The sequence below is a fragment of the Cynocephalus volans genome, chromosome X, assembly GCF_027409185.1.
Source record: "Cynocephalus volans isolate mCynVol1 chromosome X, mCynVol1.pri, whole genome shotgun sequence".
NCBI lineage: Eukaryota > Metazoa > Chordata > Mammalia > Dermoptera > Cynocephalidae > Cynocephalus > Cynocephalus volans.
Window position 1 is genome coordinate 155,409,517 of NC_084478.1, and position 288,358 is coordinate 155,697,874.

Consider the following 288,358-nt stretch of genomic DNA (forward strand, 5'->3'; position numbering starts at 1 on the left):
TGTATAGAGAAGAATCAAATGTGCCATATGGACTATATAAATATACTGGTACAGAATGAATCCAATACTTTTCCAAATCAGGTACAATAAAAACATTAATAGTACAGGAATGCCAGAAAGACAGACAAAAATGAAAACTGACAAAAAATATATTTTTAAAGACCATTTCAAACTAGCAGTCAAATGTGGTCATTTTAATCCAAAAAAGTGTGTTTAACCATGAATAAAGACATTTCACATTTATTTCTATGTTTTAAGTGAACTCACTAGGAGGCTAAAACCTCCTTTTAGTCCAGCAAACCAAGGACTTTAACAAGGTCAATCTCATGGTTTGGAGTTAGACCACTGCCCTGGACAAGTTAGCTACAAGTTACAACACTCATGTTTATAGAGTCATGGCTCTACAGGTTGAACCACCATCTTGGGATGGATCCCTCCCCTTCCCAAATTGGCAAGCTTAAAAAAAAAAGTGCTACACATTTGCACAAATGCAACCTCTTTCAAATAAAAACAGTTAGCAGTTTAAAATAAACTATTCTTCCTTCCTCTGCACATAAAATTATAAAAGGCTGATGATGCTCAGAATGGCCTTTATTTTTGTATAACTACAGTTCTACCCACCTTACCTCATATCCCAGTGAAATTAATACTTTCACATAAGTGTTCAAGGTATTTTTTGGCAAGAATATTCTACCAAGACACATTTAGCATGTGGGTGAACAGAAAGGATTCACTATTCTGTCTGATGCATTGATACCATTTAGTCCTCCTGTATTTTCAAGTACTCCTTTCATGTGTTTGAAAAAAAATAAATAACTTAAGATGATCATTCAGCAGGAATGAGAAATGTGATCCAGCCTATTTCTTCTGCCAGGCAAAGAAAATAACGTTAGCAAAATATATTCATTCCCATTGCATGACTTCTGCTTTATACTATTATATTTATATCCATTCACAAAGTTCATAGGTTAGAAGAGCATCCATTTGGTAGTTATATAATTCTATCTAAAGCCAGAATTCTAAGTACTCTTGCTTTCAACTTTCATATAATTCTTAACTTAGCACTTTGGCCATAACGGCTACTTATAATAACTGTAAATGCTTAAGAGAGTCATTTGGTATTTTAATGGATATTTATTCTGAATCCTAGACATAAAAGAGTGGTTTAGTTTGTTGCATATCGAGTATCCTGAGATGATAACTTTTTGTAGTTGTTTCTTCATGCTTCCTTTTTTAGCTGTAACCACTGTCAGTATGCTTGTAGGACAATAACAAAGGCAGTTCAAAATTCGGATTCTGCAAAATTTAAAATACAGAGAGTTAAAAGGTTTATTTTAATAATAATGTGAAGCCAACTGGTTAGCATTTTCAAAAATAAATCAAGTAGTAAAGCAACCACCTTAGCAAAGTGCCAAGTTTTATTCACATGCAGGGGGAAAAGAAGAGTGACACAATAACCAGATTTTAATCCTTTCTTCATTTGTCACCTGAATAGATTCAGGCTTGCTTTGCTTTTGGATTGCTCCAGGGTTCTCCTAATACTTTTTACCTCTGTGATAATCTAACACAGCAGAGGTTTAGCTCACTATGATCCCTTCTGCTAGGCTGGGAGCTCCTTGAAAACAGGGACATTTTATTTATCTTTTAGTGCAGTGTCTGGCACATAGCAGATGTTCAGGAAATGTTGAATGAATGAGTGGATGACTTTTTTGAATATGTTAATTTTGACAGAGGAAATCTGAAGATATATTCAGTTTTGAAAGATTATTGTGATAATATTCTTCCTTTACTTTTATTCTTCCTTCCTTTTGGCAGGTCATGTATCAATAAGTTGATTGACTCTTCCATTTTTCTTATGCATCACCTTTTCAGAAAAGGGATCACAGAAATTTCCCTAACAAATCTACAGATTCTTCTCTGTCCTCTAAACAGCATCAAATGGTATGATCAGGATGGAGCATGACAGACAAACTGATCACTAAGTATAATTCATGTAATCTTGAGAAATGGAAGTCGTTATGTCAAGGGACGGAGCCTAACTTTGATTCTCCACTCTAAAATTCAACTTTAAAAAAAAAAAAATCAACTTTTTTGAACGTGAGTAATGGGAAGGCCTAAAAATGTGTGCTATTTTCTTCCCATTCTAGGATACCTTCCTTGCCATGTTTGGACTATAAGTCCATTAGAATACCTTCCATTTCTATTTATGTTCCACATTCTCCAGAACCATTGTTAGCTCTTCAGGTAGCTCTGCAGGGTTGTGGAGACTCTAACCAAAATAAAGCTGTCATTCACACTGAGAACTTATAAAAGGAATCAGATAGTTCCCTCACCAACCAAGGAACAAACTCAGTGGCTAAACTAATTGCCAAATATTTTCCTGGAGGAGAAATGATGCCACATGAAAATCTATTCCTGAAAAAAATAACTACATTAAATATATCACAATTGTTTTTAAAAATAACTTCTTCAGTTCTATGTTAGACATTGTAGGAGTTAAGACCCTGGAGAGGCCAAAAGCAGTAGCAGTATCTGCTACCCAACCCAGTCCCCAAACCACAGACAAAGCTGAAGAAAGCAATCCAGGGGGATACAAAATTAACTGGAAACAATATAGCTAAAATGCATCACACGGTTTAGGACAAAGCAATCTGGGACAAATGGGTCAAAGACTTTGAAGGCTACTGTGAAGAAGATTCATTATTGAGGGGAAACATATACAGGTGAGTCATTCAAAAATGAGTAAAGAGATACTGACTGCAGCAAAATGAGTCTGCTTCCAAAATAACACTGTAGATGCAGACTGTGATCAACTGCAGAAGATATAAGAACCAAAGGATTCAATCCATTAGTTTAATTTTTATTCTTTGTCAGAGGGTGGGGGAGTTGATAGCTAATGAAAAAATGAGCCTATGAAGTGGACTCACAATTGTTAGCTTCAAAGTGAACTGACCCACAATTTTGTTCATGATCATTAATTTTTATGTGTGCATGAAAGATAGCCCTGCCCTAAGCTGTATATATAGTTGTTTCCAAGCTGACAAGCTTATAAACCTTGTTCATGAATTACTCTAAATTCCTACAGATGAATAAAATATCTCTAAAAGTCTGGGATGCCAGAGGCCCCTGCAGTGAATAATACAGGGTGCACATAAAGGAGTCATTCTGAGTTCATGGGTTCCTCCCACGGTATTATCAATTCCTTCAAAATATTTTTGCGGTGTAAATGAAATATGTCATAATGTGAATATACTCATTTTTGAAACATTAACTATGAAGTATTTTATATCATTAGGCAAGCATCCCCCTGAATGGCTAGAGAAGATTTTACCTCTGAAAATTAAAACATTTAGCTTGAATAAAACTTGACATTAAAAACAGTTATGATTAGAGTAGACTGGTTCATTAACACATATTTGGGGATCATACATTTACAAGGACATTAAGTGTATACCTGCAAACACACAGACACTGCACATGAAAGTACAAACACATTTAATTATTTTCACATTAATTCCCAAAAGAACATGCAATGCTAAACTGACTTGATATTATACAGATGCAATTTTGGAATACTTATTTTCAATTTTTCAAATGATCTTTAAGTCAAAATTATATTTCTTGATCAATATTAATGAATATTTTCACATCATGGCCCTGCCATGACAACTTGCCCCTTACAAATTAAATATACTGCATTACCATTCAGCTCTGAAAAATGTCTAAAATTTTATTTGGGGGCTTATCAAATTTAAAATATGTATTTCCCCGTACTCCAAGTAATGCATCTTTATATTTTTGCAAAGAATACTATAAAGCTCACCACACCAACAGCAGAGAAAATTTAGAGAGTGATATTTTCATTATTTTCCTTATAATGCTGTTAATCTGTTTCTTTAAAGCCAGCCCACTTATTTAACACTAGGTACCTGTTACAACATATTAGATTCATCTGAGAATGTTCGTAAAAGAAGAGGTCTGACTGAAGGTCTGGCGGATAATGAGTCAGATGCCCTTCTACAGCTCAGATTTCTCTGTAATAGTGAGGCAAAGATACTTAAAGCATTTGAAGATTGGTTAACCTACCTGGTGATAAAAAATGTAAAAGAAAAAATAATTTCCCATAGACCATTCTTCTGGCCAAAGTACAAATCATTACACTATATAGAAAATGCATAACATTCAAACGAATACATTTAAAGGCCTAAGAAAGTTTCCAACTGGAATTGAATTAATTTTGTGGTAGAAGTAAATAGACATTTGTAGTATGTGGCAAACTTGGGTTTTTGAAATGGCACTGGTAGGTTATATGGTAAGATGAGTCAATATGGTTTGATTAGTAAACCTTACCATCCTTTTGGTGAACACCTCTGAGAGTTGTGCCAGTTCTGTGAGTGTATCAAACAGAAATTGGTGCAAAACATTCCTGTCCTGGTAAACAGACTAGCTCTAACACACCATGGCTACTACGGTATACCGTGGATCATTATTTAGAGACTTATAGTCCAAGCCTTTGAAAATTACTTCCTCTCCAGTGTGACATTTGCAAGGTGAACAAATGATTAAAAGAAAATGACAAAATAATCTTAAGTATCAATAGAAGATATAAAAATGAGTCATGGGAAGTAATTTTTCCCAATAAAGAATCAGAAAATGGTGTCAGGCAAATGAGAATGCAAGCAAGTTGGAACATTAAGAAAGGAAATCACCTTATTCACTCCAAGAGAAACTGTGATTGCTGGAAGTTTGAGAAAGCATGAAGATAGTAGATGTTCCTGAGGAAGGGAGGCGTTTCGTTACCTTGTTCACAATTGCACAAAAGGTGGAAAATTGCAGTAGAAAAAAGAGAAATGCAGAAACCAAAAAAAAAAAGTAAATATTCTCTCAAATGTTAAGACATTTAAAAAGAAACCTTGAGAACACGAAGTTGAAATGACATGTTAGTTCTGACGACATTACTTCCTGAAGTAAAAGTAGAGTTAGAGTTAGTCTATTTTTTATATGCCAGCTACTATTTCTCTGGATATCAATTAAAATTATTTTGTTAATGGGAAAATGGACTACTTAAAATAATTTTAAAATATCTTCATTAAAATAAGGCTTATCTCTAACCATTAATTCAGTAACCTACATTTGTTCAAAATCCATTGGTCAGTTAGCTATTCCAGGATCCACCATCAATTTATCTTGAAGTAACTCTCTCCCCTATTCAATTGCACAGGTACATTATGAAGGGACTCACCTCCCTTGAGCAGTTGCAGGTCAAAAACCCAATCAAAATGAATATAATGGGAAAACATTTGATGCCACCACACTTCAGTACCATTTGCCTCTTGACCAGTACTTAACTTCCTTTCTTCTAACTTAATTTGATTAGTTTTCCTGTTTTTCCTATAGAGACCTCTTTAGACAGGTGGTCTAAATTTTTTCTAAGTAAGGTACAAATTTTTCCTTTAAAACACTCAGAAAAAGTCAAAATTGATTAAGTTTAACTAGCAAACCTAAGAGGTTATTTTTTTTCTCTTCTTGTTCTGTGCATGAAATTATAAGGCAATTTACAGATGTGGTTTTGGCATTGCCCAAGCAAAACAGAAGATGAGTAGTCAACTATGGGGATGAGTTGAACAACTTTGCTAAACAACATTACCCATATTATCTACTTAGCAACTAATGAAAATAGGCTTAGAGAAAGAGAACTAAAGTAATATATGTATCCAGCAGAGTTTAATAAACAAACTTTTAAAAACAAATACTTTGATTTATTCATATGTTGGATATAAATAAATAGTGACAGGACTATATTTTTTCCTGTTCATATTTTACCTTCAATGAAGAAAGTTGGTGTCATGTTGATAATATACAAACTACCAATTGATAAAACTGGAGAAATAAACATTTAGTTTTTGAGAAAAAAAATTTAATTACTTCTATCTTCTACTTTGTGGGCAAAAACCCTACAACATGATTAACATGATACCAAGTCCCCCAATACCATATTTAATGTACAGCCTATCTATTTAAGCCTGCAACTGTAAGCACATTTTGGTGTGCTCAAAAATTTGTATCTAATTGTCAGAGATAAATGTTTCTCCACGAAGCAGAAATCTTAGGAATTAACAGATTAGTGTTAAAACTACTTTATGAAGGGGAAAAAAAAGGAAATATGAAAGTACAGAAAGCATGGAAAGAGTATCTAAAGCAGTAAAAAAACTGATATAGCTAGCAATCAGTAGTTGGGGGGTGAGGAGGACAGGAGATAATGAGCTAAAATAGTATGAAATTTCCACACTCCTTTGCAGTCATCTAAAGAGCTTTGACACCAACCAGCTCAATTAGCAGTATGTCAAAGAGACTGATGGATAAAGGCCCCTCTCAACAGCCATGCCATTAGGATTCAACTTTACTTTTGTCTAATCCGGTTCTCAGAACTATTGGTTGTATATGACACTATAAGAATCACAATAGTAATCATCATTATTACCACTACAATGATAAATTGTATTCCCCAAAATTTCCAAAGTGCTTTCTCTGGGTATTTTGCTCAGACATCTGACATTCTTCCTTTCATTCCCTGCCTTCCACCCTGAAAGAGCCCCCTATATATAACGGAAAATTTCTTTCCTGTTTGTGCAGACATCCAATGCTAGGTAGGCATGGCCATGTTGCTGGGTCCATTTCCGTTAGATTATAGTCTTCCCATGTCTAGCAAAAAAAGCCAAGCCTCCCTTTTCATTGTGGTTTACATGAGAAAACTTTACATAAGGACAAGTGGACAATTCCCCCATTGGAAATGTGAAGTGGTATATACTACTTGGCCAGAGGGTCCAGGTGTATTTCATTGATTTACACACGTCCACCAACTGTGCTTAGAGGGGGTACAGCTTTTTGCAATGCCAAACATCCTAAACTTTAAACTTCCTTTGAAGTGTTATCCTGTTGTTCTGCTGTTCAGTGCTCAATGGTAGTTTCATCAGACACCGTTAGCAGCATGGCTATACAGGTTATCACTGTATGAGCTAACGAAAAGCCCTATGATCCTTGATAATAGGACTTTAGCAAAAAAACCAACCATATTGCTGAAAATGCAGCTGAGGGATACATCGCTTAACTACAACCCTTGAGTTAAATGACTGAGAGAATGTATTTTGAAAGACAGAATTCTGCTAGCATCATGACAACTCAGCTGTGGTGAAGGCTACCATACTAGCCTTTTTACTAGAGGCTTTGGGAGACAGTGACTCAGACCTTGAAATAGCTGAGTTGTGTTATAACAAGCCAAATCATTGATTCTACTGTTCTGTTTTACGGCTGCTTACAGAAGTGTTCCATACAAATGTCCTTTATAATTTAATTGAGTGAGAGCTCTTTGTGAGCTGGGGCCATGTCCGATTCATCTCCGAACTACCAACACTTAGTATAGTAGCTAAGTCATAATGGGTCCTCAGGCAATGTGTACTGAATTAATGGAATTCAACATAAGGCTGCTTCAAAAATTATTAAATATATACGGCTTAGCTTCTTTCTCAAATGCCATAGAGACATATTCATTACACTGCTGTGTCCCCTTCTCAAAGCAGCTGCCAAGACCCACATGAGGATATCACCAGCAGCCTACAAACCACAGGCATTTCTGACAGTGTGTATAAAGTGTCCAAGATGTTTACTGGTTGAAGTCAGGAGATATTCTACTCTAGGTAGAAACATACACTGTACTGCATTAGAGAGCCTGTCAGTGTATGAGGCAGACCCAGGGTAAAAAAATCTTTTGCATTGCTTTAAAATGAGGCCAACGCTGTAGCAAGGAATACTGAACAAAGTAGGAAGTCACCTGGGATATCAGACTGTTGGTCACTAAGCATAAAGACCAATATATTTGGGGGAAAGTAAGATACTCTTTTTCCTTTACCTTAGAAATTGGCCTCTGCCTCTCTGATATGACCAAATAGGGACTTATTTAAACAGATGTGACTGATCAGAATAGCTGTGGCTGCCATATTTCAGTCGGTCTTTATGCATTCATATGCACTACTTTGCTCTCGCATTTTCTCACAAGAAAAAAAACAAAAAAAGGCAGCGCCCTTCAGTGTCCCCAACGTTTTGCCTCTTTTACAACTCTCAAAATCCCACAGAGTCTGAAAAACCACTGAGCCTTTCAGACATTGGATGTAAAGAGAGATGTTCATCAGTAGGCGGTTCAACAAATATTTATTGGTTGAATGAGGGTAGAATAAATGAATAAATGATTGAATGAATGCAAATGATTATGGAAACTCTCCTGGTTGTTCCAGCACATCAGCATGCCAAGCTACAGCACAGACACTAGAATTCCTTCTACCATGGATATAACCTATGACAAACAAATTTCATGCTGAACCCCTGGTAACATTCTATGCTGCTAAGTAAAAAGGGCTGCAGTCCCAGAACTCCATACTTTGAACAGAAGTTCGGAATCTGCTGTTTGCATGAAAAGAAAATGTTCTAAATCCCTCCATTTAATGGCCTATATGAAAGTCATCTCCAGCCAGTGTCCAATTTTTTAAAGAAGGGACTAAGGAAGAAAATAAAATATGTTTGAAGGTTTTGATTTCTGACATTTTTATATCATCTTCAGAGCATGAAGCTGGGTGTGAGCCATTATTAAACATGAGCTCCAGTACCCTAATAAGAAAAACATTTAGGAGCACACCAAAGTGTACTCCCAAATAAGAACAATGGAAGAACAACTTGAAGATCCTCCCCTGACAAATTCTCTACTATAAAAAGGCACCAAACCATTTCTTACTGTAACATTTTTTATTTGACCTCATGCAAATTGCCACTTGAGTCATTATGGGAGAATCCTATTGCATCAAACTGTTTTACTCCCATTCAGTTGAAACTAAGGTATAATAAGGTAATTAAATGCCACTTTTCCATCCTAAAACTAAATACCAGGGTGGAGGGAGTTAGTTGAAGATCTACTGGATGAATTTAAGAGTGGACTAAGGCAGTCTTAGCTATGCTAACATTATTATGTCCAGTTCCAGCCCATAAGACATGCAGAAGCAGGGAGTTCAGGGCAATTCTGACCACCTAACTATAGATTGATTGGCCTTGTATACCAAGAATCAATGTAGCTTATGCCCCTGACAGTTCTGTTGCTTTTTTTTTTGCCGGGGGGAGAGGAGGGGAGCTGGCCAGTAAGGGGAACCAAACCCCTGAACTTGGTGTTTACAAGGCCATGCTCTAACCAACTGAGCTAACAGGCCAGCCCTGTTCTTTGTTTTTGATTGGGGCTGACAGTGACTTGTAACACAAAGCTCCTCTTTTACACTTCTCATCACTGAAGATTTTCCTACTATAATCATTTCAGATCCCCATGTCTGCAAAATATCAACTACTGGATTCTATCAATTCAATAGGAAAAAAAAAAAAATCATGACATACCAATTTTGTAGCTAAACTAGTTAGTCACAGCTTAGACTATTTCCTGAAAATACTGTCTTGGAGGGGCTACAAGATGTAGTTGGTGTCAATATGGTACAAACAGGTTTTGCTTAGCAAAATGAGCTAGTGTTGGCAGGAATATGACATACTTAATTAACCTGTTGGTCAAAATCTGCCAGAAGTTCCACTTTCCAGGCTAATGAACCCCTTGTACTTTAAAGGATTTTTTAGAAATTTTCAAAAGATATCAGACAATGTGATATAGGAAAATAACTTCTCATTCCCACAGGAAATTTACAATTTAAAAGCAAAAATAAAAACACACTCATAAAACAATCTTGAATTTTTACACGTGTGTTCTGGAGGGTAAGGATATAGAAACCACATCCAGAGAATTATCTTTGGTTCAAATATACTGCTGGACAGACAGGGCTAGAAGCAACACAGAGATTAAGCAGCACTATAATTAAAGGAAGGGGAAAGGTTTGAAAGAGGCAAATTGGGATTATGAACAGAAAAAAAATCTGCAAACAGCCCATAGGGAAATTTCTAAGGTTAAAGCTGAAATGTTGGTGTGGAAATTCCTGGTGTGAAAATTCTACGCTAAATACAAAATAAAATCATTTGTTTCTTTTTAAAATTCCATATGGAGTATATGAGATACTCCATATGGATTGCTAAAGGTCACACAGAACACTATTCAGGGATCTACTTACCACCTGCATTGGATAACGAAGTTTTTATTATACTTTTTATGCAGAAGAGGAAATTAAGTGATGAACCTGTAAGGAGGGGTTTAACATGCTGTAACTAGTGCAATTCTCTAAATAAGGTTTTTAGTTCATGGCAGATATCGAAGCCCCTTCCAAAAACTAGGCTATAATATAAACTTAGTTCTTACCCTGGCACTTCTTCTTCTTACATTCTTTAATACTATCCGCAGAATCTCAGGGAAAAGGCTGATAAATATTAGAAGAATTATGGCCAACCACATGGATACAGAAGATAGCATTTGAGCAAATATAAAATACATTCTCTGTTGTTTGAGAAAAGGCCTGGAGTGGAAAGAAAACACATAAAGAAAAAACAAATCAGTTCCTGTTACGTGAAAAGAAGTTTAATAGAAACTGTCTTTTGTGTTTAAAAGGAATCTTCCTTACACGTGTTAATAAAAAATAATTTTCTCTAGAATGTCCCAATAGTAGTAAACAAATTCCATTTACCAAATGTTTGAAAAAAAAAAATAAAGGAGAAAAAAGATAATACAGTGCATTTGACTTGCAAACAATCAGGCAATCAACTCTTAGCTGCCAACTTGTGAATATTTATGTGCATTAGAAAACGCTAGAGCTTCAAAGATATTCAAGAGAAATGATGGTTCATCTTTATCCTAACAAGTATTTTTTTTCTCAGCTGTTTTATTAATGAGGATGAATTCGTGCTCTACATTCAGAAACTTAAGACATTTTAATAATTCTCTCCCCACTCCAAAAATTCCTATGTAAATATAAAAAAGGACTGTAGAGCTTATCTCTCTCAAATAGGAGAAACCTACCATATGCATCCACAAATATATATTGAGTAGCAGTGTGTATCAAGTAGGTGGCTAGAGAGCAGACTATTGCTAATAGGATATTAAGCCCTGTAATCCAGAAATCTAGGAAGACACCTCATTCTGAAGTTAGATTTCATTTCAAGTCATGCACGGAACTGTTAAGTGGCCATTGAGAAGCACAGGTAGTTTCCCTTCCCCTGTCTGAGATGGACTACACAGAGCCTCACTAGACAAACTTATTGTTGTTCTGAGCTGAGGAGGAAGAAGTGGCTGCTCAAGGCCAGGATGCACATCAGACTATCCTAGGCTTAAGAGCTCTAGGGAGACAACTAGTCAGTACCATTTATTAGACCATACATCATGCTTGGTATAGATAAACTGGTTTATTATTTAAAAATTAACTTTTGTGTACCGTTATGCAACATGATAAAATCAAGCTTGTGGCTCTACATATGTGAGGATTAGACTGTGGAATAAAAGTGAGCAGAACAGTGAAGTGCAGAAACCCATGAGGCCTGGGCTAAACAGGCTTTCTAGGAAAAGTCTACCACACAGAAAAGACTTTTGCAGAGGTCTACTCCAATCTATTCCGAAGATGACCTTGAATAATTTTCTAGGCAGTTGAGTGAGCCATAGTAAGGGTCTAGCAGACAACTGACAGCTAGTCACGAAGTGTTTTTTCACACTGTACCCACAATACTCTCTGATTAATACCTCTAGATTTTTTTTTTTTAAACCTCAATGGTATCTATGGAGCTTTGCAGAAGGACAGTAAAAAACAAAAGCTATTATTCCTAGATTGTGTTTGGGGTTTAGAAATCATTCTCACTGCCAAACCTGAAAGAGGGCTATGTCTCAATGCTTCGGGGTAGAACATGTTCACAGACATTAGCTGTGACAAGAAATCAGCTGAAGTTTCACACAGTTTCTAGTCACATTTTGCTGGTTGCTTTATGACAAGTTTATTCATGTAGTAGCTCATCGCAGACAGCTCTACTTAAGGACAGTACTTCAGGCAATAAAAAATAGATTTATTAATATTTCCTTTTTAGTAAGTATCACCAATGAATAGAAACAAATGTGACAATGTCTTAATCATTTAAGGGATTTACTTTAATAAGAAATAGTCTGTGGAAGGGGTTAGAACTTATTTAGTTTGCTAGAAATTTTATTCTTGTGGAAATTTTGCATAATTAGTTCAGATGCTGATTACACAGATTTATACACAGAATTACGGTACTCCAGGCAGACATACAATTGTATATTGCATTTGGTTAATCAACATTGATTCATTTGTATATCATTAAAGAAAAGAGAGACTTCCTTCAGCTTCATTGCTCTCAATCATTACCTACAGAGGTGCCAAATATATGCTATAATTATACTTGGTACCTCTTTAAGTGATTAGATTTTTCATATTTTTATTTCTTAAAGCTTTTATTTAAAAAGCTTTTCAAAACGGTAAGAGTTTCTTCTAATTAAATCTTAAAGAACATAAATATCTCTGATAAAACAAAATGTCTTGTACATAAGATTTTGCTCATAGCAGTGAAAATATGCACTCCTGGAATCTCATTCCATGGCTTATTCTAGCCACATTCTCTGCGGCTGGCATCCCTAGCAGGGGAAGCCAGTGATTAATGGAAACAAATTCGACATTTAAAAATAAAATATAGGCTTTGAGGAGTAAGAAAAGGAGATACAAATCTAACTTATTTTCATTCGTGATAGCTCCTCCAATCACAGCTTATGTGTCCCTTACTGGTCTCTTCATCTCCTAAGGCACGGTACAGTCTATTCATCTCTGTATCCCATAGAGTACCAATCACAAAATGTATTCTGAATAAATACCTATGAAAGCAAGATAACTGAATGAACTTTAAGGTCAAGCTGTAGAGTCTGCTTTCCAGCACCTCAAAACAGTGAGATGGTGATTTCAAGACAGAACCCTATGAGTATTAAGGGGTGTATATCCTATACCTTGAGCACACATGTAATGACATGAATGATAGTTACATACTGTAAAGAGAGAGAATAGGGTCCAAATGGATAATAATGTATCTATTAGGCCACTATATCACGGTAGAAACATCACAGGATGAATATTTCCACTGGAAATCACATGGGAGGTCATGTTAGAAATTAGTTTCACTTCACAGAGAGAAGTTTACACACCTTCAAATTGAAAATTTTGGATAGAGGTACCAAAGGGAGATCTTTTGAGTAATTTGTGCAGTCGATACACTTGTATTCGAAATCTTATCTGAAATTAGCAGCATTATTGGCTATAAGTAACCTGCAGTCCATTAATATTAAAGACCTACCATCTTATATAATCAAAACTTTAAAGGTATAATGAATGTTTACATATACAATGTACATATACATGTATCTATTTTTAATTTGCATATTGCTTACAGAGGTACAACTGCTTACCAAATAATTCCTCCCCAGAAGAATGAGAAAAATACATAAAAGGCTAAAGAACCCCAAATCACAAAGTGATTTATCCATGTCCAGAATCGAGTATCCAAGGCGAGCTGAAAAGATACAACATGAGAGATTTCATGACGGGAACAAATTGCACCAGGCAATACACTATGGTATCTGATAACTTACACACAATATCATAACTGTGGGAAGATCTAGCACGGGCCAGGAATCTAGAGGAGAGTGGAACTAAAAAGAACAGAATCCAGGCTTTAAAAAGAGCTAGAGTGGGAAAGCTAAGCTCTGTCCTAAGGTCTCTAAACTCTAGAGCACAAGCATAAGAAATGTGGTCAAGCCACATAGCTGGTAGGTGTGGGGCTGCAGATGCCTCAGTACGGGGGATGGGCAAGTAATGGAGATATTCAGGAGGCTGGAGCCCCAAGTCTTCAGGTAGCGTCAGCCATGGAGATGATGGCAAAAGGAGAAGGCCTAATTGGCAGAGGGAGGTATGCTGAAAAGCAGTAGGAGAGGAAAGGAATAGCTAAGAAGGGTAGACAAAACTATACAAAGGAGTCATGAAAGCTCAAATGCAACAGACAGGAGTCACTAAAAACGTAAAGGCAACCAGCTCTACACAGCTAACACAGTGTAGCAATAGATCATGGGTCTCAGTTTTGTTACTTGCTGTGACACCAAGGTCCTCAACTCTCTGTTACAGTTTGTCATTGTTGACACAGCCCAGGGCTGGCCAGTTAGCTCAGTTGTTTAGAGCGCAGCCTTATTAACAACCAAGGTGACTGGTTTGGATCCCTGTACTGGCCAGCTGCCAGAAGAAAAAAAAAATGCAGCTCAGTCTTGAATGCCGACCCTCCAGGTTGTTAGGGAAAATGTCACACTAATACTCATCCAGAGAGGCAGGAGTTGATGTCTTTTGAGGTACCCCTGAAACATGCTGTGGTAAGGCTGAATTTAATTGTGAAGGGCATTTGGAAGCCGTGGGGCCATATGCAAAGCCAGGAGGAAAAAGGCTGGTAGGATGGGGTGGGGTGGCGTGGGGAGGTGGGGAGGCAGCTTCCATTTCAAATCATGATCCTGAGAAACATAATAAATAATAACAACTTGTATTTGTTGTAATGAGCACATTCTATGTGCCAGACACCATTCTAAGTGCTTTATATGTATTTCACTAATTGACTCTTCTTAAAAACCCAAAGAGAGATAGGTGCTACTTTTATCTCTATTTTATAGAAGAGGAGACAGAGGCAGAGAAAAATGAACTCATTTGCTCAAGGACACACAGGTAGTAAATGGCTAAACTGACATGAACCATAACATGTCCTTTTAAAGTCCTAAAATATTCCTGAAATAGTAGATGAATAATGCAAACATATATTAGCTCTATTTGGTATGAGAAATGAACCAGGAACAAAAATTTAGAAGAAAAATGATTAGAGAGGTCCTTTGACAATTATACTTCTGAATTCTGGTTCTGATCATTGGACCTATTGGAATTCATTTAAAGGTACTCATTCTTGGATCCCATGTGAGGTGTTTATTACTAAAATGATCAAAAGATATTGATTACGCTTTCAACTATAAAAAAGTGCCAACTCATAGGCCTCAAAGGTAACATTCAGAGAGGCTTCACATCATTATTACATGGCTGCATGTCAATGCCAATTATTTTGCCAAAATTACCCTTCTTGTAAGTTTTTTTTTTTTTTTGGCGCTCCCCCACCCTTCCTGTAAGTTTTACCTGCTGTATATCTTCATGCATTTCATCACTAATATGGGTAAATTTCAGTGATGAATACATTTTATAAAATTTCATTACTACCAAGTTCCTTTGCATACATATTTGGCTCATGGATATCTATTTAACTGTCTTAAGTACCTAAATTTCTTTTAAGCCTGGGTTCTGAAACAGATGTATAATTTTTAAAAAGATTCAAGTACTTAACATAGAAACATACACACACACACACACACACACACACACACACACAGCCTGTTTATATACCACTTACAATGCCTTAAAATAGCAGAAAAAAGGAACAGATTTCCAACATAAGTACAGTGTTTAAATTATTTTAAAGTAAAACAAAATAGAGATGATAGAGAGTATATTGAAAAAAAATGGATCCCAAATAGTATATGAATGTCCAAATCCCTAGTATCCTACACATTTTAGTAAGCCTTTAGACAAAGGCTTGAATGACAACCCATAACAAAAATAAAAATTAGGAGACAAAAGTGATATATTAGGATAAGACCAGAAAATATTACACAAATAGTGTTAGATATTTGAATAAATAAAAATCTAACCTTCAGAGTTACAGTGAATACTAAGACTGTAAAAACAATGGTTCCAAAAGTCCAGTTTCCGTATACCTGAAAAACATTTAACAATTACATGTACCATGAATACACAAACCTGCTTAAAAAAAAAAAAAAAAAAAGCCAAGTTTAAAAGTTTAATCCTGCATGTAAATGCCAAAGATTTTTTTTTTATGAATTGTTTATGGAAATAGCTAGTCAATAAGATCAGGCCACAGTGCTGGATTTTCCTGTGACCCTAAATTTCATGGACAGGTACACCACACCTGTGGTTGGTGGGTTTATTTCCATTATTCCATGCAGCATCGAAAAGGGAACTCACTGGTGTGATAAAGGTAGGGAAAAAAAACAAAACAAAAACCATTCCAGTAACAGCAATGTTCATCAAACCAAGTCTTTAAATGTTTCATGTCTCTAAAGAGGTTGATATGGGATTTTCCTATAATATCAAACTAAAGCTCTCAAATAAGCAATAACTTGCAGACAGATGGACTCACATTTTTTTAAATGAATCAAATTTTTTGGCTGTAAATACTAGAGTGTCAGCATGTGCACATCAAAAAAAGCAGATACCACGTATATATCCAAACGATGGCAATGAATGGCACATATGCTTACCAAACGCTGTCAAGATCTGAATGCATAACATTAAAACAGAAAATGAGATGTAAAAGGTTTTTAAAGAATAAAAACAAAAAATTAAGGTTAACAGAAGCAAAAAAAGGATTCACTCAAATCATACACGGATGTTACATTTAGTTGCTGATAGCAGTTCTCACACTTACTGTAATTTTAGCAAACATTTAGAAGCATGGTGACATATACAGTAAAACCTCATTAATTTGGACTTCAATAACTCAAAATGGGTAAGGAATTTTACAGAGGCTAGGCTGATGCTCCTCATGCACCACCTGGAAAGTCTGCTGAGCAAATGATTCATGTCAACAGGATTGCAGAAGAGTATCAGCCCATTTTGGAGCAAATTCTTTTTAAGCAGTAGCCAGCTATATACAATTTTTGTGCCAAATAAAAACTGAAAGTCATGGAATAAGTCATAAAGCTGAAGGGACCCAAGGAATCATAAAATCAAATCTATTCTTCTTACTGATGGGCAAAGTTGACTTGGAGAGCTGAGGTGACTTTCCCAAGGACACACAGGATTTAGGAGAACACTCTCCTCGGCAAGTGCTACATGTGTCTACTCTAAAGCAGATCTGTATTTCCTCAACAATTATTTTGTAATTAGTAATTTTCATGGATTCATACTAAACTGATTTCTGTTAGTCCAAATTAGAGAGGTCTTGACTGTAGTACCTAATTTCAAAGAATCATTCAAATTCACTGAGCCTATCACTTCTATAACAGGTGTTAATTGTCTGTGTTCCAGACACAGTCATTGTACTCAGTAAATTCTTTTTGAACCTTCGTTTTGCTTCACATTATGATTATAAAGAATGAATGACCATAAAGAGGAATCCCAGAAATGGCAAAGGAGCACACAGTGAAAGCAGCATGCAAGGCACTGTGTTGGGTTTCCCATTGTGTGACTGCAGGATGAAGGCCTCACTTGTTCCCTGTCAGTAATTCTCTCCAAGAGTACAGCCAGGGCAAAATCATCCCAATGCAGCTGCTGACTGATATAGTGACTTGCTGGGAAGGCACTGGCAGGACCAGTGCAGCCTCTCTGGAGAAAATCATGCTCCCATTTGGAAGAGGAAAAGGAAGAGAAGAGAATTCCCTCTCTTCACCTTTTGGGCAAACACTCCAAAGATACAGCAACTATTCCCCTCCTCCCCACTTTAACTCCAAGCATAGAAGGCCACTATGAATAAGAACCAAGCAGGGCCAGACTTTGCTTTAAAAGAGACAAAGTCTTTCTCAGATGAAGTCTTTCTCACATTAAAGTGCAGGGGTCTAAAGTCTGAAGGTCCAGAACTCTCATTCATGTAGTAAAAATTACAGCCAAGTTAACCTTACAGAAGGTTTGCACATAAGCTCTCTAGTTAGCCATGCACATAGGAAGTGATTTCTTACTTCAACATTTCTATCGCTGTAAAGAAGTTGTGAGAACTAAATACTGTATCTTAAGAAAAATAGCTTGCAAAATGATTACAGCTAGTATATGTGTATGAAAGATCCAGTTCCTATGTTAAAGAGATAAGCCATGCTTACAATACCAAAATATGTAATGACATGTTCCTTTTACCTTTCCATTTTCTTCTAGGGATGTAGTCTGGAAAAGAAAATAAGTCCCAAAGAAGAACACTGTCCCTTCAAAGGCCGCCAGAAATGTCCAATACAAGAAGGGGCCCAACTGTAGCATGGCATTGCCAGAAATTTTCCTATTGAGAAACGGAGGGGTGGGGAGAGAAACAGGTTAATAAATCTCTGTAGACTGATCACTTACAGATACAGAGAAATGCCAAAGATAGGCATGAGATCTGACCCTGTTGTAATGAAGGGGGCTACCCTTATGGACTGATAGGTTTTAGGTAAAGGGCCAGGCTGAGCTGAAAGTTCCTTCATGCAATCATGCATAGATTAAACTGTGAAAAGCTTCTATAATTCTGGTCACTGACAACAATAACATCATCAGTAGCAGAGCTCATTTAATGAGTACTCATTATATGCCAAAAACTGGGTTAAGCATTTTATATATATTAACTAATTTTATCCACTTAAAAACTACATGAGATAGGTGTTATTATCACTCCTACTTACCTCAGAAAGGTGTAGCATAATGGTTCCCAAACTTCGATGCACATCGGGATCACCTGAGGATCTTTTAAAAATACTGATGCCTGTCTCCCATCCTCATTCTGATATAACTGGCATGAAGTGTAACCTGGGTATCAACGTATTTTTAAACTCCCCAAGTGATTTTAATGTGCAGTATAGTTTGGGAACCACTAGTGCAGTAGCACGCCAAAGTTCACTCAGTAAGAGAAATATGCTTGCAACCAAGCTACCAAGTTTTCCAACTACAACTGTTAAAATAATTTTAATCAAGATTTCTTCCTAGGGGGAAAAAATTTCTTCCTAGAAATTTATTTTAGGTCTTAGGGTGTCCTTTATATTTTTTTCCATCGAGTCCAAATAACATGTTTGAAATTGTGCAATGATGCTTTGATAAATGGCAAGTGGACAGATTAAAAGTTTAAATTTGTCAAAAATAGTACAATCTTAGCATAAGTCAAAATGTTAAATAAGGCTACCAATTCTAATGGAGCAGAAGTGCAAAAAAGAAGATGGGTTTATGCATGTATTTCTTTTGGCTTCTATTTCCAATTGCTCTTAGCATTTATCAAGCAGTATCTATCACTCAAATAGCACACCTGTTGCTAATACTACCGAATGTCACTGGGCTGTATCGAATAAGAAACACCTTTGTAATGTAAATTTAATTGATTCTTGTTCAGCTCTTATTGAGTACTGTGGGGTTTCCTGAGAACATGGCAATTATGCAACTTTTACCTAGGATTTCCAGGTGTATGCAAGAATCTGAAATTCAGGAGATGATGTTTATCCTAGAAAAATGGCAGAAGGAGGTAGTTGCCTCCCAGAAACAAGTTCTCCCCTCAGCCACTAAGTCATGCAGGGAAGGCATCTCCCTAAAGATCCTTGCAGGGAATGCCCATCAACTGCCAACTAATGTGGCTTTTGTCATTGATTTGGGCTGAGGCAGAGAGGGCAAAAACAAAAGTGGTTCCTGTTTTTACAGATCACCTGTGGGAGTTACATTATATACAGTGGGAAGAAAGGCAACGGTACCATGGTATGTTTGTTGGATTATAGGTCAGGCTTTCTAGCTGCACTCGGATGAGTAAAGAAGCCCTTGGAAACTCAGAATAAGACAAACACCATGAAGGAGAGCATGAGAGTGAATGAAGATCTGGGGCTGACCAGCAGCACAGGCCTGAGCACCTACATATGATGGCAGGGAGCACTATACCAGAACTCTTCCTTTCACCTTTTAAAGCTGTCAAAGAAACAAACTGTACCTGTTTTCTCTATAGAACTACAGTTTACTTTTTAAATTTCTCTTAAAAATATGAAAATATCCAATTACATCTTGTTTCACATCAAAGCATTTGGAAATGCCCAAGTCACTAAATCCCCGAAGGTGAAATCTATAATATGCTACACAATGCCCCGGCTTATGTTAAGTGGGACACTGCAGAGAGAGCCACTACACATGAAGACGAGGGCTTCATGTTTACAAAGAACAGTCAGACTCACAGAGCAATCTATAATCCAGTGACAGTCTGAGAGCAGTGTCTGATCAGAGTAAGCAATCACTACTTTAAGAGTACAAGATTAAGAAGGAAAGGTGCACATCAGGCTGTACAATAGCCATGCCCTGGCCTTTACTTTTGCACTAGATGTGGCAAGTATACCCTCTATATAAAATTGTTAATAATTCATGACCTGCACCTGCAGTGCAGTAACTAAAACTTCATGGAAATCCTTACAATATTTGGTACTCAACAGCTTTTTTCAGATTTTCAACATTCTTAATTTATAAAACTGTTCAGCACATCTCTGAAGGTATGTGGAGGAGGGCATGAGAATAATATTAATAGCTACCATCTATTAAAAACTTACTATGTGTCAGGCAGTTTTTTAAAGAACTTTTAAGTGGAGTGACTCAATACTCACAAAACCATTGTCATTAGGTGCTATTATTTGTCTATACTGAAGATGAAATTGAGGCTCATCTCCGTCAAGTAACCTGCACAAGGTCACACAGTGAGCAAGTGGCAAAGGCAGGATTTGAGCCCATGAGGTTAGCCTGAGCTCTTGGTGGGACTGAATGGAAGGAATCTCTACTCACTGCTCCTCAACCCCATTTTAACCAGAGCAGCTGCACCACTGGGCTTTACTTTAGTGGTTGTCTGACGACAACTGCTGTTCAGTGTTTGAAAACCGCCAACCTGCTGGAAAGAGCGCAGGGCTGGTCATCAGGAAGACGAGATTCTTATCTTTGTTTTTATCTCTGGTTAAACCTGTGTCCTTAGGTAAGTCCTTTCTGGGCCCTGGTTCCTCATTTTCAAAAAGAGGGTATAGGAGCTGATGCTCTGTGAGATTTCTACCAAGGTTTCTATAATTTCCCTCTAGAGCTAATTATCCCCTTACAACAAATACAGGAATCAGTGAAACATTCTAAACAATGTCATGAGGATGGAATTAGCAAACTAGACTGGGGAAAACTTTACAACATAAACAATCTGGTTTTGTCAACAAACAGATTGCAAAGTTAACCTACAGATTAAAAGAGACTCAAGAAGCATATTAACCAGTTGCAATGTATGGACCTTATCTGGATCCTGATGCAAACAAACAGCCATTAAAAAAAAAAAAAAAATCAGTTGAAATATGAACATTGAGTGGATGCCTGATATTAAGGACTTGTTAAGTGATAGGGTACAGTTATTTTTTTAAGTCCTTATCCTTAAGAGACACAAACTGAAATAACTGTTTTATATATTTGAGATTTACTTCAAAGTAAGTTGATGATAGAGCAGACAGGTTTATTAATGGAACAAGATTGTCAATAAATTGATATTTGCTGAAGATAAGTGAAGACACAGAAGTTCGTTATATAAATAATATTCTTTCTGCTTTTGCATATGTTTGAAATTTCCCTTAATAAATACTTTAAAATGATTATATACTTTATAAATCTGTAAAATTCTAATAATTACTAAATGTAAATTTTATGAGTCATGCTGGTTAAAGGAATCCCTTAAATTTTTGAATCTTTGTTTCATACCAATAGATCACCTGAGCTTCTATACTGCACTTGCTATCCACTGTTTAGCGATGTTTATAACCTGCTGTAAATTAATATCTTTATCTTAGCTGTAGGCTTAACTTCTAAAAACACAATTAAATCATAAGTTAAACAACTGGGGCTAGTGCCAAGTCCCCCATCCATAAAGAAAGGGATCCATTTCCAAGTGACACAAAATGAATACAGTGGCTTAACAGGTTAATTATTTTCTTCAACAAAAATAGTTTTAGAATAGGGCTAACAAAGAGGGGTGGCTAATGCCTCAGGTGCAGTTTATAAGAGAAAGGGTAACAATCTCATCAGTTCAATCAGTACAGGCAGGAATCAATATTCAAAACTACCAAAGATCTTTGTGTTTGTTTTTCTTTTTGTAGTTAAAATTTTGTCTTCCTGTAAGATGCTGGAACACTATAACAACGTAGGTTCAAGTTTTAGGAATTAGTGATTCTGAACTAAACATGTCACACACATTCAAGTACAGGACCCACACCTAGAAAATATAGCCTTTTCTGGTGAACGGTCTGGCTTCAGTAGCTAAAAGTTCCAAACAGAACCAGGTAATCAAACAGGTAGGCAGTTCCGTGTCCTTCCCACATGCAGATGAAATAAAACCCACAACTTTGAAAGTCTAATGGGGTTTTAACTATATGTTCAACTTACATATACAATCGGGGGTCTGAGGTCAGAGTGTCAATGTTGATGTGCTGTTCCAGTAGACTGTAGGCCAGGATTGGCAGGGATGTGAAGCAGATATTGTACATTGTAAGGTAAGAGGCATCATACAATGGCTGAAATGACAAACAACAGAGGGAATAAAGAACTGTACTGTAATAATCATCTACAAGATGATATTACGTATTTGGAAAAATCACTAGCTAAAATAAGACAGTTAGGCCGGCCCGTGGCTCACTCGGTAGAGTGCGGTGCTGATAACACCAAGGCCACAGGTTCGGATCCTATATAGGGATGGCCGGTTTGCTCACTGGCTGAGCGTGGTGCTGACAACACCAAGCCAAGGGTTGAGATCCCCTTACCGGTCATCTTTTTTTAAAAAAAAAAAAAAAAAAAAAAAAAAAAGACAGTTACCCTTCATGCTCTTTGTGACAGCAAAAGAAACATTGTAAATAAGGTCACTCTACCTGATAACTATTAAAATAACTGATTTTGTGATGTGTCACATTAATATTCCTTTCCTTTGATAGGATCTTATTCAGAATATTTACATGCTATAAGTTGTATTTCTAATAGACATTAACTAATAACTTTTCAAAAGATTTTTCAGTAGCTAAAAATTCAGCTATTCGGTAGCTATTTCAACAAAGACCAAATAAGTATAAGTCAGGAATCCTTAGAGAAACTAAATATAGGCAGTAGCAGCCTATGTCACAGTTTTCTTGGTTAATATTGTCCAAGTCCAAATCCCATAATAAGTCTTTTCTAACTCCCTCTTCCTGAGAGCCTCATAGTTCCCCATGGTGCGTGTTCTCCCTCCCAGCACTAAGTAAATAAACCTATTTGATCAACTACAAGTGTGTTCCTGGTGGTCTTTGACAATTTTGAGCTCCTAGAGCAGAACTTGGCATACAAAAAGAATTCAGTAAATACTGAATGAATGAATGAGTACAGATTGGAAGCTACAAAACATTTGTAAAAAACATCTGATAACTATAAATCTTCCTTTATTGAAAATACTTAAGGTATTCTATGAAGCTCATTCTGATGAAAGTACTTATTGGGTTTAGTATTCATCTACACATGCTAAATACTGTCATACACCCATTTTTTGTGGCCTGAATAATAATGCCTCATACTCATATGTATTTTTCACAAATATAAGTGTTCCTTGATTAATAAAATGTATTTAAATGTGACACAAGTTAACACAATTATGTATTTTCGATCAATAGCTCCTAAAGACAACTAATATCATAATGGAGATCAACACAAAAAGGTTGGGAACTTGAATGGAGCATTAGTTCATTCCTTAGTTGGCTTCAGAACATTTATTAAGTACCCACTAAGTGCCAAGTACTGGGGACCGAGAAGATTCATCCCCTGTCCACCAAGAAGCTCAAATTCTAGTTGGGAAGGGGGATGCACAAGGAACTGGAGGAACCCAGAGGAGGGAGCCACAAGTCTGGCCTGCAGTAGAGATGAAGAAAGAGATAATGTGTGCAACATTCTCAATGAAGCTAAAAGGATGGCTCTATGTAGAACATGGAGGTACTTCCCACATACTTTCCATAAACAAAGATTTAAACTCAGCAAAAATATGCCACTGAATTAAAAAGTATGAAAAGAAAAAAAGGTGTTGCATTCTTTTTAATTCTCAAGACACACAAGTCCATGGCACACAACACTACGTTTTCTTTGGAAACTACCCATTTTCATTAACGAGTAAATTAAAAAAAAGAAAAAAGAACCTCACATTGACTGGTGTGCAATTTAGTCTTGAATTGTATTCAAACAAAAGAAGCATCAATCTACCTTTGTTTCACTATGGTACTTTAAGGTCACATGAGAGGTGACTGTAATTCTTAGATGCATAAACAAAGAAGACAGAATATCCTTTAAACAAACAACAGGTTTAGTTGATAACATTATATATTGTTTAACCTGTTACAAATGTTTTCTTTTCATGGAGAAAAGAAAGACAAGTACTACCCTAGCTTTGCTAAAGAAAGAGTTGCTTTATGCTTAAAGAATCTGAATCCTGGTTGCATTTCTACATTCTTTACAGCCCACTTTCCAAACTCCAAAGACCCTACCTAATGTGGTCCCGGACTGAAAAAGGCTGACTAGCCATATGTACACTACAGATATTTGCAATAAAGGTTGCTACATTCAGCACTAGCACAAGGCCAAAGTCAAACTAAAGATTTCACACACCATGTCACCTCCTCAGAGAGACCTTTTTCCAAGCTATACTTTTCCTCTAAGATGTCTACAAAGCTCCTTCCTTCCCTCAACTCCTTTATGTCTTTGTCTAAATGTAGCCTAATCAGAGAAACCTTTTTAGATCACCTCTAAAACAGCAGCCCCCAGTGACATTCTATCCTTTTATTATGCTTTTTATCTGTTTATTTTCCATAAGAGCACATCAGTATCCAATATAATATATTTGATGGTTGTCTGTCTCTCCCCCTATCTACTACACCGCAAGTTCCAAGAGGGTAACAGTTTGTTTTGATCACTGCTATATCCTCAGCACTTAACGTGACACAAGGTAGGCACTCAAGAAACACTTGTCAAATGAATGAACCCACCAGTTGAGCAACTGAGGAAACCAAACACCAACTCCTAAGGAAACCTAAGCAGTTCCCAGTAACCTAAGCAGAGCAAGGACAGTCCAGGGTCTGAATCTCAGCTGGCTTTATAAGAAATAAGCCCTTTCTTGCTTCATACAACTTGTGCTTGGTAAAATGTTTTAAAAGCATAACAAAGCAACAGATTCCTTTCAAAATAAAATCAATGTTTCAACAGATCAAGCCAATTTCCCTTCAGCACTTTACTACAAAACTAGTTAAGTAAAAAAAAAAAAAAAAAGAAAAAAGAAATATTTTTTAATATTTGCATTCATTCAAGGAAGTGAGGAATTAGCGACACTTTGATCAACAGTAATTTGAGTGTTCAAGAAAAGCAGATTGATCAGAATTTACAAAACTCTCCATAACTTATACTATCAGTTTTAATACAAGAAGGCTGATGGTACTTCCTACAACTGGAAGATGCTTAATTTATAACGTGATCTGCTTAACTGGCACTACCGGGCTAATAACATGGCACTGATAGACAGAATACCAAATGGCAAAGAGGCAAGTTCAAGAGAAAGAGAGCAGTCATTTCCCATTGAGAAGAATGCATTCTCTTGATAACACTGCCAAGGAATTAGAAAAAAATCACTTCCTACCATGAGGAACCAAGAATAATAAAGCTTGCCTTTGAAATTTAGAAACTCAGTCTCTAATAACTGTGGCGATGTGGTAGCTCAGCTTGGCAAAAATCACTGAACTACTCATAGACTAACTACCAAAATTCTGAGTCACTGGGCTCCTGTATTTAGCTATATTTCCACTAGAAGCAATGTAAAATCCATTTCAGTTTTAAACAAACATGCCTGCCCATCCCACCACTTATGTATGAAGTTAATATATAGCATATTCTTTATGTAAATGTTCAGAAAACAATAGAAGGCAAAACATTTAGAGTTGCTTTAAGTAATCCAAGGCTTTACCTAGGAATCACAGCTTCTGGGTTAGCTTAATGATCAATGTGTTTCTATAAAACCAACCTGAGAAACTGCAATGGTATGAGATTTTATTTGATGAAATAAATATTAAACTAGAATATTTTAGGACTATTGGAACACATTTCATACACTGATATAAAGAAAGAAAAACCAAAATACTCATTTCAATGTTATCCAATTACAACAGGATGTACCAAAAGCCTTTCAAAAAGAAAGTAAGAAAAAAATTAGTAAAGCAAAGACAAACATTTGCTATTGTCAAAAACCAGTCCAAGAAGATCAACTGTTGAACAAAAAAAGAAATCCTTTTACTTTGGACAAACCTCTGTAATTCCCATAATCTAATACATAAAAAGCAATTTATTAACAGCAAATGTAAAGTACATTATAATGAATAACTTGGGAAACAAACCTGTTGTGAGAATCCACAGAAGAACTGGAACAAAAACTGTGGCAAAATGAAACAAAGGTTCTGGAAAAAAAATTAAAACAAGGGTTAATATTTTCACTTGATAAACTTTCTAAACTAAACAGGAAAACTATACTCCGAATAGTCTACAGTAAATCCTAAATCCTTCTGATGTCAGAATGCAATAAATTTCTACTCCAGAGATTAAGAAAACAACTCAAAAACAAAGGATTAATTCATATTAAGACTGACTTTTGCCCTACCAAGGCAGAAGAGGACCTCACTTACTTTATGAGAACCTCTTGCTATTCTTCTTCCAGGGAAGAAATGAGCTCATCCAATATGAACACCTAATGATACTATACCTTAAATACCAATTAGGTCTGCAAAATCATCATAAACTAGACAGACATAATGCTGCAAGTGTATATTTTAAAGTCAATTAATGCCAATATATAGGAAATTACTAGGCTGGCTGGTTAGCTCAGTTGGTTAGAGCACAGTGTTTGGATCCCCTTACTGGCCAGCCGCCAAAACAAAACAATACAAAAAGGAAATTATTATAGATTATGTTGACACTAACAGTATCAAGTAATGCCTTTATTACTGCCTCATCAACAATCAACATATCATTATTGATCACCAGCTATATGCAAAGATGGCACTGTGAGTAATACCAAAAAAGCCAACTTTTCTTTCTTTTAAGGGACTTATTGTTTAATTGTGGGAATACTAAAAACAAGCAGATAACAAAATACAAGCTGGGAATTCATAAGGCAGTAAAGGTGACTATAAAACACTGAAATTAATGCCTTCAAGGCAAACTACCAGAACTAGTACTTTCAAATGAGTACTGTCCTTCAAAGTAGGCTGTGAGTTTATTCAAGAGCTGCTGCCACTGTTCGTGATGTCTCTGGAATTCTCTTTGGGAAGCATCTTCAAAAGCCCCTTTTTTAGCCATGTCAGAAAACCAGTCTCCTTCCTTCTGTCACACATTCTCACTTAGCTAATTCACCAGACTCAACTCTGAGAGTCTTGAGACTGCTTTTAAAAATCAAATGCATCCTCCACAGATGAACATCTGCCTTGGCTGAGTATATTTAGATGACTATACTACAGGCTCTGGAGGACATTCCTAAAGAAACGTACTCTATATGTTTTGAATTACCCCGGCAGCATGAGAATGAATGTCAGAGCTCCCAAGGTCATCACCTGGAAGAGCAACACTCATTTGTAAATATCAGTTCTGGTACGATGCAAAATATCACCAGCAGCTTTTGAAAAAGTAAGTGTTCTGAGGTTGGAGTAGGCAGAACTAAGTGAAGATAATGAGGGTACTAATAAGAAGAGGGGAGTCCACCTCCCCCACTAGAATGGAAGTTCCATGAAAATAGGGACATTACCTGTCTTGTGCCATGGTGAATCCTCAGTGCCTAAAACAGTGCCTGGCACATGGGGTAACACATTCAAAACATATTTATCGACTAGACTGAACAAAGAAGTTAGAACTTGAACTAGATTTTAAAGATAAATAGGATATGTTAAAAGCAGGAACCAAGGTAAAGAAGTATGTATTTTAAAATGTATATGGCAAGACAGGGTTGGACCGTAGGGTGACTTAAAAGCCAGACTAATCTTTAGACAATGGAGAGGAAAGTTTCTAAAGAACAAGTTGAAAAGTGGTGTTTTCTAAACATTAACCTGGATGACTTATGCAAGGAGGATTGAATGCAGAAACAGAAGGCAGGAAGACCTGTCAATGAAGTAATTCAGGAGTGCAGCAATAACAATTTGAAGATGCAATGACACGAAAAGAGGAAGGAAAGACTTCTTAGCTCAGCCAAAGAGGACTGAAAATATTAGAAATCCTCTCGGGACAAAAGATAGCAATAAAAAAGGAATACTGCTAAGTCAGCAACCAAAATGATAATTTTGATAGAGATACTAATGAAGACAGAGGGCATCATCTTCATAAATAATCTTCTATGTTGAAAAGAGAAGACAAGTCAATTTCTGACCACTGGTCAACATTTGCCATTTTAATGCTTGTTTTGCTCTCCTTAGCAAAGCATCCCTTCCATCTGGTGGCAGTTGCTTCAATTGCAGGCCAAATTCCTAGAGAGGCAAACCAAGCCTCTGAAATAGAGTCAGATTGCTAGGCAGATCTGTATGGCAAATCTTCATGGAATCTCCTACTAGAGAAAGGTTAAGAGAGAATAATCATTCAGTGTAGCTCTGTCACCTCCTAGCTGGGGAGCCAAAGGCAAATTACATCAATCTCTGAGCTCTACTTTTCACATTATTTTAAATGGAGATAATACTACTTGCCTCCTAGAGGATTATGAGGATTAAATAAAAAAAAATAAAGTGCTCTGTCAACCAGCAAAGTACCTCCTATATACTGGGTTAATCATCATGATCACCATAACCCCCCTCCTACTCATCATCAGTGCTTAGCCTGGCTACCAGTTCCAGTTGATACTGGCTGGCAGGATCTTTGCAAATCTGTGAACTGTGGGTTCTCAGTTGTGTGTGTGTGTGTACTTTTTTTTTTTTTTAACAAAATATAAAGTTAATAAGAACAGGGTTGATCACAGACAACGGACCTACAAAAGAAGTCGCTGAGCTTTCCTTCCTGTGAAATATAGGGTATGAAATTCAAATATCATAACTGTTTAAATCACTTAAAACTGGCACACATACGTGATACTATACCTATAAACTAGAATCTAAATAAGAAATTTGGTAAACTGTATTCCCTGGTAGACAAAAACGGGTATCCAAACTCAGTCTAACATGTACCCTAGTGCTTGGTGGTATAAGAAAACCAAGGTACTGAAGAAATAATCTTGGTATCCAATAATAAGGGCTTGAAATATTATATAATTACTGTATTTTAGAAGAATATTAAACTGGGTGAGAAAAATGCTCACCATATATTATTAAGTGAAAAAGGCAAAGTGTAAAACAATATGTATTGTACCAATAGGTACTGAGTTTCTTTTTGGAGTGATGGAAATGTTTTGGAATTAGATAGTGGTGATGGTTGGCCATCACAGTGAATATGCTCAAATTCACTGAATTGTACACTTTAAAATGGTAAATTTTATGTGAATTATCTCAAAAAAATTTTTAAAAACCCTGTACTGTAGTGTATAAAAATAACATATACATACATTAATATGTACAGACAGAAAAATCATAATCACATAACAATGTTGCCACTGGTTTTCTAGGTTGGTATGTTTACAGAAAATGACAGATAACTGCAAGAATTTCATTTTAGAAAAGAAACAATGTATAAATTTAACAGAGGGATTTGAGAAAAGTCACCTTTTCATAATTCCCATCTCACTTAGAGCATTAGCTCACTAAGTAGCATCCTCAGAAAACTTCACTTTGGTACAGGTCTTTTAGAACCACACCAATGTTTCACACACTCGAAAAACAAATCAGAATTAGAGGGGGAGGACCCAAATAAAATACAAATAAAAACATAACTATATTACAAATAAATAATCCAACCACACTGGAGTGGTGGAAAAGAAAAAAAAGCAACTTGAGAAGACAGTATTTTGACTATATACTCTAAAGCTAAAGATAAAAAAAAGAACTGCATACAACACTGTGACAACATGGATGAACCTGGAAGACACTATGTTAAATAAAATGAGCCAGGCACAGAAAGACAAATGTCAAATGACCTCACTTGCATGTAGAATCTGAAAGAGTCACACTCATAGAAACAGAGAGTAGAATGGTGGTTACCAGGGAGGGTGGATTGGGGAGATATTGGTCAAAGTGTACAAAATTTCAATTAGATATGAGGAATGAGTTCAAGAGGTCTATTGTACATCTCGGTGACTATAGTTAAAAACAATATATTATATGCTTGAAAACTGTTGAGAAGTAGATTTTAAGTGCTCTTACCACAAAAAAAAAAAATCGCCAAATATGTGAGGTAATACACACGTTAGTTTGATTTAGCCATTCCACAATGTATACATATATCAAAACATAATGTTGTACACCATAAATATATACAATTTTTGTCAATTAAAAGAAAAGAACTGAACACAAATACCGTACTTAAGTTAGTTTGTTTCTCACAGGAGTATGAGTTAGCAACTCTGAAACTACTTTAAATATCTTCTAGGATTGAGCAAATAAGTACACATACTCTGCATAATGAGAACCAGGTTTCTCACCACTGGACAAAAGGAGTTACAAATAAAGAAGAGCTGGCTGGTAAGCTCGCTTGGTTAGAACATGGTGTTATAACACCAAAGTCAAGGGTTTGGATCGCTGTACCAGCCACCCCCCCACCCCCCCACCCCCCACCCCCGGCAAAAGGAAAAGGTTAAAGCTAGAATAAACTCTTCGGTGTTGGACTGGAATCAAAGGTATCAGTACAAACAGAGTTCACATACTGAATTCATAGTGATACCTTTGATTCTGGCCCAACATAAGTATGTGTTACACATACATTTATACACAGATATAAATAGATTTTTGGTGTATATCCATATATATTTCCTAGCTCTGTCCACTGAGAAGGCCTAGAACCAACTTCAGCTCAGCAGCAATGAGCACAACTTGCATCCAGATTTTGATTTCTAAATACTATTTGCAAACAAAATAAACCAGTGTTTCCTGGAGAAATGTCTGAATCCAGGGCTGAGGCAGGAAATATACAAGATGAGCCTAGAACACCATGTGGTACAGAAAATAAAGAAGTCTTTGAAAAATGATGGGCTCCCAATGGCCAAATATAAGACAATTTGAGTATCAAAATAGATAGTGATAGCAATGGATTTTAACTCACAGAATAAAATATCTGTTTTAGTAGCAGAATTCTTTTCAAATGAAATTATACAAAGCAAAGATGAGGGGTCTTGAGACCCCCAAAACACCATTTGTATCAAGTTATCAAAGTTAACATTATCACTGAGACCTACTGACAATACATGCCTCCTGATATGATGCACTAAAAAGGTTACAATAATACTTCTGTGGTGTTTGTGCTAAAAAATGCATAACCAGAATCTAATAATAAGCAAACATTAGATAAGCCGAAGTAGAGAGACATTCTAAAACTAATCAGTACTCTTAAAAAATGTTAAGACCATGAAGACTAAAGAGACAGGAACTGCCCCAGGTTGAAGACATCCTTAGAAACGTGACAGCTTAAAAGTAAGAGTAATCCTGAAAAGAAATAGCCCACAAAAAGAACATTGTTGAGATCACTGGCAAAATTTGAATGCACTACACAGAGTAGTTAATATTAATGTGCTAATTAATATCAATGTGCTGATCCTGATAACTATGTTGTGGATTATCTAAGGCATTAACAGTTGACAAAGCTGAGCAAAGAGTATACAAAAATTATTGTACTGATTTTGCAACTTCTTTAAAGTCTGAAATTATTTCAAAATCAAAAGCCAAAAAAAATTTTTAAAACACTATCAAACAAAAACACAGGAGAGAAGATCCAAGTTCTGGCCCGTATCAGCTTAAAATTATCTACAAACTTCAGACCAATTATTTCACCTTCATGTATGCCAGTTCAACATGCGTATAAAATTAGTGGCCTAAACTATATTCATGGATTCCAAATTGTGCTCTGAGGAACTTCTGGGGCAGGACAGGTTCCATCACCTTTCTTTCAGTTAATGCAATCCTGCTTTTACCTATGCAATTTCATTTGAACAGAGGATTCTGCTACTAAAAAAAGTAGTTTGAAACACTGTTCAGCATAGAAAGGGAACCAACTATTGATACATGTATGAAGATCAAAAACATTATACTAAGTGAAATAGGCCATACACAAAACAGTACATATGATTCTATTTATATGAAGTTCTGGAACAGGCAAAACTAATGTGTATTTTACATATATTACACTTATATCTATATATTCTACATCATATATATTACTATGTATGGTACAGTAATAGAAATCCGATTAGTTGTTGTTTGGGGGAGGAATAGAGGACAATGACTGGGAAAGAACACGTGAGAATTTTCTGCAGTGATGGAAATAGTTTTTTTTTTTTGATTGGAGTGGTGATTACATGGATGTATATACATTTGTCAAAATTCATGAAACTGTACATTTTTTTAAAAAATATATATTTATTTTATTTTATTTTATTTTTTGTCTTTTTCATGACCGGCACTCAGCCAGTGAGTGCACCAGCCAGTCCTATATAGGATCCGAACCCGCGATGGGAGCGTCGCCGCGCTCCCAGCGCCGCACTCTCCCGAATGCGCCACGGGCTCGGCCCGAAACTGTACATTTTTAACGGATATCGGTTATTGCATTTAATTTATACTTCAATAAAGTTGACTTAAACTCATCTCAAATTTCTGGCACCAAGAGGAATTTCTGGCTTCTGATTCATTAAACAGACCACCTCTGCTTTGTTGACTGAAAATTTCAGTAAAAAGACAGCAAAAGAATCACGGAAAAAAGGAAAACAAAACCATGACCAAGCTGAGCCAATGCTGGATTAAACAGAACTTAAATTACAAATATCTTATCACATACCTTATAGAAGAAATACTGTACAAGGTGTGCTATTCTCACGTAATATAGATGTCCGTGAGCCAACAACAGTTTCTTTAAATGTTTAAACTTTGGAACAGAATAATCGCTATTCCTAGCTGCTTGGCGACCTTCTTTGCCTTTAATACCTAAAAAGAGAATATCTCTAAAGGGTGAGTATTTTATAGAATAAGCAACCCCTTGATTTATTTCTATATTTTCAACTTGCTTAAACATCATAGTTCAATTGTAGTTTAGCTTTGCTTTTTTTTTTTAACCAAAAAGGACTTTCTTTAACAGTGACACTGAGACTTACCAAATAAAAGTAAAACTAAGTTTAATTGGTAACTACCTATTTCTAACACAATATAAAACAATTAAATAAAATCAGAATTTCAATCATTACAAGGCAAAATTATCTGGATAAAAAAACTTGACTTGAAAATTAGTTTTAAGGCACTCGAAAAGTACTTAATTGTGTATGACACTAAACTAGGTGCTATATTAAGGCAACTCAGAGACCTGGGGTTTGTGGTCTAGGAGCTCAATGAAAAGATGATGAATTCCTTTTACTGAAGGAAACACTGACTAGCAGCCCAAGGATTCCATGAGCTCATGCAGCTTTAGGCTATTTTCACATTGGATAATCAATGAGTAGAACTTAAGAGTTCCACATGAAATAGGGCTACTTCCAAATGGAAAGAATAATTCAGGAATCTAAACTATTGTACAATTCCCGAGATACTAATTCCATATCTGCTCCTAACCCCCTACCCAAAAAAACCTTGCTGGGGTGTTAGGTTTGTTGCCTAACAGCAGCCTGACAGGTGAAAAAATGGCACAGAGGTAGTAGAAAAGCTGTTGCATGTCAACATATAAATTCATAACTATACTCCAAGCTACCCATAAATACTGCCATGTGAAAAACCAGCTAACTAATGATCACTTCTTAGCTCCAAACAGTAAAGAATCTGAAAAGACAAACTGCAGCAACATAGCAGGCAGTTTGGCCAGGGGAGGAAAATCAATAAAATTTCATGCATGCTGTCTAAGGGAGAGCTACACAATCAATTGTGCTGCCAGATTCACTTTACTTGGCTAATATAAAAATATCCGCTAACTCTGTATTGCTACATTCCCACCAGGAATAGGGCCTTGGGATAGACATGTTCCACGATCACTTGAGGACCTTCATTAGATTAAAAATTATCATTCCCAAATTCAAATTCAAGATAAGCAACCAAAACAATCTATAATATAAGACCACTCTACCTAAAAGCAACACGGATATCTTACAGCTGCCATCTCATTAGATGTTTCTTACCTATTCCCACATGGGATTCCAGGATCATACTAACATCATTGGCACCATCACCTATCGACAGTGTTATTGGGCTGCCTTTTAAATTCTTCACCATTCTGACAATCTAAACATTAAATACAAAAGAGGTATAAAAAAGGTCAAAGCAGAAAGTGAGATTTAACTACATAAGGGGATTTTGCATCATTTACACTTATAAATGGTGGCCTTGCAAATAAAAAGGTACTTTGTGCATATATGTACAATAGTCTTGAATTCTTAGAGGCAGAACATAGCCATTCAAAATGTAACAGCAGCACCCATTTGTTTCTGGTTCTGTGTATATATAAACTATCAAAAACCTTGCCTCCCACACATATTAGAGGTCAGCATGTTTCCCTCTTCCGTCATTGTTTCATATGTCCTTTGTGGAAAGCCAATTTGGGGTAACCTGTACAAGGCCACCAGAACAAATGTCAAAAAACAATGTTTTTGGTTACCTCTCTCTCCTCTTTGCTGATACTCCTACCCACTCTAGGAGCACCCCAACCCTTATTCCCAGGAAATTATCTGATGTTAAATTCTTGTACCCATCTAGCTGCCAACTAAGCTTTACTAAATCTCCCACTGCCCAATATGATTTGACCTTTCCTACAGGTAGCTGCATTTTAAAAAGGGCATCATAAGGGGGGTGTGATTTGCAGAAAGATGCCCAAGATATGTATACAAAGCCTGTCACTATTCCCTGAGTGTTTCTTTAAGATATGTAAATGATACTGTGTAGCTCAGAGCTGTGTTCATGACAGATACTGAATAAAATGTTCATTCCTGGTGTTGAAACACTTCTGCTTTGGGGTTCTCCAAAACGTTCTCCTGGCAGTTAATTGTGGGAAAGGTATTGGGTGAGCAGCTGGCCTCCCACCCTATGTTTTAAATAATCACTGCTTGATGTATCAACTCTCAAAACTCCTTGGAATTTAGCAACTTTAGCAAAGCTTAAGTAGGGCTGGCTGGTTAGCTCAGCTGGTTAGAGCGTGATGCTGATAATACCAAGGTCCAGGGTTCAAGATCCCTGTACCAGCCAGATTAAAAAAAAAAAAAGCTTAATAATTCAGTAGCTCAATAATGCAAAAATTCTGTTCTCAAGATTGCTCTGACCAGTTAACATAAATGGAATCCATTCTCAACATAACTGAAGTGATTAAAATAATCCACACGAGGCTAAGGCACCTCGCAGTTTTCTCTTTAAACAAAATTCAGTCAGGTTTTAGTTGTATTAAATAGTACACACAAACAAAAAAACCCACATCCAATTCCATTTAACACAAAAATGATGTGACTGTGAAATGCCAGCTTTCCCCCAGTCCCACCCTTCAACTTTGGTTCTTCTTAACAATTTTATAAAAGACTGTCAGAAATAACCTGTAAATGAAAGAGTCAAAAGCAAAATTACAGAACCCAAACTAAATTTGTTTTTGGTGGGCTACAATACTGGTTAACTAACTACACCTGTTATACTGTGTGCAGTAATGATTTGCACCTCAAGGAAAAAAAACTGCAGCCAGGGAAGGTCTAGGGAAGGTAATAAAATTACCATGGGTGACAGCTTCTGCATGAAAATATAAATTAAAAAGACTGAAACTCATCCTCGGGGAAAGATAAAAGAATATATAGTCATGGACTGTAAAATTATGAAGGATTTTAAATAGATAAACATGGAGTTTTTCACTGAGTCCCAAGTCACCTGAGTTAACAGCTTCTCTTCAATCTCTAGGATAGCTTTCATGAAAAAAAAATAATTTTACCAAAACTATTTATTCATCAACTATAACTGCACATAATACACTGTGCAAAGCAATGTGCTAAGATCCAAAAAAGATAAAAGCTTGGTCACACACTGTAAGAAGCATATACCATAATGAAGTAGTAGAGAATAGGTCATGAATACAATAATATTAGATAACCAGATTAACAACACAAGATAACAAAACGTAGTAAATGTGTGAGAACATATGACATTGTTGTCCATCTGAGAAGGCCTATGATGTCAGAGAAGGGAGAGAACACTACATGCCAGAGTATTCAGAAATGATTTTACAGAAAAAAGAGTAATTTGATCTAAATCATAAAATATTAGTAAGATTTACATGGATGGAGAAGAGGGGAGTATTCCAGAGAAAGGGAATGGCACATTCAATGATACACAGCCAAGTAAGTACAGTACGTGCTCAGAAAATAGATCTGGCTTGATCAGATCAATGAATTTTCACATAGGGGGCATAGACAGATATATGTGGAACCAGATCAGCAGGAAGTGGTACTATGAAAGTGGCAGCAGGATGCAAGAGGAACTGAATAAAAGCAAGACTGCAGGCAAAGAAAGAAGTTATGTGGCTATTTAAAGGTGAAGTTCAACAAGCTACTGAAAGGCTTGGCCCTGGAAGGTAATAAGGAGAAAGGAATAGATGGAAAAGACAATGTACTCAAAAATGAACAGAATTTAGTGACTGAGGCTACATGGAACAATAAAGCATGAGGGAAGTCAACACAGAATTCAAGGTTTTGAATCTAGAAACCTAGAAGTACAGTGAGCTCAGTCACAGAAATAGAAGACACAAAGGAAAATGATGGCTGGGCTCTAGAGAAGGCAGCTCTAGAGAGGTGGGTTGATAATGAAACACCCAAGAAGATGTGTTTGGTAAGCAGTGGAAGAATAAAGTAGAACCCCAAAGATATGGACTAGAGATAGTGACTGAACATCACTCATATGGACATGACAGATGAGGAGGTGATATCCTGGAAGAAGTGACTACAAGGAGAGAAGTAAAACAGACTAAGGACTGAACCACAAGGGCGCCATATTCCAGTTGGGAAAAGCAGCATGGGGTAGGAATTTACATACTTTCCTGGGCAGTGAAGTAATCAGAACCCAGGTGAGCAATTTGAACAGTAGTCACTATACGTAAGAAAATTAAATTTAAAAAAAAGAGAGGGAGGGAGAAAGATCACTTTCAGAGGCAAGCCTCCGACTAAGGGGACAAATTCCTTTGGATACTGTTCTGGTTGGATCTGATGCCCCAGCTGGGGCTAAGTGAGGTTCTGAAGGTTGAAGAAAAGAAAGAAGAGCCTCTGATTGCAGTGGGGACTATGAGCTAAATAAAAGGTAGACATTTCCCCAACTAGGATGGTGGGTGGGTGGGTGTGTGTGTAAGGGGAGGGGGTTGGGGGAGTATAAAGGAAAAGCTACAGACACAGCCATCCCCCGGTCTAGAGCAAGGAGCTAAAACATCTGAAGAAGCAAGACTAACACATACGAAAGGATATCCTACAGTTTACATGGAAATGAAAAAGTATATAACTGAGAGTCTATGTTCCTTGTACCCAGTGAGTACAAAGAAGCAAGGTGAAGCAGATCAATTTGGGCTGACGGAGCTGGAAAAGATAGCATACAGGAGGTAGCTCTTGAGCTGGGTTTTATCATGAGTAAAATTTTTGTGAGGCCAGGGGAATTCAGAGCGTTCCGGATGAGGAAAGGATATGAGAATGTTTTGGAAGTTTTCCTGATCATGGCACACAGAAAGGATGTGAACGGGAACAACCAAGAGGAGTGGAGAATTTATGCTGGATAAGGAAATGTTAGTGGACACAAAGTACATAGAGACACTTTAAGGGACAACAGCGGGGAGCCCCAGGTGCCACATTCAGTCATCTGTCCTTCATTGTAAGGGACTATGAAGTCACTGAAAGCATCTAAGAAAGACTATATGATGGTTTGGAAAGAGACTGAAGGGGGAAGGAGGAAAGGAAGATCAATGAGGAGACTAAATCAAATAGTCTGTGTAAAGTCATAAGGGTTTACACTAAGCTGGTGGTAAAAGGTTTCAAAAGACAGCACCAAAATAAGAGCTATGACAAAAGGTAGGATTAACAGGACATGGTGACCACATATAGAGGAAGAGAAGGATCTAAGGTAGTTTAGAGACTTAGGAAGCAAAAGAAAAATGGCACCAGTAACAGGAATAATATAAGACAAGGGAAAAAACAAACTGCTCTGAAGAAGAAAATTATAAGATCTGTCTTGCACACTAAAATTTAATGTGACAGCAGTGGGGAATCCACATGGAGCTGTCTAGCAAAGAGCTAGAAATAAGAGATTTACATCAAGAAAAAGTCAGGGTTACATACACATCAATGGGCATAAGAGAAATGGATGTGCTTATCCAGAGAGAGAGTCATAAAATAAAAGGCAGAGGGAAGACTTTGCCCTAGAAAAAACTGATAATCAGGGAGAAGACAGAGGATAAAATAAAGAAAAAAGACACTGGGTTGCTAAAGGGGGTGGGGTGGGGGGGGATGTCAGGACCGTGGACCATCACAGAAAACAAGGAAGGAGAGTTTTAAGGAAGATGTAATTGACAGTGTCAGCTGCCGTGGAGAAATGAGGAAGCGACTGGAAGACAGCACAAGGGATTGGGCCAGGCTTGCCCGCAGGCAAGCCAACAGAATAAGAAGAACAGAAAGAAGGCATGAAGCTAATGTCATAGGGGAGCCAGGGGCCATGGAATGGAGGCAGGAGATACCAAGCACTCATTAGAGAAGTCTGGAAAGTGAGGAACTGGACAGCCAGCTTGAGGGGACACCAAGGTGCAGCATAGGTTTAATTTTAAATGGAGGAAGACTCCTGAGTTTGATCACAAAGAGGAAGAAGCCAGGGGAAAAAAAATTAGAAGGTAATAATGGCTCTTTGAAGAAGAAACAAATTAAAAGAAAACCAAACATTTGCATATATGTGTACAGAAGTACCCAAATTGGAATATTAACTAATACCCACACAGTTACCTGGGCTTTCTGTAATGGTGCCATCCGGCAGCAGAGCACTGCAGTGCACTTCATACAAATTTGTAGGAAAATGCTTTTGTAATTGTTTGAACTAGAATCTTGACTAGAATTTAGTATGAGTGACAATGTGGAGCCATCAACGATTAATCCAAATTCCTGATGTTCTGTCCATGCTCTGAAAAAGAAAAACAATGCTGTGTTTCAATCTATTGTACATTTCTATTTAGGATCCTGGGTTTTTGGGTTTTTTTAACCACAAAGGGGAGGGTCCCAGATAAGACAAGTCATCCATCTGGTTCTTTGACCCGTTCATTCTAAAGAAGCAACTACCTGAATAATGGCACAACAGTGACTTTCAGTTTATCTTTGAAACCAAGTTGCCCCAAATGGTATAAAAATAAAGGAGGTTGAGCAGCCTGATGCTGACATATATTGATATATACAATACTGATACATATTCCTTAAGTAGTATATTCCACTTTACACTAGCTCAGTGGTTCTGAACCCTAGCCTTCCCTAGAATCATCTGGGCAGCTTTAAAAAAAAACCTGCCCATACCCAGGGTCCATCCCCAGGCCAATGAAATCAGAGCATCTTGAGCTGGTCTTGGTTATATGAGGGTACTTCAAAAAGGTTCATGGAAAAATAGAATTGAAAGATAATATGAATCTTTCCATAAACTTTTTGAAGTACTCTCATGTATAGGTACATATAACTTAGGTGGCTCTCAAGTGTAGCCAAGGCTAAGAGGTACTAAGTGCCAGGAAAGACAAATGTAACAGATGCCAAGTAGGTCTAATATACCTCATTATTCCTTTATTCCATATTTCTTCAGTGTATACTGCTAACAACATAATATTTTGTACTTATCTATATTTTTTTCATAATTTTATGAGCACATTTTATTTACTAATAAAAGCGACATCAATCACGTGTTCTCCTTCTTTGCTTCCCTACTCATACAGCTGACTTACTGGACAGAAAACATCCACTCAATACTCAATCAAACAGTATTTGTAAACATCAACGATAAGCAGGACATATAGAAGATTTATTGACTAATTTTTCCTTGGAGAATAGAAAATCTCCTTGGGGTAAGAGAACTCATACCTAACCAAACAAGAACAATAAATGATTAATGCTCAATTACTGGGACAATAAATCCACACAGAAAAGAAAAGTGGATTCTTTGTGAGGTGTGATATCTAAAGTGGGACTCGAAAGACAGGGAAGAAAGAGGTTAAGGGAGAGAATGTATGTTGTGTGTTGTGGTGCTCTAGGAAAGCAAGTTGAAAAGGTCATTTGAGGCCTTTGGCGTGACCTGAATCTGTTGGTAATTGGATAACCACTAAAAGTTTCAGAGCAGAGTTGTGATATAAACAGTGCTTTACGTAAAGACCACTCATCTGAGGGCTGACCGGTTATCTCACTTGGAAGAGTTCAGTGCTGATAACACCACAGTCAAGGGTTTGGATCCCTGTACCCACCAGCTGTTTTTTAAAAAAATAAAATAAACAAATAAAGACCACTCATCTGGTAGAGGGGTTAGGGATTTGATGTGTGAGGTGCTAGGCCTCTAATGTGGAGCACTAGTGGTAAGAATGGGAGCATGGATACGGCTTGCAGGCTGGTTTGAAGGGGAAGGGGCAAAGGTGATTCTGGGTTTGAAGCCTGTCTAACTGGGGGAAAGACTGTGCCCAACTCCAAACAGATAACTAGGAAGAGGGGATGATCTCAGATAGTGATGATATGTTAAGTTTTCCATAAACCCCGGCTTTTACAAGTGTTCCAGAGGTGTTGAATGGCACTATGGACTGAATTGTGTCCCCCCAGAATTCTTATGTTGAAGCCCAACCCCCAGTGTGATGGTATCTGAAGATGGGACTTTAGGATATGATTAGATTTAGATAAAGTCATGAGGGTGGGGCTTTCATGATGGGATTAGTGCCTGTTATAGAATGAATTGTGCCCCCCCCCTAAATTCATATGTTGAAGACTTAACCCCCAATATGATGACATTAGGAGATGGAGTCTTTCAGAGATAATTGGGTTTAGATGAGGTTAGGATGGTGGAATTATAGGATTACTGCCCTTATAAGAGAGACACCAGAGCTCTCTCTGCCCTGTGAAGACACAGGGAGAAGGTGGTATCTGAAAGCCAGGGAGAGGGCCCTCATCAGAACCTAACCATGCTGGCACTCTGATCACAGACTTTAAGCTTGCACAACTGTAAGATACAAATCTCTGTTATTTACGCCATCCAGTCTTTGGTATTTTGTTATGGCAGCCCAAGCAGATTAAGACAAATGGACAACTAAAATGCATGCAATTTGGACTGTCTTTATAAATGCCATTTGTCTAAAGAAAGGAAACATTTCTCATAGGCAATTAATAATTCTCTCTTGATGCCCAAGTAGCAGAATAACAGCTGTTTTAGAATTGGCATAGCCTCATGAATATGGGCTATTCATTTTTAAAGCTTGCTTAAACATTACAGATGAGGCTACAGATATGGCATAGTTGTTAAAAGCATGGGCTGTATAACTGGATAGACATGTTCAACCCTGTGTGATCTTGAACAAGTCATTTCATCTCAGTGAGCCTCAGTTTCTCTATTTGTTAAATAAGAAAAATAACATTGCCTAACTGGGTTGTTAATGAAGATTAAATGAGAATAATCATACGAAGCACTTAACATTGTTCCTGGAACATAAAGTACGCTCAAGAAATGGAAAATAATATTGCTTAGGGTTCTCTGGAGTTAGTGTAGGCATATCTGGTGGCATTCCAGAAAGGAAATCGATTTGCTTATCACCAAGGCAAATCCAAGTAATTGGTTTAGACAAGGCTAAGCCTTGGTCGATGGGAAGTACAAAAGATACCTCTGGGCAACAAATTGTTTTGGATCAGTGGCTTCCCTTGAGACCCTTCGGTTCTACAAGTTCTTCCTAAACAGCTAGTTGAGAGCAGTCAAAGTGGTCATGTTAACAAGTATTTGGGTCCCTTTGAAGCTCTGGGGCACAAGAAACAACACAGAAAATGGCTCCAGGACCTCAAAATGAATGGAAACTGGTTATATTACATTCAATGTTTTTTCTTAACATGGATGAGGCCAGAATATTGATATTAAATACTCAGACTCTAAACATTTAGAAATGGAGTTATTTTTCTAAACCTTGAGAAATGCAGAGTTTTCTTTTAAGTTAAAAGAGAGGTGGAATGTGCCAAGTAATCTCAAATGGGCCATTGGCCAAGTCCTCAGAGAAGGTTTTAACTTATAAAGATAAAACATATGCAAATAGAAAATGATAAATTACAGAAAATGGAGATTTTTGCATAAGCAGCTGTGATTTACATATATACCAATGTCTAAATGTAAGAAACTTATTATGGACTTTCTTACTTTTTAAGGCTTCTAGTGCTTTTAGGAAATTCATGCAGCAACTTCTTACGATATTCCGTCAACAATTCATGTAATCGATCTTCTTTCCTTTCACTTTCTTCAACAGTTTTTGTGGTTAATTCCAAGAGCTCGGTGCTGGTTTGGAAAAGGCGGCAGGCATAGCACGTGGATTTGGCTGTCTCCATCTTGTCCCCAGTTAGCACCCAGACTTTCAGGCCTGCTGCATGCAGAGCTTCAATGGTCTCCGCAGCTTGATCTTGTAGCCTAGGAACACAAAAGAAACCTTGATATCCTCTAAAATTCCTGACAGAGATTCTCCAAGATGGCTGGTTAAAGAGGATATTTTTACAATTCACAGCAATTTTAGAGTCCTGACACCTTATCAAAGTTGGTTTTCTTATATATCCCCTACTCTTTCTGAGAGTACTGTCTCTGGCATAGTTTTACTTATTAAAGTGAATTTCAAATAATGAAGTTCAGAAAAGTTCATGATATCTCTTGAGATAACTGGTATCCAACAGCAGAACTGAAAATCGTTACTCTAAGCTAAAATGTTCAGAAACTCAACAAACGTTTGTATTCACTGTCATTTTAGCAGATTTCATAAAAATAGAAAGAGCCAAATACATTCTAATCAGACACTGAGGGGAGTTAGTGAATCCGCATCCCCAAGGAGCTTTAAAAATAGGAAAGCCAACCATCCTGAATGAGAATTTAAGTATAATTGTGAAAGGCAAGAACAGAAGAATTATACTTTCTTCGGGTTCCTTTTGGCCATAGAATAACAATGAAAGTAGACTAAATGAATTTCATTAGAATTTCAATACCTTCCAATGTGACTGAACATGTGTTTGTCACTTTTTGTTTGGTTAAGTCTCATAATTTGCAATTACAGTTTTTAGAGAACTCTTATAATATTAAGAATCTAAAACTTATTGTTTCCCGCAGATCAATGCTGGAGTCCTGCAATCAGGTCTGGCAGCTCAGCCTGAATTACATAAATTGAATAAAATTGAATTGAAATAATAAATAAAAATAATAAAATTAAATTCTGAATAAAATTGAAAAAAATGAATTGAATAAAAACATATTGTTTTAAAGTATTTAAAAACATACTCGGTCTTTCAAACCAGTTTAGATTAAGTTCTCATGTGGTTCGCTCTACCTTGAAGTTCCTCTCTGCTCATCTGTCTGCAAAATCTTACCCATTCTTCCAGGCACCAGCTTAAATAATGACTCTAGCATCCCTTCCTATACATGGCAAGACTATTTCATAAATATCTGCACAAATAAATGGATGGCTTAGTAAATATTCAAAAGACCTTAGTGATGACTTATTCATTCTTCTAAGTTACATGTATTTAACTTAAAAATCATTCCCACAAATAGCTCAAAATCTGATGTAATTTTTCATACTTGTTACAGTAAATTAATCTTTAAGCCCATTTTGACAACAAAAGCTAAATCAAAGACTTCAAAACTTGAGAATAAATTACTAATCTGGGATAGGTCCCATCTTAAATGACTGATCATTAAAATAACAAGAGTATCATTTTCGAGTTACTTGTCTTCCACTGCAGTGGCTCCAATTAAATTCATGTTTGTTTCAATATCATCAAAAACCTTTTCCATTTTTTCTTCTCTGTCTTGTAGGGCCATTTTTGCCTCTATGAGCTGTCTGTTAATTCTTTCATAATCATCTGGAACAATTTCTTTGAAGGCTACACAAAGTGTCCGATACCCATCCTAGAAGCAAAGTAGGAGATCAGTAGTTATCCTAATAATAACTAGGGGGAAAAAAAACAACAAAAAAAACCCATACTCTTTTTAAATACTCTTTCTTTACCCATATGTAAAACAAAGAAATGCTGACACATTTTTAGTTTTACAAAAAATAAACAGATTGCACTAAAAAGGTAACCTTTAATTAGGTTCAGAATAATAAAATATTTGCTCTTTTAACAAAGATTCTTGAAAAGTCTTCAAGCCTTCAAATTCTGACCAGAAACTTGCTCCAGGATGTTTTATATTAAAATAAGAAAAATAATATTTTTAAATCTCCAAATATAAAAAATAGACCATAAAAATAAACTAAAATTCATTTAAACATCCACTTAAAAGGAAATCCCATAAACATGATCATCGCCAGCATTTCTCCATTTACTTATTGGGAGAAGGAGTGTAGGCTCACCATTGCATTACGTTCCACATGGGCTTTAGTTAACTCAATTTCATGATTTTGCACCCTGGGAAAAACTGCTGAGTCTGCTCCTTTACAAAAGAGAAGTATGTCTCCTAAAATAAAGAACCGAAATGCTCAACTTAGAATTTTAAGACTGGTATTGGGATTTTAATAACAGATAATTATTAAGGTAGCCTCTTCCACCCAGCTGCTGTGTATTCTCAGCCTGCCATGAAACGCTCACCCAAATGGAACCAGACATCTTGATCTTTAGTCTGTAGAACAGTCACCACCTCTCTAGACCACTGTGGACACAACTAATAAGCCAGAGTTTACAACATACACTTTCATTAAAATATACTTCCTCCCAGTAAATCTTGGAGAATTGGGCTTGTGTCAAGGAGCTGCATCTGAATTCTCTTTGAAAATGTGGTCAGCCATGACCTAGAGTACACAAATGGCATCTGCAGATGTCAAGAACCAAACTCAAGCTTGAACAAGCTGAAATCATTTAAAATAAACTATTACAAGTTGGCTTTTAAAACCCTAGCTTGATAGTTTTTGCTGGAAACTTGAAAATAGCTTTGTAGAAGGCTGTTACAAGGGCAGCTTTAGATCAGTTCATGCACCCAGGACATATATACAGTTGAGCGATAAGGAAGACATTTCATCCTTATAAGGCAAAGAGCTGAGTTTGACAAATTAAAAAAGTGGACCTCTGAGGTCAATTACCTTTGCAGACCACTTTCCCAGACATCTCACCATTTGTAGTAGAATGCATATGTGGATGTGTACATATAAGAACAGCAAGTATTTCGAATGTTAAGCCCTTTTTCATCTTCTCCCACACATTCAAAGTGTGTTTAAAAGCCACAAAACAAATTCCATGGTCACATACTAAAATCGATTTCATCACTTTGCAGTCATATCATAAAGTGTGAGTAAAGTAGAATATGTTCCCCAAAGAGTTTTTGTCTGTATCCTCCCATTCTCACATTAAGGAATTTGGAACTGATTTAATACTAAAAAGTAAGTTACTGGGAAATAAATCAAGGATATTCTGAAAACAAACCACCTGGGCATGCACACACATATGCATCTGAGAGCCTGCAAACGAAGCAGGAGTGCTCTCCCACAGGTCTTGCACAATCTAAGCAGAAGGCAAACCACCACAGTGCCTCCCAAAGACCTGGGGGAGCCTGGGAGGATGGTGCTGATTCCTCTGCAAAGGACAAGATTTACTCTGTCAAACACAGAGCCCTGAGCTCTGTAGGGAAATCTCAGTGCCCATTCCCAGAAGCCTGGCCCTTAGTTATCTCTACCTCACTTGTTTCCATGCAGTAAGGGAACTAGGAAGGTTGGGGAGACATAACCAGCAACTCTCTATACTCAAGGCTTCTGATGCTAGTAATCCCCAGACCATCCAATTATATCAGACTGCTACATGTAAACATTACTGGTGACTGGTCAGTACCCTGAACCATATAAAAGTCACCCTTTCAGGTCCTGTTTTGACACCCGGGGCAAAGGAATACACTTCGGTTTCCAAGAAAATGCATGTAATGTCATACCAGGGATTCTGTCACTGACAATTTAGCAAACTGGGTATATTTGTTTAAATAAATACATAAAGGCATACACAAAAGTTACTGCTTTGCATTACTTTAACTAATCCTTCACTACTACATGAAATTTTTCTCTTTCCTGAAATAGTTGATCAACATCTAAACCTACTAATGGAAAAAGAGAAAAAGTCAAGTTTTTAAGACATGTACCTCCTTGAGTCTTCACAATTACACTCATACGTCGGCGGATGGCATCAAAGTTTAAGGTGTGAAGAAGTTCATACCTTTAAGGGAAGAGAAATGAAAAAGGTAAAATATCTTGACCAAACTGAGAAAAACAAAACACAACAGAAACATCTTAAGGTATTTAAACATCTTAAATGAACAGATAACTCTCCTCTTTGGGTAAGGGCTGCTGGTTGTGTGCATAACTGGAATTTTCTCTTGTCTTTGTAAATTCTCTGCATGTAGAACATGCTGGCAGAGGACACCAGTGTTGGTTAAGGGGTATTTATATCCTCTCACTACATTACTTAAAACAGTAGAATGACTACATAGGAATGGAGGACAAAGAGCTGCCCCACCAAGCCATAGCTGGAAGAGTCTAGAAATAGTTCCACTCTATCAATTACTTTATTTCCATCTATGCAGTGCCTACTATGTGCCAGAAACAATGCTAGATGCTGGTAAATAGACATGAATTTGCCTGAGTCCTTTCCCTCAAGGAACTCACCATATGATAAGGGAGACAGAGGGTAATGAGATAACGACCCTCCCAGTCTGTCAAATACTGTAATATAGGCACTCACAGGGGAGATATGAGAGGCCGTGCCTGAGCTGGGTTCTGCAAGAGCGATATGATGAAGAAAGGAGGCCAGATATTCTGAGTAGAGGGAAGAGCACATACATGCAAAGGCCCAGCAGTACGAGAGCATATGGCCCATGGGGCACTTAAGTAGTTCACCAATGCCTGAAAACGTCATTAACAGGAGAAAAGCTAGAGATAAAGCAAGGAAGGTAAGCAGGGGCTGGAAACTGAGAACTTTGTGGGCCACTTCAGAAACTTGGGATTGGCAACAGGAAGCCAATGAAGGGTTTAAACAGTGGAATAACATAATAAGATTGATCAGATCTGTGTGTGGATTGCTGAACTATTGATTGGATGAAAGGATACAGAAGAGTTAAAATAAGCATTAACAGAAAAAGTGATGGAATATTTTCTTGAAAATAAACAACTTGGATTACATGTATTTAACATAAAAATATTTACTATATAGCTTGTTTTTGGTGAGAGTGAGTAGGTCAGTGGTGTTTGGGGGCAGCGGAGCAGTGGTATTGTTTAAGACATCTACATGTAACTTCTTGTTTGGTGTTGGTCAAATGGAGGCACTGTTGTGGACTGGCTAGAGACTGGACTGTTACAATGACTCTGGGTCCCCAGCAGTCCGACCAAAAAGCCTTCCTCTGAGCTTCTGAGCATGCCTCCTCAAGGGGGCACATTACCCAAGCACCTCTACATGTATTATAGGTTTCTGAGATCAGTCTCATGAGATCCTAGGGGCCAGAATGGAAGTCAGACACGATAACCGCATTTCAAGTTCAGATGAAGAAATTTAAATTAATCACAGAGCCTAATTAAAATCCGCCATTGGCTTTGTTCGTTGGAGTCTTTGCAGCATAAGAGGGATTGTGGAGACACTGCTACATCAGAGTGCTTGCTCTGAGGCTCACACATGAACATCTAGAATAAGACAAAGCTTCTGATTAATACCAGAGATGCCATTATTGGGTGGGCCGTCAATTACAGAGTGACTGCTTGGGTTTTGGACAGAAGGTTTCATGTACGCTCATGATTTTTCTTCCAACATGTGTTTGGGACCTGAAATGGCATCTAAATTTCAGAATCAGTCCATGCAGACTCTCATTCCGGCTACTGGACCCATATGTGAACCAAACTGGAATTTCCACCGCAAACCCCAGTTTCTGCCATTCTATGAAAAATAGCTTCTCCTACTACAAGTACATTTATATGAAACTCTGAACTGGGAGAGCAGAGTCCTATTTTATAGGTGTATTCATTTCCTTTGCTGCCCTTCCTGAGTCCATTAAAGTTGACTGTGGGGTTAGGAAGAGACAAACATCAAACACAGATCTACTTACTCTTCTATTTCTTTTCTTTGGTTCTCTAGTCTCATCTGTCCATTCCGATTTCCTAAAAATGTGAACCCGTACCTATCAAAAACAATAAAAGACCTTTGTGTATCTCTAAAGAATGATTAATTTTCCCTTGCACTGGGACTACTCATGCTTGTTTATTCTTTTCTTTTCTTTCATATGATCTCATCTTATAACTACACTTCCCTCTCCTGGATGAGTTGATATCACAGAACAAATCAATGTCTAGTCACAATTATGATAACCAAGGAAGAGGTAATTTATAATTCCAGTTCTGCAGCTAACACACTGGGTGACCTGTTAGCCACTTAATCATCTTGGACTTCATGTGTAAAACTGGACTGTCAGTTATCAAATGATATCAAAATTGCTGGGAGCACTTCAGAAATAACATGAGTTATACAAAAAGTGTCCACTGTTTTGTGATTAGCAAAACATAATATGAACATCTGGACTTCTGGCTGGCACGCACAAATAGTAAAGCAAGTTACATCTATGCACTGCCATTTTCCTTTTGGTCTTAATTAGTTTGGTTTGAGAATTTTTCACAAACTTTCAATAAAGTGGTCTGGCTTTTAATTAAATAACAGATGTACTCAGTAAGGTTATTGAAGCAAAGAGAGAAGAACCAAAATAACTCCTGTCCTCCTGTGATTTCACTTTCTCAGAAGAAGTACAAGAAGTGCTTACTTTTTAGCTCCTTTCACCAAAGCAATTTCATCTGGTGAAGAGGAGATATAGGTTAATTCAGCTGATTCTGTAGCTCCATCAACAGCATCATTTGTTTTAATTTCTACAGTATGACATAAACACAAGGCACGCAGAAAGAGCTCTTCTCGATTCTGTAGAACAGAAAAATGACTTATTTTTACTATGATCACATAGTAACTAGGTAGTGAACAGAGACAAAGTATTAATGTGAGAGAATATTATAACCTCTAGTAACAGAAATTTATAAATCCCTAATATTCAAATGAGGTATATATACTCCTAGTACCCAAGAGAGTTCCTGGCTCTCAGCTAGCACAACCTAGAGGATGCATTAACTCATTCAGGTTATTGTAGTGCCACCTAAACCAAAATAGTGACTTCCACATGGCATAAGAGAGTTCATTCAGTATCTAATTCACAGTCCAGCAACAGTCCACGTGTACAGAGACTCTGGTTCATTTAATGTCTAAACACTTCTGGGCTTTAATAATTTGAACAGACATCACTCTTACAGGAGCTTATGTTTTTAAAAACGAAGCGTAAAAAAATTATGACCACACAGGCAAGCAAGGGAAAGTTTTACCCAAATGCCATTTCCCACACTTCTCTCTACTGGTAAATTCTACTTGATCACAAATTCCAAAGGCGTAATAAAATGAGAAAGGTGAAGCCAAAAGAACAAATGGTTATTCAAAAGTCTATATTATGCACGTACTGGAAAATTCTTCATTTCTATTATAGAGGGTTAACACAGGCATACATAGATAGATTTCTCGGTAAAATGGTAATACAGAAAATGCTACCTTATCTGCTCTGTCATAATATGTTAAAGGCCCATCAGTCTGAGATAATCCAACCTCCTGAGTTACACCTTTATACTTGTGTCCATCTATGCAGCATTCAATGAATTCCATGCTGTTTTCAGTAAGTGTGCCAGTCTTATCTGTAAATACATAATCTACCTAAAAAAAAGAACACAAACATACATATTTTCAGTTTCTTCAGTGAGATTAATTTTTAGTTAGCTGCAAGGCAGGGCTTTTTTCATATTTGTAGAAAATCACCTCTTCTAAGACTTCTTGTCAAATGTCAGGGAATTACAGAGGCAATATTATATAAAATAAATGAGAAATGAATATTTTTAAAGACACTGAAATAGCATCACATCTAAGGTAGACATACTCAAATGTAGAAAATTAATATGAAGAAAAATGTGGCCATTTTATCAAACTAAGAGTCCTTCAATTAAGTCCTTTAATTTAAATTAACTTGCTTTGATATTAAGAAGTTACATAAGAAAAGTCAATTTTCGGGCCGAGCCCGTGGCGCACTTGGTAGAGTGCTGCGCTGGGAGCGCGGCGACTCTCCCGCCGCGGGTTCGGATCCCATATAGGAATGACCAGTGCGCTCACTGGCTGAGTGCTGGTCACGAAAAGACAAAAAAAAAAAGAAAAGTCAATTTTCCAAGTGTAAAACAAGAATATACTGACCATTTATTTCACATACACATACACATACAAACACTCACACACACACACACACACTCTCTCTCTCTCTTTCTCTCTCTCTGTCTCTGGGCTACTATGTACCATTACCTATTAGAAAAATATTTAATACGAACTTAAATTAACTGAAATATAACAAAATAAAATAAAAACTGATGGGAGGTTTTTTTCCCTCTTGAAAAGTACAATTTTCTAGTAGAATATTGGACGGAAGTAAAATATATTACATCTTATAAGGTACGTAAGAATTACAGAATATAAATGGACCAAGGAAACAATAATGTTAACAGTCACCTAATTAGGAGACACAAGAGGTCAATAGTGATCAAAAATGTAATTGAAATTTCTTTCCACATACTATTCATATTTTTCAGATAATCCTCAAAAAAGTTTCCAAATTAAAAAAAAAACGCAGTTTATGATAGGCTAAAGTATAATTATAAGCATATTTTCATAAATAACGGAAAAAATAAGCTATGAAATTTTCCTTTAAAATAAACCATTTTGAGTATTTCCATTTTATCTCAGTTTTTATCTCTTCTATTTATAACATCTGGCTTTTGGAAACCCACAATTTTATCCTCCTTTTTGGCAATTTATTGTTAAATAGTTAAAATTATGGGCTGACAAGAACAAGCATAAGCACAAGATTAAGGTTTTTATTATGTAAGGAAGAAAGAGATGAACTCCAGCAGTAGTTGCTTTCTAATTATTTTTCAAAGCTTTTCACGGTAGCAGCAGTGGTACAAATATAGCATTCCAATCTTTCTTTTTTTCCTGTTAGCCAGCCAAGTTTGAATTCTCTCTTTAAATTAATCCAAGTGGCATTATTCCTGTTTCATTTAGATTTTTCCAGTTAAAATGAAATTTTGGGTGGCTTTTTTCCTGATCAAAATTATTAACCTTCACTTCTCCCCTGAAGGTTGTCCTGGGTTGTTTCACCTTAGCACCTGGATGAGCATTAAACCCATTCAGAATCTCTTTTATTTAGCGTCAAAGGTGGTAGCTTTAAAAATAAAGTACAATTTATTTGCCTGTATGTAACAGTTTGGGCAGTATGGATCTGTATATGTTGCATCTCACAGGTACAGGCCAGCAATCTATAGCCAAATACAGTAATTATCAATCTGTAGCATGCATCACATGCAGTTGGAGGGCTTGTTAAAGCTCAAATTGCTGGGCTCTATCACCAGAGTTTCTGCTTCAGTAGGTTTGAGTTGGGCCAGATAATTTATTTACACTTCTAAGTTCCCAGGTGATCTTGATGCTGCTGGTCCCAGGATCACCACTGCCCTAAAATATACTATATACGCAGGAAAGGGGGAGGAGGGGATCAGCTGTGATTCATACTAAAATGTATTCTTACATTTAAAGGAGAGAGAGGGATAAAGGCAGAGGCTGCTGCTTGACTCTGATTCTCAAGCAGACTCTTCCTCTTTATCTTTTTTCTACCTTTTTTCTTTGGTCACTGGTTGGTACAGAAATGGTATAAGGATTGAACCCTGGACCTTGGTATTATCAGCACCACACTCCAACCAACTGAACTAAACTGCCAGCCTGTCTCTTCCTACAGTGAGTGTGATATTGTAAAATATATATTTGATCTTCCTCCCTGTTTCCTGACATACAGTTCCTAAAACCCTTGGAATTTCCCAAGTGATAAGAATGCCTTCTGTATGCTAGCTTCAGGATGGGGGCTGGTCACCAGAAATACCAAGGCTTGATTAGAGGATTGAGACATTCAGCCTCACCCTCAACCTGGGGGGAAGAGGGTGGAGAGAGGGGCTGAAGGATGAGTTGATCACCAATGGCTAATGATTTAATCATGGTTACATAATAAAGCTTCTATAAAATCCCAAAAGGACGGAGTTCAGAGTTTCTAGATAGCTGAACATATGGTGGTTCCTGGAGGGTGGAAGCTCCATGCCCCTTCTCACATACTTTGCCCTATGCATGTCTTGCTGTTCATCTGTATCATTTGTCAGTCATATACTTTTATAATAAACCAGTAAACATAAGTAAGTGTCTCCCTAAGTTCTGTGAGTCGCTTTGGCAAATTAATCAAATCCAAGGAGGGGGTCATGGAAACTCCAATTTATAGCTGTAGGTCAGAAGGACAAGTCACAACCTGTGCTTGCGATTGGCACCTGAAGTGGGGGGCAGTCTTGTGGGACTGAGTCTTCCACCTGCAAGATCTCTGATGCTGTAGGAAGACAGCATCAGAACTGAACTAAATTAGAGTACGCCCAGTTGGTGCCTGTTGAAGAATTGATTGCTTAGTGTATGGGGAAACCCCCCACATATCTTTTGTCTGAAGTGTTGTATTGAGTGACTGTGTGAGAATAGTGAAGGAAAAAAACACTTTGTTTTTTATTTTTTTTCTCCCTATCTCTTAGTGAGATAGCTGCTGTGGAGTAGAAAGAACTCTGAACTATAGGTTGAACATATGAAATTTCCTATTTTGTAGGTCAAAATTGATAAAAAATTTTCATAAAGTTTAACCTAAAGGAACACATGTACTGGAGCATTGGCTCCACCACCTAATTTTGTGACCTTGGGAAAACCTCTATCTCTCTAAACTTTAAATATTAACCTTAAATAATAATACCCACTGTACAAGACAGATTTTAAAAATCCTCAATAATAAATATGATCTGTAAACTATAAGTTGCTATATAGATGTTGATTGTCATTTCTGTTGACTTGACCAAAACCACACAGTACTAGACTCTTTCCATTGCCATACAGTCCCTGATTTTTCTGATCAATTGTGGTTGTATGTGTTTCCTACAACCATAGAGAGTAAACAATCTGAGGATTTCTTGATTTCTTCCTAATAGCAACCTCAGTACCTAGAACATATCCCAGGTACACAGTAAAAGCTGAATAAATAACCAGTGGGTTGAATTATTGGAATCAGAGTATACACTTAGACTGTAAGTTTACACCATAGGCATAGCAGCAAGACCAAGAGGGGATAGGAGTGAGGAGGCTGGCCCCAGAATTTTCTCAAGAGGGACTGAAACCATTTGGTTGTCTAAAAGATTGATGTCTGATCATAAAAGACCCCATTACTTTCCAACTGAGCTGAGAATATACTTCCTTCTGTTTCTCACATTAAACACTGTCCTAAACATATTTTTCTCTTTCTTTAATACCAATGTGGGTCACTTTTACAGAGGTTAAGCAAATGTTTGCAATGGTATTGATGGGAACAAATCCACATTTTCTTTAGTAACATAAAAAGCCCTATAGATCTTAAATTATGACTCATCAAAGAAGAAATTGGTTACACTTAATGATGTGTGTACCAGTCCAATGAATGCTAAATGGCCTCAGAAACTATTTCATTGCATTCTCATTCTACACATACAAGCTGATAATGATGACAAGTATTTTATATACTGTATTAACTGAAGTAGTGGTCTGGCTATTAACTTAGTGATTTGACTAAGTACAGTGTTTGGTTGGGGAAGAGAATGGTGGCTGAAACAAAAACTGTAACTCTTTTTCACTGATCAAATTTACCAGATCATTACCCAAAGCTCTACTTTATTTTCTGCAGTGTTAATACAGTCTAGGTGATAAGAACAAGATTGCATTCCCATACGTAATATGGAACCAGCTGAGGTGGAGATCTGAAAGAAAGAGATAAGAGTCTCATATCAAGTGAAACCTTGCCTGGGCATCCTGTCTGTCTCTGATAAGTGTCAAATATGAAATGAAGGCTATTCTATTAGTAGTAGTAGTTGAGGCCTAGCCCCAGGCTAGCCATGACCATCTTTGAGTAGGTTAACCCACATAGCCAGGCACTGAATCTAGAACAGGCAGGTTTACTTAACATTCAGAGTGAACTACTAAATCAGTTGTTAGGGAAAGGTTCGCCAGAAGTGGCTTGTATACTCAAAAATTTTTCATGCAAAAACTCCGCAGATTGATGCCTTTTATTGGAATTAGATTACTTTCACTCAGTTCTGCTCTGTCTTTGGATAAAAACTTCTGGTTTAAAAACACTAGGGTCAGATGTGCCAACTCTAGTCACCAACAAAAGAATCTTTGAGGAACAATATCTAAGGGAAAAGCCATTCATTCATTTCTTGTCCTATTCTTAGTGCCTCAGTATCTACATGGGATGCAGACTCCATGGTCTGAGATACTGGTGTCCTGAAGTCAGGTCTTAAAATGTTATCTGGAGAATGCTTTCAACCTTCCACAACTGCAGCTGTCAAGAGGGTACTTCGGTTTAGGAAAAGGCTATGTCAAAAGCAGAAATGGGGGGTTGGGGGGGCGTGGCTAAATTCAGCAAGAGAGAACTTTGAGATGTAGATGCAAATCAGCACCATTTAAAACTAGTGTGAGGTCCTGTTCCATTAACTGAATTTGCATCTCCCAATGACAGAAATGATGTTTCCACAGCCATGACATTCTAAATGTTATGAGAATTAAATGCAAGCGAAAAAATTCCCTCAGCTTGTGAAGATGATTACGACACAGTAAATGCAGACAAAGGGAAAACTTTCTCAATACTAATAAGAAAAACACCTAAGAAGTCATCACTTGAAGAATTATGGCTAGACTGCATTGCACCGGAAAATAAATGCACCTGGGTTAGAAATGAGGTCACCGTCTGGGTTACAGTAGTACTTGAAGCAAAAAGCATTTTGAGGAGTGCACGCCCTCTCATTTTCCCTTCATTTAAGTTCTTGTACTAGAATAAACAACTCTGCTTACTAAGTCTATATTACATCTGACTAGAAACGTACCAAGCAAGTGTCAAAAGGACAACTCTAGTCAATTTTGTTTAAGAAACAAAATGCACTTACAAAATAGCTATATTTACTATCCCATATTCTATCCACAATTGGTTATAGATGGTGATGAAGACAACATGTTCCTGTTCCAAAGTAATAAGTCCTAATCTAACAAAATCACCTGGTGAATTTTAAAAAGAATTTCTGTAACATTCAAATTTAATACATAAATAGCATCTTTCTCATCAATGCCAGCAAAAAACTGATGAGACAGCTACGAAAACATTGCTTGCCTTCATTACATGCCTGCTTAAAAAATTGTCTTTGAATCACATTTCCAAATGAAATGGTCACATATATTGGTAATCCAGACTACAAAAAAAAAAAAAAAAAAAAGTTTATTTTCATATACTAACTTATTTTAAGTAAAGATATGTTCTAACCTGACCAAGTTCTTCATTAAGGTCTGAGGTGTTAACCAGGGCTCCTTCGTTAATTTCTTCATCATAAAAGTCCTTATCCCAGGAGATGAAGAAGGAGCCCAAGAATTTTTGCATTTCTACTGTGACATACATGGAGACAGGAATGATAAAGTTGAACAGAACCATAAATGACAGGAAGTCGGTGAACATTTTCAAAGCCTAAAATAAAACAGATAGTTCACACTAATTAGATGCACAGTTCTGTGAAATGAGTTAACTTTCATTGATTTATTTCAGTGCTGAAAGCATTGCTTTTGCTATAAAGAAATTTCCCAGTAACACTATATCATTCTAGTCAAAATTATCATAATATATGAGAACAACATTTAAGAACACCCTCAATTTTATCATTACTATTCAGTCTACACACCTTTTGTCTTTACACTTTTAACTTCATTAAGTTCTCTGCTCCCTCTGCCCCTAGATATGTGAGATCAAAATTTATATGCAGACATCCCTTATGCTCCTATCATGATACCTCACAAACTCATATTATACTAAAATACCAGAGCTTCTTGCCAAATTCAAATTCTTAACTAAAGGGCTAAAAACAAGCACAGATGCCTAAAGTAAAAGGGAAAAAAACTCTAAAACTATTAAATATTTAACGGCTTAGGGCCACCATAAAACCAAGAGAAAACCCAAAAGCTAACAAAAGGTATCATTTATCTGAGTGGCATTTCAATAAAGGGGGGCTTGGTCACAAAGTTCTAGTTACCATTTTCAACGGAAAACAAATTACCTTCAAAGTCTCCCGCTCTTTCTGAGTCTTTTGGTTATACCAAGGTTCATCATTGTGTGGGGTACTTTGCCAAACATATTTTAGAGTAGTGCATACTGCAGCTTTGGTCAGTAAGATAAATAAATATACAATCAGGAAGGCATTAATGGATCTGTAAAAATAAGATGGTATGGATTTTAAAACCACCTAAACACTTAAGACATCAACCAGATATAAATTAAATTGCTATCTAAAGCTTCTCCTGTGTATAATATGTAACCACAGTACAAGCCTTTAAGAATGAACCTCAGCTATCACAGCTGCAGCATCACTCTCAAGTTGCAAAACGGGAAAGCTAGCCCTGAACTATTTATTGATCACCAATACTCCTCAAAGTGCAATCAATGGCTGACTAGCTTAACACAGTAAGCTAGACTTCAGTAAGGCTGTTGGAAAGTGACAGGAGACACACACACCATTACCCACTCAACCCTTATAGAAGGAGTAGCTTGTCTCTATTTCCCTGAATACTAAATGTGCAGGGTAGAGGGCAGAGTAGCAAATGTGAAATCCTCACGCTCAGTGTAGATTCTTTCAGTTTGAAAGTGGAGCTACGGAGAGGGTGCCACTGATATCCTGGACATCCATGTCAGTAATAGACAGAGGTCTGTGCTATGGTTACCTGGCTTGAAGGTCTACTAGGTACAGCTTCAATAATTGCCAGGAGGCTATTATCTATGTTGTAGAACCAACTGGCATACAGTAACTAAAGGACCTCAAACAATCAACTCCAGTATCAAAAGGGAATGAATTTATAGTTCAAGTGAACTCTGCCCTTTTACACCTACGTAAGCTTAGACAAGTAACTTATCTTCTTGGAGACCATTTCCTCATCTGTAAAGTTGAGAGGCTAACACAAACAAATTACTTCATAGAGTTGTTCAGAGTACTAAGCCAAATCAAACATACAAATCATTAAGGATAGTTTCTGGAACATAAACAAGTGCTCAAAATGGTAGCTCCTATTACAACTGACATTGTTTTTTGTTATGTTTGTTACTTGGAATTACTGAGGAAGTAACTATTTCAATCAAAAAAGACTAAAGAAATTGTGGTGCACACTAACTTTTCGACAGCAGAACGTTTCTGAGATTTCCCTTGGTAGTTCAAAGCCATTTTGGTTTCCATCCCAGTGTAAACAGCAACTCCTGAGGAATAACAAAATATAATGAAAATTATGTTACAACTGAACTTGTCAACCAAGTCCCCACCCAGTTGGCTCTGTGAAATTTAAGTCTATAAAGGTGGGAATTCTACGCCCTCTTCTACTCACTAGTTGATAGATCATTTATAGTATAATTTTAATTCTATATAGTATTTGTCATATTTCATGTTAGTGTACCATCTTGTATATGCCCAACACCCAAATATAGGTTTAGATTAAATGGTGATACTAGCCATGACCACTTTAACATGCACTATTTATTCACAGGCTTTACAATGAGTATTTCTAATAAGTATATCTTAAAAACAGTTCACCATATATCTTCTTGGTATTTTTTAGTGTAGCTCCTTTCAGCAAGAGATTTTCGGGTCCCAAAGACCTAAATAAAAAATGAACATAGCTTATCCAAACTACCCAATAGTATTATCGACTTTGGGGATGTTTGCCCTAACACACATCTATCTCCAAGGGGTTGAGAATGGATCTGTCGACTTTCACCATATGCCTACTCTCCAGGACAAGCTGAAACAGCCCTCCCTCTGAAGTTACTTGAGGGTACAGCACAGATGGAGGCACAGTACAGGAGTAGCCAGCAACACACAGTGGTAAAGAAATGCACAGAAGGGTAAAGGATTATGAGTCACAGACAGCAAGACAAAACAGGACAGAGCAGCAGACGGCAAGAAACAGAAATAGAGAGTCACAGGTAAAAGACGGAAAAGCAAACACCAAGGTGGGAAAAACACACTGACATATTTTTAGAGAGTGAACCCGCCTTTTGGGGGATCACTGGGCACCCCATGTTTCTTTAACTTCTTTTCTAGTGTGGCTATGAAAACCAAGTGGAAAAGTTAAGGTAATTAACTGGATAATAGAGGAGGAAAGAAAGCATCCCTTTTGGTGTGAATTGCCTGATTATAAATGATCAGCCTTACATTTTACTTAAGTCCAAGTAATTCTTCCAGCATTTTACCCACTGCCTGTTCCTCAATTACTCACTCTTAAACCACTGTTCCTCCAGGTTTATTTCAATGTTGTTAGGCACCGCACACCCAGGGATAATAAATACAGTGGACAAAACAGGTTTGAAAATATCAAAGTGTCTGGAGCTCTGTTACTTTGGAATCCCTAAGCATTACTTCCAACAACTCCCTTCCCCCAACACGCAGAGACCCTACCACCACAAGATTAATCACAAGGCTAGTTACTTATTCACCTTTATATCCCTTTCGATAAAGAAAGGTATTTGTCTATTTTTCTGGGTTCCAAAGAGAATATACCTACCCCCCAAAAAAGATTAGAAAAATAACAAACTAACCTGGCAACAGCCTCAAGACTATCACTATAGATATCGATTCGCCCAACAAACCTGTAAAAAGAACATAATAGTAAATATGTTTTCTACATCCAGGTGAAATCCAAATACCACAAATATGAAAATGAAACCAAATACAAATAATGACAAAAAGATAGATAAGACTGAATGAACTACAAAAGCTTATTATAAGAGGGTACTTCAAAAGGTTCATGGAAAAATGGAATTAAAAGATAACATGAATCTTTCCATGAACTTTCTGAGGAGCCCTTGTATTTCTTGGGAAAAAAAAAAAGTTATGTTGAACCAATAAGGTATATAACATTTTCATGTAATATTTAAAATAATATTTTGAGGGGAAGATGGCTGACTAGAGAAACCTAGGATGCATTTCTCCCACAGAACCCCACCAGAACAGGCCCACCACTACCAGCACTGCACTCGCCGGTGACACTGTCAGGACCCAGGACCACTGCCCACCATCCTACTGTGAGTTTCACCCCATCCCATGCTGCTGTCGCCTGCAGCACGGCTCCAGCCGCTGTTATTACTGGTAGCCATCCAAACCAGTGCTACAGCACCAACCAAGCCAACAGTGCACAGGATTCCTGCCCACACTGCTGCACCAGTCAGCCTGTCCATGTGTGGGATGCCTGCCACAGCAGCCTGCAATGCAGTGGACCTTTGCTAGTGGCTGTCTACACCGATGCACCAGCCTGAACAACTATGCATGGGACCCCCACCCAAGTAGCTTCCATACCTACCTCAGCTGCTTGTGAGTTCCCCTGCCATAGTTGTGTTCTGTGTGGCCTTCACCACCATAGCCATCATACCAGCAGGACAGGCTGGGTGTGGGATCCCCTGCTAATACTTAAGCAGTAACCCCCACATCTGGAGGTGGAACTCCCTGCCGCCGCCCCCTGCAGTGTGGTGGCCATTGCCAGGGACCTTCCATACTGCCACACCAGCCAGACCAGCCACACCCAGGACCCTTGCCCAAGCCACCTCACCAGCCAGACCAGCTACACTCGGGACCCCTGCCCGAGCCGCCTCATCAGCCTGCCCTGCTATGTGTGGAACTCCCACCATAGTCACATGCAGTGTGGCTGCTGCCACCATAGCCATCGCACCAGCGGGATCAACTGGGCATGGAACCCCCACCCATGCCAACACATCAGCCAGACCAGCAGCTGGCACGATGCCCTACCAATGCTGAAGCAGTAGCTAGAATAACTGTGTATGGGACCTCTGCTGCTTCTGCCTGCACCACTGCTTCCGCCACTGCTGCTGTCAGCAGCCACATACACCACTACTGCCGCTGCTGCACCAATCAGACTAGCCAAGGGCAGGACCCACCAATGCCACCATGCACTGACACAAGAAGGGTCACAAACGGAGAAGCCAGAAAGAGGTAAGCCAGTGCAGACTCACACCCCAGTGACACAATTCAAACGGAGAATTTCTCCCTGTGTGCAGTGAACACCACTGCCTTCACCCAGGGAGAGTCACACATAGAGAACCTGGAGAATACAGAAACCCAGGATAGCCAAGTAGTGTACAGAAGAAAATTCCAGCCACCACCAACCTATACCCAAACCAAGGGAAGCAAGAACCCAAGAGGAGCCTTGGCCCATAGGACCAAGGAAAGAAACTTTGCCCAGGGTCACTCATTCAAGCTGAGGAGATCCAGTATACCCCAGTGCACATATCAGGGTCAGAGGACACTAGCCTGGGAACCAACAAGTCCACCCAGGGTCACGCACCCCAGCCAAAGAGTGAAAAGGAACCCAGGCACTTCGCCCAAGATCTCAAGAGCTGTCCCACATCCTCAACATCCCGAATAATTTCAACAAGAAATCACTAAGTGCCCCAGTGACTATGCCACAGAGGTACTCACACACAAGTCCAACATTGAATATGGCAGAAGTACCCATTCAGAGACTACACTATTGAGTCTACCCAGAACCAATACTAATATACCCTACTCAACAATCAATATAAAACACATCTACAGGAGGAAAACTCTCTCCTCAAAGCCCACTTCAGAGTAATAGAAGCAGCAGCTGCTCAACTGGATGACCAGACATCAATGTAGAGAGAGTAGAAATATGAAAAAACAAGGAAATATGACATGACCAAAGGAATACAATAATTCTCAAATACCAGACCCCATAGAGCGGGAAACCCTCAAAGTGTCTGAAAAGGAATTTTGAGTAACAATCTTAAACAAATCAGTGAGATACAGAAAGACTTAGTTAAACAACACGATGAAAAAAGAAAAACAATTCAGGACTTGAAGATATAAATTCCATAAAAAAGATGTAGCAGAACTCTTAGAATGAAAGACTTATTCAATGAAATGAAAAACAACTGAGAGTGTAAGCAGAAGGATAGAGCAAGTGGAAGAAAGAATTTCTGATCTCAAGGACAATCTTTTTGAAATAACCCAAGCAGACAAAAATAAGAAAAAAGAATTTTAAAAAATGAAGAGAATCTAAGAACTAGCAGACCACCTTAAGCACACAAACATTTGAAACATGGGTGTTCCAGATGGGGAGGCAAAAGGAAAAAAACATTAAAAACATAATCAATGTAGTAATAGCAGAAAACTTCCCAGGTATTGGTACAGATATGAACTTCCAGATTCAGGAGACTCAAAGGTCCCCAGACAAATTCAACACAAAAAGGTTCTCTCCAAGACATATTGTAGTCAAACTGTCAAAAGTCAAAGACAAAGAGAGAATCCTAAAAATAGCAAGAGAAGAGCATCAAGTCAGCTATAAGGGAACCCCCATCAGACTAACTGCAGACTTCTCAACAGAAACTCTACAGGCCAGAAGAGATTGGGATGATATATTCAAAGTACTAAAAGAAAAAATGAAAACCAAGAACACTTGATGCAGCAAGGCTATCCTTCAGAAATGAAGAAATAGTGTATTTCCCAGACAAACAAAAGCTGCAGGAGTTCACCATCAAAGGACCAGCTCTACAAGAAATCCTTAAGGGAGTATTGCACCTGGAACAAAAAAACCCAGTAATCACCACCATGAATAAACTAGAAAGAACAAACACCATTGGTAGAGCAGATATGCAAACGAGAAAGAAAAAGAAACTATATCATACCACCTTAAAAAATCAACAAAAACTGAAAACAATAACAGGGAAAAAGAAATGAAAAATGTTTAAATCAACCATAGAAAAAGCAATTACAGGGACCTGGGGCATGGAGCTGAGAAATGGACCCCCCACCCATAACCAGGCACATTGCCAGTGCCAAGGAGCATGCCAAAAACATCACCTCCATGTGGGTGGCCAACCACAGCTACCACAGTAACCACGGCTGCCGCAAAAGTGGCTAGACATCACAACCACCACAGAGATGGTCCACCAGCAATGGGAGTGCATTGATACAAGGACAGTCACCAGGAGAGACCAAAGAAAAGAAGAGATCACAAAGCCTATTCCAGAGTGACAGAAGAAGCATCTGCTCTACGATAATATTGGGGGACCTTGGACACACCTTTCAGCATTGACAGATCATCTAGGCAACAAATCAACAGAGTAATCATTACTCTTTCAGAGGGAGAGATGAAATCTAGGATTATCAGTGGTGGGAGTGGGGAGGGAGAGGGTTATAGGGAGAGTTTGGACATGGGGCATAAAGAATAAGTACAATTTGCAACAATATACATACTGGTAATATTGATTTGATCAACACATGTCAACACTGAATCCCAAAAATATGTATAATCAATTATGATTCAAAAAAAAAAAAAGAAAGAAAGAAAAGAAAAGAAAAGAAAAAGAAAAGAAAAGAAAGAAAAAGCAATTAAATGACAGGAGTAACACAGTACCTTTCAATAACAACCCTAAATGTAAATGGATTAAATTCCCAGCTCAAAAAGACACAGACTGACTGATTGGATTAAAAAGCTAGATGCAACTATATGCTGTCATCAACAGACTCATCTCACCAGTAAAGATGCATACAGACTACCAACAAAGGGATGGAAAAAGACATATCACACAAATGGAAACCAAAAATGAGTAGGATTAAATATTCTTATGTCAGATAAAATAGACTTTAAACCAAAAACCATAAAGAGAGACAAAGAAGGCCATTATATATTGATAAAGGGATCTATACAGCAAGAAGACATAACAGTCATAAACATATATATGTACCCAACACTGGAGCACCTGGATATATAAAGCAAACACTATTAGACCTAAAGAAAGAGAGAGACCCCAATATGATAATAGTTGGGGACCTAAACACACCTCTCTCAGCATTGGATAGATCATCAAGGCAACAAATCAACAGAGAAACACAGGATTTAAACTACACTTCAGACCAACTGAACTTGGCAGACATCTACAGAACATTTCATCCAACAACTACTGAATATACATTCTTCTCATCAGTAGATGGAATATTCTCCAGAATAGACCACACGTTAGGTCACAAATCAAGTCTCAACAAATGTTTAAAAAACTGAAATCATGTCAAATATTTTTCAGATCACAATGGATTAAAAATAGAAATCAATAACAAATGAAACTCTGGAAACTATACAAACACATGGAAATAAAACAACATGGGTCTCACAAACGAAACTCTGGAAACTATACAAACACATGGAAATAAAACAACATGGGTCTCACAAACGAAACTCTGGAAACTATACAACACATGGAAATAAAACAACATGGGTCTCACAAACGAAACTCTGGAAACTATACAACACATGGAAATAAAACAACATGCTCCTGAATGACCCGTGGGTCCAAGAAGAAACTAAAGAGGAAATCAAAAAATTTCTTGACACTAATGAAAATAAAGACACATTATACCAAACCCTGTGGGATACAGCAAAAGCAGTAGTAAGAGGAAGTTTATTGCAATAAATACTTAAGTCAAAAGAATAGAAAGTTTTCAAATAAACAACCTCCAAGAACTAGAAAAACATGAATGATCCAACTCCAAAATTAATAGACGGGAAGACATAATTAAGATCAGAGAAGAATTAAATGGAGACCCAAAAACTGATTAAAAAAAAAAAAATCAGTGAAACGAAAAGTTGTTTTTTTGAGAAGATAAACAGAAGAGATGAACCATAAGCAAGACTAACTAAAAAAAGAAGACCCAAATAACAACCATCAGAAATGAAAGAGGAGACATTACAACTGATACCACAGACAAACATAGAATCATTAGAGACTAAAACAAACAACTACATGCCAGCAAATTTGAAAACCTGGAGGAAATGGATACATTTCTCAACATATACAAATTACCAAGACTGAACCAAGAGGACATAGAAAACTTCAACAGACCAATAACAAGCAATGAGACTGAAGCAGTAATCAGCAGTCTCCCAACAAAGAAAAGAGCCCAGGACCGGATGGCTTTACTGCTGAAGTCTACCAAACCTTTAAAGACGAATTAATACTAATCGTCTTCAAACTATTCCCCAAAATTGAAATAAGCCATTCTCCCAAACTCATTCTATGAGGTCAGCATCACCCTGATACCAAAACCCGACAAAGATACAACAAAAAAAGAAAACTACAGGCCAATATCTTTGATGAACATAGATGTAAAAATCCTCAACAAAATATTAGCAATCAGAATACAGCATCAAAAAAATTATACACCATGATCAAGTGGGATTCATCCCAGAGATGCAACAATGGTTCAACATACGAAAGTCAATAAATGTGATACACTGCATCAACCAAATCAAGGTCAAAAATCATATGATTATCTCAAGAGATGCTGGAAAAACATTTGACAAAATTCAACATCCCTTCATGATAAAGAATCTTAGCAAATTAAGCATAGAAGGAAAGTATCTCAACACAATAAAAGCCATATATGACAAACCCACTGCCAATATCATCCTGAATGGGTAAAACCTGAAAGCTTTTTCCTTAAGGACAGGAACAAGACAAGGATGCCTGCTATCACCACTCCTATTTAACACAGTATTGGAAGTACTAGCCAGTGCAATCAGGCAAGAGAAAGAAAGAAAGGGCATCCAGATAAGAAAAGACAAAGTCAAACTGTCCCTGTTTGCAGATAATACGATCCTGCATATAGAAAAACCTAAAGACTCTACCAAAAAATTCTTAGAGCTAATTAATAATTTCAGCAAAGATGCAAGATACAAAATCTATACCCAAAAATCAGTAGCATTTTTATACTCCAATAATGAACTAGCAGAAAAAGAAATCAAGCAGGCCCATTTACAATAGTCACCAAAAAATAAAATACCTCGGAATCAATTTAACCAAGGAGGTGAAAGATCTCTAAAACAAGAACTACAAATCACTGCTGAAAAAAATTAAAGAGGAAACAAAAAGGTGGAAAGACATTCTGTGCTCTTGGATTGGAAGAATTAACATTGTGAAAATGTCCATACTGCACAAAGCTATCAACAGATTCAATGCAATTCCCATCGAAATACCAATGACATTCTTCACAGAAATAGATAAACAATTCTAACATTTATATGGAACAACAAAAGACCACAAATAGCAAAGCAATCCTGAGCAAACAAAGTAAAGATGGAGGCATAACACTACTCGACTCCAAATTATACTACAAAGCTACTGTAAACAAAACAGCATGGTACTGGCATGAAAATAGATACTCGGTCCAATGGAATATAATAGCAAACCCAGAAATCAACCCACATACTGACAGCCTCTTTAATAAATGGTGCCAGGAAAACTGGAAATCCATATGTAGAAAAATGAAACTAGACCCGTACCTCTCACCATATACCAAAATTAACTCAAAATGGATTAAAGACTTAAAGACCTGAAACTATAAAACTCCTAAAAGAAAACATAGGAGAAAACTTAATGAAGTAGGACTGGGCAAATACTTTATGAATATGACCCCAAAAGCATAGGCAACAAAATAAAAAACAAATGGGATTATATCAAACTAAAACCTTCTACACAGCAAAAGAAATAAGTAACAGAGCGAAAAGACCACCTACAGAATGGGAGAAAATATTTGCAAACTATGCATTCAACAAGGGATTAATATCCAGAATATACAAAGTACTCAAACAACTCAACAGTAAGAAAACAAGTAACCCAATTAAAAAATGGGCAAAGGAACTGAAAAGACATTTCTCATATGAAGATATACAAATGGCCAAAAGACACATGAAAAAATGGCCAACATCACTCAGTACCCGGGAAATGCAAACCAAAACCCCACTGAGATATCATCTCACCCCAGTTAAATTGGCTATTATCAAAAAGACAGAGAATAACAAATGCTGGGGAGGATGTGGAGAAAGGAGAACCTTCTTACACTGTCGGTGGGACTATAAACTAATGCAGCCATTATGGAAAACAGTATGGAAGTTCCTCAAACAACTACAGATAAAACTGCCATATGACCCAACAATCTCATTGACAGGTATATACCCAAAGGAATGGAAATCATTATGTCAAAGGGATACCTGCACTCCTGTGTTTATTGCAGCTCTATTTACAATATCCAAGAGTTGAAATCAACTTAAATGTCCATTGACAGATAACTGGATAAGGAAAATGTGGTATATATACTCAATGGAATACTACTCCGCCATGAGAAAGAATGAAATTCTGCCATTTGCTGCAACATGGATGAACTTAGAGAAAATTATGTTAAGTGAAATAAGCCAGGCACAGAAAGAGAAATACTGAATGTTCTCATTCATAAGTTGGGGGGAGGAAGGGAGGGAGGGAGGAAGGGAGAGAGGGAGGAAGAAAGGAAGGAAGGATCACAATAATACATTAAACTTTCAAAAAAACCCAAAGAGAACAGAACTGTGGTTATTAGAGGTAGCGGGGGGTGGGGCGAGAAACTAGTTAAGGGTCACAAAGATTGATTACATTTTTAAAATATGAGTATACAATTATCCTGATTTGATCACCACAGATTGTACACATGTACTGACACTTGATTCTGTACCCCACAAATATATACAATTATCTTTCTATAAAAAACTATCAAAAATAAATAAAATAATATTTTGAATTATAAGAATATAAACAAAGGTTCTAAAATGATTTTCAAGCTCTACTTGGCATTTGCATACACACAATATCCTCTCCTTTATATCCTTATATAAATAATGTGGCTTCTATTTTAGCTTCACATGAATAAAGGTTTCTGGTGCAAATAGACAACTTGCAAAACCATTAGTTCAGTTCTCACACTTAAGCATGCATCAGAATCACCGGAGGGCTTACTAAGCTACAGATTTCTGGGCCCCATCCTTGAGCTTCTTGTTCAAGGTTCCCAGGTGATGCTGATGCTGCTGGTCTTGGTACTACCCTTTAAACCACAGCATTAGTCTTAGACAGTGAACACTTGAGGATTATCTTAGAAATGACCAGCCTCTGTGTTACAGCTGAACTTAATACTGAGCTTGACCCAATAAATATGTCTAGGCACATGGTAACCTGCATTTCTGTAAAATGGGGTAAAAGGACCTGATCCCTCCTTAACAAGAGTGTAATGAGCATTTTATAATTTGCATTACAAACAGCAGGGTTTTTTTCCCACAGGAAAATAGAAATATTTTATATTACTATATACACAAAATATGAAGGTCTGCTCATTCATTCAACATATATTAATTGTGCCAGTACCGTCCTAGGTGCTGAAGATATGCTAATAAGCAAAATGACCTGTTCCTTGCCCTGAGAAAGACAAGTAAACAGGCAATTACAATGCAAGTGATTACCACTAAGGAGGTGGAAGTACAAGGTATTCTGAAGTCACATAGCAAGAGATTCAATCAAGTCTAGGAAAATTAGTAATAACCTTCCATGACCTAAAATTCTCCTTCATATTTAAGGCAACTGAGAAATTTGGGGGTTTCCCTACAAATATGCAAGGGTATATATACAGAGTTCTTTTAACTCAGGCAGAATAAGTCACTCCCTTTTCTGTGATTCCATGGACCTTGCACTCATCTCTATTATCACACTGTACTGGAAGCTTAGCTTTACTCTTTTATTTCCTTTGCTCGCTGTGAGCTCCTTGAAGGCAGAGAATAGCTTTTTTACTTTGTGGTCCCAGTTAATAGTATCAAGGTGGATATGTGAGAGTAAGGAAAAGAGGAAAGAAGGAATGATGGGAAGGAGTAAGGGCATTGTTCTTGCAGTAGAATGAATACTTTGTTTTTCCACTACTAGGTGTTACTGTAAACCACATCTAACCACTTGGTTCCCCATTATGACCAACAGAATGCATTAGCAAGATGGCTGGCCTGGGTAATTCATGCTATTTGTAAAGGGTGGAACAGAATGAAATTAATTGGCCTACATGGGAATCAACCCTAAGAAAGGTAAACCCTGTTACTCTACCCTCATTAGCACCATGCCCTAATGAACCAAACTAACCAGTCTTAAAATGAAATGCCCAATTTTTGACAACCCACAGTGACTGTTAATCAGCAAACCTACTCCAGAGGGCCTAAATACAGGAAAATAGAGGAAATTACATCATTTTACTGCTCCCTCAACTTAAATGTTTACTGTGGACAAGAAACAGCCTATATGCAATCCTCAGTATATCATGATCATTGTAAGAAAGGATATAGAGTGCCTACCTACTAACTGCATGGCCCCATATCCTCTTCTCTCTTTAAGGTTGGATGGCATGTAAAAAAGGGTTTATTTTTGTTTTAATTAATTCTAGTTACTACATCAGTCTGATACATCTGCCTTACAGGATAAAAATTTTAAAATTATAGATGGCCATGTTTACAAGTAACAAAAATAAAAGAAAATACACAGGATGCCTGGGCCCACAATGATTTATCTTAGGCTGGTAGTGAACAGGGCTGTTTTGATTCATTTCCCTGCCAGAAAGAAGGAACAGCTCATAAAAACATAAATGAGAGTAGGCTGGTAAGTGGTGGGTGTTTCTTTGCAGTACTGGTGGCAAAGAGAAGCAGAGCTCACAGATAGCAGTAAAATGAAATGAGGTGATTCTTACTTGTAGAGGTCAGGTTGTGGCTGTTCACATTCAATTGTTGCTCGGAGGGTATCAATGGATTCAGCTGTAGACAGTGCAATGGTATCACGTACTGCATAATGTGTCTAGATGAAAGCAGAAGCAGAAGCAAAAACAAAAACAAGTGTTTCTTTTCATAATCATACACCCACCTGATTTCAGGAACACAGTATGTTTTAGTAAAAGGCATTGGCAGAATTATACAAATATTGATGCACATTTCCACCAAATAAGTTTTATGGTATTATCCTAAAAATATATTACAATTAGAAAGATAACCCTGCTGCAAGGGAATTTCAAAGATAATGCAAAAACTAAAAGCTCTTCTTGATACTGACAGCTGAGAGGACTCCATTTGCAGCATGCATATAATTAACCAAAAACCCCATGAAAAATTTAATACATTTTTTTTCCTATTTATAGCACTGAGACTCATTATTTTGCTCATTATAGTGTATGGTTATATAGACATATACACATAATGAATTGAATATAACCCTTGTGGTCATAAGAATGCTAAGTTTTGCCAAGAGCAAGGAAAAAATCATTAATAGTTCTATTACACAAATAGCTTAATTAATGATCTTGAAAATGCTCAACATGGCTATATTTTGTATAAGGGGCAGGAAGATGGCAGGGAGATGATGTTTCTTGCATTAGTCAGACAGTTAGAATAGTCTACTAGTGTATATTATGCACTTGATTCATCCAGAACTTAAGGCAGGCTCCAAAGAAACCGTTTATAAATCATCAAACAAAGGCTAATGCAGATTCAAAGAGTGCACTGCTTACGCAGAAGGGAAAGCTGTTGCCATGGTCTTTGGGGAATATTACAGAACAGCCTGAGCTATATTTAAAACTATCTCCTGATTTTGAAAACCTTTGTATTTTTAGTCGATTTAATCAGATCGACTTAATTAAAAAAAGAAACTACCTGTAAGTTTTCTTCCTCTAATCAACTTTTTCACTATTAGGGAATCTTTAGGCAGATTTCCCAATTTGGGGCTTGACTTTCCCTAAAATATAACTTTTGCTTTTGAACAGTTTAAATGTTACTAGTTCGTCACAATGCCCTCGAAATATAGAATTAGTCATCTAACAGGTAAAGTTCCTTTTTCACATACTGAGTCCTGGTCAACTCCAGAGAGAATAAGCAAGCAGAGAAGCCCTTCCAGAATATACTTAGAGGTGAGCACATCCTCCTTAAAGGCAGCATAAAGAAGATACATCTTCTTGCCCTCTGCACCTCTGGGTGATGGCCAAGAAATGACTGTGCCAAAAAATACCAGCGAATTAAGTTATCCCCCAGTCTCACCAAATTTAACTCAATACACATGTAATTCTTTCTAGTTGTCATAAAGCAAGCATTTGCCAAACTACACCCTAAGGTATTAAAAAAAGCAATCAAAATTACTCCAAGTTAGATTTCCTATATGCCAGGAAAAAACCATTTTTTCAAGAAAACATATATCACTTTTAGAATAAAAATAGACTGAACTGTAAGGTTAGAGTGCCTGAAGTTATTTTTCTTTTCTTTTTTTTTTTTAGGTGGCCGGCCAGTACAGGTACCAGAAGTTATTTTTATAGTCATGTAGTTTCATTCTACAATTACTACCATTTAAAAGAGCTTAAATAAAATATTAAATTCAAGTAGTGCTATAAAAGTTATGGTGCTTTTATTTGGGGACATGATTTTTCCCCACCCAACACCATCCTTTTCCTTAAAGATGAGTATTTGCTTAGAAGTTAAAAAAAAAAAAAAAAAAAAAAAAAAAACAATTATATAAAGCTATCTTCAGATGCAAAACCTATATAATTAGGAAAAAATAAGATTGGGGGTGGTAAGAAGCAGTATTGTGCGATTAGTATCATCAGCTCAAAATGTTTAGGCAAGGTTTAGTCTCTATTACCTTGCAATTGGATTCCCCATCAAGACTGGCTGTAGTGACATAACAGATTCCATCACTGTTGCAGGATGATAGAAGAATAAGATCACAGGGAAAGGTTTCATCTGCCTGTACTTCTACTACATCACCAACCTAGAATGGAAACAAAAAGTATTTTAAAATCCAAACAAAGCATTCACTGTACCTCACACTAAAGTTAAAACATTAGCAGGAGGCATCTCTTGCTCAAAGGCTTTGAAAGTATCTCATCCTATCCCACATAAAAGGTGATGAAAGCATATTACTCAATATTCAGAATCTGCTTTAAGAGCACAAGGACTCTGGATGCTTTCAGATTACCTTAGCACTGACCTTTACCTCTAATAAGTGATTCTGACATGGCTGTTTGATAAGACAATGACCATTATCACATCACGAATGGATCAAGAAAATCTACATGCTGCAAGTTGGGCACTTTGTGAACACTGAACAGCCACATTCCCACTCTGTACCATATTTTGTCTGTCATGTGATAACAGCTATGATTGTTGGGTGCTGGTTCCTTCTTCATTGCTTAGAAAACCTCAGTTCATTAGATGCATTGATTTTTTTCCATAACATTTGGGGAAAAAGTTTTTTTTTTTCTGTAAGTCACTTTCCAAGACTTCATCTGCTATTAGAAGAATCAATCAATACAGCAATGAGAAACAATTTCCTATCAGCAAGTACCCAAAGCTCAAGTGGAGGAAAATCATGACAGAAGAAACCATGAATAATTTAATAACGTAGAGAGTAAATCATAATGTTAAAAGCTTGAATATCATCCTGAATGGGCAAAAGCTGAAAGCTTTTCCTTTAAGAACAGGAACTAGACAAGGATGCCCACTCTCACCACTCCTATTCACCATATTGTTGGAAGTATTAGCCAGAGCAATCAGAGAAGAGAAGGAAATAAAGGGCATCCAGATTGGAAAAGATGAAGTCAGACTGTCCCTGTTTGCAGATGACATGATCCTATATATCGAACAGCCTAAAACCTCTACAAAAAAACTGTTGGAATTGATAAATGATTTCAGCACAGTAGCAGGATACAAAATCAACACACAAAAATCAGTAGCATTTCTTTTCTCCAATAGTGAACATGCAGAAGGAGAAATCAAGAAAGCCTGCCCATTTACAATAGCCACCAAAAAAATAAAATACTTAGGAATTGAGTTAACCAAGGAGGTGAAAAATCTCTATAATGAGAACTACAAACCACTGCTGAGAGAAATTAGAGAGGATACAAGAAGATGGAAAGATATCCCATGCTCTTGGATTGGAAGAATCAACATAGTCAAAATGTCCATACTACCCAAAGTGATATACAAATTCAATGCAATCCCCATCAAAATTCCAAAGACATTTTTCTCAGAAATGGAAAAAACTATCCAGACATTTATATGGAACAATAAAAGACCACGCATAGCCAAAGCAATGCTGAGCAAAAAAAATAAAGCTGGAGGCATAACACTACCTGACTTTAAGCTATACTACAAAGCTATAATAACCAAAACAGCATGGTACTGGCATAAAAACAGACACACTGACCAATGGAATAGAATAGAGAATCCAGAAATCAACCCACACACTTACTGCCATCTGATCTTTGACAAAGGCACCAAGCCTATTCACTGGGGAAGGGACTGCCTCTTCAGCAAATGGTGCTGGGAGAACTGGATATCCATATGCAAGTGAATGAAACTAGATCCATACCTCTCACCGTATACTAAAATCAACTCAAAATGGATTAAGGATTTAAATATATACCCTGAAACAATAAAACTTCTTAAAGAAAACATAGGAGAAACACTTCAGGAAATAGGACTGGACACAGACTTCATGAATACAACCCCCAAAGCACGGGCAACCAAAGGAAAAATAAACAATGGGATTATATCAAACTAAAAAGCTTCTGCACAGCAAAAGAAACAATTAACAGAGTTAAAAGACAACCAACAGAGTGGGAGAAAATATTTGCAAAATATACATCTGACAAAGGATTAATATCCAGAATATATAAGGAACTCAAACAACTTTACAAGAAGAAAACAAGCAACCCAATTAAAAAATGGGCAAAAGAGCTAAGTAGGCATTTCTCTAAGGAAGATATACAAATGGCCAACAGACATATGAAATAATGCTCAACATCACTCAGCATCCGGGAAATGCAAATCAAAACCACATTGAGATACCATCTAACCCGAGTTAGGATGGCTAAAATCCAAAAGACCCTGAACGATAAATGCTGGCGAGGTTGTGGAGAAAAAGGAACTCTCATACATTATTGGTGGGACTGCAAAATGGTGCAGCCTCTATGGAAAATGGTATGGAGGTTCCTCAAACAATTGCAGATAGATCTACCATACGACCCAGCTATCCCACTGCTGGGAATATACCCAGAGGAATGGAAATCATCAAGTCGAAGGTATACCTGTTCCCCAATGTTCATCGCAGCACTCTTTACAATAGCCAAGAGTTGGAACCAGCCCAAATGTCCATCATCAGATGCGTGGATACGGAAAATGTGGTACATCTACACAATGGAATACTACTCAGCTATAAAAACGAATGAAATACTGCCATTTGCAACAACATGGATGGACCTTGAGAGAATTATATTAAGTGAAACAAGTCAGGCACAGAAAGAGAAATACCACATGTTCTCATTTATTGGTGGGAGCTAAAAATTAATATATAAATTCACACACACACACACACACACAAAACCGGTGGGGGGGGAGAAGATATAACAACCACAATTACTTGAAGTTGATACGACAAGCAAACAGAAAGGACATTGTTGGGGGGGAGGGGGGAGGGAGAAGGGAGGGAGGTTTTGGTGATGGGGAGCAATAATCAGCCACAATGTATATCGACAAAATAAAATTAAAAAAAAAAAAAAAAAAGATTTACATGTGTATGCACATTGGAAAAAAGTCTAAAGAGTCTAAAAGTTCATACACAGACTAAAAAGTTGGTGGTAGTTACCCCTAGGTAGAGGACTGTAAGAAATTTTTATTTTCTTCTTTTTACTTAGCTGTATTTTCTAATTCTTCTATAATAAGTAAATGTCTTTCTTGTATAATGTTTTTATAAAATTTAAAATTCAAGTAAAATTATATTCTGTAAATGCTGGCTTATTAAACAGAATTACACCATGTAAAAAATAAATAAAAATAAATAAATAAATAAATAAATAAATAAATAAATAAATAAATAAATAAATAAATAAAAGCTTGAACTTTTTAACCTGAGTTCAAGTCCCAACTCCATCATACAACTATAAGACCTTGGGTAAGTGTCTTAGACGACTGCAACCACCTCAGCAGATTGATGTGAGCATGAAATGATGGTACAAGCATTAAGCAATGTGCCTGGTACATACTAACCATTTGATAGGTGTTAATTATAATTATTACTAATACTCTGCTATTATTCTACTCCCAACTTATAGTCATAACAGTTTATTGGAAGGATGTAAGAAATCCTCCAGTCTGGTGCTTCCCAATATTTTTCATGCCATGGTTTATATAGAAAATGATAAATAATACTTTTGCACAGAACCCTAAGGTAAAGGTAGGAGGCTGCTAGTAGCAGAAGGCAATCCACTTTAGGAGGAAGTCAGTATCTGGCACACTGATTTGGACACATTGGCTGTGAAATACTTAACCAATTCATGAAACACCTGTCTTCTAGTTGCAATATAATTTGGCAGATAAAGATGAGGATTTCAAGACCTATTCAGGAATAATTTTATTTTCTTTGCCAATCTTAACCAGTAGCCAAGAGCAACAGCATCAATAACTGAATTAATTTGTAAATAGTATTTTATTTTGTCGCATCTTTCCTTCCTCACTTATATAAACACTTATGTTGCTTTCATAAACCCACAATCTATGCTTAAACATGCAGAAGAAAAATAAGAACAAAATCCTAACACATCTTAGAAGGAGGAAAAATATTCATTAGAGGTTGGAAGATGACTCTAAGACACTGATAAATAAAACCCACAAAGAGCATTTTTTTCTTCAACACTTAAGATTTGCTCAGATACAAAATATAAAGGTCTCTGTATCTGCAGCACAAGTTGAGGCTGGTGAGATGGGTAGGAGGCATAGGCAGATTGAAAAGTGCTCGGCAGAGGAGGCTAAAGGATTTAGGTCTTACCCTGGAGGCAAAGGGGAAGGCAAAAGTAAAAGACTTTTAAAGAAAGAGAATTACATGATTCAGTTAGACAATCAACTCTAGAGCTCTCCATTTACCATTTTAAAAGCCACAAGAGAACATCACCACCCCCATCAATATAAGAAAAAATTGGATTTTATAGATTTATAAAATGATGTATTTTTTAGTCAGAGAGCTGAGGTTGCAAGACAACCCCGTGAACTGAATTTCAAAGGGTAACAAGTTCCTCTGAGGAGAGGACAGTACAAATGAACTGTTTCACAACTGACGGAGCAAACAAGGAAGAAATGGCTACCATAAAAATGGATAAGAAGAAAACAACCAGATTTGTAAACAATTCTTAAAGGCTGGGTATGAGCTAACCTGATAGTTTAGAAACTCTACAAGCCTAAAAGACAAGAGGAGATCAGAACCCCTCACAAGTTCTTCTCCATAGGATTTTATTAGGTGCTTATGAGAAAGCATGGAGGCAGGAAACGAGGCAGGAAACCTAAACAGTCTCTCCCCTCACTGGTACAGGCATACAGGTGGTGACTGACTGCTGTAGAAGGACAGGTATAAAACATGCCAGAATTGTGGACCTCTCTCTCATATGAAGCAAAAATCATCTGTATCTAAGAGAAAAGCAAGAAACCTTCCCTGGCACAGTCTTGGAGGAAATATCACCATTGCTAGAAGAGAGGTAGAAGCAAAAGCAACCTGCTGTAGGGGATGGGAAAAAACCCACTAATACCAAGGACCAGACACTGATACAAGGCAAAAGTACAGCTACCATGGGAGATAGGGTGGAATACTGAGAAAGTCCTAATCTGAGGCTTAGGTAAATATGGCCTACCTACTACTGAGACTGGAACAGGAAAACTAAGAAACCACTCCATTTCCATCAGGAACCTTACACTAAATAACAAACAAGAAATAGCACTCTATCACCAGGGGAGAAGCAAGGAAACAGAGAGGGGTTACCTCTGTGGTTCAATACAGAACGAGCTGAAGGCAGAGGGTAGAACAGGAACACTGAGCAAACCCCCCTGGCAAACCAGGCCCCACACAAAGCTCAAGGTAACAATCTACCACTCCAGGAATTTGAAGCACAGTGGATACTGAAAGTATCAATAGTTATAACAGAAACCAAAGCCAGCCCAACTGCAGACTAGATTCACTCAACCCCTAATACAAATAGCCTGACAGAAGAAGAGGCAGGCCCATTTCAGATACACATCCACCACTGCTTAGTCTCCACCTTTCTTTTATGCACAATGTTCAAAATTCAATAAAAAATATGAGATGCACAAAAACACAAACAGGACCAGACCCAGAAATGTTCACATTTTGGAATTATGAAACAGGGACTTAAAAATAGCTATGATTAAGATGTTATTTAGTGGAAAAGGTAGACAATATGCAGGAGTGGATGAAAAATTTTGGCAGAGAAATGGATACTACCAAAAAAAAAAAAAAAAAAAAGAAAATGAACAGTTAGAAATAAAAAATATGATACCAGAGATGAAGATTTCCTTCAACCAGCAAACTGGATACAACAAATGAAATAATCTGTAAACATGAAGACAGATCAAACAAAATTATCCCAAAATGATACACAAATGGGGGGGGAAGTAATGTATTAAAAAAAAAAAAAAAGGACAGATGATTCAAGAGGTGTGGAAAAATGTCAAACACTCTAACAGTTATGTCATTGGAGTCTCAGAAAAAGAGAAAGATAATGGGGCAGAAAAAATGTTTGAAGAGATAATTTCCAAGAATTATCCAAAGTTCATCTAAGCTAACAAACAACAGATCCAAAAGAACTTTAACGAGGGTGACTACAAAGAAAAAAATCTACGCATAACATAGTCAAACTGCTGAAAACTAAATATAAAAACATGAAACCATCAAAGAAACATTACATTCAGAGGAACAAAAATAAAAATGACAACAGACTTAGAAACTATGCAAACCAGGGCCGACCCTGTGGCGCACTCGGGAGAGTGTGGCGCTGGGAGCGCGGTAGTGCTCCCGCCGCGGGTTCGGATCCTATATAGGGATGGCCGGTTCACTCGCTGGCTGAGCGCAGTGCGGCCGGTCACAAAAAGACAAAAAAAAAAAAAAAAAAGAAACTATGCAAACCAGAAGACAGTGGAGTAACATCTTTAAAGTACTGAAAAGAAAAATAGAAAGAAATTTGTATCTACACAGGGAAATAATGATAAAAATAGTAAAACTATGAGTAAATATAAAATATAATTCTATTGTTAATCTTTTTAAAAGACAGTTTAAAAAAAGACAATTACAATCCAACAATTCCACTCCAAGTTATATACCCAAAAGTGCAGAAAGCAGTGACTCAACCCGATACTTGTACACCAATGTTCATAGTGACATTATTCACAATAGTCAAAAGGCAGAAAGGACCCAAATGTTCATCAAGAAATAAATGGATAAACAAACTGTGTTACATATGTATGACAGAACATCATTCAGCTTTGAAAAGTAAGAAAATTCTGATACTTACTACAGCATGAATTAACCTTGAAAATATTATGCAAAATGAAATAAGCAAGACATAAAATGACAAGTAGTATATAATGCCACTTATATGAGGTACCTGGAATAGGCAAATTCACAGAGACAGAAAGTAGAAGAGAGGTTACAAGGGGCTGAGGGAGGAAGAATGCGGAGTTTTTAATGGGTACAGAGCTTTGTTTGGGATGATGGAAATGTTCTGGAAATGGATAGTGGTCATGGCTGTACAACATTGTGAATGTACTTAATGCAAATGAATTGTAACTAAAAAATGGTTATATGGTTAATTTTATGTTATGTATATTTTATCACCAAAAAAGACAACGGACTGTCTAAAGCAAAAATAGTAACATATTGTGGGCTTTATAAAATGTACAAGTAAAATGCATGATAACAATAACAAAAAGAATGTGAATGAGGAAATGAAAGTATACTGTTATATGGTACTTGCATTATATGTGAAGTAGTCTAATACTATTTGAATCTAAGATTAACACATTAAAATGTATATTGTAAACTCTAGAGCTATCATTTTAAAAAATTACAAGAGATATAATTAGTAAGCCAATAGAGGAGGTATAGTGGAATCACAAATAAATGTTCAAATAATCCAAAAGAGGGAAGGTAAAGAGAAGAAAACAAATAGATGGGACAAACAATCAAACCACGTAAGCAATTATGTTAAATGTAAATGGTCTAAACAATCCAATAAAAGAGACTGTCAGATTGGATTTAAAAAATGAAAACAAGAGCCAACTAGTTTAAAAGTAAAGTAAAAAACAAAAATATGTTAAAAGTAAAAGGATGAAAGAAAAAAAAATCAGCCTTATAGCACCAAGGTCATCGATTCAGGTCTTTACAGGCCAGCCACCACACACACACACACACACACACACACAAAGTAAAAGGATAGAGAATACCATGCAAGCATCACTCAAAAGAAAGTGAGATTGACTATATTAATATTATCAGACAAATTAGACTTCAAAGCTAGTAATACTATAAGAAACAAAGAGGAATATTATATATGGATAAAGGGGCCAATTCACTAAGAAGACACAGTAATCCCAAATACTTTTTATACTTAGTACTATAAAGTAAATAAAGTATAAACTGACTGAAATAAAAAGAGAAATAGGCAAATTCACAATTATAGTTGAATATTTCTAGACTCCTTTCGGAATAATTGATAGAATGAGAAAATATTCAGTAAGTTTATATTAGACTTGAAAAACACTATCAATCAACTCGTCCTATTGACATTTATACAAAACTTTACCCAACAATAGCAGAATACACATTCTCTTAGATGCTTTTCAAGTGTATGTGAAGTGTATGTGAAATGGTCACCAAAATATAACATATCTGGGCCACAAAACATACCTTAACATATTTATTTTTTTATTTTTTTAATTTTTTTTTGTCTTTTTCGTGACCGGCACTCAGCCAGTGAGTGCACCGGCCATTCCTATATGGGATCCAAACCCGCGGCGGGAGTGTTGCTGCGCTCCCAGCACCGCACTCTCCCAAGTGCACCATGGGCTCGGCCCATAGCTTAACATATTTAAAAGCACTGAAATGATACAAAATATGTTCTCTGAACACAAAGGAATTAAACCAGAAATCAGTAACAAAAAGGTATCTAGAAAATTCCCAAATAATAACTCATGAATCAAAGAAGAATTTAAGAGAAATCAGAAAATATTAAACTGAATGAAAATGAAAACATATCAAAATTTGTGGGCTGCTGTTAAAGCAGCACTTGGAAGAAAATTTATAGCATTAAATGTTTATGTTAGAAAAGATGTTCAACTCAAATCCTTTTACTACTAACTTCCAACCCAAGGAGCTTCCTGTCTACCTCTTGGTGGTGTCCCTCACTCTTGCCCCAATTCAAATGTTTTCACATGACTTGTTGGAATTCTACAATATATTTCATGCCCACCTCATTTTAGAAAACTGCTTTCACTCCTCTTTTCTAAATTCAAAGAGTATTTAGTTTCTGAAGCACTCACTGGGTTCTTATCAGTTATCTTCTTGCATTGGTATTGTTTTAGCATTGCGTGGCATGACTACTCAGCTAAACAGTAAAACTCCTTGAGAGCATGAACCGTCTCTTCTCACTCTCTGTAACCCTTCTGGAACTCTGCATAATATCTAAATACATTTGGTTGATTCATTGATTGAAATACCAGAGCATATCCTTTATTTCTATTTGTCACTAAAGCATGACTAAAACATGGCATTGAAGTATTATTGAGAGGTATCTTACTATACCTAGTTTCCAATACTTCTTATGCCAAAAACCATACTCCTTCTCTTTAATATAACTGTGTTTTTACATTGGAATCCCTCAAGTCTTGTTAATAAGCATGTACTCTATGCTGTATGTGATTCCAGTCTCATGGCTTCATATGGCATCCATATGCTGATGACACCCAAACTTCTATTCCCAGCTAAAACATTGCTGAGGTCCAGGACTGACAACTCCTGCTATATTAAGAGGTATCTCTAACTCAAATGTGGCCAAAAGAAAATTCAAATTCCAGCTTTCTCACTTACTAGCTGTGAGCAAGTTTCTTCATCTCCCTGTGTCTCAGTTTCATCATTTGTAAAGGGGATAATAAAAGTACCCACTTCATAGGGCTGTTGTAAAGTGAGGGTTAAGTGAGTTAATCTGTAAAAAAGAGTGTCTGGCATATATTATGCACTATATACAAGTAAATGTTGACTACTATTTTTATTATCATTATCACTACAACTATCATCCTAATATAAGTTCTTATCATCCTCTGCCTACAATATGGCAGGAGCCGCCTAAGTAGTTGCATGTTTGCTTATGCTTCCACTTTGCCTACTCTCCAGAGTTTTATTTTTATTTTTTAAATTAATTTTCTATTGAAAAATAATTGACTAAACTTATTTGTGGGGTACAGAGGTGAATATCAATATCTCCAGAGTATTATTTTAAAAAAAAAAAAAAAAAAAAAAGATCAAGTCACTCTCTGGCTTTAAAACACTTTAAAGGCTCCCCATTACACAGAGGATGCAGACCGAAGTCACTTTCAGTCTAAAAAAATAGTCCCACCACAACCTCTCCCCCTACTCGGCAGGCAAGCAATTTAGAGACTATGGGTTAATCAGCATTTCTTCCAACACACATATACTCCAGAAAAAAATCAAATAGCATTCACACAATAGGTCAACTTATTTAATCAAGATTATACCTCACTGAGATCAGCCTCAAGGCAAAGAAACCTGGTAAAGGGAAGGTAGCCGATGGGGGCCTTTCTAAAGGGGGTTTGGGTCGAGAGGGACAGCAAAATCAGAAAGAAGAAATGAGAGAAAGGGAGAGATGTGGGAGAACTTTGCCTGCCTTGCAATTTTACTTAGCGCCCTGGGAACAAAAGATTTATTGCTATAAATCATTTAGGCTACCTGTGGTTCTTATGCTGAACAATGATGCCGACTTTCTATACTTGTTTGAAAAATATCAGATCTTAACCTACCCTAGGTTCAGCACAGGGTCTTCTCCACTGAGTTGCAGAGAATGGAGGGGCAAAACAAAGGAGAATAAGAAAGACATTCTACGTCAAACTCAAGTGACTATCCCACTCTGTAGCCTTCCTCCCATCATTACTATAAGAAGAAACAAGACAATTTACCTATAGCTGGCTGCTATGGGTTAAATGTATCCCCCAAAAGTTCATGTATTAGAAACATGATCCCCATTCTAACAGTGTTGAGAGTGGGAAATGAAATTATGGTATATGAAAGGTGGGGCCTTTAAGAGGTGATTAGATTGTGAGGACTGTGACCTCTTGAATGGATTGATCCATTCATGGAGTAATGGGCACAGTCCTGATGACTTTATAAGGAGGGAAAGTGAGAAGGTTAGCTCTCTTTTGCTCATTTTCTCTAGTGATGTGATACCCTCCATTGCTGTAGAAGAAGGCCCCTCACCAGAAGTGTTCCCTGGACCTTGGATTTCCCAGACTCCAAACTGTAAGAAATAAATTTTGTTTCTTCATAAACGATCCAGGTTCAGGTATTCTGTTATAGCAACAGAAATGGACTGAAACACTGGGTATATGGAGAACTCTTAAAAGTCAATAATAAAAAATCAACCTGATAAAAAATTGGCAAAAGGCCAAACAGACACCTCACCAAAGAAGATATACAGATGGCAAGTAAGCATATGAAAAGAAGCTCCACATTATATGCCATCAGGGAAATGCTAATTAAAACAGTGAGATACCAATACACACCTATTAGAAAGGCCAAAATCTAACTCTGACAACATAAAATGCTGGTCAGAATGTGAACCAACAGGAACTCTCATTCATTGCTAACAGGAATGCAAAATGATACAGCCACTTTGGAATACTGTTTGGCAGGTTCTTAAAACACTAAACATAGTCTTACCATACAATCCAGCAACCTAACTCCTTTGTATTTACTCAAATGAATCAAAAACTTAACATCCACACAAAAACCTACACATGGATGTTTATAGCAGCTTTGTTCATAACTGACAAAACTCGGAAACAACTAAAATGTTCTTCAGCAGGTGAATGGATAAATAAACTGTGGTACATCCAGAAAATGGAATATTACTAATCACAAGAAAGAAATGAGCTATCAAGCCATGAAAAGACATGCAGGAAACTTAAATGCATATTATTAAGTGAAAGAAGCCAATCTGAAAAGGCTGCATACTATATGACTCCAACTATCCAACATTCTACAAAAGGCAAAACTATGATCAGTGGTTGCCAGAGGTTAGGGGGGAATGAGGGATGAATAGGCAGAGCACAGAGGATTTTCAGGGCAGTGAAACTATCCTGTATGATACTACAATGGTGGATACATGTTATACATTTGTCAAACCCATAGAATTTCCAACACCAAGAGTGAACTCTAATGTAAACTATGGACTTTGCGAAATAACGGTGTGTCCACTTACTGCCATCTGATCTTTGACAAAGGCACCAAGCCTATTCACTGGGGAAGGGACTGCCTCTTCAGGAAATGGGGCTGGGATAACTGGATATCCATATGCAGGTAAATGAAACTAGATCCATACCTCTCACCGTATACTAAAATCAACTCAAAATGGATTAAGGATTTAAATATACACCCTGAAACAATAAAACTTCTTAAAGAAAACATAGGAGAAACACTTCAGGAAATAGGACTGGGCACAGACTTCATGAATACGACACCAAAAGCACGGGCAACCAAAGGAAAAATAAACAAATGGGATTATATCAAACTAAAAAGCTTCTGCACAGCAAAAGAAACAATTAAAAGAGTTAAAAGACAACCAACAGAGTGGGAGAAAATATTTGCAAAATATACATCTGACAAAGGATTAATATCCAGAATATATAAGGAACTCAAACAACTTTACAAGAAGAAAACAAGCAACCCAATTAAAAAATGGGCAAAAGAGCTAAGTAGGCATTTCTCTAAGGAAGATATACAAATGGCCAACAGACATATGAAATAATACTCAACATCACTCAGCATCCGGGAAATGCAAATCAAAACCACACTGAGATACCATCTAACCCCAGTTAGGATGGCTAAAATCCAAAAGACTCTGAACAATAAATGCTGGCGAGGCTGCGGAGAAAAAGGAACTCTCATACATTGTTGGTGGGACTGCAAAATGGTGCAGCCTCTATGGAAAATGGTATGGAGGTTCCTCAAACAATTGCAGATAGATCTACCATACGACCCAGCTATCCCACTGTTGGGAATATACCCAGAGGAATGGAAATCATCAAGTCGAAGGTATACCTGTTCCCCAATGTTTATCGCAGCACTCTTTACAATAGCCAAGAGTTGGAACCAGCCCAAATGCCCATCATCGGATGAGTGGATACGGAAAATGTGGTACATCTACACAATGGAAAACTACTCAGCTATAAAAACGAATGAAATACTGTCATTTGCAACAACATGGATGGACCTTGAGAGAATTATATTAAGTGAAACAAGTCAGGCACAGAAAGAGAAATACCACATGTTCTCACTTATTGGTGGGAGCTAAAAATTAATATATAAATTCACACACACACACACACACACACACACACACACACACACACACACACACACACACACACACACACACAAAACCGAGTGGGGGGGGGAGAAGATATAACAACCACAATTATTTGAAGTTGATACGACAAGCAAACAGAAAGGACATTGTTGGGGGGGAGGGGGGGGAGGGAGAAGGGAGGGAGGTCTTGGTGATGGGGAGCAATAATCAGCTACAATGTATATCGACAAAATAAAATTAAAAAAAAAAAAAGATGCAAGAAGCTCAACATATTTAAAAAATAATAATAATAAAAAAAAAAAAAAAAGAAATAACGTTGTGTCAAAATAGATTCATTGATTGTAACAGTCATACAATTCCAGTGTGAGATGTTGATAGTTGGAAAGTGTGTTTGGGGGGCAGGGGGGCATTGGGTATATAGGAACTCTCTATACTTTCTGCTCAATTTTGCTAAGAACCTAAAACTTCTCTAAAAATACAGTTTATTAATTTTAAAAATCTGGGAGGGCTGGCAGGTTAGCTCAGTTGGTTAGTGTGTGGTGTTATAACACCAAGGCCAAGGGTTTGGATCCCCTTACTGGCCAGCTGCCCAAAAATCAATCAATCAATCAATCAATCTAGGATTTCTTTTAATTAAAAAAAAAAAAAAATCTACCGGGAACCAAAAAAAGTCTTTGATATAAACAAGTCAAAGATGTTATTTGACAGGGAATTCATGGGTAATAATAAACAGGGATTTATTTGAATAAAAAATTAAATTGCCTGAGATCTTAAAAAAATAATAGTACCTTGGAATTCTTATACATTGCTGGTGGGAATGTAAAATGGTGTGACTACTATGGAAAACAGTTTCGCAGTTCATCAAAAAGTTAAACACAGAATTACCACAGGACCCAGCAGTTTTCTTCCTAGATATGTACCCCAAAGAATTGAATACTGATGTTCAAACAAAAACTTGTACTTGAATGTTCATAGCAGCAATATTCATAATAGCCAAAAGGTGCAAATAACCCAAATGTCCATCAACTGATGAACAGAGAAACAAAATGTGGTATTTCCATACAATAGGATATCATTCACACATCAAAAAGGATGAAGTGCTGATACATGCTACAATGGAGATGAGCCTGAAAACTATTATTCTGACTGAAAAAAGCAAGATAGAAAAGGCCATGTAGTGTATGATTCCATTTATACGAAATATTCAAAATATGTAAATCCAAAGAGACAGAGCCTGGAAGGAAGTTGCCAGAGCCTGAAAGGAAGAAGGAATGTGGAATGACTGCTTAATGGGTATGGGGTTTCCTTTTTGGGTGATGAAAATGTTCTGGAACTAGACAGTGGTTTTTTTTTTTTTTTTGTCTTTTTCGTGACCGGTACTCAGCCAGTGAGTGCACCGGCCATTCCTATATAGGATCCGAACCCACGGCGGGAGCGTCCTCTCGCTCCCAGCGCCACACTCTCCCGAGTGCGCCACGGGCTCGGCCCGAGGAACTAGACAGTGTTGATGGTTGCACAACAGTGTGAATGTATTAATGACACTGAATTGTACTCTTTAAAATGGTGTATTTTTACAATAAAAATAGAAGTGAACTAAAAAATACCTTGATTTTTTCACTTTCTTTTCTCACTCGTTTTGCATTTTCAATAATGTAAACAGTGCTCTTGTTGACTTCATTGTCAGCTCTGTGTCGCAGCCAATCTTCATATCCCTAGAAGGATAAAAATAACTATATAATCAAGTTCAGATAGCGAAGTAAAGTTGTTAATAAATTTCTATACCCCCTAAGAGTCAACAGCATATATTTATAATTGCAATATTAATGTCAACTCACAATGCTAAAGAGACAATGCTGTACATTTTAATAGCAAATCAGAAACACACTTTCAAAATACCCCTTAGGTAAATAGCTTTATTGTGTTAAAAGGTTCCTCCATCTTCAGATAAATATTAATGAAAACACAAGCATTAGAGTCTTAATATTCTTCATCTGTAAAACACTATGATTTATTCTTCTAATTCTACTTTTATTCAAGTTAATGTTCATTCTCTATACTTTTTTAATTTGAAAAAAAATTGTTCTAGGTTTTCATTTTCTTATAGACCTAACCACTTAAATATATCCTTCTGTACATATTGTAGTAGATTGTTGAAGTAATTATCTCCAAGGAAATGTAATTTCCCCTCACCAGCAGAGAACAGAAAAGTTAGAATTGTTCTTGTAGAGAATCTATAAGTTTTAAGAGATCGACAGCTAAACTTCTCTACTGACTTGGCGATAAAAAAGAATAAATATTGGTGTTCATTTTTTAGAGTTAAAAGTAATCAGGGAAAGATCTAATGGTTCATTTTTCTTTGGGCTTTTTGTCTGGAGTATATTTAAGCCAAAAGAACTAAAGAAAGAGGATGTTCATTTGAGCATGACCTCTCCTTTTTTATGCCCCCTTTTCTTTGCTGTTGTTGCAATAATGTCTGTACCTTTTCATACACAACTGTTTGAAAAATCACTTGATCACCTTCCACCCTTTTTTTCCCCCCTCGGGTGCTACACCCATTCCTCTTCTGTCCCTATTTATGACAATGCTGGGCTATCACTTCATAGGGTATATTCTGTGACCCATGAAGAAAGAAAGAGCCCAAATGTGAACTAGTACTGGGAGTAAAATGAATTAGTAAAAGCCTTTGAAAAGCAAACATGCTATTCTGGGAACCAGCAACTTTATGATATCAAAGAAAATAATCCTAACAGCCTAAGGGAAAGAACATTCCAAAAGTCTTTATTTAGCAACCAAATACTTGATAAAATATTCTTACAGTTCCTGGTAGGCAAGATACAAGACAAGATAACCCCAAGAGAAAGGAAACTTTGTTCCTAATACCGACAAGCAGACCTTCATTTTGCAAGCTTCTTTGGATACTTTTAAAAAGCACTTTGATAAGTACTATCTAAAAGTATTCTTGTAAATAGGTCTCGTAGACTATCCCAATACATGATAAATATTGTTAAGTTAACCCACCCCTTCACATCCAGTTTCCCGTTTCCATTTTCAATTTCATCTGAAATTTTTCAAAGGTACTAATTAAAAAAAAAAAAAAAAAAAGCAAATGCCCCAAATTACTTCAAAGACATCCACATCACAATCTGTGGCAATTCATCAGCAGCTCTGACAAGAATCAGGAATAAAAGTCCCTCTACCCACCAACCCCTTCAGCAGCCTCAGGAAAGACAATAAAATTAAACTATTTGTGCTCTTGAGTTCTCTGCTATAGACAACTACAACAAAAAATCCACTAGAAAGGGAATTTTTCAGACAGACATACCACACTGAAACAATCAATGCACATTAGAAATGCACTTCCATTTCCTGACTGAACTGTAAATTCTACCTATTCTTTCTTTTATGTTTACAGCTCCACACTCAGATATTGAGGAGGAAAAGAGCAAATATATAAAGAATGTGTCTTATAATCATTTTAATAGGTTTTTTGTGGAATCAAATATATACTAAATCCATCAAGGATACTGCCTGCTGCATATAAATATGAAAATGAGCCTTTGACAATGAAATACAAACCAGCCTGGACTGAAATGCAGGCATAAGTGTAAATAAGAAAGTTACCTGCTTGATGGCTGTAACAGTTATAACAAAGAAAAGTGGAAGTCCACTGGTAACTGGGCTAGTTGGTGTGTCTACTGTGACCTAGGTAAATAAATTAAAATGAAAATTAGTCATTAACTGATATGCAGAACTTACATGATGAAACATTTCAGACAGAAATACAGACAAAACACATTCTATTTGCACGGTGAACGTTAATTTTCGTTAAAACAAAAGCAATTTACACAGCAGTTAGTTTAAAAAATAGTGCTAAGTTCAGGCTTAGTTTTTATCCCAGCTTGGATTAACCCCTTTACTGAACTATATCCATTCATTTACCACCTATGTATTCAGCACCATTCTGTCAGCCCCTGTGCTATTATCAGCCAGTCTCCAGAGATGTTGCTTCAAACAAGATGAAGACAAGTCCCTAACTTTATATAGCTGGTAGCTAATAGGGAAAACCAGACATTAAAACAAGTGTGCAGATGCTGAGATCTGAATAGTAAATAGTAGTTAACTAGATGGAACAAGGCTTTCCAGGCACTCTGTGGTAGGAGGAAGGATAGCACACAAAAGGAACTCAAGGAAGCCAGTGGCTAGAGGGAGTGTGGTACAAGATGGGGCTGGCAGAGGGATGCAGGGGCCAGACTATGCAGGGCACTCCAGGCCAGAGTAAGCTGTTCATTTTTTATCCCACAAATAGTGAGAAAATCCCTGAAGGTTTTAGGCAGGGAGAATAGAACTGCACTGTGAACAGACCATTCTCACTGCTTCGAGGAAGACAGACTGGAAGGGAACAAGAGTGGAGGCAGGGATCCATTTAGGAGGCTACTGCTATAATCCAGGTGAAAGATGATAGCTTGGACCAGGATGGAAAGAAGTTCTAGAGACACAGAAAGAAGTTTTGGAGATATTTAGGAGTCAAAAAATGGCAGGAATAGTAAGGAATTAGATGTAAGTGCTGATTAAAGGTATCTGCCAAGTGTCTGGTTAACTTGCCTGGGTGGATATTGTTGTCACTCACTGAAATAGAAAATACTGAAAGGGAACTTGATTTGAGGCAGAGAGGATCATGAGTTCACTCTGCCCACAACTCACTGACTCTCATCTTCAACTCCTAGCCAGACCTGCCCTGCTATTCACCCTGTACTACAGATATAGCATACACTTCCATGAACGCACGTGGCTTTTACATGGCTCTGTGCCTTTAGGCAATCTCTTCCCTACCCCTGAGATACAGGTCCCAGATTCTCCACCAGGTAAACCCTTCTAGTCCTTCAAGTCTCAGTTCAGATATTACTCACTCTTTAAAAGACTTCTCAAGCTCCTCTTGGGTATAAAAGAATCATAACTTCTGCTGTATACCCATTGTATTTTGCGCACACTACTTGAATGACTTTTTATACATCAAATTAAGTGAATACATGACTGTCTTCTGAGCTATGGGTAGGAAAGCCGTATCTTTATCTTCATTTTACCTGCTACCATCTTTCTTATCTGGACTACCGCATGGTACACAGCAGGTGCTTGGTATACATTTGTTGAATTGAACTAAAATGCACCGCCTGCCAAGTAGAATGATTCTTGGTAGCAGAATCCTCTATGTAGTTTACGTCTGTTTGACATCTGACCATACACCTGGAGGAGCTCCTTTTGAAATGTTCCATCATTCAGGACTGAAATTGGCTTTTTCCCATATTACATCCCAGATTGGTTTTAAGTAGCATGGTTAAATTAAATTACAGTACCATTTACTTAAAGCTTCAAAGTGGATAAACAAAAGCACTTAACATCCACAAGACATTTGAGCAACTTCATTGGGATGTTTCTGCTTCATTTAAAAAATGAAATGAGAAAAAAAGTACCTTTAATGTAGTAAAATTTTTAGGGGGTAGTTATGGCAAGGAAAAGGTTTTGATAGCTTATAGACTTAAAGATGATGCAATTTAAGATGTCTAAAATTTAAAACACAAAACACAAAACAGTAGAAGGAACACAGAAGCAAATTGGTTGGTCTACTAGGCTTTTGCCCTTAAAGTAAGTGAATGAGGCAGAGCAAAACTGGTAATCAGGAAGATACATGATTTAAATTTTCAATTAGGCTGAAACTGGTGTTTAACAAAGTAAAACTATTAGTTTGAACTATTTTCAATTTTGATATATACCATTTAACTTAATGGTACATGTCTTTCTAGGATGAACAAAAATATAAAATGCATGGAAGTTTTTTAAAAAGTAACAATAAAAAAACTCATTCTAATAAAAATACTACTTCATGAAAGCTATAAAATCATATAAATCTTAATATGTAATATTTCTACTTTAAAAAGTCATATTATAAATAACCGCTAGAACATCTTTTTATTATCACAGGGCATTTTAAGGTTAAAAATAAACTGAAATTTTGTTTGAAGCAATCAAGTTCCTAAAAGTTGAGTAGCTGTTTATGGAGCTCTTACCTGTACAAGGAAAATGATGAGAAAATAAAAATTTGCGATTCTTCTAAACTGTTCAAACAGATTCTTTGGGAGGAAATTCCAAAGTGTATACTGTAAGGGAGTAAGAAAAAGAGAACATTGTTAGAAAGGAAACTTGAAAAACCCTAATAGTAATGACTGATATGTGTCCAAATTATCATACAAAGTGACATTTAATATTATCCGGCCCTTTGAAACCCAAACCTCACACATACACATAAGCATATATTTACAGGTATAGTAGTATATAAAAACTTTTTTCAAGTTTTCAATCAGAGTACAATGACCATCTAGTCCCATACCTTTGCTTTCTCTGCTTCAATCTAAATTAAGTTCCTTTTTATGAGTTTTCATATCATCTTATATAGACTTCCTTGGTAATCCTCATTACAGTGAATTATATATGTGTGTATTTTTTATTAAAGTTTTTCCCTCAATAGGTGATGAGTCCTATAGGGACAGGTTATTCACCTGTCTTGTTTACTATTTTTTTTCCAACACCTAGCACAAAGCCTGGATCAAAGCAGACAAATTATTTGCATGGATGAATGAATGAACCAAATAATTGCCGACTCAACTATCTTGATCATCAGCACAGATTTAACTGTCCCTATCTGGTACACGCCATCTCCATTTGACAGCTGAGAAGGTGTATACACAAGCCTGGGTCATTAAGGGCTTTCACTTTAATCAACAAGATACCACCCTAGACTTTGGTAATTGGTAACAGGTGAAGATTTCAATGCTACATTGCACATGGGCAGAAGGAGAAAACTCTAAGCCAACTGTTAAACCACATGTACTTTCTCACTGACACCTTAAGCTCAAGGATGGGGTCATTTAAAAGTCACCAGAAGAAGTCAGATTTTCTAGAAGCCTTAATAAAGAAGACCAGAAACTAGAAAGAAAGAAATGTTTCTTAACCCAAAAAGCTGACTTTGCAGTTGGACAACCTCCATCCCAATTATCTGCATAATAAGAGAACATACTCATTAATAAGGTGACTGAAAAGCCACGCAAAGCATGACACAGTTTATGGGAATTTATTACTAAGCCCTCTTTTTTAAAAGGCTTATGAGCTCAAAGTTCAGGGAATCTCAAAAGCATGAAGACAAAATGGGTCAAATACATTCAATGGAGCAGCTGCATTACAACCAATAGCCAACTTAGAAAGTTCTTCCTCCAGGAGTCTAAGGAAGTGCCTTAGGTAGGATTATTCAAAAAGAAGTGCAGAATTATGTATGGATTTCACCCCTTGTGAGAAGAGTACACACTTTTCATGAGATTTGTAAAGCAGCATGTGACCAAAACTAAAAACCACTCAAAACCACTGATCCCTTCACTTTAAAGCTGACATACACTAGTAGTGCAGACTGGCACTGAACTTTCTCAATTATGTAAGATCAATTTTGTAAAACAATATGCTAAACTCCAACAATATACTAACAGCTGAGCTTCTGCTGTGTTGACCTTCTATCTTCAAACTAAAGGGATTTTAATTAAACAAATAAGCATTAAGGGCAGGTAGAGTCCTCTGTGGGGAATGATGTTAACAAATCAAAAGGGAATACTTTGTTTTTGTTGTTTCTAAGCCCCAACTGTTAGTTTACCACTGTTTTAATAAATAAACTGCTCCCTTAAGGAATGCTGGTTATTCCCTTTATAGGAAACTATTGCTATATGCCCTTTTCTCTCCATCACATGAGCTATTAAGGGGTCAGGGACCACGTCACAAGGCCCCTTACCACTGGTGCCTACTACGATGTTTGGCACATAGAAGGCATATGTGAAATCTTGATTAAAACGTGAGCCTTGGCCATTTACTCCACTGGTTTAACTAAAAGGCAAATAAGCTTCTAGCACATCTTTTTATTATAATACACATCTAACATGTTAATGCAGTCCAAGAGAAGCTGCTATAGTTTGAATGTCCCCTCAAACTCATGTTGGTGTTTAATCACCAATATGATATTTGAAAGGTGGGGCCGTTAAGAGGTGATTGGATCTTGAGGATGGGGCCTTCGTGAAAACATTCATAGATTAACGGGTTATTGGATTTATGAGTTATCAGGGAGTAGACGTGTAGCTTTAGAAGGAGAAGAAGTGAGGACGCTAAAGAGCTCTTGTTCATCTCTCGCTATGTGACACACTGTGTTCCCACTAGACTCTGTACAGAGTATCCACTAAGAAGTCCCTCACCAGACGTGTCCTTTGACTTTGGACTTCCCAGCCTCCAAAACTGTTAAGAAATAAATTTCATTTTCTTATAAATTACCCAGTTTCAAGTATCCCATTATAAGCAACAGAAAACGAACTAATACAGAAGCCTACTTTTTAGACAGTTTTCTAATTAAAAGTGAAATTGAGTTAGAGCCGTATACACAAGTTATTTAAATTAACTTGTTTATCTCAAAAATGGGCTCAGGATTGGTCAATTGCTACAAACCCCAAACAATGTTAATCACAGGAAGAAAACGTGTATAGCAGTTGTTTTAGACATGATGAGAATTGAGATTTTTTTGTGTGATAAATTCTTGCTGAGAGAAGTCAGTAAATGGATTTTTTAATACTATTTTAACATGCAACTATAAACTTTAGAGGCAACTGCGACATTTAGAATCTGTTTAAAACTGTTTCTATAGAAAAATGCCAGCTTTCCAATTATATACAATGCATTTTACATCTGCTTTATAGTGAATTAAATAATTGGCACACAAGTGTGGCCTCTTAAAGATGCAGTTTTGTGAAAAAGTTATATAGGTCACTGCCTCAACCATCTACCACCTAATTTAATTTGAAATCAAAATCTGATAACAACTTTCCTAATTAAAAAGAGAGAAGATGAAGTGAATCTCCATTTTGAGTCTATTATTTCATTCAAGCAAAAGGAGGCTTTAGTACTTTACTTGTTTTTACCTGAAGTCTCCAAAATTTCCGATTTAGCATTTAAAATGCTGATGGGGAAGCTAAAGTTCCAAATAACTTGTTTTAATGTGTCTGTACAACACAAGAGAAAGAGAAGCAGGTAAAAAATGTAGTAGTAGCTATTTAAAGTAATTAATAAAGTTAGCAGCCATTGTGAATGAACTATCAGAATGAGCCTTGACTTTTTGGATGCAATGGGACAAATAACTATACTTTGAGATTAGTAGTAAATAAACAGCTGTATCTTGAGTAACTGTTCACTTTGCTAAATTACTGTATCTATTTTTACCAACTCTCCTTGATGTAGGCATTAAATCCAATTTTGAGTATCATAGCAGTCTTCTTTCATTTTCATTACTAATGTCATCTAGAACATTCTCTTTTTTAAGCATTGCTCTTTCACCATAAATTCAGATGAAACAGCAAAAGGAGTTACCAGGACATAACTAGATCAAAATTTAGCAACTTTTACAAAGGCACCTTGGGGCCAGCCAGTTAATTCAGTTGGTTAGAGCATGGTGTTATAACACCAAGATCAAGTGATTGGATTCCCATTCTGGCCAGCCTCCAAAAAAAAAAAAAAAAAAAAAAGAGTAAAAATAAACAAAGAGGCAATGAAAAGGAACCTTCAGGGAGTTAGCTAAGATTGAGACAAATAGAAGTCTAACAAATTCTACTGACGATTCTGATTTTTAAAATGAGAAATGCTAGTGCAATTTTGGCTTGAAACTAATCCAAGACATTCTTACACACAGGAGTACTTAACCTTGGGAATACTTCAAAAAGAGTTAAGTGGGGCTCCCTCATTCTTATTCCACTAAAGAGACTTCCAGATGAGGCTCAGGATTTTTAAAGGAAAAAACTGTAAAACAGATAAACATGATGGAAGCTAGAGACCCTAAAAACCTTAGCAGGGTGTGATCAATGCTCCTTTTGCTAAAGAAGAGAATTTCCAGGTTTTGTACCAGCTACAAAATTCGGGTGATTCTCAAAGGTCCCTGCAGAGTGCATTAAAGTAGTAAGGCTGCAGACAACAAATTTTTCTAAAGAAAGTATTTGTGTTCCGGGGGGGGGGGGGGGGAAGAACAGTAATTTTATAAGTAAATAAAATTTGAAGTAGGTCAAAGTGTTTGTCCTCAGTGTTTCTGCATTAAAAACATTTATTCCCAGCATTACAATGACATTACTACTGTTATTTCCAAACAAGCAAAAAAAGCACCCAATTATGGTAGACTTATTTTTAATTACTGAAGGGTGGAGAAAGGAAATCAACACTTGCTACAAAGTTGGAAGGCAGCTAACATATTCTATATATTGTTTACTTCTCCAATTAAAAGATTCTGGTACAAATACAAATAGCCAAAAGACAATATGAGAAAGATAAAGTTAAATTATGAAACTGTTGGTCTCTCCAGAGTAGACATGAAGACCTCTTTTTAAAACAGACTACCTGCGCTGGCTGGTTAGCTCAGGTGGTTAGAGCGTGGTGTTATAAAAGAGACTACCCCCGCACACATTCAAAATACATGACCCTGAAGAAATCAATAGTGCTGCTTGTAGAGCTAGGGCTGGGTCTGGACCTCACAGACCCCTCAAGCCCATTGTCCAGACTGGGTCGCAAACCCTTTACATGCAGGTCTACAAGCCAGGTAACTGGAAGAAAGGTCCTTGGAGCCTTGGTTGAAGGAAGAGTAGTCTTTATTCAGCGTGCGTGTACACACGCGCATGCGAAAGCACCTCTGAGAGTTAGGCAGTCCAAAGAGAAACTCAGAACTCAACTGCTACTGGCAAAGTCCAAAAAAACCTGAGCAGCTGCCAGCAAAGTAAACATGCTCTATTTTTAGACACAGCTCTCTGCCAGCCAGCTGCTGCTTCACAAACTGAAGAACACAAGAATACCAACAAAACTAAAGATACATGGGCAAGCATGCACATTACCTCCACCCACAGCTTGTTTACAACGAATATGGCGCACCACCTCCACCCAGACCTGAGGCAAGGGGGCCTGACTACTCTATTTTCTCCACACTGCTCAATACTGTAATAATAATAATCACAGAAGCACAAATGACAATAGCAGCTACTGTTTATTAGATTGTTACTACATGCCAATTACAGTGCTAAATGCTTTATGTGGATTATTTTATTTCGTGCTCACCACAATCCCATGAGGTAGGTACTATAAATATTCCTATTTTACAGATAAGAAAATTGAGATGTAGGGAAGTTAAATGACTTACTTTAACTTCAAACCTAGGTCTTCTGTATCCAGGAATGAAGCTCATCACCACTATACTGTATACTATCCTCAAAATTGTTCATTATATTAAAAGTATGGTATTAAGATTTCATTCTTTTACTGAAGTTACTATACTGCCAATTCCTTTTTCTGCTCTAGAGCTTTTATAAAAAGTAGATCAGTTAATCAGAAGTTAATTAGAAAAATTGTAAACACATAATATTCACAGAAGAAAAAAAAAGATGTCTTAGTCTTTCAATGTAGAAATATTCACTTCTTTATCCTGGTTTCATTCGTGTATGTACACACACACACACACACACACACACACACACACACACACACACACACACACACACACACACACGTGCACGCCAATCTGTTCGGAAACAGAATTTTATTTGCCCCATGGTCTCTTGGCTATTTTAAAAAAATACTCTATTGCACTGTTTTTACCTACTGGCAAAACTGAAGCTAAATAAAATACGGAAAAATATTCTACTAAATGCATAAAGAGTAAGAATTAAACTGAGGTATGCATTCTTTTAAATTGTGAAAACAAAGTAAATTGCAACAAAAGGATTATCACTAGTTCAATGAAAACTCACTTTATCATCAGTATGTCACCTTACTATCTTTCAAATATAACACTACGGAAAACAATAATTCCCTAGACAATATTTTATATTTCACTTTGATGCAAAAGGAGGGAAAAAATGAGGAAGAAGCCCAAATAGCACAATATGTGAAAGGTGCTCTTTATTCAGAGCCATTAAACCTTATAAAGTAATTCTGCTCCTGGCTCCATAACTAATTCTGCTTGGTGATCATGTCACTAACTTAATTTCCCTGGCTTTGTTTTCTCCATCTGTAAAGTCAGCAAGTTGAACACGGTGACCTCTTAGGACCTTTCAGTTCTACAAGTCCATGGTCCTGAGTCAAAGAACTACTACTGATTGCTTAATTGGATATCACAGGGTGAATCAAAATTTCCAGTGAAAGGACTATTCACTAGCTGGGGCATAGGTATATAAACCCCTGGCTGAGAAGAAAATTTTTGCTATTGTAACACCTTGAACAGAAGTGACTCCATTTTGTTAAACCTTTGATTTTAAAAACTTGTTCTTTCCTGTAACCTAAGCCACACAGCCTGTAGCTAATTGCCAGAACACAGTGACTCTTGCTCTTACATTGTACACAAATAATTAGAGAAAAATTATTAACACAGATGGCCATTCTTTACTAGCTTACTAACCTGATCTTATTTGATAATAACAGGAACTGAGCCCATGGAGAATGAAGTACGACGCTGGTTAACTCCCACCCGGGAAGTTCCTTGATGATCATGTGAAACACTCAAGCATGTCTGCACATCCCTGCTTGGTCACCATGAATCAACTTTCCACCACAGACCCCTACATAAAACCCTTTGACAAACCTGGGAGAGATGGAGATAGTCTTTGAGACATAAGTCCACCATTTCACCAGGCTGCCAGTTTCCTCATTAAAGGCTACCTTTCCTTATACCAACTCTTGTCTCTCAATTATGGCTATTGAGTGGTGAGCAAACAGACCCTTGGGGTCTCAGTAACACCATAAGAGTATAAGATCAACAGGAAACAAACATTTTATCCAAATATACTCACAGTGTTCCATTAGCTTATAGATCTGCTCATGAGGTAACACCATTTTTCACTAGTCCTGTCCATATTTTACACGTTAATCTCCTAACTAGACATAATCTTTATCACTACCCAAAGAAGAAATCAAATGCGTGTTTGAAAAACAAAATCTTTTATTTTTTTTAGGAAGGGCATAATTTTGTGTTTCAAGTCCAAGTGATTGCAAATGTGGAATGAACCAAACATCAACAACATCTCAGCTCTGCCTTGACAGGCTGCATGAGAAAGTGACCAAAAATTATCAAGATCTATTTCACTCTACAAGAGATGGCAGTGGGCCAGTTATCTAGCACCTAGCACCTAGCACCTAGCCTGGTCAACCAGAGATAAAGATTAGCAAATCAGTACTTGTAGAATGATAACTACTGGGGGCACTAGGAACTATAAGAAGTGTTTTCACATGTGGAGTATTGTCCCATTTCACCAATGAGAACATTCAGACTCAGGGAGCTTAATTTGGCCAAGGTGACAAGAGCTTGTAATGGTTGGGCCAGGATTTAAACACAGGTGTTCAGACTTCTAGACCACTGCTCTTAACACTAAACTATGCTGAAGTAAGATGATTATTCAATGGTGACACAGCTATAGTGATTAAACTCTTAAACAGATCACAGGGTCAAGCAGCGTACTGAGCAGAATGCACCCTTTCTGATCCGGTAATGTATTTGAGAAGTGGAATGGGGGGGGGGGGGGCAGGTTAGCAAGGGGAACAGAAAGAGATGCAAATGAAAGTCATACCAGGACAGCACCCTCTATCAGCACCGCACTCTCCCGAGTGAGCCACGGCTGGCCCAAGGACAGCACCCTCTAAAAGAATGCAAATCATTTACATCCTAGTCCAGCATTCAAGGGAAATTCAGGAAGTTTTGCGCAAGTAAATAATTCTTGCTTTTAGCGCATTTTAAAGCTTAAAGTAACACGCATAATGAACAGGTATTGTGAGTCATAACGAAGGGCAAGTGAATAATCTGTCAGCTTAAAAGGCAAAGTGATGGGTTTTTTTTTTTTTTTTTAATAAACTGCCTTTCAGGGGAATAATTACCATAGTTGGTATATATGTTTAAGTGCACATCCATGTGTGCATATATAAATACACCAGCTTCCTCAGAAGCATAAATAAAAATAAGTGCATTATCTAACTCACTATATGAACATCTATTAAGTTTTTTAAAAAAAAACTTACCTTAGATGAGACTATTCTATTATCACAAAATCTTTGTGCAATGTAAGCTTCTGTTCCTGAAACTGAATGGTTGCCAACAAACACTGTGCGTGTACCAACTCGTTTCTCTTCTCCAGCACACTGACCAAGAGAAAGAGGAAAAAAGTCAGTTTTTCACCACATTTCTCCATGCTTTTAACAAGTTCAGAATTCTTGTCTAAGCATGTTTGCTTATAATCTGGGGAGAGAGAGTAGTAGGGAGAGAAGAAAATCTTGTCAGGAAATTCAAAATCCACTAAGCTCTTAGTTGCTGGCCTACTGAAGATTGGTAAAAAGGTTGCTTGAACTAACTGTTCTGAGGCCAACAGTGCAATTCTAAAATAATTAAAGAAATCATCCTAGGCTGGTTGGTTAGATTGCAGCCTTTTAATACCAAGGTCAAGGGTTTGGATCAACATACCCACCAGCTGTTCCAAAAAAAAAAAAAAATGAAAGTATCATAAAGAAACAATATTTTCACTGCCAGCCATTTTTCTTTCAGCTACAGTCCAAATGAAGCTCAACCACCTTCACAGTAACACACTAACTGAGAAAAGGTCTCACTGGGAATATCTCATTTACTATACAACTACTGAGGACAACCTTGTCAACTACCTTACCAGACAGCAGAAAGCAGAATGCAAACTACTTCTAAACACAAAATAATTACTTATAAATATACAGGTCAGAAATAGAATGGCTGCCTCTATTAATGGAATGATCAACTATTTCTACAAAGAAACTTTGTAATTCTTTGGCCTTCCAGGAAAGAGCTTCCTTTGCAATCTCTCAGAGCCTATTGTTGTAAAGTCCCATTTCACACAATATATTTCTACTGCCACTTTCACATTTTTAAAAAGTTGATTCACTAAATCCAGAAGTTCCACGGTTGGGCTTTATTTTATCTTACCCTTTAATTTCACTGAGACTTCACTCTTTCTTCTCTTAAATCAGAATAATATACTTTCTTACATAAATGTGGAATAGTCTCCTTTGATGGTACTCTATCATCATGTTTGAGACTACCAGATATTTAAGTCAAAGGAAGTATGATAGAAAACAAGATCAATTTGTATATTTCCATTATTGTGTTTTAAAAAGATAATTTCCCCAGCCTAAAATGTTTTAAAATATGTAGTCACAAAGATTTTCCTTCTTTTCAATGATCTACTTAAAGATTATAGATGTAAATCCCTACCTTCAAAATAATAATTTTAAGCAAGACTAGAGCTTGCAAAGTTTTCTAAATGTCTACTATGTTTAGATCAATCTGAATTTGTGTACCTTATCTTGATATTATACAGAAAATTATTTCTTAGTTTAAAAACCAAAAATCACCCCGAAGTATAAATAAAACCTCTTGCCTTGCCATTTTCATTTAAGCATATGAAATAATTATTTAGTGGGGTACTTCCTTCAAGATTTTTAGGGAATCACTCAAAAAGTAATTGAGATAAACTGAAGAGAGAAATTCAGGCTGTATATAAAGGATAACTTCTAGAAAACTACCCTGGCATGGGCTAACAGAATTTGTGGGATCCCTGGAGATCTTGAAAAAGTCTTTAAGTACCTGTGCTGGATAGCTTAGCTATCTACCCACCTGCCCAAAGACAGGGCATTAAAACAACTGATTGTCCAAGGTTCTTAGCATACTAAGAGTAAGTGATTTGCAGGCAAACTTTCAAACAGTTCCTGGAAACAAGTAAACAATACCTTTACCAACTTTGATTCATAAACTGACTTCTCTGTTTGCAACGGTAAGTAATATACATGGTCTGACACAACTTCCTCATAAGAGCACTAAATTTTCCATAATATTTATTTTGCAAAACCTGAACTGACAGTGAATGCACCTGCCAGATGTATAGTTTATTTAGTTTCTGTTGCAGGTTAAGTCCTCTGTAGTCTCCAGAACAGACTTGATCCTTAAAATGTACCAATTTGAATTACAGAAAATGTCAAGTACATACATAAGCTGCAATTTGCAACCTTTAATATAATACTCATATGGCTGTTTTGTTTTTCACTCAAGCAAGAAGTGGATATAAAGTAGATAAGGAAGAGATACCATTTATGTAAGTTCTCAAGTCATTCTACAAGTAGAAAGGGAGAAGAGGAAAAGGAGGTAGAAGGTCAGTAAAACAGGATGTTTCCTGCACTGCCAATATAGATTTCCCCCCTCAATCACAGGGCCAATGATAAACTTAAAACAAGACTGAACTAGTACTTCGCCAATTCTGAATTGTCTTCAGCTTCCTTCCGTGTCAGGGAACAAAAGGAAGAAATTTTTTCAGGCACATCATATTTTAATAAATTCTCTACAGTTGAATGGCATTTACAGTTTTACTAAGAGCTTTCCCCATACATTCTCTCTCTGATCTCTTTGGAATAAGGCCTAAGTGATCTGTATCTCCATTAAATTGGAGAAAATGGATTGAAATTATTGTGCAGGTTTGGGGGAGGGGAGTTGTGTGTGTAGATCCTATCAGTGATATTTGTTAAATGATGAAATAGGGGACCGAAAGAAGCTGTAGAATGTCCAGTTCTGAGCATTTTTCAAAATAAGGCAAGGTTTCCTTAGGCCAGGCAGGTTTGGATTTGGAGCTGCCTAAGGAATGGGGGTGGGGCGGTAAGAAGTAGATGACTTCCTTGCCTGTTTCTTCCTAAAATCTGATGAACCTGTAGTCTCTCGGGAAATTTCCTGCAACTGTGTAATACTGTTTAGTTCACATAAAACGGCAATGCTGAACTCATGTGTAAATGCAATTTTCTACTTGCTGCCAATGTAGAATGTTAAAACAGTGGTGTTAGTTCTTGTGATTTTTGAATAATGCAGATACCTTTGCCAAGGCAGAGAAATTCCAAGTAGGAATAATAAAAAAAGCTTCCCATTTGGATAGCACGTAATGTAGTGTGGAGTGGGAGTGTATGATTCCTGCCACCTCACAATGAATTTTAATTCATAAGGAGTCCATCCTATGCTGAATTGCTTCCCATCCAAATGTCCTTAGGAACAGCATTTTTTTTTTTAACTTGAAATATGCTGGCATGAACTCTACTCTAATGACACACCACACACTACATAAAAAGTATGGAAAAATATTAAGAAGTGTTAAGGGACGCCCCAACCCCTACTGACCTTAACATATGCATTCTGCTTCTGTACAAGTCGCTTGCTAAAATAAATGGGGGAATAAACAGAGTAGCATGGCCAATGCCATTTTAGGCGGCTCTGCCATTTTAGCCTGAAAAGTCCCTATGGGGAATCCATGGTGGGGAGGGGCTACAGGGCTACCCACAAAATTAGCTTATGTTATCGCTGGCTTGCTTGCATCGGCTAGATTGTGTCAGGTGCAAAAAATTCCCGCCTAGCTAAAAATAAAAGCTGCAAGAGGTTTCAACTGGTGGCTGCGCACTTCAATTGGCCTGCTTAGCCCTGGCTGCCAGAAATAAACTCTTTTCCCTTTCCTATCACCCGGTTCTCCTGGGCAAATTTCTTTTACCCGTCGGATGTTGGCCATAACAGAAGTATATTTATAACATATGAATTAACAGAGAAAGCAATTTAAATTTCTTACTCAGGATAAAAATCACCCTTTTGTATTCTTGATTTACACTTTCACAGTATAAACTAAATATTGTTTAAAAGAAAAAGCAAGTAATTTATACCAAAAATAGCCTCTCAATAAAAATAAAATAAAGTAAAATGGTACTCTTATTCAAGTAGTACTTTTTCCAAGTACCACCAGTACTATCTTAAAATCTTGCGTATTTGCTAGTCATAAAAAAATGGAAAGCCATTTGAAGCAGAAATTGTTTCTTGATTGCCTCTGGACCAGTGACTAGGTAAAGAACTAAGGAAAAATAGAGACTGCAGTACAAGACTGTCACTATAAAAGCAGGAACAGGGTCAGAAACAAAGCCTACCTCTCTATCCTTTCTAGGTGTTGGCAGACTTAAATTTATTACTTAGCCATAGATCTATGATTCTTAATCCTGGCCACACAGTAGATTTAAACACAATACTGATGCCTGTGCCTTTCATTTAATATTTAATTTTTTCTGGAAACTCCCCAGGTGACAATTCCAATTTGCAACTAGGGCTGAGAATTACTGCCACATACTCTCTCTCTTTGACTCAAGTGATTGCCCCTACTAACATCCTACATGTTTTTAGTATACCAGACATAATCCTGCACTTTTTCTTTAAATAATTTAAACAATTTGCTTTTCAATGGATAAAACCAGAAATAACTCTCAAAAAGTGCCCCCTCCAACCATTTTAAGCTGCTCACAAAATGAGATTCTCCTTCAATATTTCATTTTGCATGTGGTTAATCTCTCATCGATTATTCAGATCATTGATAATGAAAAAAAAAGGACAAGGCCTGATATAATGCAAAGCTACTTAGGTTATCAGCAAATAATCTTAACTGATGTCATCCCTGGCAATAAAGCATTATTTTTATTGGTCATTGGACTGCTCTCTGTGAGTTCCTATAGCAAATAAAAATGAGCAAAAAATCCTTATTAAATTCTGAAGATTTGGCAATGATTTAAAACTGTTCTCCACACCCCAGCCCAAAGCTATTTTCTTCTCTGCAGTGCTAGTATTTTTTGAACAGCATAATCAGTCTTAAAAGAGCCAAACAAACTCAAAATTGAAAAAGCATTTTATCAAAATTTCAGACGTCTATTAAAATGCTCCCAAAAGTCAGTATTTCCATGCTAGGCTTGAGGAGGTGGGGTGCAGAGGGGAGAGTACTACAGTGCCAGGGAACATTTTCAGTGTAGTAAGCTTCTTGGTTAAAATTGCTACAGTGTATTCAGTGGTCAAATTGCTGCGGTTTCCAAGCCTCTCCATTATAACAAGCCAAAATGAATAATCTTGATGTGTAATTTATAGTTACAACTCTAAAATGATCCTTAAAATCGCACTTTTCAGATTTTGCTTTTACTGCAACTTCTTATGTGATTAAGCTGTCTCCCCCTCCTTTGACAGAGGAAGTGAAGCAAGATTGAGACAGGACATTTCGTGCTGTTTTGCCTTTAAAGCTTAGTTATGGTCACATTAACTGAAATTCTCAAACACCTGACCAAAAGACAATTAAATATACAAAGTTCATCCCTAGACACAAAGATGGTCTCTAATTAGGAATTACCCAATGAAAGCACATTTAATTGAATAAAAACTGCTACAGGAAATGGATATTCTGACCAACACCTAAATCAGCAAGCACAATGCTTAGGAAAAAACAATGACTATGAAGACTTGGATAAGACCAACACCTTGTTTGGAAGCCCAGGGTTGGACTTTCATCATATCAATGTGATCCACTGAGCAGTTTAATTTCACCAGGGATGGATAATCAATTCTAAGTGTTCCCAATCTGATCCTCCTCCCCCACCGTGCCCTCACCCCAAGGACCTCAATGCTATTGAAATGTGGTTCTAAAGAATGAAATGCAGCTTTTCAAAAGAATGGATCGAAAATTCTCTGAGCATTTTCATTCAAGATTCTAACAGAACTTTTTTTTAATGATTCAGAGGTTTTTCCATTTATAGAAAGTAACCTGAGACTTTCAAAGTTCCTACTTGGCTCAGCAACTCAACTTTCCTTCTTAAAAAATATCTTTCCTAATCCACAGCCTGACAGTATGCACATAAACTTAACTAGAGATGAACTGAGCACATCTACAAGGCCTCAGAAGTTACTCTGCACTTTTACTACCCATATCTACACACCACCTTTCATTCAAAACACTTAACAAACTTTAAATAGGGTGGGACTTAACCTCTGAAGACTGGAGCAACAGTGAGATTGACTGACAATTCAGCTAAGCATTTACAACTGCCCTCAGGAAATGGATAAAAATACACATGCAAATAAAAAGCAAGAATAAAGAAGGCCCTAGGACCTCAAAACCCAACCTGGCTGAAAGAGAACAGAATAAAATAAAGATTACAAACCTCAGAGGCTGGTGGGAAAGATGGGACCAGCTGCATACTGATATGTGGAAATTTGCTAACACAATGGCAGCTAAATCACAGAGAGAAGGCTGCAGATTATCAGGCAACTTGTACCAATCCTTGTGATCCTTGTAAAGTTTCCCAGAACTTGGGAAGAGAGCCAACTGTGGCTTGCCAAGTTTGTGTACTTCCATGGGAGGCAGCAAAGGAAGCAGAAGACTCGGTCTACTCCTTAAGCCTTCGTAGCAACACTCTGGTGGTCTGGCCTCCATTACTGCACCATTTCACATTATTTTGTTACTCTTCTCCACAGATCTGATCTGCCTCAGTAACTTTTGTATTTTAAAGTATTAGTATCTAAAACTATCAGTATCTTGCACAGCACAGCACTTCTCTTCATCTTGGGAAGTTCTTATTGTAAACCCTGCTTACAATAAATGGACCATAAGAAGAAGTAGGGGCTAAACACTGAACTTCTGAGGAAGGTTGAAATGAACTTCTGGTTGCAGGCAGGTAAATAGCTTAAGAGGAAGAGATATAATCTAGGTATTCACTATGATACACTGAGTTTCCCCATCCCAAGACAGTGACTGTAATACTGTACACTGAAGCTTCAAAAATGTGTCCAAATATATACAAGGCCTAAGCAGATGGTTTCGGTAGAAAGGTCCCTTAGGGCTGAAAGATTTTCCTCTCTATTTAGAGATCTCATAGGTAAGAGAGTTATATATCAGCAGCAAACAGTAATATCTAAAAATGGCAAGGAAAAGAGCCACTGGGTATTTGTGGGGGAAATGCCTTTACCATTACCTAGAAGAGAGAAATTCTCATCCAAAAATTACTTTCTAGATCACCAGAAAAGAATTTTTCTTACATTGTGAGAAGAAATAAGAAATTCTGGCTAGAGGGAAAAATATATATTGTAATAAAAGAGGTTTAATGGCCTGAACAGGGCTTTATTTCCTGTTTCGGTGATAGTGTCATTATTGTAAAAGTGATAATAAGTTTCCTAAAAAGGTCTACGAGTTCAAATACATGGTGGAGCGTATCCAGTAAAACCAGTGAGTGTATTTTTCTAGGTAAATTGTTAAATACCATACAGAAAGCACACTAGCTAGAAAAAATGTCCAAGTTGCCAATGTAATTTATTTAAATAGCACATCCAGTCTATATCTGTTTTTTTTTGTTTGTTTTTTTTTGAAACATCTCCAACAAAACAGTAGGTAAAAAGCAAATTTCCACTGTGAAGCATGGCTTAGTTGAATAAGCAAAGGGGGGGGGGGGGGGGGCGGCCTGAGTCTGACTCACAAAAGGTAGCCACTTCTGCAGTGAAGCATTTCTAGCGTTCAATTCAATCATGATAATATAGCCAACTTCTCTGCTCAATTTATAATGTTCTTGAAAGTCTGTTCTTGAAAAAAAAGCACCCTCCTTATAGATGAAGTCTTTCAGGGCAAGGTTTGGAGGGAACAGGAGAAGCAAGAAAATTATAACCCTGTGATATATAGTTTATAACTACGTTTTCTTTAACATGAGACCTGGGGAAAATGGCTTAGTTGGCTGAGCTGCAACTTCCTTATCTTTAAAATAAGGTCACATAACCTAAAAGACTGCTTACAGTAGCATTAACAAAAATACCCAGAGATCACTTTAAATTGCTCTAAACTATTCACATGAACAAAGGATGAGGTTTGCAACGTTAACCAACTATGGGAATATTAAAACTCCAGCAACTGGGCCAGCACAGAACTAGGCAATGTCCTCAACGTCATCCAGGTATAAATGTTTTGTTTAAAGCAGGAATGTTTCTGGCTCTACAGAAGAGGCATAGGCAATTCTGATGCCACCCCTGTCCAAAGGTGCAGGGTGAGATATGGTCCACTGGCAGAGAGTGCTTGGTGATGAAAACACTGTTCTTTAGTGTGCATGAAGAGGACTAGAATTGGCCAGGGAGGCTGACAGGTGGTACGTTTGACAGCAATTGGCCATTCAAGGGAGCCCCTGGAGGATGCTGTCCATAACATACACCACTAATCCTTTGGAACCGTTGATGTGACACTGTGATTTAGAAATTCATTTCTCCCTTTGTGGCAGAGCACATGGCCACTTGGGAACTGTAGCAGAATTGACACTGTCTCTAAATCTCCCTTCCCTCCCTGCCAAAGCTCTGGATTCAAAACTGCAGTGCACTATAAAGACTGGGTGCTGCTATAAATTAAACAGATGATCTTATTGTAACTATTCCTAAAACATGCTTAAAAGAAACTACAGAAATTAGCAAGATGTTTGAAGCATAATGTGTAACTTATAGCATACTGAAGCACAGAAAAAACAGCACACCAAATAAATAGTAAATAAGGCCTTGTGCATAAACAAAAATTGTTTGGACTGCTAAATTTTAATATGCCTTTGAGTACTGCCAACTAGGAATGCCACAGTGAACTGGAAAGAATCAGAATGCAACACTCATTGTTTCCCAAACTGCATTACAAGGAACAAGTTAACAATGAGGTTCCTCAGAGAAGGGGGAAGCCTGCTCCTACAACCCCTCCTCTTAGCTATTCACAATGCATACTAATATAGTTATAGTAAAGGCTCTGAAAATCTGGAAGAATCCTCTTTAGCTTTGTGTAAGAGAGTATTTACTAAAATTATTTGCCCACAGAACTCTTTTTTTCCCTTCAAAGAAGATCAAGTGGCATCATGTTCCGTACAATAATGGTTTAGGCAATGCTACTCCAAAATATTTCTTACCTCTCATTAAACACGCCTGCACATCCAGCCTACATCTATGCTAAGGCCTATTGGTAGGGAAAACACACAGTGTTCACAATCAGCTATAGAGGCAAAGCATTCAAGGGTATGAGGTGAAGTCATTGTTATATTTGTGACAATTTTTAACCCTAAATGCCAACAATACTTAAGTAAAATTAAGTATTTGGCCCTGATCCTAAGTGGGTACTTCTGCTTCTAAAGCTTAATTATGAGAGGCAAGAAACCAGGAGATCTTGGTTCTAATTGCTTTCTAGAACCAATTGGTCTGTTTGCATCTTGGGGATGTCCTGGAATCTGTTTCTTCATTTGTAACTTGGAGAGGGCTTGACTAGATAATCTGATCTAAGAGGACGCAGATTGGGGCCAAAGCAAAAAAGGAAGGAGAAATAGATGAAATGTTATGAAAAGTCACAGAGACCAGGGAAAGGGTCGTGTGCTAATGGTTTTTTTAAATGTTTAAGTATAAACTGATTAGATTAAACTCCTTCAGGGTGCCAATTCTGGCACACTAGAAAGTACATTGGCTCTTTCAGGCTTTAAGAGTGCCCATTTAAAGCATTGCACTGGCAATTTATTTAACGGTAACCTTTAGATTTGAAAAAATGAATGCTTTCTCAAATGTGCCTATTACCCTAGGGAAATGGTTTAGTCCTCTGATAAAACAGAATAAAATCTATGTCTATGCATACAAGTCACAAACAACTGCAAATTAAAACAGGTTAGAACTAACTGCCATAATGGCGATTTTAAAAAATAATGATCACTACTTAGAACTGCAAATTTTACTCATACACAGAGTTTTTGCTGTAAAATGAAAAACACAGGAAATATAAAAAACCACCTAAAAGAATTTTTATTAGATAAATTAAAAATGCCTAACTTCTCAAAAATAAACACCACTCACATGAAAGGCCAAACCGACCCCAAACAATTTTTCTCAAAACAAATGTTTTTTATCAAACAGGACAAACAGTAGTTTAAAGTTTTATTCAAGTGTATGATTAAAAATAACAAAGGGATATTCCTACAGCACACATAGGAAGTATCTAGAACAATTATAAGAATTTACAGGCAACATTAACAATACCTGGCAAGCTTTGTTGTGTTTTGTATTTTTTTTTCTGGATAATTAGTATATTCAACAGTACATAATGTAATCATTTTTTCGGGCCCTTTACCAATTTCTCGATACCCCCCCCCCCCAGTAGCATCAGTTCTGTTCTCTTCTTTTGAAAGTTCGATGAATTATTGTGATTGTTGTTATCTTTTTCTTAATTTGTTTTTTTAGCTCCCATTTATGAATTAGGACATGTGGTATTTCTCTTTCTGTACCTCGCTTATTTCACTTAATATAATTTTCCCTAAGTTCATCCATGTCGCAGCAAATAGCAGAATTTCATTTTATTTTATGGCAGTGTAGTATTCCACTGAGTATATATACCACATTTTCCTGATCCAGTCTTCCAACAATGGACATTTAGGTAGGTTCCAACTCTTGGCTATTGTAAATAGAGCTGCGATGAACATGGAATTGCAGGACTCCCTTTGACATGATTCCCATTCCTTTGGGTACATACCCAGCAGTGGGATTGGTGGATCATAGGGCAGTTCTATCTGTACTTCTTTGAGAAACCTCAATACTGTTTTCCATATAATGGCCTGGCAAGCTATGAACAGGAAAAATGCTTTCAGCTAAATCATGAAAGAGTAGGGTGGCTGTAGGTCTCTTCATTAAGTGACTTGCTCAGTGGACTGCAAGCAGATTTGTCAATAGCAATTACTCAAAAATTAAATGTTTGTAAAAACTCAATTTTGTTAATTGCAATGCATTTCACATTATTATACGAGGCATGACATTTCTAAATCCACTCTTAGACTACTTCATAAACTCAAATATGATGTAAAACTTTCTAAATATTGACAAACAAAATAACTACAGCATTAGTTAAGGGTAAAAAAATGGCAGAAACCAAAGGAATGCAGAAAGTCCTCAAAGGCTGAAAATGAAAGTGCACTTGCATTTTTTAGCATTATTAATGAGGACCAGTTAATGGTAGACTGGCAGACCAATGACCTCAGACGAGCCGACAGTCTAAAAATGATCTTACAGTCATTGTATTTGAGTATTCTAAGATGTCCTGCTGATGTCCCAGTTATTTATTATAGTTTCTGCCCTAAGCCAAAGCCAAGCAGATACAACAACTCCCCATGTGCTGGGCACAGCTAAACTTAAAAAAAAAAAAAAAAAAAAGATGGGGAATAAAGGGAAATGGAAAAGAGAAGGACAGAAATATAAATGTGTCAAACCAAAAAAAAAAGTCTGTGATGAGAGCATTCTGCTATAAGACTGCATGAGGCTTTCTCATCATTTTCACTACAACTCTCAAAAGATACTTCCAATAAGTGTTTTTCAATGGTTTAAGCAACACATACATTCAGAAGGAAGAAACTTCTTTGGACATGAGATTAGTCCATTAGACCTCATCTTCAATCATAAAAACTGTGAAAATAAGTGGAAAAGGAAGGGTTTTCCTAACAGATGGAGGCCTTTCTTAGAAAGCAATGTACCAGAATGCTGGTGGACATAGGTTTTATGGATCTAGAATACAATTCATACTATGAAGCAACAGTGTGACATCAAAGAATAAAATATTCACAGGAAAAAAAGGGATATTCATTCAGACATTTTGAAGGTAACACTCTTCTAGGATGGCTAGAACCAAAAAAAAAAAAGAAGTGCTGGTGAGGATGTGGAGAAATTGGAGCCCTCGCACATTACTGCTGGGAACGGAAAATGGTTCAGCTACTCTGGGAAGCAGTTTGGCAGTTCAACAAAAAATTAAACAGAGAATTTATCATATGACCCATCCCCATCCCCAGCCTGGCCCAGTGCGCATGGAGCAGGGAGACGTCCAGCAGGGGAGGCGGAAGCTCCGTGGAGACCACATGCTCTGTGGTGCCGCCGCATGACCCAGCAGCCCAGCCCAGTGCGCGCAGAGCAGGGAGAAGTCCAGCAGGGGAAGCGGAAGCTCCACAGAGACCACATGCCCTGCGGTGCCGCCACTGTGCGATTCAGCAGGTAGGCCTCACCACCGCCACTTGTCTCCACCCCCAGCCCAGCCCAGTACGCACGGAGCAGGGAGACGTCCAGCAGGGGAGGCAGAAGCTCCGCAGAGACCACACGCCATGCGGTGCCACCGCGTGACCCAGCAGCCTGGCCCACTGTGCATGAAGCAGGGAGACGTCCAGAAGGGGAGGAGGAAACTTGGCAGAGACCACATACCCTGCAGTGCCACCAGGTGAATCAGCAGCCTGGCCGAGTGAATGCTGAAAAGAGAGGCGGCTCCCCGGAGAGGCCCAAGACCTGAGGCAACCACACACGCAAGGCAACTGAGTACACACTGAGGTAACCATACCAAATTGGCAACCCCAGCAACATTCTAGCCAGACAATAGTGTCAAACCTGTGGACTGTGAAACCCCCTAAACATCAAAAGAAAGATAGCAGAAATATGAAAAATCAAGAAAGTACACCACCAAAGGGTAATAACTCTCTAGCTCTAGATCCTATAGAACAAGAAGCCCTTGAAATGTCTGACAAGGAATTTCGAGTGATAATTCTAAGGAAACTAAATGAGATACAAGAAAACTCAGCTAGACAACATGACGAAATGAGGAAAAGTATACAGGACCTGAAAGAAGAAATGTACAAGGAAATCAATGCCCTGAAAAAGAATGTAGCAGAGCTTGCCTAACTGAAGAATTCATTCAATGAAATAAAAAACACAACAGAGAGTTTAACCAGCAGACTTGCAGAAGTAGAAGAGAAAACTTCTGACCTTGAGATGGGCTGCTTGAAATAACACAGGCAGACAAAAAGGGGGAAAAAAAAAAAGAATTAAAGGCATTGAAGAAAATCTGAGAGAGATATCAGACAACCTTAAATGCTCTAATATCTGAGTCATGGGTATGCCAGAAGGGGAAGAAAAAGGAGATTGCATTGAAAACATATTCAACAAAATAGTGACACAAAACTTCCCAGATATAAGAAAAGTCACAGATCTTCAGATTAAGGAAGCTCAAAGATCCCCAAACGTATTCAACCCAAAAAGGTCTCCTCCAAGACAAGTTATATACTAAAATTGGCAAAACTCAAAGACAAAGAGACAATCTTAAAAGCTGCAAGAGAGAAGTGTTAAATCACCTATAAGGGAGCCCCAATCACACTAACATCAGACTTTTCATCACAAACCCTAAAAGCCAGAAAGGAATGGGATGATATATTCAAAATACTAAAAGACAGAGATTGCCATCCAAGAATATTTTACCCCACAAGGATATCCTTCTGAAATGAAGGGCAAATAGTATATTTCCCAGACAAACAAAAACTGCGGGAGTTCTCTACCACACGACCACCCTTAAAAGAAATTCTAAAGGGAGACCTGGGTTTGGTACCTGAAAAATAACTACCACTGCCATAAAAAACCAAGAAAAATCAAAACCCACTAGTATAACAAATGGCATTCATGAAGAGAAAACAAACAAACAAAAAGGCTATCTACAACCCGAGGAACCAACAAATACAAAAAACAAACAGTAAATCAGAAAGAAAGGAACAAAAGACACCTAAGACATCCAAACAATAATCAATAAAATGCTAGGATTAAATCAACACTTTTCAATAACAACTCTTAATGTAAAAGGCTTAAATTCCCCAATCAAAAGACACAGACTGGCTGACTGGATTAAAAAGGAGGACCCAACTATATGCTGCCTTCAAGAGACCCACCTCACCTATAAAGACTCACATAAACGAGTGAAACGATGGAAAAAGATTTATCATGCAAATAGAAATGAAAAACGAGCTGAAGTAGCTATGCTTATATCTGATAAAATAGACTTTAAACTAAAACCCATAAAAAGATAATGAGGGCCACTACATAATGATAAAAGGATTGATCCATCAAGAAGACATAACAATCATAAATATATACGCACCCAATGTTGGAGCAGCCAGATTTATAAAACAAACTCTATTAGACCTAAAGAAGGAAATAGATACTAACACCATAATAGCAGGGGACCTGAACACCCCACTGTCAATATTAGACAGATCATACGGGCAAAGAATCAGCAGAGAAAAACAAGATCTAAATAACACGCAACACAAATTGGACTTGGCAGATATCTACAGAACATTCCACCCAACAACCTCAGAATATTCATTCTTCTCATCAGCACATGGATCATTCTACAGGATAGATCATATATTAGGTCACAAATCAAGTCTCAACAAATTCAAAAAAATTGGAATTATCCCATGTATTTTTTCAGACCACAATTGATTAAAATTAGAATAACAAGCAAAATTCTGGAAACTATACAAACACATGGAAATTTAACAAACATTCTACTTAATGACATATGGGTCCAAGAAGAAATCAAGCAGGAAATCAAAAAATTTATTGAAACTAATGAAAATAATGATACATCATACCAAAACCTGTGGGATACTGCAAAAGCCATACTAAGGGGGAAATTTATCGCATTAAATGCTTACTTCAGAAGAATGGAAAGATGGCAAGTGAACAACCTAACACTTCACCTTAAAGAACTAGAAAAACAAGAACAATCCAAACCCAAAGTTAGAAGACGGAAAGAAATCATTAAGATCAGAGCAGAGGGCCGACCCCGCGGCTCACTCAGGAGAGTGCAGCGCTGGGAGCACAGCGGTACTCCTGCTGTGGGTTTGGATCCTATATATGGATGGCCGGTGAGCTCACTGACTGAGCGCAGTGCGGGCAACACCACGCCAACGGTTGCGATCCCCTTACCGGTCACAAAAAAGAAAAACAAAACAAAACAAAATGAACAAATAAAAAAAAAAAAAGATCAGAGCAGAAGTTAATGAAATTGATACCCAAAAAAACAATACAAAAGATCAAGGAATCAAAAAGTTGGTTTTTTGAAAAGATAAATAAAATTGACAAACTATTAGCATGGCTAACTAACAAAAGAAGAGAGAAGATCCGAATAACACAAATTAGAAGTGAAAAAGGTGATATTACAACTGATTCAGCTGAAATACAAGGAATCATTTGAGACTACTATAAACAACTATACGCCAACAAATTTGAAAATCTGGAAGAAATGGATAAATTTCTGGACACACACAAGCTCCCAAAACTGAGCCATGAAGACGCAGAAAATCCGAACAGACCAATAACAATAAAGGAGATTGAAGCTGTTATCAGAAGGCTCCCAACAAAGAAAAGCCCAGGACCAGATGGATTTACAGCAGAATTTTACCAAACATTCAAAGAGGAATTGACACCGATTCTTTACAAACTATTCCAAAAGATTGAAACAGACGCAAACCTCCCAAACTCACTCTATGAAGCAAACATCATCCTGATACCAAAACCAGGTAAAGATGTAACCAAAAAAGAAAACTATAGGCCGATATCCTTGATGAATATAGATGCAAAAATCCTCACTAAAATACTAGCAAACAGAATACAGCAACACATACGTAAAATTATTCACCACGATCAAGTGGGATTCATCCCAGGGATGCAATGTTGGTTCAACATATGCAAATCAATAAATGTGATACATCATATTAATAAAATCAAAGAAAAGGACCATATGGTCATCTCTATAGATGCTGAAAAAGCACTTGATAAAATTCAACATTCATTCATGACAAAGACCCTCTATAAGTTAGGTATAGATAGAAACTATCTCAACATAATTAAAGCCATATATGATAAACCCACTGCCAATATCATCCTGAATGGGGAAAAGCTGAAAGCTTTTCCTTTAAGAACAGGAACTAGACAAGGATACCCACTCTCACCACTCATATTCAACACAGTGTTGGAAGTACTAGCCAGAGCAATCAGAGAAGAGAAGGAAATAAAGGGCATCCAGATTGGAAAAGATGATGTCAAACTGTCCCTCTTTGAACATGACATGATCCTATATATCGAACAGCCGAAAGCCTCTACAAAAAAACTCTTGGAGTTGATAAATGATTTCAGCAAAGTCGCAGGATACAAAGTCAACACACAAAAATCAGTAGCATTCCTATTCTCCAATAGTGAACATGCAGAAAGAGAAATCAAGAAAGCTTGCCCATTTACAATAGCCACCAAAAAAATAAAATACTTAGGAACTGAGTTAACCAAGGAGGTGAAAAATCTCTATAATGAGAACTACAAACCACTGCTGAGAGAAATTAGAGAGGATACAAGAAGATGGAAAGATATACCATGCTCTTGAATTGGAAGAATCAATATTGTGAAAATGTCCATACTACCCAAAGTGATATACAAATTAAATGCAATTCCCATCAGAATTCCAATGACATTTTTATCAGAAATGGAAAGAACTATCCAGACATTTATATGGAATAACAAAAGACCACGCATAGCCAAAGCAATGCTGAGCAAAAAAAATAAATAAAGCTGGAGACATAACACTACTTGACTTTAAACTATACTACAAAGCTATAATAACCAAAACAGCATGGTACTGGTATAAAAACAGACATACTGATCAGTGGAATAGAGAAGAGAATCCAGAAATCAACCCACACACCTACAGCCATCTGATCTTTGACAAAGGCACCAAGCCTATACACTAGGGAAGAGACTGCCTCTTCAGCAATATGCAGAATGAAACTAGACCCATATCTTTCACCATATACTAAAGTCAACTCAAAATGGGCACAGACTTCATGAATACAACCCCAAAAGCACATGCAACCAAAGGAAAAATAATGGATTATATCAAAATAAAGAGCTTCTGCACAGCAAAAGAAACAATTAACAGAGTTAAAAGACAACCAACAGAGTGGGAGAAAATATTTGCAAAATAGACATCTGACAAAGGATTAATATCCAGAACATACAAGGAACTCAAACAACGTTACAAGAAAAAACAAGCAACCCAATTAAAAAATGGGCAGAAGAGCTAAATAGCATTTCTCTAAGGAAGATATACAAATGGCCAACAGACATATGAAAAAATGCTCAACATCACTCAGCGTCTGGGAAATGCAAATCAAAACCACACTGAGATACCATCTCACCCCATGGACATGGCTAATATCCAAACGACTCTGAACGATAAATGCTGGCGAGGTTGCAGAGAAAAAGGAACTCTCATACATTGTTGGTGAGACTGCAAAATGGTGCACCCTCTATGGAAAATGGTATGGAGGTTCCTCAAACAATTGCAGATAGATCTACCATATCACCCAGCTATCCCACTGCTGGGAATATACCCAGAGAATGGAAATCATCAAGTCGAAGGTATACCTGTTCCCCAATGTTCATCGCAGCACTCTTTACAACAGCTAAGAGTTGGAACCAGCACAAATGTCCATCATCAGATGAGTGCATAGGGAAAATGTGGTATATCTACACGATGGAATACTACTCAGGTATAAAAAAGAATGAAATACTGTCATTTGCAATGACATGGATAGACCTAGAGAGAATTATATTAAGTGAAGTAAGTCAGGCACAGACAGAGAAGTATCACATGTTCTCACTTATTTGTGGGAGCTAAAAATAAATAAATAAATACACCAAAAAAAACGGGGGTGAGGGGTGGGAGGAGGGAAGAAGACATAACAATTACAATTCCTTGAAGTTGATACAACAAGCATACAGAAAGGACATTGTTGGGAGGGAGAGGGGAGAGAGATGAGTGAGAGAGGTTTAGGTAATTGGCCCCAATAATCAATCTCATTGTATATTGACAAATAATAAATAAAATAAAATAGTAAAATAAAATAATTTATCATATGACCCAACAATTCCACTCCAAAGTATAGAGCCCCAAAACAGGTGTTCAAACAAAAACTTGTACATGAATGCTCATAGCAGCACTATTTACAATAGTCAAAAGGTAGAAACAACTCAACGTCCATTAACTGATGAATGAATGAAAATGTGGTATATCCATACAATGGAATATTATTCAGCCATAAAAAGGAATGAAGTTCTGATACATGTTACAATGTGTATGAACCTCAAGAACATTATGCTAAGTAAAAAAAGCTAGACACAAAAGGCCACATATTGTATGATTTCACCATATGAAATTTTCAGAATAGGAAATCCATAAAAAACAGAAAGCAGATTGGTGGTTGCCAGGAGCCTGGGGGAGGGGAGAATGAGGAGTAACTGCTTAATGAGTATGGAGTTGCCTTTTTGAGTGATGAAAATGTCCTGGAATTAGAGTTGGCAGTTGCAAAATATGTGAATGCACTAAATGCCAATAAATTGCCCACTTTTAAGTGGTTATTTTATGTTATGTGAATTTCACTTCACTTTAAAAAAAAACAAAAACAAAAAGCCCTTGCCTTATAGCAGGTCACAAGGTAAATTTGTTAATATGGTTGAAGCATCCACTCAACCAATATTTATTGAGCCCCTACTATGTGCAAGGCCCTGGAGATAGAATGATGAATTAAAAAACAGACATAGTCCCTGCCTTCAGGATCTTAGAATGTACTGGGGGAGACCAGACCTTAATCAAAGGCTCATACAAATCAGCTAAGTGCCATGACAATTGCTGCACAGTACTGAGAGCTGACCCAGCCAGGACCACACAACAACCACATACAAACACAAACCATATCATATTGATCCTCCAGCCTTTGCTTTAATGGTTACTCACTGAACTTCAAACTGAAAATTAACATCTTTATTCTGACCTGCAAGGTCTTGCACACAGCTTGGTATTTTCCTTCTATTTGTCCAACTTCATCTTACCCTTAGCCGCTCCTCTTCACTTTCCCTGTTACAGCCCATTGGCCTTCTTTCCATTCCAGGTGAGCTCCAGGCCCCTTCCTGCCCCAGGGTTTCTCCTCCACTGCTTCCCTTCCCTCTTTACCTAGGTATAATCATTCTTCAGACCTAGTCAGCCATTACTTTCTCACTAAGCCTTTCCTGATGACAGCTCAAATGAGGAGAGACCAATAACTTGTTCTCCAAAATGTACATCTCCTACAGGAATTTACAATTAGCAAAGCAAAGTATCAAGAAAATCTCAATTCAGTTTCTTGAAAAGCCATAACTCCAAGTCTCCCCTTAAGTCTCCCCAAATACACCTGACAACATTTACCCATAGAAATCCTTCAGGAATTCCTTGACTTTGGAGAAAGTGTTTCCTTTTTTTTTTTTTAACCTTCTGATTAGTTTCAGTAAAAAAAAGGCAGTGATAGTGACAATAAGAACTTTCTATAGTCTACTATGACACTTTAGTTTGTTAAACATAATTTAATGTGATAGCTGGTTAATTGATTTATATATACTTCAGACAATTTTATCCTGAGCAGTATTCAGATTCGTCATTTCTGATTAAACAGTTAATTAAAAATGGTAGTTAAGGTTATTTCTACTTAAAAAAAAAGTCAGGCATTAGGCCAGAAATATAATTCCCAATTTAATATTGTTTCTGTGAAAAAAATCAGATTAATCTAGATGTACAGGAAAATTCGCATGAACAAAACAGCATAAAGTAACAAAGACACATTGTAAAAGGTTTTCAGGAGGGCCCATCACTCTGAGCTAGTGTGCACCATGGAACAGAGGCTGGGACCAAGGCAAACACAAGTCAAATCAGCCAGCCATGTGATATTCTCTTTTCAAGTCTACCTCATTTAATAATCATAAACTAGGGGCAGAGTATTTTTCATAGCATTGATTAGAGCAGAGAGAAATATCACCACCCTATAGAAAGTCCCACACACAAAAAGACTCTGCCAAAGCTGTAAAAGGACATTTATACAATAAAACATTACTTTTCTGCTTTTTGGAACCTGAAAATAAATTATATATTTTTTAAATGGCATCTTGTCAGAATCAAGATGGTAGGATAGATGGTCCCCAGTGTCACCTTCTCCCACAATTAACCAATTTACAACTATTGAAAAGCAACGACTGCCAAGCTGTGGATGCTAGAGCTCAGGGGAAGTGGAGGAGAGACCTACAGAGTTCATGAAGGTAGAAGAAACTGCGATGAGAGAAAGGACTGCTCCAACCTTTTCGAGCCCCGACCACATCAATACTGGCCCTGGTGAGCACACAGAGCAAGAGCTGGCAAATGCTGCTGCTATGCCCTTCAGATGAAGTTGCTTGGAGGCGGCAGGGAAGAAGAGGGCCTTAGTGGCCCCCGGGGCCAGCAAGACCACTAACAAGAGTTCCTGTGGACCCACACAGGAATGAGGGGCCACAGACAACAGAAAAAAAGGAACCACTCAGAGGCCAGTGAGTCATTGCAAGGGACCAACACATGGCCCATCCCATGGGAAGTGTTTGGAGTGTGGGAGGTAGAGGAGAGGGGTCCACTGGAGGAACATTGGAGCACAGCATGGATACCTGATCTGCCCCCCAATCAGCACAGGCCCACTCAGTGTAGACTGGTCAGGAATACAGAACTGCAGGGGATGCAGTTTGCTGAAGACTCAGGCCCAGACCAGAGTTTCCACACAACCCAGGTGTACTGGGTCTCACAAGACCCGGAAGTGCTTACAAGATCAACAATTAATACCTGAGCAGCACAAAAAGCTTTCCCCAGGGAATCAGCAGCAAATCAGCAATTTAGCTCAACCACAGGGCTCAAATGCTGGTCCCCACAGGAGTTCCCCCATTTTAGAAGTAAGCAAAGGACAATAAATTAGTTCCAGTGCAGAGTTTAAGTAGTGGGGGTAGTTAATAATCCAACACAAAACTGAAAGAAAAAACAAAAACTCACAGATCAGAGACTAAGTTCTGATATTAACCAGTAAAGGTCTAACACCTCCAAAGAACACCTATAAAACCTAGAAGGACTGGAAATCCCCCAGGCTCCCAAGCCGGGGTCGGGGAAGGGCCGAGGGCCTCAGCCACACTCCCCCCAGACATCCGCATCCAGCCCAGTGAAGACCACAGAGCTGCCACTGGAAGCACCCTGGGCTCCCCTGCCAGAATGAGGGGGCACCATGGACCTTGACAACGCACCCCCATTCCTCCTCCTTCCTTTGCCAACCATATTCTCCTCCCTTTCCCCTCTCCTCCTCCCTAACTGCTCCACAACATCTTAGAATTTAAGAATAATAAATTTAAAATAAATAAATACATGACATCTCAATAATTACCAGATATTATTTATTTACACACATATTTAACACAATTAGTGATAAAGTTTGCACCTATGATTTTACTAATAAATGAGTAAACAGTAGCATTTAATTAACACCACTATTTCTTAGATGATAGTTTCCACAACACTACTGGGCAATAGACTCAAAATCTAGATACCCTACTCCAAGTGGAAAGCCAAGACTAGTTTGTTTGTTTTCAGTAGTGTTCATCTGCACCCGTTTATAAATACAAAATGCTAGTTTGTGAATACATGTCTAAACTCTACTAAGACCAAAGAATTGTTTCTATCTGGTCACAGAAAATACCTCCTCAAGGATATGGTGGGGTAGGGAATGAAGGACTGCAGGTTGAAATGGTTATTGGTACAATGGGTTGGAAAAGAAAGCTATCTGTTCAAATCAAACTGCAAATAAGAATGCTAAAATTCAGCATTCAAGAGCTGCACAGCTATAATGAAAACTTCTCTTTTCATCTATACTCAAAAAACAAGTGAGTAAATTTTCTCCCTTCAGCTACCACAATCCCTATGCTGAGACTACACTGAATCTTGTGTAGGAAAACAATTCCAACACATAACAAGAGGTAGATTTCAATCACAAAAATTGCCACTTACCAAAACTTTTTGGTACCCTTTCTTAACAGAAAAGGCAATAAACAATGGAGTTTTTATTTTTTTTATTTTTTTAAATTTTATTTTGTCGATATACAATGTGGTTGATTATTGTGCCCATCACCGAAACCTCCCTCCCTCTTCCCTCTCCTCCCTCCCACCCAAAAATGTCCTTTCTGTTTGCTTGTCCTATCAACTTCAAGGAATTGTAGTTGTTATGTCTTCTTCCCCCCCCCCCCGGTTTTTTTTTTTTTGTGTGTGTGTGTGTGTGTGTGTGTGTGTGTGTGTGAATTTATTTATTTATTTTCAGCTCCCACCAATAAGTGAGAACATGTGGTATTTCTCTTTCTGTGCCTGACTCGTTTCACTTAATATAATTCTCTCAAGGTCTATCCATGTTGTTGCAAATGGCAGTATTTCATTCGTTTTTATAGCTGAGTAGTATTCCATCGTGTAGATATACCACATTTTCCATATCCACTCATCCGATGATGGACATTCGGGCTGGTTCCAACTCTTGGCTATTGTAAAGAGTGCTGCGATGAACATTGGGGAACAGGTGTACCTTCGACTTGATGATTTCCATTCCTCTGGGTATATTCCCAGCAGTGGGATAGCTGGGTCGTATGGTAGATCTATCTGCAATTGTTTGAGGAACCTCCATACCATTTTCCATAGAGGCTGCACCATTTTGCAGTCCCAACAACAATGTATGAGAGTTCCTTTTTCTCTGCAACCTCGCCAGTATTTATCGTTCAGTCTTTTGTATTGTAGCCATCCTCACTGGGGTGGGATGGTATCTCAGTGTGGTTTTGATTTGCATTTCCCGAAAGCTGAGTGATGCTGAGCATTTTTTCATATGTCTGTTGGCCATTTGTATATCTTCCTTAGAGAAATGCCTAGTTAGCTCTTTTGCCCATTTTTTAATTGGGTTGCTTGTTTTTTCTTGTAAAGTTGTTTGAGTTCCTTGTATATTCTGGATATTAAGTTTTTAAACGTTATACATACAATACATACACACTCCTTCTTGCTCTGGAGCTGACAAACAATGGAACCTAGGAAGATGATATTTTTTTGAAGTGGTGATTTCCCTAAGGAAAAACATTCTTTCGCCCTAGTTCCCCTAGCTAACTTATGTTCCTAGGACTAGGACAATATCAGGTTATAACTCAAAGAAGATGGGCCCATAGCTCTTTAGGCCCCCACTTATCTTACCTTGCCCTGCCCAGAGTAAATGAGCAGTTTTTAAATTCCATACCTCTCTACATGCCCTCCAAGGCTACCAATCTTACGTCTGCCACCCTGCCATCCAATAACTCTCCCCCTCTTCTTTTACTCTTTCACCTTTTGCCATTGTGGAAGGTCATCAGACGACAGCAAACAGGAACAGACTACTAGGGTGAAGCCTGATCACTTGGCTCCTTTTGCCTGCACTCTACCTCTCAGTGACCTCCGAGCTAGGGCTGTACCAGTTCCTGCAATGGAAGACTTTACAATCTTATGGGGTTGATAGAAAACATAAGTAGGACATAAGTGAAGGAAGCATAAACACATTTGTTGCACATTGCTAAGTAAACACAGAAGAAGAAAGGAATAAGGGTTGCTGAAATGCAGAGGTTGACTGGGGGCCAGGTAGAGTTAGTCTAAAATTTTCAGGAGATTAATATGTGTCTGAGCCTTGAGTAATTTTGGCCTCTTCTAATCCGTAATATGATCAAATTAGTTTAAAAATCTGTTGTATATTTCATGTACCACGCTCCAAAGCTAGAGTTTGCATACAATGACAAGACAATTTTATTTTTGGTCATATACTATGCTTCTCTAACAAACCTGACCTTCCCCAACCATTCTAATTGCATTTCCCCAGCAAAAAGTCTCTGCTCTCACCAAACTGGTCTCCTGCCTCATTTTCTCTTGAAGTATCTCATTTATTCACAACTGCTGTTCTCTTGGACTGGAACTGTCTCGCATGATTCTTCTTGAAAGTAAACTGAAGGTTCAACTAATGCCAAATTCAGCAGCCTAATTAAGAGTCCCTGTAACATATGGAGGTCTGCAGACAATAACATTGGCAAACCCTTACAGACTGACTTCCCCCTCAAGGTGATTAGCCAGTGATTCTTGGAGCTCTGTGTCTTATGCTCTTACTATACAATTGGGATTTGCTTCCTCAGTAGGGATAAGCAACACCTATGTGTGTGTTATGAGCAGATGAGAATTCTGTAGATGAATAGATGGAAGGATGGATGGACGAGGGGTTGGAAGAATTACAAACAGATGTGGCTTAGTTGTTTGACTAAACCAGCCTGGCCCCAAAATCAGAATATCATTTAAAGCCATTTGAGATCATCAAGGATCACCAAAAGCTTTGACCTGAGATGAGAATACAATTTGATCAAGGCTGAAGTCCCAACATTTAACTGTCTCATGAATATCATCTAATAAGGGTGCTTTTGATGTTCAAAAATCAGAGTCACTCTCACATCTGTGATTCTAATGACCTTCTTTCAGATAGCATGGCAATTATCAAGTTGTTTCAAAGGGATGGTGTTTCATAAGGGATGGTGTTTCATAAGGGATGGTGAGAAAGAGGAACATACTGGTTAAGTGTGTGGGTTCTGGAGTCAGATGTCTGGGTTCAAAATCCTAGTTCTGCCACTTACTAGCTATGTAACCTGCGGCAAGTTCCTTAACCATGTGATGTCTTAGTTTCTCCACTAGTCTAAATGGGGATGATGTTGATGAAGAATTATAAAGCAATTGTGAAGCAGTGCCTTCATATAGTGACGGCTCAGAAAATGTTAGTTTCCGCTATATAGCACAATGGAATAGTAAATTCCTTTGCTGCCAGTTGGTTTCAACACAGATAAAAAATGTCCAAGTTAAAAAATGTAATTCTAATACAAATAATTGAAATACATCCACAGGGTTATTACACTTGAAACTCAATAAGCACAAATGAAATCAACATGAACACTTTTCTAACTAAAATAAAACCAGAGAGATAGAATCTTTGTGAAATGAAAGCAGAGAAAAAGGAAGCAAGTTTACGAAATCAAAATGACCATGAATAGTTCTGCAAATGAACTATGCCACACTCACCAGTTATCGCTTAATTTTAGCATATGAACAAAGGATAGAATAGTACATTGTGACTTGGCTCAAGACAGAACTAAATCCGGAACCCCTCCAGAGCTTCTGGTTTTAAGAAATTTAGAGAAATTGACAATAAATGTTTGTTTTTTCATTAATGCATTCATTAATAGCAAATGTTTAAAGCAATTTATTTATTTATTTATTGTGGCTGGACAGTACAGGGATTTGAACCCTTGACCTTGGTGTTACAACACTGTGCTCTAAATCAATTTATTTTTAATATCAGGAGTAGTCAAGGGTTTTTGAGAGAAAAGTATGAGTTTACAAATATATGGGATAGAGCAGTGGGAGGAGTCTGAACATAGTTCACATATTCAGAGAAAATAAAGAGACCTTAATGTGCCTCATACTATGTAAAAACTACATTAATTAGAGCTTTTAAACACCATAATAATCAAGTTTACATATAAAATACTCTTAAAGATGGCACTTTAATAATTATATTGTATTCACCTTTGGTAACTGCTATATTTATCCATAATTCCATCCATTTAAGGCCCAAGGTAGGATTTCCCAAATAATGTGCTTGGCAAGAGAACTCAGGCTAATTCTCTGCTTTTCAAATTTTCATCATTATTACAAATAAAACCTTTTTTAAAAAAAAATCTTTGGAATCACTTTAAAAACACTGCTTATGCTTTCCAAATACTGTCCCATTCTTTTTGATATGTTTGAATGAATTTGCTTTGGGAATAATTAAGTTTAAGAAACTGCCACAGCAAGAGGGAAGTTGTAGAACACTGTATAGATTGCTGACTGTTGTGTGGAAATCTCTATCACATAAACTTTATTATGGTTTTTCTGATTTTACTGTGATCTTCTAAAAATAAGTTTGTCCTATACCTTTATACTTAAAAGTTTATAATAACTGAAGGAAAAATAATTTAAAAAACCAAACAAAATTTTTAAAAATAAAAGAAAAAAAACAATGGAAAAAATGAAATAGAAGTTTATAATAAAAGGTCATGCATTGCTTGACTTTGAATAGTGCCTCTTGCATGAACCCAGGTAATCTCTGGCCATTAACCAATATGTTACATAACAAACTGGAATAAGATTTACTAAGGGGTTTCAATTTTACTAATGTCCATTTATTTCCAACCTCGTGAACACTGGATTGCCTTCTTAAATAATTTCCCCCCAAAAGAATTCCTAAACAGCTAAATTTGTGGTGTCTGTGGCTATAAATCTCAGTAATGATCACCTCTGGACTTGGTTTAGTAGACTGGAGTCTACCTGATAATCAGGATTAAAGAGCTAATCAAAACCAGCTTTGTAAATGTTTAATCAAGGTTAGGTTGAGCAACTGTCCACAGCATAGGCATGCAATCTACAGTGTAACTCCAAAAGTTTACTTTACTTTTGACACTGTTCTTTTTTATTTTCTTTATAAATAAGCAAATAGATAAATAGATGAATAAACACCTAACTACCCAGATGCTGTAGCGAAAGCAGGATTTGGGCTCTAACAGTGACTATAAAATACTATGATGAAATACCTTCATTCACTCCTATGAATACACATTTAACATTTAAATTTATCACAAATAAGCATATTATAAGTAAGGATTCTGGCTGTATTTCTAAAACAGCATGTTCACTATTATACAGTCATGTGTCACTTAATGGGGATACGTTCTGGGAAACATTGTTGGGCAAACATCATAGAGTGTATGATGACAAACCTAGATGGTATAACCTTTTGCTCCGACCCCCATCGTATATGCAGTCCGTCCTTGACTGAAACATCATTGTGCGACCCATGACTATAGTTTGTGTTTCACACGAATCAGACTCAAATTAGTTAGATTAAGCATCAGGGTTTGCAGTAGGAAGCACATAACCTAGCACTCTAGTCAGGTTCAGACCCAGACAGTATCTGCAGAGGAAAAGGATTGGTGGGAGCAACTGCTAGCCACACTGTTCACATGGCATTTACTGAAGATGCCTTTAACAAAAAAAAAGAAAAAAAATGGAACCCAAAGGCCAATTACATCTACCCACGACTCTAATCTAACTGCCCACCCTCACATCCTCTCACTGCTGTGCTTTTTCTTCCACCCCCCATTCATGACCCTACTATTCCCTTTCCCTATCTCTCTTGCAATCCACTGATTAAACTACACCCTATAGAACCTGCTGTCCTTGTTGATCAAACTCTCCACATCCTTAACATCAGAAACCCTTCTTTACAACGGTCCACATTCCCTGAGACTTGGCTCTCTTCTGAAGACTCTTCCCCCTGTGAACCCTTTATGTACATCCCAGAGGGCTAGGAGCCAGCTTCCTCTTGCTTCCCTACTGCTTATGCAGGCCATTAATCCAACCTAATCCGTTTAGGCTCACACTAGCTTTTACCCCTTCTCATCATTGTTATCTACCCATCTCCTGGACATTTCCCTTCATTCATCTGGATCACTGGCAACGTCTCCATCCTATCTCCTGCTATCATCTGATGAAATTTTAATGTTCATGTGGACAGTGCACTCCATACCAATTTCACAGTTCTTGGACTTCCTTATCTCTAACGACCTTTACCATCCTTCATCATCTCTATCAAACACAGATCTCCTGTCACTTATTGACACTTACTGAAGACTTTGAAACTTGGCTTTCAGTCTTGTTCTCTATGCCAACTCTTGCCATAGTCCTTGGAAATCACATCATCCGCATGAACCCTCTCCACCCCCGCAAACCAGAAACGTCCCAGAACTCCTTTGCTCTAGGATCTTCACCTCTGTTCTACTTTAGCCAACTACTCTACGGTGAGAGACTAAGATTTGTTACCACCTACTGCTTCATCCCTAACACCTCAACAACAGCCCTCTCTCTTATCCTTTGAGCTCTTTAACCCCCGCTACAACAGCTCTTTAAGACCTCTAGTCTCTTGATCCTACCCTCAGTTTCCCAAAGTCCTTACCTGAACTTCCCCTATAATGTCTGAACACCATATTCACTCATGGAACCTATTCTCTCACCGGCCCTCTCAATTCTTTCCAACTGACCTACCTGCAAAGCCCTAAATCCAGGACCAATCTCAGAAACTGCTTTCTTCATTCCTGCATATAGGAAGCTTATAACACTTCTGGTAAAACCACACTCATTTAAAGATTGATGTCATTACAAATTCCTCAGTGCCACTCCACAAACCTCTCACTTGTCCTTGTTCATACCACTCTCCACTTACCCTAAAAGTGCGCATTTCAAAGCTTCATGACTCCCCTCAAGTCACCTACCATACTCCTCTCTATATAGGTAACCTTATTCCCATAACCTTTAGAAAATCAAGGTCATCTAGTGAGCATTCCCTCACACTTACCTATGTGTGCATATAATCCCTTTCCTCCAAATTGAGTAAAGGGAATCTTTTATCCTGTTCAAGGCTAAGAAAGAGCCCCAATCTATGTTCTTGATCTCAATTTTCCCATCTTTTTGCATCAATAATTATCCTGTCTCCCCCATATCATCAGCCATTTCATCTCTACTCTCTATCTCCCCATAGTTCCTTAACTTAAATGTTTCAGTACTTCTTTTCTTTTGAAAACAACACAGTCTCCTTGACAATTTCTCTTTGTAGCCTCTTCTCCCCCTTCACTCTATAGACCCAGTGTCAAGTCCGTCAGGGCAGAAATTTTTTTGTCTGTTCACTGGTATATCACTAACACCTAGAACAATGCCTGGCACACAGTAGGAGCGCAATAAATAACTGTTCAGTAAATTACTAACCTCCTCAAAAGAATACACTATCTCTACTTCCTCACCTTCTTTATACTTTCAGCCCTCTTTCTGTAAGCCGGTCCCTGTCCCCACAACTCTAATTTGCCAAATCCAATGGACAGTCGGCAGTCTTTGCCCTACTTAACCTCTCTCTAGCACTGACACTATTAGCCACATTCTCCTTCTTGGAAGACTGTTTTCTCCTTTGCTTCCATGACACCACACCTCTCTTACCTTTCTAGACACTCCTTTTGAGCTTCCTTTGCCAGATCTGCTTGTCCTGCCCCCATACTAAATGCGGGTATTTCCCTAGATTTGGCCCTCAGCTCTCAGTCCTTCACCACTCTGCATGCTCTCTCTGAGTAACCTAATCCATATGCGTGGCTTTAAACTATCTATATGCTGATGACACCAAAACGGTGTTATCTCCCGTAACAGACTTCTCTTCTGAACTCTATACACAATATAAGAATAATGACAACCACTGACATTTGAGGGCTTATGATCCAAAGCACAATTCTAAGCACACTGCATATATTTACTCATTTAGTCCTCACAACCAGCCTATAAGAAAGGTATTATTATCCCCACTGTACAGATGAAGAAGCCAAGGCACAGAAAGGAAAGCAACTTGCCCAAGGTTACACAGCCAATTACTAAGTGGTAGAGCTGTTATATAGTGATAGGAGTACCCTTTTTTAAAACAGCACTATTGATAAAATTCACACACTACAGAATTCACTTATTTAATAATGTGATGGTTTTTTAATATATTGACAGCATTGTGCAATCACCACAATCTAGCTTTAGAACATTTTCATCACCCCAAAAAGAAACCCAGTACCCATTAACATTACTGATGAGTACTCTTCAACTTTGATTTAGGAACTGAAACTTTAAAAGAATTACATTTAAAAAAGAAATTCAAACAATGTGTTAAGCCAATTAAGACAAATGGTTTTTCTTTCTTTTTTTAAACAATGCATATATGTTGGTTTTACAATACAAAAGGCTACTTTTATGTGTTTAAAAAAAGCTCTCCACCAGGATTAAATTTACCCATATGCTTTGCCAAATTCAAACAAGAGCTAAAAATTCCTACCACTAGACAAATATTGCAGCCTTAAAATGTTACCAGAAGGCAGACACATTCAAACCTCACATGAACAACAGTAAAAAAGAGAATACCTTTATGAGACTGAATAATGAATGACCTCTCCTTACAATTTTGCACAATGCATATGTGTCTAGTTACATGGAAAATGGAACCAATTGTTTTAAAGCCAGAAGGGTATATAAATGGCAATTTTCAACAGCATATATGGCACAAATGAAAAGAATATGCTTAACAAAAGAAAATGGGAAAGGCTTTTTTAAAACAGGGGAGTTCATTAGAGTTTTAATGACTGTAATTAGAGGAGGTATTTCTATGCCGCTCCAGGTGGAAAGCTGCAGTAAAACAACACCACTGATGCCAGCTTTCCTTGCTCAGTTACTGCAAAGCACTAATGAGTTATTTCCAATCTAATTTACCTTTTGAGGACTTGCAATAGACCAGGAAATAAAAAGAGAAAAAAGAGATATGTAGGTTTTAAGAGAGAGGAGAAAGAATAACCAATGAAGAAAAATATCAATATCCAATTTTGCAAAGGAGAATTTTTTCAAATGTCTGTTTCTGGCTCTTCCCTCTCATATACCCTATACCTAATTTGAGTTTTGAAATGTGTTACTTCAAAATAAGTCAGATTCAGATCTCACAGCTACTAATAACCTTGAAACCATCAATGGTATGAAAGGACAACTCTTTATTTCCATCTGAGATGAAGGTATGAGCAGAGTTAATTCATTCCCTAGATGATCATCATCGACTCTTGGTTCAAGTTAATAATCATTTTTTGAACATTACTATGCCCAGACCCTATTTTGGGTGCTGGGGACCAGAGAGGAAGAAGACATCAGCCATTTCCTCACAGTTAAGTAGGAGAGGAGACATACATCTAATAAGGCAAAATATGAGAGTGTGATAAGTAGTACGGCCTTGACTGAAAAAGACTGTTCTGTTTTTAGACCAAGTATTCCAAATTTTGTTTACAGTCCAGCTGCAAATACCATATAAGTCACGGGATTAAAAGATTAGTTTCAAAGGAAATGGAAAGGAGAAAAAGAGTAGATCTGAGAAGCATGAAAGTATTCCTTCACTCACTAATTCATCCATTCCACAAATATTTTAAGTACCAATATGCAAGCTCAAAAGATATAAAGATTGACATTCTAGCCAATCTCTCAAGGAAGTCTCAATTTAGTAAGCACAGTAGACAAATATTGATACTGCATGCTGACAAATGGAGGTAACAATATTAATGATGACATAATAATGCGTAACATCTATTGAAGACTTACCAGGTACTGTTCAAAGCATTTCATATGTATTGATTCGTTTAATCCTTGTAACAATCCTATGAAGTAGGTATCTATTAGTCTCCCCATTTTACGGATGAGAAAACTGAGGCACAAAGACATTATGTGCTTTTGTTAGGTCAGGTGGCTAGAAAGGAGCAAAGCCACAATTATCTCAGGCTCTCAAGCCTGCATCCTTAACCACAATAGTACACCGTCTTAAACAAACGCATAAATCAAGTTGTGTAGTCCTGGATAATAATCCTCATAGCAAAGCTGTAAAGTAGGTTTTGTCATTCCCACTTTAGAGAGAAAATTGAGGCACACAGAGGATAATTAAATTATTCAAAGTCTTCCAAATACGTTAAGTAGCAGAGCCAGAATACAAATCCAAATTGACCTTAAATCTCTTTATATATTAGAAATGTCAGCTCTATCCACAACAGAAAAGTAAACCACTATGTATACATTTCTTCCAGAGTAGTAGGATCACGCTGAAAACATACTAGAGCTTTTAAGATGTCTTAGGTACATGGTACCTTGGGGAGTAACTGCTGCAGCATATGTGTCTGCATTAAACAGACACCACATAAAATAGTAATTCTTGAGGACTAGCAATACATATTGCACTCTAATTTGTTTTGATAAGAAAAGAAACCCCCCAGAGGAGAAAACAAACAGGACATAAGATTGACATTACAGTTTTGTTGGTAATAAAGCTGGATCTGCTGTAATTATAGTGTGTGCTGCATAATGACTTGTTCTGGGAGAATAATTCTGTTACCTGTGGACTTTAATTTCCAAGTGATTTTATCTATTAATTCTACCATTGAGAAAAACACATTTGTTTTCATCATTCTTGAGAACTGTATAAAATAGCACTCATCAGGGCCACACAGCAGCCCAAGTGGTATGCAAGTACTAAGATGTTTTATTCAAATTTAAACGACTGATGACACACACAAATACCGCCCCAGAGTTATGGTAAAATCTAGGAAAATTTTATTAACGGAAAGTGCAACGTTTCCAAAAAATGTTGAAGCCTTAAGAAAAAAAATCCTTAAAATATTTTTAAAGAAAAAAGCCCTGGCAAAAAAAGTATTTTAGAACTGAAACATATGTAATCATGTTAAGGATCCTTCACATATCTAAAATAATTTTGTAGTTTATATTACACAAATCACAGTGTATATACAATATAAATATTAACATATAGTTTTACAGCTATTAATTTTTAATTTGCTCATTGAATATACTTTACCGTATATTTTTAGGATTTAACTTCTTATAAATGGAGCCACAAACCTCTCAATTTTAAGAAATTCAATGTTCTGTTAACTTTTACCAGTTTTTGAAAAGTGGCAAAAACCTGACAGTAAGACAAATTATCAACATTCGAGATGAACAACAACGGTACATTTTCTTACTTAAGTGTGTAGGAGATACAGAAAGTGGAGGTCAAAAGGATCTCAGATCAAAACCCTGGCTTTGCCACTTACTAGTAAGGTATGTCATTTTTGGCAACGTAACTACTCTGTGCCTCAGTTTCCTAATACATAAATTGGAAACATACTGCACTCCTATAAGGATTAAACAAGTGAAAAAAAAAAAGGACTAAATGAAATAACATACATATAGTGCCTGGCCCACAGTTGGCACTCAGTAAATGCTAATTTCCATTACTACCACCCACACTCTGGTTTTCTGAAAAGATGCCAGGAAAAAAGTATCAAATATTACTTTTGACAGATGGAGCTTGGTAGGCATACATTTTCACTTTCCAAGATACCAAGATGTGTACTTTTCTGACTTTTCTGCATCAGATTTCTAGAAACTAAAGATTAGCCTGTCCTAACTAGATATTAATCTTTACAGACGTGGACCAGTTTTGTTCCCAGCTGCAAAAGATGGAGGGCTCTAAAGCTGGTGAAAATGAAGCAAGGAATTAAAAAGTGGGACAGACCACTAGCTCAAGCCAAACCTGGATTTCTGTAATAGTATTAATACTCCTCAAAAACTGAAGGGCTTTCTGGAGCTGGCCAGTTAGTCCATTGGTTAGAAAACACCAAGGTCAAGGGTTTGGATGAGAGAGAAAGAGAAGGAAAATCTTAAATACTGCTGTGGAATGATTGCCAGAAAGTATAATTAAGAGGGGAAAAAAAAATAACCGAAGGGGATTCTAACCACAGACCCTGGGTGGGCTTACTGCTCTAATAAAGGCCAAAGTTCAAAAGTTCCCATTTTTCTCTTAAATGTTTATGGTTTTCTTTTAGGTATTCACACATCTAATTTAAGTAAAAACTGCTATATTAATTACCAAAAATCCAAAACACTAATATAAGAAGACAAAACAATAGTTTTAGAATATCTGTTTAAATTCCATTCAAACGTTTATCTCATAAAGAATTATTTGATACTTGCAAATGTACAATACCAGGTCAGGCTCTGGAAATGCCAAGACAAACGTGTAACCATATTAGGTGTCTCTAAGACCAACTTCCCAAGAAAGGAATAATAATAACTGATACTTTTTAAATGTTTACTATGTACCATGTACTCTTGTAATATGTTATATAGGCCTCCTTATTTAATCCTCACAACAACTATGTAGTAAATATGACTGTTAGCCCCACTTTACAGAAGAGAACACTGAGGCACAGAGAAATTATGTGACCTGCCCATGGTCAGACAGATAATAAGTTGCAAGAAGAATCTGAAGTCCGACAGTCTGGCTTCAGACAGTGTACTCTAAACAATACACTCTCTGAGGCAGCTGAGGCAAACATACTTTCCAATCACTCAACAAATATTCACTGAGAGCCTACTACATATCCAGTACTAGTTTAGGCAGTAAGAATACAACCGTCAACAAAAGTGACAAAAATCCCTTCCTTCATGGAGCTTACATTCTAGTGGGAGGAGACAGATAATAAACCAGATAGGCAAAATATATAGTATATTAGACAGTATTGAGTGTCAAGGACAATAAATCAAAGAAGGGGGATAAAAAGTGTTGGGGGACATTGCAATTCTAGATAGGGTTGGTTGCAAAGAAAGGCCTTCCAGAGAAGGAGATATCATAACTAAAGAAGGGATCAACTCTCCTCATTCATGCACAGAGAGGAACTAGATAAAGAATTCCAGATGGCTGCAGTCTCCAAGAACTCACAACCTAGTAGAAAAGACAGGAACACAAACAGATCTTTACAACCCAGTGTGTTAAATATGTCAGAGGAGCTACAGGCAAGTGAGAGGAGAGAGAGTGCCTACCTCAAACCCTGTTAGGGGTCAGCATAGACTTCCTGGATGTGATACCTAAAGTGAGTCTCACAAAGATGAGTAGAGGTTAGATAGATCAAAAAGTAGGAGGGAGGATCTGCCAGAGGAGCCAGCATATACAAAGGCCCAAGGGCAGGAGTCAGCATGGGGTGACTGAGTGACCTACAGGAGTTTACCTATTGCTGAAGGAAAATGTACAAGGAGAGGCAAGACTGGACAGGGGACAAGCTGCACTGGGGTGCATGTGACTACATTAACCTAGGCAAGAAATGTCGAGGGCCTGGACCATATAGATATATCACATTTTGTTTATGTATACATTCAACAATTGGTGGACATTTGTGTTGTTAGTTACTCTGCTAATAACACTGGTGTACAAGTTACTGTATGGACATATGTTTTCATTTCTCTTGGGCATACACCTAAGAGTAGAATTGCTAGGTCATATGGTAATTCCGTGTATAAAGTTTTGAGGAACCAGAAGACTGTTTTCCACAGCCCTTTCACCATGACAGTCCCACCATCAATGTAGGAGGGTTCAAATTTCTCCACATCTTCACCAACATTAATTATTTTCCCTTTTTTTTTAATGGCTATCCTAGTGAGCAGTTTTAATTTGCATTGCCCTAATAATGTATAATGCTGAACATCTTTTCACGTACTTAGTGGCCAGTTATATATCTTCTTTGGAGAAATGTCTATTCATATCCTTTGTCTATTTCTCAGTTGAATTGTTGGTCTTTTTTATTGTTGAATACACAGTTTTGGAGTCCTTGCTCTGATGCTTACTACGTGTGAGATCTCAAACAAATAATTTAACTTTTCTCTATTCTGTTGCCTCATCTATAAAATAGGAACAATTGAAGTACCTACTCCAATACTTTAACTCAAAAACAGCCACAAAAGATAAGGAAGAACACTGCATAATGATAAAAGGATCGATCCATCAGAAAGACATAACAACTATAAATACACGTGCACCCAACATCAGAGCACCTAAATACATAAAGCTGAAAGGAGAAATAGACAGCAATACAATAATAGTATAAGACTTCATTACTCCATTTTCAATAAAGGATAGAATATCTAGACAAAAAATCAGTAACAAAATAGAGAACTTGAACAACACTATGGGCCAAATAGACCTAACAGATATATACAGAACATTCCACCCAACAGCAACAGAATACATTCTTCTTAAGTGCATGTGGAACACTCTCCAAGACAGATCACATGTTAAGCCACAAAACAAGTCTTAAATTTAAAAAGACTGAAATCCTACCAAGTATCTTTTCCAACCACAATGGTATGAAAGTAGAAATTAATAGTAGAAGGAAACATGGAAAATGCACAAATATGTGGAAATTAAACAATATACTCCTCAACAAAGAAATCAAAAGGGAAATCAGAAAAGACCTCGAGACAAAGGAAGATGAAAACACTACATACCAAAATACGTGGGATGAAGCAAACATAGTACAGAGAGGGAAGTTTATAGAAATAAATGCCTACATTAAAAAAAGAAAGATCTCAAATAAACAATCTGACTATACATCTCAAGGAATCAGAAGAAAAAGAACTAAGCCCAAAGTTAGAAGGAAGGAAATGATAAAGATTAAAGCAGAAACAAACGAAAGAGACCAGAAAAGTAGGAAAAATCAACAAACTAAGAGCTAGTTTTTCAAAAAGATAAACAAAATTGACGAACCTTTAGCTAGACTAAGAGGAAACAAATAAATAAAATCAGAAATGAAAAAGGAAACATTACAACTGATGCCACAGAAATAAAACATTCTAAGACTACTAGAAGAAATGGATCAATTCCTAGAAATATAAAACCTACCAAGATTGAATCATGAAGAAATGAAAAATCTGAACAGATCAATGAGTAAAGAGATTGCATCAGTAATCAGATATCTTCCAACAAAGAAAAGCCCAGTATCAGACGGCTTCACTGGTAAATTCTTTCAAACATTTCAAGAACTAATGCCAGTGCTTCTCAAACTCTCAAAAAATGAAAAAGGAAGGAACACTTCCAAAGTCATTGTAAGAGGCCAGCATTCCCTGACACTAAAGGTAGACAAAGACACTACAAGAAAACGAAACTACAGGCCAATATCCCTGATGAACCTAGGTAAGAAAATCTTCAACAAAATACTATCAAACAAAATTCAACAGCACATTAAAAGGATTATACACTATGATCAAGAGAGATTTACCCTTAGGTTCAATATCCATAAATTAATAAATATGATACACCACATTAACAGAATGAAGGATAAAAATCACATGATCATCTCATTAGATAGAGAAAAACATCTGACAAAATTCAACATCCTTTTGTGATAAAAACATTAAACAAACTAGGTATGGAAGGAACGTACCTCAACATAATAAAGACCATACATGACAAGTCCACAGTTAACACCACACTCAACAGAGAAAACTTGGAAGCTTTTTCTGTAACATCAGGAACAAGGCAAGGATGCCCACTCTCGCAACTTCTATTCAGCATAGTAACGGAAGTCCTAGCGAGAACAATTAGTCAAAAACAAAAAGAAATAAAACACATGTGAATTGAAAAGGAAGGAGTAAAATTATTGCTTTTTGCAGATAACATGATCTTACATGTAGAAAACCCTAAAGACTCCAAACACGCACAAAAAACCTGTTAGAACTAAGAAACAAATTCAGTAAAATTGTAAGATACAAAATCAACATGCAAAAATCAGTTGTTTCTATATACTAACAACAAATTACCGGAATATGAAATCAAGAATACAATTCCAATAACAATAGCATCAAAAACAATAAAATACATAGGAATAAACTTACCCAAGCAGGTGAAAGACCTGTACACTGAAAACTACAAAACACTGATGAAAAACATTAAAGACACAATTAAATGGAAAGACATTCCATGTTCGTGGATTAGACTTAATGTTAAAATGTCAATACCTAAAGCAATCTACAGATTTAATGCTATCCCCATCAAAATCCCAACAGCATTTTTTTACAGAATTTTTTAAAAAATCATAAAATTCATATGCAACTAAGAAAGACCCAGAATAACCAATGAAATCTTGAGAAAGAGGAGAAAAGCTAGAGACATCATACTTCCTGATTTCAAAATATAGCACGAAGCTACAGTAATTAAAACAGTATGGTACTGGCATAAAGACACAGAGACCAATGAAACAGAATGGAGAACCCAGAAATAAATTCACACATATACAGTTAACTGATCTTTGACAAGAGTGCCAAGAAAACACATTGGGAAAGGACAGTCCCTTCAACAGATGGTGATGAGAAAACTGGATATCCACATGCAAGAGAATGAAACTGGACCCCTATCTTACACCATACACAAAAATTAACACAAAAAATTAGGACGAAATGGATTAAAGACTTTAACACATGAAGCTGCAAAAAATCCTAGATGACAGCATAAGGGAAAAGTTCCTCAACGTTGGGCTGGGTAATGATTTTTTGGGATATGACCTCAAAAACACAGGCAACGAAAGCAAAATTAGACAAGTGGGACTACACCTAATTCAAAAGCTTCTGCACAGCAAAGGAAACAATCAAAGGAATGACAAGGCAACCTACAGAATGGGAGAAAATATCTGGAGAACATATACTAACAGTCCCCAACTTACAATGGTGCAAAAGTGATAGGCATTCAGTAGGAACCGTACTTGCAGTACCCATACGACCATTGTTTTCCACTTTCAGTACAGTATTCAATAAATTACATGAGATGTTCAATACTTTATACAGGCTTTGTGTTACATGATTTTGCCAACTGCAGGCTAATGGAAGTATTCTGAGCACATTTAAGGTAGGTTAGGTATATTAAGTGCATTTTTGACTTGATTTTTTCAAACTTACAATGGGTTTATCAGGATGTAACCTCCCACATAATTGAGGAGCATCTGTATCTGACAAGGGACTAATACCCAAAATATAAGAAACTCTTACAACTCAACAGCAAAAAAGCAAATAACCCAATTTAAAAGTGGACAAAGAAACTGAACAGACATTTCTCCAAAGATGACATACAAATGGCTAACAGGTATATGAAAAGGTGCTCAGCACCACTTATCATCAGGAAATGCAAATAAAAACGACAAGATATCACTTGCCACTTGCTAGAATGGCTATTATCAAAAAAAAAAGAAAAAAAAGATAAGTGTTAGTGAGGGTGTGGAGAAACTGGAACCCTTGTACACTGTTAGTGGGAATGTAAAATGGTGCAGGTGATAAGAAAAACAGTATTACGGTTCCTCAAAAAATTTAAAGTAGAACTACCATATGATCCCATGATCCCACTTCTGGGTATATATCCAAAAGAATTGAAATCAGGATCTTGAAGAGATATCTGAACCCCCTATTCACTGTAGCATTATTCACAATAACCAAGATAAGGAAGCAACCGAAATGTTCAACAGATGAATGGATAAAGAAAATGTGGTGTATTCATACAATGAAATATTACTGTCTTTAAAAAGAAAGGAAATTCCCCTATTTGTGACAACATGGATGAACCTGGAGGACATTATGCTAAGAGAAATAAGCCAGTCATAAAAGGATAAATACTGTATGACTCCACTTATATCAGGTAACCTAAAATAGTCAAAATCATAGAAACAGAGACTACAATGGTATTTGCCAGGGGCTGGAGGGAGGGAGAAATGGGGAATTGTTGTTCAATGAGTACAGAGTTTCAGCTATACAAGAAGAATAAGCACTAGAGATTTGCTATATATAACACAGTACCCACAGTTCACAATACTGTATTGTGTATTTAAAAATTTGTTAAGAGGGGGCTGGTCTGTTAGCTCAGTTGGTTACAGTGCAGTGTTATAACACCAAGATCAAGGGTTCATATCCCCATACAGGCCACCATCAAAACAAAAATTGTTTTTGTTAAAAAGGGTAGGTAGATCTCATGTTAATTGTTCTTACAACAAAAGCCAAAGGGGTACAAGGAAACTTTTGGAGGTGGTAGGTATGTCTATTACTTTAATTTAGTGATGGTTTCATGGGTGTATGTATATGTACAAACTCATCAAATTGTATACATTAAATATGTGCAGTTTTTTGTATATCAGTTATACTTCAATAAACCTGCTTTAAAAAATTAAAAAATAGTACCTACCCCATAGTGTTAAGATAACATCAGTGATCATTAAATGATAGCTATTATTCAAAATAATGTTTACAAACATTTTTAGATATGTATGTTTAAGTATGTGAGGATGGTTTTCATTTTCATTGTTCTAAAAGGTTATTTTCATACTGGCTTTATTTTTAAATTACGAACTGTCAAACAGCAAAATGTATAAACTTTCAATAATAATATCATTACTCCAGTTTTTCTTTTAAAAAAATGTATGATTCTACAAATAAGAGTAAACAAAAATCTAGAATGATGTTTGTTAACAGCATTGTTTATAATAGCACAAAAAACCAAACGAAACAAATCAAATGTCCACCAGAGAGGACTTTCAATTAACGATAGAATATCCAAACAGTGGACTACTGTGCAACTGTTAAAGTATGAGTAGCTCTGTAAGTAGCAATATGAAATCATCTGTAACATACCTTAAGTGAAAAAATTAAACATGGTCTTTACGACGTGTGCACACATGGGTCCAAATTTCTTCTTTTATAAGGATACCAGTCATACTGGATTGGAGCCCACACTAAAGACCTCATTTTAATTAAATTACATCTTTAAAGACCTTATCTCCGAATACAGTTACACCCTGAGGTACTGGGGGTAGGGCAACAATATATATATCTGAGGGGTACACAATTCAGCCCATAACAGACTTAAATAAATATTTCTACAAGGAAGATGTACAAACGGCAAATAAGCACATGAAAAGATACTCAACATGACTAATCATTAGGGAAATGCACATCAAAACCACAATGAGATACCACTTTGCACCCTTTAAGATGGCTATTACTAAAAAGAATAAGAAATTAAGTGTTGGTGAAGATGTGGAGAAACTGGAACCCTCATGCACTGCTAATGGGAATGTAAAATGATGTAACTGTTTTGGAAAACAGTATGGTGGTTCCTCAAAAAACTAAAAATAGAATTATCGCATGATAACAAAAATTTCACTTCAGTATATATACCCAAAAAATTGAAATCAAGGACTTGAAGAGATGTTTTTACACCCACGTTCACAGCAGCATTATTCACAACATCCAAACAGTAGAAGCAACCCCCAGTGTGTGTCAACAGATGAACTGATAAAATGTCGTAGGATGGAAATTCTGACACATAGTGCAGCATGGATGAACCTTGTGGACATTATGCTAAATGAAATAAGCTGGCCATATAAGGACAACTATTGTATGATTCCACTTATAAAAGGTACCTAGAGTAGTTAAATTCATAGAGACAGAAAGTAGAATGATAGTTGTCAGGGGCTGGGGAGAGGAAGAAATGAGTTTTTGTTTAATGGGTACAGAGTTTCCATTTCACAATAAGAAAAAAGTTCTGTAGATGGATGGTGATTATGGCTGCCCAACAATGTGAATAAAATTAATGCTACTGAACTGTACACTTACAAATGGTAAAAATGGTAATTTTATGTTATGTATATTTTACAATTAAAAAAAAACTAGACTGCAGAACACTATGCATTCTATGATTCCTACCGTGCATTTAAAAAGGGTGTGTGTGCATGTGCGTGCGCGTGTGCATGCATGCTTCCATAGACATAAAAACCATCTGAAAATCTACACAAGAAACTGGTGGTTACTCTGGGGAACAGAGCTGCAAATGAAGCTTTTAAATTTTTAATCACATATAATACTTTTCAATTTTAAAAAAATCCTGATGACTGTCAATCAATTTTTTTCAATCATATCGATACTAGTTACATAAAATGTAAATTAAAGTGAGAGAGACAGAGACTGACCCTGAATTTAAAAAAATCACTACTACTGATTTTATTAGATAAAAACTGACCTAAATTTTAAGCACCCTTTAGTCCGTCTGGTTGACAGAACTCAAATATTTTAAGACAACCTAAGGAATTAAAACACAGGAATGCTATCTTTAAATAACTAAAAACTGACTTTGACCAAAATAACTTTCAGAATAACAACAAAAGCACCTGAAATTGTCTACATCAAGCTTACCTTTAATCAAACTCATCAAGACACCGGGTAAAAATCTCCCCCGCCCGCCGCCTTCCACATCCAGCCCAGGGAAGACCCAGCCGCTGCCAGAAGCTCTCCGGGCTCCTGTGCCTGGGTGCGGAGGCCTCGGCCATGCCCCGATGCTGTCTGCAACTGGGCCAGCCTCCCCCCGCCACAACATCTTAGAATGTAAAAAATAATAATAAATTTTAAAAATAACAGATTTTTAAAAATCCAACCATATAATAGTTCCTGTGATCTACCAAATACTGTTTTTATTCTATGGGTTTCTTACGGTTCTGTTGCACTTTCATCTAATTATCTGCTTTAGAACAAAGTTTATAAAGAAGCTTCTAGGTTCAGGATTTTCCCAGAAAGAAAAAGGGTGTGGGAGGGACTATATCTTCAAAAAGCTTGAAATAAAAGTGTTATACCTGTATAACCACACAAGCCAGTTTTCTAAATATTAGTAACGAGTGGACAATTCATTAAAAAAAAAAAAAAAAAAATTGATGGGAGGAATAAGCAAATTGGGGCTCCGGCTTTGGTAATCAGCCCTTTTAGCATACACTGCTTTGCTTTGTCCAAAGCATCCCAAAATATACAATCTCATTAAAGTTACTGAGCATAATGGATTTTTAGCCTGATGCAGCAATTTGCATTGATTCATGTGACCAGAAATGTGCTTCTTTTCCAAAGAAACTACCCAGCAATAGGGCTTCTTTTTCTTTTCAGTGCAGCTTTCTTATGCATAAGTTGCCAAATATAAATCTAGTTGTTTTAACACAGTGGGGCAGACCTCAAGTGCTTTAAAAGATACAAACGCACATTTTTAAAAGCATGCTAAATTCTATTTAAAATGTCTCTGGCTTCTTGTTTCAACACTGAGTGTATGTTTGTAAATCCTGGTTTGATTTATAATATTTTTTTATCTAAAGAATTCAATAGAAAGCTGTTGGTTGTGGAGATTAATGGTATACTCTTAATGTAAAGATGGACTGGCTCCATCATAGAGTTGGAAAGTAGAATAGTGGTTGCCAGGGGCTGGGGAGAGAGGGGCATGGGGAGTTACTGTTTAATGGGTACAGTTTGTTTTGCAAGATGAAAAGAGTTCTAGAGATAGATGGTGGTAATAGCTGCACAATAGTATGACTGCCATTAATGCCACAGAACCATACACGTAAAAATGGCTAAGATGGTAAATTTTGTTACGTGTATTTTACCACAATTAAAAATAATTTTTAAAAAGTAAATTGGCAGTTGGTTAGAGTATGGTGCTGATAATCAAAAGATCCAGGATTCATTCGATCCCTGTGCTGGCCAGCTGGCAAAATACATAAATAAATAAATAAAAATAACAAAGTAAAATAACAAAAATTAAATTGGCTTGTTTCAGAAACATTAAAAAAAAAAAAAGTCAATTGGCTCCGAAGATAGTGCAGTGTAGCAGTTAAAGTCTTGAACCAAATACTATTATGATGCCAATTCCATGCACCTGAGGTCCATTAAAACAAAAATAGTAAAGACTGGAATAAATTGTCTGATAAACTTCCTGCTGTGCTCCTAACTAGCTATGTGATTTGAGCAAGTCATTTAACCCCTTTGAGTCTGTTTCCTCAATTGTAGAATACGGAAAATAACCAGGTTTTTCTAACAATTCAGTGAGATAATATCTGTACAGTGCACGCTACAGGGACTGGGTTTATAAAAAGCACTTAGTAAACCTTAGCTATTATTAGCAACCACTTGAATATAAAAAAGTTGATTTTCCCAAACTGAAGAGAGATGCATTTTGTTCCCAGTTTGGTAAAGGTGTAAGAGGACAAGCAGATATGTGTGCCTGTACGTCAATACTCAGTGACGATTCCAGGTTTTCTAGTTCATGGCTGACCAATTATGGAGATATGTGCGCCCTAGTTTGAATCCAGTCTTTCTCAAAGGGTGCTTCGGAGAAGGTGTGCAGGAGAATCTCCAGGGAACTTGTTCAAAATGCAGAGCTCCGTGCCCCAAGCCAAACCTTGTGAATCCCAATCTCTGGGGTTGAGGCTTGGAACTCGCATCCACACTGGCTGCAATCAGACACAATGAGAAGAATTTGAGGGAAGGGGAGAAAGGAAAAGAGAAAATGAAGGGGATCTGCTCTACAGCAGGTTTCCTGATTTCTCTCATTTTGATTAACTTTACTAGCAGATAGTAGATCTTGACATCTATTTCCATGATCAGTCAAATGTCTTGTTCAATTTAAAGTTTCTTCCCTCTCCTACCACTTCCTCCTCCCCACAATCTCAGTCCTTGATAGAAGAATATACTAGACAAATTCAGGATTCAATCCTCTCCCATCACACTACTTTCATTATCCATTTATTTACTTCCATTACAGGGAGAAAAGGTGAAACCGAATGTCATGTTCTCAGAATAAAATTGCACAAACTTAAGTATATAATACCTATTTCCAAGATCAACCTGGTTTCACTAAAGTCTTGGTATTGCTTTTTCTCCTGCTCTTTAGCCAAGAAAAGAAAAGCACCTTTGAAGAACCTTCCTCAGGGTAAGCAGGACAGCAACTTGGGGATTCTTTTGAGAACAATAACAATAATCCTGGAGCATTAACCTAGAGAACATCCTGGCCCTTGGGCAAGTGTGCAATTTTCTCAGAACACAGGAGGAGAAGGTTGGGAAATGAGAAAGTAAAAGTCTCAAGTCATCTCTGAAATGTTTTTCTTTGAGAAATGCTTCTAGCTCATTCTTCCTGTCAAGTTGAGCAGCAGCTTTAAACATTTTACCTGTCAGGAAAACACTACCTCATCTGCAATATCAGGATCTGGCAAAAGAGCCAAACAGCTGGCCATCGGTCAATAAATCCTCCTATAGTGCTTAGACTGTAACAGGAAATGGGGTAGTCTGGGAAAAGCAACAACATATAGCCTTGAACCTCATCCCCTCCCTGCTCCCAAAAAAACTTACTGGAAAAGTTATTGATAAAGTATCAATTGAAGGAAAATGCCACAGCCACTTCACTAACAAGAAGAATATCAACAAAAAATGGTATGTTTTTCTCCCCAAACGATTATATATAATTGATCCTAGAGAAAATCATTATCTCTGGAAGCACCCTCCCAGCCACGCTGACGTTTTTCAAGTGCTCTTTCCAAACTAAGCAGTACCTGAGACAGAAAGTGTGGTTCAAATCCTAATACAACAAATTTCTTTATAACAAGAAATCTTAAAGTTGCAAGTGATATGCATTTGCATCCTGAGCTAGAAAGCTACCTCAAAGGATTCTGGAAAGGACTTCAGGAGGTAACTGTATGTAAAGGCTTTAAATGGCTCCTGGCATTTACTAGGGAAACAAAAAATGTTAACTGCTGCTGCTATTGTTAGTTTTAAGAAAAAACTTACATGCAATAAAGTTTTACACAATCAAAAATTCTGGACAAACCTTGGCAATTTGCTGAAATGGAAAGTTGACTTTAAAAACCAAAATGCAGTAAGGAGTCCTTTAAAATAGACAAGATAATGCTAGCAGGTGAGCAATGCTGTATCTATGCCATATGCAGGACTGGGCAGTACTAAGGGGCTCAGGGCTCAATCAAAGAAAGACTACAATTTCTGCCCTGGAGAAGGTGACACATAATGAAGGAAACAGGGCAAACACTGATGCTGCCATATACACATTTGTGAGACCAGACATCATACATCTGTCTACTCTCTTCCCCCACTATCAATGACTATTGATGGATTCTCCAAATGGCTGTGGCTCCACTGCTTGCTGCTGTCTCAAATCCAATTCCTCAGAGGTCCCTGGTCTGAGTTTGTATAAGCCCCGTGGCCTGTGTGTAGTACCAACTACTGGACCATTTCTGTACTGTTCTTCCATTTATTTGCTTCTTTAATTGTTCTTACTTGGATTTCCTCTTAGCACCTCAAAGGGAAGTTAAGAAATAGCAATTAACGTTAATGACCAATATCATTTTAAAAGACATAACCTGTCACCTTGCCAGGCACAAAGCACATCATCTGTGGTGATAACAACCTTTAAGGCAGCAGCCATAAGCCAAATAATATATGTGGCTGGGAGGAGACACGTGAATACAAGAGCAACCTCCTTACTTGTGGCTCACTGAGAGTCATTAACCAAGCTGCCAACCATTAGCCACAAGATACACACACCTAATGTCAGTAGAGCTGGACAGGGTCTTGCACAGCAGCAACTTACAGAAGGAGAAATGAAGGTGTTAAAGAACTGACTGGAGTCCAGTGAGACCAAGAGTAACATATTTCCACAAATGGACTGTGTTCCACAGATCCCTTGCAAAAAACTCTATTTGCTGAGAACTATTATCTTTCTTAATAAGAGGTAACACAGAATTGTTTTTAAAAAGTATGGTTTTACATTTATAGTCGGACTACCTAGATTTGTACCCTAGCTCTAACCCTTTTAGCTTTATAACTTTAAAACTGTAACTTCTCTAACCTTCACTTTTTCTGACCTGCAGAGTGAAAATTATAAAGGATTATGGTGAGGAGTCAGTAAATAATGCACAGACAGGACATAGCACAGTGCTTAATACATAGTTGGCATTCAAAAATTATTAGCTGTTATCATGGAAACAATAGAAATGGTGCATAAGTAACCAGAAAGCCCACAAAGGCCTATTTTTACCAATAATGTGGTCAAAATTAGCAAACATTTCCAAAGAAAAATAGTAAAGCCAAACACTGGCAATATTAATTATCAACAGAAAATAAAATTAACATTTTTTTACTTTGTGTGAAAAGGAATAATTAAAGAAAAGCAAGCTTGATTATATGATCAAATATAAGATTTCTATGTCAATTCTAAAGAAAATTAGACACACTGAAAGAGCTTTAAAGATGGATTATATAGATTCTTTCACTCAACATTTACTGAGCACTTAATATATATATCAAGCAATCTGTTAGGTACCAGAAACTATGAGAAATGCTAATAATAGAAGCATGTGTAAAATGCTATAATGGACACAGAGCACAGGGATGGGAGAGATTCATTCCACCCCAGATATGTCAAGGAAGGGAGGTCAGGCCAGCATATCACAGAAGAGATGACATTTGAGTCTGGTCTAGGATTTCACTGGTGAATGAAGGGCAGCAACTCCAGAAAGAGGGAACAATAGCAGCCAATGCCTGGAGGTACATGGCAAACACCTAGAAGCATCTGAGGTATCTGGAAGCCTGTGAATAATGAGATATGGCCAGAAACTAGGGTATTGGGGAGGGAAAGAGGAGTCATAGAAAGAAGCCTGTAAAGGTAAGCCTGAGAAAACCTATGAGGGCAGGTGAGCAAGGAAATATCTCAAAGATATATGCACCCCCATATTCATTGCAGCATTATTCACAATGGCAAAGATATGTAACAACTTAAGTATCCATTAACAGATGAATGGATAAAGAAAATATGGTAATGTATACAATGGAATATTATTCAGCCTTAAAACAAAAAAAAGATCCCACCATCTGTGACAACATGGATGAACCTGGAGGACATTATGATAAGTAAAATAAGCCAGACACACAAAAGGCGAGTACTGTACGGTCTTCATTTATATGTGGGATCTAAAAAGGTTGAACTCATAGAAACAGAGAATAGAATGGTAATTGCTGGGGGCTGGGTGGGGGGATGAGGAAATAGTGATCAAAGGGTACAAATTTTCAATTACAAGATGACCAAGTTCTGGGGCTCTAATGTACAGCATGAATGATGATGAATGAGCTAATTAATTTGATTGTGATCATCACTAAACAATGTATATGTATATCAAATCACCATGCTGTATACTCTGAATATATATAATCTTTACTTGTCAATTAAATGTTTTAAACAAAATTTTTTTAAGAAAAAGAAAAGCTGTGAGGAAATTTTAGCAACCCCAGACTTTATAAAGGCAACTGGACATGGCAAGACTGATGGTTTTACAAAGGACCCTCTAGATAAAGAAATGCAAGGAAATAACAACTTTAAAAGTCACAACAATAGTTATTCTGAAGGAGGGAAGGGTTTTGATTAGAATAGGGCATGTGGAGGGATTTCTGGAGTGGCTGACAAAATTTTATTTCTTGATCTGGATGGTGATTTCAAGTATATTTGCCTTGTAATATTGTATTAAGCTACACATTTGTTTGTTTTTCAATCCCTGTCTCAGGCTGGACAGTTAGCTCAGGTGGTTAGAGCATGGTGTGGATAATACCAAGGTTAAGGGTTTGGATCCCTGTACTGGCTACTGGCCAGCCATCAAGAAAAAAAAAAAAAAAAAAAATCCTTGTCTCATTTACAATTAAAAAAAGCTTAAAAAAAAAAAAAAGGCACCCTCTTATAACACTGTGCAGGCAATCTGGGGCAGAGAGAAAAGTAGAAGAAAAAAAAAGAAGTTATTGCCTCTAGATGGAAGATGATGAGGGCCAGGGCAAGGATAGTGGGAGTGAGAAGGGAGAAATAAACCCATTTGAGAAACATTTTGAGTTGACTGCCAGAAACTTCCAGAGGGGCTCCAGCAAGAGAAGGCTTAGAGAAGAAAACACAGAGAACAATTTCAGATTAGGATATATTGAATATTAGATGCCTTTGAAAGTTAAAATATTACTTTCCCCTTTTCTTATTTTAATTTACGGCTTTCCTTTTCCTTGGTACACATCAATAGTAATGTTCTATTTCCTATCAGTCATAAACCAATTCATGTTTTTGGCTTTCAAATGCGACAGAGAAGTGAGGAGGGATATAATAGGGCAAGACTTGAAAAAGAAAGGCGAAAGATGGTTAAATGAGATGTGTGTAAACACACATAAAGGAAAAGCTCTATGGAGAAATTATCTACTCTGTTAGTAGTGAAAGACAGAGGTAAAAAGGATTAATATACCATGTCAACTATTCCACTAAAAAAGAAGAAAGGATATGGAAGGCAAGAGCTATTGGCTCAGTTTCCCAACTTGATCAACAAAAATCAATGGAAGAAAATTAAAAATTCAGGGCCGGCCTGTGGCTCACTTGGGAGAGTGCGGTGCTGCTAACACCAAGGCTACGGGTTTGGATCCTATATAGGGATGGCCGGATAGCTCAACGGCTGATCGTGGTGCCGACAACAGCAAGCCAAGGGTTAAGATCCCCTTATCGGTCATCTTTTTTTAATAAAAAAAAAAAAAAAAAAAAGAAAGAAAAGAAAGAAAAGAAAATTGAAAATTCACTGTACTCATTTTCACATGTCTAGGACTTTCTTAAGTTAGGTATATGAAATCTAAAAGAATTATAATAGAAACTTGAAGATGAGAGAGAAGAGTGAATGAGAAAAAGAGAAGAAAAGGTATTCCATGCCAGAGTAGAGCACAGTGGAGGAGCAAGCAATTTTGCTTATCTACAAGTCAAAATGAACTGTCCTCATTTGAGAGAAGAGCTGGATAGCAGCAATTGTGTGTGTTAGATTAATTACAGTATGGGCCACGGCTGCCCAGGTCCTTAGTCTCATGCTGCATTATCACAGAACAGATGCTTAACAAGTGCATGAACAACTGACTTTGATAATACTCAAATAGAAATATTAAGAGTTTACCCTCAGACGCCTGCTTCTGTTGCATAATAATGAAACCTAGCTATCATTTATCAAGCACCTACTCTACTCCTGGCACAGTCTAAGCCCTCAGCATGCATTATCTTCTTGCATCCTCACAGCAAGCCCATGACGTAGGTGCCATTATTCATCCCCACATTAACCCTGGGGAAACAAGACATGGGTAAAAAGAAACACTTGCCTCATACGTGGCCCAACCCAGGTCACCAGAGTAGAATATTTAATAAGGATCAGGAGGGCTAAATCTCTAGTTGCTAATAAAGAGTGATTTTTTTCAGGCCTTATCTTCAGCATGTTTATCTCCTCTGGTAGGTGGCTGGTAGCAATGCTGAGATTTGGGATCCCAGCCAGCTGTTTCCACCAAAAATATGACTAACATCTGGCAGAGTCAGCAAACATCAAGATGAATGGGCCTCTACTAATTCATACATTACAAACTGGACTGTCAAAATTGGCCAAATTCCATTAGAGAATTACAATTCAGCTATACTGAATACCAAATACATATGAACCATTAGCTGGGACTCTGAAATCTCTTTGCTTGATGGAAATTTCTATTCTGGTAGTAGTTGTATGAGATTTGATCTTTATCGCACTTTTTCCTGGCAGCAGTAAAATTCCGTTTCCATCAACTGTTTCCTTTCAAGAAAAGAAGTCTCTCAGGAAATACTCAAAACATTGTTCTTAACGAAGTTCTCAAATATGAATCATTTCCAACTGCCAGGAAGACACTCCTTTCCCCACTGTTCTGCATCAAAATATACTTTTCCCTGAAATAACAGCTTTGGGCAAGACATACTTATTTGGGGGAAAAAAGAAAACAGACATTTATTAACTACAGAGTAAATCCTTCATTCTTCTCCTTTTATGGGTTTGTTTAAGCAGTTCACTCTGCCTCAGCTATCTTCTCCTTAGATCTGCCTGTCCAAGCATTCATTCAACAAATATTTCCTGGGCACTGACCAGATGTTTGGTCCTGTAACAGGTGGTAGTGGTACAAATCAAATATATGTATTAGGGATTTGCCAGACAAAGATTAGATGATCACTGTAGGTGGTGGAATCGTCATAGACATGCTGATATTTTCCTTCAAGGAAAAGTTTCCTGGAAGAGGAAACATTTAAAGCTGGCCCTTTAGGGACAAGTAGGAGAAATTAAACAAAAGAGAAAAGGTATTTAAGGTGGCCAAGAAGAGGCAACTCGAAGGCCTCCAACTACAAGGAGCACAATTGATCAAGGACCCCATCTGCCTCGGAAATTCATCCTAGTGTTTGTGCTGAAGTCACACCTCCAAAGGGGTGTTTGCAGCCAATGACTGAGTACAGCAGGGATACTAAGGCAGAACACTTGTTCCTAGAAGATACAGAACTCCACTGACATCTGACTTTGGATTCCGCAGTAGTTTTTCTGAACCCTCCCTTAGGCTGCTGCATAGCAGCCTAGAAAGCTTCTGCCTAATCAACTCTCCCTCTCCCCACTTCACTAGGGGTCAGACCTGCATTAGGGATTGATGGCACACCCACTCTTCCCAGCTCACTCACCACTCTCTCTTCTACAGGCATTTTCTCCTAATAAATCCTTGCCGGTTTAATCCTGAGTTCCTGGGCGTCCTTTTTTTTCGTTCACAGGACCCACACTAATACAGAGGACTTCGGCATAAGTAAACACCCAGAGTTATGAAAAATCATGGCAGGCTCTGAGCACCATAAGGAGTGGTATGTGCCTGGAGTGTGCTGTGGAGGTGCAAGTATGGAGGGAGAAAAAGCTGAGGCAAATCAGATAAGGCCTTGTATGTCTTAGTAAAATAAAACTTAGACTTAGTCCTATGAGAAATAAGGAGCCACCTGAAAGTTTTAATCAGGGAAAGGGCATGTGTTTTCAAAAAACTGTTTTGCTAGCAGAACAGCAGATGGACTGGACAAGGCAGAAAACGGAAGCATCTCTACATATGCTTCCATCTTGTCTGCTAGACTGTAAGGTCCTGAGAATGGAATCATTATTTTTTACTTCATTTTAATTTCTATCCACCTATAATGCTTAGAATAGTGCTTAACACAAAGTGGCTACTCAAGAGACCCCACTAAATCTACAAGAGTGGGCCTCACCTCACTGCCCAATATTTTAGTTAAAGTCACCCAGAAGTTTAATGACCAGCATTTCAGCATTCCTGCTTGGATATTAGAAGCCTCTGTACAGCCAATCTAGGAAGGGACAGCAACACATATAAGGGATGGAAGAAGTTACTCCCAATACTTTATCTCTCATCACCTAGTTATTTCATGAAAGCCTTTGAAGATAGGCATCTAACCACATTTGTTGATCTTAACTGTGGGGACAAAGGATGTTTACCAGATCAAAGAAGTTTAGAGAGCCAGATCAGACTCAAGCCCCAGAGGTCTCATCCAAAGAGCAATGGATAAAAATCAGAATTGGGTTCTGGATACTGATTCAATATCCAATGGTGATATTTAGAAAAACATTTCTCTAGGGTCTATTTTTATCATCATAAAGTGGAAATAAGGCCTACCCTAAGCTGAAGTACAAAGTAAGGAGAAAATTAAATGAGAAGATGTGCTTTGAAAATAGAAAAATGAATTTTACAAACTGAATATAAAACTTAGGAAAATAGGCAAGTCAAAGAGATCAAAACCTAAATATTACCCTAATACAAAGATACCCTGGATTTCTTGACAAATATGAATATATCTTACTTATTGCATTCATTGTGACATCAGCTTGCCAAGGTCATTATTAACCACAGTTTGAATTCTAAGCTTGACATATTTAGGGAAAAAAAAGAGAAAGAGAAACATACAATAAACAAATAAATAAACAAGCTTAAGACTTCAGAGCTAGAAAAAATGCATTCAAAATAGACTACTGATAACCAATTCTGATTTTCAACAACAAGGGATGGTGTTACATTACCCAAGAATTCTCAAAATACAATTGATTTTCCTCTATTTTCATGGGTCAAACAGCTCTTTGGGTTGAAATCAAATAATCATGGGAATCAATTCCCAGAAGGCTATGGATTGGTAGAGCTGGAGCCAATAGCCCTCCTAAGGTCCTGGGCACTAAAGAGTCATCTGATGATAGCCTGATTCCTTTTCTCAGACTAAGCCTTTCTTCTCATTCCTACTTCCCTGACTTGACTGATGAAACACACAGAAGTTCTTGGGCCCTACTTGTGATAACCAAAATACCCTTACTGGAAAAAGCAATCATTACCTCTAGAAAGCCTGAAGTGGTTTGTGTCCATTAAAGATGAGAGTCTCATGAATCATAAACTGTTGGACCTATATGGGCTAAGGTAGCTATCAATGGTTGGTTGCCCATGTAAAATAAAAATGCCATCTCCAGTCCTCCAGACTGAGATAACCACTTCCAGACGACTAGGAAAGCCCAAAGCAGTACTTTTAAAATCTTCCAAGTTTGCACATTGATTTAGTAAATACACTGGAATTGTTCAGACTTGGGAAGGGGAGGGGTGGAAAGCAGAGGATACTAAATCCATTTTTATAAAAAGAAACTTGCTCTAGGCTAATTTGGCAAAAGAACTAAACAAACAACTACAGAAATCATCTTGTCTCCTTTGGCATTTTCCAAAACCAAATTATTGCCAACTATAAAGTACCTTTATTGGTGGGAAGTCAACGATGAAGATAGTAATGGACACCACTATACTGAGCACATATGTGCAAGGCACTTTACACATATTATGTGTATTCCTCATAACAACCCTGTGTTAATAGTCTACATTTCAATTTTTTTAAAAAAAAATGAATCTCGGGCCAATCCCGTGGCGCACTCGGGAGAGTGGTGATGCTCCCGCCGTGGGTTCAGATCCTATATAGGAATGGCCGGTGCACTCACTAAAAAGACCAAAAAAAAAAAAAAAAACACGAATCTCAGAGAGACAAATGTGCCACACATCAAGTAAATGGCAGAGCTGAGATCTAAACCAAGATATTGAAAACCTAGATTTTTAGATGGCAATGAAAGGGTAGAACATTTCTCTCTTTCCCTTTCTCAGTCTCTCTCTCACCCTCCCAGTCCCTGTTCTCTCCCCGCCCCCCAAAAGCACCTGTATGTGCACATTCACTCATTCCAGAGAGAGGCAATACCATGTAGTGAGCTGATAATAGGTTTTACCTAAAAAACCTGCACTTAAATTCTGACCCTGACATTTACTAGCTGCAAGACTTTGGTGGTACAAATTACTTGATGGACCTCACTTTCCCATTAAATGAGATAAACGTACACATTGCCTAGTACATACTCACTGTTCGTTACCTTTCCCCCTGCTCTCTTTTGATAACCTAAAGACCAAATGAAGACAAAGCAAAAGTATTTCACCTGTACTGTATGACAGGCAAGAAGGTTAGCTCTTCCTTAACTAGGATGGAAGAGATCCTATGACCTATGCAACACACATATGGTTAAGAAACTGGCACCTACTTAATGTATCTATGATTTTTATCCAAAAAAAATAAAAGGCTAATATATAATCACCACCTGGGATTTAGCCTAGAAATGCAAAGTTGGCTCACCATAAATCAAACACTATGTCATTCACATTATCAGCAGCCTAAGGAAGAAAATCTGTATGATTATTTCTATAGATACAGAAAACATGACATTCAGTCAACAGCCATTCATGATTTGAAAAAACTCAAGTTAACTAAAAATAGAAGAGAACTTCCTCAACCTGATAAAGGGCATCTATGGAAATCCTGCAGCAAACTCATACTTAATGGTGAAAGACTAAATGATTTTCCACTAAGATCAGAAACAAGGCAAGGAATCCACTCTCACCACTCCTATTCAATATCATACTGGATAGAAGTCTTAGCTAATGCATTAAGGCACACAAAAGAAATAAATACATATAGATTAGAGAGAAGAAATAAAACTATTTTAATTCACAGAAAACATAATTAGCTACACAGAAAATCCAAAAGAATCTACAAAAAACTACTAGATATAATCAGTGCCTTTGGCAAAGTTAGAGAATATAAGATCAATATACAAAATTCAATTGTACATTTATATACAGCAGTGAAGAACTGGGTAATAAAATTTTTAAAAGCACCATTTGCAATAGCACCAAGAAACATGCAATACTCAAGGATCAATCTAACAAAGTATGGTAAGATTTATATTTTGAAAAGTATGAAAAACACTGATGAGAGACATCAAAGAAGACCTAATTAGAGAGATATACTGTGTTCATGGATTAGAGGACTCAATAACATCAATATTGCAATTCTCCCCCAAATTGATCTATAGATTTTAATTCACCCTAAATAAAATCACAGGTTTCTTTTCTAGAAATTTACAACGTGATTCTGCAAGCTGTATGGAAAAACAAATAATCTAGGATACCAAAACAATTTTGAAAAAGAAAAATAAAATTGGGAGTACTCACACCAATTAATTTCAAGACTGACTATAAGCTATAATATTCAAGACAGTGTGCTACTGGCAAAAGGATAAACACATAGATCAATGGAACAGAAGGGAATCCGGAAATTGACCATACATATGGTCAATTTTTGACAAAGATGCCAAGTTAACTCAATAGACAAAAGACAGTCTTTTAGTCTTTTCAACAATGGACAGATCTATATTTTTAAAAAAAACTAACCTCAACCCATACCTCTCATAATACATAAAAATCAACTTGAAACCCTAAAGCTATAAAGTTCTAGAACAAAGGAGAAATAAATCTTCATGATCTTGGGTCAGGCAATTATTTCTTAGATAAGACAGAAAAATCATGAACCATAAAAGAAAAAATTGAAAAATAGAACTTCAATGAAACTTTAAAACTTGTGTTTTTTGAAAGACGCTATTAAAAAAAAAAATAAAAAGACAAGCCACAGACTGGGAAAAACATTTGCAAAACACATATCTAATAAAGGACCAGTAACGAGAATATATAAAGAACCCTCGAAGCTGTATAATAACAACAACAAAAAAACCCCTGCCCAATCAAAAAATGTGAACAGACACTTGCTCAAGATCATTAGTTACTAGGAAAAATACAGAATAAAATTACAATGAGATACCACTATCTGTCTACTAGAATGGCTAAAAATTTAAAAGTCAGACAATAATACTGGTGAAGATATAAAGCAACTAGAACACCTTATGCACTGCTATTAGGAATAAAAATGGTAGTCATTTGAAAAAGTTTGGCAATTTCTTATAAAGTTAAACACACACCTATAAGACCCGGCCATCCCACTCCTACTATTTACCCAAGAGAAAACAAGAAATATGTCTACACAAAAACCTTAACACAAATGTTTACAGCAACTTTATTCATAACCACCAAAAACTGAAAACAATCCAAATGTCCATCAAGTGGTGAATGGATAAACAAATTTGTAGTACATCCATATAGTAGACTTCTACTCAGCAATGAAAGGCAAACTGGATAAATGCAACGACATGGATGATTCTCAAAAGCATTATAAGTAAAATAAGCCAGACTCAAAAGGCTTTTGGTCCCATTTATATGAAATTCTATAAATGACACAACTATAAGGACAGAAATCAGATTAGTGTTTTTCAGAGCTTGGCAGTAAAGGAAGGGGACTGACTACAAAAGAGCATGAGGGAACTTTTTGGGTGACAGAAAAATTCTATTATTTTGATTTCAGTGGTGATTACAAGCTATATAATTTTGTCAAATTTCATTTACTTATACATACCTAAAAAGGGTGAATTTTACTGTATGTAAATTATACCTCAATAATTCTGGAGAAAAAAAAAAAAAGAGCTGTGTACCACCTCAGAAATTGCAGGGATCTACAACTAATCAGAACTAAAAATTCTGATTTCTGATTGTAAATTTAAGATCTGTGATTAGCAGACAGGAAGACATGGAGGGCAGACAAAGTTCATTAAAGTTTTGTGTGCACATCTTTCACTAATAATTGATATAACTGTGTAAAAAGGAGCTCTGGCAAGAAGGTGATAAATGCATAATTTAGAACTAAAATATCCCACTTGGTATTTATTCAAAACAGACCGACTTAAGATAGTAAGTGGTCACTGACTGTTCTTACCAATTGCTTGAGTTTGTAGATGACTCATTCAAAGAACTGCCTAATGAGACAGGAACCTCTTCAAGTACTGATTCTCCTCACTTTACAACTGTTCTGATTTAGAAGAGCAGGGAAGAAACATTTTCACTCTGTGCAATTTCTTCCTCTTAATCAGAAACACAGTAGCTTATCTTGGTGGCACAGGGTGTGAGAAGGGTAAAAGTTGTCCAAAACCCCTGAAGGGCCTTTCTCTCTGTTTAGCAAGCTAGTCAGTGACAGTTGCAGGCAGCTGTCTAGCAGTGGATAAGCCAGTGTGCATGGCCCTGGGTGTGCAGGGAGCTATGGAACAGTGGTAGGATTCATTTAACTCACATTCTCATAGCCCCAAGGAAGACCTAAACTGAAAAATAAACTACAGAAGACTTATCTTCATTTATTCACTCATTTATTTATCCATCCATCCAACAAATATTTATTGACTGTCCACTCTGGGCCAGGCTCTGTGTTAAACTGATGACATAAAGATAACCTGGTCTGGAGTAGCTTACCATCTTCTGGAGGGGTATGTGTATGGAGGGGTATGGGTAGGTGTGAGGATGTGGATGTGTGTGGGTGTGGAGGGTGTGGGGGTGGAAGGATGTGTGGGTATGGATGTGTTGGGTGGGGGGGTGTGTATACAGTGCAGTAGCAGCCAACAGCCTGGAGTATGCCTTAACAGAAGAGGAAGCTACAACTGTGATTTATTTCTCCTTGTACACCATTTTCTATCAAGTTCTCAGTATCCCCAGTATACCAGGAAGACAAGAGTGGTAGTCACTTAGGCATCAGGAACACATACGCAATAAAAGTATAGGTAAGGACAGTGTAGCCAGGAAAATGAACTAAGTTCTAGTACACTGAGAGCCTGATGGAAAATGGTACTTAATGTGACTGGAGAGGTAGGCACGGACCAGAAAGGTTGAGGGCTTTGTAAGATGTGCCAAGGAATTAGGTATCAGTCTGTGGAGCAGGCAATGGGCAACCTGTGAATAGGGGAGTAACATACCAAGATTTGCACATAGAAAGATGATTCCAAGAGCAAGTCAGGGATAGGCAAAGAAAGATGGCAGATGAGGAGTTTCTTCTCTCTCTCCCTTTCTTTTCTTTTTTTTTTGGGGGGGGGGGGTAGCTAAAAAGCTGGTGGTAAACCAGAAAGCTGGTGTTAATTGCAGTGGCAGAAAGAGCCCCTCCTTGAACCAACTTTCAGTCATGCAGAGGAAATGATCCATTCCCCTGCCCACTGCATGTCTTTAGCTAGCCATCATGATTGTTTATTTCTCTATCTCCCACTACACTAGCAATTCCCTAGGGACAGGAATGGTCTCCCCCCACCCCAATTCACCCACTCATACACATACACACAGACACACAAATCCCCAGTGCCTGGCTAAAGGTAGATGTTCAGTAACTGTGTAGACTGAATGAATGAATAAACAAATAAATAAATCGATTGAGAGCTATTGCAAAATATAATTAATGGGTTATCTTGGGAGTTGGTAAGCTATCCATGAGATGGAAAGTTGAACTGGATGCCTTTGGAGGTCTCTTGCAATGTATAGATTTTATGATTCTAGCTCTCCCTGCACCCCCTTTACCTGCCTCCTGCTGCCCCCCCCCCCCACCGAAAGTAACAAGTGGCTGAAAGGGGGATATGTGAGATTTGTTCTAAAGAAAGATAAAAATTTGGTCCAATAAAAAATGTCCAAAGGTGAGTTGATAATATCATGAAATAACAAGCTAAGGCAACTAAAAGCTAATAGCATATTTTGTATAAAGGCACCAGAAAAAGAAAACCACTGATCATCATAATGAAGTTCTGAAGACAGGCAGTGTGGCAGATCAAATGCTGTAGTCTACACAGACCCCTCCATATCAAGAGGAGGAGGTGTTAAGTGCTTGGAGGTGGACCCTGAAGTAAGGTCTAGGAGGAAATCAAGTAGGCAAGAGCATATAATTAGAAAAGGAGATGCAGCAGCACCAGGCAGAGGCCCAGGCAGGTGAGCAGTGAACATCAGGATACTCAGCAAAAAGAAAGCAAACAGAACACAAAGGAAATCTGGCAAAAGGTAATTAGTAAATGAGCATCAAGAACATCAGGACTGAGCAGCAGACACCCAATCACTGGCATGGGTCTAGGCAGAGCTCAAGTTCCTGAGAGGCCTGGCAAAAAGAAAGCATATGTTCCTCCCCTTGGAGGAACTGGGGAACCAACCACTGTGTACAGACAAAAACTTCACAGGGGAGAAACAGAAAAAGGCCCAGTTTTTGGCACAGAAATACAAGGCCAGTCTTAATCACAAGGAACTAGGCAAGAGCAGCCTTACAAAAACCTAAGCACAAAAAGTCAGAATGAGACTAAGCAGACATGATGAACTGCTGAACTAGCAGTCTGAGGTTCCCAAAATTCTCTCCAACTCAGGACCAGCTGGGGCCCAAAGCCTTGTTCAGGGCTGACCTGCCTCAGCTCTGTCCACCGGAGAGCTGTATAGACACAGAAGCCAGCAGGCCCTTACAGCCTCCCAACATAAGAAAGTGTGAGGCAAGCCCATGAGTAGAACAGAGTTGCTCAAAAGTACCAATGAATGAAAGAGAGTCTGTCACATGGGAAGAACCAGGGAAGAGGAATGAATGAATATGGAATCCAGTATACAGAGATCTCTTTTCATTCCTCCCATCGCCAGTTCCCTGATCTAGAATACATATCTTAAAAAGCTCTATAGCCCATAGGTATTACCCAGAAATCTATTCATTTTCATATTTGTGGCCATATCTAGAAATAATAATCTGGCATCAGGTCATAGGTTGAGACCATGCGCCCAACCGTATATAAAACGTTTTGTGGGAAAATCAGATTCCTCTTACATTTTTACCTAATGCAGCTTATCATGAGCAAACGTGTGATTAGAAGGACAGCCCATATTGCTACTCTTATTTCAAATTCTGAACCACTGACTTAGATGGTCTTAGATGGGTTTAAGCAATACTCTGAGGCATATTCATCCTCACTGTACAGATCAAAATCTGGGGACCACTGAGGAAAGTTAAATAATAAACAACAACAACAAAAAAAAGTACACAACAAACTAGTGTCAGAGCCAGCAAAGATACCCAGATGCCTCAGGCTCCTTCCATGTTTGCAGCCTCACCAAATCTGGTAGAGATGCCTGTCATCAGGAAGCAAAATTCAGCTAAATGCATTCACTCATAATTCTTAACCCTTCCCACTGAGCTCACACACAGCTCAACAGAAAATCTTCTCTTTCCATCTGCACAGATGATCCTTGATACATAACAGAATGTAAATCCACTAGAGGTTACACAATTTAGAATATCCAAATCCAAAGCAAGAGAAGGCCTCAAGCAACACCATCTGATTATGAGATTTTGCTGCTGTGAAGAACTAATCAAATTCATCCTAGAGGCTCATCTACTGCATGACATGCTCATTCCTTGATATCAAAACTCCCTAACAAATTTCAACACAAGATGTGTTATTGACTTCTTTTCCTAGTACTTTCTGATCTTCATCTGTTACTGTGACTAGCATTTTAAGGAGGTTGCTCGATCCTTAATACATATATAATTCTTTGTATTTATATTAAAGCTGGGAGGATAGAGTCTCATTTAGGGAAATACTTTACTGTTACTTCTGAATATAAAATAAGAGAAAAGGTGATGAAGTCTAATAACTGGTAAACCATGAATAATTGAGTTGGCATAACAATTGAAGAATGTGATTTTAATTATTTAACGATATTCACCTGTAATTAAATAGAATTTTGTTGAAAACCCCAGTACATTTAGAAGAGCTAATCAAATACACACTGTACACCAGCAACTTGACCAACTTCTGTTACCTATAAAATATGGGCTGATGCTTAAACATGATTTCCACGGTTAGTAAGTTAGCCTTGAAGGAAAAAAACCCTCAAATTTACTTAAAACCGCATTTTCTTTAACTCACAATAAATTCTGTTGAATGAATAAATGAAATGAACCATCCTCATCCCCAAAATCATACAAATAGGAAAATCAATACAAAGCTCTCTTTTAAAAAAGAGTAACTTTACAGTGGAGAAACCTGACAAATACTGCCTCAGACAGGTGATCAAATTAACATCATCAGTGATAAGTCATATTGATGTTGATACTATGCACCATATGATGAGAATGGCCCTTCACCTCTCTGGTCTTCCTTCCCCAAACCTCAACTCACATCTAATCATGAGAAAAACATCAGACAAATCCTAATTGATAAACATTCTACGAAACACCTGACCAGTACTCCTCTAAACTGTCAACATCACCAAAACCAAGGAAAGGCTGAGAAACTGTCACAGCCACGAAGAGCCTAAGGAAATATGATGACTAAATGCAATGTGGTTTCCTAGATGGGATTCTGGAACAGAAAAAGGACTTTAGAGAAAAACTAACGAAACCTAAAGTATGAACTTTAGTTAATAATTAATATTGGTTCATTAATTGTGATAAATGTACCATACTAATGTAAGATGTTAATAGTAAGGAAAACTAGGTGTGGGGCATATATGGTAACTTTGCACCATCTGTGCAAATTTTCTGTAAATCTAAAAACTATTCTAAAATAAGTTTACAAATAAAAGTTTAAAAGAAATTTTAAAAATTAGTACTAGATTCTTCCATGTGGCAAACAGATATAATATACATACAAGAGATTCTGGACAATGAGACTGAGAAAATAAGAATGTAAACCTAAATATTCCTTAGTTCCCCCCTTTTTTGGCATATCACTCAAATTCAAGGAGTCCCCTTAGACCTCATTAGCCAAAACTTAGGTTAATAAATTTATACAGCAAAAAATCCCTATTTCTGTCTATTTGCCTTTCATGGTAGATGTCTTCAGTTATTTGAAATACATCTAAATATAGTGAGATATGTTGTTCACTATTTTCTCTACTGACTAGTCAAACTAGAATCTGAAACAGTAATAATATACTAAAAGTTAACTTCAGCAAACGTTGTTTACTTTCTGTGTGCCTTTCGTTCTGGAACAGTCTTTCTGAGAAGTGCTTTAAGTGCATGTTAGGAGCCAAGGACATGAATTAGGGATGGGGTGGGTAGAGAGTGAGTGGGGCTGCTGGAGACAATGTTCCCGTGGTGCTGACCCTGGTTGTCAGTCTTTGAGCAAGTAGAGTCACGTGCTTTAAGTCTTCCTTCTCCCTCATCCTTTCCTCCCTTTGAATCTGATCCTTTCTAGGAACAAACCTTCTTTATGACACATGCTGTATATTATTTGGTTTGAAGCAGTCTTGAGTGTATGTGAAGTTAAGCAACATTCTTTTTCAAAGCTCTCAGTTCTTAAGATATCAGAATGTGAAAAAAGCACATATAAGGTTATTATTATCCCTTCGGATCAATTGGTCAGCCACTGCTATGAGACAGTAAGAGAGGAATTAGGAAGATAAGCACATTTTTAGGGCTGCATCTATTCTGGCAAAAGAAGCACAGTAGAGAGGCACAAACATATTAAAAACCATTTTAGCAAATGAGTTCTTGACAAGCAAAAAATCCTGGGCCACTCTATCTACCTAAATGTTTTCATAAAGGTTTTAGCTACCAGGCAATCAAATTCTAGAAGCTACAGGCAAATAAAGAAGGCTTGGAGGTTGCGAGATGACAGTAGATGTGGGCAACAGCTGTACACAAGAACATTTGCAAAAACACATTAGGTTCTCGTTAAGTGCCCCAAAACAAATATTCACTAAAATACTCATTTTAATTTCAAATCGCTTCATTAGCTGAATACACTTCACAATCTAAATAAATGTTTGAAACATGTCAACTGCATACACCTGTTTCCTAATTAAAGTAAAACTTAAAAGATATGGAAATAACTAAAAAGGTCTAGTTCAGGAAGAAAGATGTTATCTGGAATCTCCTATTTACAAAACAATCTCTTGAGGGCTGACCAGTGTGCTGTTATAACACCAAGGTCAAGAGTTCGGATCCCTGTATGGGTCATCAGCCAAAAAACAAACGACAAAACAATCTCCTGGGCTATGCTTAGTGACTTGTTTCCAAGGACTAAATGTAATGTGGTATTCTGGATGGGATCCTACAACAGAAAAAAAGACATTAAAGGAAAACTGAGGAAATCTAAGTAAATTATGGACTTTCGCTAAAAGTAATGCGTTAATATTGGTTCATTAATTGCAACAAATGTACATTACTAATGCAAGATGTTAACAATAGGAGAAAGTGGGTGTCCAGTATATGGAAACTCTACTATCTTCGTAACTTTTCTGTAAATCTAAAACTATTCTAAAATAAGGTTTAAAAAATATTTGAAATATTTTCTTTTCTTGAAAATCTTTTCTTTTTTAAGAAAAAGAATTCCCCATTCAAATCCTGTGCTTGTAACAAGTATCAAAAAGAGAATCAACGAGCCTTTGACACCTGTTGTGCAAAAAATAAATTTGCAATTAATTTCTTATGGGTCACCTGACAGTCACCAGGAGAAAATGGTTTTGTCAAAATAGGATCCCTGAGTCAAATATGAACAAATTTAGAGTCAATGGCAAAATCAGGGATTAGTGACCTTTAACAATGCAGTCAATCCATCAGCAATAACAGCTTGACCCTGTAGCACAGCCCTGGAGTTTAAACAAGAATATGCACATCCAAACCTTGCTAATGCTTCACAATGCTACTTAGAGTTGAAACCAGAAACTACAACAACCTAAGCTTTAGCAAAAAACAAACAAAAAATTGTTTTGCCCTTGTATAATAAACATTATAAACATTAAAAGAATTTTTAGAACAAAGACCTTCAACAGTTACTATAGAATCATGGGCATTATTAGTTTTACAATCATTTCCTGGATTTAGATGGCACTGGATAAAAGTTAGAATTCAGAGTGGGTAGAGGCTGGAAAATACTTATTTTAAACTCCAGGTTTGGGATGACTAATCAAGTAGACTTTCTTTACATTTCTGAAGACATCAACTGATAAAATGGGAGAGGGAAACAAAAAGTAGTTCATTACCCACTGTTGGTCAGAAACAACGTACTTAATTTTTTAAGTAGGTATAAGCTGCACTTCATATTTTATTTAGCCAGTGTTATGGACTGAATGATTGTGTCTTCCCAAAATTCATAAATTGAAATCCTAATCCCCAATATGATATTAGGGAGGCGATTAGGTCCCGAGAGTGCAGCCCTCATAAGTGGGATTAGTGCCCTCATAAGAAAAGCCATAGCCAAGATATGGAACCAACCTAAATGTCCTTCAACGGATAACTGGATAAGGAAAATGTGGTATATATACACAGTGGAATAGAATTCAGCCATAAAAGGAAAATGAAATTCTGCTATTTGCAGCAACATGGATGAGCTTGGAGAAAATCATGTTAAGTGAAATAAGCCAGGCACAGAAAGAGAAATACTGCACATCCTCAATCATAGTGGGAGCAAAGAAAGAAAGAAAGAAAGAAAGACCACAATAAAACGTTGAACTTTCAGAAGGAGGGAACAGACCTATAGTTACTAGAGGTGGGAAAGGAGGAGGGGGAGGGGAGGTTAGGGAATAATTGGGTAAGGGACACAAAGAATAATTACAATTTGCAACGATGAACATTTTAATAATACTGATTTGATCATTACATACTGTACAGAAATCCTGATACTCAACTCTCTACCCCATAAATATGTGCAATCAAAAATAAACAAACAACCTTAATCCACCCCCTCCCCACCAAAAAAGACCAGAGAGTTTGCTATCCCTCTCCTATCCCTCTCTCTCTGCTCTTGGCCATGTGACGACACTAGACAAAACCAGAAGACTGCATCTGCAAGCCACGAAGAGTGCCCTCACCAGATACTGGATCTGCCAAAGCCTTCATGTAGGAGTTCCCAAGTCTCCAGACTATGAGAAATAAAATTCCTGTTTTTTTTAAGCCATCCAGTCTGTGTATTCTATTATAGCTAGTCTGTGTATTCTATTATAGCAGCAGAGTCAACATTTTTATAAAATACTGATTCTCAAACTTTATTGTGTGTCAACATCACCTGGAAGGTTTGTTAGAACACAGACTGCCAGGCCCTACCCCCCAGAGTTTCTGATGCAGCAGGTCTGAATCAGAGGGCAGAGAATGGCAGTTTCTAACAACTTCCAGGTGATGATAGTCCTTTTCTTGTCTTTTGTAAACATTCCAACATTAAAAAACCTATGATCAAATGTAAGGACCTCAATAAAATCCCAAACGAAATACACATGACCTGGGAATTTTCTGCTTTTTCTTTTGCAACAAATATTTTTTGAGCATTTACTCCAGTGCCCAGCATTATAAGACAGATTAGCAATAGGGAGAGTGGCGAATAAATAAAAGTATGCATGCCCTTTTAGATCTTGTTCTAGAGGGGGAGGCAGCTAATAACTAGTTCCATGATTCATTATTAATTACAATTACAGGAAGAACTATGTAAGTACAAGGCGCTATGGGACCCTGTAAGACTGGGTGGTCTGACCTCAGGTGGGGTCAGTGAAGATTTCCTTAAGGAAGTGATGTTTGTGCTTAGTTCTGAAGTAGTAGAAATGGGGTCCTGGGGTGAGCACTCCATAGAGTGGGAGAGGCATGTACAGTGGGAACAGCATGCAGTAGGAGGGTAGGCCTTCCTGAGGGAAGGCCAATGTGAGTACAGTTCACAAGGTCAGAGTCTTGGGCTTGATCCCAGTACCAGCCAGCCGCCAAAAAAAGAAGAGAGATCAAAGATACCGGTATACTGGTGTAAAGGTAGGCAGGGCCTAGCAGTCAGAGTAAAGAGTTTGAATCTTTAAGTATAAAGGGAGCTACTAGGGATTTGTTAGCATGAAACTGACAAATGTATGTTTCAAAAAGAATTGGCCTAGCTGCTTTGCAAAGATGGATTAAGAGTAGCAAGAAAGGATCAAAAAAATATTCAGGAGACACAATCTTTGGAATTTGTCCATGGACTGGGTAAGATGGAGTGAGGGAGAGAAGGAAAGATTCAAGGCTAACTTCCATGCCTCTATAAAATGCTGTGAAGTGATCAGCAGTGCTTTTCCAATCTGACTTGAATTTTTCCCTATGGCACAGCATGAGAGGCAAAAAATGGATTTTATCTGTGCCTAGGAAAAGACTGGGCTTACAAAAATACTTAAACAGTAGGATGACAGATCAAATACTTCCCTTTTCCAAAAACAGAAAACTCCTTTGAGAGCATTCTATATTAAACTCAAAGTTAACCTTGTCTCCTTTCACAATTGTGGAATCAAAGACTGACAGGTTTACTCATCTCATTCCACAGGTCTCTGAACTGTCAGAGCATTTTATTTTTACCTTTCTATTGCATTTATCACTTTGTCTTGTATTTTCATTATACATCTACATATTTTATTTCCCTTTCTAAACTGTAAATTCCCTAATGAAAGATAATGATTACTATACAAAAACAGAAAATCCCAAAGATAATCTATGTACCCCAATCTAGGGGCGCTGGAGGTAGAAAGGGCATTAGAGAAAAAAGTAGGCAGAAAATTAGTTTCTTTTGTCGCATTAAACAAATGAGTTGTCCTTAAAAAAGTGATGCAGGAGTAAAAAAAGTACTTATATATTTTATGTTAAAATATATCTAAAGCAGTACTCAAATATAATTAAAGAAAATAGTAAAGAATTGGAAAATATTACCTTCTGTAATTGGAATGGCTACTAAGATTTAGATCAAGGACTGAGATGAAAATACTTCCACTATTTTATGTCAGCACATCCTTAAAACTGCATTGGCAATGGCTAACTGAAATTAACTAGAGTTATATAGCAGACTCCGATCATAAATAATTTCTACCCCTAGAGAAAAAACCTACAGCCCACCCCCCCATACTCCTATATAAACCAAATACATGCAACTGAACTGTGTGTTGCAGAGGGCATTTATCTTGGTCCCTCCCACTTCACCAAGAGCTAAGATTATCATCTATCAAGGAGCCAAGAAAAATTTCTCAGACCAAACTCTCACATAGATGCTTTAGTCCAAGTCCTGGCATTATAATTTATTAATTTAGCATTCATTGTTTAGGGCCTTCCTGTACTGCTTGCAGTAAGTGAAAACGTGGCATAATGGTGTCTTCTAACTAAACACTTTCCAATGAGGCTTAAGTTTCAGGCATGTTAAACTCAACTTTGAATTCTGGTAGGCTTCATAACAACCCAGAATGGTATTTCTTGCTCACAAGACTTCATTCAGGGCTTTATTCAAATGACACCTTCTCAGAGAAGCCTTCCTTTGTCACCCTATAAAAAACTGCAACCCCCACCCCCAACACTTCCTATTGTTCTTCCCTGCTTTATTTTCCCTTTATCACTCATCACTAGCATACAAGATATTCCAATTATTTATCTTGTTTACTGTCTGTCTCCTTGTCTACTGGAAATCCTCCCAAATCTGTTCTTCCTTTCTTCCTGAGCACCTGGCTTTCCAGCTAGAAACTACATTTCCCTACATTTCCTGTGGCTAGGGAGGGCCACGTGACTAAGATTTCTCCAGTGGTATGCCTGCAATAAGGATATGTGAAACTTCCTAGTCACCTTTTTAAAGATGCTTACCCTAGACTCCCTCTTACCTTCTTGCTGGCTGGAACTTGAAAATCAAATGCTGAGGAAGGCAGAACTCACTCACTTAGCCTGGAGCCCTGGATGGCCTCATAGGATAGAGACTGCCTACTTGCCCTGGGCTGTTACACACCAGAGAAACAAATGTCTAAATTTTTCTGGCCACTGTATTTTGGAGCTCTTGTTACATCAGTTTACCTTTACCCTAACAATACCTTCCCGCATTAGAATGTAAGGTCCACCAGTGCATTCCTAGTAAGTAGAATAAATAGTGCCTGGCACAATGTAGGGAACTCAATAAATATGTGTAATCAATTAAACAGACAACTTTATCATCTTCCTCCAGATCTCCAAATCACCTTCATGGCTTCAAGAAGTTCAGATTACAAAATCCAAATCGCTCCCAAGACAATGTACCAGAAGTTCCCATATCCCATTCACTGCCATCTTCCCCCTCCTCCACTGAGTGTTCCCTTCAGCCCCACTAGCCTCCTTTTGGTTTCTCCAGTGTGCCTGGCTCATGCCCAACTCAGGGTTTCTGAACAAGCTGGTTCCAGTATCTACTCCCATCCCCCTCTACAGAACGAATCCCTCATTCCTTCAGTTATCTGCTTAACTGTCATCTCCTCAGACAGAACTTCCTGACCACCCTACCAAAAACATTATCCTATTTCTGTTATTACCTCTGTGTCCTATTAATTTTATTCATAACATTTATAGAAATGGGTAATTATAGTATTTTGTTGTTTTTTAAATTGTACATGAACCACTTTTGTTTTTATTCACCACTTGATCCTTATTGCCTAGCACAGTGCCTGGCTGGTCATAAAAAAGTCAGTAGAGGGGTACATAAATGAACTGCACTAAAGACTTCGAATGTTTATGTTTAAGTATTTGGGGGTAGACATGAGTTAAAGCATATATAGCTCTGCATAAATACAGTATTCAAATGTCTTTCTCTACTAGCCTAACCACAGTATAAGTTTCCATTTATGGGGATGTAAACCAATGCACAACCTGGCATGTTTTTAATTGCTTCCTTAGAAAGATTACCATTTCGATTTTGTGCGGGGGAAGATGTAGCAGCCTCTTCTCCAAACCACCCCTTTGCCTCCGGACTTCTCTGGGGCCAGCAGCCGCCTGACCAGGGGCCCGGGGCAGCGGGCTCTGCCGACGACCATGGGCTCCGTGCCCAACCAGCAGTTTGCAGGTGGCTGCGCCAAAGCGGCTGAGGAGGCACCCGAGGAGGCGCCGGAAGACGCGGCCCGGTCGGCAGAAGAACCGCAGCTGCTGCACGGTGCCCGGCATCTGTAAGTGGTTCAACGTGCGTATGGAGTTCGGCTTCCTGTCCATGACCACCTGCGCCGGGGTCGCACTCGACCCGCCAGTAGACGCCTTTGTGCAGCAGAGTAAGCTGCACATGGAGGGCTTCCAGAGCCCGAAGGAGGGTGAGGCAGTGGAGTTCACCTTTAAGAAGTCCGCCAAGGGCCTGGAATCTATTCGTGTCACCGGACCTGGTGGGGTGTTCTGTATGGGGAGTGAGAGGCGGCCAAAGGGGAAGAGCATGCAGAAGCGTAGATCTAAAGGAGACAGGTGCTACAATTGTGGGGGTCTAGACCATCAAGCCAAGGAATGCGAGCTGCCACCCCAGCCCAAGAAGTGCCACTTCTGCCCAGAGCATCAGCCATATGGTGGCCTCATGTCCACTGAAGGCCCAGCAGGCCCCAGCTCACAGGGAAAGCCAGCCTATTTTCGGGAAAAGAAGAGATCCACAGCTCTACCCTGCTCCCAGAGGCCCAGAATTGAGCCACACGGGGTGGGGGCTATTCTTTCACTATCAGGAAGTTTCAAGGAGCAGGCATCAATCAGCAGAATGGAGAAAGTGGGGATAAGGTTGGGTTGAGGGTAGCTGGCACTGCCATGTATCTCAGGCCAGGGTTCACTGCATTATCCCTTCCTCCCTCTTCAGGGGGAAGGGGTGAGGCAAAGGAACTCCAACGGTTCTCTATCCAAATACAAGTTAAGGGCCTTGGGGGAGTCACCCTAGAACCTGCATGCTTTATCTGAGGTTCCATCCCAGAATCTCCAACTTTTGAAAGTGGCCTGGATATGAAAGTTTTCCCTTTAAAGAAGGATATGTAGTAATATTTCCCATGCTAGAGTGAAATGATTAAGACCCAACCCACAAGCCACTACGTTCTGTGGGAGGGAATCTCTCAGCAGTAAGGCAGCTTTTTGTCATATCTTGTTTCATCTTGTTTCCTCGTAACCCACTCTTGGGATGGGGTGCTGGAAACTGTCCCAAGCAGTGGGTTGTGGTGACAGGCAAAAAGGGTGGCTGGGGGAACAGCTGCAGATTTTCTGCTCCTAAGCTCACTTCCACCCCATTCCAGGCAATGTGATTTTATTTGCCTCCGTGGATAACTGCACCTTGGGTCCCACTTTCTCCAGGATGCCAACTGCACTAGCTATGTGCAAATGATGTATCTTGTGCATTTTAACTTTTTTTTTCTTAATATAAATATTCTGGTTTTGTATTTTTGTATATTTTAATCTAAGGCCCTCATTCCTGCACTGTGTTCTCAGGTACATGAGCGATCTCAGGGATAAGGCAGCAGCAGCTCCAGGTCTGCATAGCAGGAATTCTTTGTTGTTTTATCACCATGGAGAGCAACTATTTGGAGTGCATAGCCTATTGAACCTCATTTTTGCCAATTAGAGCTGGCTTTTCTGCCACAGTGTCCTGAAACCCCCCCTCCACCTTGAAAATGTTTCATGGGAGACTAGGTTTTAACTGGGTTGCCCCATGACTTGGTCTCCTTCTACTGGAAGATTGGAAAGTAGTCTAAAACAGGAAAAGGTGGTGTAGAAAGGTTAGGAGAGGCTGGGCCAGGTAAAACGCCCAGAGGGGAAGCCAAGGTTAGGTGAGGGTTAATCCTAGGGCAGGCCACTTGCTTTGCATAACAGATCCATCCTTCACTGGATTAGGCTAGGTTTGTCATGCACAACATGGTGTACATGTGTGTACTTGTAAAAAATGTAAGTAGGTAAAGGTAAGTTTTAAGACCACTACGCCTGTACCCAACCTGTGCTGTCCAGGAATGGATGTATGAAGCAAGGACTAAACTTCTTAACCTTTCAAACTCCTTGGCTTCCAGGGAGACCCATAAGCGAGGGCCTCTTTGTGGTGCTTGGAGCCAGTGTCCTGCCCTGCTGCAGTAGTGATTAATAGTGTTGTGGTAGCTAGAGGAGGAAAAAAGGGTTTCGTTTACATGCTGTGAGATCACTGCAAACCTACCTCACTGTTGAAACGGGACAAATGCAATAGAACGCATTGGGTGTCGTGTGTCTGATCCTGGGTTCTTATCTCCTCCAAATACTGTCCCCCTCTAGTTTTTGTATTTGTCTGGACTTTGTAGAACTCCACTGAGTTGGTGATTGCTAGGTGGCCTAGTCTGTGTAAATATAACGTGTTGGTCTTTATGTTCTTTTGGGGTTTTATTGTTTACAAACTTCTTGTACTGAGAGAAAAACAGCCAAAGCATCTTTGACAGAAGGTTCTGCACCAGGCAAAAAGATGTGAAACGTAAGTTAGGGGGGCTCTCTTGTTGAAGAGGTGATCTTGAATCATTCTTTTGTGCTGACCTTCCCCTATTTCCTATTTTGGCCCAGATCTTCTGTCCTAAAAACTTGAGCCTATCCTACCCTACCTTCTTCTCCATCCCCACCCCCCTTCCCCCCAAAAAACCTACGCACCCACACACATACACATTTAATTCTTATGGTGTCTCCAGAACTCTTAAATGATTTATGCAAAAATTCTGCAGAAGCTAGGAACCTTCCATGCCTTGTTCCCAACCTCCTAAGTCAAGACCATTTTTTTATATGACTCATGCCAAACACTTCACACTGCTCTATGTGGATGGATCAAACCTACTTAATCTAATCCTAAAGTAGGGAGAAGCAGTTGGGGGGGCGGCTTCCATGTAGAAAGTGGAGTCAGGAAAGGGAATATGAATGTATATCCAAGTCACTCAGGAACTTTTATGCAGGTGCCAAGAAACTTATGCCAAAGTGGCCACAAGATTGTTGAATAGCAGATAGACGAATGTAACTTCATGTTTACTGCTAGAAACCAAAGCTTTGTGTAAAATCTTGAATTTATGGGGAGGGTGGGAGGGTAGGAAAGCATGTACCTGTCTGTTTGTTTCTCTGACTGTTTGTTTCTCTGATCCCTTCCCCTCAGTCCTGAACTGCAGGAGACTAATCCGTCTGGGGCTCTGGTGACCCCATCACTCGGGTATGTTTATTTGATGGATGATTTTGCTGTACTGGGTACTTCCCACTTTCTAATCATTTTGTAACACACGCTGACTCTTTTCCCTTCCCTTCTTTCCCTGGGAAAATACAATGAATAAAGACTTATTGGTACTGAAAAAAAAAAAAAAAAAGAAAGATTACCATTTCTTCTTTCCACTACTAGTTTTTAGTTGCTAATAAGCAGGCAGAATTTTAATGATGATGTAATAATTTAATTTAATTTGGATGATGTACTAAGAGCAGTTTTTACCAAGATGTCTCAAATGCAGGTTCATATGGGCATATCCCATTCAAAATATATTATTATAATATGAGCGTACTTCAAAAATTTCATGGAAAAATAGAATTAAAAGATAATATGAATGAATCTTTCCATGAACTTTTTGAAGTACCCTGGTACTTTGGGATCATGCAACTGGCCCCCCATGGCCCCCAGACCCAAGACTAAAGTTCCTCTGCTTTCTCAGGTCAAGTTTTCAGCTCATTAATTTTCTTCTGGATTAGTAACCTGATATGGCCCTCTATAACCGTGCGGGCACCAGCCAAACTGGGCACTCTAGAACAGTCTGGGGGTACTTAGTGACACACACTTTAAAGAACACTGTTTTTAAATAATGTTTCCTTCCATATCTTGTCTGTGGTGGTGGATAAACAAACCCACATATGGTATAAAATTGCATAGAACTAAACACACATATACACACACATGCACAAACACAAATAAGTACAAAACTGGGGAAATCTAAATAAAGATTGGTGGATGGTATCAATGTCAATATCCAGGATGTGACATTATACTAGTTTTGCAAGATGTTACCACAGGGAGAAGCTGGGTAAAGAGTACACAGGATCTCTCTGTAGTTTTTCTTACAATTGCATGTGTATCTACAATTTTCTCAAAAATTTACATTAAAAATGCTGCTTCCACATAGAAACTCTAGGATGCTGCAAAATTCAACTGGTTACTTTTCTGAAGAAAGCAGGAAGGAAGAGGCTGAGGAAATGAGGGAAAAAGAAGTAAAATAGGAGTGAATATGAAACTTCATAGAGGGAAGGATTACTAAAAGAACACTGCAATCTCTGAAAAAGTATCACATATCCTAAATCTACTTCAGATAATGATATTAATGAGTAAAAGGTTATTACAGAACACCTAGTTCAACCTCTGCATTTTAAAGATCTGAAAAGTGAGGCTCAAAATCTAATTTGTCAAAAAAGCGTTAGAAAAAAGAAACTGGCTTTCCAACTTTGGCATATGGAAGGACTGCTTAAACAAGATACATAATGTACTAACCATAAAAAAAGAGACTGAAAAATTTAACTACATTAAAATTAAGAACTTGTAAAAAATAAAGAACTTATTTATCAAAAGTCACCAAAAACAAACAAACAAACAGTAAAAGGACAAGTACAAACAACACTTAGAGAAGACATTTACAACACAGATGAGGGTAATTCAAAAAGTTCATGGAAAGATTTGTATTATCTTTTAATTCTATTTTTTGAACTTTTTGAAGTGGCCTCGTATAACCAACAAAGCATTAGTGTCCTAAATATAAAAAAAATTTTATAAATCAGTATGAGAAAAATAAACAACCCAATAGAAAGCAGCCAAAAGAAACAAACAAGTATTTCAGACAGCAAACATCAGTGGCTCATAAACCTAAGCAAAGATGCTTAACTTCACTAGTAATTAGAGAAATGCAAATTAATATCAGAGTGAAATAAAATTTCACAAACAATAATTGGCAAAAAGTCAAACAATAGGGCTGGCCAGTGAGCTCAGTTGGTTACAGTGCAGGTTATAACACCAAGGTTAAGGGTTCCGATACTCATACCAGCAAGCTGCCAAAAAAACAAAAAAAAAAGTCAAACAATTCCAAGTATTGAGAAAATATAAACCAATGGAAACTCATACATTGCTAGAGGGACTGAACACTGGAACAATCACTGTGGAGAGAAAGTTCACCTCTTATCGTAAAGTTACACATTTCAAGACCTATCATTATGTGTGTATGAGATTTCCTATATATAATGCCTGAGTGCGTGTGGTTGTGTGTATATACGTATCCTACACACAAACACACGTACACACACGCCCCATGGGGGAAAAACCTTTTCATACATATACACCAAAAGATACTATAAAGATAAAGAGGCTGGCCAGTTAGCTCAGTTGGTTACAGTGCAGGTTATAACACCAAGGTCAAGGGTTCTGATACCCATACCAGCCAGCTGCCAAAAAATAAAAAAATTTTAAAAATTTAAAAAAGATACTATAAAGATACTCATTGTTCGTAACAGCACTGATCATAGCAGGAAAAAAAAAAAGAACTGGCTGGTCCGAGTGCAGTGGTATAACTAATTGGTCACAACCAGTTACAGATTTCTTCGTTCTTTCTCCACTCCCACTACTTCACTTGACTAGCCTTTAAAAAATAAAAAAATAAAAACTGCAAACAACCTAAAGGTCCATCAACAGATGAATGGATAAATTCTGATATGGGGGCTTGCTGGTTAGCTCAATTGGTTAGAGTGTGGTACTGATAACACCAAGGTGTAAGGTTCAATCCCTGCTGCCAAAACCAAAACAGAACGAAAAATTCTGGAATATCCCAAAGTGAAATATTTATTCGGCAATGACAATGAATAAATTATAGCTACCTAAAACCTTATAAAGAATCTTAGCAATATAACACTGAGTAAAAAATATGTATATAAACCATTTCTACAAAGCTGAAAATGAGAAAACTAACATTATCTAGGTTTCCATACATATGTGTTAAAACTTTTTTAAAGCAATAGAATGATCATAACAAAAACAAGGCTAATGGTTACAGGGTGGCTGGGAGGCAGGGAGATGAAATAGGGAAGTAACACACAGGTACATAGAACTGTATTGCTAATGTTCTAATTTTCAAGTTGGGTAGTAGGTGCATAAGTACTTATTTTATTAATATGCATATATTTTACATCTTTTCCATATGCACTGAGTATTATTATATTTTTAAAAGATAGTTTCCTTAAAAAGAAAGTGATTTTCCTAAGGCTATCTTGCTGGTTAGTGAAGGAAGTTAGTTATAACGAAGAAGTTTCCAGTCCCCTACATCAAAAAATTTCCATAATGCTAGGTACATATTAGGAACTAAACAGACACTTGTTAATGCACTATGAATTTCATGACTACTTAAAATTATTAATTCCAATCATGGATTCTATAAATCCATTAATTAGTCTTCTGATTTGATTTTACTTTGATTACACTGCCTTCCTTGGTATCTTTGATAAGTAATAAGTAATATGTCTGAATTTGTACAAGAATATTTTAATAGCACTGCCTTACATTTCAAAACAAATATATATTATACTAATATTTTTCATCAAAGTCTAGGTTTCAACCTAAGTTAACAAATGACTAGGAATTTTAAAATACATTTACAAATTCCATTTCACAAAATTGCTCCCTTGCTATGGCTATCATCCTTTGGTTGAACCAGTGGCCATAACAACATGACACCCAATTCTGTTCTACCAAATTACTATTGGTTCTTGATAGAGTTTGGATGTGTTGTCCCTGCCAAAACTCATGTGGTAATCTGATCCCCAACATGGCAGTGCTAGAAGCTGTTCAAGTCATGGGGGTGGATCCCTCATGAATAGATTAATGCTGTCCTTGGGGGCGGAGGGGTAGTGAGTGAATTCCCCATCTGCTAATTCACACAAGAGCTGGTTGTTTAAAAGACCCTGGCACCTCCTCTCTCTCGCTCTCTCTTGCTTCCTCTCGCCATGTGATCTGCTTGTACCCGCTGGCTGCCTGCCGCTTTTCTGCCATGAGTAGAAGCAGCCTAAGGCCCGTGCCAGATGCAGCTGTCCCAGAATTGTAAGCCAAATAAAACTCTTTTCCTTATAGATTACCCAGTCTCAGGTATTTCTGTTATAGCAATACAAAACGGGTTAAGACAATTCTCAAGTATATAGATATGAATTGTCTATTTACTGCTCCCTACTGTCTTCTAGCAGCTGTCACTCAGCCAATCCAAGGACTGCCTCTGGGAAATAATGGCAGGTGGCCACTGGTGGTGTTCCCTAGGAAGCCTGACCATAGTATTCTAGCATCAACAAAAATCCTCTCCTCCATTAGCACTGTTAGCTAAGAAGTTAATATGATCATGGTAGAGTTTAATTAATTCTAGAGCATAGTACTAACAAAGGCACAGGTCTACATTTGATCCTCAATCATTCAGGTCAGTGTAAAACTAAAAAGTACAACAACTATTAAAGGTGCATGAACAGCACTTCCTAAAATATATCATTGTTCCATCCAAAATGTAGACAATTCAGTTCAAATTCATTACTATTAAAGAGGAAACTAAAATTTGGGGCAGAGTGCAGTCAAACGAGCAATCAAGAGATAGAGACCTGAAGAGTAAAATAGATAAACTCCCCCCCACAAAAGAATCCACTCCTAGACAGTGAAGCCTAAACACACAGCACAGAATTATAGAGCTTGCAAGGAATTTAGGTATAGATCACCCAGGAACCCTCACAGTTCACAAATAAGGAAACTGAGGTGACAAGTAATAGAGCTGAGCCTGGAATTCAGTATTTCTGAATTCCACATTTCTGAACTCTCATTCAAATACTGAATAATCTTGGACAAGCCACTTACCCTCTTTCTGTCCATTTCCTCAGCTATGATGAAGAGGTTTCTCTAAGGTATTTTACCAGTTCCAGGACTTGCTAAGTCTACAGACCATCTAGCAGCCCAAGCCCTTCATTTTACAGACACAGAAGCTAGCAAACTATAGTTATTCATGGTAGGGTATTCCATTCCTGGCATATAGACACTTCAGATTTGCTCATTCATTTTCACATGATCCTAGGACATATGTGATGGTTAATTTTAAGTGTCAACATGGCTGGGCCACTTGGTGTCCAGATATTTGGAAAAGCATTATCCTGGATGTGTCTGTGAGGGTTTTTCTGGATGAGATTAAGATTCGAATCAGTAGCCTGAGTAAAGCAGACTGCCCTCTCTAATGTGGGAGGGCCTCATCCAATTAGTTAAAGGCCTAAATAGAACAAAAAAGCTGACCTTTCCTCCAATAAAAAGTCCTCCTGCCTGAAGGCCTTCAAACTAGAACACTAGTTTTGCCTGCCTTCAAAATTGAACTGAGAGGTGAGCCAGCAGCCGAACCGCGCGGCTAGATGCAGACTCTCACCCGGCCTCGGACCCAGTGGGGAGTGACCGCCAGGCCCTGCCCCCCGAGCCCTGAATCAGCGCCACCCAGGATGACTTGAAGTGTGAAAGTGAAGATAGGACACCAATGTGGAACTTATTGTGAGTAATTCAGGTGACAAGTAGATAATGCAAGATAGTGGCCGCACCAACTCTGATTTTTTGTTAGTGAGTTGATTTGGTGCTCTTGATTTGGTACTATTCTGAATGTTTAGAAATCCCTAATTTATGGGGCTTTCTCTTTCCTTCTGTTCTGTTATTGAAAAATAAAAATCTTATGGTGAGTTTTGGGGGAAAAAAAAAATGAACTGAAACAGTGACTCTTCCTGGGTCTTCAGCCTACCAGCCTTTAGACTGGAACTTACACCATCAGCTCTCCTGGGTCTCTGGCTTACTAACTGCAGATATTGGGTCTTGTCAGCCTGCATAATCCCAAGAGCCAATTCCTTATAATAATTCTCTGTCTATATATGTGCACATCCTATTAGTTTTGTTTCTCTGGAGAATCCTAATAAGCAAATGTGTATAACAAACTAATGCTTATAAAGCACTTAAAACTGACTGAAATAATTATTTCTGCAACACAGACATCCTAACAGAACACAAATGCCTACACTGAAGGTAAAATGAAAAAGAAAAAAAAAGATCAAAAAGAAAATCCATTTCAAATCTTGATCCATGTAAAATGATAAGATTATTGCCATCTTCATGTAAAAGCAGTTAAAATGAGACACCATTATCATTTCTGAATATCTGGTACCCATTAAAATGGTAATAAACTCACAAAAATAGTAACTTTAAAAGAACTTATACCTCAATAAAGCTATTAAAAAATTTTTAAATAAGTGTTTTCAAAATACACAAAAAAGTTATCAAAAAGACTTACAAAATGAAAAAATATTTAATTAGTAAATAACCTCATTTGGTATTTATAGTGAAGTGAATACTTTTAAAATAGCAAATTGCTCAAGAAAGTCAATGTTGTAAAGGTGTGTACAATCATGGTGATGCTCATAAATATAACTACAAAGAATATTAAATACCTAAAATCATAATGAAAAAGATAAGATGTTGTACATATTACAAAACACAGCATGCAAGCGTAGAGGAAATGACTTCATTTCTAAAGTATGAGTAAAGACTTTTTTTTTTTTAACCAAATACAACAGTAATGTTTAAAGACTGGACAATATGATCTTTCTTTCAGTCAAGCTCTACAAATCTGTAAGTGGGAAATAAGATTAGAAATACTAATAGATAAAGTGTGGTGTTGATAACACCAAGGTACAGGGTTTGATCCCTGTGCTGGACAGCCCAAAAAAACCCCAACCAAACAAAAATACACAAATAGAATCATATTTCCTTCATTCAGCAAGCATTTATTGAGCACATACTAAATACCAGGCACAGAGGCACTAGGGATGCAGCAGCGAGCAAAAACAGTCATATATATATATTTTTAATTTTCTAAAAGGTCACACAGCAAGGACAAAAATCCAATGTTCTAAATCTTAACTCCATCTCTTGATCTATTTACATCATCTTCTGGGTGACCCTAGCCAACTTTATTTTTATTTATTTTTTTATTTTATTTTGTCGATATACAATGTGGTTGATTATTATGGCCCATTACCGAAACCTTCCTCCCTCTTCTCTCTCCCCCTCCCCCCAACAATGTCCTTTCTGTTCGCTTGTATCAACTTCAAGGAATTGAATTTATTTATTTATTTTTAGCTCCCACCAATAAGTGAGAACATGTGGTATTTCTCTTTCTGTGCCTGACTTGTTTCACTTAATATAATTCTCTCTAGGTCCATCCATGTCATTGCAAATGGCAGTATTTCATTCTTTTTTATAGCTGAGTAATATTCCATCATGTAAATATACCGCATTTTCTGTATCCACTCATCTGATGATGGACATTTGGGCTGGTTCCAACTCTTGGCTATTGTAAAGAGTGCTGCGAACAGGTATACCTTCGACTTGATGATTTCCATTCCTCTGGGTATATTCCCAGCAGTGGGATAGCTGGGTCATATGGTAGATCTATCTGCAATTGTTTGAGGAACCTCCATACCATTTTCCATAGAGGCTGCACCATTTTGCAGTCCCAACAAAAATGTATGAGAGTTCCTTTTTCTCCGCAACTTCGCCAGTATTTATCGTTCAGTCTTTTGTATTTTAGCCATCCTCACTGGGGTGAGATGGTATCTCAGTGTGGTTTTGATTTGCATTTCCCGAAAGCTGAGTGATGCTGAGCATTTTTTCATATGTCTGTTGGCCATTTGTATATCTTCCTTAGAGAAATGCCTACTTAGCTCTTTTGCCCATTTTTTAATTGGGTTGCTTGTTTTTTCTTGTAAAGTTGTTTGAGTTCCTTGTATATTCTGGATATTAATCCTTTGTCAGATGTCTATTTTGCAAATATTTTCTCCCACTCTGTTGGTTGTCTTTTAACTCTGTTAATTGTTTCTTTTGCTGTGCAGAAGCTCTTTAGTTTGATATAATCCCATTTGTTTATTTATCCTTTGGTTGCCCGTGCTTTTGGGGTCATATTCATGAAGTCTGTGTCCAGTCCTACTTCCTGAAGTGTTTCTCCTATGTTTTCTTTAAGAAGTTTTATTGTTTCAGGGCGTATATTTAATTCTTTAATCCATTTTGAGTTGACTTTAGTGTATGGTGAAAGGTATGGGTCTAGTTTCATTCTCCTGCATATTGATATCCAATTCTCCTAGCACCATTTGCAGAAGAGGCAGTCTCTTCCCCAGTGTATAGGCTTGGTGCCTTTGTCAAAGATCCGATGGCTGTAGGTCTGTGGGTTGATTTCTGGATTCTCTATTCTATTCCATTGATCAGTGTGTCTGTTTTTATGCCAGTACCGTACTGAAAAACAGTCATAGTTCTTACCTTCATGGAACTTACTATGGAGAGGGAAGCTAGATACTAAATAAGTTAGCAAACAAATATAATATGCAAATGTAAGGTCAACTGCAAAAAGTATGAAAGAAGGTTCACAGTGATATGAGAACCTGGGAACCTGGCACTGTCTGAGGTAAGGATCAGGGACAGCTTCCTTGGAGAAGTGATAATTAAAATGAGCTCTGAGAGATGAGTAAGAGTTGAGGCAACTGACTACAGAACAGAAGTGTACCAGGCAAGGGGAATGGTATATACAAAGGTCCTGTGGCAGATGACACAAAAAGTGAGAAAGATTTCTTGCAGAAAAAGAAAATCCATCATAAAATCCACCATAAATCTATCATAAAATCCATATAAAATTGCCAAAACAATCCTGAAAAGGAAGAACAAAGTTGGAGGTCTCACATTTCCTGATTTCAAAACATATTACAAAATAACACATAATCAAAGTAACCAAAAGTTATCAAAGTAATCAAAACTGTGTAGTACTGGCATAAATACAGACATATGGACCAATGGAATAAAATAGCCCAGAAATAAACCCTCACATATATGGTCAAATGATCTTCAACAAGGGTAATCAAGACCACTCAACCAGGAAAGGAGAGTCTGTTCAACTAATGGCCCTGGGAAAACTGGATATCCATATGCAAAAGGACAAAGTTGAGGAAACACTTATTCTATTTTATGGAATGACATGTTGCCTGATTCTAGAATCACGATAAAGCCAACTGAGATCTTTAACTTAAAAAAAAAAAGAATAAAGTTGGACCCTTATCTTACACCATATATAAAAATTAACTAAAAGTGGATTAAAGACCTAAATGAAAGACCTATAAACTAAACAATAAACTAAACCTAAAACTATAAAACTGCTTGAAGAAAACATAGGGAAAAGATCCATAACATTTGGATTTGACAATGATTTCATGGATGTGACACTAAAAGCACAGGCAACAAAGCAAAAATAGATAAATGGGACTACACCAAATTTTAAAACTTCTGTTCATCAAAGTAAACAGTCAACAGAGTAAAAAGGCAACCTATGGAATGTGAGGAAATAGTTGTAAATCATATATCTGATAAGGTATTATTATCCAGAACATATACAGAACTCCTACCACTGAGCAACAAAAACCAAATAACCCCCCCAAAATAGATAAAGGACTTAAGTAGACATTTCTCAAAACATGATATACAAACGGCAACAAGCATAAAAAATGATGTTCAATATCACTAATCATTACGGGAATGCAAATGAAAACCACAATGAGATATCACCTCACACCCATTAAGATAGGTTAAAAAAAACAAGTGTTGGTGAGTATGTAGAGAAACTGAAACCCTTGGTGGGAATATAAAATGGTATAGCCACTGTTGAAAACAGTATGAAGTTCCTCAAAAAATTAAACATAGAACTACCATATGATCCAGCAGTCCCACTTCTGGGTATATATCCAAAAGAACTGAATACTCAGCTTTAAAAAGGAAGAAAATCCTGTCATATACTACAACATGGATTAACCAGAAGATATTATGCGAAGTGAAATAAGCCAGTCACAGAAGGACAAATACTGCACAATTCCACTCAGCTGAGGTATCTAAAATAGTCAAACTCACAGAACTCTGGTGGCTGCCAGGGAATTAGGGGGCAGGGCAAATGAGGAATTGTTGTTTAATGGGTACAGAGTTTCGGTTTTATAAGATGAGGTAGTTCTGGAGATCTGCTGCACACAATGTGAATACACTTAGCACTACTCAACTCTACACTTAAAAAGGATAAGATGGTAAATTTTATGTTACATGTTTTTTTACCACAATTAAAAATAAAAATTATTTAAGAGATGTGGAAGAGCTGGAGAAAGCAGTTTGGTAGTTCCTCAAAAAATTAAACATAGAATTACCATATAACCCAGCAATTCCACTCTTATATACTCAAGAGAATTGAAAACATATGTCTACACAAAACGAGAGCAAAAATGTTCAAAGCAGCATTATTCAAAATAGCCAAAAAGTACAAACAACCCAAATGTCCATCAGCTGAACAGTTAGGCAAAATTTGGTGTATATCCATACAATGGACTATTATTCAACCATAAGAAGGAATGAAGTACTGATACATGCTACAACATAGATGAACTTTGAAAATATTATGCTAAATGAAAGTAGTCAGTCACAAAGGAGCACATACTATATGATTCCATCTATGTGAAATGTCCAGAATAGGAAAATCCATACAGATAAGAAAGTAGATTGGTGGTTGCCAGGGGCTGGGGGACTGAGCCTAATAGCTAACCAGTACAGCATTTCTTTTTGAGGTGGTAAAAATGTGACAGAATTAGACAGCTGTGATGGTTGTGCAACAATACTGCATATACTAAAAACCATTTAATCCCCATATGGGCCAGCTGCATAAATAAATAAATAAATAAATAAATAAATAAATAAATAAATACCACCTAAGTGTATAGTTTAAAATGGTGAATTTTATAGCAATTATATCTCAATTTTAAAAAGTGAATGAAAAAAGAGTGAGAGTGATAACAACAAGGTATTTATCCAGAGAGCAGTGGAAAGTCACTGAAGGCCTTCAGGTATGCATTTGTAAAAGACCCCTCTGTTGCTGTGTGGAAGATGAATTAGAGAGGGCAGGAGGGGATGAGATCACGTACCGCAATGATTCAGGTATGTGACAGTAGTAGCTTGGACTTGGATAGTGTTACGGATGGGTATGAAGGCATAAAGAGGAGTAGATGGATTGAGAACACCTTCAAAAACAGAACCTATTGGATCTATTGACAGATTAGGAGATGAAGGGAAAGAGGAAATATTAAGAATGACTACTAGGTATCTAGCTTGAGCTACTAGGTAGGGGATCGTACCATTTATTGAAAGGGGGAAGACTGGAGAAGGAACAAATATGAAAAAGGAGAGAGAATGATTACTTGGACTAGAGTGGCAGTCATGATGATAAAGAAAAGTGGCTTCTACTAGTTATGGTACTGAATTGGTTATGAGGGAATAAGATGCAATTCATGTCCTGGTAAGTCAGAATGATGTGGTCAGGTCTGAATGTCTATTAAGAGCCATTTTATCTAGTGGCAATGAAACAGAAGCATTTTGGTAAGGAATGTGCTCTGAAAAAGGCCTGATCCCCAGCTCTTTAAATAAATGACCACCAATACTCAAGATAATAAACTACCACCCTGTCCCCATGTAGTAAAAGTTCCTGGAAGTATGCACCCATCTTTTAAGCAGGATAACTAAGGTAACCAGTCATATGATATTACACGAAGTAGTGTCATGATATATTACCCCAAATGCTTATTTCATCCCAGTCCCTTCCTTATTTCTCCTGCACCAAATCAGAAGATTGAGGACATGGACTCACTGGAGTCATGAGTTTCAGAAAAGACCATCTATGGGAAGATTCCTATAGCTAATGTTGTGGAGACTTAAAGCCACTTGATGTTCATTTTTAGTGCCCCCTCTAAATTTTATTACAGCAAATATAAGGCACTTTAGATCGATGTTTCGGTCTTTCTGCTGTGTTACGGACTGGATGCTTGTGCTCCCTCCCCCCTCAAATTCATATGTTGAAATCCTAACCCCCCAATGTGTTGTTATTAGGATGTGGGGCATCTGAGAGGTGATTAGATAATGTGGGTGGAGCTCTCATGAATGGGATTAGTGCCCTTACAAAACAGACCCAAGGGAACTCTTTTTCACTATGTGAAAATACAGTAAGAAGATGACAGCCAGCAACAAAGAGGGCCCTCACCAGAACCCAACCATGCCCACATCCTGATCTCAGATTTCCAGCTTCAAGAACTGTGAGAAATAAATTTCTGTGGTTTATAAGCCACCCAGTCTATGGTATTTTCTTATAACAGCTTGAACTCACTTGCAGTTGGAACCTATGCCCTCTAAATTGACTAGCTCCTACTGTAAGTGCCATAAACAATAACCCTAAACCATTGCTCAGCTGCCTCCTACTGTAATGAGGTCCATCCCTCAAATCCCATGACTTCAGTCCTTTGGGTCCCCAAAGGCCCGGTTCACATGCTACCTCCTCTATAAAGCTCTCCCCAGCCACCGCAGCCGAAGTAAGCCAGCACCTCCTTCTCAACACTTACTGCGCTTAGCATGCGTGCCCCCAAAAGGATGGCACTGATGACCTACGAGCGTTGTGTGGGGGTTGGTACTGTGTATTTGTCTTCTGTCTTTTCTGCCAGACTGCAAGCTACTGGAAAGCAGGGTTGTGCCTTATACACCTCTACAGCACCAAGTAAGGCATGGGTTTTCAAAAAAAGCTTGTGATTCATATGATTGTTTTCAGAAAAGAAGCCAAAGTAAATTGTGCACTATATTATAGATCCTTTAATCCATAAAACTGCAAACTATATTAATTGTGAAGCTTAAAGTACATCCCCACTGCTTACCCAACAGGTGTAGCTTACATAATCTGTTCTACCCAGCTGTTACTTATTTGTGACAGTTCCCTCCTGGTTTCTGCTCCCTGTTCATCTGTGTGATTACTGCACCTTCCAGTATAATATCCTTATTCTTTGCTCAAATCATAAAAGAATTGTTAATTTCCCTTTATGATAGCACTAAAAAAGGCTGAAACTTAAAAAAAAACAAAACAAAACCCTATAGAGATATCCCTGGGGTTCTCCATGACTATAAAACTCAAAAAACAATCCTGGAATAAAACAGTATTTATAAATATTGCCATAAAATGTATTTATTAGCCCAAGAATTTTTTTTTTCCATTTTGGCGGGGTTTTTCCCTATAGTCTTCTTTCACAAAATATTCTTCAGTATGCCTACTATTTAGAATTGTGTTACCCAAAAGTTATAAGATGGGATGAGGTGATGATGCAAATGAATGTTGAGAATATGGGCAAATGAATGGAACAAGGAGGGCTGGAGGCAGTAACAAAAGTCTAAAAGTCAGGAAAAATGAAAATCCGCGAACTTGGTGATGCTCCAGAGAGGAAACCAGCAAGTGTTGACGCTAACCTGGCAGAAACATCAATACTTCCTGGCTCCCCCACTGGGTGCATCAATTTACCATAGGCCGGCTGCTCTTCTGCTGCAAGTGACAAATAGTTAATGCTTTCAACAATATGAAAAGGAACAGACCCATAGTAATTGAGAAGTATGGCTGTGGACAGTAATGAAAAGGAGGTGTGATTGCTGGGAGTCTCAGGTAGTCAGCTCTTCTGCTGATTAGCTTAATGGTCTTGGGCAAATCATTTCCCCTTACTGAAAAATACCAGTGTTTCATAACATTAGTGTGATAGAAGAAGTTAACATGCGGTATCCTGAGACTACCATTCTTAAAAAAGCCTGCTTGCAAGCTTGGGTCTTGGCTGGTGTCTGGGGACTTGGATTTCAGGAGGGTTCCCAACCACTCTAACTGATGAGTGGCTCACTGTTCCTAAATTGTACAAAAATGTGGTTTATGCTGAATACCTGCTTTCCTTCTTAGAGTCTGGAATTCCGGTACATACCAGGCAGAGGGTGCCTACGTAACCAGCTCCCAATAAAAACCCTAAGCACTGAGTCTCTAATGAGATTTCATGGTAGACAACATCTCACACAAGTTGTCACAATCATTCCTAGAGGAATTAAGCACACTCTGTGTGACTTCAGTGGGACTGCTGAAAGTTTACGTGTGGTTTCCTCCAGACTTGGCCCCATGCACCTTTTCCTTTTACTAACTTTGCTCCATATCCTTTCACTGTAATAAATCACAGCCCTGAGTATACCTATATGCTAAGTCCTGTGAGTCCTGCCAGTGAACCATCAAACCTGGGGGTAGTCTGGGGGACCTCTGAAACAACTGGTATAGTGTTGAAGAGTCCACCCAACATTTTTCCAACAATCTTGTGAAGTATTATTATTCCTATTCTATAGATGAAGAGTTGGAAAGGTGAACAGAGAGTGTGCCCGGAAAGTATTTCAGTGTTTACTGGATTATATATGGGTGTTCTCAAACTTTAGTGATCCTATGAACCAAAAAGAGAAGAGAAACACTTGGATGTATATAAACTACAGCCTTAAGTGCCCAATTTCTCAAGCTAGGTAGTAAATGGCAGAAGTAGGACTTGCACTAACCCTTCTAACAAAATTGAGGCTCTTCTCACAACACAACTGCTTCCAGATCCCTCAAACTCTGCAGTTCCTCTGGTTTGCTCTGCCTTCTTGCTACAGGTATCTCCACCCAGCTGATGGCAACTGGGTGCAAACAGAAGAAAGTACACTACATTTCCAGCACCAAATACTAAGTAGTATCCTGAATCCAAATAATGCACACTTACCACAGTAAGGGAAATGATATACAGCTCTTGGAGAGTTAACACTGCAGCTTTGGTTTTCAAAATAGATTTGATGTGCTGGTGGCAACAGAAAAAATAAGCTTATCAACTGCATTTAACAAAAAGTATATGAATCTGCTTACAATTTTAGAAGTTGAGGACAGTATATTAATTATAGGCTTCGTTCTATGAATGGCCAAGAAAGGCAAGGGGGTTAAAGATTATCTTTCTGGTGGGTAGAGAAAACTACCTCAAGCAAACGGCAAACTTTTTCTGATTACTTTTTAAATGGGCATGTGATTATTATTTTTTCTCATTTAAAATAAGTATAGTATAGGACTTTGTCCACTGAAAAGGAAATTATTTTTAGTACTATGCACTTATCTGTAGCCCAGTCTGAAATGCATAAGCTTATTAGTGGCTGCTTACTCAACTAATCATTTTTCATCTGTTATTACTGATTCAGACTATGTTGTCAACTCAGTTCAAAACAATTCAGCAAGTATTTATTGAACATCTATTCTTTATCTGATGATGTGCTAGGTGTGCTAAATATCAAGAACACTGTTCGAATTTTTCCAAGAAAACCTGGGTGAAGAGTAAGGACTAGGAAAACACTGCCACCATAATACTTTAAGACAACATATAATACAGGAGCCTAAAAAACAAATAATGGTTCTCTGCTTGAACATGGTAAGACTCACCAATCCTCCCACATTCTATTAAGTAAATATGGGACAAGAAATCCATGACAATCTGTATTTCACAAATACAGGTTAACTACCTAAATCTGAGTATCCATGGCCCAACATCATCTAAAAACTACATCTTCTATAATCAAGAAGTCAGCTGAACCGTCAACCTGTCCATACGCTGCAGTGATTGAGGGGCTGTCTGCCAACATGCTGGCATGGGGCATCCCACGCCCATATCTGCAGTGCTGAGCACTCATTCATCATTAAGCTGCAGTAGTGTTAACATATGCTGCAGTCGTGCTAATGTTTGTTTTATGATCACCACTGCTCTACCCTTACACCAAGCCAAGAAGTTAAATGTTAAGTGAATGAAAATAAACTTGAGAGCAGAACCTAATTCACTTGTGGAAGTTCAGAACCTCTCTCCAGCCAACCAGAAAAACTACCCCAACCTCAAGGACTCCAGATGTATAAAGCATTACAGATGTACAGGAAATTTCACCACCTTGAAGGAAAAAATAACATTTTTATTTTGGATCCTATCCTGCACCCTCCTTGAGAGAACTGATCAACCATGCTAGAAAAGCAGTCAGCTTTGATGATTTTTTCTATCACTCAACAAACCAGCATTTCAATTAACTCAATGGGCTAGTTCTTTGCACATCATGCAGACAGGGAGGTTAGCTATGGTTCTTCCAGCAGCCATTAGCCATCCTTTACCTCCCAGAACCCATCGCTCAGTGGGTGGTCCACTGGCAGCTTGGGTGAGAAAACAAGCTCATTTGGACAGTTGTATCAATATAAAAACAGCCAGCTTCATCTGCCAAATCTCACCTTTGCTAAAAGTCCATTAGGAATGCTGGAATTCACCTGATGTATAGGCACTCAATATTACTCACTACTAAAGGGCTGAATTATTAACAATAATCATAAACAAAGGAACAAAGAGGAAACCCTTATAAAAGTATTTAGGAGACACTTAAGAGTTTAATGTTGCTTAAACAGTAAAAAACACATCGGCAGGAAAAAAGACAAAACCTATTTGCGTTTGTGTAAAGATTTATTTCAAGTTATAATGGTTTATAGGTTTCCCACCTTGCACAGGGTCAGCCTAGCATCTATTTGCAAAAGAACAGTTTTCCGTGTATAGTTCATATCAAAGGTGTCAAATGCAACAAAATCCTTTTTATCTGATATCCAAACAACCAGAAAATAACTGAGATGCACAAACTATTTTTGGTACAAAGAGAAAAGACAAGTAAATATAAAACAGTAACTTATTCATAAAGACAAATTTCATGCTATGTCACAAATGTATTAGGTATAGTGCACTTACCATGCCCTCAGTATCTATAGCCAAGCATAGAAGGGTAATTAAAGATCCTAAAGACTAGAACCTTGTCAGTCTTGCTCACCCATGTGTCCCCAAGATCTACCACAGTGCCCACCACATAGTAGGTGCTCAGTGAATATTTGTTGAATGAAATAATCCTCTGCAAAACGATAAAATGCCCTAAGATTATACTATGGTCAGTATAGCTTCGGCATTAGATGTATTTATTCTAATTCTTAGAAAACTGGTAATCAGTATATGGTATTCCCCAATTAACCAGAACTCATTCTCTAATCATTCTGGATAAGAAGGGGTTTACTATAAATCACTGTCTACAAATAAAGGTTATTATTTATGTGAAACATATATATTGTTCTTTCAGCAAATATTTCTTGAACACCTACTAGGCACCAGGCGCTGTGCTAGAAGCTAAGGATACACTGAACTCTCCATGCCCCGAGCTGTTTTCAGTCTAAGACAGCCTTTCTCAATTGGGGTTCCTCATCTCCAATTGCACAGGAAAGAAGTTAATTTATTACATACAATGCATGCCCTAGGGCATCAGGGCTTAATTCTCTCCAGGTGAGAAAGACTGGTCCAGGGAGCCATACAAGTTAAAAGCAATTATAATACAATAAGGTAAAAAGGTTGCTTTTGGGTAGAGTCAAGTTCAACTGTTCAACCTAGACCTAGCAGGAGCCAAGATGCACAGAGCATTTGTAATACTTGTGTAAATGCAAAAATATTGCAACACACAAGCAAATATATTTCTAAACATAATAAAATAAAAGTAGTATTTTCCACACTCAGCAATGTCAGGCCAAGGTTATTAGTAAAGCAAAACAGGGAAAAAAAAAGTTTAATTACCATGATAATTTAAGAAGGAAACCAAAAACCTTATTGTTCCAATTAAAAAAAAAAAAAAAGCAATTACCTGAATTATTTTGTTAATTGCCTCCATATATTGCTTCCATTAGACTGGCCTTGCCTTGGACTCAAAGTAATAAATAAGCTACCTATTTCATTAATTCTTATTTTGAATATTTCAGTCTTATTCTGAATTCTCATTCTTCCATATAGTCTAATTTCTAGTCTGGGCCTCTTTGACTGATAAAGACATTTTCTGTGTGCTATTATGACTATATGCTGCATGCTTTATGGAACCAAAGCAGTTTGAAAGCTTCTAGAATCAGAGAGATAAATTTAGCCTAATATTTCACACTTACAATTAAGTTTTCACGTATTGGTGATCCAGAAATTCATACCTGTTAAATATCACTCTGATAAGCTAAATTGACACCATTCACTCGGCCAAGCCCCTTAAATCTACTTTGTCAAGGAATGCCTTATTTTGAATTTTTAGCATAAAATAATTTTATAAGACAAAAGGAATCTTGTTGTATAAACTCTCGAAAAACCTTTAAATCCACACTACTACTAATGTAATCACTAGGAATTTTATTAAGAGTAAAACAAAATGAGATAACATAAAAGTTCATGACCCTTAAGTCTCAACTAGTCCAGACTTCCAATTAAACATGCCTGTGAAAAAAAATAAATTGTACAGACAAAGCTACTACTATTTATTTATTGTATTTATGGAGATGTTGATTAAGAACAGGCTGTGCTTTTATTGCACTCAGAGAAATCCAACTGTTAAATCTTTTAAGATATCCTCTACATGCCTAAGTCCTAAAACGCTGTACACCAAATCCAACAATTTCTTTCTACCTCAAAGCTGTCAAAAGCAAAATCATGATTCATCGCACAGGAAGGAACACAATTATTAATGACAAAGACATCAAGGCTATAATCTTTAAAAAATACAGTGAATCCCTTTTTTTTTTTAACTTGAAATTGGAAAACCTGGGAAAATAAATGGCATTTTTAAACCAATTTGGCAAGCATAACTGAATTATACAAGATGATGCTACCCCTAATAAGAGTCTTACACATCAGGTTTAAAATACAACAAAAGCCCTGTTCTAACATGCAGTCTCTAGTTTTCGATGACCAACAAGTACAATAAACACCACCGAATTTTACTTCACATTCAAAGCCAATTTCAGACACATACAGGTACACCAAAAAAAACCCCCCAAAAAACAAAAAACCACAACTGATTCTGAAAGTAATTCATAGTTCTATCTGTAAAATATTAAAACAGTCATAACATACCACTTGGACTGCATTTACACTGCTGTGCAAGTCTCAAAGTCCAGCCCCCATCTTTAATTTTAGACTTCTACTGATTTAGATGGGAGTGCCCCTCAAAGAATCTCTACCAGGAAAAAGATGAAGACAGCATGTGGTTTATTGGTCTAAGAGATCTAAAATTTGCCCCCCACCCCAAAATTTTGAAGCCATTTCTTAGCAATGAGTATTCAGTACTATGCTTCACATTCAGTCCAGTGGTCTGCATATCAATTCCTTGCTCTAGGCATAAGGCTTAGATGTGACTCCTCAGAACCTTCCAGCTTACTGCACTGGTACAAATTCCTCACACTTCCCATACTCCTTGTTGTGCAGGAAAATGTGAACAGTTGGACATTCCAGCTGAAACAATGAGGTCAAAGCTCATTTCAGTATGAGCAAAAGTGATTCTCTGTGGACATCTTGGTCAGGGTGCAAAGTATTAGCCTCAAACCTGCAGGCTGGCACCTCAACAACTGCTGCAAATTCTACTGCATGCCCTGGTTTCCTGGGCCAGCACTGCTTAATTACTAGACTCTAATACAATGCAGATCCCTCTCAGCAAAAGGGAGCAAAGGGGCTTTTAGATCAGTATTTACTTGGGTTGTTCGGATTCAAATCCTTTAAAAAAAAATGGGGATTTCAACATCTCAATTTTAAGCTAATAAATTTATTATGATCCAGAGCCCAGTTGTTTTCCATCATAAGGGTGCCTTGTGAAAAGACTGACCTTTTCCTAAATATTACAATTACCTCACCTTGTCACTTTTCCCTTTTTGTCACCCCCCAAAAACACTCCCAGATCACAAGAATCTATGCGAAATAGAACTATGAAGTACAATGCTCTTTTACATTCTCAGGCTAAAAGTGAGAAGCCAATTTTAGTCACTTGCTTTAGCATCCAGTACAATTCATTTCCTATGGATTTCAAGATCCTTGAAATGTACAACCTCTATTGCTCTGTGCCACACATAATAATCTGCTCCAATTTCATACTGTATATTTCTGGGTGAGGTAAACATTTAGCTAAACATTAGTATAGCACTACTGCAATAATAATATTCTAAAGAGTCATGTACAAGTATTACTTTTAGCCAGGGTTCATTTGTGAAAGTTTCAAATGCAGAAAAAATGAGAGCAAATTTATCCAACATATGAAAAATATGTTAGCAATGCTTTGATTAGGAATAAATGCATGAAAAGAACCAAACTGACAAGTTCTCAAAACATGTACTGTTAAGGGGATGAGGATAGGGGAAAGTGCTCAGCACTCACCCTCTTTCTTAACTACAGAAAAATCAAAATTTGCAGATGAACCCTTTCTTTCACATCACTGGCAGAAATAAAATCCTATTCCCGCCACCTCCTCTTGCAATTAAGGAAGTTGCTACAAATAGCAGCATAGAAGTAAATGGCCCCTGTTTTGCTCCTTTCTTAACGTACTCTCTAGGAGTAAACAGGTTACTCATAAAAGTCAGTAGCCAGAAATCGCTTTTCCCTAAGTCGAACTCCTACGGAAATGAAATTCCCTTTTCTGGGGATTTAGAAGGGGTAAACGTGGACAGAGAAGCCCAGCAGCAGCCTGCCTTCTCGCATAGCTTCCGTGTCTGGAGCATTTAGTACTCCGGGAGGCTTCCGACCCGCGCTCTGCAGCACCGGCAGCGGCGGTGCAGCCTCCAGGCGTCTCCACGTCCACCCAGCCCACCCTGACAATCGCCCTGACTTGTTCAATCCCCTAACGGCACGCTTCAGGGGCTGGGTCTCCAAAGTTTGCCTGGCCTGCGGTTAGCAGCTCCCCGTTGGGCCGAACCGTCTACAAGACGGAGTCCTGCCCAAGCCTCGGTTCCTTCGACCCCCAGCTCTTCTTTCGGGCCACAGTGACAGGTCTAGGTTTACCTCCATGTGCTCGTGGCAGAGGAAACAAAAGAAAGCAACCTCCCTGATAATAAAACGCCATCTTCCACTAATTAGCAAACTGAGGGCCCCCCTGCTCGGTACGCCCAGCAGTCCCCCACCACCCAGCCCGAGGGCGGCCCCCAGTCTGAGGCAGAGTTCCCCGAAGCCCCGGAAACCCTGGCTACATGGCCCTGGGGGCGGGGGTGGGCCACCCCAAGAGCCCTACCTGCCTCCCCACTTTGGCCGCCCGGGCAATGGGTTTCCGTCAAAATGAGAAAGGGGGTGCGGGGATGGGGTCTCCCAGAGATACAATGGCCCCCTCAGAAAATGATCGGGGGGACCGGAGAAGGGGCTGGCGAGCAAGTCACCCGGCACGCGCGTGTACTTACAAAACGATTCAAGCTCTGGCGGAACATCGCGTCGAAGGCTGCCGGGCACTGAGCTGGGATCTCCTGGGCTGTCTGCGAAGGGACCGTCCACAACACACACTGCGGCGTGGGCCGCCGCTGCACAGCGGACAGCGAGGCGGGCTGCCCGCCACCCGCCCTGCTTGGCTCCCGGCGCTCTCCCGCCCCCCGGCCGCCCGCGTCCCCGCCCCCCGTCCGTCAGGCCCCGAGGCCACGGCCCCGCCGCTCCCGCTTATCTGGCCCCGGCACCGCCTGCCGGCCGCTCCCGCAGCAGCCGACAGAGAAGGCGAGCCCGGCGCGCGGGGGAGGGACGGCGGGGCAGCGCCAGGCTCCTCCCGCAGGGAGGAGGGCGCCCCGAGCTGCTCTCTCTGCCAGCGCCGGGCTCGGCACCGGCTGTCTGCACCGCTCCCCGCTGGCCTTCGCCGCTGCCCCACTCGGGACACGGGGACCCTCCAGAGGCACCCCAGCCCTCACCTGCCTCAGCCCGACACTACTCCCCTACCTCGGTCAGGAGCCACAGCCCCCTCGCCCCGGCCCTAACTCGTCCGCCACGCCGCGCCGCCCCGCGCTGTCGTCCCGCACTCGGGCTGAGGAGCCTGGGCGCACCCGCCGCTCCGCCCCGAGCCTGCCAGACGGCCGGCTCCCCGCTTCCCGGCGGAGAAGAGCCGGGTCTGAGCGAGGAGTGGGGACCTCAGGGAACTGTGGGACCTCAGGGAACTGTGGAGACCTCAGCGCGAGCGGGGCGGAGGCACGAGTTATCAAAGCCGCTCCCTTCTCATCTCCAAAGGTGGAGGTCTCTCACTACCCTCGCTTCGCTACACTTCCACCTGGGCGGCTTTCCCTCCTCTCGCCCCTTCTCTAGTCCTGCCTGCCCACCTCAGCTCAGCCGTCTTACTTCCACTTTCTCTGAGGTTGTAAAGTCGGGTTTTGTGACGTTGCTGCTGAGCAGCGGGGCGGGATTTCCCTGCCCCCCCTCAACCCCTCCCCCACTCAACCCCTCCCGTTCTCCTCCGCTCCCGCGCTTCTCGCAGAGCAGCCTGGGAGTTGTAGTCTAATCGTCCCCCTACTCGGTCTCCAACTGTGGGCTGGGAGCTCCCCCACACGCCTATCCGGGGTTTGTCCAGAGGGTTGAAAAAGGAAGCGGCTGGGACCGTTGGACCGAACCGCGGTTCTCCGTACCAGCTGGGTGTGAAGGCCAAGGGCGTTCGGTAGATTGCTAGTGGTGGAAAATGTGAGAAGGATAAATTAGGCAAAGCCCAGAATGCTGGGAGCCTTCCCAAGAACGTGAAACTTGCGCACCGGGAAACCCTCTACACCCTTGGCCCCTAGCTTAGAAATGGAATTTGCGAAACTTGAAAAGTTAAAAACGAGAGCTGAGTCTGGAATTGCCACGGGACTGAGCATAACTCCCTCCCGCCCCACCCCCACCCCCTTTTGCTCCGCCCTTTAAGGCAGGGCCCGAGGATGTTGGAGAACTTACTGATTGTTCCATAAAAGTAAGGAAAAAATGAGGACAGGGAGTTCAAAGACTTGTATACAAGACTTCCGCCTCGCCACGTTGCCCTGCCAGTTTAGAGCTGGGGACGACCGGGCCCAGCTACACCAGGGGCTTCCCTTAAGGTCGTGAAGGGCCTTGACTGCTGGGTACAGGCTCTTCTTTTCCCTTCTGTGGTTTAGATTGATTTCAGCAAACTGAGTATTTTCTTTATACCAGGCACTGTGTTAGGAGCTGGACACAGCGATTTCTTAAAAGACCTTCCCAGGAGAGTGGTCGCAGTCTAGTTAGGGGATACAAACAGGCGAAAACGACACATTAGAATGTAATGGCTGCTAGAGTAGCAGTTGAAAGTGCTGAAGGAAATAGGGGAGAGCGACTTTGCGTCTAAAAAGGGGGTCCGAGAAGCTTTCCTGAAAGCGCTGGAGATTAAACTAGGCCTCGAAACGCGGGAAGGCTTTGGAGGAGCTGACGCCTCCCAGGGGGGCAAAGTCCAGGGTGGAGGGAGAGGTCAGTGAGGAAGTGCAGGACAACCTCACAAAAAGAACACACCATCGTGGCAGACGCCCGTGATGTAGAGGCAGGGCAGCCCGAATGAAAACTAAAACCCAAAGGGTTCTTCAGAAACATACTATGAAGTTTGGACTTGATTCTGTATTCAACGAGGAACCCATCCCCAATAAAGTGCAAATGCAGGAGACCTAAGGTTTGTTCCCAAACTGTCCTAACTGCCAGGAAGTAAAACCAACCCTTTCCAATTCTTCCCCTATTAGGGTTCCTTCTGTTTGCTCACACTTGAGGCTGTATCTAATGATTTTTAAGGTTTATGTTAAATGTATATTAATCAGATTTTAATATATTTTATTTTATTGACAAAATGAATCTAAAGTTTTGCTCTTTACTATAAGATTTATTTTCAAATACTTTATTTTCTGGCTTTACTTTCATTGAACACAGCAAAGACTAATTTCATTCACTTAATTATTTGTTGAACAACTACTATGTGGCAGGCACTATTCCAGATACTGGAATTGGGGGGGTGGAGGAGGTTATTGTCAATTCTTCTAGACATAAGTCTAGAATTCCTTATCAATAAAATACATTCTTATCAATAAAATTAGTAGAAAACTAATTTAGGCATTTGGGGATGCAAGTGCTTAATAGTAAATAATAAGTCATATCTTTCCGGATTCAATGTTTTTAAACAAATGGGGAAAAATGTTCTTTTCTTATAGATACGAATAGAACAACTTAAAAAAAAAACAAAAAACATTAGAGACCCGAAAATTTTTTGCGATATTCTCTCACACTAGCCCATTGTCATGTTCCTGCAGCAGCTTAAAAGCAGGGATTTTAAGATCCCCCAAGATATAGCAGTATTGTTGGTCATATTTTCATTTGTTGTTATAATTCCACTATTTCTTTGTCCTCCTGAATTATTTCAGTACAGCAACTATACCCATGGGTCCAGACTAATTTGCTTGACTATAAAAATGCAATTTCACACAAATCAAAATATGCTCAGCAAAACATAAAATTTATGCAAGGTGATTTTTTCCATATCCAAACTCAACCTGAAGTTAGAGCTGCTCTCACTCATCCTTTAGAGAGTCACTCCTCTGTGAGTTTTTTTAAGACGGGGAGAAATTATTTTTGTTCTTTTCCGTGCCTCTTCACTGTTTCCAAAGAAAACCTAGGTGTTATAGGAAGCTGTTGTTGATGACTATGAAAAGCAGACCATCAGCCCTCATCTTCATTTGGCCAACTCCATAAACACAACTGCAAAAACTAACTTCCCCCTGCCTAAACCATCAGAACCCATGGCACATAACACCAACTCCTCTGGTATATCAGCTGACTTGCAGCAGAGGCCTCAATCTCCAGCAGGCGGGAATTCAGAGGCAGCAGTCTTTTGTCATTACTAATTTAAATAAAGATAATGCTTGCTGCCCGAGGGAGGGAAGGAAAGAGTTCTTCCCTGACTGTTTCAATTCTGTTGCCCCATTTCTGTGCAAGCCACTCAGTAGAGCCCGTCTTCTCTATGCCCCCAACCCCCTTGCTCTTTCTCACCTTCAACCCCTCAGAAATTTCACCATGGCAAATAGGCAGGCCACACTTTTGAAGGAGGAGTACAGACTCCTTCTGGGATCAGTGAGTTGGTCAGCAATTCAGTGATCCAGCAGGAGGAAAATGGTGAGGAGAAGGAATCGCTTGTTCCATCTAATACTAAAAAAAGAAAAAAGGGAAGGAAAAAACATTGAAGCTGTTATATCAGCATCTAAATCACTCATCATCAGCAAGTTGAAGAAATTCAACTGTTTCTGCTGAGCTTTCAAATATACCTCGTAAGATTACCTTTCACCCATTTGAACTTGCCCCCTTTCAAGTCTGGCTTTAATGTTTATTTAAGATCAATTTTACCCATATCTTTCTAACTATTGGCCCACTCTAATTCATTCTCCACATTGCAACCACAGAAATCTTTGGAAAACAAATCAAATCAAATCACGCTCCTGCTTATGAATTTTCAGTAGCCTCCCATTGTACTTAGAATAAGTCCAAAATCCTGCCTTAACATTACCTACAAGGCCCTGAATTCTTTGACCCCTGCCTTCCTCTCTAGCCTCAAGTGGGCATCCTTTCCTCTCACTTGCCAGGCTCTACCCCACTGGCCACCTTTCATCCTTGAGTTTCCAAAGCTCCTTCTCTCCTGACAGCTTTTGCACAGGCAATCATCTCTGCTGGAATGCTCTCACCCACCTTTGCTATTCATCCCTCAGATCTCAGCTTAAATGTCACTTCCTCAGATGAGATCAGGTTCCCTGTTATTGTGCTCCAAATAGCCCATATTAATTACATCCCAGGATACTGACAGATGAGGTTAGTAATCATGGAGAATAGCAAAAGTCCAAGGGGACTGAGGATGATCTAATATTGTTCTGCTTTCCAAAAAGAAGTAGGTGTATTCTAATAAGTATGATATCAAAGCCAGGCAAGGAGGGTCTAGAACCAACCACTCCATGGATGGGGTTTTTTATCACAGTGGAAGGGAAGAGAAAATCACTAGGAAACACAATGAGTTCACTGAGTTGTAGCTTGACCTTCAAGATTCTGTAGATATTATTTCTAATTCAGAATTCTATGTCCTACCAAAATATATTGGGAGGATAGATAGTGAAGTGGTTAGAAAGAATATGGCTTAAGAAGACTAAATCTTGATCTCCCATAGTAAAAAGTCATTAAGTCAATATATATCAGTATGATTATTTTATTTAGAAATAAGGAGGTAAATAGCAGAAGAAACAACTAAAATAATGAAAAGTAGTTGCCTCTAGGAAAAATAAATCTGGAGTGGGGAAGAAAGGGATAAGGGACTTTTTTTTCTTTATAAGCCTTGCAGCAGTTTAACTTTTTAGCTGTGTACATGCATTATTTCATAAAAATTTGTTTGAAAAGACAAATAACATTTTGACACACAGACAGGAAGTAGGAGAACACTCCAGCCGAGAGAAATGACAAAGATGTGGAAGTGAAAATACTCCAGTGAACAGTAAATAGTAAGTAGACCTGCCTAGAGAAGCAATGAGTTCATGTTGAGGAGTAGCAAATGATATAAAATTTTAACCTCCATTTTCAGGAAGCTACTGGAATATGCATTCCATAAAATGAGAGAGTAAACCAAGAAAGAGTAAATATGAGATCAAGAATTCAGATCCCCATACAGGCCAGCCACAAAAAAAAAAGAAAAGAAAAGAAAGAGGAAACATGGGATTCAGAAAATGGGATGTACATAAAGGAGAAGGGAAAGATGATTATGAATGAAAGTTCAAGGTACACAGTGGTGTGGCACACCTACAGAGGCCAGAGGTGAGTAGAAAGATAGAGGGATCCAGGAGAAAAAAGAAAACAGAAAAAAAAAAATGATAAATTACCTGATGTATTTGACTATGTGGAAAATAGTTTTACTGTTTTATAGGAAAACCAGTGAAGAATTAGTGATAGACACATAGAAAGTGAAGCAAACTAACAAAAACCAAGGCATTTTTTAACTCCAGGAAAAACAGAAAGTTGCTAAAGAAAGTAAATGAGTCATGATAAAATACTACTTGGCTCCACAGTGAAAGATATTTACATAGTCATAACAATTAAAACACTGCCTAATTGATTTACTAAATTAAAACTTTTGTAGGAAGTGAAAACAAGTTGGGGAGGACTATTGTAAGAGATCTAAATCTTTGTCTTCCATAATAAAAAGGCAATAAGTACTATCTAAAGTTTAAAGAATGAGATATATCAGTATAAGTACATTATGTAGAAATATGGAAGTAAACACTAGAAGAAACAGCTAAAATTCTTAAAAGTGGTTTCTATATTAGTGCAGATCAGAAGTTGGGAGAGATGGCATAGGCATCTGCTCTTTTTCTTTATAAGCCTTTAAAATCTATTTAACTTTTTGCTATGAATATGCATTATTTCCAAAAATAAAAATTAATAACAAAGAAGAAAGAGCATTTGAATGGGCAGAAAGGAAGGAAAGCATTCTAGCCAAGAGAAATAGCAAAGACATGAAGTAGTAAGTAATAAGTAGATCTCCTTAGCGGAGTGAGTCCATACTGGAGAATAGAGAAGGATAATTTTCATAGCTATCATTCATTGAGCACTTACTATGTGCCAGGCACTTTGCTAAACACTTTACACATATTATGTCATTTATTCTCACTAACCCAATAAAGGTAAGTACTACTATTATCTCCCATTTTATAAATGAAAAGACTGAGAGGTTATGGAACTTGCTCAAAGTCACAGCTAGAAAGTAGCAGTACTAAAAGTCAAAGGGGTATATCTGACTCCAAATTCATACTTTTAACCACGACATTTGAAGGCATAATTGAAAAGATTTGATCATTAATTTAATTTATAAGACAAAGGAAATACGTAAATCCAAGAGGACACTAAGGAGTTAAGGTTCACTTAGTGGGAGAATGATGTTCATTCATTTATTCATTTCAACAAATATTTATTGAATATGGACTATACCCTAATAGTGTGATGGAGATATAGCAATGATTGTGGGAGATATGGTCCCTGCTGTCATAGAGTTTACCATCTATCATTCATAGGAAAATAATTCAGTGGGGAACACAAAGTGGAGAAAATTATGAGTTTAGTTCTGACTATGTTGAAGTAACAATAGGATGTTCAAATAAAAATGTCCAGTATGCATGGAAAATGTGCTATTAGAGCTTGGAAATAAGGTGTTCTAAACCTCAAAATTCTATTCCAGGTCAAGGGAAATCAGAATTGAGAAAAGCTATTTCATTTAATGCTTCAGAGGTCCTGCATGAGCTTTAAGAGTGCAGTTTCAATGGTAGTTGGGCTGGAAGCCTGATTGCAGGAGTTTATAGGTGTAAACTGTACATTTGCAAAGCTTGATGGTGGAAGAAGGAAAAAAATGTTGTACACTAGCTAGGAGGATCATCATGATTAAACAACTTTTCTTTTCCAAACTAAAGAAGACATATACATTTTTCCTTTTTGTTTGTTTGTTTGTTTGGTTGGTTGGTTGGTTTTTTGGGTTTTTTTAGCAGATGGCCTGTAAGGAGATCCAAACCCTTGACCTTGGTGTTAACACTATGCTTTCTAACCAAATGAGCTAACCAGCCAGCCTGACATATACAAATTTAAAAGCAGAGAGGGAAGAATTGTGTAGAAAGGAGAAGCTAAAGATTTTAGAAAGAGAAGACAATCAGCGATGAACTGGAGAACTCAGGGCTCAGGTTTGAGAGGGGAGGAGGGACTGTTCTTCCTTAAGAAAGAAGGCTAAGAGAGGAGAATGAATAAAATGGTCTTAGGTAAAGAGGATACACGACGGCAAGTAGTCTCTGACTTTTGTGCAAAGCTTAGTTTTTGTGAAATGGGCTTTATAAGGAATCAAATGATAGAGTTTGAGGTTCAGATCTGAATAAAAATCCTTTGGGATACTCCACAGCCCTATTTCAACCACTTTCTACTGTTTTAAAATAACAGCAGATTGCACCATCCTCCAGTCTTCCTGATCAATTAATTCAAATTTTATCTCACCCAGGCCAATATTTAGGTACTAAGACTCAGGCAGGATGCCATCAAAATCCATTTAAAATGGCTCTCTTCCCAGCAGTGATAGAGATGCAAACTCCCCTTAACAATCTAATCCAACCTTGAATTAATTAATATCTCTGTTGGTGTCTGTTTTATTTTTGCCATATAGTTCTTACTGGCTCAATTTCTAGCATTTGTAATTTCATTTGGCACTCTTCAGCAAGTATTTAGTCTGCCCTACTTGAAAAAGTACGTGCCATTTTGGTTCCATTTATTTCTCATCACAGGATATAATTGTGCATATTGTGCACAAATACACCAACATGCAAAAAAAAAATAAACCAACATGCACAAAACACAGAACAAACACAAGAGCTTCTTGAGGGCAGGGAACATGCCTTATTAATCCTTGTCCCTATTTCATAGGGAAGAGCATGGCACATTGTTGAAACTCAGGAAATGCTGACAAATGAATGAATGACTATGTGTTGTTAAGGAGAGAGCCCTAAAATGAGATCCAGGAGATGTCAATTCTAGCTGTTAACTAGAGTTTCTCCTTGGATAAATCACCTACACTTTCTGGGCCCTATTTTCCCCATGTGAAAATGAGGGGACTGGACGACTTATTAAATTGCTTCTGACTGAAATTTTTTTAATTTTACATGCCATTTTATTTATGTTTTTTCTTATTATAAGTTTGGTTGTTTTTTGTTTGTTTGCTTGTTTGTTTTTTGGTGGCTGGCTGGCACAGGAATCTGACCGTGATGTTATCAGTCCTGCACTCTTAACCCACTGAGCTAACCAGCCGGCCCTTACATGCCATATTAAAGCAGATATAATTTCAGGTTTCCAAGTAGCAATATTTAGATTGCTGTTAGAAACTTGTTCTAAATCCCTGCCCAACTCACTGACTACTGCCTGTAAATCAGAGGAGATCTGTTCCTCAAGTCATCTCTCCTAGGCATGATAGACAACCAGATATGCTTCTCAAAGTTCTGTCCGCTGGGAAGATTTCTCTTCCCCAGTGTCTTTTAGGGGCACCCTATGGTGGGAGTGCTGCCGTCATCCACTTTCAAATGTGCCACTTAACTATGCAAAGTTATGTGTAAACCAGGCTCATTTTTTGTTTTGTTTTGTTTTGTCTTCAGTCATTTGGTCATAGGTAGGTCACTATGAGACCACAGGTATGGATTGAGAAAGGGACAGTAGTATGGCAGGAGGAAGTGACACAGGAGTCTGGACCACCTGCTCATGAAATTAACTTATGCCTTCAGTGCCTGCTCAGGCCCCATTCCACATACACATCTTCCAAAAGATGATAGAAAACTTCTGGGCACACCAGACTTTATGGCCAGACAAATCTGATAACATCCAGTTTGAGATGAGCAGCCCATGTCTTATTCTTACCTGGCCAGGTGTTCAGTCTCTGTAAGAACCTATCAGCAAACCAGGAGATTCTTCTCAGAACCAGAACTCCCAGCAAAACAGAAAATCGAGGGACATAAGGCAGCCATCCAAACACATTGTCTACTAGACTTTCTTGAATTCTTGTTTTCCCTTCTATTAGCAGTGCCTTTTTTCAGCCCCTGCCTCAAGTGCCCAGGGCTCTTCTGCAACCCTCCCTTATGAATGGAGGACTGAGATCTGATAAATCTCATCAATCTAAGAATTTGGGGACTTCTAAAAGTGTTTAGATGTTTATAAAGAATCACAGGGAATGAGCAATGCTGAGCCAAAGTAATGAGTCTCTGATGAAGGGATTTCAAGTATCAAGTAAACTTTTTGAGTGTGTTCATTTATCCATTTGTGAATGACTGACAACTATTCTGCCCAATCCCTTCTATTTACAGTTGTGGAAAGGGCCAAGTTTCTTCTCTGCCCCAATTGGCCTACCTTTCAATATTCAACATCTCTTCCTTACTCCACCCTCCCTACACCATACTGTGACACCAGTGGTTTACAGGAATCTTCTTAATCAATCCTGGGATGAGCACAGAACACACAAGAATAAAAGAAAGACTAAAGCCACCAAGTAAATTAAGTACTCAACACTGGACATTTCATTAAAATTCAGAGTATAGCTGTTTCCTTCACTATGTGTATACATACGTATAAGGTTGCCCAGAATAACCCAGGCAACCAGATAGAATACTGGACTTCAAAGGCACAATGGTCTTGTCATTCTTCACAAGAAGTGAATTAGCTCCTCTCCTGCAGAACACTACTAAGAGTGTGATTGGTAATGTCTCAACTTCTGCTCAGGTATAAGTCATAATTAATAATTAGGCTATTTCTCTGGTAACTGTCATTCCTTGACTGCTGAGCAATCTCCTATCATTAATGACTGTTGTACTTCACCATGGTGCAGGCATGTTTACAATGACCCTCAGGCATCCACAGGAAGTTTTAGCCTGGTCTAATCACTGTGAGTCTTCAGCAGACCCCACCACCACCCCATCCCAACGTTATTATCTGAATGAAATTAGCTTAAAGAAATAGGAAAGTCACAAAAGGGTGGAATAGAGTTTATAGACCAAGTGCATGTATGTTTGTCAAGCAACAATTTTCTTTTTCTCTTTAAGCACTAGATTTTTAGATTTCTTAGCTCTTTGGGGCTGGCTCCCTGAGTTACTCACCAGTCCATCAGCAATTTGGTGTTACCTAGAGTAGAGCACTCTTGATAATTACTCTGATTCGCCCACTTTAGGGATGGTTCTTCCTGGATGGTGTGCATATTTGTAACATGTACAGAATTTCTGTTATCAGCAATTTTGTATTTAATAAAGAGATGTGAGACTGCTTTACTTTTTGACAGTCTGTAAAGTGCTTTATTAATGTTGGTTATTATTAATATTTGTAATTATTTAATTGGAAAAGTCAATATCTTGCTTGGTTTCAACCATCGCTTCTTTGGAAGTATGTGGTAATTTCCTCAATTGGCTTTTCTTCTTGGCTCAGATCATAAACAATATTCGTGGTCTCAAATGTACAGAGATTTTATTTATAGCTTTGGCATATTTTTCCATAAACTGTTTAAATATAAACATGGTCCAAATGAAGCTCACCAGGAAAATAATTGATTCATATTCATTTGTATTGGTGACCTAAGGATTGCATAAATAAAGAAAAACATATGAACGGGCAAAAGTTAAGCAACATGTTGTGACTACAGGTCATGAGATTATGTATATTTTGGGTCTTTCTGTGTACCTCATATTTCCAAAACGTAGTCACACTGTGACCTTTGGCACTTTTTAGCAGAAGATGTATACTTATCTCAATTTCTTCCTCAGTAGCAGGGATGACAAATAAGTCACCTGCAACCACTCACCACTCCCACATTCATAGCAGACAGTGCTAGTCAATCATGACACTCTTTGTCACGGAATTTGATAGTAATCCCATAATCTTTTTCAATCCAGCCTTCTATACAGCCATGTCACTAGATTAGAGTAGTCACACAAGATGAAACTCACTTGTCATTCTTGTTTTAACCTTAAGAGGTCATATGTTTCATTGTCTTAGTCAAGAAACAGGGGTAGCAAGGAGTGGAAACTGATTTAAACTAGCTCAAGAAAGGGGATTCATTAAGAATGCACAGATTATATTACAGATGTCTGGACTATGAAGTAGAGCCAGGCCACAGAGTGACTGAAATGAATTCACAAACAGGAACCGAGATTGCTCTTTCTCTCAAAGTCCACTGTATTTGTCAGAGTTCTCCAGAAAAGTAGAACCAATAGGGTATATATAGAGAGATATACAGGTATATAAAAGGGGATTTATTATGTGAATTGACTCATGCCATTGCAGAGGCTGAAAAGTTCCTCGATCTGTCATCTGCAAGCTGGAGAACCAGGAAAGCCAGTGGTGTAACTTAGTCTTGAGTCTGAAAGTTTGAGAACCAGGGCAGTTGAAGGTATATAACTCCCATTCTAAGGCCAAAGGCCTGAGAACTGGAGTGGGGAGGGGGTGGGCGGGATCACCAATGTATGAGGGAAGAAGAATATGGATGTTCCAGCTCCAGAAATCCAGAAATTTCTGCCTTTTTATTCTATCAGGGCTCTCACGGATTGGATGATGCCCGCCATCACTGGTGAGGGGGCTCTTCTTTACTCATTCTGCTGATTCGGGTGCTAATCTCTTCCAGAAACATCCTTACAGACACACCCAGAAATGATGTTTTATAAGGTGTCTGGGCATGCCTCCCAGTCAGGTTGATGCATAAAATTAACTGTCACATAATCTCTCTTTTTTTCTAAACTACTGTCTCCTTTTTCTTTTTCTTTCCTTTCTTTCTTTTATTATTATTATTTTATTATTATTATTATTATCATTATTTTGGTGGCTGTCTGATATAGGGATCTGAACTCCTTTTCCTTTTGACTATCATATTTTACTTTCTGTCTAACATGCCATTCCAGCCCCACTCTACACGTTATTTAGTTCAAATATTGTCTTGGGTTGAATGTCCCCCCAAAACTTAATCTCCACTGTAACTGTTGAGGGTGGGAAATTGTACTATGGTAACTGAAAGGTGGGGCCTTGAAGAGGTGATTAAGTCGATGGCTTAATGGTGGTTGTGAGCATGGTTCTGAGGGCTTTAAAAGGAGAGCACATGAAGAGATCTCTCTTTCTCTCTCTGCTCTGCTATTTTCTGCCACATGAGACCTCTGTGTTGCTGTAAAGCCACCACCAAAGAAGACCCTTGCCAGATGTGTTCCTTGGACTTTGGGCTTCCCAGCCTCCAAAACTGTAAGAAGTAAATTTTGTTTTCTTACAAATTACCCAGTTTCAGGTATATTGTTATAAGTAACAGAAACGGACTAATAAAAACATCCACAAATTTCTTTAGTTCTTTCACTAGAGTCTCTGTGTCTCTCATTGAAAATTTTCTTTTTCTTTTTCTTTATTCATTTTTTGGCTGCTGGCCGGTATGGGGATCTGAACTCTTGACCTTCGTGTTACAACACTGCATGTTATGGAAAATTTTCAAGAAACCAAATCTGATGGCCAACTAATGGATGGGCTCCTAGCGGATCAGTTGTCTACTTTTGATGCAATCAGCTGTGATTAGGGGAGTGGAATCACATTGTAAGAAGGGCTGTTCCTCCCAGATCTAGGGACAGGACAGGTCAAACCTGAAGAAGTTGGGTTATGCTGGGCAAATTGACTATCTAATTTGCTCACATATATTCTCTTGTTTGTCTCCTTTGAGTAAGGTTCAAAGATAAAATACAGGTGACCCAATTAAATTTTAATTCAGATTAAATATGCATATTCTCTGACATATATGTACCAAAAAATTATCCATTGTTTATTTGAAATTCAAACTTAGCTGGTCATCTTGTATTTTTATTTAATAATTCTGGCAAGCCTATCCCTGAGTCCTGTCTTGAACTTGTCCCTTGAGCTGGTAAAGCAAAATTTTTTTCTAGAAATTCAATACCTGTTACCTTTCAAGTGTGGATAAAAATTCTAAACTAAAATGTCTCTAACAGAGATTCAATGTGGTCACAGCAATTGTCTCAGTTTACAATATTGCATGTTTACTATTTATTGGCTCTATTTTTGAAGACTTCATTTTATTTTTTCCTTCCAAATTGATTTTAGTTCAGTTGAGTTTTTCTGGGTTTTTTTCATGTAGATTCCCTCTTCCACAGAATAGAAGCTCTTCGGGAGCTGTCTGATTAATAGTGTTAATTCCATGTACATCATTTGTTTGGAGCACTGTGAGTATATGACAAATGTCACAATTTCAAAAATTTCTTTTTTTTTTTTCAGAAAATGAAATTTTATTAATATTTTTTACATTCTAGGATGTTCTTGTGGAGCAGTTGGGAGGGAGGGGGAGAGGGGAAAGGGAAAGGTAATGGGATGGAAGGAGGTGGGAGGAGGAGGGGTGGGACTGAGACCTGTGGCACCCCTCTCATTCCCATAGGGGAGACTTGGGGGCTTCCAGCGGTGGCTTGGTCATTGCTGGGCTTGGTGCAGATGTCAGGGGGGTGTGGAAAAGCCCTCGCTCCCCACTGTTCCATCTCAGGAACCCAGGGCCCTTCCTGCTGTGACTTGGTGGTCATCTCTGGGCTGGCTGTGTGTATTGGGGAGGCGTGGCCGAGGCCCTCATCCCCCACCCTCAGGATTGGTTGTGGGTGTCAGGGGGAGTTGCTGAGGTACCCCGCTCTCCCCACATTCTGGCTTGGTATCCCAGGGGACTTCCATTCTTCTATGTGTTATAGGTGTTCTTTAGTGAAATGAGACCTTCACTAGTTAATACGAAGCTTTGTCTCTGGTTGCAGGTACTATGTTTTTTCTTCCAGTTTTGTGTTGGATTATTTGCTGTTCTCACCATTTAAACTCTGCAGTGGAACTAATTTGTTGTCCTTTGCTTACTTCTAAAATGGGGGAACTTCCTTTGGGGACCAGTACTTGAGCTGTGTGGTTGAGCTAGATTGCTGCTTTGCTGCTGATTCTCTAGGGAAGGCTTTTGGTACACCTCAGGTTTTAATGGTTGACTTTATAGGTACTTCTGGTTCTCGAGAGATCTGAAACTCTGGTCTGGGCCGGAGTCTTTTCATCAAACTGCACTCCATGAAATTCTATATTCCTGACCAGTCTCTGCTGAATGGTCCTTCTCTGATAGGGGTGCAGATCAGCTGTCCTTGCTGTGCCCCAGTGTTCTCTTGGTGGGCCAGTCTCTCCCGCTGCCTGTGCTTCAAACACTTCCCATGGGATGGGCTGTATGCCGGTCCCTTGTGATGATTCACTGGCCTCTAAGAGGCTCCTCTTCTTCAGTTGTTGTAGCTCCTTGCTCCTATGTGAGTCCACAGGAACCCTATTAGTGGTCTTGCTGGCCTGGGGGTTGTCAAGGCCCTCTTCTCCCCTGCTGCTTCCAAGCAACTTCTTCCAAAGGGCACAGCTGCGGCTTTTACTGGCTCCTGCTCCATGAGCTCAGCAGCTCCATCCTGTATGTGGCTGGGGCTCAAAATGGTCTGAGTGGTTTTTTTCTTTCTCTCATCGTGGCTTCTCCTGCTTTCATGCACTCCATAGGTTTCTCCTCTTCCCCTGAGCTCTAGCAGCCCCAGCTTAGCTGTCATTGCCTTTTTATAGTTGTAAATTGGTTGATTTGTGGGAGAGAGTGATGCTGGGTCTCGTCTATTCTGCCATCTTGACTGGAAGTCTCAAAAATAACTTTCCTGGCAGAGTTTCTTCAAAAGTAGTTGAACTAGAATTAGCCTGGGCTTGTGTCTTTTGGGTGGGATTTGTTTAGAGTTTTCATGACCATTCAATCCTGTTCAATAACCAAATGAAAAAGTGCTGATTATGAAGGACTGATTTATTCATGAATGGCTGGCCAAGTCCCAATAACCCAAAGCAGAATGCTGTTAAGAGGTAAATTGTGGATGCAGCTTAGACTTAAGGCTTAAGAGGGGTCCTCTCACTTTCCACTCAAATTAAAATCTAGAGAACAATCTGCATGTTTATGTGTGCTTGCAGAGATTGGAAGACAGACAGCGAGAGAGAGAGAGAGAGAGAGAGAGAGAGAGAGAAAGAAAGAGAGAGAGTGAGATGCACTATGACTAGGGTTTTAAAATAGACTCTAGTCCAGTTATCCAACCAGCAAAATCAAAATGGATGAGGCCCCAGGGCTGTCTCACATACCCAGCCACAGGCTGTACAAAGAGAGGATGTAGAGGATTCTTAAAGCAAATGTACTTTATAGGGTCTGGTTTTCCAAAGCCTTGCAGTTTCAAATGTTGACCTTGCGGAGGACTGGAAATTTTCCTCAGGCTATAAAGTCTCTGGTGTAAGATAAAAATTTGTGGCACAGCAAGGTTGCTGGCTCAAGGACAGACTAGTTACTGATTATTATGCAAAGATACTGAGCAATTGCTGTAAGAAGGGAATGTTTGCTAGATCAAGCTTTTGTTGGTGTATCACTTAATTGTCTAATGGAATGTCCTCTGACTTGTTTTTACTAAATGTTACCAGCTTCTATTGTTAAACTTTAACCCCACCTATGTCTCTTGCTGTAACTTCCTGGTCTAAAGAATAAATGCAGGAAGAAAACCCCAATTCGGGGTTAATTTCCTAAGGAAAGGATGCCTCTTGCTTGAGAGTTCCAGGGAAGTTAACCACTTCAGGGCTTCTCACTGCTCAGAAGAGATGGGCTTTGAGTAATCCTTTGTGGCTCCATCACCCAGGGGAAGTGGGGTGACAAATCCGTGGGGAGCAAAGCAACATATGGAAAACATGTATCACCTTTCAGTGCAGTGACCTTAGCCACTAGTAGTAAAGTGAGACCACATTAAACTCAATACAATTAGATTAGTTTCTGCTTTTCCTATTGGGAAGTGTCAGTACAAGGGATGGGATATGAAAGGACAGTCCCTCTCTCCCTCGCATTCCTTTCTTATATTTCTATTATTTGATCTTAGCTATTTTTAAGGCAATAGCAAACTCTACCAGGTGTACTATTTTCCTAGGCCTGCTGTAACAAAATACCACAAACTAGTGGCTTAAACAACAAAAATGTATTTTTTCACAGTTCTGCAGGCTGGAAGTCTGAGATCGAGGTGTCAGGATGGCCATACTCCATCTGAAGGGACTAGGGAAGGATCTGTCCCAGGTTTCTCCTATACCTTCTGGTAGTTCTTTGGCTTGTGACAGAAGAACTCCACTATTTACATGATGTTCTCTCTGTGTGCATGTCTGTGTCCTTACTGTCCTATTTTTTTAATGATACCAGTAATATTGGATTAAGGGTCCACCCTACTTCAATATGACCTCATCTTAACTAATTACATCTGCAACAATGCTATTTCCAAATAAGGTCACATTCTGGGGTACTGGGGTTTAAGATTCCAACATATGAATTTGGGGGGACACAATTCAACCCTGTAAACACCAAAGTATTTCATCAATCTTAAACCACACACCCCTACAGCGTCTCCTGGATTTGTTTCTCTTCTTATCTGAGTACTTTTCACAAAAGCATTTTCAATGTGGATGTTTGAATGGCAGACCTTCTGAGGCCTTGTAAGCTAGAACAAAACTTGATCCATACTACTTGTGATAGAACAGAGGTGTACAACAAAATGTGAGCTTTAGAAAAAGAAATGAAAAACCTGACATGTATCTAGGACCCATGGAGTGTCATGATCATACAAAAATATTTTTTTCCCTCCAGTCCAGCATTCAGTACCTAGTTAATGAACAGGAGAGGTGTTCTTTTGGAAACTGGTTGCAACATAAAAATTGTTTAAAGCCCCAGAGAACAATAAATCTCTATTTGAGACTTGTGTACTTTGGTTCATGGTAACAGTGATGAGTAAAGAAAAGTGGCTTGAATTAGAGTATAATTCAAGGCTGGTTTGCTGACAATTCACCAGCTTAGCAACTGTCATATGAGTCTTTTAATAGTTTACCCCCTCCCCAACCTTCAATATTTTAAGTGAATGTGTAATATGTTTGCTGGAGATTGATTAAATTGTGTAGCCCAAAGTCTGTATATTAGAAGCTTAATTCCCACTGTAACTGTTGAGGGTGGGAAATCCTACTATGATAATTGAAAGGTGGGACCTTGAAGAGATGATTAAGTTGATGGTGTAATGGTGGTCAGGTGTGTGGTTCTAAGAGATTTAAAAGGAAAGCACATGAGATCTCTCTCTTCTGTCATTTTCTGCCATGTAAGGCCCCTGCATCGCTGTAAAGCCACCACCAAAGAAGATCCTTGCCAGAAGTGTTCCCTGGACTTTGGACTTCCCTGCCTCCAAAACTGTAAGCAACAAATTTTGTTTTCTTGCAAATTACCCAGTTTCAGGTATTTTGTTAGAAGCAGCAGAAATGGACTAATACAGAAAATTGGTATCAGAGAACTGGTGTGTTGCTTACAACAGATACTTGAAAACATGGAAGTGGCTTTATAACTGGGTAATGGGCAAAGGCTGGAAGAATTTGAAGGCAGAAGCTAGAAAAAGCCTAGATGCTGGTGGTAGTTTAATAGACAAGAAAACCAGGGAAAGTTTAGAATGTTTTAGAGACTGGTTAAATGGTGGTCAGAGCAGAATGCTGATAGAAATATGGACAGCAAAGGCTACTCTGAGAAGATCTCAGATATAAATGAGAAGGGATTTACTGGAAACTGGGACAAAGATCACCCTTGCCACGAACTGGCAAGGAACTTGGATGCATTCTGTTAATGCCCCCAAATTTTATGGAATGTGGAACTTCAAGGTAATGAACTAGGGCGTTTGGTGAAAGAAATTTCTAAGCAGCAAAACATTAAGGAAGCTGCATGGCTAGTTGCAACAGCCTATGCTGAGTTATAGCAGAAAAGGCGTGAGGTAAAGCCAGAATTTACAATTCAAAAGAAAGCAGACAGCAAATTTGGAAAACTTTCAGTCTGGCCACAAAAGCAAGGGTGTAGTCCAGGGACCCTTTGCTAAGGAGATGAGTACAGAAGAAAGGGTTTATCAACAGAAGGGAAAAAAGACCTTGAAGGCATTTCAGAGATCTTGGAGGCTGTGTCTTCCATTACAGGCTCAGAGGTCTAGGGAGACAAAATGATCTTGGGAACAAACTTGAAGTGCCCTCCTCAGGTTCCCTGCCCATGGCCACCTCAGTATTCCACTCCCCACACCAGCACCCCAGGTGCTTTGGCTGCTCCAGCTATGGCTAAATTGGCTCCAGGCACGGCTGGACCCACAACTTTGGAAAATATAAGCCAGAAGCCTTGGTAGTGTCCACGTGGTGTTGTTTGCAGGCTGGCAGAATGCCACCCCCAATTTCAAAGGATGTGTGGAAAAGCCTAGGGGCCCAAGAAGAGATATGTCACAGGGGCAGAGTCACCACAGACAGGCTTCCCTAAAGCAATGCCAAGCAGAAATGTGGAGTTGGAGTTGCAGCAGAAAAACCCCACCAAGGCTATGCCTAGTGGAGCTGTGGGAGTGGGTCAGCCATGGATATCACAGATCTGTACAGCTACCAGCGTGCAACACCAGCCTGCAAGAGCTTAAGCATGGTCTTGGTCCAGGAAAGCCATGGGAGTGGAACTTCATGAGGACTTGGGTACCCAACCCCCATATTAGAGTGCAGAGGACGTCGAACATGCAGTCAAGGCACGTGATTCATCAGCTTTGAGATTTGATGCCTGCCCTGCTGGGTATTAGACTTCCTAGGACCTGTTACCCCATTCTTTTGGCCTGTTTCTCCCTTTTTGAATGAAAATACATACCCTATGCTTGTCTCATCATTGTAGCTTGGATAACTTGTTTTGATTTCGCAGATGGGACCTTGAACTTTAGACTTTTGAATTGAAACAAGTTAAGACTTTGGGGATGGAATGAATGTATTTACCTGTAAGAAGGACATAAACTTTGGGGTCCAGGGGTGGAATGATATGGATTGAATTGGGTCCACCAAGTTTTATGTATTAGAGGCTTGGTCCCCGTGTGACAGCGTTAAGAGGGTGGGAAATACTATTATGGTTATTGAAAGGTGGGGCCTTGAAGAGGTGATTAGATTCTGAGGAATATGCCCTAATGAATGGATTAATAATGGTGGTCAGGGTCATGGTTCTGAGGGCTTTAAAAGAAGAGTACATGAGAGTCACTCTCTGCTCCACCATTTTCTGCCATGTGAGACCCCTGCATTGCTGTAAAGCCACCACCAAAGAAGATCCTCACCAATGGTCTGGCCCATGGCTCACTAGGGAAAGTGTGGCGCTGATAACACCAAGGCCACAGGTTTGGATCCCTATATAGGGATGGCCAGTTAGCTCACGTGGGAGAGTATGGTGCTGACAACACCAAGTCAAAGGTTAAGATCCCCTTACCGATCATCTTAAAAAAAAAGACCCTCACCAGATGTGTTCCTTGGACTTTGGAGCCTCTGAAACTGTAAATAATAAAGTTCATTTTTTAAATAAATTACCCAGTTCCAGGCATTTTGTTATAAGCAACAGGAACAGACTAACACAGGGTGAATAATCAGCATCCTAGTAGCTAGTAGTGAGAAGGCAGCACAACATAATGAAAGACTGAGCAGTTCAAGCATTTACTAGATATGATCTTACTATATGTCACAGAGCCTCAGTTTACTCATACAATCCCCCATATAAAGGGGGACTGTTGGGGTTTAAATAAAATATGTGAAGTGTGAGGAAAGTGATAACACAGCAGGTCTCGCTGTTCAGTCCTTGCGTGTCTTCAAGGGAACCTGAAACCATGATTGACTTTTGGGCAGCCCCTGGGCACATGGCCCTCGGAATGCTCTTATGTTAAAGGTTGATCAGTATGTTTTGTACAAGTGGAGCAATGGACCACGCCATATCAGCTTGTCAGAATGGCTTTGCACAAACATCGACATAGATGACGTGCACCTGGTTTCGTTGTTGGGCTCCTGCTGGTCAGGTAGCATGATGTTTTTATGTGACCGGCTCTCAATGAAAGCCTCACACGCAGAGGCTTGAACAGTCTTCCCTGGACAGAGACATTCTGCACATGTCTGGATGGTTTGCTGCTAGAGAGAAAGCACATCTCATGTGGTCCCACATAGGGAAGTACTCAAAAACCTGTGCTTGACCTCTCTGGGTTTCTCCTGATACATATGCTGTTTTCTGTTGCTGTTGGTCTGTATCATTTTGCTGTAAAAAACCTTAGCCATAAGTATCACCTGTTATTGAGTCTTGTGAATCCTTTTAGTGAATCAGCAAACTTGAACATGACCTTAGAACCTAGTACATAAAAAAAGAGTGGGGGGGGGGACTAGTACACTGCCTGACAAATAGTACACATTCAATATATGCTGTCTACTGGCAGTTAACTTATGCCTGATTGACGTGCATGGGACAAACTGCACGCTACTAGACTATAGGCTGGCAGCTCAGAACTTGGCCTGCTTTTCTCAGCCGTGCCCTTGGGAGAAGGCAAGGATAACATTTCATCAATGGGGAAGTTAGAGGATATAATTCCAAGGTTCTCCCCAGGCCTCTCACCCGCTGCTGATTCAGAGTGGGGAGGAGCCATGTGGGAAAATGGCTAGATGAGCAGACCTCCAACTGGAACCTTACGAGAGTGCACACCAGGGCAGACTCTTTTATCCTTTTGAAGGGAACAAAAAGAACAAAGAGCCTTGTTTAGAGTTATGAAGATTAGAGCCCTGAGACCAATATCATGGAGCTGCAGGTGCGGTGCTGCCAGCTGGATCCTCACTTTAGGTAGCAGCCACCAGAGGCAGTGGCGTTAGAAGTGGTTATCGGGAATTTCCCCAACTCATCTAGAAGCAAACACACAGAGTAGTAGTTCATTTGGACTGCTATAACAAATACCATAAACAGGGTGGCTTATAAACAACAGGAATTTATTTCTGACATAAAATGGGGAAATCCAAATCCAGGATCAAGGTATCATTAGACTCAGTGTCTGATGAAGGCCGGCTCTGTGGTTCATTGACGAAGTCTTTTCACTGTGTCCTCACGTGGTGGAAGGGTCGAACTCTGGTCTCTTCAGCCCCTTATAAGGAAACTAATACCATTCATGAGGTCTCCACACTCATGACCTAATTACCTTACGAAGACCCCACCTCCTAATGCCATCACGTAGGGAGTTAGGTTTCAACACTTGAATTTTGGGGGAGCACAAACATTGAGTCCGTAGCACAGAGCTATTTCCAACAAGCACTGAGCATGCAGAAAAAGAGACAGTCTTAAACTGTGAGGACTGTGCATAAACATTAAAAAATAAACTTAATTGGATTGGGACTTCAGCTGAGAGCTAATCCAAGGGAAGGAGTCCAGTGTACCCACTCTGCAGTTCTTTTCCAGGTTTGTGAGTGTATGTTTATGGTTCCCACCTGAGAGACCAGATCTAAGTAAGATACATGAATAGAGCCTTGTGCCTCTAAAATGCAATGATAATTACAATACTAATTTGTTCCATCATGTATTTATTTGCTATTTTTTAAGTAAATTGCCTCCAAGAAAGATAGAATCTCAATAGTGATCTTGGGGCTGGCCCATTAGCTCAGTTGGTGAGAGCACAGCCTTATAACACCAACGTCATGGGTTTGGATCCCAGCACTGGCCAGCCACAAATAACAAACAAGAAAACCTAAAAATCAATAGTAATCACAGTGAATTTGCCTTCTATCAGCATCTTAAGGGATGGTGAGCATAAAAGAGTCCGTATAAGTTGCTTTTTCACAGTTGCATTTTATTTTTATTGAACTTTCAATTATTTGAGGCCCCTTTAAGGATGACTTTCAGTGTGCCTTCTGTTGTAAATTATGGTTATCTCCATAGCACTGTCATCATTACTGGCATATGCCATAACACTGTTACCCACATTGTTACTGTATGCAGTGTCCCTGAAATCTACCTTATGACAGGACCTACAGAAAGACTTCACTTTACTTGAAACAGGTAGATTTCGAGCTCTATTCTTCGTTGCCTCAGAAATATCATGGACCAAAGGCACAGAAAAAGTTTTGCAAACAAGGCATCTTTCCTTGTAGTATTGACAAGTCTTGGCTAATTCATCAGGGCTGGATAACATGACTGCCCTGCCTATACTCACTGACCTTTTTAGATTACGATGTTTGCGTGGTTCGGCCAATTTCTGTAGATTGGATGGTATGGGTGGCAGGATTTGATTTTGTGGGCAGGGTGGGCAAAGTGGCTTGGATGGCCTGGCCAGATATCGTTGACTGGCTGGCCAAAGTGGCCTGACTGGCTTAACTGGATAGGATGAACTGACTTGACTAACTGGCTTATGGGCACGAGCTAAGTTATATGGCTTTTTTAGACCATGTGGTCTACATGGCTTTTCCAGCTGAGATGACCTGAATAATTGTTTTGAGTTTGATGGCCTTATTAACTTTTCTGCACTAGATGGTATGGGTGACTTTTCTGGACTCAAGGATGCGAATAACTTGTCTATAGTGGACGGCATGGGTTGTTTCTCTGGACTGCACAGACCGCCTGTCTTGGATTCACTGACTGGCATATTAGATGACTTTGCTGCTGTATTTTTTCTCTTGATCCTGCAAATATAGAAAATTTGGAGTATAACAACTTAAAACAAAAGAGTTCTATTACTATTATCAAAAAGCACACAGGGTTCTGTGTCTCTTTAGACCTTTGGTCTTTTTTATCTCTCTCTGGTAGGAAAACTGAGCAAAGTAAGAATGGGAATGTGGCAAAAGCCGTGACTCAGGTTACAGATATGAACTTATGTTGATTGTTTTTTCTTCAGAGTATTTTACTGTTTCAACCATAGTAGATAACCATATGGTCTACATATGGAATGACACAAAGTTGTTGCAAATCTACTGCTGAGAGACAGAGAAAAAGAGAGAGAATCTCACTTATTCCAGAAATTAAACTTTTTATAAAAAATGTCACAAACTGATAACAAAGAAAGATCACAATAAAACCTTGAACTTTCAGAAGGAGAGAACAGACCTATGGTTACTAGAAGTGGGAAAGGGGGAGAGGGAGGGGAGTAGGGAGTCATTGGGTAAGGGACACAAAGAGTAATTATGATTTGTAATGATGAACATGCTAATAATACTGATTTGATCATCATATATTGTACACAGATACTGATAGTCAACTCTGTACCCCATAAATATGTATAATCAAAAAAAATCCAAAACCTGATAACATGTCAAAAGAAAAAAAGTCTCTGTAGAACAAAGTCGTTTTCCTATTATATTTACAACAGCAAGTTATTTATCTGTGCATGTTTATATTCAAAATATTCCTCTAAAACTAAAGAGATAGAGCACTGGTGCCACATTTTAGTCACCAGTCCTTCGACTGGAAAATTTTTAGGAAACCGGTAAATCAGGGCCAGCCTGGTCCTTCTTTAAGAAAGACAGGGACTGAGATCATGAGAGTAACAACAGTGAATAGTTTCTTATGCTATTAAATTATTTATTTATTTATTTATTTGTTTATTTATTTTTAATTTTTTCCTGCAGTATATATATATTTTATTAATATTATTTTTTTACATTCTATGATGTTGCAGAGCAGTTGGGAGGAAGAGGAGAGGGGAAAGGGGAAGGAAATGTGATGATGGAAGAAGGAGGTAGGAGGAGGGGTGGGACTGAGGCCTGTGGCACCCACACATTCCCACAGGGGAGACTTGGGGGCTTCCAACGGTGGCTTGGTCATTGCTGGGTTGGGTGCAGATGTCAAGGGGGTGTGGCAAAAGCCCTCGTCCCCACAACCCCAGCTTGGGAACCCGGGGCCCTTCTTGTCCTAGACTGAATTTATAATGAAATTAATAGCCTGAGGTTCAGCTGATCCCCGAATAGAAGACAGCTTTGGCTAAAGTTGCTAATGTACTTGAAAATATTTAAGAATTGATATAATTAAAGAGAAAGTATTCACCCACGAGAGGTTGGTAGCTCTTCAGAAGTCTAAAGTTAGCATTAATTGAACTGAAGACCAATGAAACCTGCACATATGTATATGTACACACGCCTTGCACTCTTTTTTAAAAAAAATTTCATTTTTTTAACTGTACATGTTTATGGGGTACAGTGTTGTTTCAATACATGCATATGTTGTATAATGATCCAATCAGAATAGTTAGCCTATCTGTCCCCTAAACATTGATCATTTCTTCACGGTTACAACATTCAAGACCCTCTTTTCTGGCTGTCTTGAAATATACGATACAGTATTATTAGTTACTGTCACCCTAGGGCACCAGAACTTTTCCTTCCTATCTACCTGTAATTTTGTGACTTTGTACCGGTCTACTCACCTTTCCCCAATCCCCACTCCCTCGTCCCTTTCCCTGATTTTGGTAACCACCATTGTACTTTCTATTTCTCTCTTTTTTTCCTTCTTTTTATTTTTCTTAATTGACCCATCATAACTGTATACATTTATGGAGCACAATATGATATTTGGGTGCATTCATACTGTGTGCAATGGTCATATCAGGTGCTTAGTATATCCATCACCTCAAAGCTTTGTCACTTCTTTCTGTTAGGAACATTCAGCATCATCCTGACTAGCTTTTCAAAGATACCCAGTGCTTTGTGGTTAACTGGAGTCTCCCTTATATTACTATAGAACACTAGACCCCATTCTTCCTATCTGATGCTTTGTAACCACTGGCCACCCTCTCCCCATCCCCCCTTCCCTCTCCCCACCAGTCTGTAGTAACCACTATTCTACTCTCTACTTCTGTGAGATCAACTTTAAAAAGTTAGGTTTATTCCACATACACACCTTGCATTTTATTTTTTTTTAACATTTGTTAGTATTAAATGAACCTCCCTCCATGTGATACCTTATATTCTTAATTTAAAGGTGTAAAACTCACGTTTTTCTTCTGGGGGTACCATTGCATATAGAATGATGATAAAAACAAGTATAGGCAAAGAAGATGGCCGTGATGATAAAACCAATTATGATAATGAGTGGATCTCTCCTAGAATTGTCCCTTTTTGTCTCCATTGATTCAAGGCGCTTAGCTCCTGCAAAGAGATTGTATCATTAGTGTAGGAGGTAACTATTTTCCTCCATTTTGATAGTGGTTTGCCACTATAGGTCAAAGTCAAATGTCTTCATCAATGATTTTTTTAAGCCTGATAAGTGTTCCACTTTCATTTTCTTTCCTCTATCATGTCCCCAGCCACAGTCTAGAAGTCAAATACAGGAGGCATCTCTGGCTACTGTGTACCAGTACCTGGGTTACTCCTGTGTCATGGCTTGCTAACCACATTACCTAGGTTTTTGAGTGTGTGCCTGTGTGTATATTGTACATGTGTGAATACACTTGAGTGTTAATGTGTGTGTGAATTTATATGATGGGAAAGGGGATGTGACAGGAATAAACCCTGTTGAAAACCGACTATATATTAAGTCCCATGCCAGATTCATTCACATATTATTATCTAGTTTGGTTGGGAGGGGGGTTGGTGGATTTGGTGGGGAAGGTGGGTGAAGGAGGACCATGATTCTGCACTTTATATGCTTATATTTGCTTGAACTTTTCACACAGAAATAAAAATATCAGCTATTGCCTAAGAAATTATTGAAGAAGTGCTAATGGTAACACCAAAGTAATAGCAGATTTCTTACACACAGCTTGCTTTTCTAATTAAACCCTTGAATGCACAATAGATCATAATTTATAAGTTTTAAGGATAGGCACATACCTGTAGTAGCAGGAGTTACATCATTTTTGTTTGTATTTAAACACGTGTTTGTCCAAATGGACAAAAGTAGAACATAAATACAAAGATTCATGTCCCCAGCTCTGTCCAAATATCTCTTCTACTGAGGTAACTGCTCTCTTTTCTATGGTTCAGTCTGTTCTAGGGGTTTATGACATCATCAATCTCACCATGGGAGGCATAAGCTTCTGTGTATAAATTCTATCAAATTTGATCATTTGTTTCTCCTTCATATCAAATACTCTATCAAATTCAAAACAAGGAATTTAGGCATTATTAAGCACAGATGAAAATATTTAGAGAAGGCAGGAAAAAATGGGATAGCTCTAGAAACTGAAGAGCTATTTCTCCTTATTAAATGGTAAGAAGACACTCTCCAGCCTGTTATGGACTGAATGTTTGTCTTCCCCCAAAATTCATGTGTTGAAATCTAATCCCCAATGTGATGATATTTGGAGGTGCAGCCTTTAACAGGTAATTGTCATGAAGGTGGAGCCCTCAAAAATGGGATTAGTTTCTTTACAAGAAGAGGCCAAAGAGCTGTCTCTTTTCTTCCAGCATGTGAGGGTACAAGGAGGAGTCAGCAGACTGCAACCCGAAGAGGCTTCTCACCAGAACCCAGCCATGTTGGTACCCTGACCTTGGACTTCCAGCCTCCATAACTGTAAGGAATAAATTTCTATTGTTTATAAGTCACTTAGTCTATAATAATTTGTTATAGCAACATGAAGTAAGACAGAAATTGGTACTTAGAAGTTGGGTGCTGCTGTGTAACAAATAACTAAAAATATGGAAGCTGCCTCATGACTGGGTAATGGATAGAGGCTGGAAGGGTTTTGAAGTGCATGCTAGAATAAGCTGATTGTCATTAATGAATTTTTAAAGGTGATGTGGGTGAAGGCTCAAAAGAAAAGAGGAGAGCTGTAGAGAAAGCTTCTTAGAGAATACATAAATAATCATGTATAGAATGGGTAGAAATATGGACAGTAAAGGCCATTCTCATGAGGTCTCAGGCAGAAATGAGGAACGTGTTATTGGACAATGGAGAAAAGGCAACCCTTGTTATAAAGTGGCAAAAAACCTTGGCTGAATTGTGTTATTGTTCTAGTGTTCAGTGGAAGGTAGAAATTGCAAGAAATAAAATTGGATTTTTAGCTAAGGTGATTTCTAAGCAAAGTGTTTGAAGGAATGGCTTGGTTCCTTCTGACTACTTATAGTAAAATGTAAGAAGAGAGAAATGACTTGAAGACAGAATTATTAAGCAAAAAGGAACTGGTATGTAAAGATTTGGAAAATTCTCAGCCTGTTTTCCAAAAAACAGTGAGAAAGCATTTTAAGAAGAGAACAGTAAGGATGTGCTTAAGTAACCCTTGATTAGGATATTTGTATGGGTGTGAACCACAAATTTAATCAGTTACTCCAGCAGGAAAACTGCCAGTTTGAACCAAAGGAGAAAAAGATGAAAAGGAATGAAGAAAAGTTGGACATCTTGGATTTTACAGGACAGCATGATAGAGCTATTTGATTGTGAACATTCTGTATTCTTCAAGGCAAGAAAAAAATGACCCAGAAGGTGATTCAGAGATCATCACTTCTATTTCCTTGGTTTCAAAAGGGGGCTATCTCCTTGCTTTCAACATGCCATAAGACCTCCACCCAAAGCTGTGGAGGTGGGGCTGCCCAATGACGTAGGGAATTGACTCCTATCTGGAAGACCCCTGGGAGCAGGACTCCCTACCCAGCAATGTTTCATGGAAAGGTGGAGACAGAGGCCAGATCTCAATAGGTTGAAGAGTAATTGAGAGCTGAGAAAGTGAAGTCAGCTTGTGTAGACAATTCTTTCAAGTTTGACTTGCAAAGAGTGGCAAGATAGGGTGGTTGCTAGAGGGGGAAGGGATACTGTCTGAGTTGGTTTGGGCTGCTTATAACAAAGTACCATAGACTAGGTGTCTTACAATAAACAAACATTTATTTCTCACACTTTTGCAGTCTGGGAAATATCAGATCAAGGTAGTGAAAGATTAGATGTTGTAAAGGCCTACCTTCTTGGTTTATAGACAGTGCTTTCTTGGTGTATCCTTAACTGTTGGAAACAACTAACTAGCTCATTGGGGTCCATTTTATAAGGGCACTCATACCATTACCTTGGGGGTTAGGATTTCAACATATGAATTTTGGGAGGACACAAACATTTGGTCCATTCCAGGTACCTGGGGAGTATACTTTGAAAGATGGAAAAGACCACTTAATTAAAAGCTTATGGGAAAGAACTAGTATGGGAGAAGATGTTGAAGCCACGGGAAAGAGTGAAGGTACATGATAGAGCCAGGCTCCTTGGAGGGCAGGAAAAAAATGCAATAGAACATCAGATCAAAAGGTGGGAGTCTGGTGCAGATCCAATCAGGACTGGGGGCAGGGATGAGGGGGCTGAGGGATCAATTTGGGGAATTTCTGTCCTATGGCTTCTATTTTCTTAAGGAACTAAGAATGAAAGACATTCTTTAAAAGGAGGAAAAGGCAAAGGTTTGGGCACAGTGAGGAAGGTTCAAAATAGATGCTGTAGAGAATGGAAAGACTGAAGAAACTATCCAATGAGGTATGGTTGGGAATTTTGTCTTCTCTCTGGCTGTATTAGTCTGTTTCTGTTGCTTATAACAAAATGCCCAGAACTGGGTAATCTGTAAGAAAATGAAATTGATTGCCTACAGTTTCTGAGGCTGGGAAGTCCAAGGTCCAGAGAACACATCTGGTGAAGACCTTGGTGGTGGCAACAGTGGCAGAAAATGGTGGAGCAGAGAGAGACTAACCTCTTATGTGCTTTTCTCTTAAAGCCTTCAGAACTACGCCCATGACCATCACTATTAATCCATTCACTAAGATATGGTCCTACAATCTAATTATCTCTTCAAGGCCCCACCTTTCAATTACTATAATAGGATTTCCCACTCTCTTAACACTTTCACAGTGGGGACCAAGCTTCCAACATATTAAACTTTGGGGGTAGGGGGGACACAATTCAATCCATAATGCTGGCTAATTAAAAACATGTTTTCCCTTTGATGATAAAGCTGTTTCTATGGTAGTTGGTATGTTCATTAAGTTAAAAAATTAATCATAATGAATACTACTTGGAAGGTAGATGGTAATCAGGGCTGCTACATAACAGAGCATTTGACTTGCTGAAAAGTTTTCCCTGACAGCCATATTCTGTTGATATATGACTAATGGACCAGTACATACTGTTCAAAGAGCTGACAACTCAGAGCTCTGAAGTCTAGGCCCCCAAAGAAGAGGTATTATGAAGCTCTTTGCTAGTACATGCTCTGGTCTTGCAAGATTGGGTGTCTGATGAACCAGGCAAGCCTGAAACGGTTAAATTGAGCAATTTATTCCCTGGTGCACAAGTCCCTCTGCCAGTTCCTCATTGGCTGAGTGCTATAGAGTGCACAATATTCCCGAACATCGCCTAAGTTTTATTACTTCCTTATAAGGCATTTATTGTCCCCTTCTCTCTGATGGAAAGGTGTGGGCCCAGGACAAGCCTATGAAAAAGGCCACCAGAAGTCCTGAGGAGGAAGAAGAACCAGGAAGTAAAAAGAACAAGATGACCAGCCACCATCTTGAGAAGTCATCCCCGGCAATGTGTACTTTCAGGGGTTATCACACCATAAGTTAGTCAAGCAACCCTTGTTAAGCTATTCTTAAAAATGAGTCATTTAGGTTATTTTCCCACAGGACATAGAGATGTGCATAACTAGTCATTAGGCAATGTGGATGTGTACAGTTACACAGACTGTGGTGTCCTTGTCACAAAGAAGAGTGCCTGAGAGCACACAAAAGAAATATCTATTCAGAATGGCAACTCCTGGAGGAGATGACCCTTGAGCTGAGGTGGGGTTTTTTGTTTGTTTTTCAATATGAGTAGGATGCCCTTGAATCCAAAAGGAGGGAAAGGACATTGTATTGCAGACAGAGAAATCAATATGTGCAAAGCATGGTTGAGAGAACTGAATTTCCATATGGCCTAAATGAAGAATGTCCAGGGCTGGGGGTGGGGATAAGGGTGGATTTGGAAATGAGGCTGGAGTGGGTAAGCAGGGGACAGATGATGAAAGGGGTGTGTGCTAAGGGCCTTTATTAAGTCTATTTCCTCATCTCTGACATGAATAGAAAAGAGATGAAGGAACATGCCCTTTAATGGTTGGAGTCTTTAAAGTCATGCATTTGGGGCCATTGAAATAGAACAAAATTAAATATTCATTGGAAAATACAACCCACTTTTACCCTGAAGCTCTAAATAATCCTGCTCCTCAAATACCTTTTAACTGTATAAAGATCAGAAAATGTTATTTTATTGCTTTTTGAATAAACTGCTTTTTAAAATTTGAGTAGGGCTTATAAATTGAAAGAATGTATCTGTCAACTCTTTTAAAATCAGTTTCTCCCCTAGTGATGGATAAATGATAAACAAATATCTTAAGCCAATATTTCAGAAATAGCTTCCAAATTAATTTGAACATTAACTTCATATTCATAATGGATACAGAGACACTTTACTCTTATTTTTTTTTTTTTTTTTTGCTTTAACATAGATTTATATGATTTTATTTCATTTCATTTGCAGGTTTACATGACTGGCATGTTAGAAATCATTCATTTTATTCAGAAATTCTGGGTTAGAATTTTGATTAAAATTGTGCATAAAGATGCACTTTGAAACCCCATTTCTGGGTTCAGCTTTGTTGTTATTGCTTTTGTTGTTGCCAGGACTTAAGGGAGGCCCAGTGAGGAACTTACCTCTGGCACAAAATTTAAGGGCTGACCCAAAACTCAGTAACCAAGACTAAACTAATATTTTAATGCAATATTGAAAAAAATCAAAATGAATGCGAAAAAATCCATGACACTGTTAAATGAAAATTATAGGGCCATTGTTTTGGACAGGTCCTGCACTAGGTAGGACCCAACACACTAGACTAAAAATCAAACTGGAGTCACCTCTGCTAAGTTCCACTTGGGTTGTGATGTGACCTTCTGAGAAATCAGGAAAAAGAAATATGCAATTTCTCAAATAGACCAGTTTAAATCTTCAATAGTATGGTAATGAAGTTCTCCCTGCTTTAATCATTACACAAAAGAGATAGCTTGCAGTAACATGATGTTAACTAGTTAGTTATTTTTCTACTGTTCTGTCTCCCTGTTCCCACCCTACAAGGAAACTAACTTTGAAATGACCAATCCACTTTTTGTTCCTTATTTCTACTTTCTTCAGCCTTTTTCTGCCTAGAAAGTTTTATTTGTAAGTAGACTTCCGAGCACTTCTCTGACTCTGTCTGATGGTGTTTCCGGTGTCGATTCTTGCATTTGGCTCCAAATAAAGTTTACAAAATTATTTCTGCCTCCACAGCCTTAGTTTCGGTGGACAACGTACAAATACCAAACATTTTAAATAAGGACAGGATCTGACCCTGCACCGGCACTACCCGGTCTCGCTCCCCTCACCCCAATTCCAGCTCTGCGTCTTCAGCCTGCAGGGCCATCTTTATCCTTCTCCACTTCAAAAAATAGAGAGGCTGGTTCTAAACAGGGCTGTGGCTCCCAGACCCCTAGAAATCTCTCGAGATTATCTGCCCCAGAATGCTTTCTCTGGTTTCTCTCTCCTTGGCTTTTCAGAGTTGAATCCTAGCCACTTTTCTGATTTCTCCCACTATGTTTGACTGCCTTGTTCCTAAGGTCTGGCTGGCACCGGTTCCATCGGAATCGGTAGTACCCAAGCTTTTCCCAGCACCCATACAGAGTTTGAAAGCTCGCCCTCTTCCAGGTGAGAGGAACCTTTCTGGGTCGCTGCCTCGTGGCTCTCTACTGCCCTCCCCTGGGCCTCAATTGACAGTGCACTTCCATCTCTGGCCTTCGACTCTCTTTTCCTTATTAGATTTCTCTAATTGAAAACGTAATATATGCGCCTTATAAAAATTTCAAATCACAAAGGTATTTCAGATTTCCTTTATCCCTTGAATTTTTCTGACACCTTGAAAATAGCTTTAAATATTCCATACCCACAGTCTGCCAAGATGCCTGAAATAGTCATCTTTATTTTTAATTACATTTTAAAAATTGCGCAAGGAATATATTAATCTATTCTCATTATGGAAAATAAAAAAATACAGACATATACAGAATAAAAAGTTGTAGACTCCTTCCTTTCTCCACCCCACTCTATTCCCATTCTAGAGATGACTCAAAAGTTTGATGTGCATTTCTCAAATCTCTTTCTATACATTTACATTATGGATCTATGTTCACGATGTGCACACAGACATACTACACATACATGGGATCATTCTGTAAATACTGTTGTTCAGGATTTAAGAAAACTCACACAACTGTTTGTATGCTAATGTCCAGAGCATTATTCACAATAGCCAAAAGGTGAAAACAACACAAATGTCCATCTGTGGATGAATGGATAAACAAAATATGGTATATACATACAATTGGACATAATTCAGCCTTAAAAAGGAAGGAAATTCTAATACATGTTACAACATGAATGAACCTTGAAGACATTATGCTAAAAAATAAGCCACATACTGTATGATTCCACTTATATGAGGGACTTAGTCGTCAAATTCATAGAGACACAAAGTAGAATGGTGGTTGCCAGGGACTGGGGGGAGGAGGATGGAAAGTTATTGTTTAATGGGTAGAGTTTCACTTTGAGGTGATAGAAAAATTCTGGAGATGGGCGTGGTGATTGTTGTACAACAGTGCGAATGTACTTAATGCCACTGAATTGTACACTCAAAAAGGATTAAAATGGTAAATTTTATGTTATGTATATTTTACTGCATTAAAAAATAGGAACAAAAATCACACAACTAATACCTAAACTATTTCCTTGTAAAAGAGTAAAATGTAAACATTTACAGGGCACAACATGAAGAACCCCCTTGACCACTCACCCATCCCATTCTCTTCTGAGGTAATGGCTCTCAAACAATCTGGTGTACGTCCCTTGAGTTCTTTTTCTGTGCATTTACATCTGTTACAGAGCATAGACTGGGATGAAATCCTGGCTCTACCATTTACCAGCTGGATGACCCTTGGAAAAGTTAGTTTCTGTACTTAGGTTCCTCCTCTGTAAAAGAGGATAAGAATAGAAGTTTTCAGATGGGCCTACAATGAGGATTAAAGTAAATAATAATGCATGTGTGGTACTTAGCACAGTATCTAGCACGTAATACATGGTCAAGAAATGTTAGCCATTATGATTGGATGTTGCGCCCATCTTTAGAGAGTCAATGAAGTAGGCCAGAGGAGAATACCTATGACATTAAAAGCAGAAATCAGGGACTGAAGGGAATTTGAAGATGGAGGCCAGAAAGGGCAGTAGAAAAGCCCAAGAAAGGAAAGTGAGTGGCTGCCAATCAAATCTAGTATTTGCCTTTATGAAACAAAAAGTGGAGCAGATACAAGAACACAGATAGAAGCATAGCTGTACACAATTTTCAGTGCAGGACACAAAGACAAATCAAATGGACACAAAATGATTAAGAAGATAGAATACATAAACAGCATCATCAGTGGGGTTGATCATATATATATGATATGACATACCTATATATTTGGAACTTTATGCCCCCTCCTTTTGTTTTTCATGGATATGAGTTGTTCTATCTGCTTGGAACAGAAAATCTAGTATTTTGGAAGGTCATCCCTCCCCACTGCAACCAAGTGGTCCTGGTGAGAGCTCACAATCACAGTATCCCTCTCTCCTGCCCACACGGGTGGTCATGTGGCTTAGGTTAAACCAGTAATAGTTACCCATCTCTGGCCATAGTGATTGGTTCATAGTTAGGCATGGGACACAGGACAGGCCAATCAGAGGTCTTCTCCCAAGATTTTTCAAACAATTTGAGCTAAAAATTTCCTTCACCACCAGTGCCAGTAAACCTGGAAAGGATGTAAATCCAAAGTTGCCCTGTGGCTTGGCCCTTATTAGCAGGAATAAGCTAATTTGGGAGAGTAAAACTGACATAAAGAGAAGCATAAAGATGAAAGGTGGAGAGTTTTCCAAGGAGAATCACAATTCCTGTTGTTCCTAAGGCCATTTGCATCCCTGCACTTTTGGTGCATTGATTATATGTATCCATATATTCCTTCTCTTGCTTCACTGGTTGGAATTGAGTTTGTCATTTGCAACCACAAGAGCCTTCACTAATACAAACTGGTGTGGTGTGTGTGCCTAAACAACAGGATAATACCGCAGGGGCCCCTGAGTCATTCATTCAGGTCTCAGGACAGCAGCCCCAGCCACAGCTCTGTAGCACAGGGTATGCTGCTTAGGTAGAATGAGGCTGAGACCAACGTTCACTGGAATTTCAAATATCCTCCTGCTAGGAAATACCTGTTTTTTGCAGGCTTGGGCATTTCTGGTGAGAAGGCTATTAAAAACTTCCCCTCCTTATGCCTCTATGCTTAGCCAATAAGACTTCCCTGGCAATGCAAAGGCATGTGTGTTCTCACCTACACGTGCTCACAACATGTATACACATCGTGCCCTGAAGTGTCTTCACAAACACAAACACATGCACATATGTGCAGGAAACCTCGGGTGAGAACCTGTAGCAAGCATCGGTAGTACTAGAAAATATATTTTGTTTATTTTTAAATCTCCTATGCCTCTTAATATGCTCTAGTCATTAGCACAAAAAGGGTGAGAAGCAGGTTTGATTTAACCGTCGGTTCAGTCTCAATTTATTCCGTGACTAACATTCATGGAATTGTTAACAGGTTGCTTTCTAGGTCTTAACCACCCTCAGAAGGAGATCTTGATATTCCAGGAACCATTTCACAATTCTTTGCCTATTCTGCCATCGTGTAGGTGAGGAACACAAGCGCCAAGGTGAGAACGACCCAAGGTTACATTTGATCAGAGATCTTTTGCCCTCCAGGGCTGGAGAAGAAGTGGGAAGGACATAGGGAGACAACCTGAGTCCCAAATCAAGAAAGATGGACTGCTTTCACTAGATCTTTACAACCAGTTCCGGTGGGAGGTTTTGCTCATTCTTCAGTGTCCCTACCAAGGCCAGGCATGGAATTCTCACAGCAGCCTTCCCAGTGGCCTGCTGGCTAGGCTTGGTCATTGCATTTTACCTTTCATTTTACAGATGAGCCTACCCAAGTTCCCACAGCTAGTAAATGGCAGAGCCAGGAGGTTTTGAAAATAAACTGGGAATATAAACTGATAATATAAAAGTTTCATTAGGAAATTACATATAAAGGAATAAAAATTACAGGAAGACAATGACATAAAAGGTGATGTACATATAGCTTATGAAGCTAAATAATAAAATGAATATTCATGAATCCACCAACTGACTTCCTTCTCTCTGCACTGAGATAACTGCTATCCTGACTTTTTCATTCCCTTGATTTTCATTAATGTCTTATCCCGGAAATATGTGTCTCTAGTTTTGTTTGATTCTGAAATATATAAAAATGGAAAGATATTTGACATTTCTCCTGTGACTTGCTTTATTCACTCAAAATCGCTTGTGGGATTTGTCCATGCTGCTGTGTGCACTTGCAGTTCTTTTTGCACTGATGTACAGGATTCTGATAAATGAGTGTTGCAGAATGTACTCATCCATTCTCCTGGTGGGACACTTGGCTGCTTCCAGTTTTCCATTATTACATGCAATGCTGCTATAAATGTCCATGTGCATGACTTGTGGTGCATGTGTGTAAGTTTCTCTAGGGAATATACCTGGAAAAGAATGGCTGCATTACAGGGCATGCAAATGTTCAGATTTTACAAGACAACCTGATATCCTTGCACAAAGTGGTTGTATCGGTTTATATTCCCACCAGAGTGCATAAAAGTTTCCATTGGACTGTATTCTTGCTATCATTTGAAATGGCTAAAACTTTAAATTTTGGCCAAACTAGTATGTCACTGTGGTTTTCTAAGGAGTTTGTCACATTTATTTTCAAATTTACTGGCATTAAGTTGTGTCACTCAATGGGGCAGAGGGAGAGCATTCCAGGTGGAAGGAACCACTTGGGAAAGGATCACGAGTCAAGTTGGAGGTTGGTGCATGTATGGAAAAGAAGAAAAGCCAGCATAGATGGAGCATAATGAGCTCAGTCCTGCCTTCGGGAGCTAACCTTTCTGTCCCTCACGTCCTGCCTGACTGCTGCCCCTGCGGCACCTGCCAGACCTCTCCTGACCATATCTCAATGATTACACCACATGATATGGTGAAATTGTGTTGTAATTTTAACAAGGGTGATTCAAACTGGGTCTTATGCTTTTTATCTTTTATCAGATAGCTTTCACATTTGGATGAACTTCCAGAAGTTTATTTCAAAATACCTTTCTTACCATTGCATCACGGATCCATTGTCAATTCCTCTTTGATCATCAAACAACTTTAAAATTGTCTTTTGAAATGCGTGTGGGCTCTCACATAGAGTTCTGAAACATGTGTGAGAATCAATTTTCAGGAATTTATTTTATTTATTTATTTTTGCAGCTGGCCAGTATATAGGAATCTAACCCTACCATGCTCTAACCAACTGAGCTAACTGGCCAGCCCAAGGAATTTATTTTAGAACTAAGAATCAGCTTCCTATTAATAAATTAAGAAAAAAAAAATTAGCTTCCATTTCCTTGGCCTAGATCAGGGAGAGACTCTGTTAACTCAGTAGCTGTGAATTATGGTTACCTTTGTGAGATTTAGCTGCTGGTTGAGTGAGTCTAATAGTCTAACCCAGGTTTTTGCCCATTGGATTGCAACATAGAGACATAAAAACAAAACCCAAGATAAGGAGTTGAATAATCATGAAGTAAGTGAAGTTTGCCTTTGGCCCTCTGTGGTAGCTAGATTCTGATGTTAGCCTCCCACGAACCACACTTGCTGCTATCTGCGCCCTTGTGTAATCTCTGCCCACACTGAATACGGTCTGGCCTGTGACTGGTGCCAACCAATAGAATGCCATCGAAAGGATGCTGTGTCAGCTCCAGACCTAGTCTTTTAAGACAACTGTCAGTTTCTGCTTCCTGTCTCTTGGAATACTCACTTTTGGGAACCCTGTGAGCCAATATGTAAAATGTCTAGCTACCCTTGTAGAGAGACCACGTGGAGAGGTCACATGGAGGGGCGAGGCCATGAGACCATATGGAAAGGCAGAGCAGTCCAGCTGTCCCAGTATCCCAGTCAAGACTTCAGATGACACCAGCCCCAGCCATCAAGTGACTGCAACTGAGTGAGAGCCCCAAGTGAGACCAGCAGAACTTTACAGCTGAGCTGAATAAACCCATAGAACCATGACAGATAATAGAATGGTGATTGTTTGAAGCTACTAAGTTTTAGAGAGCTTGTTATGCAATGATAGGTAACCAAAATAGAAATTGGTATGTGAAAGTGGAACGCAGACATGACAAAAATCTAAAACATGGCAGCAGGCAAAAGCTGAAATGGCCTTGTAAAAACTGTTAATGAAGTCTGGACAGAAACATTCACTTTGGCGAGCTCTAAGTTTCTATGTCAGAAGTCTAAATATCCTGCTGGGAAGGACCCCAGGAGTGGAGAGGTCTTGAGATAGAAGGAGGAGAAAGGTCTAACCTTCCCAGCATCCCAGTCAAACTTCCAGATGACTCTAGCCCGGTCGCGATCTTGCTATCTAACTGGAACCATGAGATACCCCAAGTGAGACCAGCTAAAGAACTGGCCAGCTGAGCCAAGTTCACTCACAGAACAATGTGAGATGAAATAGTTGCTGTTTCGAGCCATTAAGTTTTGGTGAGATTTATTATGCACAATTCTCGTAGATAACTGAAGCCTCTTCTGGCCTCTGCATTTCATTGTTTATCACTCCTGTACACACAGTGACTTCGTGCTGCCCTATACACATTCAGGACCCACAGTTATAAAGTGACACCTAAATCTGCCTTCCCTTTGGCAGTGCCGCAGATGGTCATTAAGGCCTTGGCTTTGTAGTCAGATGGACCTCAGGTCAAATCCCTGCTCTTTTGCTTGTTAACTGTGAATACTTTGATGGGTCATTTAAGCATTTTGAGACTTTAATTTGTTAATCTGTTAAACTGGGGAAATGGTACTTATCTCCTCCCATGCTTGTTATGGGGATAACATAACCATAAACATCTCGATTTCTTCAAAGCTATAGGAATAAATCTACTTTATTTTTACTAGGTAATCAATAATCAGTCACACTAGGCTCCCAAGACCACAAGTTACACAAACTACCCTCTCTTTTTTTTTAATTTTTATTTTTTGAGTGGCTGGCTGGTATGGGGATCTGAACCCTTGAACTTGGTGTTACAATTAACTTTTTATTTTATAAATTTTCCTGCTCGCTATAGAGTACTTACTGGTGCTTTGTACATTAAAAGCCTGACTAATCACTATCAATAAATTGTCCCGATAAAGAATTTCTTATTTAAATAAATGGACATTCCAACAACTCATAGTGTCCAGGGGAAAATAATCTTTAAAACATTCTGTGTACATTCCTGGAATCTTCAGCAGTAATGAAAATTTATTCAAAACATTTTACTAACCTATGGCTCAAAGTGAAATGTAAGACACTACTTACTAATCAAATGAACAGGTAGCTAAGATTTTTTTTTTTTTTTTTTTTTTTGCCTGCTGGTTAGTCTTTTTCAACTGGAGTTCCTCAACTGTATTGCTGAACACAAAATTATTTGAGTGACTATTTTCTCAATTTCCACAACTTTTCCAGATGCATAGGAGAGAAAATTTATTACATAGGGTAGATGCCTTAGGGCACCAGGGCTTAATTTCATAGCAGAATCCCAGTTGAAATATGCTGATCTACAGAAATAAGACACCATCCACCCACTTCACAGGGTTACTCAGGGATTTATGAAGATAAAGTTTGTTAAAATCTCATAAGAAACAAATTTAATACTGCACTCTAAAGTAATGCCAAGTTTCTGATTCGTTATGATTAGGCTGGAACTTTAAAAAATGTTTATTTTTTTAAAATAAAGAATCTATGCCACTTTTAAAAATAGGAAATGCAAACAAATGAAAAACATTCAGAAGCACACCACCAAGAGAAAGTCAAATTAATATTTAGGATGCATATCCATCCTGGTTTTTAAAAATTTATTCATATATATTTTTTAATACAAATGATGTTCTAGAAGTTTGAAATTTAAACAATAGATTTCCCTTTAACACCAGTCAGCACATAGACTTTTGAAGGTGAAGGGGATTTGGAAGAGAAAAGTGAGATCCAGGGATTGGATATGATTTGACCAACACACCGAAGATCATTACTTTTTTCACTGTGTGGCCCAACATGGAGATGTTAACTTCGGGCTTTAATCGAGTGTCTTTTTCCTTAAAATATTTTTCCTTTTTCTGCTAAGTAAGCTTAAGAGAAATTGGCTAGGAAATGAGGGGAGAGGGAACTTGGTTAACACATTTTTTAGTTAAGCCATAATATCATCCATTCATTCAATAAACAGCTTTTGAGAACATGGTTAGTTAGATTTTTGTCTGGCTCAACTTTTTTTGTTAGAAAATTGGATTGGCAAGTCAGCCATAGTGCTAGTGAGTGAAATAGGCCTAATTGCTTTATAACATGTTTTTAATTTAATGTTCAGCAAAGGGCAGTTACCCTACACACAAATCAATAAACAAACAACCAAAGCTGATTGATGGGCAACAAAAACACTGCAATCTGATTGCTGGCTGCCTGGTTTCCTAAGCATGGCCTAATGCAATTTGAGATAACCTTGAAGCTTTACAAAAGCCGTATTGAAAAAGCTGTTTTGAAATAGTTTAGAGTGGCCTGTAAATGATTTCAGGTAGCCTGTAAATCAAGTCAAACATCTCAAGGCACCTTTCCAAATTCTGACCACGTTTAGCAAGAGTTGAAGATCAGGCTCAGAAATGGATGTATAATAACAAAGAAAGTGGGAAGGACTAGAATGGTGTGGTTTAAGGGGCACCTGGAAGGTTTTCTCGTCGAAAAAGCTCTTTCCCATCACATGTCAAGTGCCTGAAATTCTTTCATTATAGACTGGAGCCATTTGACTAAACAACTGTCTTAGTGGAGATTAGTTTGGGGAGCTCAGGTGAGGGGACTAGGAGGGGAGCAATCACTGTGAAGGGCAGGTGGCTTCACCAGGTGGCCTCTCCAGGTCCTTTCCAGCTCCGTGGAGACAAAGGTGTGGAGGATTTTGTCCAAAGTTCGTTTCCTTCTAACCGCAGCTCACTTTTAAAACAAGTCACTACATTTTTTTTCCCAATTGAGGTTCACATTGTTCAACATGCAGTTCTCATGAACTATGTAGAACTGTTGTGCTTTGCAACCCAAATTGTTTGAATCTACTGTTCTGCATGTTCAATCTTGCATTTGTTTGGTTAAAGTGAGAACAGTTTTAATATTTCAAAGCAAATGCATTTTAGTAAAAGAAAATGATTTCATTCCTATGCCAGTGACAAACATCTCAAAAGGCTTTAATTGTCCTCCTGAATTCTTAAAGCATCAGAACAAAATTTATCCTTATAGCAACAATAACAGCTGTCCTAAGCCTTACCTACAATAGGGAGAAAGTAGATCAACATCACCCTCTAAAGGGTTAGAATTTGATCCGTGGTCCTTTATAACAGCTTTTTAATAATATATGTCTGTCCTTATCAGTCTTCACCTTAATGTTTTCTTATAATGTGAAAACATGGATTTTATCTTTTTTTGGGGGGTGGGGGACTGGCTGGTACTAGACTCTGGGATTTGAACCTGCAGCCTTGGTGTTCTAAGGCTGTGCTCTAACCAACTGAGCGAACCAGCCAGCCCCCTAATCTATGGATTTTAAATGACCCATTATAATGAGTTACAATATAGAGCTGTTCGAAATGTGTCACAGTGTGGACACATTAAAGTAGAAATGAAGACAGGCAGAATAAACCACTTTTGGTAAAAGGAGAGAGTATAAAAATATTTAATGTGCCTGTGAGGTGTGTGTGGCAGCTGAAATTATGCCACTGGTAAACCACTACCAAGATGCTGCATTAGGACAGTGGCATTATACTTCATGTTTCCCTTCTGCTTTCCAAACTTTCTGTCATGCTGTCATAACATTTTTGTCAGTAGCTTTGTTTGTATGTATGTACTTACATCCTACTATGATTCACAAGTATACAACAATAATGTTTTTGCAAGTTACAATTTTAAAAGTTGTCAGCAGGGAGGCATTATGATTCAGTGGAGTGAACACTAGTTTGAGAAATCAGGGGACCTAGATTTAAACCTCAGCTCTACCACCATGGTCAAGTAATGTCCCCACTCCATGCCTTGGTTTCTCCATAGGTAAAATGAAGAGGGTGCACAAGATGATCTCCCAGGTCCCTTCTCAGCCCTCAGACCTATGACTCCTTTCTGTCAACATGTGTTTAATGATTATCCCATTCAAGCTCAAAGTATTTAATATTTTACAAAGTCCATTAAAGTTCAAAGACTATCTCTAACAAAATTTTTTTGTTTGATTTGGAGCAGGAAAATAAATTCTATCTGCCTTTTGGCCAAAGCAGCCATCCTAGAGCAGTTCTGACAACAGACAAAACCATAGAGGAAGGAAAGAATTAATAGGACCTTCTATTTATTCCATATATCCATTGAAAAATGATAGCATGGAAGAAACAAAGAGGGAAAAGGGAACCAGTATGTAACCATCAGCAAGACATTTGTGCAGAGAAGTAAGAAGAGAAACATGGGTCTGGGCATGGGACTGGGTAAATTCCATGTAAAAGCTGCCCTCTTTTGTCTTTGGTGTGAAAGAGAGAGCGGGCTTTCAGCCCCAGTGCTGACATTGGGATTTAACTGCACGAAGATGGTAGATAGAAACCTTTTCATCTGAGGGTAGTAACGTTAAAGTTGGTACTCTCAAATCAAATTCTAACATTCAGGTGAAGAAAATGACAAAATATGCTTCTATGCTCTGAGTAGTGTGGTCAGGTTTGAACTCTTCTTGTCTATTTCAGAATCAGCATCAGCAACAGAAACCAAGACTGAGACCTCAGTACAGCCCTGTTCCTTGAAGACACCTACTGGCTAGTTGGTGGCAAGTTGACTATACTGGGTCCTCTCATCCTGGAAGGGCCCACAGTTTGTCTGCACAGGGATAGATACTTATCCAGGCATAAGTTTCCCTTCCTGCTTGTAGAGCCTCAGCCAGCACCACTATCTGTGGGCTTATGGAATTCCTGATCCATAGGCCTGGTATCCCACACAGCATAGCATCTAACCTAACTACCCCCTCACAGCAAAGGAGCTGCAGGAGTGGGTCAAATGTCTTGGAGTCTACTGATCATATCACAAACCAAATCATCCAGAGGCCAGTAGTCTCACAGAACATTGGTACAGCCTTCTAAAGGTGCAACTGAAGTGTCAGCTCCAAAGAAATACCTTGAAAATGGGGAGCCAACCTTCAAGCTGTAGTTTATTTGTTAAATCAGAGACTCTGTAGGTGCTGGGCTGCTAAATAAAGGATACATGAGCTCAGGATCCAAGTGGTGGAAGCAGGAATGGCTCCAAAAACCCTCACACATAGTGACTCACTAAGGGAGTTTATGCTTTCTGTTCTTTGAACTCTAGGCTTTGCTAAGCTGGAAGTCCTGTTTCTCAAAGGGGATATGCTCTTTCCAGGGGACACAGCAAGAGTCCCACTACAAGTCAGAGCAGACTCTAGGGCACATTGTATTCCTTATGCCTAGGGACCAAGCAGATGAGAACAAGAGTCACCATAGTGGCAAGAGCAATTGATCTTGGTGTTCAGGAAGAGGTAGGGCTGGTTTCCAGTCAAGATGGCAGAATAGATGGTCCCTAGCGTCACTCTCTCCCACAAATCAACCGATTTACAACTATAAGAACATAACATAAAGTGCATAAGGAATGGGGAGACGTCCAGCCGGAGAGGCAGAAGCTCTGCGGAGACCACAAGCCCTGCGGGGCTGCCATCCCACGATCTAGCAGATAGGCTTCACTGCAGGCACCTGGCTCCATTCCCAGCCCGGCCTAGTGCGCAGGGAGCAGGGTGAGATCCGGCAGGGGAGGTGGGAACTCCACAGGGACCACACCGCCACCCCGTGATCCAGCAACCCAGCCCAGTGCGTACAGAGTGGGGAGATGTCCAGCAGGGGAGGCAGAAGCTCCGCAGAGACCACACACCCTGTGGGGGGGCCGCTGCCATGCAATCCAGCAGCAGGTAGGCTTCACCACCACCACCCGGCTCCATCCCAAGACCAGCCCAATTCTCACGGAGCAGGGAGACATCTAGCAGGGGAAGGGGAAGCTCCACAGAGACCACATGCTCTACAGTGCCTCCGTGCATCCCAGTAGCCCGGCCCAGTGCACGTGGAACAGGGAGACATCCAGCACGGGAGGTGGAAGCTCAGCAGAGACCACACACCCTGCAGTACTGCCCCGTGACCCAGCAGCCTGGCAGAGTCCAAGCTGACCAAAGAGGTGGCTCCCCGGAGAGGCCCAAGACCTGAGGCAACCACACATGCAAGGCACTAGTGGCCAGCTGAGCAGTCACCAAGGTAGCCATACGAAATTGGCAACCACAGCAACATCTTAGTCAGACAATAGTGTCAAACCTGTGGACTAAACAACAAAAGAAAGATACCAGAAATATGAAAAATCAAGAAAGTACACCACCAAAGGGTAATAACTCTCTAGCTCTAGATCCTATAGAACAAGAAGCCCTTGAAATGACTGACAAGGAATTTCAAGTGATAATTCTAAGGAAACTGAATGAGATACAAGAAAACTCAGCTAGACATCATGATGAAGCAAGGAAAAGTATACAGGACCTGAAAGAAGAAATGTACAAGGAAATCAATGCCCTGAAAAAAAATGTAGCAGAACTTGCCAAACTGAAGAATTTATTCAACAAAATAAAAAACACAACAGAGAGTTTAACCAGCAGACTTATGGAAGTTGAAGAGAGAACCTCTGAACTTGAAGATGGGCTATTTGAAATAACACAAGCAGACCAAAAAAAAGAAAAAAGAATCAAAGGCATTGAAGAAAATCTGAGAAAGATGTCAGACAACCTTAAGTGCTCAAATATCTGAGTCATGGGTATTCCAGAAGGGGAGGAAAAAGGAGATTGCATTGAAAACATATTCAACAAAATAGTGGCAGAAAACTTCCCAGGTATAGGAAAAATCACAGATCTTCAGATCCAGGAAGCTCAACGATCTTCAAATGTATTCGACCCAAAAAGGTCTTCCCCAAGACATGTTATAGTCAAATTGGCAAAACTCAAAGACAAAGAGAGAATCTTAAAAGCTGCAAGAGAGAAGCGTCAAATCATCTGTAAGGGAGCTCCAATCAGACTAACGTCAGACTTTTCATCACAAACCCTAAAAGCCAGAAAAGAATGGGATGATATATTCAAAATACTAAAAGACAGAGATTGCCAGCCAAGGATACTCTACCCTGCAAGGCTATCCTTCTGAAATGAAGGGCAAATAGTATATTTCTCAGACAAACAAAACCTGCGGGAGTTCACCACCACATGACCACCCTTACAAGAAATTCTCAAGGGAGTACTGGGTTTGGTTCCTGAAAAATAACTACCACTGCCGTAAAAAACCAAGAAAAATCAAAACCCACTAGTATAATAAAAATGGCATTCATGAAGAGAAAACAAACAAACAAAAAGGCTATCTACAACCCAAGGAATGAACAAACACAGAAACCAAACAGTAAATCAGAAAGCAAGGAACAAAAGACACCTAAGACAACCAAACAATAATCAATAAAATGCTAGGAATAAATCAACACTTTTCAATAACAACTCTTAATGTAAAAGGCTTAAATTCCCCAATCAAAAGACATAGACTGGCTGACTGGATTAAAAAGGAGGACCCAACTATATGCTGCATACAAGAGACCCATCTCACCCATAAAGACTCACATAGACGAAGAGTGAAAGGGTGGAAAAAGATTTACCATGCAAACAAAAAAGAAAAATGAGCTGGAGTAGCTATTCTTATATCTACAAAATAGACTTTAAACTAAAAACCATAAAAAGAGACAATGAGGGACACTACTTAATGATAAAAGGATTGATCCATCAAGAAGACATAACAATCATAAATATATACACACCCAATGTTGGAGCAGCCAGATTTATAAAACAAACTCTATTAGACCTAAAGAAGGAAATAGACACTAATAACATAATGGCAGGGGACCTGAACACCCCACTGTCAATATTGGACAGAACATCTGGGCAAAGAATCAGCACAGAAGCACAAGACCTAAGCAATACCCTAGACCAATTGGACTTGGCAGATATCTACAGAACATTCCATCCAACAACCTCAGAATATTCATTCTTCTCATAAGCACATGGATCATTCTCCAGGATAGATCACATATTACGTCACAAATCAATCTCAACAAATTCAAAAAAATTGGAATTACCCCATGTATTTTCTCAGACCACAATGGATTAAAATTAGAAATCAATAACAAATGAAATTCTGGAAACTATACAAACAGATGGAAATTAAACAGTATTCTACTTAATGACATATGGGTCCAAGAAGAAATCAAGCAGGAAATCAAAAAATTTATTGAAACTAATGAAAATAATGATACATCATACCAAAACCTGTGGGATATGGCAAAAGCAGTACTAAGGGGGAAATTTATTGCATTAAATGCTCACCTCAGAAGAATGGAAAGATGGCAAGTGAACAACCTAACGCTTCACCTTAAAGAACTAGAAAAACAAGAACAATCCAAACCTAAAGTTAGCAGACGGAAAGAAATCATTAAGATCAGAGCAGAACTTAATGAAATTGAAACCCTAAAAACAATACAAAAGATCAATGAATCAAAAAGTTGGTTTTTTGAAAAGATAAATAAAATTGACAAACCATTAGCATGGCTAACAAAAAAAAAAAAAAAGAAGAGAGAAGATTCAAATAACAAAAATTAGAAATGAAAAAGGTGATATTACAACTGATTCATCTGAAATACAAGGAGTCATTCGAGACTACTATAAACAACTATTCACCAACAAATTTGAAAATTTGGAGGAAATGGATAAATTTCTGGACACACACAAACTACCAAAAGTGAGCCATGAAGACATAGAAAATCTGAACAGACCAATAACAAAAAAGGAGATTGAAGCTGTTATCAGAAGGCTCCCAACAAAGAAAAGCCCAGGACCAGATGAATTCACAGCAGAATTTTACCAAACCTTCAAAGAGGAATTGACACCGATTCTTTACAAACTATTCTAAAAGATTGAAACAGACGCAAATCTCCCAAACTCACTCTATGAAGCAAACATCATCCTGATACAAAAACCACGTAAACATGTAACCAAAAAAAAAAAAAAACTACAGGCCGATATCCTTGATGAATATAGATGCAAAAATCCTCACTAAAATACTAGCAAACAGAATACAGCAACACATACGTAAAATTATTCACCACAATCAAGTGGGATTCATCTCAGGGATACAAGGTTGTTTCAACACATGCAAATCAATAAATGTGATACACCATATTGATAAAATCAAACACAAGGACCATATGATCATCTCTATAGATGCTGAAAAAGCATTTGATAGAATTCAACATTCATTCATGACAAAGACCCTCTATAAGTTAGGTATAGATGGAAAGTATCTCAACATAATTAAAGCCATATATGATAAACCCACGGCCAATATCATCCTGAACTAGACAAATATGCCCACTCTCACCACTCCTATTCAACATAGTGTTGGAAGTACTAGCCAGAGCAATCAGAGAAGAGAAGGAAATAAAGGGCATCCAGATTGGAAAAGATGATGTCAAACTGTCCCTCTTTGCAGATGACATGATCCTATATATCGAACAGCCTAAAGCCTCTACAAAAAAGCTCTTGGAGTTGATAAATGATTTCAGCATAGTAGCAGGATACAAAATCAACACAAAAAAATCAGTAGCATTTCTATTCTCCAATAGTGAACATGCAGAAAGGGAAATTAAGAAAGCTTGCCCATTTACTATAGCCACCAAAAAACTAAAATAGTTAGGAATTGAGTTAACCAAGGATGTGAAAAATCTCTATAATGAGAACTACAAACCACTGCTGAGAGAAATTAGAGAGGATACAAGAAGATGGAAAGATATCCCATGCTCTTGGATTGGAAGAATCAACATAGTGAAAATGTCCATACTACCCAAAGTGATATACAAATTCAATGCAATCCCCATCAAAATTCCAATGACATTTTTTCTCAGAAGTGGAAAGAACTAACCAGACATTTATATGGAATAACAAAAGACCATGCATAGCCAAAGCAATGGTGAGCAAAAAAAATAAAGCTGGAGGCATAACACTACCTGACTTTAAACTATACTACAAAGGTATAATAACTAAAACAGTATGGTACTGGCATAAAAACAGACACACTGATCAATGGAATAGAATAGAGAATCCAGAAATCAACTCACACACCTACAGCCATCGGATCTTTGACAAAGGCACCAAGCCTATACACTGGGGAAGAGCCTGCCTCTCCTGCAAATGGTGCTGGGAGAACTGGATATCCATATGCTGGAGAATGAAACTAGACCCATACCTCTCACCATATACTAAAATCAGCTCAAAATGGATTAAGGATTTAAATATACACCCTGAAACAATAAAACTTCTTAAAGAAAACATAGGAGAAACACTTCAGGAAATAGGACTGGACACAGACTTCATGAATAAGACCCCAAAAGCACGGGCAACCAAAGGAAAAATAAGCAAATGGGATTATATCAAACTAAAAAGCTTCTGCACAGCAAAAGAAACAATTAAAAGAGTTAAAAGACAACCAACAGAGTGGGAGAAGATATTTGCAAAATATACATCTGACAAAGGATTAATATCCAGAATATACAAGGAACTCAAACAACTTTACAAGAAGAAAACAAGCAACCCAATTAAAAAATGGGCAAAAGCGCTAAACAGGCATTTCTCTAAGGAAGATATACAAATGGCCAACAGACACATGAAAAAATGCTCAACATCACTCAGCATTTGGGAAATGCAAATCAAAACCACACTGAGATACCATCTCACCGTAGTGAGGATTGTTAAAATCCAAAAGACTCTGAATGATAAATGCTGGCGAGGTTGCAGAGAAAAAGGAACTCTCATACATTGTTGGTGGGACTGCAAAATGGTGCAGCCTCTATGGAAAATGGTATGGAGGTTCCTCAAACAATTGCAGATAGATCTACCATATGACCCAGCTATCCCACTGCTGGGAATATACCCAGAGGAATGGAAATCATCAAGTTGAAGGTATACCTGTTCCCCAATGTTCATCACAGCACTCTTTACAATAGCCAAGAGTTGGAACCAGCCCAAATGTCCATCATCGGATGAGTGGATATGGAAAATGTAGTATATCTACACAATGGAATATTACTCAGCTATAAAAAGGAATGAAATACGGGCATTTGCAATGACATGGGTGGACCTAGAGAGAATTATATTAAGTGAAACAAGTCAGGCACAGAAAGAGAAATACCACATGTTCTCACTTATTTGTGGGAGCTAGAAATAAATAAATAAATTCACACACACACACACACACACACACACACACACACACAAACCGGGGGTGGGGGGGTGGGGGAAGAAGACACAACAATTACAATTCTTTGAAGTTGACATGACAAGCAAACAGAAAGGACATTGTTGGGTGGGAGGGGGGAGAGGGAGGAGGGAGGGAGGTTTCAGTAATGGGCCACAATAATCAACCACATTGTATATTGACAAAATAAAATGTAAAAAAAAAAAAAAAAAAAAAAAGGAAGAGGTAGGGCTGCTTTTACACAATGTTGGCAGGGAGGAATCATGTGTGGATCCTAAGTGATCCACTTTGGTACCTCCTGTTGCTGCCTTGCCCTATTCTAACTGTGAATGGAGAAGTACAGCAATCCCAGACTGAAAAGTCTCAGACCACTCAGAAAGGAAGGATTGGGTCAGCAAGACCTGCTGAGGAGACGGCTGAGGGAGAGGTGAGTTTAGAATGTGCAGTGGAGGAGGGAGAGGATGAGGATCAGCTGTGGCCTCAAGACCACCTGCAATGACTCAGGCTGTACTTCATCCATGGGGACAATGCACAAGCTTCTCCACAAACCTGTGGGAAGTAGATCTGGGTGGCTCAAGGAGTGGACAGTGGAAGCCATGAGAATGCACCAACAGACCCCTTACTGCAGGAAGCATAACTGACCAAGGGCCTCAGCTGTCACCTTGTGAAATCTATGGGAAGCCAGTGTGCCAAGGCCACACCACCTGTATTAGTCTGTTTCTGTTGCTTATAACAAAAGACATGGAACTGGGTGATTATAAAGAAAATGAAATTTATTTGCTTATGGTTTCTGGGGCTGGGAAGTCCAAAGTCCAGGGAACACAGCTGGTGATGGCAGAGTATCACATTTAGAAAATGGTGGAGCAGAGAGAGCCTAGAGTAACCTCCTCATTCATTCTTTTTAAAGCCCTCAGAACCATGCCCCTGACTGCCATTTTTAATCCATTCACTACTGCATGGTCCTACAATCTAATCACCTCTTCAAGGCTCCATCTTTCAATCGCCATAATAGAATTTCCCACCCTCTTAACGGTCACAGTGGGGACCAAGTTCTAATACATAAAACTGGGGGACACAATTCAAGCTTCAGTGAGTTTGTGGGGGACATTCAGTCTACTACACCACCCACTGGCCACTCTCCAGCAATGGCAGAGTTGGACATGCAGGACTGTTTTGTCAGCCAGCTCAGAGACTCCCTTAAGGGAGGGAACTCCCTTAGACAAGATGGCAATTTGGACACTTCCATCCAACTTTTTCTCTTTGTTGCCTTCATCCAGAGTCAGAATTGCATTGCAGTCTGATGGTGCTCTCAGACTCCCCTAGATCCCTCCTCGTTTCCTTTCACATAGGCATTCCTTTTAATAAAATTCTCATACATATATTTCTTTATGGGCATCTGCTTTTCAGAGGATATCAAATTATATCAAAATAAAAAGTTAAAAACAACAGGTCCTGGCTGGTTAGCTCAGTTGGCTGGAGTACAGCCTTATAACACCAAGGTCACGAGTTTGGATACCCATACCAGCCGACTGCCAACAATAACAACAACAACTGACCCTGTGTATTTAAAAGCACCTGTAGAAAAAAAAAAAGTCAATCAAATACGGACCCTTTATTAGCAAGTGGAAGTGTCCTGGATTGCCATCTAGTGTAAAGAGTTTCCTGCCTTCAGGAAGTCTTTGAGCCAGGCTGATACCTGCAGCTTTTTTGCTGTGAGGGGTAGTCTGATCAGATACGATGCTGTATGGGAGACCAGACCTATCAGGAATTCCATAAGCCCACAGAGAGTGGTGCTGGCTGAGGGTCTACAAGCAGGAACGGCAAATTCATGCCTGGATAATTATCTATCTCTGTGAGAATAAATTGCAGGCCCTTTCAGGCTGCGAGGGCTCAGTACAGTCAACTTGCCCCTTCAGGGAATACTGCCATATTGGGGGCTTAGTCCTGGTCTCTGTTGCTAACAAGTTGGATATCCAGAGGCAGCAATACTAGATAGTTCATGCTGCTGGGCCCATATGTAGCTTGTCTTTGTCACCATGATGATTCCATTCTTGTGTCCACTGGTAGTTCTGAGAGTGGGTGGTAACAACAGCTGGCTAACGTTGAATGGCAAAGTTATTTTGTCTGCTCGGTTGTTCAGTGCCACTTCTGTGGTGCCTATTTGTGCCCATTCCCATATATCTATCCACATGCCTCTGTATAGAACTTGTCTCTGATCTCCTGGTTCTTTTCCTTCCAGGCCCTCGACAGATAGCTAGCCACTGACCACCACCAGTAAACTGTGTCTATTTTCACTTCAGACCTCTTCTCCCTCTACACCAATTGCTTGGTCAATTATATTCCATATAGTAGGCAGTCTCTGAGGCACCACTGCTTTATCAGTCTGTGTCTCTCATGAACTGTTTGAAAGTAACTTGGAGACACCATGTCCATTTACCCCTAAATACTTCAGACTGTGTTTTCTAAGAACAAGGACGTTCTGTATATAGCCACAGTATGGTTATCAAAATCAGGAAACCTGATGTTGAAATAATACTATTATCTAAACCACGATTCATATTTAATTTTGAGCAATTGTACCAATAGTGTTCTTTAGAACTTCCTTTTTCTGAGTCCTGGATCCAATCTAGGATCACGTATTGCATATAGTTGTCATGTCTCTTTTATCTCCTTTAATCTGGAACAGTTCTTCAGTTTCTCTTTTTTGATCTCAGAATATTTGAAGAATGTAGGCCAGTTATTTTGTGCATTGTCCCTAAATTTGTATTTTTCTGCTATTCCCAAATGGTCAGACAAACAAGAATAACAAAAGAGATGTCATGTCCTTCTCAGTTTTTCATATTACGAGGTACATGATGACAGTTTATTTTGAAATTGTTGATATTAGCTTTGATCACTTGGTTTAGGTAGTAACCACCAAGTTCCTGTGCTGTAAAATTACTATTTTCCTTTTGTAATTAGTAAGTGATTTGTGGGAAACTGCTTCAATATTATATGAACAACCTTTTCTTCATCAAAGCTTCACCCACTAGTTTTACCATCCATTAATGATTTTCTAACTCCGACATTTTTTCTGGATTTATTAAGTTTGCATTTTACTCTAAGGAAGAGCTTTTCCTTCTACCCCAGTAATTAATTCAATAACTAATTAAGTATGGACTCAGGATTTCTTATTATATTTAATGCATTAGAAAGCATTACTGTCATTATTTATTTTGATGCACATGTCATTGTACATTTCTCCACTGGGTGTTTTCTCGTTTCTCTCTTCTTTTGATATGTCTCATTATTCTCTGACCCTTCTTTACTTTCTAGCACAGCAAGATGTCTCTCTTCTTGGGAATTGACCAGTCTAAGAAAGACCTAAAGACACTTACATTAAAGTCCTCTAAGTAAAAGCCAAGCAAAACCCTACCAAATCACCAAATATCACCCATGCAAACATAGCTACCAAAGCACTTTTTAGTGTTTCATTCTTGAATATAAGCAAATTGCCAAAGATCACCATGTATTGAGGAAAGCTCCTTATATGAAATATAGAGATTATTTCTGAGAATGAGCTTTGTTCTGGGATGCAGTAAAATTGCTTAGAAACAGTATGATCCTTTCTAGTCTTGCTTTTAAGGCTAAGCAGATTAGCATTTACTTTAGGTTTAATTTTCTCCACTATGGAGGCAATACCTTCTTAGTATTCTCACTGATGTCCTGTGGATTTTGAGGTTTTCTTTTCTGACTGGTGGGAACAGTCACTCTTCACGGCCTCTGTGAGTGCTTGGCACTGTTACCTCTGTTCCCTTTACACGGTTCTTCCGGTCTCAGGTGGTTTTCTCATGTACATTTGCTGCTTAGCACTCATCTCAGTACTCGGTGGTCCCCCGCAGACCTCCTGAGTTCTCTCTCTCTCTCCATGCAGCTCTCTCCTGTGGTACTCTGTCCTGTGAACTTTAGCCAGATTTACCTCCCCTTGCTCCCAACTCCGTCTCCTTAACTCATGAGGACGTCTGCTGGGCTCCCGGTGCTGATGTCCCCTCTGCACCATGCCCTGGTTTGTAAGCTGCGGCAACTGGATGGCACAAGTCATACTGTTTCCATTTCTCAGGGATCACACTTTTTCATTTCCTGATGTCCAATGTCTTGAAAACTATTGTTTCATAAATTTTGCTATTTTTTTAAGCTATTTCAGGGAAGGTAAATCCAGTCCCTGTTACTTCATTTTGGCTGGACCCAAAAGCCCAATTACAGGTGGTGTTTACTGGAGTTTTCTTTTTCTGCTTACATTGTCTCTCTCACCTTGGAGTTTATTTGCTTTGTTGCCTTTTTAATCTCTGTAGTTCTTCTAAGATGCTTCCTTCAATACATGGTGGTCCTTGACAATCTGCTCATGTTAAAGAACAAAGCACTAAAAAGTTGTTTGAAAGCTATGTATGCCTGCATAATATTTGGTGATTTGGTCTTTATTAAAGTAGAACCTCACTTGGATTTTTACTATAGGCACCCCAAATGTAAGTCTCTTTAGGTATTCCTTGGACTAGTCAATTCCTCAGAGGAGAGGCTTTCGGCCTTCTGCTTGACAGTAAATTTCTAGGATCAGGGTAACAGAAGAAAGTGAGAGTGTCTAAAAATTGGGGTATAAATTTTCACTTAATTCCTTGCTTTCTGAACAGCACTTTACCTCAAATATACTTAATGCCCCAAGTCCAGAAATCTTCAGTTTTACCCTTTCCTGGGAACAAACCTTCCATTAAGGTGAGGGAGAGTCAGGTTATTCAGGGATGTGACTGCCTTTTTATAAAACTTTTCAGATATTTTTATTTTGTCATTTTCCCCACTCTGATACTATAATTTTTAACAAATTTATTGAGATATAATTCAAATACCAAACAATTCACCCATTCATACTTTAAAATTCAGTGGTTTTTAGTATATTCACACAGTTGTATAACAATCACCACAATCAGTTTTAGAACATTTTCATCACTCAGTAAAGAAACTCTGTAGCCGTTAGCAGTCATTCCCCATTCCTCCATCCTCCAGCACATAGTAACTACAAATCCACTTTCTGATTTTGTGTATTTTCCTGGACATTTTATACAAACGGAGCCAAATAATAGGTGGCCTGTTATGCCTGGCTTCTTTCACTTAGCACAATGTTTCAAAGTTCATTCATGTGAACTCCATGTGTCAGAATTTCCTTCCTTTTTTTTTTTCTTTTTGGTGGCTGGCCAGTATAGGTATCTAACCCTGGACCTTGGCATTACTAGTACCATGCTCTAACCAACTGAGCTAACCGACCAGCCAGAATTTCCTTCCTTTTTAAGGCTGAGTAATATTCTGTTGTGTGGACATTCCATATTTTACTTATCCATTTTTCAGTTGGGGGACATTGTTTTCACTTTTTGCTCTTATGAATAATGCCACTATAAACATTTATGTACACATTTTGTGTGGATGTATGTTTTCATTTCTCTTTGATATATATACCTAAGAGTAGAATTGTTGGATCATAAATTAACTTCATGTTTAATATTTTGAGGAACTGACAAACTGTTTTACAGGCAGTGGCACCAATTTACATCCCACCAGCAATGCACGAGGGCTGAAATTTCTCAATGTCTGATACAGTTTGGATGTGCTGTCCTCCCAAAACTCATGTGGAAATCTGATCCCTAGTGTGGAAGTGTTTGGAGCTGTTTGAGTCGTGGGGGCAGATCCCTCATGAATGGATTCATGCTCTCCTTGGGGGGTGGGGGTAGTGAGTGAGTTCTCGCTCTGTTAGTTCCCTCAAGAGCTGGTTGTTTAAAAGACCCTGGCACCTCCCCCCCCTTGCTTCTTCTCGCCATGTGATCTGCTTGTACCCACCGGCTGCCTGCTTCTTTACACCATGAGTAGAAGTAGCCTGAGGTCCACACCAGATGCAGCTGTCCTAGAATCATGAGCCAAAGAAACCTCTGTTCTTTATAAATTACCCAGTCTCAGGTATTGTTATAGCAACACAAAACGGACTAATACAACATCCTTCCCAACAATTGTTATTTTTCATATTTTTGATAATAGCTCTTCTCATGGGTGTGAAATGCTATCTCATTGTGGTTTTGGTTTGCATTTCTCTAATGACTACTGAGGTTGATTATCTTTTCATGTGCTTATTGGCCATTTATATATCTTCTTTGGAGAAATATCTACTCAAGTCATTTGCCAATTTTTAAATTGGGTTTTGTTGTTGTTGAATTGCAGGATTACTTTATGTATTCTAGATATTAAGTTATTATCAGATCTATGACTTGCAAATATTTTCTCCCATTCTGTGGGTTGTCTTTCCACTATCTTGATAGTGTTCCTTGGTGCACAAAAGTTTTTAATTTTGATAAAATTTAATTGATCTACTTTTTCTTTTGTTGCCTGTGCTTTTGGTGTCATATCCAATAAATTATTGCCTAGTTCAATGTCATAAAAATTTCCCCCTATGTTTTCTTTTAAGAGGTTTACAATTTTAGCTCTTACATTTAGGTCTTCGATCCATTTTGACTTAATTTTTGTATATAGTGTAAAGTAAAAGATATGACTTTGAATTAGTCCATTTTTGTTGCTATAAAAGAATACCTGAGACCGGGTAATTTATAAAGAACAGAGGTTTCTTTGGCTCATGATTCTGGGAGAGCTGCATCTGGCATGGGCCTCAGGCTATTTCTACTCATGGCAGAAAGTGGCAGGCAGCTGGCAGTTACAAGCAGATCACAGGGCGGGAGGAAGCAAGAGAGAGAGAGGGGAGGTGCCAGGGTCTTTTAAACAACAAGCTCTTGAGGGAACTAATAGAGCAAGAACTCACTCACTACCCACACCCCCCAGGGAGAGCATGAATCCATTCATGAGGGATCTGCCCCCACGACTCAAAACATTTCCCAACACTGCCACACTGTGGATCAGATTTCCATGTGAGTTCTGGGAGGACAATAATCCAAACCCCATCAGACTTCATTCTTTTGCATGTTGATATCCAGTTTTTTCGGCACCATCTGTTGAAAACACTGTCCTTTCACCATCAAATGGTCTTGGAACTCTTGTCAAAAATCAATTGATCATATATGCAAGGGATTATTTCTGAGCTTTCTAGTCTTTTACAATGGTCTGTATGTGTGTACTTATGCCAGTACCACATCGTTTTGATTGCTATTGCTTTTAAATAAGTTCCAAAATCAGAAAGTGTGAGTTCTTTTTTCAAGATTGTTTTGGCTATTCAGGGTCCCTTCAGATTTCAGATGAATGGTAGAATGGTTTTTCTATTTCTAAAAAAAACCCAAAAACAAAAAAACCATTGGGATTTTGACAAGGATTGAATCTGCAAATCATTTTGGGTATTATTTCATTTTAACAATGTTATGTCTTCCAATCCATAAACAGGGGATATCTCAAATGTTTATGTCTTCTTTAATTTCTTTCAGCAATGTTTTGTAGTTTTCAGTGTACAAGTCTTTTGCCTTCTTGGTTAAATTTATTTCTAAGTAGTTTATTCTTTTTGATGCTATTGTAAATGGAGTTGCTTTCTTAATTTCCTTTTTGATTTGCTCATTGTCAGTGTACAGAATGCAATAAAACATCTAGAAGAAAATATAGGAGAAATTCTTTGTGACTTGAGTCAGGCAACGAACTCTTAGATAAAACACTAAAAGTACCTTCCGTAAAAGAACAAATTGATAAATGGAACTTCATCAAAATTCAAAAAGTTCTGTTCATCAGAAGACAACAGTAAGGTTTTCCAGTCTCCTTGATTCTCACTGGTTGCTGTGTCTCTTGGGCACTGCCGGTCCACGCCCTGTCCATGCTTGCCTCGTGGGTGTGTCTTGAAAAATTGAAGAAATCTAGGACTTTCTGCTCACAGCCAGGCCAAAGGATGCCAAATCTGTCAAGATCAAGAAAAATAAGGAAAATGTGAAGTTTAAGGTTTGATGCAGTAGATACCTTTATACCTTGGTCATCACAGACAAAGAGAAGGCAGAGGACCTGAAGCCGTCCCTGCCCCCAGGTTTGGCAATGAAGGAGCTGAAAGGATCCTGACACACTGATTTGAACTGTACTAAAATTTTAAAAATGAAACCAAACAGACAACAGTAAGAGAATAAAAAGACATGCCACAGATTGGGAAAAAATTATTATAAAACATACATGTGATAAAGGATCTGTAGCCAGAATATATTAAAATATATGTATTGCAACAATAAAAAATGAAATAAACCAATAAAATCACAAAGATTTTCTCTGATGTTTTCTCCTAGAAGGTGTGAGAAGCTTCTCCTTCAGAAATATATGTGTGTGTGGAACAACACACTGTACCCCACGAATATGTACAAGTAAATGTTAAAATATTTAAATAAAAAAAGAAATACAAGGGTACTTCAAAAAGTGCATGGACGTGTGGCTCAGCCAGGCCCCCTCCCAAGTCTTCCCCATGCCCTTCCCCTCCCCACAGTGGAATTGTTGAAGGGTGGCAAGTCCATGCTCAGGACAATAAAGCTTGTGACTGAGGTCGAGGAAAAAATAAAAAGTTCATGGAAAGATTTGTATTATCTTTTAATTCCATTTTTCCACGAACTTTTTGAAGTACCCTTGTATGAAGTGAAGAAATCACCTAGAAAGTAGAACTAATGAAGAAAATAGGAGGAAAAATAATAACTTTAGAGAATCAAGTCAGAAGGTTTAACATCTGAATAATGAGGAATTCAGAAAGAGAAAATAAAGGAAATAAAGAATGTGAAACTATAAAATATGTAATATATGAAAATTTCCCCAGAATTGAAGGATTTGAGACTTCATTTAGATCAAAAGAACCCAATGAGTGCCCACCATAAAGAATGAATATATACATACTCATGTCACCTGAAATTTCAGAATTGTAGATCATCTTAAATGCTTCCTTGGAGAAAAAAAATCAAGATCACATGTGAAGGAATGAGAATGACAATTGCATTGCACCTTTCTATAGCAATGTTAGATGCTAGAAGATACTGGAACAATGGCTTAATATATTCTTTATTGAAAATAGATTTCATCATAGAATTTCTTACTGAGCCAAATGATGTTTGTTTTAAATTTTATGGTAGAATAAATACATTTTCAGATATGCAAGTTTTCAAAATATTTACCTCCAATTCACCCTGTTCTGGTCACGTATTACTGCATAAAAATCACCCTAAATCATGGTTGCTCAAAACAACAATAATATTTGTTGTTGCTGTTTATGACTGAAATTTGAGTAGGCCCAAATGGGGAATGTCTGGCTCAGGTTCCAAGCAGTATTAGATAGGGTATCTCAACTGGAGCCTGGAAGATCCATTTCAACATGGCTCACTCATATGTCTAGCAGTTGGTGTTGGTTGTTGGTTGGGAGCCAAGACAGGATTGAGAGCTGCTTCTCTCCACATAGGCCTCTACATGTGGCCTGATATTCTTTACAGCATGGGGACTGGGCTTAACAGATGAGAATTCAGAGGGAGATCCAGGTGGGAGCTATATCGATTTTTATGACTTTGACTTAGAAATCACACAGCATCATTTCCACCCTGCTTAATTCCCAATGGCCCAGGTTGAAGAACAGGACTTATTTCTGTGGCCATTCCTGGGAAATACAATATACCACACAGCCTTTCTTAGGAAACTTTTGGAGGGTGGGCTACACCCAAACAGGGGCATAGGCCAAAAAACGTGGAAGATGTGGAGCTAAGCAATGAAGAATCTAACACAGGACAGATGTGAAGGGAATCCCTAGAATGTTGATAAAAACAGATCTCAAGATTACAGTCTAGATTGGAGCAGTTCTGAAGGCTCTGGGAGAGATTTCTTTAAGAAGATAAAATTGCCAGGAGAAGACTTTGGGGTTGATTTGCTGGTAAGTATATAGAAAATAAAACAAGTTAAAAAAAATGCTAGGGAAATAAAATGTGAAGGAGATGGAAAGTAATTATAACATACTTCATGACTCAGTTGAATGTTGTATTTATAAAACCGTAATAATGAAAACATTGAATATTGATCTAAAAAATATAACCGTATTGGGAGGATATGGATGGGTTATGGGGTGTATGTGTGTGTGTGAGAGAGAGAGAGAAAGAGAGACCAGTTTAGAGTCTAAATCCTGTCTTCCATAGTGTAAAGTCGATTATAAAAAATGCTTAAAGCTGTAAATCCAAGCCCTATTCATGCAAGCATGGCATTTGGAGTTGTAGATGTAAGTAGCAAAAGAATCAGCTAAAAGAACTAACTGAAAATGGTTGTATCTGGGGAGCAGAACAGGGGAAGAGATTGTTGCAAACCTTGTAGTTGTAGTTGTCTCTTTAAACAATGTGTATATGTAACAAAAAGTAAAAATAATTTAAAAAAGATATTCCTCCTGCAGATTAGTCTGTCAACTGCAGTAGTCTTCTAAACCTCATGCTCTCAGGGAGGCCATGGGCCAGGCCCAGCTTCCGTGAGAGCTTATTACCTTTGAGGAAAGGGCTGTGGGTTTTTTTTTTTTTCTTCACTGCTCACTGCTTCCGTAGTATTTAGTGTTCCTGGACGAAGCATGGGCCTTGGAACCAGACTGACTCCATTTGGATACAAGCTCTATGGTTTGCTTGCTGTGTGACCTTGGGCAAGTCACTTAAATTCTCTTAGCTTCAGTCTTCACATTTGTAAAAGGTCGTATAACAGCATTTGCCTCCTGTGGTTGTCATAATGATATGACAAGTTGATCCCTACAAAGTGCTTAGAACATAGCAGGTACTTTGTAGAGTAATTTGGCAAAATCTAATAAATTTAAAAATGCATATACCCTGTATTAGTCCATTTCTGTTGCTTATGACAAAATACACAGAACTGGGTAATTTGTAAAGAAAACAAAATTTACTGCTAACAGTTTCTGAGGCTAGGAAGTCCAAATTCCAGGGAACACAGCTGGTGAAGGTCTTAGTGGTGGCAACAGTGATGGCAGGGTATCACACTGTGAAAACGGCGGAGCAGAGAGAGCACAGAGAGCTTCTCATTTACTCTCTTCACAGACCTCAGAACCACACCCCTGACCACAATTAAAAAAAAAATTTTTATGGATTCATAATTGATTATACATATTTTGGGGTTCAACATTGACATATGTTGATCAAATCAGTATTACTAGCATATATATTGTTCTAAATCATACTTATTCTTTATGCCCCTTGTCCAATCTCTCCCCTTCCCCCTCCCCCCTCTAATTGCCCTAGATTTCTTCTCTCCTTCTGAAAGAGTAATGGTTACTCTGTTGATTTGTTGCCTAGACGAACTGTCCAGTACTGAGAGGTGTGTTCAGGTCCCCCCAAATTATTGTAGAGCAGATGCTTCTTCTGTCACTCTGGAATGGGCTTTGTGGAGAGAGACATCCTCTTTTCTTTGGTCTCTGCTGGTGACTCTCCTTGTGTCAATGCACTCCAGTGGCTGGTGGACCATCTGTACGATGGTTGTGGCGTCTAGCCACTTTTGTGGCAGCCATGGTTACTGTGTTGGCTGTGGTGGGCAACCTACATGGAGGTGATGTTTTTGGCATGCTCCTTACCTAGTTGTTGGTGGTGATGTGTTCCTGGTTGTGGGTGAAGGGTCTGGTCCCCAGCTCCATATCTCAGGACCCCTGCTGGGCCCCGTGGTGCTGGCAGTGTGCCTAGTTGTCCCCCTTTCTGGCTTGGTATTCCAGGGGACTTTTGGTCCTTCTATATGTTATAGGTGTTCTTTGGTGAAATGAGACCTTTACTAGTTAATATCAAACTTTGTCTCGGGTTGTGAGTACTCTGTTTTTTCTTTCAGCTCTGTATTGGATTATTTGCTGTTCCTACCACTTAAACTCTGAACTGGAACTAATTTGTTGTCCTTTTCTTACTTCTAAAGTGGGGGAACTTCCTGTGGGGATCAGCACTTGAGCTGTGTGGTTGAGCTAAATTGCTGCTTTGCTATTGATTCCCTGGGGAAGGCTTTTTGTGCAGCTCAGGTTTTAATGGTTGACTTTATAGGACTTCTGGGTTTAGTGAAATCTAATGCACCTTGGTTGTATAAAAACACTGGTCTGGGCCTCAGTCTTTTCATCAAACTGCATCCCATGCAATTCTATATTCCTGACCAACCTCCTCTGAGTGGGCCTTCACTGATTGGGGAGCAGATCAGCTGTCCTTGCTGTGTCCCAGTTTTCTCCCAGTGTGCCCATCATCTCCCCCACCACCTGTGCTGCAAATACCTCCCATGGGATGGGCTGTATGCCAGTCCCTTGCAATGACTCACAGGCCTCTGAGTGGCTCCTTTTTTTCAGTTGTTGTGGCTCCTCGCTCCTATGTGGGTCCATGGGAACCCCATTAGTGGTCTTGCTGGCCTGGGGGTCACCAAGGCCCTCTTCTCCCCTGCCACCTCCATGCAACTTCATCTGAAGGGCCCAGCTGAGGCTCTTGTTGGCTCCTGCTCCATGCGCTCAGCAGCTCCAGCCTGGAAGTGGCCAGGGCTCGAAACGGTCAGAGGTTTTTTCTTTCTCTCATTGTGGCTTTTCTAGCCTTCATGCACTCTGTAGGTCTCTCCTTCTCTTCCCCTGAGTTCTAGAGGCCTCAGCTTTGCTGTCATTGCTTTTTTATAGTTGTAAATGAGTTGATTTGTGGGACAGAGTGATGCTGGGGACTGTCTGTTCTGCCATCTTGACCAGAAGTCTCCTGGCCACCATTTTTAATCCATTCACTACTACACGGTCCTACAATCCAATCATCTCTTCAAGGCTCCACCTTTCACTTATCATAATAGGATTTCCCACCCTCTTAACAGTCATAGTGGGGGCCAAGTTTCTAATAAATAAAACTTGGGGGACACAATTCAAGCTTCAGTGAGTTTTGGGGGGCATAATTCCATCCACTACATTCCACCCCTGGGCCCCCAGACTCATGTCTTTTTATATGCAAATACATTCATTGCATCCCCAGAGTCTTAACTTGTTTCAACTCAAAAGTCCAAAGTTCAAAGTCCCATCTGTGAAATCAATACAAGTTATCTACTTCCAAGATAGAATGGTGGGGCAGACACAGGGTATATATTCCCATTCCGAAGGAGAGAAATAGGCTGAAGGAAAGGTATAATAGGTCCCAAACAAGTCCAAAACCCAGCAGGGCAGGCATTAGATTTTACAGCTGGTGAATCATGTACTTTGACTTCATGTTGGATGTCCTCTGCATGCTGATGTGGGGGTTGGGTCCCCAAGTCCTCAGGCAGCTCTGCTCCTATGGCTTCCGTGGTCTCAGGCCACACTTCACCTCTCGTAGGCTGATGTTCCACTCTGGTAGCTCCACAAGTCTGGGGTCTCCATGGGGTCCTCCTTTCACAGCTCCACTAGGCATGGTGCTGGTGGGGTTTCTCTGCTGCAACTCTGACCCCACGTTTCTGCTCAGCATTGCTCTAGCAAAGGCTGTCTGTGGTGACTCCACCCCTGTGACAAATCTCTTCCTGGGTCCCCAGACTTTTTCATACATCCTTTGAAATCAGGGTGGAGGCTCCCGACCCTTCCCAGCTCTGGCATTCTGTGAGCCTGCAGACCTAACACCGCATGGACACTGCCAAGTCTTCTAGCTTGTACCTTCCAAACCTGTGGGTCCAGCCAATTTAGCCAAGGCTGGAGCAGCTAAAGCAGCTGAGGTGCTTGTCCTGGAAGCAGCTTCCTGAGGTGGCCCTGAGCAGTGAGCCCATGGAGGGTGCTTCAGACTTGTTCCCCAAGGCCATTCTGTCTCCTTAGGCCTTTGGGCCTGAAATGGAAGGGTTGGCCCCAGAGGCTTCTGCAATGCCTTCAGGGCCTTTCCCCCTTCTCTTGATAATCACTTTCTTTCGAGTGAATCTTCTTAGTACCATTGAATTTTTCTTCTGAAAATGCCCTCTGTTTCATTACCACATGGCCAGGCTGCAAATTTTTGAAGCCTTTATACTCTGCTTCCCTTTTAAATTCTGGCTTTATATTATGCCTTTGCCACCATAACTTGGTGTAGGTTGTTGCAAGTAGCCATGCTTTCCTGAATGTTTTGCTGCTTAGAAATTTCTTCCACCAGATACTTTGGTTCACAGCTCCTAAGTTCCAACTTCCACAAAGTCCTAGGGCATGGACACAGTGCAGCCAAGTTCTTTGCCAGTTCACAGTGAGGGTTGATCTCTGCCCCATTCTGATAAACTCCTTATTTCTATCTGAGACCTCCTTAGGATGGTCTCTACAGTCCATATTTCTATCAGCATTCTGCTCGCCACCACATAATCAGTCTCTAAGACATTCCAAACTTTCCCTCATCTTTTTTTCTTCTGAGTCCTCTAAACTCCTCCAACTTCTCCTCAACACCCAGTTCCAAAGCCCTTTCCACATTTTCAAGTATCTGTTATAAGAGCACACCACTTCTCTGATACCAATTTTCTATATTAGTCTGTTTCTGTTACTTATAACAAAATAGTTGAAACTGGGTGATTTATAAAGAAAATGAAATTTATTGTTTACAGTTTCCGAGGCTGGGAAGTCCAAAGTTCATCTGGTGGTGGCGACAGTGACCCAGGGGTCTCACATTGCAAGATGGTGGAAGCAGAGAGAGCAGAGAGAGAGAGAGACAGACTCTCCTGTCTCTTCTTTTAAAGTCCTCGGAATCATGCCCCTGACCACCATTGTTAATCCATTCACTACTGCATGGTCCTACAATCCAATCACCTCTTCAAGGCCCCACCTTCAATTGCCATAATAGGATTTCCCACCCTCTTAGTAATCACAGTAGGAGCCAAGTTTCTAATAAATAAAACCTGGCGGACACACTGCAGGGGTCAGTGAGTTTTTGGGGTCCATAATTTAATCTACTACATACCCTATGGCTCAGAAAGTCAATTCCTGTGTTTCCCTAGCAAAATTCTCAGAAATGGGCAGAGAGGAACATGTATAAAAGCATTTTCTCCAGTACGCTTTGTAATAGCAAAATATAAAATAGAATTAAAAAATGTAAGCAAACTATTTCTCAGTTGGTGAATGGATAAATAAGGTGTGATTTCATCATACAGTGGAATGCCACATAGCTGTTAAAATAGATGAACTAGAGCAATGAATAGAGCAACACTGATCATTTGAATAAGTTTTAAAAACAATATTGTGTGGGAAAAAATGAGGTACAAAAGGTTAAACATGCACTATGCAATTTAAAAAGTTGTAAGAATACATGAAACAACATATTGTTTATATTCAAATGTAACACAAATATGCACAAACATTTTGCTTGGCAACTGCAGGACAGTGCTTACCCAGGGAGAGATATGGATGAAGAAGTCGTGGGGTGTAGGGTTTCAGCTGTATTTCTAACACATTATTTCTTCGAGAAAGAAATAAAAAGCTGAAGTAAATGAGGCAAAACAGTAACATCCAGTTCATTTCATTGTGTGATTATAGGTGGCAATTTTATCATTTTTTGTACTTTTCTATACGTTTGGAATATAATTAATTTGTAAACTTGACTTCTATAAAATGTGGTTCCTAAACTGGAAAACATTATACAAATGTTAGGCTATTATTGTTATTCGTATGAATACTGCCATTACTCAGGCAACATGTGGACATGCAGTGAAAAGATGTTGGGGAACAGCCAAGGTGCAATGCTGGTGCATGGTGCTAACATTCTAAATTACAGTTAGATGTTTCTTAAGTCACACATGGATAATGAAGGGTAATTAACAAAAAGTAAGATGGTCCCAGCCTGGAGAACCCCACCTCATGCTGGAAGTAGCAATGGAGAAAACTTGAAAAAGATCAAACAAACACCAACACAATTTCCCATCCCTAAATGCTGGCTCAGCTATCTCCTCCTCTGTGAACACTTCCCCGGCCACCCTCCACGCCAGTCAGAACCTGTCTTCCCACGCTCCCGCAGCATTTCATCACACGTAGTGTTCTCATTAGCTTTTTGTAAATTTATCTCCCCCACTGGACTGTGAGACTGAGACCAGAGCTCCCTACTTTACCTCTTATATTCCCTGCTGAAAATATCATTTCTTACCCACACTTCAAGCCTCAGTCCCAGAAAGCCTTTCCTGACTCCCCCGATTTGGGTTGATCCCCCTTGTCTGTGCCCCCATAGTACCCTATGCCAACTTCTGTCACAGTATGTGTCACACCATATTACTGTCACCTTATATTTACCTGTCTCTCCATAGAAAGTGTGAATTCCTTGAGGTCAGGGACTGTGTCCCCCCAGTGTTCAGCAAAGGGAATGGCCTATAGAAGGATCTCAATAATAGCATAGTTAAATCAAGAAAATACCAATTCTGCAGCTAAACGTCTTAATTTATGTATGTGTAGCAGGTGTCCTGGCTGAATTGGTATTGAGATAGCTGGTGTATGGAGTTCTTTTTCTTTCTTTCTTTTTTTTAATTGAAACATAATTGATCGTACATAGCTGTAGGGTGCAGAGTCGAGTATCAATACCTGTGTGCAACATGTGATGCTGAAATCAGGATAATTAGTAGATTCAACGTTACACAACGTAATCATTTTTTGTGGCCCTTTACCAATTTTTGATAACCTCCCCTCCCCCTTTCCCACCTCTGGTGGCCTCGGTTCTGTTCTCTCCTTTTGAAAGTTCAACAAATTATTGTGATTGTTGTATCTTTCTTTCTTTTTTTATTCATTTGTTTATTTTTTCAGTTCCCACTTCTGAGTGAGGACATGTGGTATTTCTCTTTCTGTGCCTGGCTTATTTCACTTAACATAATTTATTCTAAGTTCATCCATGTTGCTGTGAATGGGAGAATTTCACTCTTTTTCATGACAGAGTAGTATCCATTGTTCTAATTGTCATTATTAATCTGATTCTGAGCATAGAAGCACCTTAAAAACACCCAAACCAAGCTGAGAGTCTGTGCAGAAGTGACACTTTCCAACGGTCATAATTAACAGGGGAGAGTAACAATTTTGTGATGGTTTTTTGTTTATGTCCATTTCTTCCAGTCCCATCTGATCACCATTTAGCAGTAATGTATGGAATATACCAGCTGATTAAACTAAAAACCATTTTGTTGGCTTTGGAATAATATTAACTAACATTTGTTAAGAACTCTCTAAGTTCATAGCAAGATAGATAGATATTCACATTTAATCCTTCTTAAAGTATTTTTCAAGCACTATTATTACTCCATATTATAAATAAAGAAACTGAGGATCGGAAAGGTTAAGTGCCCTGCCCAAGGTCACTCAGCACTTAAACCCGGGTAAGTTGACCACAAAATAAGTGTTCTTAAATATTTCTGCTATATTGCGTTTCCTTATTGAGACATTGTGGTGAACAGACTTTTAGATTGGTCTTCAGTGATCCCTGCATTCAGATAGTCACTCCCCTTGAGAATGGGCTGGTTTAGTGACTTCTTTCTTTCTTTCTTTTTTTTTTTTTTTTTTTCTGTGTTAGTGACTTATTTCTAATCAGTAGAATATGGCACAGGTGATAGGATATCACTTTTGTGATTAGGTTACAAGAGATGGTAACCTCTGTCTTTCCAGTAGACTCTTTACCTTATTGGTTTTGATGAAGCAAGTTGCCATGTTTAGGAGGCCGTTATGGCAAGGATCTTTGGGTGGCCTCTGATGCTCAGTTTCATAGATCACGAGGAACTGAATCTTGCCAACAACAATGTGAGCTTGGAAGCAAAATCTTCCTCAGGCAATCTGCAGAAGAGAACCAAGCGCTGGTCAACACCTTGATTGTACCCTCCTGAGAGACCCTGAAGCAGAGGACCCAGTTAAGCAGTGTTCAGATTCCTGACCTATAGAAACAGTGAGATAACAAGTAGGTGGTGTTTTATGTTGTGAAATTGTGGCAACTTATTATGCAGTAATAGATAGGCACTGAAGATAAAACCCTAGAACTTTCTTTTTTTTCCCTAAATAGATTCTTTTATTTTCTCCAACATTTTATGCTCTTACTGGATTAATACAGTTTTTGATAAATAAAACAACTGGTCTGGCTCAAAGCAAAGCAAAACAAAAAACAAAAACAAAAGCACAAGTTTACTAAATATCTGGACATTGCTATGCTGACAGAAGAGGGCGCCATTAAAGTAGGAATCTCATAAAATACCACAATATCACAAAATAAACAACAGCAACCAAAGATTAACAGATCTATACAGAGTTATTGAGAAGGAAATTCATAGCACTAAGTACTTAAAATAGAAAAGAGGAAGGACCACAAAGCAATAATCCAAGTGACCACCTCAAAAAATTAAAGAGCAAAGTTGAATTAAGGCAGACAGAAGAAAGGAAATAATAAAGAGCAGAAATAAATGAAATTAAAAATAGGAAAACAGAAAATCAATAAAACAAAAAACTAGTTATTTGAAAATATCAATAAAATTGATAAACCTCTAGCAAGACTATAAAAGATAAAAAAAGGGAAGACACATATACCAATACCAGGATTAAAACAGGGGATATTACTACAGATCCTTCAGCCATTAAAGAATAGTAAGACAATATTACAAAAAATTCTACTCACTTAAATTTTTAAAACCAGATGAAATAGACCAATTGAAAAGTACAAACTATCAAAATTCAAGCAATATAAAATAGTAGGAGTAGTTCTATAATTATTAAAGAAATTGAATCCATAATTTGAAAGCTTTTGTAAAGAAATCTTCAGACACCAATCATTTCACTGGAGAATTCTACCAAACATTTGAAAAGAATTGACATCAATTTTGTGCAATTTCTTCCAACATTATCCTGATAAAACTAGGCAAAGGCAATACAAAAAAAAAAACTACAGACCAGTATCTGTCATAATCTTAGATGCAAAATTTCTCAACAAAATACTAGCAAAACCAATAAAGCAATATATAAAAAAGAACTATACAGCATAATTAAATGGGGTTCATTCCAGGAATGCAAGGCTGGTTCAATATTAGAATGTCAAAGTACTCCCCCATATCAACAGATTAAAGGACAAAAATTAAATGATCATACCAACTGATACAGAAAATTCATTTGACAAAATTCAACACCCATCCATAATATAAGAAAAGACTCAGAAAATTAGATATAGAGGGAAACTTTCTCAATTGATAAACAACATCTACTAAAATACTGTAGCTATCATACTTAGTGGTGAAAGACTGAGCGCTTTTCCCCTAAGGTCAGGAACAAGGAAGGCAAGGATATCTGCTCTCCCCACTTTTATTCATCATAGTAGTGGAAGCTGTAGATGGCTCAATAAGGTTAAAAAAAAAAAAAGGAAGTAAAATGTATACATATCAGACAGGAAGAAATAAAGCTATCTCTATTTTTAGATTACATCATTGTCTATAAAGAAAATTTCAAGGAATCTACAAAAAAGTTTGTAGAATTAATAAATGAGTTCAGCAAGGTCACAGTATATAAGATTAACACACATAAATCAATCATATTCCTATATATTAGCAATAAACATTTGGAAACCAAAATTAAAATAAAACAATACTACTTATAGTCATTTCAGATGATTGGAATACCTCACTATAAATCTAATAAAACAAGTACAGGATCTGTATGGTGAATTCTTCAAAATACAAATGGAAGAAATCAAAGAACTACATAAATGAAGATATAATATGTTCATGGATTGGATAACTCAATATAGTAAAGATGTCAACTCTTCTCAAATTGATCCATAGGTAAAATGAAATTCCTATCAAAAGCCCAATAACTTTTTTGTAGATATACATAAGCTTATCCTAAAAACTGTATGGAAAGGCAAAAGAAGAATAGCTAAAAAAAAAAAAAAAAAATTAAAAAATAAATAAATAAATAAATAAAAGAAGAAAAAGAAAAAGAAAGTGTGAGGAATCACTATTTCTGTTTTTAAGACTTACTATATAGGTATAGTAAGCAAGCAGTGTGGTATTGCCTGAGAAGTGGACAGTTGGATGAATGGAACAGAATCCACAATCCACAAATAGCTCGACACAAATACCCACAATGAATTTTAGATTTATGCTTAAGTTTCTTAGTGTTCAATCCAGTGGTATTTAGTATATTCACAAAGTTGTGCAACAGTTGCCACTATCTAATTCCAGAATATTTTCATCACCTTAAAAAGAAATCTTGTACTCATTAGCAGTCCCTCACCATACCCTTACTCCTACATTCCCCAGCCCCTGGCAATGACTAATCTACATTCTGTCTCTATAAATTTGCTTATTCTGGACATTTCATATAAATGGAATCCTACAATATGTTGCTTTTTGTGTCTGGCTTCTTTCACTTATCATAATGTTTTCAAAGCTTACCCATGTATCAGTATATCAGTACATCATTCCTTTTATGGCTGAAAATATTCTGTAATATTCCATTTTGTCTATTCATTCATCAGTTGATGGACATTTGGGCTGTTTATGAAAAATGATGCTACAAATATTTGTGTACAAGTTTTTGTGTTGATATACATTTTGAATTATTTTAGGTATATACTTAGGAGTGGAATTGCTGGGTTGTATGGTAACTCTCTATTTAACTTTTTGAGGAAATTCCAAACTGTTTTACAAAGTAGCTGCACCATTTTACATTCCCATCAGCAGTGCATGAGTGTTTGAATTTCCCCATGTTCTCACCAATACATCTGTTATAGGCATACTCAACACATTGATTATAGGCATACTAGTGGGTATAAAATATTATTTCTTTGGGTTTGTGCTTTTGATTTCCTAGTAACTACTGATGTTGAGCATTTTTTTCATCTGCCTATGGATATTTGTATACCTTCTTTGGAGAAATGTCTACTAAAATTCTTTGCTTGTTTTTCAGTTAAGTCACTTATTATTAAATTGTAAGTGCTCTTTATATTATATATTCAGAATATTAAAACATGCTCCAGTGGTGCCACTGGTTAGCATGTGGTACTTATACGGAATACAAGTTCCTTGCTAGATATATAATTTTCAAACATTTTCATACATTCTGCACACTTTCACTTTCTTGATGGTGTCCTTTGAAGCACAAAAGTTTTTAATTTTGATCAAGTTCAATTTATCTATTTTTTTTTGTTGCTTGCACTTTTGGTGCCATGTCTAAGAAACAATTGCCTCATCCAACTGATTTTTAACAAAGGATCTAAAGGAATTCAATAAAGGAAGGATGGTCTTTTCAACCACTGGTGCTGAAACAATTGGATAACCCTAGGGAGGAAAAAAAAAAAACCTCCCCTAGACCTCACACCATATACAAAAATTAAGACAAAATAGGTCACAGATGTAAATATAAACATAAATTTATAAAACTCATTACAGAAAATATAGGAGAATATCTTTGGGAAGTAGGGATAGGTGAAGAGCCTTAGCCATAACACAAAAAGAACTATCTATAAAAGAAAACATTAATAAGTTGGACTTCATAAAAAGTTAAAAATTTTGCACTGCAAAAGACCCTGTGTGATGATTAATTTTATGTGTCAACTTGACTGGGCTATGGGCTGCCAACATATTTGATTAAATATTATTTCTAGATGTGTCTGTGAGGGTGCTTCTGTGACATTAACATTTGAATCATAAACTGAGTAAAGCAGATTGCCCTCCCCAGTGTGGGTGGGCCTGATCCAACCTGTTGAATTCCTGAATAAAATAAAGAACCGAGTAAGAAAGAATTCATTTTCTCCATCTGACTATCATCAAGTTGGGACATTGGTCTTCCCCTGCCTTCAAATTTGGACTTGAACTGGAATGTACCATTGGCTCTCCTGGGTCTCTAGCTTACTGTCCTTGGCAGAGGAGAGAGAGAGAGAGACTGAGAGACAGATATATTTTTTTTCCTCTGGAACACCCAAACCAATACAGATTTTGGGACCGAGAGTTGTATTAGATAAACATAATTTTTATTTTAATTTTTTATTATTAGCATATTCATTATTACAAACTGCAGTTCTTCCCCATGCCCCCACCCAACCCATCACTCCCCAACCCCCCTCCCTCCCTCAGCCCCATCTCTAGTATCCTTAGGTTTGTTCCCTCCTTCTGAAAGTTCAACATATTGTTGTGAACTTTTCTTTTCTTTTCTTTTCCTTTCTTTCTCTTCCTTCCGTCCTTCCTCTCTCCCTCCCTCTCTCTTTCTTTCTCCTTCTCTTTCTATTTATTTTTTAGTTCCCACTTATGTCTGACGACATGTGATATTTCTCTTTCTGTGCCTGGCTTATTTCACTTAGCATAATTTTCTCCAAGGTTATCCATGCTGCTGCAAATGGCAAAATTTCATTATTTTGTATGGCTGAGTAGTATTCCATTGTGTATATATACTGCATTTTCCTTATCCAGTTGTCTGTCGATGGACATTTAGGTTGATTCCATATCTTGGCTATTGTTAATAGAGCTGTGATGAACATGGGAGTGCAGGTGTCCCTTCAACATGATGATTTCCATTCCTTTGGGTATATATATATATATATATACCCAGTAGTGGGATTGCTGGATCATATGGTAGTTCTATCTGTAGTTGTTTGAGAAACCTCCACACTGTTTTCCATAATGGCTGTACTAATTTGCAGTCCACCAATGTGCATAAGCATTTCCCTTTCTCTGCCTCCTTGCCAGCATTTGCTATCCTCTGTCTTTTTAATTTTTAAAAAATTTTATCATTACACAATGTAAACTTTTTTTGTGGTCCTTGACCAATTCTCTGTCTTTTTGATAATAGCCAGTCTACCAGTTAATTTTTAATTTTTAAATTTTAAAAAATTATTTATTACTATTATTTTTTTACATTCAAAGATGTTGTTGCAGAACAGTGGGAGGGGCAGGTGGGAGGGGGTAGGTAAATGGAGGTGGAGGTGGGGGGGCAGGGCTGGCCCACAGCCACCTCCTTTGCTGGCCTGCTTGTGAGGGTCAGGGGGTGGAGAGGCATGGCTGAGGCCTGTGGACTCCCCCCACTCCAGCTCAGGAGCCTGGGGGCTTTCTTTTGGTGGCTTGGTTTTCACTGGGCTGGATGTGAACATCAGAGGGTGTGGCTGAGTTTCAGGGGCCCAGGGAGCTTCCAGCTGCATACTAGTTAATTTTTAAATGTAATACAATCTCATAAAATGGAGTTATACAAGCTGATACAAAAGTGTACATAAAAAACGTACAATAAATGGTCAGGAAGTCACTAAAACAGAAAAAACTACAAGGAAGGGGAGTGCTAGCCCTATCAGACATTAAAATATATTATAAAGCCTGTATAATTAATGCAGTGTGTTACTGATAACATGAATAGACAAACAGACCAGTGAAATGGAATAAAAAGCCCCCAAATAGATTAAAGCACATATGTAAATTTAGTGTATAAAAAAGGTCGTGTACTGGACTGAATTATGTCTCCCTCAAACTCACTGAAGCTTGAATTGTGTTCCCCAAGTTTTGTGTATTGGAAACTTAGCCCCACTGAGACTGTCAAGAATGTGGGAAATCCTATCATGGTAATTGAAAGGTGGGGTCTTGAAGAGATGATTTTATTGATTGTATTGTAGGACCATGCTGCAGTGAATGTATTAAAAATGGTGGTGTAGAGCTAGGGCTAGGTCTCAAGCTCACAGACCCCCTCGAGTCCTCTGTCCAGACTGGGTCACAAACCCTTCACACACAGGTCTAGAGCTAGGTAACAGGAAAAGGTCCTTGGAGCTGGTGAAGAAATAATAGGTTTTATTTTTAGATGCAGGCTCTGCCCACCAGCAGCTCAGAGCTGCTATGTCACACACTGAAGAGCACACAAAAATAGCAACAAGCCAGAAGGATACAGGGGGGGCATGCGCACTAACTCTACTCCCAAACAACTCGTTTACAAAGGATGTGCTACACCATACCCAGCTGGACCTGAGGCAAGGGGGCCTGACTAAATTACTCCATTTTCCTCACAGGTGGTCAGGGGCATGGTTGGGAGGGCTTTAAAAGAAGAGAGGAGAGTCTGTCTGCTCACTCTCTCTGCTTTCTCTGCTTCCACCATCTTGCAACATGAGGCTCCTGGGTCTCTGTCACCACCCCCAGGTCGACTTTGGACTTCCTAGCCTCAGAAACTGTAAGCAATAAATTTCGTTTTTCTTTATAAATCACCCAGTCTCTGGTATTCTGTTATAGCAACACAAAAAGGACTAATATAGGTGGCATCTTAAATCACTGGGGCAAAAGTACACTTCTTAATAAGTGGTGCTGGGAGAACTGTGTAGTCATTGGAACAAACATGGTGAAAATAGAGTGGAAGGAATGGAGGAATGGGAATGGGGTAGTAACGATTGGGGGTGGGGAGTGATACAAATTAGAATATACTCTTTTGTATGTATAGCTCTGGATTTTAGAACCACAGTAATGTTTCACAACGTTAAATAAATAAATAAAATCAACCAGGTCATTGAATAACATAACTACACTGAAGGAGGTGAGAAAAAAGAACTAATCTAAGTAACTTCAAAACACAGTATTTTCACAACATACTGTAAAGCTAATTACAAAGAGAACTGCCATAAATATTGTACTTTAGTTAGTAGATTTGTTTTTCACATGGGTATGGATTATCAATCCTGAAACCACTTTGTGTATGTAGGAGGACTGAGCAAATAAGTAAATATAAAAATGTAAACCTGTGGTGTTAAAGTCAGAGATATCAATATGAACCAATGGTTTTTAATATATATACAGATAGATACAGATAGACATACCTCCTCACTACTGCATTGAATTGAACTGAAAAAAAATAGAAATAGACATAAATGTGTGCATATGTGTGTACTCATAAATATAATTCCTAGCTCTGTCTGCTGAGAGAGCCTAGAAACAAACACATGCCAGTAGCATTGAGAAAATTTGGTGGCCAGATCTTTTAAAAAAATTATTATTAGTAGTATGCCTCTGGATTTATTTTGCTGATATTTTACTTGTTATACATTTATAGTGGTTTTTTTTTTGATTTTTGCATCCTTTTAAAAAATTGAAACATGGTTGATTGAACATATCTGTGGTACAGAGTTGAATATCAATTCCTGTGGGCAACATGTGATGCTTAAATCAGGATAATTAGTATATTCAACATTATACAATGCAGTCGTTTTTCGTGGACTTTTACCAATTTCTTGATAATCCCCATCCTCTGCCTCCTTTCCTACTTCTGGTGGCCTCAGTTCTGATTTCTCCTTTTAAAAGTTCAATATATTATTGTGATGGTTGTATCTCTCCTTTTAAAATTTATTTGTTTATGTTTTTAGCTCCCACTTATGAGTGAGGACATGTGGTATTTCTCTTTCTGTGCCTAGCATATTTCACTTAACATGATTTTATCCAAGTTGATCCATGCTGCCATGAATGTCAGAATTTCATTCATTTTTATGGCTGAGTAGTATTCCATTGTGTAAATATACCACATTTTCCTTCTCTAGTCATCCTATGATGACATTTAGGTTGTTTCCAACTCTGGGCTATTGTAAATAGAGCTGTGATAAACGTGGGAGTGCAGGTGTCCCTCCAGTATGATAATTTCCATTCCTTTGGGTATATATCCAGCAGTAGGATTGCTGGATCATATGGTGGATCTATCTGTAGTTGTTTGACAAACCTCCACACCATTTTCCATAGAGGCTGCACCATTTTACAGACCCACCAACAGTGTAAGAGGGTTCCCCTTTCTCTGCATCCTTGCCAGCATTTGTTATTCTTGTCTTTTTGATAGTAGTCAGTATAACTGGGGTGAGATGACATCTTAATGTGGTTTTGATTTGCATTTCCATGATGCTGAGTGATGCTGAGCATTTTTTCAACTGTCTTTTGGCCATTTGTTTATCTTCTTTTAAGAAATACCTATTCAGCTCATTTGCCCATTTTTAAATCAGGTTATTTGTTTTTTTGCTGTTAGTTGTTTGAGTTCCTTGTATATTCTGGATATTAATCCTTTGTCAGACACATAGCTTGAAATATTTTCTCCTGCTCTGTAAGTTGTCTTTTTGCTTTGTTAATTGTTTCTTTTTTGCTGTGCAGAAGCTTTTTAGTTTTGTAAACTCCCATTTGTTTATGTTTCCTTTCGTTGTCTCTGCTCTTGGAGTCATATAAAGTCTTTGCCCAGTCCTACTTCCTAAAGTGTTTCCCCTATGTTTTCTTTTATGAATTTTATAGTTTCCAGCCTTATGTTTAAGTCTTTAATACATTTTAAGTTGATTTTGCTATATAGTGAGAGGTACAGGTCTAGTTTAATTCTTCTACATATGGATGTCCAGTTTTCCCAGCACCATTTATTGAAGAGGCAGTCTTTTCCTCAATGTATGTTCTTGGTGCCTTTGTCAAAGATCAGTTGGCTGTAAGCATGGGGGTTGATTTCTGGGTTCCTTATTCTGTTCCATTGATCTGAATGTCTGTTTTTATGCCAGTACCATGCTGTTTTAGTGACTGTAGCTTTGTAGTATAATTTGAAGTCAGGTAATATGCCTCCAGCTTTATTTATTTATTTATTACTCAGGATTGCTTTGGCTATTCAGGGTCTTTTGTTATTCCATATGAATGTTAGGATTGTTTTTTCTATTTCTGTGAAAAATGTCATTGGTATTTTGATAGGGATTGCACTGAATCTATAGGTTGCTTTGGGTACTATGGGCATTTTCACAATGTTGATTCTTCCAATCCAAGAGTATGGAATGTCTTTCCATCTTTCTGTGTCCTCTTTAATTTCTTTCTCCAGTGATTTGTAGTTCTCGTTGTAGAGATCATCTACCTTCTTGGTTAAATTGTTTCCTAGGTATTTTATTTTTTTGGTGAGTATTGTAAATGGGCTAGGTTTCTTGATTTCTTTTTCTGCTAGTTTTTTGCTGGAGTATAAAAACGCTACTGATTTTTGTGTCTTGATTTTCTATCTTTTAACTTACTGAAATCGTTTATCAAGTCTAAGAGCTTTTTTCTTTTTTAAGAGTCTTTAGGTTTTTCTGTGTATAGGATCATGTCATCTGCAAACAGGTGTAGTTTGTCTTCATCTTTTCCAATCTGGATGCCCTTTATTTCTTTCTCTTGCCTGATTGCTCTGGCTAGTACTTCCAACACTATGTTAAATAGGAGTGGTGAGAGTGGGCATTCTTGTCTTGTTCCTGTTCTTAAGAAATCTGAAAGCATTCAGGCTGATATTGGCAGTGAGTTTGTCATATATGGCTTTTGCTGTGTTGAGATACTTTCCTTCTATACCTAATTTGCTTAGAGTATTTATTATCAAGTGATCGAGTTTGGATGTGTTGTCCCCTGCAAAACTCATGTGGAAATTTGATCTCCAATGTGGCAGTGTTGGAAACTGATTGAGTCTTGGGTGCTGTGAACCTAATGCTGCTCTAAAAATAGATATATTTTCTAAAAAATATTCTAGTAAACCCCAAACTCACGTTAAGTTTTTCAAGTCTTAAGGTTAAACAGCTGGATTTTTCTTTGTGGCTTTGTGAGCCACAGGGGGCTTCAAAACCATCTCTTCAACTTTCTCACTTTAAGGATGAGGAAATGGGTCGTAGAAAAGGGCAGTGGCCCATCTAGAGTTAGAGTTGTACAGCCAGTTTACGAGGTGACAAATGTTGGGATCAGCTCTAGATATGCTGCTTTACAGAACAGGGCTTTTTGTTAACACCATGAGGTTTTCTTTATGTGACATGGATTGGTCATGAGTGGATTCTGAAGTGATGTTTCTAATGAAAATTTTTTCTATAATTATTCCTTTTTTTTTTTAAAAAAAAAACCCTTTTACAGGTTATAAAAGTAATATGGGGTACATGAATGTTCATAGCAGCTTTATTTATAATAGTTAAAAAGTGTAAACAACCCAAATGTCCATCAGCTGGAACAGATAAACAAAATGTGGTATAATCCATACAGTGGACTATTATTCATCCATATAAGGGAATGAAGTACTTATAAATGAAACAATGAGGATGAACCTCCAAAAGATTATAAGTGAAGGAAGCCAGCCACAAAGGACACATGTTCTATGATTCTATTTATATAAAATGGTCAAAGAAGGCAAATACATACAGACAGAAAGTAGATTAATGGTTGCCAGGGGCTGGGAGAAAAAGGGGTTTTGGGGAATGATGATTAAAAGGTATAGAATTTCTTCTGAGGGTGATGAAAATGCTCTAAAATGAATTGTTGTGATAGCTGAACAACTCTGTGAATATACTAAGAAATATATTAAATTGAACACTTTAAATGGGTAAATTTTATGGTATGTGAATTATAGCTTAATAAAGTTGTTATAAAACTCTTAGTCATTGCTCCTTTAGTGTCTATTAGTGTCCAGTGTTGCTGTTCAATGCTTTCTGGTCCCTATTTCTTTGCATGTGATCTGTGTTTTCTTTGAAAGCTTTTAGAGTCTTCTCTTTATCCTGAAGTTATAAAATTTCATGATTATTTTCCTTTATGTATTGTTTTTTCATTCATTGTGATAGGCACTCAAATGGTCCTTTTTATACGGAGAGGGATATCCTTCAATTATGGGGAATGCTCTTGTTGCTTTCTCTGATGGTTTCTTCCCCTACGTTTTTCTATCCTTTCTTTTGGGAACTTCTAGGAGAGGTAGTATGATTAATGTTTCAGTGCAGTGTTTTTGAGGTCAGGCTACCAAGGTTCCAGAGCCCGGATTTACCACTTACTAGCTGTGTCATCTTGGACAAGTTGCTTAGCCTCTCTGTGTCCTAGTTTTCAATCAGCAAAATGTAGATAATAATAATAGCATCTATCTCATAGGGTTGCTGAGAGGAACAAATGGGTTAGTCCATAGAAAGCATCTACAGCAGTAATCAGCGCAGCATTTGCTATTATTAGTCTATTAGTAAAATATTAGATCTGGAAGGATCCCTTAACTTTCTTATAATTTTTTCCTCCTATTTTCCATCTCTTTATTTTGTTCTTCCTTCTTTCTATCTTAAAGAAAAACTTTCAAGCATAATTTTCTAGCTTTATCTTCAAATCCTTCTATTCCAGCTATCGTGTTTTTAATTTTTTGAGACAGTTCTTGTTTTAAAGTATTCCTTTTCATAGCATCCTGTTTTTGTGGTATGAATAGAATACCTTCTCTTATCCCTCTGAGAATATCAATTATAATGTTTAAAGTTTTCTTCTTCTGCCTGCATTGTCTGTTTCCTCAGAATACCTTTAACTCTATTTGTGTTGTTCTCTCTCTTTAGCATTGGAAATTTTCCTCAAAGGTTTGATGATCGTGAGCTATCTGTTTGTATATAAGAATGAGACTAGAAGCTCTTTGTGCATACGTGGGGATGTCTACCAGCAGTCATCACTCTCGGATCTCTGGGTGGAGACACAGCTCTTTTGTTGGGAGCCCTCAAATGTTAGTATCTCAGGATCTTTTCTCTGGACCCATTTCCTTTTTCTAGAGAAGATTCTTCTAATCTTTTGCTTTGGGGTAGAAGGTGGGATGGGAGAAATATCTGGGTGCTGACATTTTTGGAGCAGAATGGGGCAAAAAAGACTGACGGTCCTAATTAACCCACCCACCCACCTTTGTCCATTGTGAATCCTGGGACTTAACACTTGCTGTCCCTTTGTGCTGGTGTTCTAGTCTGTAGCTTCTCGTTTGTACCCAGAAAATAAACGCCAGGTCTCTTGGATGTAGGGATTGATTAGGAATAGTTGCCAGGTGGTGAAGTTGGAAAAATCATACTTTCCTATTTTGAATCCTGTGCTTCATCCCTGTTTTCCACTGTACCCCTTGTCTTCAAATTCTGAGCAACTCCAGGCCCTGCAGGATGAACAATTTACCTTCTGCTCTTTGTTCCTCTCTGCAGACACATGGGGTATAGCGCCCTCTGCTCCCTCAAGTCAACTACCTCTCCTCCAGCCACAGACTGTCTTCACAATTTCTGTTAAAACTTCTCTTTGGCCGTTTTCTCTGTTGTTTTATTTATCCATGTGGGTATATATGTATATTTGTAATTACAAAAACAATTTTATTTTTACCTCCCATCCCTTTAAATTTTTTGAGATTAGTCTTTCCTCTGCCTTTTGGTGAAAGCTTAGGGTGTCCCAGTGATTTCCTGATCACTTTTTGAAGAGAGGATAACTAATATCTTTTTTTATTTCCTTAACATTATGTTAATGAAATTTTTAGGAGGGAGAGAGAGTAGTGCAGTTGAATTATCACATTTAACAATATGTTTTTATATTACTTTTTAAAAGACAGTTTTAATAAACTATAATTTACATACAATAAAGTTAGCTCATTTAAAGTGTACAATTTAATGTATGTTGACATACATTTGATTTAATGTATATTCTAGTATATTCTAGTATAGTCACAGAGTTTTGCCACCATTACTATTATCCAATCCCTGAGCATTTCTATCACCCTCCCAAAATTCCCATACTTATTAGCAGTCACTCTCAACTCCCACCTGCCCCCATTCCCCCACAAACACTAATTTACTTTCTGTCTTTATGGATTTGCCTGTTCTGGATATTTCATATAAACGGCATCATGCAATATGTGGACTTTTGTGTCTGGCTTCTTTCACTCAGCATAATGTTTCTGAGGTTCATTCATGTTGTAGCATGTATCAGTACTTCATTCCTTTTTATGGCTGAATAATATTTCATTGTATGGATATGCCCTGCTTTGTCTATCCATGCATTGGTTGGTTGACATCTGGGTTGTTTCCACTTTGGGGCTGTCATGAATAATTCCCCTATGAACATTTGTGTATACATTTTTGTGTACACATATGTTTTCAGTTCTCTTGGGTATGTAAGCTAGAAGTGGAAATGCTGGGTCATGTAGTAACTCTATCTTTAACTTTTTGAGGAAACACCAAACTATTTTACATATCAGCTGCACCATTTTAACTTCCCACCAGTAATATACAAGGGCTCTAATTTATTTTCATTTGCTAACACTTGTTTTTTCCTATTTTTTAAATCGAGCTATTCTAGTGGGTGTGACATAGAATCTCATTTTGGTTTTAATTTACATTTCCCTAATGACTAACGATGTTGAGCTTCTTTTCATCTGCTTACTGGCCATTTGTGTATCTTCTTTGGAGAAATGTCTATTTAGATAATTTGCCCATTTTTAATTTGGTAATTTGCCTTTCTATTATTGAATTCCATGTATGCTTTCTATATTCTAAGTACAAATCCCATATCAGATATATTTGTAAGTATTTTCTCCCATTCTATGGGTTGTCTTTCACTTTCTTGATAGTGTCCTTAAAAGTACTAAACTTTAAAAATATTGGTGAAATCCCATTTATGTATTTGTTCTTTGGTAACCTGTGCTTTTGGTGTCATATCTGAGAAACTGTTGTCTAATCTGGGGTCACAAAGATTTATACCAATGTTTTCTTCTAGGGGTTTTGTAACTTCTAAGTTTTAGCTCTTACATTTGGATTGTTGATCCATATTGAGTTTACATATATGGTGTGAGTTAAGAGTCCAGCTTCATTACTTTTCTTATCCAAAGTATCCAGGTGTTCCAGCAGTGTTTGTTGAAAAGACTACTTTTTTCAGGGCCGGCCTATGGCTCACTTGGGAGAGCGTGGTGCTGACAACACCAAGTCAAGGGTTAAGATCCCCTTACCGGTCATCTTTAAAAAAAAAAAAAAGAGTACTGTTTTCCCATTGAAGGGTCTTGGCACCTTTGTCAAAACTCAATTGAATATAAATGTCTATTTTTTTAGATGAAAAATGATATTAGTTTTACAATTCTATGGCAATCCAAATATGGTCATGTGAAATATTAGAGCAAAATATGCAGTGTCTCAAAAGATTCCTCCTCTGAACCCTTTCTCTGGAAGCTACTGGAGGTTTTACTTCACCACCATGAGGGAGTAAACCAAGAAAGAGGAAGACACAGTGTAAGATCCAGGAAAGAAGGACTCCAAGTACAGAGGATCGTAAGAGGAAGTCCCAGGAAGACAATCATTTTCCAGGCCATGGGAATAACTGGCTTCATTTGTAGCAGGGGAACAGAGAGCTGTGACAGGTCAACCTTCAGGGGGAATATGAAACCAGCATATATTTTTAATGGATCAGAGTGTTTGGAAAAAATATTAATAGGTATTTTACAGAAACAGCTGAGGAAAAATAGCATTAGAAAAACAAAAATCTCAAAAAATGAAATACTGAAGCAGTTATTAACTTCAGAAAAAAACCCAAAAGACTAACAATAATATACTACTTTGCTTAGCAGCAAACAGTAATTACATGATCATAATCATATAGACCTGGCTACTGATTTAACCCAGAATTGTGGCAGAAGGATTGAGAAAGGGAAGAAGCTGAGGGTGCAGTGGGGGAAGGTATAAGAAAGCTAAATTCTCAACTATGGTGAAAGAAAGTCAACAGATAATATCTAAAATCTTTAAATAGATAGCTCTTTAGGCAAATTAGTTAGCTAATGTAATGTATAGAAACCAGAATAAACAGCTAAAATCATAGAAAATCATTGTTTCTTGGGAGGGTGATGGGGAGTGATAGGGCAGGGAACTGCTGTTGCTTGCTATAAGCCATGCCTCAGTATTATTTCATGTTTAACTCCATGTGTATATTACTGTAAGAAGAAAAATTGTTTTTCTTTAAGTCACAATGCAAGCAGGAACCACAAAGGGACCACCACCTCATAAAATGACCCAGTTGCAAGCATAAACTTCACCTTTGATTATCTGAGCTTGGTCTCTATGTGGGTGAAGTATGTGGCAGAGAGGGAAGGGCCTTGAGCCTTCTAGATGCCAACCTCTGATGGTGTGAATAAATGTGTGCAGGTGGCTTTCAACTGGCCAGCTAATTTCTGTAATATAGGAAATGACTGTAATTTCTGTTTCTGCATCTGGCCTCAAAAGAGAAAGTGGCCCCAATTGCCTATTGAATTTATGGAGATGAGATCTCAAGTATCTTAGGATAATTGTTGGATGAAGGGACAGGGTTTGCCAGAAAAGCAATTTTAGTACTTTCCCCTCTCAGAAGGTATTTTGAAACACTTTTTCTATTTAAATATTTTTAAGTACCATATCTTTAAAAATCTCCATTTCTCACTGTGACTGGCTTCTTTTTGTTAATGCATTTTAGCTCCAATCCCAGTCTATGAGTTCATCAAATCAGGGTTCTGCATAGTTAGCTTCCTTTCTTATTTCACCCTACTTCATAGTTATGTGTTTGTCTTTCTACCTAGGTCCCAAGTACATCTCCTGTGGGTGATCATTATGATGTTTCTGTGCCTCTTTTTCTGTTCCTCATGTATCTCTTTCATCACCTCCCTAAACCACTTTTTGTGGTTCTTTCGCTTCACATTCCCACGTTCTTCTCTCCCTTGTCCATTGATTTAAAAAGTATTCATCCATGGCCGGTGCGCTCACGGGCTGAGCGCGGTGCGGGCGACACCACGCCAAGGGTTGCGATCCCCTTACCGGTGACAAAAAAAAAAAAAAAGTATTCATCCAGCAGCTATAATGTGCATTAAAAAATGATACTCCCTGAGACACAGGCTCTTAATAGTCTAATGGAGGTGACATACAAATGATGAAAAGAAAGAGTAATTAACTATAGTTAATGATGTAATGACAAAATTATTTCTATACACGATGAATGCTATGGGATTAAAAATAAATGTAATATGTACTCATTGTAGAAAATTTGTGAAGTACAAAAATATAAAACAAGAATATGAAAATTGAGTTAGACTGTCTAGGTTGGAATCCTAGCTCTATTCTTATTAGATCTATAGCCTTGGGTAAGTTGCTTAACCTCTCTGAGCCCCATTTTTTTACCCATTAAGTGGGGATAATAATATTACTTTCCTACCCCAGAGGGTTAATAGGCTTACCCCAGAGCCTAGTAAATGTAAGTGGCAGTAGTCGCAATTGTCATTACCACTAGCATCAGCTTTTTGGTACATAGCCTTCAAATCTTTTTTTCTGGCATATATTTCATGATTCTTTATTGTGGTTTAAGATTTTTTTTTCATGTTTCCATTTTTTTTTTCTAGTTTAGGCTTTATGTGCTAAGCTTGTTAATATCATTTCCCCTTTCTTTAATGGTTTCTCTAATTTCTCCTTTTCCATCCCACCTGTAATTGTTCTTTTCTCCAATTATTTGGCAAGTAGTCAGACAGGCAAGAAATATTTACTAAGCTGCTACAAAGTACAGGTACAATGTTAAGTCCCAGGGAGACTGGAAATAGAAGGTAAAGAAATTCATTCTTTTTCAGTAAATTTGCTTACATGGGGAGCCAGCTTTGGCATAGGAAACAAGAGAACTGGATGTAGTCCCTAGATCCATCATTCTCCAGGTAGTGACCCTCTCACTTTCACATTTGTACAAATGGGTACATGAATGCCTGCCCCACACATGTCAAGGAGCTTTGTAAACTAGACACATGAGAGAAATAACAAGTACTCAGGTTTGGAGAGAAACTGGTTCTTACCTTCTTTATTAGTGGGCAGCATGGGCTGTTCTTATTTTATTTTTTAATTTCTTTTTGAAGAATATAATTTAGTCATCTTGCCTTTACTTCCTTTGTCAAAAATAGCTGAGGTCTGCTCAGAATTATCCTTAAGCCAAACTGGTTTAATATACTAAACCAGCTAAACATTTGTTGTTATAAATACTGTTATTATAAAAATGATAATGCTGCCCTCTGCATAGACTAGCTGGAGCTCCCCACCAGCTTGTCCACAGACAATTGGAATTCACTAGCTCTTGCCTGATTGACAAATTGATGTATTATTTAGATTGGAGTTTCATTATTCTGAGACATTTTAAAAGCAGAAAGACCAAGTGAAATCAACATGTACGTGGATTACGCCAGGTTTTAAAATTAACTTTTTCCTCAGGATTTGAGAAGATCAAAAAAAACTTCCTCATTATTTTTGTCATCATAAAAAAGAACCGTATTCATATAATGTCTTGAATTTTGTTTTAAAATATACAGACATATAAAATGTTGAGGGGGCAGAGTTGATAATCATTGAAGCTGGGTGATCGGTCATGGGGATTCATTATTCTCTCTGCTTTTGTGTATGTTTGAAAACTGACATAACGAAAAATAAAAACAAAAGAAATTAAAACCAAGAGTCTGTATTTATTGTTGCAGTTTGTTTTTAATAGGTATTTTCACAACCTAAGAATTTTGATTTGTTAATTGGGAAATCTATAAGATCATGTCAAATTTTGAACTTTCCCAAGCACTTTAGATTTGTTTTTATTTTACTGAAAACCCGTGCAGAGCATGATTGCCATTCTTTTTTTTGTTGTTATGTAGACAAGGAAACTGTGGTCAGTGACTTGCCCAAGATCATGCAAGTACTTAGCTCTAGAGGATGGGCTACAGGCCAGGGCCATGCCGGAGCTCTTTTTATGCAAACGTCAGAGGCACAAAATTGTTCACAGTTATTAAGTTTGAATGCGCCTCCTAGAATTACTGGGATATTTTGTTAATGTGGTGCCAACATGTTTTTTAAAATATAAAATTTCAAGTTCATGAGGGCTGATGATGGGCGAGAGGAAGCTTCCATTTATCAAGCCAGGCACTGTTTTATGTCTTTTATATTTATTTAATTTTCCCCAAATCTCTGGGTTTCAGTCTTTTTTTGGGGGGGAGGGTTCAATCTTGTCTCAAACAACTCTCTAGCTGTGGGACCTTGAGTAACTTATATGACATCTCTCTCTCGGCCTCAACTTCCTTATCTGCAAAATGGGGTGGGGTGATAATACCTCCTTAACTGGGGTTTTGTCAGAGTCAGTGAGATGACATACAAAAAGTGCTGAACACAGTTCCTGGAGCATACCAAAATAATTAAAAAGACTATACTGAGGGGGGAAAAACAGGCAGGCAGGAAGATGCCTATAAAACTCAGAGCACAAATCGTTTTAGAGAACTGTACACTGTCTGGCATGGCTGCCTCCAAACTCTCTTCCCTCTGCTCCATTCTCACTCTATATTATGTTATAGTCACCTTGTTCTTACAACACAAGCATGAACGGTCATGTCCATTCTCTGCTCAAAATTCTTAAACGGCTCCCAACATTCTCTGAACATTCCAGAATCTTTTCATCTGCAAAAAGCAAACCATTCCAAAGTTCACTGCAAAATTTGAACCTTGGCACCTCTCTGTAGACCATAAGGACAATGCTCTGTGAAATAGGAGGGGTCTTCAAAAAGTTCATGGAAAGAGTCATATTATCTTTTTTTTAAAAAATATATATATTTTCGGCAGCTGTATGGTATGGGGATCTGAACCTTTGACCTTGGTGTTATAACACCATGCTCTAACCAACTAAGCTAATCGGCCTGCCCATATTATCTTTTAATTCTATTTTTCCACAGACTTTTTAAATTACCCTCGTATGAGCTGGTGATAGTTTAACAATTCAATAAGGTAGGGAAGAGCAACTTAATATATGGTAATGTTTTAAAACATATCCTCATATCTCATATTTTATATCAAAATTAGTTTCAGGTAGGTAAAATATGAAAACAGTAAAAATGTGGATCAAAAATTGAGACCATAAAAAGAATATTTATTGCACCTCTGTATAGAGGATAAGCCAAGCTTAAAAACAACAGGAGAAAAATCATAAAATAAAGTATTAAAATATTTGACTATATAAAAGGAAAAGCATCTACAAATATAATAAAAGAAGAACAAGCTTGGAAAAATATTTTCTGTAAATATGAGAGAAAAAATATAATGTCTTTAGTATCTATGGTGCCCACACACAAAATAATGAGAAAATACAAAGGCTCTCAATGGGAAAATGACATTAATGAGCAAGTCACAAAAAAAGAAATGTGAATGGCTAATAAACATATGAATAAATGTTCACCTGCACTAGTAATCAAAATGCTAATGGCAATAAGGGCCCAATTTTCACCTATTAGTTAGAAAAGATGATAAAAGACAATACTCTGTTAGCTAGGGTGCCATAAGAAGGGCATTTATATGCTGATAATGGGAAGGTAAACTGATGCAGTCTTCTTGGAAAGCAATTTGGCAATATGTTTCAGGAGCTAAAATATAGTCCTAACCTTTGACTCCTAGTTTCACTATTAACAACAATTACTCCCCAGGAAGTAAGCCAAAGTCCGGACAAAATTTATGCAAAGAGATGCTCATTTATAATAATCAAATTGTCAATCAACCTAAATGTTCAACAATGGGGATGTGGGTAAATAAATTATTGTATAATCTTAGAATATTATGCAGCCATTAAAAATTATGCCTATGATGACAATTGAGTCACTTGGATAACGCTTATTAAGTAACGTTTAGAAATATAAAGATGATATTTCACCGTGCAGAGATGTTTTTGCCTGGTTAGAAAAAGATATAGATGCATAGAAACAGAAGGAAAAACTGTTAATGTGGTAAGATATCTCAGGGAGGTGAGATTATAGGTGCTCATTTTTCTGTTTTACAAAATTTTGACAATGGCCATATATTTTTTGTTAATTTTAAGAAGGCATATTTTGAACAGACTATGAAAAATACTGCAGACTACAAATATGCCCCATTATCGATATTTAATTATAATTATTATTAGTGTGTTTGACGTCCAGCAGATGGAGCTGCATCCCTTAACATTCAGCTTGTGTTCTGGGAATATAGAAACTATGGACACATTTTCATTTGTTTCGTTTTGTTTGAAGGAAATCCATCTATCCCTCTAAAGTTTTCGTAAGGCATATGATCTTTGAAGAAAACATTACGTTTAGAATTTGTTTTGAGAATTTTGTGAAACCCCTCTAAAATAATTGGAGACACCCTGTGGTGTTGCAAAAAGCAGGGCCATGCAATGGATTTGGAAAACTAGGGAACTTGAAATTAGCTGATTGTGTGGGGTCACACAGGGAGTCCTGGCAAAGCCAGGAAAACAAGCCTCGAGGCCTGTTCACTGGGTGTCATTTGTTGAGTAAAGGCAGGGTAGGAAATTGTATTTTGATGTGTAAGTGCACAAGCTTAGCATGTCAGCATAATTTCAGAATTGATGTTTTATTGGTCCTCACCACAGGTTTAGGGTGGTGATTAAAAACAATGGCTTTGGAGTTAATAAGATCTCGATTCAAAACCTAATTCCACAACCTCCTAGCTGTGTGACTTTGGGCAAGTCATTGCACCTCTCTGTACATTACTTTCCTCATTTGTGGAATAAAAATAGAATAAAGCCTACTCATAGTGTTGTTGCGAGGGTAAAATGAGATAATGCATGTAAATGTGTTTGGCATAGTGCCTGGCACATGGCAAGCACGAAGTCAATGTTAGCTCTGATTATCATTCGTTCATTTATTCAACAAACATTTTGGTACTGATTACATGCCAGGCAGTGGACTCTGCACTGGGGAGAGAGAGAAAACAGACACAGGCCTGCCCTCTAGGAGTCTGGGGGAGGAACAGTACTATGTGTAAGCATCAGTGTGAGGCAGCTTGGAACTAAGATTTCTGGGTTTTGCTCTGCTCTGACTGTATTTTAAAACCTCAGATCAATTACTTAATCTCCGTTTTCCTCTCAGCAAAACAAGAGGTTTGGATGACATGATCTCTGAAATATCTCACAGCTCTGAAACATTCTATGACTGTATTTTAAAGAACAGTACTGAATGAGATGAAATCAAAGTTATTATCTTTCAAATATATTCACATTATGCAGGCTCTTCTCAGGAGGTGCAAAATTCTCGTAATTAGGTAAAGGTCCAAGGGCAAACAGAATGATTACAGCAAAGTCTGGATAAGACACCCATCTCTGAGAGGTTAGAGAAGAGAAAAATCAGTCTTCAAAAAAATACATTGAAATAGTGCCTTACAAAAAATTATATTTATGGTTTGTTTAATTGCCAAAGAATACAAATGGGTTAATCCCCATTTTCACAAACGTCACGGGGCATCAAAATTCCTTTGCTATTTTCAAATTACAACAAAGCGGTATTCTATATGACCGTGCATTTGTGTGCACGCGCGTGTGTGCGTATGTGTGTGGATGAGCTTGTCTGAGCCTGTGGGTGCAGTTGCTTTTGGTCTCTCTTTAATTCACTTAAATCATCTACTGGCAAACTTTCTGTAAGAGACCAGATAGCAAAGATTTTAGGCTTTGTGGGCCACATACCATCTCTATTGCATACTCTTATTATGTTTTTACAACCATTTAATGATGTAAAAACCGTTCCCAGATTCTAGGGTGTACAAAAATAGGCTGAGGATTAGATTTGGCCTGTGGGCCACAGTTGAAGATGGACTCCCATCTGAAATCGAATTTTCAGCCTCCTGTCTCTACCGGTTTTGTTTCATGGCATCTCTCCACCCCCCACCCCATCCCACTTCACTCAGAGCCCAGGTTATTTCTTACCCGAGTTTCCTCTATTTGTTTTCATCTGCTTGTGCACCCACCTTGCTTCCCTTCACTCTAATTCCAGGGACACCATGCTGTACAGTGCAGCTCCAGCAGGAAGCATCACCCCACACCACAATGGCGGCTGGTGGTCTGGTCCAAGAGATTGACTGCTCCATGGACAGGGAGGGACTCATCAACATATCTGTCCCATGAAGCAACTTGCCAGCCCCCTAACTATGGCAATGACATCAGCTGAACTTCCACCTAGAGCCAAACTTTTCGTTATTCAGCAAATATTTACTGAGCATCAATTATGTGCTTGGCATTCATTGTACTAGACTCTGGACATAGCAAAGAACAGTGTGCACGTGGCTGTGACCCTCATGGAGCTTTCACAACACGGTGAGGGAGAAAGACGTGGAAGCATTTCCAAGCACAGTGCTAGAATTTCTATGTAATATTGTAAGAGGTACCAGGTGCTGTGGGAGCAAAGAGGATGGCATCTAACCCAGCTGTGGAGGTCAGGGGAGGTGGCTTCCAGGGGAAGTGACATTTAACTCTTGTTTCTAGGTAGGAAAGATGTATGGAACCTTATATTAGAGCTGAATAGAGGAGCAGCAGGCTCCCTAATCGCCTTAGCAAATGGGTTTTGAGCTCTGCTTGGACCTTTGCTGACAGTAATCCTGCCCAATCTAGCCTTATCCCTTTGGGCTGAGCTCCTGGTTTCAGTCCTACTTTCTAGGTCCCGTTCCCCAGAAACGCTATCTCAACACCCCCCTGGCCATGCCCCCACATCTAGAACACGAACCTAATCCTGAAGGTCCACCTCTTCCAGATAAAGCATTTTTGCTAAAGTGACCTGAATTAAGTAGCCAATATGCAAGAACGGTGATGATCAACTTTATCAGCTTTCAATTATTAATATTAATACCAGCAATTACTCTTTCAGATATTAGACATTTGCTTACTTCCGTGAGCTGGGTTGGTTATGCAGGAGCATTCAGGTTTATATAGATATTTTCTATATTCACCATTTTAAGTTTAAATTCTGAACGTCCAAGAAAATTGGTCAGGAAAGATCCTCTTGCTCTTCGTTAACTGCAAAATGAATAAAAAGATCGCCTCCTTTTGTGCCCCCCCTGTGCAGGAGCTTCTTGGGAGGTATGTTAGCCTATTCATATGTTAATTCTGTGGAGCCCTCAATCTTTTCACAGAGGCCCTGTACAATGAGGGGGAAGTCTGCATATTTCAAAAGAGCAGCATATGCTCTTGAAGGTGAATGTGCCATATAACACTGCAGGGGAAATACAGTGCATTATTCTTTGCCCCTTTGCTGAGAGAGTTTACAAGCAACATTTGGAAATGGATGGCATTTTTCTGTATAGAGATTGAATTTGACAATTAACCATGTTTTTTTTTTTTTTATCAAGAGGTTCAGGTCTTCTAAACTACTTTCTTTTTTACGTACATAAAAAAAAAAAAGAGAGAGAGAGAGAAAAGCACCACAAGTGCCTTCTCTTGAAGTTGTTTGACTGTTCTTTCAGAAATAAATTTTCTTTAGAAAAAATTCTGAGCTGGCAGAGAAGTGGACAATGTATATAATTTAATATCTGAAATCTCTCTCTTTTTCATTCTTAAGACTAATGCATCCTATCACAAGAGTGCTTAATGTTTAGGTTATAATTTCAGATATGCAAATGATTCATTAGTCGAGTATTTGATAATCATATTTCAAAAAACTTCTGATAGACATTAATTGCTTCTTCTAGAATTAAATTCTAGTGTTCAGTAATGACAAACACTGTGTATTAATTTCACATGTATTAGAAATAATGATTAAAGTAAAACCTATTTGATGTAATGACCATTAGTTCAGAGTTGTTGAACGATGCTTCGTGGCTTAAGATGAATAATAATGGCCCGTTTTTCATCAGACAGATGTTCCATCTTATTGTAAAAATAAGTTACATCATTAAAATAGAAAATGTAAAAGAATTAGAATATACTATATCACTAAGCTTGATTAGCCAAATTGAACAATTAATGTCTAAAAAGCATTAGCATTTGCAATGCCCTATGAGCTGTTTTTATCATGTTTTCTAAGGGATCAATTTTGAAGAATGTTTTACACAAGAGAAATTTAAAAATTAGAGAAGAAATCCATAAGATGGTTCAGGTTTGGATGGAGTAAGAAATGATGCAATGTCAAATCACAGTTTTATAAAAATAAAAAAAATATTTAAGCAACTCTTAACAGGGGTTGTCCCCTGGGCATGTTACTGGGTGGCCGAGGGACAGGAGTGGGAGAGACACTATTTTTTTTAGACTTACTTTTCACTCTATCTTTTAAAAAAACCTTTTGCATTGTATTACCTATTTTAAAATAATTTCATTATGAACAAAATAACTCATAACCATATCCTGAAGTGGAGAGGCAGCATTAGAGGTTACCAGCACAGGCTTCAGAGTCCACACACGCACACACGCACGCACGCACGCACACACGCACACACGCACGCACACACGCACGCACACACGCACGCACCCACAGGGGTTCACTTCCTAGTTCTACCTCTTCCTAGTTATGAGGCCTTGAGAAGGTTGCTTACCTTCTCTTTTTTCTCTTGGCAGCTGGCCAGTACAGGGATCGAACCCTAGACCCGGTGTTATCAACGCCACACTTTAACCGACTGTGCTAACCGGCCAGCCCCAAGTTGCTTGCCTTTTCTGAAGTAAGAGAACCTGCCTCATGGGCTTGATAGGAGGATTTAGATAGGTTGTAGTATGGCACCTGGCATGTGTTAAGTGCTTGATAAATGTTGTCTAGCATTATTATTTTATATCGTACTAAAACAGTTGTATCTAATACGATTGTCCTCTAGCATCTATTACTCTTCTTTTCACAGTAACGATTTTAAAAAGTTCGAATTTATGTGTGCTTGCTTTGATTTCTTTATAGCCCCGCCACATTCTATTGAGAAAGGAGTGAAAAGAGATCCATTCCTTTCTTCCTTTCTCCCTCCCTTCTTCCTTTCCTACCACAAACTTTTCCTGGGTACCTACTAAGTGCCAGGCACTGTGCTTAGTGCTAAGTGCTGAGTGCATACAAAGCCTTAGAGACGATCTATTCTAATTTTTCTGCTGATGCAAGAATTCATTTCTGTCACCTGCCTCACAGGTGACCCAGCTACAGTTTTAACCTTCCGCATGAAGAGAGACCTTGCTGCTTCCTGAGTGATACCTTTCCTTTGTTGAACAATTCTAATTTATTAGAATGTTCTTTTGCTATGTTGAACTAAAAATTGCTATCCCTATGGCTTCCGTAGTTAGATCTCTATCACCGTCCTAACTTTTCTCCTCTCACTTGCAAAAACTGCACTTCTAATTAGTGGCAATGCTGGAATTAGAACCCAGATCCTCTGACTTCTGGATCAGCGTTCTTTAGAAGTTCTTTTAATAAAAAAAAATCTCTTCCAGCCATGCTGGCTGTCTCAGATCCTGTTGAATGTCTGACCTTTTCCAGAATGACTGCATTGAGGACTTCATTTTGAATACAAAGGACCTAGTGCATCCTAGTCAACATTCCTGCAATCCGTTGGTCACCCTAGCATTGCCTCTCATATCAAGGACAAGAGTCTGGTGAGAGCAATTCTCCACGTGCTTGGTAGGTGCGCTGCTCAGAAAGCGCTTTCTCTCAGTAATTCTCAACACAGTATCTAAACACAAGACAAGCTTCCTTGATATTCTATTCAGTTTTTCAGCGAGTCTCAAAATTTATTGCGAAGTAATTTGAATTGTTGAATGTTTCCATTGTCCATTGAGAACAAAATACCCTAGTCACTTTGTCACCTTGCTATTTAATTATCAATGCAGAATAACAGGTGATCTTAAGATGTGTTGTTGAAATGTGCAACTTCTGAAACAGGTGCCAGTCTCAGAGTCTTGGAAAGCTTTGTCAAAGTCAGATGTAAGATAGTCAGATGAATCATTCTTACTCGTAGAACTGCTGGTTAGTGGGCTAGCTGGGCAAGCTAGGATTGGGGCTGCAAATAAGGGAGGAGACACACCTTTCGGTGTAGCTGCCACTGGGAAAGGTCCTGAGTTAGGCCAGGAGGGGGCACCAGAGAGCCAGACTATATCTGAGCCAGGTAGACACAGGGGTGGGAGGAGTTCAGTGCAATGGAGATTCCCCAGCTGAAGGTTATGGGAATTCTGCGAAATGGGTAGAAAAGATGCTAAGAGACTGAGAGGCTTAGTGAGAAGGTTGTCAGTTCAGAGGAGAGACAATCACAGAGGAGGCATCTTCATGAGGACAAAGAGAAACTCTACGGTCAGGGCCCACTTAATGGAGTGCCTATGAGCTAGGCTTTGGAGTCAAATAAACCTCGGTATACAACTAAGCTCTGACTTGGGCAGGTTAACATCTTTCAGCCTCAGTTTCCTCATGTATAAAAGGGGAATAATAATAGTACTTACCTCATATGGTTGTTACAAAAAACTGGCGTATACTGAACAATTAAAAACTAGTTAATAATAATAACTACCTACTGTTAAAGAGGCACAAACTTAGTGAGATGAGGTTTTGAGGAGCTGCTAGCTAGAACCTTCTAAACAGGATGGTCTGCCCTGCTTCCCTTTGGAATCTCACTTTAGGACAATAGAATCATATTACTAATTGGATTCTATTCCTGGTATTTTTCAGATCATTTTAAAGTATGAAAATAAACTGCCCTACTACCACCAAAACATGACTTTTCTGGTTCAAAGTCAAGGCCTGCTTAGGAGGAAGGCAGGCTACGTGTGAGGTGTAGCCAGCATACTGGCTAGGTCATGGTGGCTTTATCTGCTCTTTTTACTCCTCTTTTCTATTGTACTTTTGCACTACCTGTATTCAGATAGTAGAGGAAGATGAGTGTGGTGGTTATGAAGATCTTGACTACAGTAAGGTTCCTTCTCAGAATCAGCTGCCTTCTTCAACCAACTACCACTCCCAATGCCATGGAGAGCTTGCTGGACACTGAAGGAAATGGGACTGGCTAGAGTTGAATTTGTTGAGTAGGCAGGGGCCAGATTATAGGGCTCAATACCTAATCAGTAGTAGTTTAGGTGACAACATCACATTTTTCTGATGCTTTACACCTTACCAGAGTGATTTTCTGAAATTTGTTGTCTCCTCTTAGCCTCAGAAGAACCCTATAAGGTAGGCAGGAAAGATATTTTTATTCTTCTTTTTATAGATGATGAAGCTGATCTCTCAGCTTTCAGGTCTATCAGGTCTATTGCCCCTTAGGGACTCACAGGCAAGTTGAAGGAAGCCAACATGTAAACAAATAATTTCAGTAAGCACTATAATTACAACTTTCTCAAAGAAATGGGGTACCTGAGCTTTGGTATGTGGGGCCTGAGATGGACATAGGGAGAACAATATTTACTGAGAACTGCAGAGCGTAGTGCTAAGACAGCCAAGTTGAGAGGTGACATCCTGGGGAGATGCCAACTCAAGGCCAATCGTCAGAGAGGGAGGATTTGAATGTGAGCCAATGGGATCAAAACCAGGAAGACCAGACCTGAAAAGAAAGGTTTCAACAGAAGGATGGGAGGCAGAACATGAAAATACTTCGTGAGCTGTGGAGGGCAGCTGAAATAGTTATTGCAAGAATCCTTGTGGTCTTGGTTGTTTGTGGTGAAGTGTCATTAAAAATTCTGATGGAGGCTGGCCAGTTAGTTTGGTAGTTTGGTTGGTTAGTGAGTGGTGCTGATAGCACCAAGGTCTGGGGTTTGATCCCCTGTACTGACCAGCTGCAAAATAAAAAATATTCTGGTGGAGACTAAATATGAACATGCCCTCAGACCCCACTTTCTGCCCTGCTGAGGTAGCTGGCTTTTTCCTGCATTTGCCTAGCCAAAGGCTTTGATGTGCTCTATAGAATTCTGAGGTGGGAGGCAGGGACCATTCATCCAATGCATACCTTTTTCAGGGGCTGGAGGTGAAAGGTCTAACCTCACATACATTTCGAGGAAGGCCTGGGGTGGTTGGGGAGAAGGGGTTGTGAGGGGGGAGTCCATGTTTTATGCTAAACTGACCTGAATTCCAGAAACCTGGGCATTACCAAGGTGACCTCCCAATAAAGCTTACACATTTGCATAGCTACCATGGCTGGCCTCCCATATCCACCATCCTCTATGGCTATGTGAATTGCTAGACCAAATGGCTACAATAAAGAAAATGACTTTATTAGCAAATTTAGGCTCATGGGTGTGCTAGCGTGTTAGCTGAGTCCAGATCCATGTCACATCCTGGTCCTCAGTCTGTTTCTCATCCCTATAGGGCTCAGGGTGTAGGTACCTGCTTTTGGATTAAAGTAATGATAGTCTCAGGGACTCAAGGGGTCTCACAAACATAAAGTTTCCCAATTAGAAAAGCCCGTAATCGGTGAGACCATCCCCACTGAGATAGGTATGTATCTAGCATCCCATATTTTGTGCTGCCCATGGCACACTGTTCTTACTTCCTTTTGGTCTTTGGCTTCTCCTGGCTTGAGTCCCAAGATATGACCTTCTCATGGAAAAGTTAAGTCTTCTATTTCATGCCACTGTTCTGCCAACCATATTGCTGGACAAATGCTACCTCATGGAATAGCCCAAGCCAAAGGTCCTGGGCAAATCCCCAGTTGATGATAAATGGTTTTCATATATGAAAATGTTGAAAATGGCAATGGCACTTCCTCATCTCCACTGTGACTGTGTAATAGATCTGGGACCAGCATGGCTTCGCACCTACCAAGCAAGTTCATTCTCATCCAATGTTGCTCCCATTGAACCTCAACGTCTTAGACCAGCTCTGGGAGATGCAGGTCCTTACACAGTAAAACCGTGGAGTCCCTACAACCTCATGCTCAGCAGCAGGTGGTTAAAATGGGATGTTTTCAGGTCTTGAAGTTAGCAAGACCTCTTATTAGCCATAATGAACTTCTTGTGGTTCTTCAAACATCCCACTCTTCTTCTCTCCCACGGGGCCTTTGCACTTGCTATGCCCTTGATCTGAAATACTCTTCGCCTGTGTCTTCACATGGCTGGCTCCTTCTCATCATTCAAGTCTCTGCTCAGAGAGACCTTCTGTGACTACTCTAACATAGACCCCTCCGCCCCCACGTCATCATCACCATCTTTGCACTTACCTCACTTGACTTTCTTTTGCAATACAGCTCCCCAGCCTTATGTATGTATTTCTTTTCTTGTTCCTTATTCATGGTCTGACCATCCAATAGAATGTACGTTCTGTGAGGGCAACAACTTTGTCATGCCTGAACTGCTCCCAGCACCCAGGATGGTGCCTGGCACATAGTAGGCATTCAGCACATTAAGTAAGTATTTTCTAAATTGACAATACCACTATTATTATTATTATCATGATTGTTATCAACTGGGCTAAAAAGAAGGTATCAAGGAACCGGAAGCCACAATGAGGTTGTCCCTATCACCACTGACTGCTATATCATCCCTGGGGACCACGAGGAAGAAAAAACCCCCAATTAAAATCTGAGCCCCATGTAGTAGCTTCAGGATGTCACATGCAGGCCAAAATGAAATTCTGAGGGTTCTGGGTGCCCACGAGTCCCTTGGGACTCGCTGTAACTCACTGGCTCTTCAACCCTGTGCAGCAGCTAATTCTAACATGCTTCAAGGACTCCCTTCAAGTTCTCTGGAATTCACATTTCCTATTTCAACAATTTGCCTACAGACTCCATCCTTTCATAAAACGGCCTTTTTGTGACTTTGCCTTAAGGGAAACCCGGTTCATCAGTGAAGAGACCATCACCCCAGCTGCTGCTTGAGTGGGCTGCAGCTCATGCTCCCACACTTCGTGGTGCAGCAGGGCCAGTTTCTTCTGCACTCTCCAAAGCCAGCTCCTCTACCGTCTCGTAAACAAAAACAGAAACAACAACAGAAACAAAAAGCGAAATAGAAATTCCTGTTTCTTTTTTGTGACTTGCACTCAGCCAGTGAGTGCACTGGCCATTCCTATATAGGATCCGAACCTGCGGCTGGAGCGTCGCTGCGCTCCCAGCGCTGCACTCTCCCGAGTGCGCCACGGGATCGGCCCGAAATTCCTCTTTCTTTTGAGACCTGTAAGTTCAACTGCTCATGAACCTTCCCTGTTGCTCTCATCTATTGGTCTCTTAGATTTGCCTCTGTACTCACCAGACTTTGCCAGTGGGCCTATTCTTCCAACCACCCCAAGTCCTACCATACATTCTGGGCAAAGTCAATATCTGTGTGAACAGTCAGCCCCTCGACACCCTGATCTTGAAGCTCTTTGACCTGCACTTCAGCCACCTACTTCTCCGTGGACCTACTGTGGACCTCTGTGGACACCTACTTTTCAGGACCCCAAACTCTTTCCACCTGTAAGTCCACACCTTCAGACATTCCTCTCTGGACACAGCTTCCTGGCCATTTAGTTTACTCAGTCAGTTTACCCCACTCTCTCATCTATGTTCCTATATTTTTACTTTCCTCTCCTTCCATCTTGCATAAGATGGCTCACCACTGTCATTGCTCTCTTGTCAATATTCTTCATGACCAGTGAGCTTGTCCCCATATCTCCCCTTCCCCCTGCACAAAATTAAATGGGTATTCACTCTCCCATGCCAAACCCACACTTGCTTGACCCTGTGCCAGGGGAGGGGGGTGTGGGAAGGAGACTCACTCTGCTCACCCTACATCTAGGAAATTCTCAAGTCTGGATGAACTCAAATTACCTATTTTCTTTATATCTTTCCTGGGGTAGCTGAGCACTGCTAGGAAAAGTCACACAACACAGTAAATTCATTCCGCTGTGAATTCTTGGTTACTTACCTGGAGTGGTCCTTCAACCCTAGCCTAGCAACCACTTACTGCCCCATTCTGTACAATAACTATTTTAAGTTTTTTCTACTTTCCTCAAACTTCTGACCCTACTTGCCACCTCCATCCCACTTTTAGACTATGACTCAGGTGTCTCTTCTCAGGGAAAATAGAAGCCACCAGACACAACTCTCTTCAAGTCTCCTCCACCACATTTATAACCTTAGCTGCATCCTTTTCCCATGTTAAGATGAGGTGTCATCTTCGTGCCATGATCTGCCTTCCCCTCCTGCCTTTTCTGCCATCTTGACTGATTGGTTGTCCTCTCTTTCTTCCTCGATCTAAAATCTCTTCCCCTCTATCAACTTCTTCCCATCAGCATTTAAATATGCACCCATCTTTAAAATATGTCTCCCTGCCAGACTACCACCCTGTCTCTCTCTTGACCTTCACAACCAAACATCTTTTAAAACATTTCCCACACCTTCTTAACACTCACTCCTCCATCCAGCACAATCTTATTTCTGCCCTCCTGTTGTAAATTGAATGTCCCCCGCCCCAAATCATTGAAGCTTATTCCCCATTGTAACAGTGTTAAGAGGGTGGGAAATCAGACTATGGCAGTGTTGAAAAGTGGGGCCTTTAAGAGGTAATTAGATTGTGAGGAGCATGGTCTCTCCCGAATGGATTAATCCATTCATGGAGTAATGGGTTAATGGTTTAGTGGGTTGTCACAGGAGGAGCACCGATGGCTTTATAAGGAGAGCAAGTGATCATGCCAGAGAGCTCTTGCCATTTTCTTGCTAATGCCATTCTCACCATGTGATATCCTGTGTCACCATGAAACTCCACAGAGTCACCACAAAGAAGGCCCTCACAAGATGTGTTCCCTGGACCTTGAACTTCCCAGCCTCCAAAACTGTAAGAAATAAATTTCATATCTTTATAAATTACCCAGTTTCAGGTATTCTATTATAAGCAACAGAAAATGACTTAACACCCTCCCCCCCCACTGCTTTTACCAATGATCTCTTTGATGCTAATGCTAATGGAAACTTCCAAGCATTCAATTACCTGACTTTTCAGGAGCATTCAACATTATTGACCATGTCCTCCTTCTCAAAATGTTCTTCCCTTGTCTTCCACAGCAACACACAATCCTGAATTTTCTCAGGATGTTCCTTTATTGGTCTTTGTGTTGGTGTTGGCTTTTTCTCCATCTGCCCCCAAATATTTTCTCCCACTCAGTCTTCTACTGGATATTTTCACTTGGATGTCTTACAGGCACCTCCAACTCAGTATGTTCAAAACTGGATTCATCTCCCTCCCACACACACCCCCCCAGTTGCTCTCTCTTTCTTTTTCAATTCTCTTTCTCAGCTGTTCTCTATTTAAATTAATATCATCAGATAGCCAATCTAGAAACTCGAGACTACTTTTCAACCTTGACTATGCTTTTCTCCCTTACTTTTCATAGTGGTTCAATTAGTAAGTCATGTTGCTATAGCCTAAACCAGTATTATCAACCTTTTCCTCAACAGCACACCCATCAGAACCTGGTTCTCTCTAACCCATTGCAAGGAGCCTAGAAATGGTTGCTTCTAGAAAGGAGTGACCAGTCTAAGTCACCCAAAGGACTGATCAGACCAGTAACCTGAGAATATATGTAACTCACATATAATGTAAAAAAACTACTTGATGTGTGGTTCATGGACTAGCAGCACCTGCATCATTCAGGAGCTTGTTAGAAATGCACAATCGCAGTCCCATGTCACCTCCCACAACTAACTAAATCAGAATACACATTTTAGCAAGATTTTAAAGTTATTTTTATTCACAAAGTCTGAAAAATACTGGTTTAAACTAGTGGTTCTTAACTTTTTCTGCATGCTGGAATACCTAAGGAACTTTAAACAATTCCAGTGCCTAGACCAATAATATTGAATTTCTGGGCATGGGACCCAGGAATTTGTATTTTTTAAAGTGCCCAGGTGAGTCAATATACAGCCAAAGTTTTTTTTTTTAAATTTATTTTTTTATTGAATCAAAATTGATTAGACATATTTTGGGGGTTCAACACTGAGATATGTTGATCCAATCAATATTACTAGCATATATATTGTTACA

At 38.4% G+C, this 288,358-nt stretch overlaps 1 protein-coding gene, 1 non-coding gene and 2 pseudogenes across 2 annotated transcripts; 3 read left to right on the plus strand and 1 right to left on the minus strand.

Moving 5' to 3' along the window:
- Nucleotides 1–1,210: 1,210 nt before the first annotated feature.
- On the minus strand, nucleotides 1,211–190,222 carry ATP11C (ATPase phospholipid transporting 11C). The gene is made up of 31 exons (XM_063083465.1): nucleotides 190,152–190,222; nucleotides 189,632–189,703; nucleotides 97,770–97,889; nucleotides 89,723–89,812; nucleotides 87,282–87,362; nucleotides 85,265–85,372; nucleotides 70,865–70,993; nucleotides 68,937–69,040; nucleotides 58,925–58,975; nucleotides 57,921–57,985; nucleotides 57,508–57,589; nucleotides 56,403–56,553; nucleotides 55,622–55,819; nucleotides 49,735–49,884; nucleotides 48,902–49,053; nucleotides 48,197–48,268; nucleotides 46,247–46,320; nucleotides 44,481–44,584; nucleotides 43,854–44,035; nucleotides 42,290–42,553; nucleotides 38,887–39,061; nucleotides 34,072–34,174; nucleotides 32,751–32,896; nucleotides 26,204–26,263; nucleotides 22,203–22,330; nucleotides 17,955–18,090; nucleotides 15,737–15,802; nucleotides 13,418–13,521; nucleotides 10,328–10,481; nucleotides 3,930–4,034; nucleotides 1,211–1,296 (listed from the first exon to the last, which is right to left on the minus strand). The coding sequence occupies exons 2-30, from the start codon at nucleotides 189,656–189,658 to the stop codon at nucleotides 3,933–3,935; spliced, it is 3,378 nt and encodes a 1,125-aa protein (XP_062939535.1). The 5' UTR covers nucleotides 189,659–189,703; nucleotides 190,152–190,222; the 3' UTR covers nucleotides 1,211–1,296; nucleotides 3,930–3,932.
- LOC134368832 (U6atac minor spliceosomal RNA) lies at nucleotides 150,978–151,098 on the plus strand. Its single transcript, XR_010022529.1, has one exon. It is a non-coding gene; the product is annotated as a U6atac minor spliceosomal RNA (small nuclear RNA).
- Nucleotides 165,501–166,127, plus strand: LOC134366552 (protein lin-28 homolog A-like; annotated as a pseudogene).
- Nucleotides 190,223–245,785: 55,563 nt separating the features above from the next.
- Nucleotides 245,786–246,142, plus strand: LOC134368491 (large ribosomal subunit protein eL38-like; annotated as a pseudogene).
- Nucleotides 246,143–288,358: the final 42,216 nt, after the last annotated feature.

Excerpts from the sequence above, each read along its gene's own strand:
- ATP11C (XM_063083465.1), bottom strand. The coding sequence starts at position 189,658 with ATGTTCCGCCAGAGCTTGAATCGTTTT. Across the intron at positions 69,041-70,864 it reads ATGGGGAATCCAATTGCAAG|ACACATTATGCAGTACGTGA; the intron begins GTAATAGAGACT and ends GCTTTCATCTAG. Across the intron at positions 57,986-58,924 it reads AGTCTTGAGGCTGTTGCCAG|GTCTTTGGGACCCGAAAATC; the intron begins GTTAGTTTGTTA and ends TTTTTTATTTAG.